Consider the following 278,143-nt stretch of genomic DNA (forward strand, 5'->3'; position numbering starts at 1 on the left):
TAAAATGGGACACCTGCCTAATAAAATGGTAAGCAATTTTATTTACAGAGCCTAATATATTATTACACTCTTTTATTTTCTGGCTGTACCTAGTCCTCGTCCAAGCCTTTCTAATAAGCTAAAACTCGATGTGGATAAGTTTTATGATCGAGTTCCTTTGGTTCCTAAATTCCAACTGCTACATCTGAGCAACAGATATTATACAAATATCACTAATTAACTAAACGTAAAGTATATAAGAATTGTATACTAAGGAGCATTTGCGTAAGAGAACGTTACTCGTAAGAACGGTAGGGCGCGTCGAAATAGCGTCTCAAATGTGGATCAGCCCAATCTCTAGCTTACAGAAAATCACAAACCAAACCGGGGGCCGTAGCTAAGATGGCAATAATTTATCGACTAATGCCTATCCCTACTTATCTCTGCTAATTATTATTAATGCAAAGTAACTCTGTCTGTCTGTCTGTCTGTTCACTCTCCACACTTAAATCGCTAAACCGATCAAGTGTTTGGTATGGGGATAGTTCCAGCCCCAATACCATCGTCACCAATCATCATCGTTGAGAGCAGAAGCTAGTTGAAAACTAAAATATACCGGGATAATAGAACAATATACAGGTCCTGCCCGAAACACAGTGTTTCATAGGTTTCACGAGCAGTATCTAAAAAAAGTCGAGGTCGAAAGCAAAAACTTTATTAATTTTATTACAAAAATGCAAAAGAAAGTAAATACCTAGTCTTTTTCTATGTTTGAAGGACTTAAAAGTTCAAGGGAAAGTAAGAACTGGGGTTAAATTTAACAAATAACAAACAAGTTGCCTCACGCGGTCTCTGGTAAATGATTCTTAGTTACTTGCACATTAATTAGTTACATTATATGAGCCATATTTTGTTTACACCCTTCTTTCCTTTTACAAAAGTTATGAAAAAATCATCAGTAGCCGTAACTTTAGGATACAGGAGATACATTTTTGTTACATCTGTTGACACAGATCTAGGTAACATATTCGTATCGAATACCGGAGGGGTATTCTGATTGTAAAAACAGGTTATAAAATAGTTCTACATTTGCTATAGATATGATCTGTCACTACACGCATGACGTGTAACATTTCTTCAACCAGAAATATCACATTCATAATCTGTTATTAGGTACAGTACAAATACGCCTCTAGGGCGGGCTCCGAACAGACGGACTAGCGAGCACAAGTCACGCTTTACACGTGAGTAATAACGTTCACTTTTTGTTTCTATTCCTTTCATGCAAACCCCTACTTATAAGAGCGCCTTTTCTTGTCAACGCAGCTGAAGGGATTAGAGGGTCATCCATCGTGGTTGATGGGGCTCTAAACTGTACATTTTGTCACGTTAATTCCTCAAAGCTTCTGTTTTGCTACGACGCAGTGCTACGGCGTAGCGCGTAGCTATGGAACGCTCGGTCATTGATAAGTAGGCTTAAACAGGATCATATTTTACACGAAGCACATTGAATTATGTGTCTTATGGGGCCCACTGATTACCAGTTCGCCGGACGATGTCGGCCTGTCAGTTATTCGCGATTGTCAGCTTTTGCGAATAAATGACAGGCCCCAATATCGTCCGGTGAACTGGTAATCAGTGGGCCTCTTTATTGTGGCGAAAGTGTGTTACAAAATATCATTATTAAAATCAACTCTATTGCTGCTAAAATAGATCGTCTTCCGCATTCTATGAACACATGTATAAGTTTATCTGTTAATGTTTATCACTCCAGAAATACTACAATTCATTCGGCCATCATATTTACTGCTCTAGCAATCTAAACTCACGTGACCCCTTCACCTACATTCCGTCACCTTTGAGACAGGTAAAGTGAATCAATATTGAAAAAATATGATAATAGTAACAATTTTATTCTCAATGTGTCCATGTCAGGGCAACATTTTTTAAAAGCTAAAAGTCCAGATACTCTTTACAAGTGTGAGTCGGACTGGCCCACCGAGGGTTCCGTACTTTTTAGTAGGTATATGTAGTTATAGCGGCATAACAGAAATACATCATCTGTGAAAATTTCAGCTGCCTGTCTGTATCATTATCATCGGTTCATGAGATACAGCCTGGTGATAGACGGACTGACGGACGGACGAATGGACAGCGGAGTCTTAGTAATAGAGTCCCGTTTTACCCTTTGGGTACGGAACCCTAAAAAACGGGTCACTCACGTATTTTAAGTCAAAAAACGCTTGACATGTTTCACTCCGTACCGAGGAGTAAGTACGTGACATTATGAAATTGTAATTTATTCCGCTAGGATACTCGTACAGTAAACAATTAAATTCGTTCTCTAATAAACTTTTCTCAAACATACTTGACCTAGGCCAAGAAGTAATGTAGGGAGTTAGTATGAAACGCACATTACTGTTCGCTGCTCTAACTTTTTATATTTGCTTACTAAGATTAGACTGAAATATTGAAGATTGAAGGAAATATTACATGCAGCCATCGACCACTCTCTCCGTAAGCATACTTGCGACATTAAAATTAAAAAAACTCAGCAAAACACGATTTTACCTAATGTAATTTCTATTAGCAGCCACTCTTGATTCACACTTCGATCGATTGCCATAGCGAAGGTTATAATTTTTGTATCTTTTATTTTAATGAAATTAATAATAAAAGTTTTTGGTTTTTTTCGGACCTCCGATTATAGCTATCGTAATTTGCTCGAATAGCTTTTTCAAATGTCAAGTTCAAACTTATTTACTTGATTACTTAGTAGTTATTTTAATTATAATATTTTCTTACATTGCCACAGAAAAGCACTATACAATCCTTGGCCGGAACAGGGATTGCAAGACTCGCTTTATCCAGCCTCGTCTACGACTCGGCCATCTACCGCAATCTCATTCTACAATCCCTTACTTCACGGCCTCTGCAGTCGGGTACTATTAAGATGGTATTCAAATGTCAACTGCAGCTACGTTACTGTTGCGGCGTCGTTGTTGTCGCTGTATCTGTCAATTTCCTTGACAGATGAATGCTATAATCGCGGCAGTAATGCGGCAGCGAATGTCACTCTACTTCTTCTTTTAAAATATGGCTTCCATCAAGTCTATGATGATTTTGCCAATGTCAAGTAACGTTGTAAGTTTTAAGTGTGCTCGAGAGCATGACGTTGTTCGGTAGTTGCTTTTAGTAAAGAGATAGCTGGACTTTACTAAAAGCCACGATGGATTGCCGGGTGTTGACGCATTCACTGCCAACGTTTTCGTAGCGCTACACGCGTAGCCGATTCTAGCGTTTTCCCGCTTTGTAGAGGAAAGCGACTACGAACAGAGCGCCCGCAGAGCGGGTTCCCGGCACTCAATGTGTTAAAACATGGTTAAACAGGTTTCAATATTAAAATTAAAGGGTTGGCATCCAGGGCATAAAATACCCAAAACAAAAATGAATTTGACACAATTCTAGGGATTAACAGAGCAAGGTATGATGGCGCCATCTGTTAAATACTTCAGCGGCAACAACGACACCGAAACAAGGCTATAACCGCGAAAATCGAAGTTCGTCAATTACGGGCATTGTTCTCTGTCACTCTAATTAAGTCTTAGTGAAAGTAAAAGAGAGAGATCCCCGCAATTTGCGAATTTCGGTTTTCGCGGTAGGCCCTCAGTAATACCTTACCTAACTTTAGTGCTGCTGCATGACATCTGTATGTCACCTACATATATAGGTACATTTGTTATGTGGGGTGCGTAGAATAATCCTCCGAGTTCAATGGTACATTGTTAACTAAGGTATGAAAAGCACTCATTTCTGCCGAGCGCCAATAATCCGAGGCTGAAATGATGCCTTTCACCCGAGTTAAATACTCTACTTTTCATTTCGATTGCAAGGAAAGTAAAATACATGTTTATTTTAAAACATGACTAAGTAATTTTTATAGCATTTCTTGAGGGTACTGTCAATTAACCATTTAGGTAAAAGTATCATTATTTATGGAATGGGCGGTTAAATATCAGAATGGAAATTGTATAACAAATCCATTAAAACCAAAATGCAATTGCTTAAAAATTTAAAAAATCGTACTTGGAATATTAATGCTATTCAAAAGTAAAATGCTGTAGTGTCGAAACGTATCATGTTCTGCACGCTTTTTAGAACAACAATGATCCTCATTCAGAGCACGAGAAATGAAAATATATATAACAGCAAAATATACAATACGACCCAGTGAATATTGAATCTGCATAAATGTAAGCTCCGTCTGTCGAGGCTAGATTCCTATCTCGCTGGAATGCGGGCTTCACTGGCGGCCTCCTGAACTTAACGCTAAACTACTTAATACAGATTGCTCCTAAAATAGGATGTCAATTTTTATCACTACGGCATCTCTTATTACTAAACGTTTGTGTTTGTATGTCAAAGCTAATGGAGATTAAGAAGCTAATAAGTTTTGTTTCAGTTAAATTTTTGTAGTTTTAATATTAATTATATTTTGGAAAAAAGTATTAATTTAGAAAAATATTACAAAAAAAATATCAACGTATTTTTGGGCCAGCCTGTAAAGAGTGTACTGGCTGTCAGTTTGCCTCTAGAAAACATTTATTGTTGTATAGGAAATTTATTGTTTTAATTATTTCCTTAAGTTCTATTTCATTGACTTCTTACGGTTTTCAAAGTACTTATTTATGATATGACATGAAGGTCGCTCACGCCGATTTGTGCATGTAAAATGAAGTGAACGTCATGCGTGAGATGCAATCCAGTCACCAAGATGAGCGCTCGTCTCAAAACCAGTTCAAAATCATAACAATGACTTGAGGGCCTACCCCGAACCACGTTCAGCGCGTTGCCTCCCTGTCACGCTTACGTACGAATTTACAAGGGCGATAGAGAGGCAGCACGTCGAACGTAGTTCGCGGTAAGCCCTCTGACTCGAGCTCCGACATTAATGTGACGTTAATGTACTTAACGCTGTGTCAGTAAGAGTAGCACAATATTGGTCCTATTAGGTTCTGGCCTAGTGGGTAGTGACCCTGCCTATGAAGCCGATAGTCCTGGGTTCGAATCCCGGTAAGGGCATTTGTTTGTGCCATTTTTTAAAAAGTGGAGCAAGATCGGCATAAGTATTAGTAGTTATAACCTTACATCATAGATCAAGAGCTAGGTGTTGCTACAAAACAGTTTTGACCTATTTGAAAAAGTCTGGGTATTCAAAATAGTTCGATATTTGGGTACCACACGAGCTTACTGAAAGAAACCCAATTAATCTTGTATGGCGTTACACCACACACATCTTTAGCCAGTTAGCAAAAATTGAGAGCGCTTGATTGGGAAGTGTTAATGTATCCGCCTTATAGCCCTGACCTGGCACCCTCAGGTTTTCGTCTGTCTTGGTCTCTCCAGAATTCTTTAGATAGTGTTAAGTTGACATCACGTGAGGACCGTCAGACCTACTTGTCACAGTTTGTTGAACATTATTTACATTTCACTAAAATGTATTAATTACATCATCTTCCTGGCGTTATCCTGGCTTTTTTCACGGATCACGGGAGCCTGGGGTACGCTTGACCAGTAATTACAAGAATTGGCGTAGGCACTAGTTTTTAAAGGACATATATTAAGTACGATAGTATAGTGTTTTAACAAAAGAGTAAAGAATATCTCACCACTCATTTGCCACTTCGCAAGTGTTCCAACGTACCTACCCTATTATTAGATTTATGAACGGAACGTACATGAACAAACACGTGATGTTAAAAATAAGGCTATCTTTGTCTCCACAAATACTTTTGTCTGCGGACCTGATCCACCGGGGCAAGGCGCTTTAGGCTCACACTAACGGCCCGATTCGAAGAATGATTAAGACATGTTTAAGATCTTGGAAAGATCTTTAAAAGATCGATGACTAAACAACATGTCAAAATTTACGTTTATTTCGATTCCGCTGTGATCCCAGTAAGATCTCTCAGATCAGATAATCATAGAGAGATCAGTAATATCTAACGTCAAAGTGACATTGGTTGCCCGAATCGAGCTGCTTCTGTCAATTATACGACATACAAACGATATCTAAATGAGAACTTCTTTAAACCAGAACTCATCGTTATCGTATCTCATTCTTCGTATCGGGCCGTAACTCTTAGTACCTATATATCTATGTATTGATATTAAGAGAGGGTGTAATGCCAGGAATTAGCCGTCACGCGGGTTTTATCTCAATGATTCTGAAAACACATATACTCCTATTTGAAATTTTGCTCGTCAGATCCCGTTACATCATTATATTATACTTCTATTATTTTGGTATGCAGTTTAGTATGAATGGTATGCTATGCAGAGTAACGATATGCCTACAACTGAAAATAAGTGGAATTTTACTAGACATGTTTTCATGTTTTTCATACCAAGCCAATTAACCTTTTAAGGGTTTAGTGCTAATCTGCTGTTGAAATTATACTTAAGTTTTGTGCGATGTTTTCTTGAAATATACCCTTGACTAAAATTCAATATAATAACTACAATATTGCGTCAACCCCTGTAAAGGAGTATAAAATAAACAAACTAAAGAGCAGTCTAACCATATGTTTCTATATTTTTCCGGGCCAAGAAGAAATTTACACAATCTACAGAAGTGCCCAACCTTTTTTGCATCGAACCCCCGTCGAAGACAAAAAGTGTCCGAGCCATCTGTAAATTTTGTGGTGACACAAAACACAGGAAATCGGCAGAATTCTGTTTAGAACCATCGTTTGTTTTGTGTAACCTATCCTAATTTGTTGTGTTGTAGTCCTAGCGGTACACCTAAAAATTCAGTAAAATTCTGCAAATGATGATAAAAGTATGAAAATTGGTACGATTGATCTTTAAGCCATTTGAATCAATTTGAGCCATAGAACCAAAAAAAAAAGAAAAAGAAGGAGAGGAGTTATGACGTCACCCTTTTTTATGGGAAAAAAATGTTAGGAAACCTGTCGTGTGTGGTAGTTAATGAAATGGTTTTTTAAGCCGATTTTAAAAATATATCTCATCATTACATTACAGTCACTATTTAAAAATAAACATTATTTTCAATACATACTAAGTTTGGGCTCCTCCAGATACAGTAACGTTTAATTTTTTTTTTGTATAATATACTCAAATAATACCTAATATCCTAATTTTTAACCCTTAGAAAGCAATTCTGAAAATATTCATATGATTTTTTTTGTAATTTTTCATTGTAACACAGTAGCATCCGTTGATACAAAACGGTATATTATCTGGACAGTCCAAAGTTTAATTTAAGCAAGTAACTGAAATGTATTAATGTGATATATTTTTAGAATTGGCTTAAAAAGCCCTTTCATTTAATACCACACGCGATAGGTTTCTAAACAATTTGATTCCCAAATAAAAAAAGATGTCGTCATAACTCCTCCCCATTTTTTAATTATTAATTTTTTTGCTCTACGGGTCATACGAGCTTAAAGATCAATCGTACCGATTTTCATACTTTTAAGACATTTTATAGCGTTTTTGGGCGTACCGCTAGCACTATTGTATTATTTCTCAAGTGATCCTCAGAGATCAACTAACTACAGTAACGTTTCAAAAGTCATTAGGTTCATAATGATATCTATTGTATTTTAAATAACACTACGTATCCCTCGATTTGGAAAAAAGGCAATGGTGACCTGAGTTACTTTAATAATATTTCGGTAGTCTCTTTTTGATGTCGCGGATGCAGAACGCGCGTTAGACCCCTTAAACTACCCTATCAAACCTATGTGATTCCGTACCACACCTGTACCTCATATTAAAACTACAAGAATTTCTAGACCAAGCTAGGTTGGCAGCGATATTGATACACCAGACTGTGAAAGTGTTATTTAAACGTCAAATGTTATGTATGTTTGACGTTTAAAATAACCCTTGCACAGTCTGGACTACAAAAATTGCTGCCTACTTAACTTGGTCTAACTCTGCTTTTGTAAATTAACTATTCCTATTATTTCTGGAATTTATTTTGGTAGGTATGTACCTAGTTATATTAAAAAGGAACCCGTCCTATTAAAATAAAAATTGTACAATATATTTTATACTAATCATATGCATTATATTTCAGTTAATTCCCAATACAAAAGCGTCTATGCATGCGTTTGGGAGGTTCGCGAAGCCCGTGGGATGTTGTGAAGTATATAAAGGGCGGGCGGAGCCGCGGAGGCTGCACTACGCGTCCGAACGCCCGGCAGGCCACACACCATGTGAGCCTCGATTGCGTACAAACACCGCCTCAACTTGTTGATACACAAATACGTGATTTAACTTATTTACAATCGCAACAACTACCGAACACTCGAAAAAAATATTACGGCTACTGTCACTCTACTTTGAAAAGTTGCAACTTAGTTTGCTGAAGTTTTTTCGGAGGAGTGCGCTTGCAAGCAAGGTAAGATTAATGGTTAAATATATTAAATTATTCATTTGCGAATTTATCCAATTAATCTATCAGCGCGAAACAAATTTGAAATGTTTTATATTTATTTGAAAACAGTAAGTTGTAACTGCTTTATTTATTACTTGTTAAGAAGTTGTTTAACTTGGTTATCCATATGAAATTAAAATACATGGCTTCAAAGACATTTTTTAACTAACAAAGTAAAATTTCTCGTGTTATATTTTTTCATTCATGATCTGAAGATGAACTATGATGAATGTAAGATGTAACCATAAAAAATCCATAAAACGGTCCGCAACTTGGTAATTTATTTATAAATAAATCAATATTATTTCTAATTTATGCATATAGCAAAAAAAAAAATTCAGAAATAAAACCATTGACAAAATGGTTTCTAAATATTTCTTGCCAATAAAAGTCGTAAATGATAAATGAAATTTGGTCCGCTAGAACACTTTTATGAAGTTTAGCGTAATCCGACGGACGGAGTTCATTTGGTCTGAATAATTTGCGTTATTAGTTCAGAAAAGTATTTTAAAAGCACTTAATATATAAATAATGTGTATAACGGACTTAAAAATGTTTCTTTTAAATTAAGACATTTTGCGTAAAGAAAATACTTTTCTGTGAACGTTTTATATAAGTTACATAATTTAAAGGCAAGGCGAATTGTTATTTTTAAATTAACCACATGACCAACTGAATGACATTTTAGTTCAAAGTTTTTCATTACTTCTCCCATAACAACTAGGTACAGTCAGCAGTAGTAGTAGCATATATAATAACTTTTCTGAATAGAGATATATATCGACAGTTCGGGTTCAAAAGTATTCTGCAACAGTTTAATTGTCCTGCCTGTATATGGAGATAATATCTCGCTTTGTCCAATTCTATCAGCGGTGGCAGCATGGTTCCATTTCTATCACTTGTCACTATGCCCGTCACTGGTGACAAATGATAAAGAGCCGACCAGCTTAGCCCTCCTGAGAATGTTATATAGTCCGTGTCATCCAGGATGACGCGCAGATTTGTCAAATCTAAACTTTAATAACATGACATTACGAGTCAAGGCACGCGCCTTCGTGAATGACACGATCTATACTTTTGACACAGTGTGATACACTACTTTAAATGCAGACTTGCTGACTTGATCCATTGACAGCATTTTTAGTAAATGTTGTCAGAAACAGGCTTTTATTAACGTCTGCGAACCTTTTTTTACTGAATCATATTTAATTGCAATGATTTGAGTACTTTTGTAGAATCCGCAATATTTTGGTGTATAAAAAAAATTAATAAATAATGTTGCAGTTTTGAACTGGTTACGTCTTATTCAAATGATTAATTTAATTATCTTCAATCATAGCTTCAGTGACTGTGAAAAGATATGTAGGTATAGAATTACATGCCGCCGTTTAATCAATTTAACAAATTTCGTACCCTATTTGAAAACCTATTACCTCTGTGTACTTTTGCAGCTAAATGCACCTACTGTGTTCGTTGAACTGCCTTAGCGGCATAATATAAAACTTCATTTGCTTAAAATTTATTTAAAACAAATATATAATACTTTGTACTTACCCACCCATTTAAAGGTACTAAAAGATAGAAATCTAGTATAAGTAGAAATATATCTGGCAAATACCATTTTTATGACGCATTTTCACATACATTTTGTATCGATTGTCACAAAACTTGTAGCCGCCTAACTAGAGCGGTAAATGAAAACTTAGTCCTCATAGTAAAAACAATTTAATAATAAAATATATACTAAACCTATACAATAAAATAAATTAATATCCGTCAGTACGCGAGCCGAATGTGAGTAAAAGATCGTCACTAGCCTTAACGTCCGTAGATCTTGATTCTTGAGGTAACTCGCAGCCGAACGAATGTGGCTTCGGGTATCTTTGTATGTCCGACGAGGTGCGACTCACCAAGGCACCCTCATAGAAAAACTTGAGCAACATAAATCAGTTGAATAAGCAGCGGCAGGCGAGCATCTCAATATTAATAGAAGAAGTAAGGGCTGCAACATTCGTGCGTATCTACTTTAATTTTCGTTCGGAACCTAATCCAAGCCTCGTTTAGATATAAAAACCAGTGACGTACAAATAAGACTTGGATTAGATTTAAACAAAAATAACCAGAAATGTAATACTAAAATACACATTTTACCTACGTTAGAAGCAGCCGACATATTTACTTTTAACACAAATCATAAACATCGACTCACATTAAATAAATCAAAACGATTCTGAGTCGAAATAACATTAGTTAATGCTACTTTTTTTTCTGAAAACACTCACCTACATCTTTTACTATAACCGTTGTATTTAAAAATAGAAACCTCATGTGATCATTATCTGATTGAATCTGGAAAAGTTAATTCCTCGGTGGCACTTTAAACAAAGGCAAAAATATTAAGACCTAATTCTTTAGACTATTTCCTTATAGAGGTAATTTTAGATCATTGGTACCAGTTCCAGGAATGCATGATCCAACACGAAGAAATTGCCACTGAAAAATACGATCAACATCTAATTGATCTCAACTACCTCAAGACCAAGGTGAGGTGCCATAATGCCATTGTAGCTAATTGTTTCTTAGCAGATTGGATGTTTATATATTGATTTTGTGGTCAAACAGTGAAAACTTAATATATACTTCATCCTACAACGGATGTAAGTTATCGAGTTGTTAGAACTTCTGAGAACTTTCTCGAACTTAGATACAAAGACTAATAAGATTTATTGATACGAACTCAATTAGGCGGATTACTGTAATAATAGCCTCTAAGCTACCATTAACGCGAAGTCCCACTGAATGAGATGAAACATGACATTTCACACATCTATATGCACAGAATTGTACGTTTGTTCGCCTCGAAAAGCCGCCTCGTCGATAATTCACAATATAATTTACATTACAGGCATTATGAGAGGATTACAATTTGCACTCGACTCGATTTATAAATGATGAAACCTTTGTCAAGTTATTAAGATGGCATTATCAGGGATGGCAAAAGGCCTGATAATGCCTGAAAGGTTTTTAGAAAGTTAGCAACGCGCATGTGATATCTGTGAACATGCTAGTGCTGTACGCGAATCCTCCCGGTCTCTGTTAAACAACAGTAACATGTTGGAGAAAATGATCATTATGACACTTCTAGTCAGACAATCATTTTAAAATCGAATAAACCTGAATGCATTAATGCGCCACTAGTTAAAAGTAAGAATTCACTCTATTCGGTAGATTATTGTAATTATGATTTCAAATGTACACTTATAGCCCTTCCATAAACAGCAGACTGCCCCGTGTATTATTGAGCTCAAAGGGAATTTACTGGCGCAAATAATTGTTCATATGTAACATTTATATATTATATATATCGTAGTCTAAGTACCCCCAACACAAGCTTACTGAGCTGAGCTGAGCTTACTGTGGGACTTAGTCATTTGTGTAATAATGTCCTACAATATTTATTTATTATTTATTTATTTTATAATATAATTTCATAAAGCTTCAACATTTTTAACTCTTCAAGGATCAGAAAGGGAACGGATCTAATTTGGATCTTATTCCCTAAACAAAAATAGTCGAATTGGTATTATATAAAATAAATAAATAATTGGGGACAACCGTACACAGATAGCTAGGTCGCCTCAAACTAAGCAAAGCTTATACTATGGGTATTAGGCGACGATATATATTTATTTAAGGTTCACCAACAATTGTTGACATCGATACATTCAAAACGTACAAGCTAATACATGTAAGGAGTGGTGTCACAATTACTTACAGGTAAACACGGCATGCGAAACAAATATAAGTAAACAACTATAGAACTACAAAATTTTAACTTAAATTCTAATTACTTATGTTTAAAAAAATATTTTCGGACAGATTTTATAAATTGATTTAGTGGGTCATAGTGCATATCCGCGTTGTCACAGCAGCCATTAGCAGTTTTACATAACCTGCATATTGGAGAGTTAGTGCCTGAAACTGATCTTCTAAGCGGGGCGTAAAGAGGGGTGATAGCATTACGGGGGAAACGGGATGGAGCACGAAAGTTCAACAATGTCAGAAGTTGTGGACAATCTATTTTGTGGTTCACTAACTTGTGCAAAAAAGTTGCATCTAGGAGCGTCCGTCGATCTTCTAGGGAATCCATCTTGAAATATTGCAGTTTCCTTAGATAGGATATTGATCTTTTAGCCATAACACGTGCCTGAAAAGCAATATACATAGCAAACACCCATTACTCGGGAACAAATATCTGTGTTCATCATACAAATAGATGCCCTTACCGGGATGGGAACCTGGGACCATCGGCTTCATTGGCAGGGTCACTACCCACTAGGCCAGACGGGTCTTCAAATATAGAAATTAAATACTTAGTCCAAACCTGTTTCCAATAAAGTTAAATAAAACTGAGCAAGGGAGACTTCTCACTAAAAAAAGTCCGCATCATGCTTTGGGTCACTACCAAAGTAGGGCTAAGATGGTCGGTCGGTCTTATATCATCTGTCATCATGCCTGTCACGTTCTAATAAGTATGTAAGACATTTAAGTGCGAAAGTGACGTATGACATGACAGAAGGCCTTGCAAAGATGTACATCGTACATCGACAAACGCCAAACGAAAAGTAAAATATATCGGGGTAAATGCTACGATAAGTCCGTGACTATTTCCATACATTATTTAAGAGGGAAGAATAACTTTGTGATCCTAGCGAAATAACAGTATTTTTTCTATGAAATTCCATTTCGGGAGAAAACGTTTTCCACTAACTAAATCACATTGATTTTCATGTCGATCGCATAATATATTCTAGGTTTGTAAGTTTGGCTATAAAAAAACTCTTTTTTTTTGCAAATTTTGAAAAAAAAAAAAGAAAACCTCTAGACCTAGTTTTTCATTGTGTCAATAACATACTAACATCATGAAGAACGGAAAATATTTAGAAGTGGAAAAACGTTTTCCCTTTTGGTATGGACGACCACGTGGTATCTCTTAAGTTTCGATTGCCAGGTTTAGGGGTCCGTAGTCACCTAGAAACCCTTATTTGATATGATATGATATGATTTATTTATCTCACAATATACAAGTATATATACCTATATATAGTTTCGCTATGGCCGTCTGTCCGTCCGCCCGCGGCTTTGCTCCGTGATCGTTAGTGCTAGAAAGCTACAAATTGTCATGGACACATAAATCATGCATAATGACAGAACGGTAAAAAAAATCTCCCATACAAAATGATTATTTTTTTTGCTTTGGAATAGTCACTCCGAAAGAAAAAAGAATGTTTCCCCCCCTCCCTTTAAGCTTTGAACAATGGGTCTAAAACTTAAAAAAAAGTGAAACAAAAGCTTAGTAAATACTTTCAATTAAAGCTATAGCAAATATGATCGGTCCAGCCGTTTTTGTGCTGTTTTTGAGTTATTGCAAAAAATCTTCAATTTTTAGTGAAAAGACGAAGTGTTGCGAAGCTACTCCCTTATGTTTGTAATGTACCTACATGATATTTACTAATTAATAGCCCCCATTTGGACTGTTCTGTCAGAATGGTAACTACGAAACCCTACACTGAGCATGCCCGACATGCTCTTGGCCGATTTATTTATCAACGATTGTCCTCTTGGCTAGGCTCCAGGGCCAAAGCAAATAAATATTAAATATGTCCTTATAGGACATTCTTACACAAATTGACCAAGTCCCACAGCAAGCTCAAGAAGGCTTGTTTTGTGGGTACTCAGACAACGATATATATAATAAAACGCCCATGACTCAGGAACAAATGTCCGTGCAAAATGGGCATTTATTTGTGCTCATCACACAAATAAATGCCCCTACCGGGATTCGAACCCAGGACCATTGGCTTCATACGCAGGGTCACTACGTCACCAGCCCAGACCGGTCGTCAAAGTAGCCGTTACTGATGCTCAAACGTAAATATGCAAGACTTTCCTTTATTGTTCCTCGATTCTTTACCCCCTATAGTAGACCATTGAGGGCAGGGTAGTGAGCAGGGACATATATAGGTTAAATCTAAAGCGCGCAAGCTTGCATCTTGCTATCATGAGTACTATGAATATAAACAAAGTGTGAACACTCGCTGCGTTCGAACATGCCATGCCAAGGCTCTGCTATCTCTCTGCTAATTAACATTTCGTGTAAGTCAACCTTGAAGTTAACATTTTAAATTTCATTTTGGTAGAAAGAATATGTAAATAGTCAGGTTTTAATAAACTTTTGCCTTTTTTGTTTTTTAACAACACTTGTTTACTGATGGCAATACTCTGAAATTTTTTAATCGTTCTGAAACTTTGCTGGTTTAGCCAATATGAGGTGTGTCTTTCTGCAATAGCCACAAAATATTACATGGTACTTTGCATTGCTAACTCCAAGTGGCCATTATCTTCAAACGCCTTTCATGCGTCTATTCACCCCCCAACCACCAACCTATCTTCTTTATTTCACGTGATACAGTTCATTTTACTCGAGCAACCTTATTTCAATCTGGGAATATAGTGTTTTGTCTTGCAAATGTATTGCAAAATAGACTAAATTTTTGCATGTAAGTAAAGTGTCGCCTTAAGATACAATTTGCATAGCGCAGTGGTTTGGTCGTCGCCTCGTTGCTAAAACTATCAACATAACATGTTATTTAAAGTTCCGTAGTGATCTCACTACGCTCAAAAAGTTATAACAACGATCCAATTTCAGTCAAGCATAAAGTTCGCTAACTATAATTTCTAAATTAACTGCTTCTTAAGACTTGTCAAAGAAAAATTATTGCGGTTAAAAGCTTATTTTAGGTAAATTATCACGGCACGCTCGTAGCCGTGAAGGTGTAGCTAAATCTTAATAAGTAATGGTTTATTTTTAACCCTTTTTCGGGTAGGTACTGGCCCCTTATCGCCCACATACTACGGGCACTACGGCACATCAAAGATGTATCTTAACAATTTGAATGAGTAAGGGTGGGGTCAAAGGAAAGGTAATCAGATAAAGCGGTTCTAACTAGCGAGAGTATCACACTACCTCTTTTATAAAACTCAAACGAACGAGATGCGATTCTGCGATGCAAAAAAGAACTCTCTTTTGTTATTTACGCTCATCCAAGCTTATTTTTGTTAAAGATGCATATTGTAGTGTATGCACCGTGTTTTTATTGAATTCCGTTAACTTCGGGGTATCGGTAAGTACCTACGTTTAAGGAAACTAAATGGCATAGTTAATTTAAAAAAAAAAACTTTTTTTTTTATTTTTTATATTTTTGTAAAAAGTAATTAAATTTTGCATATAGCGTTGTTGTATCACGGGCATTACTTTGAACTTAACCGAACAATTGAAAACTGTGACATATCAATGTCATTTCGAACATCAATTGTCCGAGATAATACTTACGTTTTGTAGCAAATGTATTAACTCATACTAAACACTAATCAATCAAAGGCCCTTACGAGCGTGTACACTTGGCTTAGGGCCTCCTCTAAGCCAAGTGTACACGCTCGTAAGGAGGCCCTTATAAGGCTATAAGAAAAAAAATCTCCGAAATGGAATTAAGTAATTAGAATACCGGTGTCTTTGAGAAAGTTACTTAATTTAAGCTCAGGTATGCACCCTTGAAATTAACGGAAAACAAAAACACGGTGTAGAACCAAAGACGCTTAATTAATGTATGGGTATGCTATTAGAATATATTCTTTAAGAATAAACATATTCTTCAATACACTACAATATAGTCTATATATAATCTTGTTGTATTAACGTAGTCGGCACGTGGAATACGACCTAACATACTGTTATAAATAATAATAAATACAACTAAAAACAAACTAGATACCGTTTTAAATAGGCGTCCAGTTTTTTAATCTCATCACCTAGTATTTACTATTTAGGCCACCAGTTTCACCCATAATCTAACTAGTACATCAACTAATAATAGTTCTTATACCCTGGAGGGTGATGCCTCTGCGTGCGTCCCCTGACCGGGGCAAGGACAGCACCCGCTTGTTGTACCCAATACAGTTCATTTGATTGTAGAAAGGGGCTCTACGTGCTGGCTTCAGCTCCACACAAGCCTACCAAATGTCTGGAACACCATTGTTACAGGAACGGAAAGAATTGCTTGTAAATAATTATATTTTACGTCCAATTAAACAGATTGTTTATAATTGTACGATGTGATATGCCACTTGCATATTCTCATTATACCTATGTGTAAGTCTAGGTACGTACCGCAACATATTTTATCTACTTATAAATGAATATCGTTGAAAAATTCCTCATTCACGTCATTAAATTTCTAAGTATGTCTGTTAATAAGATTGGCTACTTGGCAAGGCCATATTTTTAATATTTAGTACCTAAATTGATCAAAAATTCGTCCTGATTGCGCATTTTGAGATGTATCGAAATGCACACATTCTATTTAAGTGCGTAATCCGTTGAGCGTGTGCATTCACACGAGCGGACTCCTCACGGGCGCAAAAACAATCAAAATTAGCATTTGAAGCAGCAAAATTGTTACATCTTATTTCTTCGTAACTTAACGATAAAACGTGTTATTTCAACCATTTCCTTCTAACTACTGAATCGTTTTAAATGGTGGTGTTGACTAATAATTGGGTCAAATATACGAATATTTTAGCAAAATCGGCCACGAGCTTGTCAGACCATGCTCAGTGTAGGGTTCCGTAGTTACCCATCCATCACTATAGGCTGTCTTGCACGGGGGCTATTAGTAAAAAGAAGTATACCTACTTAAGAAGGGAAGAATTTTTACTAAAACTAAAATCGTCTTAGCCGATTATGTTCGCCATAATTTCCATTGAAAGTCTTTATTAAGCTTTATTTTCACGATTTTTTTATATTTTATTAATCCATAGTTCAACATTTAGAGAGGGGCGACGTCTATGTGTTTTCTTGCGGAGCGACTATTTCCGAAAATATTTACTTAATCCAAAAATGGGTGCTGAGGACTTCTATTCATTTTAAAAGACCTATCCAATGACACACCACATCGTAGGGTTGAACCGAAAATAAATTTTCATTCCCACTTTACGTATAGCGGAGGTACCTAAAAAATTTGGTACTTTTTCTAGTTTTTATTTTACCACATTGTCGGCATTATTGATTTATATATATATGCCAAATTGCGGCATTCTAGCGTTTACGACTTAGGAGCAAAGCCGGACGGACAGTTGACTACGGAACCCTAATAAGGTCACTTCTGTAGACAATACAATAAAAGATAACGACTCTAGTACATCTACATATATATGCGGCTTTTATTATTTGAGTCTCAGGTAGGTGTGTACCAGTCTTTCAATTACCTTATATACGACGCATTATTTTTTATTTAGCTAAGTAATTCTAGGCTTTCCTCTTGCTCTTGTCTTTTCAATCGTGCCTTCTAGATGGGATAGGATGTTTAGAAAAAAGATGTCGTGCCGTAGCAGGTGTCATCTCGCCTCTCCTATTTCTTATCGTATTTAATAAGCATTGCTTTTCCCTCACCACTTAAAAACTGGCACAATAAATAAATGAAGAGCACAGCTCTTAAGTTATGACAATAATGATGAAGTAGGTGTACTGAAAAAATTTATCATCCTGCCTTTAGATTTCCTTAATTTTGCGATGTATACAGGAAAGACAGGAAAGGGTTAAGCACAGTATAAAATGTGTATTACCCAATTAGTTAGTAGATTGATTACTGGGAGCTACTTTTTCGGTTCTCATAAGCCACAATGAGTCCAACTTTTCTTCCTACTGATTTCCCGATCTTTAGTGAATAAATGAGTCCGGAGTTCGCCTTTGTCAGCCTATTCAAAAGAAATGTATCGATTTATTCGGAGGTTCTGTCTGTCGTTTATACATGTAGAATGTGCTCAAGTGTTAATATCTTCGAGCAACGCCAGGAAGGAAGACGGCATTTGTACTATTTCCCATCTGCCGAAGCATAGGTACAACTGTACCTATGGCGATGCATGTTGTGACTCGTCCACACACAAAAAGAGATCGAGGTGTGCAAGATTTGTCTTTGACGTGTGTCATTTTCTATGTATTTGTGTCGTCATTACAGATTAGATTTTGTATGTAGTGAGTGAGAAGTGCGACTGTGTGCACGTTTCCCCCCGCAAAAAATGGCAGAATGATTTGTACGGTGATAAATCGCTTGGGCCTCCGACGTAGCGGAAACCGGTATTGCTCGAAGGTTATCACAAATAAGTACCTGTCATAAAATTCAGCAGGAGTATCAAGATCGGTCACTTTTTAGGGTTCCGTAGTCAACTAGGAGTCCTTATAGTTTCGCCATGTCTGTCTATCTGTCCGTCCGCGGCTCCGTGATCGTTTGTGCTAGAAAGCTGCAATTTGGCATGGATACACACAAAACACAAAAAATAAAATCAGGAAAACAAAAATTGGGTGCCTCCCATACAAAATGTTTTTTACTGCTAATTTTTTTTTTCGCTTAACCCCAAGATGTGGTATATCGTTGGATAAATCTTTCAAAACGAATAAGGGTCTTCAAAAATAATTTTTTGATAAAGTGAATATTTTCGGAAAATATCGCTCCCAAAAATTCCCCCCTCCCCCCCCCCCTCTAATTTTTGAACCATGGGTTCAAGAATATGAAAATAATCTTAAAACAAAAGCTTAATAACACTTTCAATGAAAACTAGCGGGAAATTGATCGGTCCACTTTTGAATTATTGCAAAAAGTCTTCTCTGCATAGTAAAAAAGACGTACAAAGCGCTGCGAACTCCCTTATGCATATACTCGTAATGTACCTACATGATACTTGGCCGATATTTTAATTTAAAAAACCGGTCAAGTGCGAGTTCGTTTACCTCGCGCACCGAGGGTTCCGTACAAACTTTCAATTTTCTCATGTAACTATAATCACGAAAGACTTGACTAGAAGTATAACTATTAGCATAATTGTGTAAAGCGCCATCAATTGTAAAAGGTTTATTGTTCATTAAAAAAAAGTTATCAAGATTTTATTTTTCCGAAAATCTTTATGATAAGGTAAGTTCGCTTAATAAGGACCAGGTTTTTGTAAATCTTTATAAATCTGATTTAAGAAGTATTTTAACTTAAAAAACATAATATATGAAATGTACAAATTGCCTGTATTTGAAGTAAAAACATTAACCAAAAAACATGAATCTAAAGTACCTACTTTAATGACAAAAATTGTTTTTAAAAAGCTTGTCAATGGACCTTATTATGAATGGGTGATTTCAATAAGGCTCATTCCTGTTCCGTAGATAATTCCGAAACTACATAATTTATTTTATGTAATATTTTTTTGTAAACTGTTACAACTTTTTTTGTCATTCCCGATGGATTAATCCAAAAATTAATAAGAGTTGTAGTGTTGGTCCTTAAAAAGTCTACAGAAACTTAAACGCAGAAGAATAGATTTGATTTATGTTTTTTTAATAAAACACAGTTTTTTATTGTATTGATATTTACAAAGTTAAACAATTTTAAGTATAAAAAAACATAATTAGGAACATATTCAGTCATTAGCCCTTGGGCCTGATTAAGTGTTTAGAAATCACACTTTTGGCAATGGGCCTCATTTGGACTGTCTTATAATAAAAATATAATGAACTCAGTGACACAAACTGGTAATTAAAAATTAATTAGACGGATAGAGTACCTTTAGTAAGTAATTGACAGCAACATAATATTTTTGGTTATTAGTTTATAGTTTTATAGTTAGTAATAATAGTGAGCTTAATTTATGAAAGCAAGCCGTTCAGAGTTTTAGGGTATTTTTTCACATTTTCCTTTATACCCCACTTGTAGTAACTAGACTTTTAAATTTTGCCCCCTCTTTGTATTGGGCATTATCCATAATTAATATTAAAAAAAAAAGTTCCAATATGTCTTAGCGTTGTTCATTACTATTCCAAATTTCAAATCGATAGCTTAAGTACTTCTGAAATATTTAGCAATGTGACTGACGGACAGACAGACAGAGTACCTTTTTGGTACGGAACTCTAAAAACAGATACTGTCATTATCACGCTATCACGTAGATATATGCGACATGCGACCGTCATACATATTATCCTCATATCCTATTACGTTACAGTTTAATTCAAATATTGATAAACGTAGCTAATTATATTGAAATTATTCCAAGCCGTCTTCGTCACGTATCGTAAATAGAAAATAAAACGTACTTAAGGACCTTCGACTTCGGTGGTCAAGCGATATGATCGTGCTTCCGCCGACAACTGAAATTTCTACGCACGGATTACACCAACACAAAAACTTTCCGGTTCTGGACAGATTTTCCTTTTGCATCCATTTTGGATGAAGTAAAATGTCATTGAAGCATGTTTAGGATTACGTGAAATGTTGCTACAAAAATTGAAAGTGTTATTTTTATTTTCAAGGTACAGTCAAGGTATTAAATATCGACACGGACAAAGTGCCAAAAATATGTATATACAACCGTGTTGCCCATACATTAAAGTAGTGTGTACATATTTTTGGCGCTTTGTCTGTGTCGATATTTAATACCTTGACTGTACCTATGTTTCTTAACTAGGTCTAGGTACTCCTTTTGTAAAATATATTATAAAAGTCGCTAACCTATAAGAGGTTCTAAAAAACCTGATTGATAAAAAATTATTTACTCCACTCTTCTAATAGCTAACCTACCCAGATGTTGGTGATAAGCAGTTTCCAATATTATGAAATTTAGAATCTGTTACTCGACTACGGTTAAAGTTTTTTTCTATATAATTATACATAAAAGATTTTCCTGTCAAATTGTCAATTGTCATCCGCACCGTATAGCTCCGACGTGAATCCATACAGTGCCTAAATCCAATCCGGGCATTAAATAAAACCAGACTGAATTTATCGGTGTACTCATTAATTAATAGTTTTTCGTTACGCTTAATTGTATCCCCTTAATTATTATTTTAATTTACCGAGCAGCAATGTACCTACTACAAACATTACGAGATTTAGGCGAGGCTGGTCATTTTTTTATTTTGCCAGTTGAGCAGTGGGACAAAAACTGATTAAGTACAATCCTTATTAGGTCAGATATGCAGTATGTCTGCTTCTGAATATGACAGTAACGGAATACGGCTGATTAAGTGCACGTCATTTTCTTTCTAAATCGATTTCGGAGTAGGTCAGATTCGTTGTACATCAAGTGAAATAATACTTTTATTTCGATTTGCAAATAAAATATTGCTAAACCAAAGTTAAAAAATTAATTAATTAAAGCTCCTTCTCCAAATAATTCAAGACTGCAAAATTTAGAGACCGAGGATGAGATTATTTTAAGACCTTATCATTTTCAAATAGGTAGTATAAAAAAAACTGTTTTCTTATAATATAACAGGTATGTTATTAATGATCTATAAATACACATTATTATAAATAGCTTACAACGAATCTGACCTACTCCGAAATCGGCTTGGAAAAGAAATGATATGCACTTAATTAGATGTACTCCGTAGCTGTCATATTCAGAAGCAGACATACTGCATATCTGACCTAATAAGGATTGTACTTAATCAGTTTTTGTCCCACTGCTCAACTGGCAAAATAAGAAAATGACCAGCCTCGCCTAAATCCATTACGAGACATAGCTTGACATGACATTATGACACGAGCTATCTATAGTAACTTTAAACGCTATAAAAACACAATCTCTGTAAAGCTTTACAGAATGAAAATGAAAAGCGACATGAATTATTTTGTAATGTTAATATTTTCATTGTATTTCTAAGCAAAATTTATCTAAATACACTTCTTAGGTCCTATGCGAACCACCGCTTAAAGAAAATTTACACACTATATCTACAAAGTACTGTAGTGTGGAGTATGCTCCACATTACATAGGTACCTAATCTGTTACTCTGCAAAAATAAATGCTCTGCAATTCCATAGCACGAACCTAATTGTAAGAATTTAACTGAAGTTGGAGAGTTCGTCGAGCAAGACAAGGCCAAAATCTTCAAACATCACGTGTAAAAATTAAGCTGTTAGAGTAAAGTTACAATAACCAAAATTGGGTATCATTTAATCGATCTGCAAAATATTCCTCCTATTTTGATGAACAAACATATGTTTTTGGTCTGCCAAAATGTACTTGGTCAGAAAAGTTAAATAATTTTACCAGTCAACTGCAAAAATAGGTATCGAGAGAATCGTCTCATAAATATGGTACGACGCTCTTATTACTCTGGAATAAGATGCAATGGGACATATTTTTGAGTAAGATGTGTATTTTATGAAAGTAAATTGTACTTTTTTCTAAATAAGAACTAAATACTTAATAAGCCTTTACGGTAATAGGTACATCCTAAATAATATATTTGTTGCACCTGTAAATTATTGACTGTATTATTTGTACTTAAAACTTGGATATATGAAAACAACATACGTACCTAGATGTTTTTGAAACGGTACTAGAATTTGCATGAGATTTTCACCACAGTGGATTTTTATCGATCGATAGAATACATTCATTACAAATAAGTAGTCCACAATGCAAAGAAAAAATTGCATGCAAGTTCTTGCGCCGTCTAAATGGGACTTAAGGCATTAAATGGGCCGTCAGGATCGATCACCGAGCCAAATGAATGCTCCTATAGAATATTTAAGAAATTCCGAAACCAGCAATTAGTGAAGACTAATGACCGGCTATAAATTATAAGAGGAAGCCTTTGAATTCAGATTCATTAACTCTTTATTAATTGTTTATATCCCGTTGCACATAAAGCGTTTGGTAAAACCGTACTTACTCTGTTTCAATTAATAATTATGGACAAGCAACGCGTTTCCAACAATCGATATTACTAAAATATAAATAGTCGAATAATCTGTTACCTTCAAACGATTCTTGTATATTTATATATGTCGGGGATCACGGAAACGGCTTTTCGGGTGCGAAAAATCGATCTACGAGTAACTATTAGGTCTTATATCTGGGAAAACGCGCATTTTTGAGTTTTTATGTTTTCGAAAAAAGTTCGGTCTCCCAGATAGATAGAGTACCTAAATAAAGCCTAAGAAAAAATCGAGCCTCGAATTTGACATCTGCAGTACGACAATTATGTTGATGGCACTTCGTAGCAAACGAAACGCGACTGTAACTGTCGCACTAGTATGGAAGAGTGATAGAGAGAGATGACTACGGTATACTAAGGCGCGTTAACGACTGACATGTTGGCTACGCGGGCAGTAACCACAAAATAGCACCATCTAGATTGTCTGTCAAACTCGCTTGTATATGTTACCGTAAAATCCCGTTTTAGTGACTGCGTGTTTCTTTTAGAGTCTGTGCGGAAAGAGAAGAGTCATAGAATGTATTGGCTCCCTTATATTCCACGAATCTTCTCTTTCCGCACAGACTTCAAAACTTGATTTTCATATCGCCTCAGTGAATACGCGTTGGTGGAAAGCTAATAGTTAAATAGTAATAATAAGTCTTGCTGATTACTGGTACTATTATATTATACTATTATGAAGACCGCATTTAAAAACCCTTAATATTTCGTAAAGGGTAACTTTAAAACCACTATGGCAAACAAAAATTACTTCAGTTATGCATTAGTAAAGATTTTATGGATCGAGTGGGTGGGTGGAACGGTGGGCAGATGTGTCCCTTTAGGCGAAGTGTCAGATGCCTTGGCCCGGAACCTTTCTAGCGTGAGTCATCCTTAAGTCACTTTCATAGCAGGTCTTTTTCTAGTTAGGTCACGTTCTGAGAACGTCGCTTTCAAAGCAGGTTACTTTCTGTGAACTTCACCTTTTTAGGGCGTCACTTTCTGAGGACGCCATTTTCAATGTAGGTAACTTTCTGAAGACGCCACTTTCTGGGGACGTTACTTTCTGAGTTCGTTTACAACAATGCATACTATACTAGCAACCAGATTACTTGTACGATATACCTACGGTCGCTTTTGTGTTCGACATACAGGATGTTTTCCTTTTAAGTGGACATTAGAGGGAAATCCGAATGTATTTAATGCATACACCTCTGGTATATTGTAGTAATTATTTATTAAATGATTATTATAATGTACTATTTACCCCGGTATTGGCTGTTGTATAATGTTGCTGTGTATTTTTCGTCTCACTATATGATGTCACTACAAATATTGTATTGACTTGTGAAAGAGTCTAATGTAGACGATAAATAGCAACTGTCTTAGAAACCCTTTTATATTACGATTTAACCGTATACCCGCACGAACAATGGGTACCAGTAACCAGATTAGCTGTACGACCTACGGTCGCTTTACGTCCGACATACAGGTCGGGAAAAATTGAAGGCTAGACCAACCAATATCCTTTCTTAATCTTCTCTATATTTTCAGATTACTCCTCAATGTCCACTTACGAAACATTCTGTATGTCAGACCTAAAAGCACCCGTAGATCGCACAGCTAATCTGGTTGCTGGTATCCATCGTTCGTGTAGCATACGGTAAAATCGTAGGACTAAAATAAGTGACGAACTCAGAAAGTGACGAATTCAGAAAGCGATGTCCTCAGAAAGTGACCTTCCAATAAGAAGAAGGTACTAAACAAAATAAAAACATTATTTTATAAGTTTTAACCCGACTTTTTACTTACCTTCGAACTTGTAAGTTCTTGCAACTTGTAAAGATTATTTTTCTAAGATTAAAAATGCACTATTTCATTTCTTCTAAAATTCTTTAAAATAAAAGTTTGCTTTCGACCTACGTCATTATTTTACTCTGTAAAACATATTTAAGGGATTCATTCGCAAACTGGCCCCATTTACTTCTGTGCTGCTGAAACTTACCTATTGATAACATTAAGCATTCCTGGAAGGAGTTGTATTTTGTTGGCAACTCTTGGGTGCTATTGGGCAGAACGGTGCTAAAACATCCACAAGTAAAACATTAAACGATCGAAACGACGAGTAAAACATCGATTTAGCCATTATATGAATTGGTCATGGGTTTATTAAAGGGGCATATGTGAATTTCGATTCGTAACGGACTTTTAAAGCTGAATGGAACATTTGTCCCCACCTTACCCTGGAAACGAGATTTAAGTCGTACATCACCACTTTTTCGACTGGATCCCTTATTAAGTGCAATTTTAGCCGTACGCACGTAGAACGGCCTCGACGCGGAAGGTCAGACGTGCAACTCGGCTCTATTGCGAGGGAGCTGGCAGACCCTCACTGAACCGTCTTAAATTAGAACAAATATATGCCTTTTAAGCGAGTAATTTATTACACCAAGTAAAGTAATTGTATCATCGCTTTTGAACCCCCATATGTCTTAACTAGAGTTGTGGTTTACCGGAGATGGTAATCAGTGGCCCATAACTGGCATGTACTAATAGCCTTGTAGGCAATTAAAGCGAGGGCTCCTGGCAACATGTTATTTTGTCAAGTAGGGGAAATCGAGGAAAGTTGAAACCAAAATTACCTTTATCGTCATTAATCTGTGTCATATGACAGCAAATTTCATTATTAATATTTATATATTCATAATAAATTTTCGTGCATCTACCCAGGTGGTAAGTTGACATATATGAACATTTTTTTTTAAATTTAAACGGTAAAAAGCAAACTCGTGTAGTGTCCCTGAACATTTTAATCGATAGCCGCAGCTCAATAAAGAGTCGTAGTTTTCAATTAGGGTTTTTTGTTGGTTAAAATATAGATTGCGATAGTGTATCCTGAAAATATGCTACTTAAATCAATTTTTTTGTTGATACACCTATTTTTAACATCTATGAATTGGCAACTCAAGTGCTAAAATAAAATTGAAACATATAATTTGAGAAATCTTTTATAAACAGTCTCTGACAAACTTTAAAAAAAATGTACGAGGTCAGTTGCAACAAGGTGTTTTAACCTACTTCACCCTTGTATTTTTCAGATGTTTACACTTTTAATTTACTAAACATGTACGTCAGTTAAAAACGTTGATAATTCTAAATATATGATAATAAGCACTGCCGTAATCATTTTTCTTGGTGGTCATACCTCTAACGTTTATAGTTGGCGAGATATGGACGCTGTGTCAACTTACCTTTGTGTTAACTCACCTCGGTCTACCCTATTCTATGTCGAGATACTTCGTATTAAAAATGTTAAAACAATAAGAAGTACGACTTTCAAACCGTTGATTGCGATGGAGGAGGAGGGTACAGTCAGCATCATTAGTAACTTATGAAACAACACGCCAAAAGTATCTGCCGTCCTCGAATGTTTTCCCAATTAGAGATATATTTTTACAGTTCGCGTTCAAAAGGGTATGACACACTAATTGTTTTACGTATAGAGGCATATATCTTTATGATATTATACTTTTGATACTGACTGTGCCAATGTGATTCTTGGAACATTGTACGAAATATATTTTGATATTTACCAGCCACTTTTCGGCAAAGACAAATATCGTGAGAGAAAAGGCCAAAAAGTTTACGCAAAGCTCGGTTAAGACTTATTATCAATGGGTTTATATGTATAAAGTGAGCACTCTAAGCTTAGTAGCTTCTGTATGGTAGGAGTTAGGTTCCAGTAATTAACAGGTATAAATTATATGAAGTATGAATATTACATCAATAAATTGCTATGATCATTCGCTTAAGATGATGTCAATTATCGACGATTCGAAAGAGTTAGACCTACTTGAATAAAGAATATTTTATATCTTGAAAATCGTATTGAGGAGATTCATGAAGATGAATCTAATTAAAACCTAACTAGATTTAACATAAATGTATCATGAAAGAAAATATATTTTTGTAAGTATCATTGCTGCATGAAAGAAATCATTTGAGACACAGTTTTTAGTCTGTTTTTTTTTATTGTAATGAATTATACGACTATGTGAAACTTTTATTTTATTTTGAAAGTGAAATAGAAAATCGTAAGCGCGGTTTCTTTTGTCACATCGATCCTTAACTTTAGCAGAAGTACGAGAACCTAATAATGCCTTCTGACGATATTGCTATAAGTAAACACTCAGGCATAGTATTTGCTTGGTAACGTAATGTTTACATTTATGTTTTATGAATTCCAAACAAATACGAGTATATATAAGATGTCAAAGCGGTGGTATTCAGATTATTTTGAACACTACGCCCGCTAAGTTAGATATATTGTTGACTGTACTATCGTTAGTCAACGAAAACAGTAAGTACATAAACAACACATAATACAATATTAAAGAAATATTTTTACTACCTGTGTAACATACATAGGTAACCTACATTCAGTAATACCGATTATTTTTATGAATAACACTGCACACTTTCTAGTACCTATCGATCCCATATTTATAATGCTATTAAGGCGCGGTGTATAGTAAAATGCGCTATTTTTAAATCGATATTTACAAGCTTGTACAAAGATTTCATCGATTATTTTCTAATATGTATAACTTCAGTCCTTGAACTAGCCGTATGCTTGTCAGAAACACGAGGGCTCATCTTTTTCTCGATAGATTATCGTTTTGAAAATATGGTTAGAATTGTGTCTATTCCGATATTTTAGAAGTACTATGACGAATATCAATATGAAATTTACTTCATTCGATAGCTTTTCAGTAACTCTATGATTTTGCTTGTCATTTTATCGGTGCGTTAAATTTTTCATTCATAATTATGAATTCAACGTTTTGTCTACTAAACGTTACCCTGCGCGGCAATACCGTCAGTACGCCAGTACGCCCGTGACCACTGTCAGCGTCGGACCTGTGCTAGTTTAGCGGACGTTACATAAAATGGATAATCACACTATAAATACACAAATATGTTATACACACAATGTTTTTATCACACTTACGAAGAGAAACTAAAGTTTAAGCTACTTGATTCCTAAATACGGTGACATTTCAGACATCCGTCCGTCATATTATGTTTTTTGACAAGTTTTACACACGCATCATCCGGCATTCAGCCACAATTAACCAAAGGGTGAAATGGTGCCTTGCAACCGAGTTAAACACTCTACTTTTTCATTTTTAATACGAGGAAAGTAAAAGTAAAAAAACACGGCTAAATATAAACTTCAGTAGTATTTCGTAATTCAGTACTTCAGTAGTACTTCAGTAGTACTTTAAATTATAAATTTAGGTAAAACATAATTATTTATGGAATGGGCAGTTAATTATCAGAATGGAAATGATACATCAAATCCATTTAAATACAAAATTTGAAATGCTTATCGTAAAAAAAAGAAACAAACGTACTAAGAACGTACAGTGCTCTAGACTCTCTCTAGAGCAGTAACTTTTCTGCACTCTTTTGAAAACAACAAAGACCCACTTTCGGAGCATGCGAAATGATAACATATTTTAAATGGCTATGCAGTAATAAGCAAATTGAATATCTATTTTTAAACGTAAACAAATAAATTAATTCGCTTGTTTAATTTATATCAGTCATTATATAGGAACAGCTTCAATTTTAACACATACAGGATGCAGGAGATATACTGGATTCAAATATGTGGGAGTGCTTAGTGAAAGATACCATTTCACGACTTTTAGTTTCCGAGTTACATGCGTTTTTGTGGATGCGTAATAGTTTTGTGTTATATAGCCTATTCCGTTAAGTATTTATACAAGAACTACTGCTGAATTTGGATTTCTGGTTTATTAACTTTCATATTTTAATGTATCATGGTATACATATAAGACTTTATTCACAACATTTATCAATTGTTTGATTTTGTAAAGTGAGCAGGAGCGATTTGATTTTGTAAGGTGAGCAGGAGCGATATTTACCCTTCAAGTCCCATACAAAATTTTCGCAGTTCGGATATATTTGTACCTTTCACCAATATTTTTATTTCACTGGTTAATTATTCTGTAAATTCAAGAATGTCACTAAATTCCATTTTTGTTAGTGCTAAACATAAAACCCCTTGTACAAGTTTGGTAAAATTATATGAATAAGTACTTTTATAGCATGCTATTTCTAATTTGTATGAATAATGGTGACATTTTATTTCTTTTTTCTGGTATAAATTTCGATGACATTCTGCCGCCAATTTCAGGTCTCAGCAATGATTTTACCTTTTTCTTTGAAACCTTGTACCTTGTTATGTCTTTGTGATATGCTTTTACTATTTTCCTGCCAATACAAAATATTAGTGGAAAATCGATTGAAAATTTCACAAAAGATATTTTCTTCATTTTTGTATTAGGGTGCGTATGTGTAATATGTATGTATTAAAGTGGTTTATTTTGAAATGAATCACTAGTCAAGGCCTATAAAATATCCTTTCAAGTGGCGGCAGCGAATAACGTGAAAAGTAGAAAAGTGGCGGGGCCCCGTTGGGTGTTCAGCGCGGATTTAGAGAATATTACAAATTCAACTAGTTAAGCTTATCTATGTATAACAGTATATATTGAAGCATATATCGTTAGAATAAGCATCAAATACGGTGTTCGAATAGAACAATTAAATTATTGTAATGTTTATGCATTTCGCCACACGCACCTAACTAATTAAACCTAGCAACAGTGACAGGTGGCCGACAGCATACTGGCTTTCGCATCGACCCGTGAGTGGTGGGCCGCCATTTGAAGGGATAAATACCTAACATAGTTATAGATAAAATAATTTTGTTCATCGGAAAGTTTTGTATATTAATGTGTTCTTGTAAAAAACATTACGGAACAGGTCTTAATTATACTTCGTTCCACAGGAAAATAATACTCATCGAGACAATTCTAACAACCTCAAACGCAATTAGGTTGCGATGTTTTTACACAGAGTTTCTATGGCCACCTCCTCTCTCAATCATCAGATCAGTTCGATAGTACCATAATATTTCATTGTCACCCTACTTACATATGTTTGCAGATTTTCAACTTCATCTGACCTCCTCAACCTCAGCGGGTCAAATATACTTGTAATATTTTATTAGAGATAGAGTAGACACACAAATAGACTGCTTCTGTATTAGACTTTAATTAAAGTCGGTCAATTATACCCATTACTATATAACTTCGAAGTAGAAGTGTGTTTTTTAAAACTTTAAATAATATTATGTAATAATAGCAATTTTCTCGACTTTTGCATTGTAAGTTTATAATCGTCGTCAATTCAAAAAATAATAAGAAATACATAGTCGTTACAGTTAGAGTCATGGTTCTTTTTTGTGACGATAGCAAGTTTTAACTACTTTTTGGAGCTACATAATATATGCTTATGCACACCTTATACTTTTGTTTTGTGTTATCTGAATACCTGCAAAAAAATCTACCTTTCCACGTTCACTCCCACAAATTACTTAGCTTTGCTAGTATTCTTCCTTTTTTCAATACTTGCCCGAAATTGACTTCTATTGCATTTTTAAGGTCAACTAAGTTTTGAATAGGTATCTATATATGATTTAAAACAGACGGTTGTAACTTTTGTCTGAATTAGTAAGTAATATTTTTTCGTCAGAAAATTATTTGGTATCTTTCTACTAGGTTATCAGTTTGCCGCGGTATACTTTAGTATTGTATATAATTATCTAATTTTTAATTTCATTGAGTAAAAATCATAATCGATATAAATTTCCGGAAAAGATCCCAGAACTAACAAACCAGAATACGGATGGCGTCAGAATAAGGACGTAGGCTTGCTGCGGGCGCGGCGCGCGGGGCGCCCGCCTGCTTGCTCTGCCACTTCGTCTGCTTCACCCCCTCAAAAACCTAAAATCCGACTATAAGAGCGCCTTAAACGATCATTGTCCGCTGAATGAGTATTTACATAGGCCTCAATGTGACTGTCATGACCCAAAAAAAAAAAAAAAAAATTATCAGAAAGGTACGGTCACGTCTGAAAATATCGATACGAAAAAAGTGCCAAAAATATGTCTACACGATTTTATTGCCCATATATTAAGGTAGTGTATACATATTTTTTGAACTTTTTGGTACCGATATTTTCAGACGTGACTTTACCTAAGCATAACCGCGATTCATATTTTTATTTATATTTTAGTTATTTTATATTTATTTGTCACAACTATACATAGTGTAAATTCAACACGGGCAAACCTTTAAACGGTGGTTAGCATGGGACCTAAGAAGTATATATATATATATATATATATTATACTACGTCGGTGGCAAACAAGCATACGGCCCGTCTGATGGTAAGCAGTCGCCGTAGCCTATGTACGCCTGCAACTCCAGAGGGGTTACATTCGCGTTGCCGACCCGAACAACCCTCCCTCCCCTCGTTGAGCTCTGGTAACCTTACTCACTGGCAGGAACACAACACTATTGAGACAGTTTTCTCTTAGAAATACAATGAAAATATTAACCATATATAATAATTCGGCCCGCAATGAGCTTTTTATAGCATTTATTAGATGTCTCGTTATGTTTGCAGTACATTGCTGCTCCGTAAATTTTCAAAAAATAATTATGGTGTCATAGTTAAGTGCAACTTAAAAAATCTTCTTCAGAGGGAAGTATACCATTCTCCATCATTTTTTAGTATGTTATTGACACGGCAAGAAACTAGGATTCTAGATTTTCCTTTTTTTTTATTTGCAATATATATTTTTTAAAGCGAAACCCAGATACCCAGAATATATTATGCTGTAGCGACCGACATCAAAATCAAAGTGATTTGTTAAGATTTAGTTCGTGGAAAACGTTTTCTACCGAAATGGAATTTCATATAAAAAGTACCGTTATTTCGCAAGGAGCGCAAAGCTTCTTCCTTGGATTTATTTCCCATATTGGATTTACACGCTTTATAAAAATATGGTAAATCCACTGCATGCATCAGTCACAAAATATTATTTTACAGCATTACCAATATGAAAATGAGTAGCCGTAGCCATAGGTATTTATATTATTATTTATAATGAATAATATTTTTTTCTTTTATTGTATTTTTCTCTCAAACGTATTTAACACCAGTTTCACACGTGCGCAAGTATTATTTACTTGCCGAGTATCTCACTCATGGAAGACCTCTCGGGACTCATGTAAAAATTACACATATTCCGTATTTCCATATTGCATTAAAATGTACCATATCAAAGAAGGCAGGTGTATAGTAAAACACAAAAAAGCAACCTACGGTTATACATCATTCTGGTAATAGCATTGTAGTCACTTTCATGCTCGTGCCCACGCCGTAAAATTACCAATGTGTCTATTTATTTAAGTGTGATGTGATATTGTAAAATCATCCTTTCAACGCTTTATGAATGGTTTCTAATTAGCGCAAATAACTAATTGATCTTCTGAATTGTGCTGTACCAACGCTCTTTTATACTGAGCTCTCGTATCTCAATAGCTCTTTGGCTGAAATTTGCATGCAACTGCAAAAATGAGCGAGAATTTTGTCATTGATGCAACAGTTACATATTACTCGACTATAACAAAGTGCATACAAGCTCTTCGTAGAATATGTTACGCTAAGAATATGTTTATTATTCAACTATACTTATATATACTTTTTTCCACATCGTACTCCGGATCGAAGTACTAGTTAAAGCTACATTTATGTGGACAGCACAGTGTGGTTATATAGTTTTACTAATGCTAAGAAAATGTAGGTTTCCGTAGCTACCCCCGTCACAATAAGCTACTTGAAACGGGAGATATTAGGAGATATCCTGTCATCCTGTGTGTAGCAAGTTTGCTGTGTATTTGCTATGTTTTATATGCACATATTATTTTAATGATTTTTGGACTCATGGTTCGCGAAAAGGGGGAGCGACAAGTTTTTTTTTCTTTCGGAGCGGACATGTCCGATCCGAAGATATTATATTTATTAAAAAATGGTTTTGAAGACCCCTCTTCAATTTAAAAGGCCTGTCCAACGACACCCCCACATCATAAGAAGAAGAAAAAAAAAGATACCGTAATTTTTTTGTAATTTTGATATGACAATTTTGTTGCCATGTTTGGTTTATGTATTCATGCCAAATTGCAGCTTTCTACCACTAACGATCACGGAGCAAAGTCGCGGACAGAGAGGACATGACGAAACTATTAATGATAAGGGTTCCTAGTTGATTACGGAATGGCAAACATAGATTTCTTTCAAAACTTTTATTTCGTACGAGTTTCTGCTTCGGATATTATTAAGCCTGACCGCTTCGGTATAGTTACGATTAATTTGAATCCGAGTGTACATCAGACGATACCATAGCGATTAACGTTTATCACAAGGGAGTTGTTGGAGAGGCGTGAGTTATTTCGCGCAGTCGCCGCGAATGAGCCTCAAAAGTGCCTCGGGCGGGAGACAATACATTCTCTCTCTATTATCCATCCAAATTGCGTCAGCCCTTATGGTATCATTAAGTTACTTCACTGACAAAGCTTTTATGTTATGCCCGTTATATGATATGTCGCGATTATTATATATTTTTATCTGTCAAAGCAAATTTAATAATGCTTTTTATATCTTTATATCCTGGTGAATGAGCACACTGATTATAAAATATACAGGCGAGTGACATCTTGACAATGAAAAGTATCTAAATACTGATTTCCGATTATACCACGGTTATCGTTAAAGTTATTTAGTCATAAAAGTAGTGTTCTCCATCATCCAGTATCCGGATATCTAGTTAGAAACCATAAATCCAGATTTAAGGACTTTCGCACTATGTAAGTATTGCAAAATGTACGCAATCATAAACCCGTTTGTGTTTATTGGCGCGTGGGAGATGCACACTGCAAGCTGCAAGCAATGTCAATTAAAGTTACTTGAAATAGGCCTTTTGATATCGTGTACATACCCACTTATATTTATTTATTTAAAATCTATTGCACACTTTAACAAAAAAAACGAGTACAGATGGCATACCTACTTGACGCTTTAAGGCCTTTTCTACCATACCATTGGGGTAAACAGAAACAGTTAGTTTGGTGAAGGATTGTAGAGAGTGGACATGAGAGTACTCGTAGGTAAATACTAGTCGAGACTATTTACTATGATAATATACTTACACAAATATACATTTTAAATATACCTACCTACTTATCACAAGTTAGGCAAGCCGAGGCTACTGAGCCGTGCCGTGCGTTGCCGATAGTGCGAAACAAATTCAAATGGGCCCGGGTACGTCCTTAAACTACGTCCAAAAGAGAGGTATGTTCATCTCGCTTTGTATGCTAGGGCACAGCACAGCGGATGTCATTCCAAATCTAGAGCAGAGCCCAAATGGGGAAGTACCTCCACCTTACAGAAAACCGCAGCCAAATAACACTAGACCCTACTCATAGTGTTGTGTTCCTGCCGGTGAGTAAGGTTGCCAGAGCTCAACGCGGGGGGGGGGGCGGGTTTAGGGTCGGCAACGCGCATGTAATTCTTCTGGAGTTGCAGGCGTACATAGACTACGGAGACTGCTTACCATCAGGTGGGCCGTATGCTTGTTTGCCACCGACGTAGTATAAAAAAAATGGGGCTTAAGTATATGTTATGTTTCTTTACTTGTTGATTTCCTTTTTTAATTTTTGCCACGAAAAAACGCTCTCTACTCTACTCTAAACATATATGTATACCTAATGTATGAATGTACCCAGTGTGAGATATCACGACATTTAGATATTTTCTAGTCATCATAGCATAAAAACATGTCACAAATTGTTCTTTTCGGCCCACTAGTCCCACTTATTAACTTCCTACTTAGATCGTTAGAACCCTTCCGGTCCATCCGGTCTAGAGTATCAACATATCCATGGAACGAGAAAGTCCAATTATACAAAATGTCGAGTTGAAAATGTCCACATTATCAAAATATTTACAGTATCAAAATATCAACAATATTAAAATAACAAAACGACTAGATTATTGAAATGGCTAAAATATCAAAACGACTAGATTATCAATCAAAATGACTAGATTGTCGTCCAAGTGTTAGAACGTCCATGAATCGCTGCCTATAGCTCTTAATGTATTATTGTCGTTGTGCCAGAACAGCCAGGGCCCAGGTGTCACAATGTCCAGAGCGAAAGTATTCTGGCCAAAACGACCACATTTCAATCAACAGGTCCAAATATCTAAATGTATATGAAAAAGATGATACTCCCACTCCCATCAATATAAGACATGGAGTAATAAAATGTATTTATGAAATATATAGATTCAGGGAGAAAATAACTGACAAAAACCTTTTCGTAAGTATTGTAATCATTGTCTTATGTATACCGTGGATTGGGGTTACTTTGATCAATTTCAAAATTAATATGTATGTATTTATCTCCCCGAATATGGAATCTAAAAAATTAATACAAAAATGAAAATATCGGTTTTTGCTCCTCTATCGATTTCACTAATAATATATTTTTTATTTATATTGTATCTCTTGAAATAAAATAATTAAGTGGTGATCAACTTTAAATCGAAATTGGGGTTACTTTGATACCCCTCTTTTTTTCGTCGGAATTCGGTAGTAACCCCTATAGCGAGTAAAACTTCAAAACATAAAAAAAAATCCGTTCGTTGGTTTAGGATTTATAAGGATTTTTCTACATTTAGGGTTACTTTGACAAAGGAAAACAAGAATAGTCTAAGAAAAATCAACTTTATTTCATAACAGTCTCATATTTTAGTTATTTATGTTTAGAAGCATAATTGAACATGAAAAACTATAAAACATTACCAGCAATACTATGATGTTTGAATGCTTGGCATATTGACAGCCTGCATTCGACCACTTCTGTCTCACCCCGGTTTAAAACTTTTTCAGAGTAGTTATTATTATTATTTATATATAGGTATTAGGTACTTAGTCATTATGATATTTTCGTTATTTTGATAGGTACTATGGTAAATAATTTTGTAAAATTGAACAATAATACTTTTGACATTTTGTATACGAAGACATTATGATGCCTACACTAGACCTTTTGATACTCTAGACCGGATGGACGAATGCTACAATTATTAAACAGTCTCGTTTAGTTATTGCTTCGCAAATGTTACTAACACCACATTATTAAATTTTGTGTGTAAGGTAAAAAATGAATATAAAGAGTGTTTCGTATCGCCTACAAACTATTATGCAGTTTGACGAAGCTTTGAATAAAATATTGTATGTTAAGGTTTTTGTGAAAATAAGTTTAAAAAAGTGAACCCTCTGACAATTTGTAAGTATAAAATAAGGAAATCGCCCATAAAATCGGAAATTTTAAAATTTCGGACAACAATCCCGGAACTCTCATAAATCTCATAATCATCACTTACTGTAGGTAATACAACTAACTTTTCCCGTAGCTCTCGACTCCATCGATTAAAGTTACTTAGGTAAAATATTCGGGCCGACTCGTAAATTTGTGACAAGCACATTTAAAATGTAATTACTAAGTAAGTCACGAGTTGAGGAATGTTTGTAATTCTCAAGACGAATGCAACAACCTACGAACTCATTAAAGTGATTAATGTCCTGTGAACGTTTTTAAGCGAGAAGTGCCGATGGTGAAGTCTAGACGTCTTGTAGGAACTTGGTATTATACAGTACAGCGGACTTGCCTTTTTATGTGTTTGTGCAAGTCTGTAGTTGCGTGTTTATATTAAAATTAAAAACAAAGGCTACGGAAATTGTGCATCATTGATTAATTCGAATTACGTTGCGTATTAACTGCAATAACGAAATTTTTAGTTTGTTTTCTACTACAGCTACATACTTATATTCTAATTCGCCGATTTTTTGTTGGTTGTTTTCATTAGATGGTGTTAACTTCAGTGTGTTTGAAAAGCGATTCGTAACTCAACGGAAAACTATAATATACATACATTTTGGGACACATTGAGATTTCGTATTAATTCCACCCAGATTGAGAATCTCTTCAAACACACTGAAGTTTAACACCATCTTATGAAAAACAAACAGCAAAAAAATGTTAAGATAATAGGTGCTACAGATTCAATTCACTTAGCGGAAGATTTTTTAGAACAAACGGTGTAATTTAGCTTATTACTGCACAGATTAAGGAGTAAATTTTGACCAAGTAAATTTTGGTGGATAGAGCTCCTTAATCAAAGAATTGACTTTAAAAAACACAAATAATAAAAAATACATGATTAAATAAAATAAATACCCCACAATAAATTCTGATTGGTATTTGTATATTTAGATACTTATTAACACTCGTTACCTACGAATGGAATCAGAACTTATAAAGATAGTAAGAATTGAAAATAAAGGGTAGGTAAAGTTAACGAATTTACGGCATGGGCGTAAGGACCGTCCCTCGATATTCCCAGTTTGAACGTTAACAGAAGGAAATACATATGTTCTCATGACGATACTGAGCCGAAACATATATCGTATTCAAGAGAGGGAATCTTACACCAATATAATAGCAATGCAATTTAAACAGTCATGTTCGTAGCACTCTATTTACAGGTTGAGCGAAAGAAGACTGCCAAATACATTTTCGATACCGTTGTGATACGTACATTGTACATTTGAAAATGAAGCCCAAGTTTATTACATACACCTTCGCCGTTATAAAGGTGTTTATGGTGGCTTTTATGTTTGTGTTAGGTCTATTGGATGAAACATTGTGTATGACTTTCTGGAAATAAAACTCAGTCACGGTTAGTCCGATGACTCAATGATTAATGACACCAGTAGCATGATTTAAAAACCTCAAACTAGTTTGCATGTCGAATTTATTGCACGAAAATATGGAAAACAAATGATGCGTTTTCTAATTACTGACAAGTCTGTTATGCGTGGGACAAAATACACAACACGATTTACATTTGACTTGAGTTTTGTTTTGATGGTAAAATTCGGCAGTCAAATTCGGAGGCACGATTATTTCCTAGACTTTGCACCTTATTTACAATTTATTTTCGTTCATTTGTTTGACTTCCTAAAGTAAAACATGAAAATTCAAGTTAGTTTAATGAAGCTTTCAAAAGTTTAGCAAAATAAATAAAATAATGTATTGATTTTGCAACAACAACCTACCTATGTACCAATGATCAGAGATGTGAAAAATAGTTTATAAAAAGTATTTAAATACAAAATACAAATGCTTCCTTGATATACTATTTCAAATGCAAAATACTAAATAGTTTTCAAATTTGTATTTAAAATACTAAATACAAAATAGGTATTTTCAAAATGCTTTTTTAAAATACAAATACTTTGCGATAAAAGGTACTCTTAAATAGTGAATACCTAGTCTGAATTAAAAAGTTAGTATTGCTCGGAATTTACAAGTTGGAAAGGCTTTCTTTATTCTTTAAAAATAGTGTTTATATCAGTTCTCTAGAGTGCAAATTTTGTGTCTCCTCATGTTTACCGGTTGAATGGACTTTTAAGTGATGGTTTTTAATGGTCAATTATTAAAAGCATTAATTTAGATTTGTAATGTTTTACAGCTAGTATATACCTCTCGTTGGTTGGTGAAAACGTCTCGTTTGTGTTTCACCAGGTCAGAAAAGTTTGTTTACCTCTAGTGCCTTGAAACCCTTGCAACGCTTAAGATTCCACATTTTTAATCTCTCGCTACGCTTGTGGTTATTTGCGGCGTTACTAAACAGATTCACCAGTTCCATGTTAAAATAATAAATAAATATTATAGGACATTATTACACAAATTGACTAAGTCCCACAGTAATAAGCTCAATAAGGCTTGTGTTGTGGGTACTAGACAATGATATATATAAATATTTTCCTACTCCTCTACTGTTATCTGTCATTTATGCATTCATTAACACGAATATAAGAACATCCATAAAAGATTTCAAGAAAAGTCTATATTGTCTATTCCTCATAAAAGCTCTTGTGCTTTTATACGCTATAACGTTACTGCGATTAATGGCTACCAACCTAACAAAACCAAAACGAATACGGTTTTAAACTAAGTGCATTGATGCCAACTTACAAAATATTCATTTGGTTGCATAGTAAAAATAATTACTTCATAAGTCAGAAACACGCATGTGACACCCGTAATATAGCAACACCCATAGACTACGAAGACCGCTTAGCGTTGCTTGTTAGTCTCCGTAGGCTACGGTGGCAAAAATTGAGAAAAAACTGTCCAAAAAATTAATTTACCAAGTAGCAAGTACCAGGGCCTCATGAGTTACGAGGAGGTGTCGCCGACCGGCCGGCCGCGTAACAAGGTATGCTCGCGCGTCTTGGCTATATACTTTTGCTGTAATTTGTTTACCTAAATTAAGATTTATTTTTGTTGACTCGTAGGAAAAATATTGTATGCAACGTTGTATAAGTAGGTCAAAAAATTCTCGTGGCGTATTCCTTTACAATGTTCGCCTACGCCTTCGGCTCCGGCTCACATTGTAACTCACGCCACTCACCTTTTTTGACCCTTCTTATACAACTGTTGCATAAAATACTATTATAAATACTTAAATACATATACATAAGGTCGATATTTAAACAATAGATACAATAACAGCTTCGACAGGAACATATTACATAAACCCTAGAGGTTTTCAATAGTGGCTTTTTGTGTTAAACCCTGTTTCAAAAAATTCATAGTGAATAAATAAACTAAAAAAAAAAAACAGAAAACACCCATGACTCAGGAACAAATATCTGTGTTCATCACACAAATAAATGTCCTTACCAGGATTTGAACCCGGAACCATCGGCTTCATAGACATGGTCACTACCCACTAGGCCAGACCGGACGCCATAAAAGAAAGAGAGAGTTGCAAGGATTGTATCGTCAGAGGAGATTGTAACTCCTACTTACTTTACCTAATAAAAAATATTTTGTATTTTGAAAATAGAAAATAGGTCCCAAAAACTATTTGAAATAAAATACAAAATAGTTTTCTTTAAAAGGTATTTAAATACAAAATACAAAATAGGTATTTTGCATTTTGTATTTGCATTTTAAATACAAGTATTTCAAATAAGTCGCATCTCTGCCAATGATTTGGTAGGTTGGTTATACATGTGTTACTTAAGAGTTACTTAGTACAAAACTCTTGCAAAAAGTCCTAAATTAAAATTTGTACAGCAAACTGCATAAATCCAAATAAGTCAGACTTGTCAACTAGAGTTTTGTATTTTATTTAACAAAAAAATATGAATGAGTATTGTAACGTAATATCTAAGTACTTGATGGGTTTTCGGACTTGATGGGTGACAGTCGCTTTCGTTTTCTCTCTGTTTGTTTGTCTGTCAGTTTTCAGGGGCTCGATCTCAAGAACAGTAATATGTCTCTGTGTTTTTCTATTACCGCTATAGGATAAAATAATAAAAATTAAATGAAATAACACGAATCCATATCATAATCATTGTACGACAAAAAATACCGGTTAACAAACTTATCAATCTAAATTTAAAATGACTAGGTAACGTATCTTGTCTCTAATTTCAGTAGATAAGGTTTGTTACCGGTGTACGTTTTAAATGAAGTTTAATTTTCTACTTATGACTGATCCAAAAAACGCGATTAGGACCATTCCCTTATACTAAACATATTTCCGTAATTTATTATTGACAACCAGCCCCAGGAACGTCATTCTGTACTAATTATAATAAGGATATTCAGACGATGCTGAATGATACGATTCACATAATAACGTTTATAATGGACGTATTACGTCTACCTCACTCTAATAAGATTTATATAAACTTAGAACAATAGAACACAATAAATACAAATTAATAGATTTAACTTAAATATGTTTTTTCCCGCAGCTATCAGTTCCAAAAAATTCTAGTCAATCGTATTTAAAATATAATTGCGACATCGAGAGAAAATGAAATGTAAAAAAAATATATCCTAGAAAGTTAAATAAGCAGCGTAATCGAGTTGGCAGCACTTATCCGCCGGGGCTCCAGTACCTATCCACGGCTACAAAAATTAGTCCTCGGTCTATTAATTATTACATTATTTCAAAGACTAACGAATATTATCTTTTCAATATCTCTTCATTGAAACGCTAACGCTAAAAGCAACTTGAAAATCCGATTGATACGAAACGTAATTATCCATTTCGTAATCGCAATTAATTGAATGTCTGTTTTTTTTGTTATAGGTACATAAGACCATATAGGTACTTATAGCTAAACTTGATTATAAATAAAACTAAACTACGAGGGTGAATTAAAAAGTTCTTAGAAATAGGGTCAAAGACAAAAATATATATATATATATTTTTGTTTAATTACTATTCTAAAAAAAAAATCTATACTTTTTATATTATTCGTTTAGGAAAAAAAATTAAATTTCTCGGAGCTAAGTCTGGCGAGTAGAGATAGCCGATAAAAAGTGCAGATCATTATTTTGAGATTTCGCTTTAAATTCTCCAAACGCCCGTATTAAAAATTAACATTCATGAAATCCATTACATTCTGATAATGTTTTAAAATACAAACAAAACATCTGGTTAGATAGATTGCACACTAACAAATAATTAAAACTATTTAAAAATTGAGTCTTGTTTTTTTTTTATACTACGTCGGTGGCAAACAAGCATACGACCCGCCTGGTGGTAAGCAGTCTCCGTAGCCTATGTACGCCTGCAACTCCAGGCGTGCATAGGCCTTTTCCTTCTAAAAGTAAGGGTTACATTTTTTCAATGTTTTGTTCGTTAACTGAGATAGGAGGCCGGCCGGGGTGGGGGTCGTCTTTACGGCTAGATCAGCTTGTTTTTGAATTCAGCGATGCAGTAAGTGACCGTGGAATAGAGTAAAGCATCAGTGCCATCAGTCTCCTGAATATCCAAAAATGATCCTGGGTACACATTTTTCAGACACTATATTTTATCACGGCACGTAACTATTTTTTTTCCATAGTTGGGCTTATTAAACGACTTTATGCACAAAATAATTAATAACAATGATATAGCGGGAGTAGTTAGATTTAAAAAAATGTAAAATAGTACAGCATAATGAAACCTTAAAATAAAAATAAAACTATACGAAAAAAATGTTGTACAGATGCTATTCAAATATTTTTTTGATTCGCCCTAGTATAAAAACCTACTTAAATATTTGAATAACCCACCCCTCATCACTTCTGACGCAAAGGTGCCCATCACGCTTGCTGCGTTTCCGCGTTGAACCTCTGCGCCAGAAACGACCGACGAACGCCGAACGACCCGGAGCGCGGGTCGAGTCGAGACCCCTCTCCTGCAGGCGCCCCAGCTTCCCAAGAATTTTTTTCGATTGGGCATACCAGCACCCGTACAGCACCCAGACGTCTCGTAGGCAAGGGGAACTAACAAGTAGTTTGATACATCTCAAACTTAGACTTAAATATAATCACAATCATTTTGGGCTGTAGGGCATGTCTGTCAGCAACAATAATATTAAAATAATAATTGAGATGCTTGCTTACAATACTACAAATCTTTTCAAATGTATCTATCGCAACATTGATTACGATTAGTCTTACATAAAATAGAGACCTTTATTTTTATGCTGAAATTGTAAATCTTAATATAATCATTTTGATTTTCACATGTAGATAATTGTTAATTTATTCTGAAATGTTGTATTATAACCGCAGCTTTATCAATTCGTTTGATTTTTAGATTATTATAAAAGTCAGTAGCCTAAAAGCTGCTAACTCTTAATAATTTAAAGAATTAAAAAATACATTATTGTGTGAAAAAATATTTTCTATAATGTTAATATCCAGAGAGGAAAATGGGGACTACGTTTGTATGGAAAGGCGATTTTACGGAGTTGTTTACTTTCCTCTGAAAGGGAACTCACTAATATAAGAAGCATCAAACTTATTTCATATCATATATACTCGTACTAGTAATGATCCAAATAATGAGATTACTTTCGAAGTAAAAGCCATAAAAATCTACAGGCAATTCGTTAAAATGTGCCCGCGGAAGTTTAGTAATTGAAATACTCGAATTGTTACGCATATTACACAAACAAACACACACATTACCTAATTCAATCCCGTCTCATCTCTTGGGAGACATATATTCTTATACATACATATAAGGGATAAATATATCAAATCGGTTCAGTTTTGATCCAAGGTCATCATAATATTTAATTAGATATAAATAGGTGTCTAAGTCAATTGTGCAACATTGACCAAATTAATCGAATTCCACATAAATCTATTACTAAATACGCCGCGTTTTATTGGAAGCGAGTTTCCACCAATTTACTCAACTTTTATCTGTAATAGTCATTCGAGTTTTCCTCAGTTGATAGTAACGTTTAAAAATAAATCAGATCCAGACCTAGGACAGTCTGATCAACCCTACAGAACAAAAATTAAATGTTTTACAAGGGGTCAAGTTGTGGTTCGACCCTTCGTGATAATAATTGATTCCAAGCAAGGGAAATATTCCAAAATTGAACCACCAGCATTGTGAGTGGTTCGAAAAGTGGAAACTTGAGCGTTACGAGGGTTTCCGGGCACGAGGGTTAAACAAACTTTGCTATCGAGTTAAACACATGAACATAATTTTTCAACACACCAACGCGAGGACAATACAAATTGTAAAATATTACGAATCAAATTCAAATTAACTTTCTTATATATTTATTATTCAAAATCATCAATTTAAGTTCTACAACCCAACATGAATAAACCACTCAAAATTTTGGATCAGATTACTTTGCCACTCTTGTCGATAAAGTAAAACATTCTCATCAGGTTTTGAAGTATTCAACTTATTCAAGAGAACCTTTACCAGCTGGTGTGGTGAAAATAATATCTAACATCGGCATAGGTCCAGGGCTATAACCGCGAAAATCGAAGGCAATTGAAGGCAATCTCTGTCACTCTAATTACCTCTTAGAGATAGTTTCCCGCAATTTGCGAATTTAGATTTTCGCGGTAGGCCCCCAGCTCACTTTGTGATATCGGGAATAAGTATATGTTATTGCTTCGATGTAGGTAGGTCAAAATATTCTACATTGGAATAGATTCAGTTTGTACAAGAAGCCGCATTTGAGTAGTGGTTTTGAATAGCAAATACCATTGTAAATAAAATAGAACAGTTGTTGTTGTTAGATTAATTTGATTACCTTAGACATGTTTATTCACTGAATTGAAATTTTAGTTAAAACAACTATTAGTTTAAACGCTGGCGTCGAGTCTATGTACACAAAAACAACAACTATATGTGAGTCTATGTAGACAACAAAATTGCGCCAGCTATTGATTCGTTATTCTATTCAAAGCAAAACATGATAAAATCTAAACTTTTTGGTTTTGGCATTTGAATAATCAACGACACAAAGGCATGAATATACATACTTATAATAAGTTAATTCGTTAGCAGATAATATTATTTTTGTACTGCAGCACTTCTACTTGTCAATGACATGCCAGTGATATCTAAATTAACTTCATTATAAGTGCGGCGTGAGGGGCGAGCCGGCGTATCTGTAGGATCATTACATCATTAGTAGCAGTGTTATTACGAAAAAAATCTAATGCCAGTAAGACCTATTTTCCTCCTCGGTTCGGAAATTCCATGAATGGATTTTAACCATGCGGTAAACTAACTTTGCCTTACTACACCCAAAAAATATGAATTATAATTTTCTTATCAAATATATATCCATTGAAATAATTGATTATTATAATTATGAATAGAAATAGTTATAGAGCTACAAATAAAATGCAATCTAATAAAAACATTCAAATGGCTTAGCTTTCTTTCCAACATGGTCTGGTAAATAAAATATAAAAATATTGTACCTGCTAAATTCCAAATCTGGCATGTTGAATTACTAAACATAAGTGATTTAATATGTAGAAACCCGACCTCTGTGATTGTTAATAGTGTACGAGACGGTACAGAGCAAATGTAATGACGTCTGTCAAAAGGTCACAATTTAATGTCAGAACAGAAATTACCTCGAACGTCGAACCTAAGATTAAAATATATGTAAGTACATGTGTAATAGAAGAGTGAAAATATAGTTGTTTATATTATATATTAAATATGTTTCATTAGCGCCTGTTCGCGCCCTTTTTCATTCATTATCATTCATATTCATCCATCTCGCTCGCTTTTCTTTCATACTATCTACTCTATTCAACCTCATTTTTATTCTCATATCACCCGCCTTTTTGCCGACCTACTTAAACGCAAAACAAAGAAGCTAAAAATTTAAATACATGTCAATGGTTGGACAACGTCAATGAAGGGAAAAATCAATATACTTTTTTCCTGATAATATGAATAAAATAATACGATGAAATAATTATTATAAACGAGAGTGATAAACGTGAGTGTGAAGGAGTAAGGAGAGAGAAGAACGAACCAAAAATTAAATACGGCGGCCGCCGTTAACAAATCGGAATCTATACCCAGGTACGGTCGGCCTCATAATTAACATCTTTTTAATTTTATTCTCATTTTTAGTTTTCTCATAGCCATAGTCCCTCTGTATTTCTTGGACTGCGCTTTTCCTCTGGTCCTTCGGCATTCCTCGCGTTAACATTTCTGGTCTTCGAACCGGATTCTCTTTTCTTTTCCCTCTTCTCTCCTCATACATTCATTGCTAATCGTTCTCCTCCCGCACCGCACCGCCCTTATAAATATTACCTAAATTATTCTATATTAATCGCTCCCGCAGTTTAGGTATTTATTTATATGAGTATTACTATTCGCCGCGCCGCCCTTATAAATTAATTACCTAAATATAATTTCTTAATCGCACCCGCAATTTAGGTATACGTTTATAAGAGTTAATCCTTATTCATAGGAACATAAATTGTTTTACCGCATAAATAAAATTAAACTACTTAACCCGTCTCCTGCATTATGGCGAAAGATACAAGAAATATCGAAAGCGTCGACAGCGCGTATTATGAAGACGAGCTGTCGATGCTTGAAGCAAAACGCAATATCTTCTTTGAACTCGTCCAGGGTATTTACAAAAAATCGCTAGTTGTCGATACCGATTTAGCCAGTCGCGAGAGTTTCCTTGATGCTGCTGACACTATCGACGAACTCCGATCAGAGTTCAAAGAGGTGGTTAATGAGTATAATCGTACGTTGCTAAGAGCTAGGGCGGCTGCTGTCCCTAATTATCAGCCGATTATAGCCTTCGAAGATTTGTACTGCCGCATCAGGAGAGTGGTTAAGCGGCTGCAACCAGCCGCACCGCCGGCCTCTTCGCTGCCTTCTATAGTGGAGAGAGCCAGACCTTCTTTGCCAACGATGGAACTGGTAGCGTTCGATGGAGATATACGTAACTGGCCGCTTTTCTACGCTAGTTTTAAATCCAGAGTGCACGAAAATCTGTCGCTTACTGATGAAGAGAAGCTCTTCTATCTTATTGGGAAATTGTCACCAAAAGCTCAAGCCGTCATCGCGGGTATAACTCCGAGCGCTGAAAACTATCAGCTTATCATCGATAGTCTAATTGACAGATTTCAAGACAAGCGCACTCTTGCCTCGACCTACATGGATCAAATGCTCAATTTAAAGATTAATGGTCCCGCTTCCTCGTCTAATTTTCAAACATTCATCGATAAGTTTGTCACAGCTGCGAATGCGCTTAAGTCGCTTAAGCTCGATGATTTATGCGATTTCATGCTCCTTCATATGGCATTAAAGAAGCTAGACCAGGAAACTCTTCGAGCATTTGAAATGTTACACCGAGATACGAAATTGCCTACCTTCCGCAATTTGACAGATTTTATGAAGAGTCAGTTTAGGATTTATCAAAATGTGCAACCAAGCACCGTCGTCGTCTCCGCCGCAGCAAATCCATCGCGCGAAAAAGGTGTTAAGTCGTCTCAGCCGCGTAGTGCCGCACCAAAACTACAAAGTTATGTTGCTTGCGCGAGCACTACTAAATGTATTTGTGACAATATTGTTCATGAACATTTATTTAAATGTCCGTCCCTCAACAGTTTAACGCCTTCCGAACGCTTCAAACGCGCTAAAGAGCTTAAGGCATGTGTTAACTGCCTAAGTATCAAACACCGCACCCGCGAGTGCAATTCCGAGGTGAAATGTCGAGTTTGTCATCAAAAGCATCATACTCTGTTGCATTTTGACAAAGACAAGGATGAAAGAGCTACGACGTCTGATGTGTCAAGTGTATCTGCGAGCGCCGTAGCTAAGTCGTCTTCACCGCCGCCGGAAAGCACATCTTGTAACACGTCTATCGTGACTCAAGCACTAGCGGCCTCTAACAATAAGATGTCAAAACAAAACTCAACATCTTCGTGTGATACGGTATTGCTGTCCACCGCAAAGGTTATCGTCCGCGATAATAAGGGTGGCACGCAAGTCGTCAAATGTTTACTTGACACCGCGTCACAAAGTAACTTCATTACTGAGGAGTGTTGTAAGCGCTTAGGTTTGAATTTTGATAAAAAGCCAAGCGCTGTATTTGGCATTGGAAAAACTAAAAAAATTGTTATGGGTAACGCAGATATTAAAATATTTTCGCGATTCGACGAAAACGTCAACTTTGACGTTTCGAGTTTTGTGGTCGATCGCATCACCGACGATTTGCCATCAGTGCCGGTTGACATGTCAACCCTCACACATGTTCATGGCCTCCCTTTGGCTGACGACACGTTGGATACGCCCGTCGCAATTGATGTACTGGTGGGTGCAACTATATTTCCACATTTGTTACTGCCGCACATTGTTAAAAGCGATGTGGACTATCTGCCACCGGCTATTCAGACAGTATTGGGGTATATTTTAATGGGTTCGGTCCCTGCTTTACAGTCACCGCGTAAATATACTTCAGCATGTTGTACTTCTATTCAAGACTCCACAGACAACCTTCTCAAAAGGTTTTGGGAACTTGAGGAAATATCCGCTCCGCCCGCTCAAAGTCAAGATGACCTTGAATGCGAGGATTATTTTCGCGCCACCACTACGCGCGACGCTAATGGTAGATATACTGTCGCATTGCCTTTCCGAGATGACGTGTTCAAGCTCGGAGAGTCGCATTCTGCTGCTAAGAGGCGCTTTCTTTGCCTTGAAAGAAAGCTAGAGTCATCGAGTGTGTTACGTGCCGCCTATGACGATATCATTCGTGAATACGTCAGTAAGGGTTACATATCGGAGGTAACTATCTCCATGAAGGCCTCTCCAGCTGTCGCATACATAATTCCTCACCATGCTGTCATACGCGAGGACAAATCAACGACCAAAGTGCGCATGGTCCTGGATTCGAGTAGCAAGACAAGCACAGGTCTGTCGCTGAATGACGTTTTGCACTCAGGGCCCAATCTTCAAGGGGATTTGTTTTCAATCCTTCTGAACTTTCGCTTATTCAAAATAGCGCTTTCGGCCGATTGTCGCCAAATGTTTTTACAGATTGGTGTTCGCGAAGCGGAACGCAAGTTTCAACGAATCTTATATAGATTCCGCCCGGCAGATCCCATTACCACATACGAATTTAATCGCGTGTGTTTTGGTATGAAGTCGAGTCCCTATCACGCGCTCCGCGTCGTCCGTCAGCTAATTGCAGACGACGGGCATAAGTACCCAACGGCAGCGGCGATCGCGTCCTCTTGTACATACATGGATGACGTATGCTTTAGCATTATGTCAGATGACTCGCAGCAGCAGGATGAGTCTGTTGCTATCGCCGCGGCTAAGGAGCTGATTGATTTATTCAAATGCGGTCAATTTGATCTTGTGAAATGGACCTGCAATTCAGACGCCGTGCTACGCGAAATACCTGCTTCGCATCGGGCTTCCGTAGACATTGAAATCGACCCAGGGGTCTCCCAAAAGGTCCTTGGCTTATGTTGGAATAAATCTGGTGATTACTTTCATTTCAAGGTGACAGAGCCAGACTCAACGTGCACTAAAAGGACGATCTTGTCCGCACGTCTATGGGATAACGTGGGCTTAGTAGCTCCAGTTGTCTTATACGCAAAACTCCTCATCCAGGAGCTTTGGTTGATCAAATGCGACTGGGATGAGACTCCCCCACCCCATATTGTGGATTTATGGGAACGATTCTGTTCGGAGTTGCCAAAGCTCAATGGAATCCAAATACCGCGCCATCTTGGAGTAGCACAGGGTTGTACTATAAACCTTTTAGGCTTCGGTGATGCATCCGAGCGTGCATATGGAGGCGTCGTATACCTTCAGGTTCTAAAGGGAGACGAAGTGGCAGTTCGGCTGGTGTGTTCCAAGTCGAAGGTCTGTCCCCTTAAAACAGTCTCCGTCGCGAGATTGGAACTGTGTGCTGCGGTCCTCCTGGCAAAGCTCATGCGGAAGGTGCAAGATAACTTCGAACCTCGTTATAACATTAACGAGGTCTACGCGTTTACAGACTCGAAAGTTGCTCTCTGCTGGATTCAGTCATCCCCCCACCGCTGGCAAACGTTTGTTGCCAACCGGGTAGTTAAGATTATCGAAGCTATTCCGGCCAACTGCTTCCATCATGTGGCGGGCTTAGAAAATCCCGCGGATTGCTTGTCCCGTGGCTTGACGCCTTCTAAGCTCGTGGACCATCCTTTGTGGTTCACGGGACCGGCTTGGGCTTCCAAGCATCCATCGGAATGGCCTTTAAGGGAGCTCGATCGAGAGTCCATCGGTGAAGTGCCGGAGCTTAAGCCTCTTGCACACGCTGCAACTACGGATGTGTCAGAGTCACCACTTTATTCACTCGCTCAGCGAATATCGTCGTGGTCTCGATTATTGCGCATCGTGGTATACGTGTACCGCATTCTTAAACCGAAACCGCGCTTCTCAGCACTTTCCCGAAATGACCTAGAGTTCGCTGAGGGTAAAATTATTTCATCGTTGCAAAGTGAACACTTTAGCGACGACATTGATAAAATAAAGAGCAAAAGGTATTGCTCACCTGCCTTGCAAAAGCTTAAACCATTCTTAGATAAAGACGGGCTGATTCGTGTTGGAGGCAGGCTGTCAAATGCTGACATGAAATATTCGCAGAAACACCCAATTGTGCTTCCACGACGTGATCATGTAGTCAATATGATCGTCGACTATTTCCACAGAAAGCATTTGCACGCTGGTCCTGAGTCATTAATGACTATACTTAGGCTTCAGTATTGGATACTGTCGGCTCGTCGTGTCATTCGCGACCGCGTTGCCAAATGCAACACGTGTTTCAGAGCGAATCCACAATCGTCTCTCCCGCTCATGGCAGACCTACCGAGCTGTCGCGTGAATCAAGTGAATAAACCGTTTACACATACGGGGTGTGATTATGCAGGTCCCTTGCAGTACACTCCTACTCGAGGCAGAGGAGTCAAGAGTCGCAAGGCTTGGTTATGCATTTTCACTTGCCTCACGACGCGCTGCCTTCATATCGAGATAGCGACGGAATTGAGTACCGCCAATTTTTTGGCTGCTTTAAAGCGCTTCTTGGCGCGGCGTGGCCCCGTACAATGCATATATTCGGACAATGGGACTAATTTTACCGGTGCCAACTCTTACATGCGTGACCTCTACAAGTTTTTAGACGGTCATCGTCCACATTTGGAGATGGAGCTCGCGGAGAACCGCATTGATTGGAAGTTCATTCCTCCCGCTTCTCCACACTTCGGAGGCGCATGGGAAAGCATGGTGAAAATAGTAAAAAATCACCTTTTCAAGGTAATCGGTACGCAAATACTGTCATATGAGGAGCTTCTGACTACGCTTGCGCAGATAGAGGCCCTTGTAAATTCGCGACCACTGACAGCTCTGAGTAGTGATCCCGCTGAGCCTTCAGCTCTCACCCCGGCTCATTTCCTCAACACTGCTCCGCTGTTGTCCTTACCTGCTCCATTGGTCGAGTCAGGTAATTTGCGTGACCGACATGCACTTCTGGATAAGATAGTGCAGTCCTTCTGGCAACGTTGGCGTGCAGAATATCTGCATCAGTTGCAGTCTCGAGCTAAATGGACCACGCCATCAGTTCCTATCGTAACTGGTACAGTGGTTGTCATAAAAGTAGATAATGCGCCGCCATTTTCATGGCCTTTAGGCGTCGTAGAGGCAGTACATCCTTCGAAGGACGGCTCAACCCGCGTTGTCACTGTCAGGACAAATAAAGGAAGTTTCGTCCGTCCTGTCGTGCGATTATGCCCTCTGCCTAACCAATAATTAATAGGAGTATACTTCGTTAGAATAATACTTTTTCTTTAGTTCATTATTTCGCTATATTATTGTGAATGTTCGTTTAATTTGATGATAAGGGTTATTATTTATTATATTTAGTTTTTCTTTCCTTTAAAGGAACCCTTTAAGGTCGGGGGGAAATGTTCGCGCCCTTTTTCATTCATTATCATTCATATTCATCCATCTCGCTCGCTTTTCTTTCATACTATCTACTCTATTCAACCTCATTTTTATTCTCATATCACCCGCCTTTTTGCCGACCTACTTAAACGCAAAACAAAGAAGCTAAAAATTTAAATACATGTCAATGGTTGGACAACGTCAATGAAGGGAAAAATCAATATACTTTTTTCCTGATAATATGAATAAAATAATACGATGAAATAATTATTATAAACGAGAGTGATAAACGTGAGTGTGAAGGAGTAAGGAGAGAGAAGAACGAACCAAAAATTAAATACGGCGGCCGCCGTTAACAAATCGGAATCTATACCCAGGTACGGTCGGCCTCATAATTAACATCTTTTTAATTTTATTCTCATTTTTAGTTTTCTCATAGCCATAGTCCCTCTGTATTTCTTGGACTGCGCTTTTCCTCTGGTCCTTCGGCATTCCTCGCGTTAACAGCGCCAATAGCGCCTAACATATTTTTCCTTCGAGCCGGATACAAATACAACAGCATAAAAAGTAGTCGCGTGGAGTTTATATGGCAAAATATAGTAAAACATAAAAATTGCAAATACGTATATGGAAGAATAGGGAATGGGAAGAAAACTAACCTATATAACCTAAAAAAAAAATAACAACTTGAAGAAAATATGTTCATTAAGAAATTCACAAGAATTTGCATAAATTCAATTCGAAAAATCATACCGCTTTTTTAGATCACAATAAGATTGCAAAAAATGTTATTAGCAATCTTGAATCTAGATCAATTGAATGCACCTCCAAAGGATAGAAAACCGAGTGCGATCTATTGCAAGGCCTGTGATGCCGTTTATTATTATTATTATTTAAGCTTTGTTCTCACACATCTGTTATAAAATTGAGTTTTATTATATTTCTATGATGTGTAAAAGCCTCCTCCATCTTCTTCCATTTTTCTTTGTCTTCAGCAGTATTTTCCCAATTCTTTCCTGCTATTGCTATTATGTCATCAACCCATCTCTTTCATTGTTTACCTGAGTTTGCCCAGTTGACCTTTCCATTTGGTTGTTTGAATAGTCCACCTCTTGTCTTTGTACTCGTATCTAGCCAAATGTCCAGCAGTGGCAGCATAGTTCCATTTTTATCGCTTGTCACTATGCCTGTCACTTTCGCACTTACATACTTGTTAGAACGTGACATATACTTGGCATGGTGGCAAAATGATAAAGAGCCGACCATCTTAGCCCTACAGCCCATCTCCATTTTTGTCTTAAACTAAACTGTAGTGCGTCTGTCAGTTTGGTTTTCTTACGGATATCTGTGTTTCTTACTTTATTTATTCTTCTTAATTTCAAAAGGCTTCTTTCCATTGCATGTTGGCAAGATAAAAAAAATTCTTTAACTTTCTCAGTGAAGACCCATGTCTGGGGAGGATGCAGGAATCCATAACTATTTTCTTTATTTTTAAACTATAATTTCCTTTTAGGATTTCTTTATGTGACCAGTATTTTCTCCAAGCTATATTTATTCTCCTGTCCACCACGTTTTTATTGCTATTGTGGTCAAACGAAATCATTTTTCCTAAGTATATATAGGTGTCCACATACTCGATTGACTTTCCTTCTACGTTTATACTTTTTTCTGTGACTGTTCGTCATAATTATGGTTTTAGACGCCTTCACGTGGAGGCCCACTTTTTGACTCTCTGAATTTAGATTGTTTAGCATTGTTTCCAGACCTTTAGCAGTATTACAGAATAGAACTATACCGTCCGCAAACCTCAGATGTGTTAGTTGTTTATTTGATATCCATATGCCTTTCTTTTCCCATTGAAGTTTTTAAATATTGCTTCCATCACCGCTATAAAAAGTTTTGGAGAAAGGGGGTCTCCTTGTCTCACCCCTTTTCCGATTTTGAATTCCTCTCCTAGTCTTTCAAGCCATACCCTACTGACGCTGTTGGAGTAGATGTTCTTTATGATGTTAATGAATTTTTCTGTGATGCCCTTAACTGATATATTTTTGGCACCATAGAGATTAAAATAAACTGTATCTGTAGTAAGCCGTAATTTTTCTTGTCAAATGTAAAAAATACCTACATTAAGTATGTTTATTTTATTTCATTTTTATCTCTGTAATCATTTTAAAATAAATTAAATTAATTAAAAATCATTATCATAAATGTGTAAACCGAGCACTTTCATTTGATACCAAACTCGACCATACTTTGTGCAAATAAAATGACCAGAATAGCAAGCCAATCACTTGCTTGCAGCTTCAAAATCTTGGGAATTTAACAGCCTTGAACCGTTAGTGAGATTATCTTAGTCCACGGTACGAGTATATATATTATCTTGGATCAAAATATATCAGTTGAGACATATCATTCTTGTTTCAAAACTTTGTTTTTTTCTGTGTACTTAAGCCATTGCTTGAGGGTACACGAACAAACTACAAAAAACTTTGAATTTATATATATATATATATGCACGTTTGTACCTACATTTCACGCCTTCGCGGTCACTTATTAAAATGGACAAATACTCAAAGCGAAATAGACCGGAAAACCAATATGAAAAGCTTTGAAAAGGAATTCAAAGAAAATGTCAATAATGTAAGTAGGTACTGCGTGGAATAAATTTAACGAATTGAAACATAATACTTGTCATTGACAATTTTATTGTGTATTTACAGGGAAAATGAACCCAGTGTCCAATAATTATCCTGAAGGTTGACGAACTATGTTGCGCAGAACATAGGTGAAAAGTAAAGCCATTAGATATTAGTTATTTACGATACAAGTGCGGAAAATAGGAAATTCATAACGAGTGGCGATAAATTAAAACACAACCGAAGGAAGTGTTTTAAATCGACACGAGTTGCGAATTACCTATTCGCACATGTATCGTACAACGTATTGCAGTACATATGACCCTTTAAATTTTTCACATACTTACATAATGTGCTAATTTACGCACAAGTGCGGAAAAGTAGCACCATATGTACTATAATAGTACATTACGATACAAGTGCGAAAAATAGGAAATTCGAAACGAGTGTCGATAAATTAAAACACAACCGAAGGGAGTGTTTTATATCGACACGAGTTGCGAATTACCTATTTGCACATGTATCGTACAACGTTTTACAGTACATATGGCCCTTTAAATGTTCGACACAGTAATGTAATATGCTAATTTTAGCACTAGTGCGGTAAAGAAGCACCATATGTACTGTAAAATTGATAATAATATCATCACGATACAATTTAATTGCTCTGTTAGTGAAATGATGAATGCTAGGACTCACAAACGACCGGCCTGGCCTAGTGGATATTGATCCTGCCTACGAAGCCGATGGTCCCGGGTTCCAGTCCCGGTAAGGGCATTTATTATTGTGATAAACACAGATTTGTTCCTGAGTCATGGATATTTTTTATGTATATAAGGATGTATTTAGGAATAAAATTGCGGGAAAATACGTAGATCATAGTAGAAATTAAGTACCACTGTAAGCCCTCTACCAGCCGCCACTTCCAATTGAAACCAAGTTAAAATTATCCTGCCATCGGGTAGCTACTTAACGTAAATAGTACCTACTCGTACCTTAAGTTTCACTATCTATTAGCGAGATATGAAATAATCATCCTCAAGATCGAAATACTCACTGCTAATGCCATTTTATTTGTTTCTCAAGACACCGGTCGCTCTCAAGTAAGTATCATTTATAATTCGATTTCGATATTTAACGATGACGTTTCAAATTCCATAAATGATATCTAAAAATTGTGAGGGTATGGAAATATTGACAATCGTCCGAGGTAAAACTATGTCTGGGATACAACAGTTTCCCCTATATGGCCAAAATCGATATTCACATAATGTTTCCCTGTAGCAAAGTCTTAAGCATTTGTTAAAATGATATACTTAACTTTTGGGAACAGAAACGACAAATTAGAACGTAAAGCTATGTAGTAGGTAATCGGCCTGCAAGTTGCGCGAGGTAGCCGTTGCACTGGCTCAGTCTAAATTACGCCTAACTGCATTTGTGTCGAGATGGATCTGGCTCCGTGACAGGGACTTAAGAACCAACCCCGCTTTAAATAAACATCTAAGTTTATTATAAGGTCTAATTATCATTATATCAAAATAAAACCGCATAAGCATGACTTTGGCAGAAGATTGCCTTCAGCGATAGTCCAATTTAAGTAAAGGAATTCAATTTAATATTATTATAGTTATCATCGGACATTGGTACATCCCGATCTTACATATACAGATCTTACATACATCATGCATATGCATGCGAAACGTAAATAACTCATTCAAGAATAGATAATTAGTTTTCGCTACATTTCAATCATTCAAAATCGTAGCGTGTAATTTATAGGTTGCATAAGATGTTAAATATTTCATGTTCAAATACTTATTCGTATGTAAAAGAGACTGCGATAAAAAGTGTTACGTTGGGATTATTTTAATACCATCATATGCATAATTTGCACCATTAACCACCATTTTGATAAAATATACCTACTTAAGGCCTAGAAGGTATTGAAAAAGAAAATGAATTTAAATTTAAGCGGCAAAGCGGATGAGAAGTTTTTTATGATCAGTGCATAATTAATGATTAAACGAACTTACCTTAAGTGAAGTTCTATCATAATTATACGAAGCGCCTCGTCCGAAGAGATTAGTAACTGCAGATATATATATACATGTAGTTACGCCGGTAGGTGTCACCACTCTGCACTTAGTTTGGAGTTGTTTTTAAATTTTTATTCCTCAGTAAGTGGGTATGCCTAGATTCCACTTCCTGGCCGCCATCGCTCTGTCCGCTCATTAAGTTGAGAGAAATATTTTACATATATATGAATACATTGATTGATGTATTTTATATAAGATAGTAAGGGGATGAGCGAAGCGATGGGTGGGAGGGAGTTATGTTACTAATCTCTTCGGACGAGGCGCTTCGTATAATTATGATAGAACTTCACTTAAGGTAAGTTCGTTTAATCATTAATTATACTTCGCGCCTCGTCCTCGAGATTAGTAACTGCAGATATATATATACATGTAGACTTTGAGAGTAATATTTCCCGAAAAACCATCAATCAATGTCGATATACTTATGTACATATAATATATTAGACAATTTATACTATATTATAACCTCTCAGCATTGATACAGGAATCATTCTATTTATATGATATCAAAATAAAATCGACATATTTGTAGATATGTTATGTACTGTACTATAAAGTAGGATCGATTAATATCAGGCAAGATATCAATCTTTAACACCTTAAATACCATTAATTTATTGTATAAACTTGAAATTAGTCACTTAAGTGTACTTAAGTAAATTGAAGTCTTCATTGGATATTCATTGGTACAATTACAAGAATAAATGCCTACTATATATAAGATTTTGTAGGGCTATGCAAAAGTTTGTTTCTTAAATTAAACAGATTTTTCATCCTCTAACTTGGTACAATTTTTTGGTAAGTCAACAAATCTGTTAAACCTTAAAATATAATATATAATTATGTTTTTTTTTTTTTTTTTTGTTAAACCTATTTCTAATAGCTTGGCAGTGTAATTTCAATCGATACGAGATGAATACGTTATCTTTTCATTATTTATTTAATACGGAAAACACCAGAGACAAACAGTCTTCATTACTTAAAATGGACCTTTGTAAAACTTTGCAAAGGTATTGGACTGTCCGCTCCACCCTTTGGTGTTGCGGATGGTGTCGACGCCGACGCCGTGCGCGTGCGCGTGCGCGTGCGACACGGCGGCCCGCCGCGCCGACCATGCACTCGCTCAGTGTGCACTTGATCCGCTGACTGGGCGTCTGCGAGTCTACTGGTTTATGTGGCTTTTTAGTAGCAATGAACAAACAGGCTGTCAGATATTCTTAAGGGCTTTCTTTTATTCACATAGCAAGAAATCGCCTCCGCTGGACATATAAAAAAAAAAAAGGGTTTTCGCGGAAAAAAGGTAGATATATAATAGGTTGCTTACGCCTAAGTCTTAATGTTTTTACAATATCTGGAATTCTAATAGATATACATTCAGAAGTTATTTCAATGTTTTTTATATTAATATTTCACTTGGATTCTGTGAGCCGTAGTGAGAGCCAGCAATGTAACCGTTTTGTTTGAAAGCCTTTCAATTTCATTTATCGCTAGGAAACCAATCGCTCAACTGATTTAATACAAGATTGGTATCCCAAGTTGCATTGTACTTAGGCGTCAGATGCCGTAGAGGAAAAAATAAACTCATTTAATGAGTCTCTAAAGCCTGTCATCATGTGATATTGTTGGAAGGCTAAGGACAAGGCCGATCTATAGGAGTTTAATGTTCCATATTAACTACCTTCATTAAACAGATTGGTAAAAAATAGACTACTGTCGGAATAGACAAGTCATACGTCGACAAAGTTATTATTAGAAAAGGGCCACCACTTTTTAAGACAAACATCATACTGTTTTATAGCAATAGGGAAGGGCAAATTTGGCGATAGGGAAGCTATCATTATATCCAATCAGGATGATGGTAGGCTTCTCCTCGATAGGGTTACCCGCACAATATCCTTGCAGCCAGGGTAATCAAGTTGTGTATTCGTTGGGAACAGGAGTGAGAAATTGAAGCATTGCCACAAGGCTGAAATATTATGACTTGCTAGCAAAGCAAGGAGACTTCTAAAAGCAGGGTATCTTGGTTGTGTTGGCCACAACGATACGACCACGATACCTGTAGCTTTATCTGAAATAATATTTCGAAGAGCTTTCAATAAAACCGAAAAAGGTGTGAAAGCGTAAAAGAACATGCCTGTCCAGGCTACAGTAAACGAGTCTCTGATAACACGATAGCGATACGCATAGTCATCAGGGTCTTTGTGCCAAGAAATGTATTTTGCGCATTTCTTCTTTATACGACCTGCGAATAAATCGATTAAAGGTAAACCAAATTGCATATTAAGGACCGTATCGAAAAGAAAGTAGACAACTTTTCAACTGCATATTTTTTTTCACGGACGTCATAGACACAAATATGTTTTATTGAAATATAAACCTATTTCTTAACTCTATTAAAACTAAAAATAAATTGGACATTCTATCATATCTGTCAAAATGGGGAAGATTAATTTAGAAGTGAGAAAAAATATTTTGGACGACTGGTGGAAAAATAAATGGTTAACTATAAGAAAGCTTGCTAAAAAATACAATGTTAGCCCCGCAGGTGTACATAAATTAATTAATAAGTTTGGCACTACTGTTACCTTAGAAGATCTACCAAAGTCTGGACGAAAACGAGGCCCTTCCGACCCAGAATTGCAAAGAAGAGTCGTTCAAATGTTCAATCGAAAACCAACTCTGTCTATTCGGGATGCTGCTCGTAAAGCAAAAACTTCTATAGGAATGATCCAGCGTATCAAGAAAAGGTGCAACCTGAAGACGTACAAAAAACAAAAACAGCCCAAACGTGATGAAAAACAGACAGTTGCTGTTCGAAAACGCACCAGAAAACTTTATGACCGAGTTCTTACAAAAAAAGTGCAGTGTATCATAATGGATGACGAAACTTATTGTAAATTCGATTACAAAACTCTACCTGGCCCACAATTTGTAACAGTTTCGGCAAATAAAAAGGTTTCTCAAAAAGATAAGTCGATCAATATGGAAAAATTTGGAAAGAAAATTTTAGTTTGGCAAGCAATTTGTCAATGCGGACTGAAATCAAAAGCTTATTTCGCTATGGGAACTATAAATGCCCAAGTTTACCGCGACGAATGCCTACAAAAGAGGTTGTTGCCTTTTATCAAGAAGCACGGGATGCCTACATTATTTTGGCCAGACTTGGCCTCCTGTAATTATACGAAAGTGACTAGAGAGTGGTATAAGGCCGACAAGGTAGATATTGTAGAGAAAGACATGAACCCGCCTAATTGTCCGGAAGTTCGCCCTATCGAGAGATACTGGGCCCTTATGAAAAGATATCTTCAAAGAAATGCTAAGGCTGCAACTTCCCTTGCTAACTTTAAAAAAAAGTGGCATATGGCTTCTGAAAGCGTGACCAAGAAAGTCGTCCAAAACCTCATGCAGAACATCAAAAGGAAAGTCAGATTTCAGGCAAAGTAGGGGCATTGCAGTTGTTTATCTAAAAAAATATCCTTTTTCAGATTACATATTTCTATTTACTTTTGTTATTTTTCAAAAACACGATCTAATTATATAGCTTTTACACTAAGTAGTTGTCTACTTTCTTTTCGATACGGTCCTTATCTCATTAAAAACCCAATTGGCTAATTCCCATTCTATATCCGGATGTGATCTCCTTGATTTGTAATCAGCTATAATATTATCGCGGGATATTATATATGATGCAAACACAAACAACCATTGCCGCAGACCTCTCTTAACCTAGGTAAGATGAGGGTATTGTATACCGCCCATTCGGTTAATGTAGGCAATCGCGGTCATATCTAATAGTAGTTGGAGTATCTGGCAATTGTACAAATTACATGAGTAAATTTGAAGAGCAATAAATGCGGCAGGCAGCTCTAAATAGTTGATATGATACTAGACCATTGGCCGCTTGCCGTACCACCCCCACAGGCTGCCCCCCACCCCATAGTTGAGGCGTCAGAAAATATTTGAATTCGGAAATTATTGGTGATGGGAATTATCGATATTCATTAACCACCAATGTATGTCAGGTAGGATGGACTCGGCTATACTCATTGTATGATTAAAATTATCGGGGCCTTGTAAGTTAAGGAACTTGCAGCTTTCCAGTTCCTTCATATAGAGCCATCCGGACCCGATAGCCGGGCACGCTGAGTAGGCCGGTGAGTTTTGCTAGTTGTCTAATTTTGCAATGCTTCATTTTTAAACACTGTTCTACTCGTAACTCAGATTTTAAGCATGTTTTTTAGTAAGGTAAGCTAAGTCGCAACTGACGCGAGTTAATAATCATTCCTATAAGAATTTTCACGATGTCATAGGTGTAGGTAAGTGTGTACTACTTTTCTCTTGGTTGAAGATAAAGCCTAATGAAATTAATAACTGTATTGTTGGTTTTATGTTTTCTATACATTGTTCGTAACTTTGACCGAAAAGGAGCCAATCATCGAGATACAGAGTAGGGAGGAGGCCTGCGTAGTTTTATTTTACAATAGGTTTTGTGATTTTGGTGAAATCATATAAGGCGAGGCCTCAGTCTTACGAGGCCGGAGGACGGTAATACATTGAACTCATACGTTTTATTTTAGTAGATAAAACGAAAGTGCTATCTTGACTCTGCGTGATTTTTCATAAAATCAAGCGTATTCATATAACAATCCTGTGTTAAGAGCTTAACAGCTGTTCGCAAATCCTCAAGCTTGAAATGGTCAGTTTTAATAAATTGATTAAAAAGTATTTATTTACAATGACAATATACATAATGGATATATACAGATGAATATATAAATTGATTTAACTATTTAAGATTGAGTATAAAACGCATTTTTCCGTTCGGCTTCGACGCGAGAAAAATACTGGGCACAAATTGGCCGTCGCAAGGATTACACTGGGATATAACACCTATTTGCAAAAGATTATTAATAAAATAGGTAAATAAATAAATATTATAGCGACAGTCCCACGGTAAGCCAAGAAAGCTAATTAATTAATTAATGGCATCTACAAAATGTGACCTCTCTACGCTAGAATATTCAGGCGATGAGGGCAAAAAGTGTTGAACAAATAGTACTTGAGAATTTGATTTTATAGCCAGCTGGATAGCATGGATATGAAAGTATGGCGCGGTTCGAAGTAATAAGCGCCCACTGTTTCTAATTTAGTGATAAACGGCCGGCGTACTTAAATGTGTGTAGTAGTAGTGGCGCGGCGGGGGCTGGTGCGCGTACGGCGGCCTGTAGTAGCGGCGCCGGGGGTGGCGGGGGCGCTATGGGCTGCTTAGGAACAAGAGCCTTCTCAAGAGCTCTCCGCCGGAATTAATAATGGCTTTAGCTGATTTAAGTGTTTCCGGCAAGTTTTTGCCGAATAAGCAAGCGTCTATCTTGGTGAATACCAAATCGAATGCCAATCTTGGTGAATACCAGTCGAGATTCAGCGAGAAAAGTATAAAATTGCGTCTGGTTACGTTCTCTGCGTATTATAAGTCGCACAAAATACGACCGATCGATGTTTATAAGTTTTTGTAACAGGTCGTTATTTTTAGAATTTAATTACGATGTAATTATTTCGCTAAGACAAGATATTGCGCAAGCCATATCGGTTTATTTGGACTCGATGCCTTTGCAATATTTTTTATTTAGTTTTGCAAAATTTTCTGAAATAGCAGCTTTGATCTAAGGGTCTAACCTTTGGCGCGCCTATTTTCACGCAAATAGCAGAGATTATGTATTTACTAAGGAGATCTTTACGGATTTCTTTAGCTATAACTTGTATGGCTACATGTGTAAAACGGATAGCTATTTCTGTACATCTTTGCCATATATTGTGGTCGACGAGAGGTCATCTCCCAGAATCTCTTTGAAATACATCAACGTCCAAATCGTTTGTGTCAGCGATTTTTTTTTTTTTTTTTTTTGTCAGACATTGGACGTGCTTGTGCCTGGTACGGCAGTGGCGCTTACGCCGACTATGGCGCTGGAGCTGTGTGTTGGTCTATGTAGCGCTTTGCTGAGCCTCAATAGGCTTTATGCAAATTTACAACAGAGTTCTGAGGATCCTCGATAGGACAATTATCGGCCTCAATAGGCTCTTTCAGACACTCAGCGCTATTATATAGGTAATTCTGACTGTATGGGTTGTAGTTCAGTTCATAATCCGGGTATTCCGGAAACCAATCATTTAATCGTAAAACCAGTGATGCTGAGAACAAAAAGCAATATTTCGTTTGCTTTTATTTTTATATGCTCGTCTATTATAACAGCAAAATGGATAAATGAACATATTCACGACTATATTTAAGGAAAATGTGAACAATATACCAATAATAATATCATGTATAAATTACTACTATTAACTAATAAGTAATTACAAAATCTATGACTTTATTTTTTACTCATAAAAATCAAATATATTATTAATTATTAGAATAATCGTCTGAACTAAACTAGATAACGCATGTTATCCCATCATAAAGCTAGGTAACAATTCCCAATGAATTGTACGCCAACCGTCATGCCATGCGTCGACTTAGCCCCAACGGCTAATCGGAGTGCATTGATTTATCCCATTTTTTTTTTTTTTTTTTTTTTTTTTTTTTTATATGTATATACAATTATACATATCATTTATTTAGGTACCAGTCCCCAATGAACTGAACGCCGACCGATACAATTTGTGCTTTGATTTATCCCCAATGGCTAAATCTGAGTGCACCATATACCTAGGTTTAATAACCTTGGTCGCTTAAAATTTGCAGAAGCAAAAATTAAAAAGACTTACTTGTTTCTTGTGGTATAAATTCCTCATTGGAACCTCTGTGTGACGAAGCACTTTCACTATATCGTATTTTACGTTTTAATTTTCGACTTTTATCCAGTAGATGATCTATGTCATCTTTGTATTTCTTAATATGTTCACGTTTCGGTATTTTTGCGAGAATCCACGAACAAGAAGCTTAGTTAAGTTTTTAAGAAGTGACTTGAGTGGTCGAGCACTAGAAAGCGTATGAGCGGACAGAGCGATGGCGGCCAGGAAGTGGAATCTAGGCATACCCACTTACTGAGGAATAAAAATTTAAAAACAACTCCAAACTAAGTGCAGAGTGGTGACACCTACCGGCGTAACTACATGTATATATATATCTGCAGTTACTAATCTCGAGGACGAGGCGCGAAGTATAATTCAAAGTTAAGAGCAGTAATTAAGAAGAGTAAGAACAGTGACTCTGCCTACAAAGAAGAAGGCCCCGGGCTCGAATCCTGGTAAGGGCATTTAGTTGTGTATTCATCACGAATATTTGTTTCTGAGTTATAGATGTTTATGTGTCTAACTATGTAATTATCTTTATGTAAGTACCTATGTTTATCGTCCCCTAATACACCATACCCATCGTACAAATTTTGCTAAGTTTGGGGCTAGGTCGATCCGTGTAAGATCGTCCACAAACTATTAATATATTATTTAATATACTAGATAAGATATATTTGCCTCCGATAGATATAACAACAAGCTTAAATCTAAAATAGACCCTTGAGGCATTGTACCAAGGATGCTGACGGCAAGGAGAAGTTGCCAGCTCTTCGGTCACCAGTTATGTCAGTCAACCAGACGGTTCGAGATTTCTGCAAAAAACTTATTCACGCTCGGACCCAAATTTGATACTTAAGTATTTTCACTCGAAAAAATTTGAACTCCTACTTGAAATTTATGCGAAGTGCGTTGTGGAAAAAATGCAATTGACGACAACACAATGAAAAACTGTAAACAATCACTATAGGTATATTCATACTGTTTGATGGCAATCAACTAACCTGATAAGTAACTGTCCCATACCCGTCGAATAATTACACATTTTGTGAGCAAGCTAAGATGTTAAGAAATACGTTATTTTGGAAACAAATGATGCTAGACTGAGACCAATATAAGTTGGCCGCGATTTTGATAGGCCAGATAGTGCAAGGGGTATTTAAAAACTTCAAACATCTATGAAATTATGACATTTACTTAACACTTGCACTTGCACTGGCTCGGCTATCAAAATCTCTGCCAACTTAGCTGGGTCTGACTCTAGCGTCATTTGTTTCCGAAAGCCTTCTACATATGTATCGACGACACTATATTAAAAAAAAGATTGCAATAAACCTAATCTACAATATATATGGTACATTAATAAAATATAAACTAATAGTACATTACGATACAAGTGCGAAAAATAGAAATTTCGAAACTAGTGGCGAAAAATCGACACGAGTTGCGAATTACCTATTTGCACATGTATCGTACAACGTTTTACAGTACATATGACCCTTTAAATGTTCGACATAGTAACGTAATATGCTAATTCTTGCATTAGTGCGGTAAAGTAGCACCATATGTACTGTAAATTATCTTTTAAATAAAACTAGATTTTAACTAAAAACAAACACCAAATAAAATTAAAATACGTCTAAAAAGTAAGGCCCCTTTGGCATGGTGCCGAGGATGCTGGCAGCATTTTCCCACTGTATTCATAACGTTTTGTTGTCTTTCCCGTTATTCACTTATTTAAAAATCATGAGCTAGGCCATCTTGTCAAAGTTGACGTTGACGCAGGTCGCTGGGCTTAATGGCCGACGTGTACGTAGATCGTTATCTGCACGGTGCAAGAATACGTGCCATAACTTATTAATTGTTTTAATGAATTAACGAATTACGTGCTTTCAATAAAAAATAATTTAGTTTGTAATTAATTAAGGAGATCCTAACCCATCACGGAACAATGGTATTCCGGACATTTGGGACTTGGGAGGCGTGCGCGGAGCCAAAACTAACACGTAGAGACCATTTGACACTTTGATCAGACGTAAGGGGTAGGTACGCCGAGCGGATGCACGTGTCGTGGGACGCACGCAATGGCAGCACCCGCCAGAGTATAAGGACTATTAAGAGTTGGAATCTAAAATTAACTAGGCTATTGGGTGACAAAATATTGGGGTATGATATAAAAACCGAATTAATTAAAAAAAAACTGCCCAAACGTCATAAGGGTAGGGTAGTTCCGTAGTTACCTGTACGTTAAAATAGACGTTTTGCATAAACTCAAAAACGACTTAACTGATAATTAATAAGCTTTACTTTCACAATTTATTTTTCCATATTTTTGGACCCATGGTTCAAAAGTTAGAGGGCCAATTTTATTTCTTTCAGAGCAAATAATTCCAAACATATTATGTTTATCAAAAATACCCTTGAAGACTCATAATCATTTTGAAATACCTCTCCAACGACACCCCACACTATAGGGTTGACGCGGGAAAATATCATGATCCTTAAAAAGCACTCACACAGCCAGACTAGATACACAGTCGTTAATTTTATTTAACCAGTATTCGCATGTTCGTAAAAAACTGTCTCGTAACAACGAGAAATGTAAGGTCGTTGATCTCCCTATCTCACTCTATTCTATAGCTTGAAATTATAGCCGTACCGGGTCGTGTAGATGCGGCTTTAATAATTCGCTGTTTGCATTGATTTTCCTTAGTCGATACAAGTTTTTAAAAGGTACAAGACATACAGTAGGTGGGTCGGAATTATTTTCGTTGCCTTGTTTTGAACCACCACTCTGTCACGCTTGTATTTCAGTATCATATAAATAAAAAAAGACGAGTGCCATTGCATGTCTTTTTAATTGTAGATTACATTTACCATGAGAAAAAAATTAAAACTACATTTCATCTCATACAAAAAGCTACACTACGTCACATTTTTTGGGGACAAAAAACATTATCAAAAAAGGATGTTTGTAAAACTTCCCGTCCGCAGACAAAGTATAATAAGGAGTTTGAATTTATTTGAATTTGTCCATAACGAAGAACTATTTTTGCTGTAATGTGCATTGGTTTAACTTCGAAAGTGGGGCAATTTAGAAAATGGCTAATGGGTCATTCTACTTTTTACTGCAGCTTTTTGTGTCCCCAGAAGAAAGGATATTTTTTTTTATTGTATAGGTATCAATATACAGCACATTTTAATGCCGCACTAACGATACCTTGTAATAAAAGAAAAGAATATTTAATCTATTTTTATATAAATTTTTTTATAAGTAACAAAGTTGTCATTATGAGTAAAGCGCAGGGACAGTAACATAGTTATATGTTTGCATAATCCAGGCTATAAATAAATAAAAAAACAAGGGTTAACAACAAAACAAACAAACAAGGGTGGGATTTGAGCGCATTACGAATATTAAAATGTCAAGATTCTTTGAAATCGCGCAATCCTGCAGTAAAAAGTAGAATGAACCAAACAAAATCAATCTATCTACAAAATCACAAGGATTTAATACTTACAACACTTAAGCTACTGCAACGCTTAAAATGGCATCTTGTTTATAGAACGTGCTTTAGTTTTGTAGAATTTTCGAACCACCTCCGAAATTACCCCAATGGCGGCCCTTATTAACGTTACCACTTAATAATTGACTCAATCTGTGTAAGATTGGCCAAATAATTTAAGCTATTTGTAATTTTTTTGCATATGTAGGTATTATTTAGTTTGCTTATGGACCTCTATGAGCACATATGTATACTGTTGAACAAGTAATATATCATAATACTATTATTTAATAATAGTAATGGTTCATTTAATCTGTAAACCTGTTAAAAATAGGGTGTGCTGGATTGCAAAAATCAATTTCACTCCTGATGCTTCAACAAAATAAGGGAGGCTTGAATGAAGTAAATTTATCAGCCGAAGCGCCATGAGCCTAAAGAGACGCTGAACCAATATTATCGAGTCATCATTGAATCAGGAATATCCCGTTGGAGACCAACCATCCTTTGATCAAATAAACGGTTTCAATTTTCTTTCACAATAGGCACTTTTCCTGCTATTTGGTAGTAATTATGCCAGGCCAAAGGTCAAAAAAAATTCCTAAACAGGTCTATAATATATGGTATTAGTCTTTTTTCATCACACTTGTGCAGTAATCGTGCTATTTCACGTATAGTCCGCGGGATCTAAAATCCATTTTACTCCCCCAGGACTTAGAGCTTTTATTAATTGTGTAACTAACTCATAGGAACCAAGTAGGCTTGTTAAAAGTCAAGGTATAAAATGAGTTTTATTTTACTTACGTTTATAATTCAATGGTTTTGTTTATGATTAATACATATTTAATTTTATTAATTTAATAGCCGTTTAATATATTATGAAAACGACTTGATTGCGATTAAGTTTAACTTGAAGCAAAGTTAAGAACAGGACGTAGGTAAGTTTTAGCTTTTGATCGGATATTTTTTCTGAATTTTCAGTTAATTTTTACTTGACTTTGATGAATTGGGATCAATTTTTTTTTATAATTAACTAGCTTCTGCCCGTAACTTCATCTGCGTAGAAAGATGATGATTGATAAATAAAAACTATCATATGTTCTTTTCAGAGTCCCAAACTATTTCCATACCAAATTTCATCTAAATCGGTTCAGTGGTTTAAACGTGATGAGGTTACAGACATAGACAGACTGACAGATAAACAGATATATTTATTTTTCATATTTAGGACTTATTTAAAAAATCACTCTATGTGCCTACCTAATTTTACTTCTCTTTAACATTCCCCAATTTTGCCGAAGCCTTAAATCCCTTTTGATTGCTCACAGTAAGTACTTCATTGTGTCGCAGAAATAGCGTGTATAATAGAAAGGAAACGTCTGTATATGTACCTAAGTCATTATCATTACCTACTTCGCTGCTAAAGGCGACGCCGACGTCCACTAGGTGTAGTAATGGTCAGGAAAGTAGTCCAGTGCATGAGCATTTAATGCCAAATCAATAAGACAGGCTGCGTTACCCCTAGTCGGCTTGTCCGTCCGTCCAACTGTAAAAATTTAATGCGCCACAAAGCTATCGATCCACCCTCGTGGCTTTCACACATAGTTATATTCATTGCCATGTTAGTTAATAGGTAGATACCTTATTCTTTTAGTAGGTATGTAGTTCATATAGAGGCGCATTCCAATTTGTATTTATTAGGTAGGTTATGGTTAATAACTCACTGAGAGTTTTGTAAAACAGTATCCCTAGTGTAAATTTATTCGATGGCGTAACGTGACGTACGCATTTGCGTTAAGTTTCATTTTGTATGGGATTTTGACTTTCCAAAACGTTCCGCTTGGCGTGCTGTGTCTAAATCCCATACTAAATGAGACTTAACGCAAACTCGTACGTCACGTTTCGAAATCGAATAAATTTACACTAGGGGCTTTGATATCTCAAATACTGTGTAACATCTTACTATTTAGCTGAACCTAAACGATGATAAGTACTTTTCGTGCTTCTATATAAAGATATGTTTAACAAAACTGGAAACTATAGGTCTAAATTAAGAGAAGAAACTGTAACGATATTTTTTATATGACCGTTTGTTCCATATTTAAATATATTGACGTTATTTTATTTTAGTTATTTAAATCAATAAAATAAAAAATAACGTCATCATTATTTACTTAACCAGGACTTAATCGCGTTCTTAAAATTAAACTTCTTAATGACCTCCAGCGTTTTGAGTCCGTAGCCTTACCACGGCTGCTTTAGCAGTGTCAAACTGGCATATTCGCTAACGTCTGCGTAACTTACTTTCTATACATCTCACACATAGAAAGAAATTTACGCACACGCTAGCGAATATATCAATATACTGGTGGTAGCTGTACAGAACATGTCTTCGTGATCTCGCAGAAAAGCCTGGCTAGAATTGACATCCACGTTTGCTTGCTGTGCAACTTTTTGAACAAAGCGTAATAGGAATTATGACACGTGTTGAATTAAAATAATATATCGAAATTGTAAAAAAATGCAGGAACTGAAATATTAAAATTTCTAGTTTATTTTTACTCCCAAAAAGGGTACCATTCGATTCCTTTCATTTTATCCCAACAAAGATTTTATAGAAACTATATACATTATTCACCGACAAAATAGCAATTTTCTTGTTTTCCTTACTTCAAGATGGGCTCTCAGTGACCGTCACGTTCACTTATCGTTTTCTTAGGAGCGTTTCACGAGTGAAGTACGACTGTCGAACTTTGATTACCATTCCTGGCTTTTGTATTGCTTTAATGGGTCCCATATAGACATTTGGTCCTAAAATCAAACGTGATCGACTGATACCATTAAGTCCAAAGGGGACGACCGCCCCAAAACCGACTTTCCATACAAACGTGGACTACGTTTTTCTCTCTCCTCTCTGGATAATATCATTATAGAAATATATTCGTTTTTCGCTCCTAATTTTTAAAATAATAAAAAAAAAACGAAAATAATCAAATAGTCTGGCAATAGCTATGACTAAAATACATAAAATTCTGTTAAAATATTTCCCTTAATGGCAGTGTGTTGTATGGAGAATCGATCGTCCTCTTTCCTCTTAATAAAAACTTGTCATCTAGCCTATTGTCTGTAGGTCTGTGGTCGGCACACAATAGTCGTGATGTCCAAAAAAGGTATAGTTTTTAGTCACAATGTTTTTATACTTGTGATCATCAAATTATAATATATATGGATATAAACATAGAGTATATGTTCCGGGTTCCGAGAACGTCATTATCATTAGTCCTTAAGATTCCACTGGGCACGAGCGGGTCTATAATGTTCGCACTTTTATCGTCTGACATCGTGGCGGCCACGTTCTAAGAGCTAGTGCGAGATTATACATTAGCGAAAGCATTATATCTCTACAGTGCAAAAAATATGTATACCTCGTCAAGCAATTCCAGACAAAAATGAGTAAAGTTATCCCCATATGACCTTTGTGTAAGTTTGTTACGTCTCTAAAATTAGGTGCTAATTCAATAGGATTGGAGCTCAGCGCATTGGAGGCACGAGAATTGGTTAGCAGCTGCAGCGCCTCTGGGGTGTTCGCAGTAAAAACGAAAAGGTACTTACGGCCCGATTCGAATTCGAATATTAGGTCTAGATACGATATGGATCGGATATGAGTATCAAAAGTGACGATTCTTTTTCGACAGACGATCCATATTTGAAGTATCTTAAATTTCGAAGCGGGCCGTAAATGATAAACTGAAATAATACAGAATAAATACCAAATGGTGCATTGCTTAAAACAGTACAAATCAAGATATTAATAATATGTATATTTGATTTTTTGGTATACAATCGATCTAGATTAGTCTTATGTTTGGGAAAACGCGTGTTTTCGAGTTTTTAAGTTTGTAAGTGTTTCTAAATTTCGAGGTTCGTGTTTTCCGGTAGGCCCTTTGTAAACAAACCACCTTGATGCATCAATGCCACAGTTTATTATCTATGAAAACTTGTCAAAATACAGTTTAAGGCACAGTATGTATAAGTTACACGATGGTTTAAGATACGTGCTAGTGCTGTACTCTGGCGGCAGAACATTGCACTAATATTCCCTATTAAAAAAAAGGCCTAATACGTGTCGGGCCACGTGTAAAGAAGGGTTCCGTATCTTCATACAATATTGAAAAGCCATACAAGCAAAAAGCAAAAATTCTGTAAAAGGAAGAATATTAACAAAAAAACATTTTTTTAAACATTTGGACTCAGGACAAAACTAAGGGTTCCATTTTTGCTATTTTGGCTGCGACACCCTAAAAATGCTAAAGCAACATTTTTTTTCTTTTTACACATGTTTTACTTATTCCGATTGATATACAAAGTGCAAACGTTGCAGAAATATAATATACATACTTATTTTCCTTCAATTTATAAAATGAGGATACATTTAATAATTCTCGCTCTTCAATAACCAGCCTCCGTCCGTACCAATACTGATAGGTACAATATACTGCATTAGGTTTTCAATAGGTACTGGAAAACATTTTATTTTTACATTATTGAGACGGGAGGTCTGTATCGTAGAAGGGCCTTTGACTCGATAGGGTATCGGGCACGAATCGCCTCTCGACCCTCTCGACCCTCGCCAATAATATCACTAAAGAAGGTACGATTAAAGGACCTGTGTAAGAGCCTGCGGTGTTCACGCAGCAACCACATGCTTAGAGAGTTTTAGAACTGCGTTTGGGATCTGTCCTGGAGGAAGTGTAAAATAAATATAAGTTTATAACATAGATACCTATTTATATAAAATTCTATATTCATTTAGTGGATTATATATTTATTAAAAAGGAAATGCATTGAGTATGAAATAAATGGAAAAATTAACTAAGGAGTGTACTGAAAAAAAAACTGTAAACTTCAAATGAAAAAAAACTAATGCTTTTGAGAGCAAAGGATTTCAGAATAACTACAATAAAAAGCGACTTTTAATTGACATATTTGTCAGTCTTTTATTTATATTTTTTTCTGTAGGAGTGATAGGCAGCTTCTTCGTAGCGCGTTCAGTAGCAGCTTTTCACGGACCCGTTTTTCATATTTGACTGCATCAGCCCGTCACCTGCTGGAATTGTTAATGTTTTTTTCTTTTTCATTCTTCTCTTTTAATACATTTTTTGACCAATAAGAATTATAAATGTTTTTACTCTTCAATAATTTAATAAAGTTTAATTTTTATAATGAATAAAACGTAACTTAATTAAGCTTTTGGAAATATTTCATTAAATATAATGAAAGGGCATTTTTGCCAGTAATCAGCCCCCTGTCTACCAATACACAGCCTTTACGTACCCAGTGTCCAGCCATCCCTTTTTAACGGCTGACTATTGGGTTCTAAGTTCCGTGATTTCAGTGTCCAGTGGTCAGCCACAGGATGACTACTGGGTATTAGATGTATTTCAATCAAATAAAATCATAATAATGTAAATATTTAAAGGTGCTTCAATTAACGACTTACATTACATTTCAAAATAGAAAAAATCTTGAAACCTATGGTCAGCCTCCCTCGGCTGACTTTTGGGTTTACGACCTTTTTAAAATTACTGCCCTAAACCCAGTAGTCGGCCAGGGGAGGCTGACTATTGGATTGTGTATAAAAAAGTAGTTCCCAATAGGCTGCAGCGCCTCTGGGGTGTTCGCAGTAAAAACGAAAAGGTACTTATGGCCCGATTCGAATTCGAATATTAGGTCTAGATACGATATGGATCAGATATGAGTATCAAAATGAGGCACCAGTGCATGGCTGAGCACTGGTGCCTTTACCCTATGCTTCGTTTTCGCAAATTCTATGAGCAATCTTTGTGGCCTCTGGCTGCGTAGCCAACGTTACAATCGTTAACGCTCCGTAGCGTAGCGTAGCCATCTCTCTCTTTAGTGCGACTCTAACAGTCGCGTTTCGTTCGCCACGGAGCGTGAACGATATGCACGTTGTCTACGCGGGCTCTGCAAGAGACAACATACTAATTTAGTTATTTATTATGAAATGCACGAAACTTCGAGGTAATTTTAAGTGTTTCGAAATCAGGCATGTAGGATGTTGCAAATTTTCTTGCTATTTGGAAATGACCAATTTTCAGTGATTTCTTCTACATATTTACCGGTGTAAAGTCGAACCGCTGTTGAATTATTTATATTGGAATATATAATATAATAATAAGACTTTTTATCGCGTTAAGAATGCCGTAGTCATCTTGCTTAGAAACAAAATTAGAGCGTCTTGAAATTTACAGTTTTTTCTCATTTTACTTTTATTTCACGCCCCTGATAATTAAGTATTACTAGCGACCCATCCCGGCTTCAAACCGGTCACACAAAACCTTAACAAGTTATATACCTGAAAACGAAAACTGCATGAAAATCTGTTCAGTAGTTTTTTGCGAACACACATACACACAGACAGACGGGGGACTTTGTTTAATAAAGTGTAGTGATTTACCCGTTTACTAATACTTAAACCGTAAACGATTTTTAGTGCAATTTGAAATCTATTAAGGCATTTTTGCTTAATTATGTAAGCTAATTACTATATTTTAATAGGTTCATCTCTAAATATTTTATTTTTTGTCGAAATTCATGTTAGATTTTTAATAGCAACAAAAGTACAATTTTTGTTTTTTTGTCTCCATAATAAAAATAACCGGAGGCTCGACAAGAACCGGACTAAATAAGTTTGCCCACACTTTTTAAAACAATATTTTGCTCTTAAAAGTACCTAAGCATAATTTTTTCGACAATGTTCAAAACTAAGTTTCTTTTTAACATTATGTTAAAATTATATTTATTTTATACTTCGTTTATTTTACATTTGCCTTTTAACTAGTAGCTTTGATTATATATATATATATATATATATATTATATTCGTATTTTATAGGGTTACTTTGAAATAGTCTAATCCCTCCGTTCCACTACATTTAAATACCTTGTTTAATTTAATTAGTTATTAATAATCGTTTGCCAAATGTAAAAACCTGTTGATAATCGTGAAGGATCTGGGCGTGAAAGGAAACTGACTGATGGAATATGAAAATATATATTTGTCTGAAGATTAGGCGCTAATACAATTCAGACCGTTTAGGAAAGTTGAAAATAATGTGACGGACCTAAAGCTATTTATAATATTTATAATTATATTATTCGAACGTTTAAACTTGTTCCATATGCGTTTATGCGGTTACGTATTAAACTATATTCTTTCAGTTGACGAAGACACATTCTAACAAATAGTTTGTCCCTTTTAGTCTACTCGACAAACTGGAAATAGTAAAAAATAGAGATACTACTCCTTCTATAAAAATGTATTCGAAGCGTTTATTAGTACACAAAACATATCAAAAGTTATTAACAAAAATAGGGTAAAACAGTAGATTTTTTAATTTCCCCAGTATCTCAAAAAGTACTAATATTTCAGAAGTCAAAATAAATATTATGAAAGAGGAGGATATTTCCAGTAGAAAAATATATACTTGCAACTTGCAGAACTGTATCTCCATTATTTGTACTTTTTATTCAACGCAGAAAATAAGTATCCGCGCGTGATTTTGGGTTTGGAAGTGCATGCGGCTTCAAAAGCAAGTGCGTCACATTGAATATTTTTTAAAGGTATTAATTATCCATGTAAAAATTTGAAGAAATTATAGCATTTTGACCACTTAAAATAATCTATTATCGTTAGAAAAAATTTAAAAGATTATTTTTCAACAAGTTAGGAAATTGTTTATTAACAAAATTTGCTTGTACTTCCTTCTTCATTCTAATCAAATAAAATGTATAAATAATTATCTTCAAATATTTTCTCTTCATAGAAACCTTCTTATATACATGCTAAATAAGATCACATTATAAAAGTTTTGAAATAATTAAGAAAAATTCGGTTATAATATAATTTTATATTTAAAAAAAATTCCCTGATTTTTAATTTTATGTTAGTCCACCATTATTCTAAAATATTAATTTAATTTAAACTTTTATGTCGTGATCTTTTAAGTAGGAAAATAAGTAAATTAATAATTGCCTAACTTGTTAACCAAAATAACTTTAAGATAAATGTCTAACAATATTACATTCTTTGACATGTTTAAAATACACCATATTTTTCTCCAAATTTTTAATACGTTTAAATAATATTTACTCGCTTTTTCACGCCGTGCACGTATCCCGAAACTGAGACGCGGAGGTCTACGTAGGTCACTAGATAAGTTTTGCAATATACAAATATGAAACAAAGAGTTGGCCTATCACATATACTTTTTAAAACTATATATGTTGTGTTGTGCCAACATGCTTTTTATAACAAATGCACTTAAGTTATTGTCCATCAAACTATCCGCTGTTAAAAAACATCGAAATGCCAAGACGTGCCCCTAGGCAGCCGTGTGTTCCAAGTTGAATGTAAGAACTTCGCTTTGCTTCGCTCGCTCGTTCGATTAATACTTTTTGAGATATTGGTGACAAAGAAAATATCTTCTTATTTCCGCCATTTTTTGTCTACAACTTTTGTTGTTTTAGTGAGCTAATAAATTTACAGAGGTTTCAAAATTCAAAATTCAAAATTCAAAAATTTATTCTGCAAGTAGGCCTCAAGGGCTCTTTTACAAGTCAATACAACATTTATAGTAACATCATATAGTGACATGAAAAATACATAACAACATTTATAAATACAACAGCCAATACCTGGGTAAACATTACATCATAATAATCTTAAAATAAATAATTAATACAATACAATAGAGATGTATAGTCTCTATGGTTAAAAACACATTAAATCTGGAGATGTAAAAGGTCCCCAATGTCAGAGTACTAATACTAATAAAATTTGGAGGTGTAAAGTCTCTCCAAGTGTCAAAATAAAATTTATACTAAATAAATAAATAAATAAATACTAAATAAATAAACCGCGTCTGGACTGTTTGCTAAGTTTTTATGAATAAGGGTGTTAGCTTTAATGACCTATCTGGAGAGTGCACGGATTAGTGCAACATAAAACTATACATTGACGTTTTGTGACAGGGATAGAGTTATTTACACCTGAGTGATTGATAAGCGACTACTTAAAGTATTAAATTAGAGACATTTTTTTTTATACTACGTCGGTGGCAATCAAGCATACGGCCCGCCTGATGGTAAGCAGTCTCCGTAGCCTATGTACGCCTGCAACTCCAGAGGAGTTACATGCGCGTTGCCGACCCTAAACCCGCCCGCCCCGTTGAGCTCTAAAATAATATTTATATTATTATTATTTTTTGTTGAGGCATTGAAAGAATATTTTCTTATTTATATGTTAATAAGTACCCTAACGAGCCGGCAAACGTAAATTTACTTGTTTTGCAATCAAAATATTCGGTGAGTATTGTTTTAGGATAACTATTGTGGGTCATTTGCAAGTATTTTGTATTTTTATGTAATTTTTTCGTAAATTCTTAGTTTTGTTACAAAAATGCTAATTTATATGTATAAAATTTGAATTTATATGTACACTGTTATTTAGAATAGGTGTAAATTTATTTACACCTATTCTAAATAACAGTGTACTTACCTACCTGTAAAAACACGAGTACATACCGTGTACATATTCAGTTGTCTAATTTTCGTAACGAATCTGAGAAAATGAAGAAAATTAAGATGAGATTATTTTTTCTTAATTTTTTATTTTGTTTTGAAAGTTATTTATACATATAAATTAGCATTTTTGTAACAAAACTAAGAATTTACGAAAAAATTACATAAAAATACAAAATACTTGCAAATGACCCACAATAGTTATCCTAAAACAATACTCACCGAATATTTTGATTGCAAAACAAGTTTACCTTATTTGTCATTTTATTTCACCGCACAGAGATATTTACATACCGTAGTTATTAGGTACCTACATGTAAGTGTGAATAGCTTCATTGTCGTGGTAATTCTATAGATAGCTCCACCGAATAACAATATTTGCTGGACCCTACAAGCCCTGTTTGTACATGCCATCGTCCTAAGACCCGCAGATAAATCGCCATAAAAGCATTTTGCTTATATAACCTATCCATGTTGCTTTACAAAGAAAACTTCAAACGTTTATCGGATTTTTCGCTAAACTGCTCTTCTAAAGATCACCTTGCTCTATTTTACTTAGGTGCACAATATTATACATAGTGGTACACTTTCATACAACGTATAAGTAGGTAACTTATCATTGTATTACAGTAGTTTATGTGACTGTTACATAATGAAAGACACAAAGGCCAGTCCAGCCAGACGTCCAATCTGATTAAATTGTCTAATCAAATCAAGCCGTGCGGGGCGCAAATGCCAATTTTGCCCGCATATTTCGACCGCCGATTATGGCCGACATTACCGATGAAATGGACTACCCTAAAATTATTGTTTTAGTAGTTTTTGTTTTACCGTTCTGTCGCCATGTATGATTTATTCAGCTTTCTAGTACTTACTAACAATCACGGAGCAAAGCCGCGGACGGGCGGACAAAAGGACATGGCAAAACTATAAGGGTTCATAGTTGACTACCGATGGAACCCTAAAAAGAATCCTTTGTTGAATTTCTTCGACTTAGATTTTTTGGAAGAATTAATTTCCAGCTAGCTGCAAATTATTTTAATACGTTAATTTGGTCCAGGAGGTGTGCACACATTTTTGCTCTTGAACTGTTTTAGCAAAATTACTAGTACATTCTCTTCCATATATCTTTTTAAATGACGTATTTCGAACATTACAAAACAAAGACTTGGCTTAAAGGGTTCGCACCCAGGCCATAATTGTTAAGAAAAGTGTCTGATCCTCCAAATCTTGATGGTAGTGCCATTGTAATTGAAGGTGGATACCTTCTACATTGAGTGGTTTGGAAATGCAAGGAAAAATTTAAGGCTCCCAAAATTTATACAGACCACCTGAGATTGCGCAAACTCGGATTACTTGCACGTTATTACGACCAAATGAACGTATTGAAACGTTATCCTAAAACAATACTCACCGAATATTTTGATTGCAAAACAAGTTTACCTTATTTGTCATTTTATTTCACCGCACAGAGATATTTACATACCGTAGTTATTAGGTACCTACATGTAAGTGTGAATAGCTTCATTGTCGTGGTAATTCTATAGATAGCTCCACCGAATAACAATATTTGCTGGACCCTACAAGCCCTGTTTGTACATGCCATCGTCCTAAGACCCGCAGATAAATCGCCATAAAAGCATTTTGCTTATATAACCTATCCATGTTGCTTTACAAAGAAAACTTCAAACGTTTATCGGATTTTTCGCTAAACTGCTCTTCTAAAGATCACCTTGCTCTATTTTACTTAGGTGCACAATATTATACATAGTGGTACACTTTCATACAACGTATAAGTAGGTAACTTATCATTGTATTACAGTAGTTTATGTGACTGTTACATAATGAAAGACACAAAGGCCAGTCCAGCCAGACGTCCAATCTGATTAAATTGTCTAATCAAATCAAGCCGTGCGGGGCGCAAATGCCAATTTTGCCCGCATATTTCGACCGCCGATTATGGCCGACATTACCGATGAAATGGACTACCCTAAAATTATTGTTTTAGTAGTTTTTGTTTTACCGTTCTGTCGCCATGTATGATTTATTCAGCTTTCTAGTACTTACTAACAATCACGGAGCAAAGCCGCGGACGGGCGGACAAAAGGACATGGCAAAACTATAAGGGTTCATAGTTGACTACCGATGGAACCCTAAAAAGAATCCTTTGTTGAATTTCTTCGACTTAGATTTTTTGGAAGAATTAATTTCCAGCTAGCTGCAAATTATTTTAATACGTTAATTTGGTCCAGGAGGTGTGCACACATTTTTGCTCTTGAACTGTTTTAGCAAAATTACTAGTACATTCTCTTCCATATATCTTTTTAAATGACGTATTTCGAACATTACAAAACAAAGACTTGGCTTAAAGGGTTCGCACCCAGGCCATAATTGTTAAGAAAAGTGTCTGATCCTCCAAATCTTGATGGTAGTGCCATTGTAATTGACGGTGGATACCTTCTACATTGAGTGGTTTGGAAATGCAAGGAAAAATTTAAGGCTCCCAAAATTTATACAGACCACCTGAGATTGCGCAAACTCGGATTACTTGCACGTTATTACGACCAAATGAACGTATTGAAACGATTTACAGCTAGCTGGAAATTAATTCCTCAAAAAAAAATTCGAAGAAAGTCAACAAAGGATTATTTTTAGGGTTCCGTCTGTAGTCAACTATTAGGAACCCTTATAGTTTTGCCATGTCCGTCTCAAAACGTTTTGAATCTAATTTGATTGGCCTAAGAGGCCAACTTCTAAACAGCTGGTGGTCCCAGGAAAAGGTTTTTTTTTTCTAGAGATTCCTTATCACTGAAAGGTCAAGAAATAATGGTACTGTCACATTTTGTGCTTATCAAAATTGACCCTTATTACAGAGCAAGACAGTTCACCATAGGAGTATAAAGACAATAGTCCGAAAGAGATGATCAAACCAGATGACTATGTCTCACTCGCACTAGTTACAGTAATGATTGCATTATTGTCTAATGACGTTATTACTTCCTAATCGAAACGACATGCGATCATCTAATTTGTGTTCTATTTCAGTCACACGTTTTTGAAGAAGTACTTAGGAATTTATACGACTCGTGACATAAATAGACTAAGCCAACAAATAAATCATAATAAAGCTTGCTAGGAAATTGGGACCGTATTCCTATCGATTATATGTAACTTGCCTCTATCGTTCGGTATCTTTATCGTTCGACATTTAATATACCTGAGGGCTAAGTTAGCCAAAATTACAATCGTTCATAGTACGTACATTGAAACTTAAGTAATGTATGGGAATAGTCACGTGATTTTTCGTAGCATCTGTCATCCCGATACATGTTTTATTTTCGATTGGCGTTTGTCGGTACGACCGTCACCTTGGCCAACCCTCCTGTGGACACTTCATGTCCTGAAATTATCCGTACTGGTATATTAGTAAGTTGCTTATGATAATCTTCCATCCCCTAATTTAAAGGGTGGGGGATGATTTATTAAAAATCCTGAAATATTTAAGTATATTATTATTTATAACAAGGACCCTATATATAAATTTTCAGACTACTAGATTAAAATTTGCGGAACCATTATCATTTAGTTTAAGGGGTTGGGGGTAAAAGTTCCAAGTTTCAGATTTATTTTTTGTTGTTTTTGTATTAATTTTAGCTTATTAGCTAAATTTCAGCTTTTTAGGGCTTCAGTAACTACCCCACGAGTTTTGATGATAATCAGTGAATGAGTGAGTCAGTGACGAAATCGATAACAATAAAATCTAAAGTATAAGAGCGAGGCAATTGAAACTTTTTATGTTTAACAGGTTCATTATTGACATCATATCCCAAAAAGTTTGTTTATCTGGGATAATCCAAACCCAAGTGATAATCAAGTTTAATATTATCACTTTCATGAGTATAATGGGTTTGCTTTAATTGATAGAATATTTTCTTCTTATTACACCATTTAATAAACTTTTGTTTTTAAAATGTTTTTGTAGGTAATATTCATTTTTACAGGTTTTGACTGACAAATTTATATTTCATTGCCTACTTCAAAATTTGTTTAAAGGTTGAAACAATGAGCCCTATGTAGTGTTTATATTGCCGAATTGTATTGTTCAGGGCACAATGGACTGTGAAACATTTGTGTAATGCTCGGAAGTTTTCGAGTTGTTGGTATATATTTATTGAATTGGCGAAGACTGAAGTTTATCGTTACTTTACAGATTAGTCAAAAGTTCTTTATAAAAATATGGCTCGGTTCCGATTTCATTTCGAACATGTTGTTTTTTTAATCCGTCCATTCCTGAGCATTAAGTTAGTCTCTTAAAGTAATGAATATTTTTTTATACCTGATAATGCCTTTTCGAATGCCTTACATTACGTGTAGTGTAAGATATCGCAATAGTTTTCTGCACCTATTAGTTCATCAACATTCTAAATAATTTCTTAAGTATTTCTAATTTTGGCCGCAATTACCTACCGAATCTTTTTTTATACACTTTTGTAGTTAGGTGCGTTTTTATTGTGGCTATTTGGTCAAATGAATTTGTAAATATTCTAACTGAAAGCAAAGAGAAACATGCTGAAAAAGAAGAAGAAAATCTACGAATACATAATTATTTCAATATCATCATAGGTCATAATTTTATTTTAAAACATATCTTGCTGGGGATCCATAAATGTGAACCAGATATTTTTTTGGTGAAATAAAATTATGTAAACGGATTTTAATGCGAAATTTATAAAATACATATGACTCACGTTAGACCGGCCCGGGCCCGGGCAGGGGCGTCCCACACTTCGTTTTCTATGAAAGGTGATCACGAGATGCTTTGTATCAAAAACGCATTTTTTTTTCTATAGGAATATATAATAAGTCTTCTTTTTCAACAAATTTTACCCACTGTCAGCATCTGCAAATATTTGATTACTAAAACAGAGATACATTTTATTTTATTTAAGGTTGAAATCGTAAAAAAATACTAGATTTAAAAAATATATAAATTATTATCCGTTAATGTACCTAAAGATGATATATAATTTTCCACTGAAAATCTTCGAAGAATGAAAGCGTCGTATGGCATGCAAGTTGTTAAGAAATTTCACTCATTTTATGTAATTATTTATAAACAAATAAGACTGCAGGTATCGATACCTAGTTATAGTACATCCCTAGTTCACAAAGAAAATGGGTATGAAATATCTAATGTTCTACATTTTTATAGCCTGCTTCACCAAAATAAGGCTAAAAGACAGTATCTAAAGCAATACTTACCGGTGTACATTCAAAGGAAGTCGTGATAAAACAAAACTGCCTTTTTTCGCGATTTTGAGTGAGTGACTCAAGTGTCAGATATTTCACAAATTACAAACCGTCTTTTCGGTGGCATTTTAACAATAGTACATTACGATACAAGTGCGAAAAATAGGAAATTCGAAACGAGTTCGGTCGTTTTTAAATCGGCACGAGTTGCGAATTACCTATTCGCACATGTATCGTACAACGTTTTACAGTACATATGGTCCTTTAAATGTTCGACACAGTAACGTAATATGCTAATTTTCGCACTAGTGCGGTAAAGTAGCACCATATGTACTGTAAAATCTATTGTCATTCATCATAATCACTTCACTTTTCACTATTTTCGAACACATGCAAGCCGCCATGCAAACCAAAGCAATGTGACTGACAGTTGACTTGACGTGGACTTGACAAATAAAGAGCACTGATGTTTTGTTTTGTTTGGTTGGCAATGGCTTGCCATGTAAATCCATACAAAAGTTTTCATTCCTAGTTGCGTCGGCCTGTTTTACAATACCACGTGGAAGTAGAGCACAAATATCGCTCTCTTGCTTTTACACTATTACAAGTAGGACCAGGAGTAGATACTAAGTTCGAATTTAGGACAAGTTTCATAATTTCACGAATAATGTTTTTTTTTTACTGAATTTCGGTGTTAAAACATGAAAACTGGTTACTGAACTACATATACCAACAATTTTTTTAAATGTATAAATCAAATATTAATGTATAAATAATTATTTTCTCCATTAATAATAAATAGAATGGTGATAATGTCACCCGTCTATTGTACAACAGCTGGCCACAGGCCGAACTCAAGACGATTTAGGGCCAGTTACACAACCACAGTTTACAGACTGATCAACATCACGTAGCAGAGATCTGTGAAACTACCCATACACAATAATATTTAGCGAACGCTGAAAGGTGCAACCGACCCTTAAAGTCTACACGCTAGCCTGATGTGGATTCGAGATTTAATCGGAGCGAATCTCTGATGTAAGTTTACACTTCACTTGTGGAAAGGTAAAAGCGGTATCTACCCAGTCACACATCATACACACATCATACTTTTACTTAGCTTCATTGTCGTAGGAAAATGTAAACGGAGGTGCCACGAACCACATTCGACGTGTTGCATCTCTGTCGTACTTGTAAATTCGTACGTAAGTGTGATGGGAGGCAACACGTCGAAGATGGTTCGCGGTAAGCCCTCGGGTCTGACGATATCACGTCACTGGCGGGGCGCTCGTCTTATGTTTTTGCCCACAAGCCGGCAGTGTTTATAAGATTCCGCCAATTATCACAGCGCTCCTCAGAGGAAATATGGAAATAATAATAGGTTCTACTTAATTTAGTTGTATGAACATATCACTTTGGTTCCTCTATACATATAAAATACACATCCTTGGTTTTCAATAGGGATTACAGCTTTTGCCGTGAAAGTGTACCATTAATAGAAGCTATCATGGCACCAGGCCCCCTCACTATTTTTTCTCTCGTAGTTCATGAATATAAGTAGGCAATTACAGTCCAATATTAGGCCTTAATAATTATATTATCATAATAAAAACATACAACCGTTTTAGTAGGCAGGCGTCCGGTTTTTAGGGTTCCGTAGCCAAATGGCAAAAAACGGAACCCTTATAGATTCGTCATGTCCGTCTGTCTGTCCGATTCTGTCACAGCCACTTTTTTCCGAAACTATAAGAGCTATATTGTTCAAATTTAGTAAGTGGATGTATTCTATGAACCGCATTAAGATGTTCACACAAAAATAGAAAAAAAAAAACAATAAATTTTGGGGGTTCTTACTTAGAACTGAAACTCAAAAAATCTTTTATCATCAAACCCATACGTGTGGGGTATCTATGGATAGGTCTTCAAAAATGATATTGAGGTTTCTAAAATGAATAGTTTGCGCGAGAGACACTTCCAAAGTGGTAAAATGTGTGTCCCCCCCCCCGTAACTTCTAAAATAACAGAATGAAAAAACTAAAAAAAAATTATGATATACATTGTCATGCAAACTTCCACCGAAAATTGGTTTGAACGAGATCTAGTAAGGAGTTTTTTTTAAATACGTCATAAAATTAAAAAAAAAAAAAATTTTCATCAAACCCATACGTATGGGGTTCTATGGATAGGTCTTCAAAAATGGTATTTAGGTTTCTAATACCATTTTTTTCTAAACTGAATAGTTTGCGCGAGAGACACTTCCAAAGTGGTAAAATGTGTGTCCAAAGTGGTAAAATGTTGAACAAGATCTAGTAAGTAGATTTTTTTTAATACGTCTTAAATGGTACGGAACCCTTCATGCGCGAGTCCGACTCGCACTTGGCCGCTTTTTTTATCCTATAGCCCAGTGTTTAGTCCATCGCTTTCACCGAATAATCTAGTTTGTTTTAGATTTGATCAACTCAATAGTCCTTACACCCTGGCGGGTGCTACCTCTGCGTGCACGGGCAAGGGCAACATCCGCTCGGTGTAGCCCTTACATTTCATTAAAGCGAAAAGGGCCTCTATGTATTGCCTTCAGTTCCGGACACGCCTCGTAAATATCCGGAACATCATTATTCAGTAATTAAAAAGAAATAAATACAAACACATGCATGTAATCACATTTGGGTTAGACAGAGATATCGAGGTTAAACTTGCTACAACCCTTGCATACATCTTTTGCTTTGTTAACTCAAACAATATATTATCTGTTCCTGAGTTATGGATGTTTTCTATGTATATAAATATTTATACATTATTAGCCTTATTTGTCTTACTGTGGGAATAGGCCGATTTGTGTAAGATTCCGTACGCTATTTATTTATTATTTATTTGTTTAATATTTCTGAAACATGTTCATTGGTTTGGGGTGATAAATAACTTCTGAATCGTTTTATCTCGAGTATATCTCACATAATACATATCATAAACCGTACAAATCTTAGCATCTCATTTTTTATAATCGATATAAAATTTCTTTGATGATATTTTTCCACGCCAACGCTTTGATTCGATACAGGCTGATCGGTAAATAAGAGACAGCTAATGGAAAATGCTGCAATTTTTTTATTTCAGTCGCTTCAGGCCTAATGAAAGGTTGATTGTACTCGCATTAATATTTTTTGCATACATATTATACGTTAAAGGGGCGACCTAGTAAAATAAAAATGTCTGTCGGAAAGCTTACAATACAATTAGTCACCTATTTATACCTATCAATAACTAATAAATATACGTAAGTATATTTAGCCACCAAAGGACTTGCATACAGCGTTTTTAGGTCTTGCAAACCCACAATGTAAGTTCTAGATAATATACATAGAAAATGTCACCAGCTCATAAAAACCGGTCAAGTGCGAGTCGGACTCGCGCACGAAGGGTACCGTACCATTATTTATATACACGGCAAAAAATCACGTTTGTTGTATGGGAGAACCCTTAAATATTTAATTTATTCTGTTTTTTTAGTACTTGTCATTATAACGGCAACAGAAATAAGAGTACATCATCTGTGAAAATTACAACTGTCTAACTATCATGGTTTATGACATACAGCCTGGTGACAAACGGACAGACAGATAGATGGACAGACAGCGGAGTCTTAGAAATAGGGTCCCGTTTTACCCTTTGGGTACGGAACCCTAAAAACGCTCTTTATTCTTCAATAATTGATAAGAATTACTTACAAATTAAGAGTAGATTCCTAATGTTGGTTCGTGGAAAATAGACTTTCAAGTAATGATTTTAAATGATAAATACTTAAAACCGTTCATTTGGATTTGATTTGTTTTAATTTACAGTTAGTATTTTCCTCGCGTTGGCGTAGTGAATAATTTTTTGTGTTTCTCTCGGCAAAGTTTGTTTAACCCTCGTGCCTCGAGACCCTCGCAACGCACAAGATTCCACTTATCAAACCATTCGCTACGTTTATTATTCAATTTGGAGTATTTCACTTGCTCGGGTATCAATATTAGCAGCAATAGTTAGACAACTTTGCCCCCTTGTAAAACAAATAAATAACTACGTATAATCATAATGTGTCAAGGACGCTAGAGTAGGAGTTGTGTGTTAAAAGTCAGAGTTTGATATCGACCTTATTATACGTAAATTTTAAAATCCCGGCGTACCGCTTTCTTTTTGAAGTTGAATATAAATATCGATCTAGATAGTCACTGCTTGCTGCACACCAGAATGTTTAAAAGTCAAGTAATTATTACCGCTGCTTTTTTATAACATATTCATGGCTTTAACTAAAAGCTACCTACCTAACCTAAAGCGCGCGGTTGATTTATTAATGACACTACATTTGTTTTATGCGGTGAACTTAGCGGGAAGTGCATTGTCATTTTTCGTACATTCCGTTGCCGCATGCGTTCGACGCTACATTTATCGCATTTAAAAACAACCGCGCGCTTATGTCAGTATTGGTAGTAAATATCAATCGCTTCGAAAATTCGCAGTTGCCCTCAAGTCGATACCTCGATATTGAATCAAGTTGGGCTAAGTGGGCTTAAAATACTATTAAGTTACGAGAGCTGAAAGGATCCTCCGGGCCTTTATCGCCGCTGATTGACGAGCTCGGCCCACCGATTGCACAAATTGGGTCTTTAAGAATATCCCATTAAGGTGTTCGGATTCTGCGTCAATGCACTAATTAACTTAGGTAATTTAACACAGGCGAAATTTTATGTATGTTGATATTTCTTGCTAGCTAGCTTATTGCTTGCCTTGCTAGCTTGCTTCTGTACTTAATCATACTTATAGCGGGTTAATTATTATTAAACTATTTAAAAAATAATTCACGATAGACTCACTAAAAATGTGATTTACCGAAACGAGGGTCACCGTTTTGACTCGAGTAAACTGCTTTCGTATGTTCGGATGTTTTCCTCTACAGGTCGCAATTCTCATCTGATCCTCGTGAAATTTTGTGAGCATGTTTTGGGGTAGTTAAATATATGTTTTCTGACGTGTTGTTTTTTTGGGAATTGTTAAAAATGAGAATAAAGGACTTTTTTTTTATTCAGGTAATTACAAAAAAAACTAAGCATATTTACTAAGTATCGTTAAACCTGTAAGGTTTTCGATACTCCATTCCGTAATAGATTTTATACAAAAAATAATTATCTTAAAAGCATAACAGACTGTTCAATTGTTCATAATAACTATACTCTGGTTCAGGATATTATCAGCAATTTATAAATTACAAAAAACCGATACCATTGCACTGAGCGGAGATACATTTTGTTTCCTTAAATATCCTATTGTTGCTTATCGCTGGCCGAACCGGTCTACATTCGCCCGAGTACAGGATGATGCTCCAATTATGTACGTACTAGTTAATTACGTGTCATTAGCGTCTATGACACTAAAAACCATTGCTAGTAGTACAGTAGGTACGCTGTGATAATGACTCTAAGAAGAAAGTATTTTTTGTTTTTAAATTTTTTAAGCTTTTGAATCTACCCTCGACCTATGTAGACCTCGCCTACAGCTGACAGAGCCACTAGTTTAATATGTGTTCAAATTAACGCGAAAGGTTGTAATGTTATATGAAATATAGTCATATAGGTACCTAAATACGACATTTTCCTTTATAGTATAGAACAAATCGCATTACAAGCAGTCTGTAAATATAATATTGGAATGTTCGAAATAGCTTAAAAGAAGAAATCTGCCTACGTCAAGTATTTCGTTTTTAAGTTAACATTTATAATGTTTTTCAAACGTTACTTTAAGTCATGCTTGATACAAATTGAAGGGCACCTGATAATGTATCAATAATATTTGTATATATTTCGATGATACTAATAGATGGGCAGCCGTATAACAGACGATACGAAGTGGAAAAAGGTGGAACATTACGTTATTGACGGGTGACATATAATTTGCGTGAGTAACAAACACGTTGCGATGACTAGATCAAGCAACCAGATAAAAGCAAGGAAACGACGACGAGTATTACGTAAATTAAAATCAAATCTCTCACCGCGCTTGCTTTCATTAAAAAATATATTTACGTGTCAACATCTTTGGTTCAAAAGAAAAGTTAATAATAAGCCAGTAATGTTACTTTATCAAATCAATATGAAATCATACGCTATGACAAATCCGTTAATAGCCACGTTGCAACATAGGGTTAAAACCTTTTTTTAAATTGTGCCGGAATACCCAATTTACTTTACATTGATTTTAAAGACGTATTACATCAAAAACTGATTTATATCTCAAAATTTCGTTATATTTGGTTAAGTTTTGGAGGAGGAAACAGTAGAGTACGAAACACCGTTTTCTGATGAAATTTTTACGCAGGCGTTGTCCTTATCGCACTAGTTTTAGGAGCTTCCTTTAGCGAGACGGATAAATTCAACTAAAATATTTCCCGTATCCTCTTAATAGTACGAGACATTACATACTATAGAGGCCGGGAAACGAGAGATTGCAGGCCATGTGGATAGGGATACGCGGCCGGCAACCCCGTTTCTCGCCCAGATTTGTATGGTGCTTTTCTCAAACGTGCAGAGAAAAAAAAAAGTGCCTTGTCAATTTGTTTTATTCGTAGGTTTACACAGCTAACAATAAATTACGAATCTACTACTATTTGTTGGTTGAATGCAAAGACGTTGTGTCACAATTCGACGTTTAAAAACAAAATATGGTTGCTTTACAGGCCTGGGTGTGTAAGGTTATATGGGCTATATTAAATTCCGTTAGGCCTAAAACACACTTGTAAGTTTTACTTACTTAAGTCGAGACACAGCTATACTACGGAATGAGAGATGAATATCGTACGTAAGTAAAACTAACAAATGTATCTTAGGCCTTACATATCATCTTCACTCATCGCACCGGATATATAGTATTTAATGTCCGGACCTAATTAAAAGTAAATCATGTCAGCATTTCACTGACATGATGAAGTTTGAGAAAATTATTTTATTTTACGATCCATTTACACACAAACATACCAGTTTCATGCTTTGAAACCAAATCGGTATAATGTGCCTAACATTTCAAACGGCATCGAGAAAGATTGATGACATTTCAAACAGTGGTCGATCGTATGTACGAAGGGGCGGAAATTAGTTCCCTAACCGGCGAACCAGCATAGTATCAGATATCCTGTAATGATGTATTAACCCGATCGGCTAGCAAAATTTTGTATAAATCCGCTGATTTCGATTTTTGCGGTTTTATAATTAGTACATTAATAAGTTGGTTTATAAAATTACTAATACTTAATAAGGACTTTAAAGTTTTAATATTTATTTACGATATAAGTGCGAAAAAGTGCTTAGTGCGGAAAAGTAGCATCCTATGTACTGTAAAAACTATTTTGAACATAATCGGTTATTTAAGTTTGTTTATATCTTTATAAAATTAACTCATGATATATTCTTCTTATTTGACACACGTTTCGAAAGTTGATGAGTTGATGAAGCGGGCAGTTGTATTTAATACTAATGATCACTAAGCACAGACGCAGATAGACTGATGGATGTGGCGAAACTGTAAGTATGGGTATTTCTTATTGAAATATTGACGATATAGAAGAACACTGCCCAACGCGCAGAATAAAAAGATTGGCACAGTATAAGTACCTATATTTTATGAAAATATGTTAAATAATAGTAGGTAATCTCACACCGATAATTTACAAATTCACGCTCAATATTTACTCAAACCTCGGGCTTAAGGCCCGTTCTTCCTTTGAATGTTGTTTCCTCGCCTGTTTTTATCACGCGCGCTTGCATATTTTGATTTTGATAAAATTAAATCCCTAATAAGGCGTCTCTATTTAAATCTAGTCATTCAATTCACGCATAACATTATGCTCATCCTGCGCTGCGACGGGCTTCCACTGCCAGACAAAAAGACTGTACTCAGATACAATTTATAAACTGAAATAGATATCATATATGAAAGAAAAAGTGACCAAGGCCTCCAGTGCCCAGGATTACGAACCAGTGCTTTGATTTACTCGTACCCAAAGGGCGCCGTCAGTATACCGACGTGACTCGGGTGGCCTATAGATTAAGGCGTCTGCAGCGAATGCAGAAGGCGCTGGCTTAATCCCAGCGTCTTCTGTAATTACTAGAAAAGTGCCTTTGAATTATTTTTATCTTATGACACCAGTATATAATGCTTGTTTATTATGTACCAATTGTATAATGTGTATGTTCCTTCGGATAATAAATTATAAATTAATGCGAACTTTCTCGTGGACTGCGCTACATTCTTAAGTAGAGAGACTTAGAAAGCCGCAGCATCTCACTTGTTTTACTTAAGTTTTGTTTGATCACGTTTGATGATAATTTTAACTTGTTATAACTTTACTATGCCAACATTTTATAGTACTAAAGAACCAAATTAATCCGATTACATTTAAAGAGGTCTTTAAAGGCTGCAATATTACAAGAGCATGTTCATAATAAGCATTAATTAAAATGTCGAATATAAGCAATAAGGACATCAAATCGGTTGTTTACCTATTGGAAAATTTTCGTTTCAAGGTTAAAGCTCACTGTAACGTAAAGGGCGTGAACGGTTTCAAACGCATAGTGCTGCCCACTTCTTACACCCTCTTATGAGTTGGTACTAAACTTACCCGTCATCCCCATCACGTTCCATAGTACACAGTTACCTCTTAACAGCTAAAGCCAAAAACAAGAGAAAATGACCAGAAACTAAAACGTATATATCACAAAAAGCTAATCTTAAACACCAGTCAGAACAGTACCCCTAGTGTAAATAAATTCGATTTCCAAACGTGACGTACGCGTTTGCGTTTAGTCTCATTTTCTATTGGATTTCGAAAGAGCGCGCCAAGCGGGACGTTTTGGAACCTCAAAATCCTATACAAAATGAGACTTAACGCAAACGCGTTCGTCACGTTATGATATCGATCAAAGTTACACTAGGGGTACTGAACATAACTAACTTAAAAAGTTTTCAATGTTACCAGACATCTTGCACTGTCTCCGTCTGCGTAGTATGTGGAGCAAACTCCTAACGAGATGAAACTCGTACCAACTAAGTAAATAAAGGAAGTTTGTGATACAATGAGGCAGTCAAAAAGTACTACGGCGAGTACTAGTAATACTTTAACAAGCAGTGTGTGAAATTGTATAACAGTTTTACACATTTCAGTCTCTTCTTTTATATTCTTTGTATCATAAAACTGTGCATGTTAATTATAGATTTTTCGACTTGTTTATAAAATAAACATGAGAACGACCCCTAGTTACGGTCGTATTGGTTTTTAGTGATAAATGCTTCGTAGAGGTGACAATTTGTCACATGGTTAGCGTTGAATAGGTCCAATGGTTTAGACAACCTGTCTGGCCTAGTGGGTAGTGACCCTGCCTATGAAGCCGATGGTTCCGAATTCGAATCCTGGTAAGAGCATTTATTTGTGTGATGAGCACGAATATTTGTTCCTGAGTCATGGATAGTTATCTATGTATTTAAGTATTTATATGTATATTATATATATCGTTGTTTAAGTACCCACAACACAAGCCTTATTGAGCGTACTTTGGGATTTAGTCAATTTGTGTAGTAATGTCGTATAATATTTATAAGCTGATGGTCCCGGGTTCAAATCCTGGTAAGGGCATGTATTCGTGTGATGAGCATGGATATTTGTTCCTGAGTCATGGGTGTTTTCTATGTATTTAAGTATTTATAAATATTTATATATTATATATATCGTTGTCTAAGTACCCTCAACACAAGCCTTATTGAGCTTACTGTGGGACTTAGTCAATGTGTGTAATAAAGTCCTATAATATTTATTTATTTATTTATTTATTTAGTGATATGTTTCACTACAGAAACTATATTTTATTTTTATTATATTTTACTGGGGACCCGGCGAATGCTAAATGTGTCGTTACTCGAGCGTGGTAGAGACCTATTGGAATCGAAAGATTTGAAGGTACGCAATTTAATTATTAATATTATCTATTATTTATTCGTTATCACTAATAAATAACTATATAGGTTATATATTTCTTATAACGTATCTACCACTAAAAGATACATATTAATTCGGAACTATTACTGGGTGTACGATCTATAATACAAAAAAATAATGACTTGCCTTCTAAGTCAGCCTTGTAAAAATATATACGAGAAGCCCGTCTACCCCTTCTACATTTTATGAAAGGGCTTGTGCTAGGTTATTAATATTTAGCCGCGCTGCTGCGCTAATTAAGAGCAGACTCGTAATTCCAAAGGTTGTTGTCGCAACAATAATAAACCTTCACTTGAAAGTGCCACCCTGCATGCTTTGGAACTAACATTTTTATTTAATTTGTGTCTGCAATCTGCAACGGGCCGTTACTAAAATTAGACCAAGATCAGTTTGCAACGATTTTGATAGCGCACGCAGTACAAATCTTATTTATACGTCATAATTTCATAGAAGTTTGAAAATGACACTAGTATAAGTAGTTATACTGAGCGTGCTATCAAAATCGTTGTAGATGTATCTTGATCTAACTCTAACTTATTTTATACCTAGAGGCTAACGCAAAACTGTAGTTTTAATTTTGATTTATTTATTGCACGTTTTAATCAAGGGCAAATGCCATAAAATTCTCACGGAATCTAGATTATACACAGGGTAATTGAGGGGTGAAACTACAATTGAAATAAAAGTTATAAGTAATTAAAACAATTTATTTCAAGATTTTTTTTTCTTATTTATAAGTTCTGTCACAAACGTTTTGACTGATAAAATGTAATAAAAAACATTTAATAAAAAAAACTTTTCCATGATTTGAAAGCTTGTTTTGTAATGATCAAAACGTAATAAAAATAGTTTAAAAATTAGATCTTGTCTTTATTTACTACTTGTTTACTTTAGGATTGTCATTAGACGCGAATACGTGGCTGGATTGTGAAAAATTATACAAGGGAGTAAAAATCAGTGTCACATTAATAAAATAGGTACTTACAATTGATTATTTTTATAAACCTACTTTATTAGAACGTTATTTTATCACCATCATTTAATTCTCCGACAAGTGTGTACTAAAGTATAACTCAGGGTATTTCCCAGTGACACGCTCATTTTTAACTGCCATCCAACGAGTAGGTTTGGTAAAACACGTACAGTTGCAATTTTGGCAATCCAATACACATGAATTATATATTTTAAGAAAGATAAAAGATCCAGGTTTTGTTTCATGTAAGATTCAATCATGTAAAAATGTAAAATAAATAAATAAGGAATCAAACTACTAAGTACTTACTAATAACTACTTTAGCCAAAGAACTCGTAAATACATTATACCGAAGATTTTTAACAAACTAAGCCTAAAAATAGAGCAGTCCAGTAGAAAACAGATTTTTAAAGAAAGATTAAAACAATACTCTTAGATAATATTATGGACACATAGTACTTATTTTTCTTAGATATACCAGGTGTTTCCTGTAACACGAGCAAATAATTAAACCATTTATTGTACTCCTAAAACGATATAACTTTTGATTAACAACTTTTTAAAATTATGAAATCTTAAGATTTTATCTTTTTCATACAAATTAAATATTATTTTCAATGTACGCTGACATCAGTGTGTTTGACGTTGCTTGTCACGCTTTAAACGTAATAAAATTTGCAATACATTGCGTCTTAGAATTAACTTAAATATGTAATAAAAAAAAATTAAAACATAATTTATTATTAAATGTTGCTGAACAAATGTTGGCGAGTTTGAGGAGTACAGCCTACAGTTTAATTTATTGATCGTGTTACAGGAAACACCCGGTATAGTTAACTAAATAGTTGTGTAAGTTTTGATACCTACAAGTAAGCATTGTAAATTAATCATTTAACTCAGTACTCACCTACTAAAATAAGTTTGTATAATGTATGAGTAGGTATGACACAACATTCTTAGCTTTATTTTGGAGCACACTATTCGCCAACAAACTGTCCTCAGTTTGGCGAAAAAATATGTATACCTACCACTTAAGTTTTCTCTTGAAATAAATAAATAAATAAAAAATTAACTTGAACAGGTCGCGTATTGTTTGATTTTCTTTTATAACATAGACAGAATTATGCAAAACTGAGACAACAAATTACTAAGCTTAGAATAAATTTAAAAGTGGAAAAATTACTGTCTTGGGTGAGACTTGAACTTACGGCTTCTGGATCGATACTCCAGCGCTCTGCCATCTGAGCCACCAAGACCTCATCCATAGGCAGCAAATTTTTCCACCATATGGGTCTAGGGGACCCTAGCGACATCTACCGTAAGAACGTTGCACTTCTTAGACGGCTACCGGAGTTCCAAGTCATATTGGAAATTCACCAGTAACGATATACTACCCATACTAAATTAATTTTTAACAAGCAGAAACGTCTGCGCACGATGCTATTAAGCTTAGAATAAATTTAAAAGTGGAAAAATTACATTTGCTTACATTAAATTTGCTGCCTATGGATGAGGTCTTGGTGGCTCAGATGGCAGAGCGCTGGAGTATCGATCCAGAAGCCGTGAGTTTAAGTCTTACCCAAGACAGTTTATTTCCACTTTTAAATTTATTCTAAGCTTAATAGCATCGTTCGCAGACGTTTCTGCTTGTCTTGTGTAAAGTTTCTGTACAGATTTCACGAATCAACATTTCCACAGTATTCGCACATGGCTGGCGGTGAGTGATGCTTCTATGCGTGTTAGAGAACGAAGAGGAGTAAAACGCCTGGATGATTTTATTCCTCCAACGATTTATGGATAAACTTCGCAAGGAATTAACTCTACTTAGTTGGGTCATAAGTTCTGTAAAAAGGTTTTGACAGATGAAAAAGCTTTAGGTTAAGGTTCCTTATTATTCATATATACATATGGGTTGAAAGCTTATTTAATGCTGAATTATTTACATTACTTAAACTTAATTTGCTGTCTTAGTTTTGCACAATTCTATGTAATATTAAAAAAAATATTATAAAAAAAAACATGGAAAAAATACGCGATCTGTTCGAGGTGATTTTGATCCCTAGTTATTTATTTTTGTTGTTTACATGGTTAAATCTTACATAAAATTAAAGCTGGATCTTTTACCTTTTTTAAAATATATAATTCATGTGTATTGGTATTGCCAACCTGCAACTGCACGTGTTTTACCAAACGTACTCGTAGGATGGCAGTCAAAAAATTGCGTATCACTGAAAAATACCCTAACTTTGAAGGGTATTAGTTGAAGTACAGACTTGTCAGAAAACTAATTGCAGGTGATAAAATAACGTTCTAATAAAATAGATTCATACATTATAAACGATTGTACCTATTTTATTAATGTGACACCGATTTTTACTCCCTTTGGTAAAGTATTTAGTAGAGGATTTCTTCCCGCAGACGCTCCGGCTGTGGAATGAGCTCCCTTCGGTTTTTCAGAGGGTCTACAATATGGGGTTCTTCAAAAAAGGAGTGTACTGGTTTTTAAAGGGTCGGCAACGCGTATGTAACACCTCTGGAGTTGCAGGCGTCCATAGGCTGCGGTGACTGCTTACCATCAGGCGGGCCGTATGCTTGTTTGCCACCATCGTGGTATATATATATATATATATTTATTTATTTATTTATTTATTTATATATATATTTCACAATCCAGCCGCGTATTTGCGTCTAACGTCAATCCCAAACTAAACAAGTAGTAAACGCGATCTAAATGTTAAATTAATTATTATATTACGTTTTGATCTGTACGAGTATCAAACAAGGTTTCAATTCACGGAAAACTTATTTTATTAAAAGCTTTGTATTACATTTTATCAATCAAAACCTTTGTGACAGAACTTATGACCCAACTAATTAATGAATGTAAATAAGTAGAATGTCTTAAATAAGACGCTAGCCAACTTTATTTTAGCACATGCGTTTTCTAACTTGACTCAGTTTAAAAATAATATTTTGTTAATTATCTAAACCCTTTCTAAGTACATCAGAAAAACATTCCAATGGGTATTTATATAATTATAATGAATATTTTTAATCATAAGCCTTTGAAACTAATCCTTAACAACTGATAGGTGACTTTTTTTCGTTGAACTTGTTCTCGGAATAACTTATCAACAAATCCTATATAATAAAACGTCGTACATAACGTACATTTATCTGATAGGATTACATAAATAAACATGCGTTCATGTCTCAATGGTAGAATTGACTGGAATAGAAATAAACGGCACTTGCAAAATTTGGTGTCAGAAACTAATATTACTTATATTATGTTGTCGATATGAAAGGTTATTTCAGTCTCCGAATATCCATTGCGTAAGGCCCGAACCCAATCGAACAACAGTCTCAAAGGCTGCCTTTGTTACGTATTATAAGGCGATCGCGGGATCCAAAGTGCCAGCGATACTTATGAGACTTTCAAGTTTAGATCGCTATGTCCTTTTCTTTACGGAATAACGAATGAATAACAAGGTAGCCCATCGTTGAGCACGTTGGCTTATGCAGCGTTATTCAAGATTTGCTGAAATAGCTACACTAAATTATTTTCACGTAGGTACCTTTAAATGAATTATTCTGTGGGAAAATACTAAATCAAAGGCGGAGAAAGTTAATTAACTTAAGTGCTTCTCGTTTGTATTAGTTTGTATATTTTGTCCCCTAAAAATAAATTTATGTTTTAACCTTTTTTAATAACCTTTGTTGATAGGAAACTATTTCACTCGTATATAATGTCGTCATCTGTCTTCCAACCTACGGGTACATATTTATTACCTAGGACAACCTAAGTATAGGTCTAGGTACTACTTACTCTTGATTTATAAGCATTTATTGAGGCTGAATATTGTGTGGTAAAACTTTGATTGTATGCGACCAGTTTGTATTGTTATATTTAATACGAGTAAGTGAAACATGAAATAGGCACTGAAAGTATTCATACATACAGGATATTTATCCTACCTAAACTATGCTACCTATTCCAAAGGAACCACAGCGCAATAACTCACTTCACGAAGTGTCACGGACTAGTGATAGGAATGGAAAATAAACTAAAATTTAATTAAAATAAGGTGTAACAAAAATAGTGGGGATCGGTTTAAGGGTACATCGTGGTCTGAGTAGGAATAAAAATTTTGACGCAATATTTGAATGGAAGTTTCGGCGAGTAAGATGACCTGCATGTTAGAGAAAAAAATGTTTCTACTATTTCCTTTCACGACACGATACCCAATACTTAAACGGATCCCAATAATTTTTGTTACACCTAAAAAAATCTAAATTTTGAGGTCTTGTATCTTTTCACCACAAGGTACTCGTATTTCCTCTTCTCGTTTTTTTTATTTTACTAGAATATTTTATAAAATCTGACGTGTATCAACATCCCTATTGTGGCACTCGCAACTGAGTCCGATCCAAGCTTTCTTTTGATCGCTGAACACGAGCTTAATTGCCCTGAGAATATTTACACCTGCTGTAAACCTTTTTACTTTTTTGCATAAAATTATGCTGAATAAATCTTTAAGGTGTATGTATTTAAGGTGTGAAAGCAATTAAAGCACTTAAGTATTTTATTTTATGTACCAAAAAAGTTTTCAATGAATGTCTGTATTAGAAATAGAATCGTGAAAAGAATTGAATGATGCATAACCTAATCGTTGACAATTTGAACCGTTTCAACCGTCATTGTTTGTGATGATTCTTAAGTACTTTAGACAAAATAAGGAAAAAGCTTTTATGACGATTAGTCAATAAAATTTTAACGATTAGGTTTTTACTTCTGTTTATTGTGTGATCAACTTTACTGGCGGTCGTTGCCTTGCCCAAATTTCTAATCAAGAATTTTTGACACGCAATTCTGTTTCATCGGTTATCCCTTTCGGGCTTTTTTGCCCATTTTTGGGTCAAATTGTTATGTAAACCGTCGCTACCTTTACCTCGCGGTCCAATTCCCATGGCGACGTCTCAAGTGGTAAACTATTATGCGGGAAGCAAAGGGACATAATTTAGGGTAGATTGGTGGATGGACTGGATACAAGAGATAACTTGGCGAGCGTATTTATTTATTAGTTTATTCCACAGCCGGAGATATAGGGAGGAAGTTAAGTTTTAAGTTCCTCTATAACCGCGCAGTGATATACGAGGGCGGGATGATAAGTAACTGGCCTTAGCTATTTAAAAAGTTTGAATTTAAAAATAAACTAGCGTAATTTAAGCTTCGTGTCTCTGGCTATCTGTGTTCGAAATTTAAATTTGATGGCTTAAATATTTTATCGATTTTCTGTTATTTGAAAATATATTGTGACGATTGTTTTCAAAATGGATGAAATTGAACAAAGAGCGGTGATAAAGTTTCTTTACATGAAGGGTATGAAGGGGATAGGTATTTATGAAGAGTTAAAGAATGTTTTAGGTGAATGTGCTCTTTCTCACACCACAGTAAAAAACTGGGTGGCTGAATTTAAACGAGGCCGTACAAGTGTCCAAGATGAAGCCCGCTCTGGACGTCCAAAAAGTGCCACAACTCCGGAAATGGTCTCCAAAGTGCACGATATGGTTTTGGCAGATCGACGATTGAAGTTATCAGAAATAGCTGACACTACAGGGATATCAAAGGAACGGGTACATCATATTCTAAGTGAAGAATTAAATATGAAAAAGTTATCCGCCCGTTGGGTGCCGCGATTGCTTATGCACGATCAAAAAAGAATCCGCGTGCAAAATTCGGAAGAATGTTTGGATCGTTTTCAGAAAAATAAAGCTGATTTTTTGCGTCGATTTGTAACAACAGATGAAACATGGGTTCACCACTACACGCCAGAATCAAAAATTCAATCAAAACAGTGGACTGAATCTGGATGTTCGGGTCCCAAAAAAGCTATGGCTGTAAAGTCGGCTGGAAAAGTTATGGCTTCCGTCTTTTGGGATGCTAGTGGAATTTTGATGATAGACTACCTTCCCAAAGGTAAAACTATTAATGGGGAATACTATGCTAATCTTTTAGATAAGCTTCATCAATGCATTCATCAAAAACGACCAGGCTTAGCAAAAAAAAAAATCATCTTCCATCAAGACAACGCTAGGGTTCACACATGTGTTAAAGCCATGGCAAAAATCGGCGAATTAAAGTATGATTTGCTGCCCCATCCGCCTGATCTGGCACCATCCGACTTCCACCTGTTCCCGAAGCTTAAAACTTTTTTGGGTGGACAGAAATTTGCCACTAATGATGCCGTCATAGCCGCTGTGGAGGAGTATTTTGCAGGCCTCGAAAAGAATCATTTTATGGAGGGCATCGCAGCTTTAGAGCGAAGATGGAATAAGTGCATAGAGCTAGGTGGAGACTATGTCGAAAAATAAAATTAGTTTTAACACCGAAATTCAAGTATTTTCTACTTAGGCCAGGTACTTATCATCCCACCCTCGTATATAAACCCTCCGCCGATTGTAAACAGTGCAGTGTTACAGTATAATGCCAAACATTTCTACTGAGCAAACAAATTTTCAAGCGAGTATCGTTTAATATTAGGCTATAAGAAAGCTCAAAATGTGTTACAGTTTCAATCTGTTCGCCGCGCTCTGTGAGTTATTGATTTCTTGCATTCGTAGGCCTGGATGAACACAAACAGAAAAAATAATCCAATTCCAAAATAAGGCCTGTCTAAGATTATTCTTAATCACTGCCGCTTGACTTCAGCGGATTTTTTTACATACACAAAATAGCATCGACGAGCAACAGGTCACATCGGATACAAATCACGTGGACAGTGAATAGTTTGCATAGCGCCTGGGTCTATATTTATTTGTTTACTTATTTTTAACATTATTGCTCAATACATAAAAGTACAAATGGTGGACTTCTTTCCAAAATACATTTTCTACCAGTCAACCAAGGGCTAAACCGAAAGATTGAGTTGGTGCAGGGTCAAACAGAATAAAATTAAAAAGAATCAAATACAAAACCATATGAGTATAATACGATATATAAATAAATAATATATACAGAACAAATAATAAATATACATACACATATAAATAATATATTTAAAATAAATAAGTATTCATACATATTTAAATATAGCGTGTTTATTTAGTCACCTGCAATAATTTACGGGGTGAATATATAGGTGATACTGAGCAACTTTTACTAAGGGACCCACCCCGAAATCACAAAAAAAAAAATTGGCTGTTTCATACATTTTAGCTGTCTGACCTTGACATTTTCTATGGGGGAGTAATTTTATTTTTCGATTTGGGGGTTGGTTCCATAGTAAAGGTTGCTTAGTAGGTATGTCCTATATATTCACCCCGTAAATTATTGCAGATGAATAAATAAACATCCCTGTATATTATATATCCATTGTGAAACATTACGCGGCCGATAATTGAACCTTGTCAAACAGTGTATAGGGACCGTGCGCGTTGGAGGGTCTGCCATCTTGTGGTCTGAATCGGAACCATAAACATGCACATTTACACGTCAAGTGTTTTCTTGTGCATAGTAGGTTCTGCCATCTTGTGGGCTACATCGGAACAATAAACATCACATTTACGCTTCGCGCCAAAAATCTGACAGCTCCTGTGCTGCCTCCTACAGTTCATGCACGCTCCCTATAATCGTATATGAAATACTTGTAGGATTCGAAATAGTCATAAAACTATAATCAACTTATTCCCACAGTGCACAAGCTATTCTCATTAATAAAGAATGCTCTCAGCGTACATTTATCACCTTTATTGCATTCTAATTTGTTATCGACTCGTTAGGAATACGTAAATTGCACGTTTAGACTGTTGTGCTATTTTTTTCAACGTGGCTTTATCTTATTTATTTTCCTTTTACGTGCGCAATATTGAGACGGCGGTAACGATTTTTAACAATCTGTTTGAAACATTACCTCCATTTTTCGGTGATGGGTGTTTATTTTTCTCTCGTTCTCGTTAAACAGACTCCAACTTAAATTCTGCATACTTGAAATTTAATAGTTCTACTTATTATAATCGCTGCAAGTGTCAGTCTTTATATTTTGATTCCTCTTTTGTTCAAGCTTCTTTCACCGGCGACGCAACTAACGTTTAATATAAAACGTTTTTCCGCAGGCATCTCTTCTCAAAGGGTTTAATCACGACTCACTCACTGAGCCGTGGGCCTGAAGTTTTATCTTGTGCAAGCAAGGCGAATAGATATGCAAATTATCGGCTGATGACTAACCCCTTCGCCTAGAGGACAACCTGTTTATGAATATTCCCAAGTCAGGAGCAAATTAATTTCTGACATTTGAATTTAAATTAGTCAACGTTGGTGATGGCGTTAAGTTAACTAGTAAAAAGGTAAAATATGCATTTCCTTTAAACGCAAATAAATTGATGTTGTGGTTCAAATAATAAATAAATAAATAAACAGAGTTAAAGAAATATAAGTATCAAATCCAAATCAAAACATGAATGTATGTACCCGGCGTAGGTACCCGTTTATACAGTATGTAAATTAACTAAAACCATTTACTCAAACCCGTCATACTAAGCATCGAAAAGAGACGAGTAAGTTTAAGAGACGAAAGTATCAGTGCTTCGTTGCATCCTGTGAGTGTGTCGAACATTTCATGTGAAAAGCGAAGACGTATAAATCAAAAGAGCATCATTTAGACTACTATATTTTGGCAAAATCTATTTTATTATTCTAGGAATATGTACAGACATAATTATATAAGATAATCATATTTTTTTTCATTTCAATCTTAGTCTAAGATTGAAATGAAAATAAATGAATATCTTACAAATATATATATATATATATATATATATATATATAATTGTATTGAATTCCCTCGGTGGGCGAGAGAGTGACCAAATGCATTCTGTCTCAGGTTGCGCGTTGAGTGCGTTACCTCAAGCCATAGGCCTATATTGGCATTTAACCATTGAGCGCTAATCACGACACGTTGTCATTTTGCGTCTACGAAGCATTTTCGTGAAGCCCATGTTAGCAGGAACGGCGTAGCGCTACGACCGTAGCTCAGCGGTGAATGTGTTAAGGTGAAGTAGGTTCAGAAAACGGAGTTATTACAAAGTCGAAGCGTTTTGTTGGATCATAATACCGCTGCCACAAATTCTAATTTTGAAGCCTTTCTCGAGGGACTGTATTGATTCGAATTTTGGGTTTCTCGTCTTTCGTTAGATAAAAATAAATCACGAACTTAGGTCTAAAATACACTTTAAATATTTGGAGAAAATTATGTACAAAAGTTGCATGCATGAAAATTTCTTCTAAAAATCGGCAACATCATGTTTGAGAGAACGTATCGACTACTTTTTTTAAATTAAAAACTAAAAAAACATGATATCTGCGCTCCCAGGCACGCACTACCACCTCGCTCACGCTTACACTCAGTGAGAGTGAGAGAAGAACAGGAACATACTGGCCTTAACTCTGATCATGGATGGTGACAACCTTTATCGAACCGGGGATACGTCACCTGTGGTGACCAATCGGAGTAACTTTGTATTAGGTACATAGACGAAATCCAAAGCGAAAAGTATACCTGTTGTACCTAGCCTTTTACACGCTTTACCAAGATTATCCCTTTCATCGTCATCATCATCATATAGTAAACAGCCCTATAATGGCACAGGCACTAGTAATGGGATGGTATATGTATACAAATCTTGTAAAACAAATATTTACCATCAGTTTTTAATTGCTGGCAACATTCTAAAATAAACAAGAGCCAAAGAGCTGCTTAAGTTTAATTTTTCATTGATATTCGTTAGTTTGAAAATGAATAGCGCCATGCATCCCATGACTGGAGTTGGTTAATAATACTGAAACCAATTGCAGTAGCTTTCAGTAAATACATAGAAAACATAAAGGACGAATTGGACATTCAACTTTTAAAGCGTAAAGCGGTAGAAAATTTACTGCACGGAAAAAACAGTTATGTTAAATTTACAGATAATTTGTAAAATTTACAGAGAAATCTGTAAATTTAACACATATCTCTGTAAATTTTACAAATTATCTGTAAATTTAACATAACTGTTTTTTTCCGTGTGGTGTCGGTGAAATATCAAAAATACTCCAAATTTTCTCTTAAATGTCCCATGATTGGTGCTGTTAACATATACAAATGTTTTTATAATTTGGTGTTGTTCCAGATGTGGCGATTGATCCCCATGCTGTTACTAGCCGCCGTGACCCTCTCGACGGGGGTTCTACTTCCGCGACTCCCGCCCCTACAGACGGGGCCCGACCCCGCCTCCGACCAGGCGACTAGTGATACACATAGCACACTAACCGAATGCGACGTCCTGAGGAGGCTATTCAATAGTGAGGCCAAATGGATGTTCGACACTGACAATAAGCAGTACAACGATTATGTCACCAAAAGGCAGGGTGCTAACATGCACCATGACAATTATAAAGATGAAACGTACATCTATCAATTTCAACCCCAAGACTTCGAACAGAACTATTTGCACGAGCAAAACCCTAACGCCAAGGAGAAACCCCTTCACTATAACATCCCTCTTCCTACGATTAATACATTGTATTTGCGAAACAAAGATGTAATTATACGGGACGATCAAGCTTACTATATGTATGATACGTACATGGCGACAACGAGTCCTTTTGATTATGTCCAAAATCATCAGAACTGCCTGTACAAAGCTATGGCACGGCCAACGTCACATAACGCGGCTTGGACTGATGCATGGGAAGCTGATCGAGAGAAACTGAACACGAACGAAATTATTCCCTCGGCAGAACAAGTGGGTAAAAGATCAGACACAGAGGAAACGGGCGAAAAAGAGATCCCTGGTAAGTTTTCAAATTTAAATGGCAGACATAAGTACAGTTAGAATTATATGTACATACATAAATATTCTTGGAAAAATATTACGAATAAATACCCACGGAAGATTCGATTCTTCCGTGCAGTACAGTTTGACCGATAAGTACTTTAATTGATACTGGATATCTTTGGATAATATCTTTGGATTCTATAGATTAATAAAAAGTACCTCAATCAAAACTAGTTAAATAATCTTTACTAATTGTTAAAAAACAGGAGGGTTATGGATTAGTGTTTGACTCGGGTACCTTTTATCCGTTGGTTAACAATCTAAAATCGACATAACTCTGAACTATTTACGTATATTATACACCGTGTTTTTTTTTTCGTTAATTTCAAGGGTGCATTCCTGAGCTTAAATTCAGTAACTTTCTCAAAAACACCAGTATTCTATTTAACTCCATTTCGGAGATAATCAATCATTTATTTTTATCTTATTAGGCCCTTACGAGCGTATACACTTGCCTTAGGACCTGTTTACAAATGGATTAGTGTTTAGTACGAGTATACATTTGCTACTAAATGTAAGTACTATCTCGGACGATCGATGTTCGAAATGACATTGGTATGTCACAGTTTTAAATTTTTTGGTTGTATTTAATGTAATGCCCGTGTTACAACAACGCTATATGCAACATTTAATTACCTTTTAAATAAAAAATAAAATACAAAAATATATTTTACAGTACATATGGGGCTACTTTATAGCACTAGTGCGAGAAGTAGCATATTACGTTACTGTGTCGAACATTTAAAGGGCCATATGTACTGTAAAACGTTGTACGATACATGTGCGAATAGGCAATTCGCAACTCGTGTCGATTTAAAACACTCCCTTCGGTCGTGTTTTAATTTATCGCCACTCGTTTCGAATTTCCTATTTTTCGCACTTGTATCGTAATGTACTATTTTTAAATTAACTTTGCCATTTAGTTTCCTTAAACGTAAACCCATACCCTGGAGTTAACACGGTGTATTTTAGTCACATATTTATTGATAAGTACCTGTATGAATAAAACTAAACAAATATATTTAGTGTAACAAAATATTAACCATAATGCAGTTTCGCTCATTGATTTCATCGTGGTTTTGGCTTAATTCGACCAATCTAATAGGTATTAAATTGTGGAAAATTGCTGAACCTAGATATCTTTTTTTTTGTTATCATTAACATTTATTTTATCGTAAAGTCAGAAACTAAACACATTTATTTCCTCCTCCTATTCCTCCACGACAGTCCTCACCGAGATACACAGTCCAGTTCAGTTTACTTATTCTAATTATGATATAGCCTAGCCCCACTAAGCTCAATGAGGCTTGTGTTTTGGGTATTAAACGACAATATATGCATGCTGTGATTACCTTTAAGTGGGGGATCAATTATAAATGGGCTCTTATAGTTTGTAACGTATAGTATGTAAATTGTATCTTCTGTTGGTGATTGATCCTAATAAATATACAGGCTAGAAGAAAATAATGGGCCCAGGAGAGAAAGTGCCTTAAAACCTTAAGCTAGCTCATTTTACTTAAAGTAATCATTATTTTATTTAAATAAGAGAAGTACAAAACTGAACCCCTAGTGTAAATTTATTCGATAGCGTGACGTGACGTACGTATGGGATTTAGAAACAGCGCGCCAAGCGGGACGTTTTGGAAACTCAAAATTCCATACAAAATGAGACAACGCAAACGCGTACGTCACGTTTCGCTATCGAATAAATTTACACTAGGGGTACTGTATTCAATGATTTTTTACAATTTGCTTTTCCATAAATATTATTGTGTACTAAATATGTAGGTATTCGATTTTATAGATATTTTTTTAGGACAGACGAGTGTAAGACCATTGGTTTCTTGCTGAAATTTTAACATTTAATTTAAAAAATAAAAGAATGTTTCCTTTAAGAAAAGTGGGCTTAAGGTTTTATTTAAGGCATTTTCTTTCAAGAGCCCATTAATTTTTGTTTAGTGATTTTATTAGTGACCACAAACATTTGTTTACTGGTTTTATTTGTTACAGACTTGGTGATAAACGATGGGGAGACGGGAGAAGTCCAAAAGAAGTTATTCTCTTTCTGGAGCCGGCTGCAGGCGCTGTCACACAAGGGGCGGCAGCTGCCCACGCGCAGGCACACCTTCGCCTTCTACGGGCCCGACGGCACGCGGGACGGCCCGCTCACCGCCGAGACGCGCGCCTCGCACCTCCGCCCGCCCGGACAGCCTCTCCGATGGGGCTAAGCACTAAACTATATACGTTTTAGTGTTCACTTCCATCGGCTATGCAACAGAATTCCATCAACTTACGGGCAGATGCATTTTCAGGTGGGGCATGAGGCCAGGCGGAGAAGATCTCAATAGTAAACTACACAAAAACGTTTATTTTACATTGTGTTAGCGGTCTTCTGAAGCCGATTAGTACAATAAATGTAATCAAATAATTTTATATACCAGGTATTTTAATACCAAAATATGTTAAAACAAAAAATCCAAAAAAATATTGTTTAGTATGTAGAAATTTGCAGATAAGTATATTCATTTTTGTTTACTTAGCGTAGGTATTAAAAATTATATAGAAATAAGAAAATCTTTAAAATTGTACATGTTTTTAAGCCTGCTTGTTAAGAATGCCCATACGACTTTTGCAACACTTTAACTGAACAGGATTCAATTTGATTGATTACATTAAAATAGTGTGAAATGTTACTTTTTCAGACCTTGAAAAATCAATAAATAACATGTTAATCAGCTTATATTTGCGTTTTATTCAATATCATAGAACATCCATGGTAGAACAGAGCGCGGATTATGCGGTAGGATACCATTTCGGAGATGAATTCCAGAAATATGAGCACAAAAAATGTGTGGGTTTGTCCATATGGGACTAATTGCTAAAAATCAAACGTTAAAAGCAAAATTAAATTATTCATTCTTTGAGTAGTCTTGGCGGCAACACGACATCTACTAAATTCTAGCTAATTTTTGCTAGCAACAGAGGGCCTACCGCAAACCACGTTCGACGTGTTGCCTGTCGCACTGGTTCGCGGTAGGTCCTTCGGTGATATCGCGAGCCTTCGTCAGCCGTCGAATAACCAAAGATAATATTTGATTGTTATAGTTGCTTTTAGGAGTTTTAGTGTTTTTTAATGAAGTCGATTAAGTCAGTTTATCGGCATTGATTTTTTATATCATAGTTTTTCTGTGAAGAACTGAAGTACGAGTATTAGATCTTCTGAGCTAAGGCGGTTATCACGCTGATGATGTTTTCGGATGAGATGACGGTGTGCGAGCGAGACAGTGTCATGTCTATAGTGTTGTTTAACTCGCATGAAATGGCATTCATATGCGGCGTCAGTGTGATAAGATCAACTATCTGAACGAGTTCATGCGCATATCATATCTACCTACTCCGATATTATTGTGTTCAGCGCCATCTCTCTGGCCTACCGTGGACTACGAGGAACATATTTTATACTACAGTGCGTTTGAATACTTTGAATACACGTTATGTTGTCATTTCTGCATTTTAATTTTTAAATCCTTGTACTTTATCACATTCTACTTGTTTAGCAATCTGTACGGATATGTTGTTATTTATTGCATTTCGTGCTTTCATCTTGGCCAGCCAAAATTATACCATGAAATACAATGCTAACAAATAAGGGTTTAAGGTTTAATAAATTCGTAAAGTTGGATATATACGAGTGATACGAGTAACAAGTAACTCACTAAGTTTAATAGAATTATATAATACAATACAGCTAGTAGTTTCACCTCTAGAACATCTTATCAGTTATCACAACAAGTTCCGAGTTATCTCGATACAATCCGACAAAGGGAAACCGTTGTGGCGAGTATCCGAATGTTAGATGATAAAATAAAACAAAACAAACTAACCTCACTTATCATGTGAATATTGCTAACAGAAATTAAAATTGGTTCAATCTAACACTACATTAGTTAATAGTTCGTTAATTTCGCATTACTAATACGGCCATGGCGATTCCGGTAAGTACCTATATTTAAACTGACTTTCTATTGTGAGGATCGATATTTACATCGAATGAATGTCATAGTGACGTTTTTAAACAAATTATCTAAAAGGATAATGAAACGTAGTTTTTGGAGGCAAATTTGATTTGTTTCAAAGACGGCTCGTGATATGGAGAGTATTCCAAGTACACTTTAGAAAAGTAGCCATATTACCGACGAATTATCAAGTTGTTATTGAACATGTTATTGAAATATGTAAGTAAATGAAATAAATCAAGATATACTTAATATGTCACGGCCTATCAAAAACAATGTGTTAGTTAGTTAGTTAACATGATACTCGAACAAATAAATACGCAATTAAACAACTATCAACAGATACAGTCACTATACTTATTACATGCTATGGAAAATTATATAGGAACAAAAAACCTTTAAAAACAAAACCGACTTCAAAAAGAAGTAAATAAATTACTTATTATCCCGTTTATATGCGGTAACTAGCAACTGTTTTGTTTGAAGTAGGTGCCAAGCCAAATCCTAAAAGCATTAACACATTGTCGAACCAAATGCTCATCTTGGTGCGGTTCAATAAGAAAGAGAGGACTCGTTCCTGTCAGGCCAAACAGTCATGTCCCTAAAAAAAAAGTTTCGCACTTCGAATACGTTTTAAGTTCTATGTGGCTACCACTACCACCAGTTCGGCACTGACATAAACGCTATCGAGAACGTAACTTTTACTTTCTATGCATCTCGTTCGTGCTCGCATATATTATACGAGTACTGGATATGAATCCATTAAAATTGGAGGAGTTCTCTCAATTCCTCAAGGAACCCCTCGTCAAACCAGACCTTGACAAAAAAGTCCTTAAAGACTTACTTGCTTAATTATCTTAAAGAAGAAGAAAATGAGACCAACCTGGAATACTTTAAAACAGCAAAAAAAAATTTTTTTTCGGTCTACAAACGATAGTTCTGTAGTAACATAAATACAAAAAAAAAACAGCCGAATTGATAACTTCCTTCTTTTTTTTTAAATCTGTTCAAAAATTACTTGCCTACATCGATGTCAAATTTGTATCACCAATAACCTTATTTTGCTAAGGTTACTTTTTTGGTTCCGTACATAACTAGAAAGTTGGTAACGAAGTAAGATAAGGAGATAGCTGATATAAAAGTGGATAAGTTTGATATTTGAACTCTAAATATCAGATCCATGCAAATATAAGCTTTATTTGCTCAATATCAAGGCTGAGAGGGCCGTGCTGTACGCGTTCTGGGCGTCTTCGTGCTCGTGGCGCGTGCGCGCGGCGCTGGTGGCCAAACGCTTGTCCTTCGAGGAGCGATCCATCGACATCGTGAAACAGAAGCAGCAGAAGACTGAGAGCTACCGCGTCATCTGCCCTTCGCAGAAGGTCCCGGCCCTTGTCATAGGTAAGACTTGAGGGTTTCGTGCCCGAAATGGAAGCCTATATTAAGAGAAAAGGAGAAGCCTACCGCGAACCACGTTCGACGTGTTGTCAGTTTTTAATATCACGCTTCTCTTTGCGGCCTAGTCAATTGTGCCGTTTTTGGAAACGTTTGAAGAGCTCTAATTAAACAAATTAATTAAATAAACATTTAAAACAGTCCGCCTCTGTGAAAAAAAACATTGCACTAGGGTCCAAAACTACGGAGGAAACAGTCGAGTACTTTTGTATGTAGTAATGACTACTCCACTTGCCTCATAAAGCCTCCGCCCCTGCACGTCTGTATGTCTGTCTATTTATCTCTCAATCAGTACCCCTAGTGTAAATATTTTCAACAGCGAAACGTTACGTACGCGTTTGCGTTAAGTGTCATTTTGTATGAGATTTTTGACTTTCCAAAACGTCCCGCTTGGCACGCTGTTCAAAAACCCATACAAAATGAGACTTAACGCAAACGCGTACGTCACGTTTCGCTATCGACAAAATTTACACTAGGGGCACTGATCACAATAACTCGGGAAAGGTAATACATATAATATTAAAATTGGATAATAGTATAAAAAACTCTTAGTCTGTTTTTCTATTTCCACTAGTAATAACAAGAAACAATAAAAATATAATGATCGACAAAAACTGTTTTTTTTTTGGTGTTTTAGTTTATACAACGATTTCGATGAAACTTCCTACAAAACTGAAGTTTGACAGCAATTCATGGACAAATTATGCTGTCCCTTTCTAATGTATGGCACTATCCGTTTCGGCCATTTAGGGTTGTCAAAATTCAAGTCATTATCTTATCTATGGTCGTGCACGTATAGGGACGTCAAGTTGTACCAACCCTAATAATTGCTCGAAGCAGTGCGTAAAAAAAATCTTATACTTTTTCCTAATCAGAACACGATACCGTATATGCCTACACGGATCCCCAATCTTTTTTTTACACCTTGTCTATTAAGACTTCGCCATAAGAAGACTACACTGTGCCAAACCAGAGCCCCCAGTTAGGTCAGAGGTCCGCAGCCAAATAACACTACACCCTACTCATAGTGTTGTGTTCCTGTCGGTGAGTAAGGTTGCCAGCCAGAGCTCAACCAGGGTGCGGGGTGTTAGGCTCGGCAACGACTCAACGGGTGTTAAGTCACAGTCACCAATATATTTAATATATAAAGCGCCGTGAGTTTAGAATCTTCTCTCACTCTCACTGTGCGTGAGTGTGAGTGAGACGACTGTACTGTAGTATGCGTACCCGGGATCGCGGATATCATTGTTTTGTGTTGTTAGTTTAAGTTAGTTTAAAAAAAATTTTCGATGTTCTATTCTATCAAATATAAAATTGCACATTTTTAGAAGCAATTTTCATATTTCTAGCTTTTTTGATGGTGCGTTTTAGACATGTTCATGATCTTATTTTAGCAAGCGAAAGTTGTTTGATCAGGTTTCAAATTGATAAAAAAGTTAAGTTACTAGAAAAAGGCCTCAAGCTTGTTATTTATATTTTTTGGCAACCAAAAAAAAGCATTTATTTCGTTAAATAATACTTACAACATAACACTCTCATGGTTGGGACTTCCTAGTAATTATGAATAATACCTGTGACAGGAAGCCCCGCAGTTCCACATTAATCTAGTACCTTTGTACACAATTAATAACCGTATTATGATATAATAAAGTGACACGATTTTTCAAAAAAGCTGCTGGCGAACCCACTTATATTGTACCTGAACGTTGTGCCGTAAACGCCAAGCGAAAATTTACCAAATTATAATGTAAAAAAAAAACAATTAATAAAATGTACTCTATTGATCGTCCATACAAAAAGAGAAAACGTTTTTCCACTTTTAAATATTTTCCATTCTCCATGATTTTTTAGTACGTTATTGACACAATGAAAACCTAGGTTTGTAGGTTTTCCTATTATGCTGAAGCGATCGAAATCAAAATTAAAGTGATATGTTAAGATTTAGTTAGTGGGAAAAGTGCCGTTATTACGCTAGGATCGCAAAGCTATTCTTTCCTCTTAAGTTACAGTTTAATTTCGGATTTTGGTAAGGAGGAAGATAAGGTGCCGAGTGGGAACGAACCTGCTCACCAAATTTCATAAGAATCGGTCCAGGCGACTGGTAGAGAAGAACAGCCGGAGCCAGTAAAATACATAAACTTTATAAATATAATAATAAAGCACGATTAAACCATTTTCAGATTGACTAACAAATCAGGAGGCGTATTCTGATTGTAATAACAGGTTATGAATTAAATCTGGATTTGTAATGAATATGATCTGTCAGTGTCAAAAGTGACATTTCTTCAACCAAAAACGTCACAATCTAGATCATATTCATAACCCGCTAATGATAATCAGGGTACGCCTCTAAAAAAGTTATAGCCTGGAAGTATATTCATGGCAGCAGTAGATCTCGCCATTGATAAGCATTCAATCTCTCTAAAGAAAATTGCATCTTTCATTGAAGGAAAACCGTAAAAATCTTCATTCAATGGGGCATAAAATGTTAGGCAGGTATTTTTTATCCATTTTCTCGCTTAGGGCTATAGAAAACCATGAAAATCAAAGTATTTGAGTCTGAATATCGCCAAGTACAACTAACTATACATAGGTGTTATGGCGGACGCTGTCAAAATAACCTTCACACTTTCGTTACATTAGCGCCCTTGCGCCCTGGATTTTGGCGTTTGAATGATGTTTGTATTTATGACAAAGCGTTCAAAAGGTTTCATATATAACTGTATTCAAAAACTTTTATTATTTGTGCTTAAGTTCACCTAATTCAGACAGTAATAATCAAATAAGCTAACAGCTACTTAGTAACAGTATATTTACCTCATCAAGGTTTTGTCTACGATAGGTCTTGTATTAAATTCTAGACTGCAACTTATTTGTTTATTCATTAAATTAAACAAAAATTTTAGACTAGATTCACATTAATAAGAAACAAGCATTAAAAAAAACGCATAGAGCATCATATACCTAAGTGACAGGAGTGAAATTTCATCAGCCTATAGAATATATCAAATCGAAAGTGAAATTACCAGACCCTCACTTTACAATATAAAATAATAAGGCCTGAGCTACGTACAGCCACCGTCAGATATATCGGAACGGCCGAGGTTCTCAAAAATATTTGAACCCACAAGTCACATGCGCCTTGATAATATTTAGAGGCGTGTTCAGATATTTGTGAACACCTTGGCCGCTCCGATATATCTGGTGGCAACTGTCTGTACTTACTAACGTTTATTTACAGTATGTAAATACATAATTAGATATTTTGGTCTTTATCGCGGTATTTAACACGTCTAATTGAAATGCGTCTAAAGATATTTCTCTTTACAAAAGGTTTAATAACTCTAGTTTCGACTCTAGACAGACTGCCTGTAAATTTCAGTAGTTGGTGTTTAGAGTTGTGTACCCGAGTGATATTTATTGAAATCTCAAAGTAAGCTAGGTAATAAGATGGCGTCAAGAATGTTTTTCAATATCATGTGCTTACAGTGCCAAAGAAATTGCTTATTGTAGCGATATATACCTTCACGAGATAAGAGCCTAACGCCAATATCCGTTCGATTTGCACCAAAGGAAATACGAAAAAAATTACACCATCCTTCTTTGATCCCTATATTCATCGAATAGGGCGTACGTGAGAAATATGCAAAGTGACAACGTTCCGTACTAGCGCTAACTTTTCAATAGGGCTGTTGACAAAGTTTCGCTACGAGTGTCGTCGTGATACAAGAGAAAAATAGAAGTGTTATCACTTTATGAAACGTCTGAATAAACTTTCAGTTAACTCTTGCATGCATCCGCCTGTAGAATAACTTGGCAAGAAAATTTAAACGTTGTACATACAGAAAATCATGGAGAACTTTGACCTACCCTACCTTGTAATCAACAATTAACATGGAGCTAGAAGTAGTATTATAGTATTTTTCCTACTCCTCTACTGTTATCTGTCATTTATGCATTCATTAACACGAATATAAGAACATACATAAAAGATTTCAAGAAAAGTCTATATTGTCTATTCCTCATAAAAGCTCTCGTGCTTTTATAAGCTATAATGTTACTGCGATGAATGGCTACCAACCTAACAAAACCAAAACGAATACAGTTTTAAACTAAGTGCACTGCTGCCAACTTACAAAATATTCATTTGGTTGCATAGTAAAAATAATTACTTCATAAGTCAGAAACACGCATGTGACACCCGTAATATAGCAACACCCATAGACTACGAAGACCGCTTAGCGTTGCTTGTTAGTCTCCGTAGGCTACGGTGGCCAAAATTGAGAAAAAACTGTCCAAAAAATTAATTTAGCAAGTAGCAAGTACCAGGGCCTCATGAGTTACGAGGAGGTGTCGCCGACCGGCCGGCCGCGGCCCGGGGCGGGCCGGGCCGTCTTGGCTATATACTTTTGCTGTAATTTGTTTACCTAAATTAAGATTTATTTTTGTTGACTCGTAGGAAAAATATTGTATGCAACGTTGTATAAGTAGGTCAAAAAATTCTCGTGGCGTATTCCTTTACAATGTTCGCCTACGCCTTCGGCTCCGGCTCACATTGTAACTCACGCCACTCGCCTTTTTTGACCCTTCTTATACAACTGTTGCATAAAATACTATTATGCCGTACCGTACCGTAGCCTACGGAGACTAACAAGCAACGCTAAGCGGTCTTCGTAGTCTATGGGTGTTGCTATATTACGGGTGTCACATGCGTGTTTCTGACTTATGAAGTAATTATTTTTACTATGCAACCAAATGAATATTTTGTACGTTGGCAGCAATGCACTTAGTTTAAAACTGTATTCGTTTTGGTTTTGTTAGGTTGGTAGCCATTAATCGCAGTAACATTATAACTTATAAAAGCACAAGAGCTTTTATGAGGAATAGACAATATAGACTTTTCTTGAAATCTTTTATGTATGTTCTTATATTCGTGTTAATGAATGCATAAATGACAGATAACAGTAGAGGAGTAGGAAAAATACTATTATGCAACAGTTGTATAAGAAGAGTCAAAAAAGGCGAGTGGGGTGAATTACAATACGTAGGCGAACATTGTAAAGGAATACGCCACGAGCATTTTTTGATCCACTTATACAACGTTGCAAACAATACTTTTCCTACAAGTCAACAAAAATAAATCTTAATTTAGGTAAACAAAGCAAAAGTATACAGCTAAGATACGCGAGCATACCTTGTTACGCGCCACGCCCGCCGCGGCCTGGCCGGTCAGCGACACCTCCTAACTCATGAAGCCCTGGTACTTGCTCTTTGCTAAATTAAGTTTTTGTACAGTTTTTTTTCTCAATTTTGGCCACAGTAGCCTTTGCGACTAACAAGCAACGCTAAGCAGTCTTCGTAGTCTATGGGTGTTGCTATATTACGGGTGTCACATGCGTGTTTCTGACTTATGAAGCCATTGTTTCTACTATGTAACCAAATGAATATTTTGTAAGTTGGCAGCAATACACTTAGTTTGAAACTGTATTAGTTTTGATTTTGTTAGGTTGGTAGCCATTAATCACAGTAACGTTATAGCGATTTTAAAGGACAAGTGCTGTTACGAGGAATAAACAATATAGACTTTTTTGAAACCTTTTATGTATGTTCTTTTATTCGTGTTGATGAATGTATTTTACAGTACATATGGTGATACTTTACCGCACTAGTGCGAAAATTAGCATATTACGTTACTGTGTCAAACATTTAAATGGCCATATGTACTGTAAAACGTTGTACGATACATGTGCTAATAGGTAATTCGCAACTCGTGTCAATTTAAAACACTCCCTTCGGTCGTGTTTTAATTTATCGCCATTCGTTTCGAATTTCCTATTTTTCACACTTGTATCGTAATGTACTATTATGTGTTGTCTCATGGTTAGGTGGTTAGGTTAGGTTAGTTTGTAGTTGATTAACATAGATAATAAGATAGATATTAAGGTTTTTTTACTAAAAGCGCTATGGGTTTTTAATGGTCCGAAATAAACGTATTTTTTTATTATAAATGACTTAAAGTGGTAAAATAATCACTTTTATAAGGATAAGGCAACACGAATTTCAAGCAAAAAACACTCAAGAGCATTTGGGAGGGGAGAAGGGACATTTCGCGACTTATTAAATCATATTAAGAATTATATCAATTTTACCGTTTTTTGTAGGAAACAAAAACCTCAGGATGGCATACAATTTATGTATTTATTTATCCAGATTTTTCCATTTTTGTCAAAATCCAGTTCTGATGAACAGGAACTCCTGAAATTATGTAAGTCAAGCTCACAGTTAACTTTATTGAATTGAACAATACCGAATTTGTATTTGCTTGTGTATAAAGTATATAATTCATGAAGATACCTTTTTTTATTTTAATATGTCCGGTGTAGATTACTGAAAATGGAGAGTTATTACTCGTTTAAAAAGTATGTAGTATTAATAAACGTAAGTTCCGTACGTAGAAATCGTACCTGTTCCGTACCCAAAATTTTTTACCCATCCCGTTTTACCCTTTTTGGGTAAAACGGGATGGGACTCTATTACCAAGACTTCGCTGTCTGTCCGTCACCAAGCTGTATCTCATGAACCGTTATAGTTAGATAGTTGAAATTTTCAGAGATGTTTGTTGCCGCTATAACAACAAATACAAATAAACAGAATAAAAAAAATATTTAAGGGGGCTCCCATACAACAAACGTGATTTTTTTTGCCGTGTTTATAAATAATGGTACGGAACCCTTCGTGCGCGAGCCCGACTCACACTTGGCCGGTTATCTAAAGATAACAACAAACAATACGGTTGCCAAAATTTAATTTGCAATATTGATGATTTTCTCTAGGGATGTGAATCATGTTTTTTTTTACTTTCGCTCGATAGAAATTAAATCACGAACACAGGTCTAAAACGCACTGTAACAATTTATGCACAAAAGCTATAAATGTGAAAATTACTTTTTAAAATGCGCATGCATTTTTCAATGCATTTTTGAGGTACGTCAGTGATTATTTTTTTATAACTCACAACAAATTAAGATTCAAAAACATGATATCCGCGGTCCCGAGCACGCACTTACTATCTCGTTCACGCTTGTGCTCAGTGAGATTGAGAGAAGAACACACCTACGGGGTCTTAAGAGCACAAGTAACGCAACCGAGAAAGAGAGCTCGAGCTATAATTTTATAATGCGTTTGTTAGACAATAAACCTTTGAGTAGATGTTTACCCCTTACCGCAATACGAGGCCATATATGGCGGATATGATATTCAACTCTATTGGCAGCTATTAAAGATCAAATTTCAACAATTTTTTTTATTACAAGTAGGGTTAATTCTATGCTCCTTTTAAATCTGGTACTTAAGGTGTGTCAGAGGCTCATCTTCCTTCTAGTCAGTCGGGTCTGAGGATCATCCCCTATTAAATATTAATCCGTTTATTCAACCGGCAAATCCGTTGCCTAAGTATTACAACTCCTACGTAGGCAAACTTAATTGGCTGCAATTAACTACAGGCGTTTGCAACACGTGCAATAATATACTGATTGAGAATAACGACTTCATCTGAAACGTACTCGTACACTAAGGACACCGAGAGTATACCTAAGTAATGACTTCGAGTGATTTCAAAAGTCAATCAAAGTCAAAGTCAATACATTCTTTATTCAAATAGGATTGGAACAAGCACTTTTAAATTGTCAAGTTTTACAAATAGCATATTTATCTAAATATCAGAGCAATTCACTGATGCAATTTTCTAGCGGTACGCGTCAGTGCGAATGAAAAGCACTGTAGCATCTTTAAGTGGCATTTACAATTTTATTAGCTAGTGTAAACGATAGATAGGACTTTAAAGGAATATTTCGTGAATCGGACGCTTGTTTATAAAAATATAAATGAGTAGGATCATGCAAATAAAAGTAAATTTGGACCTGCCACCGTCTGTGCATAAATAATCAAAGATATACAGTCTTCTATACGTCGTAGAGTAACCCGATAGATTTTAACCACGCATTCCTGGTCATAAATATGTTTTATGAAAATTACGACTTTTCATCAAATTCTGCAAAAACAATAGCGGAAAATAAAAGTAGTTTGTGTGAGGGCATTGTAACTTCATAGAAAGAGACAATATTAAAATTGAACAAAAAGTGATTTCAGTGTTTTTTTTTAGTTTATGCTGAAGTGGGTTAAAAAGGGGTTGAAACTTTGTACCGGGAATGAAAGGTTTGTTTTTATTTGGTAGAAGTACAAAATACTAAACAAGAACTTACAATCAATTTAGTAGCTGATTTTTAATTATAAGAACCATTTTATTGAGTGTGGTAAACTACCTACTTTAAAAAAAATTATGTTTTTATGTAACTCAGAATCACCAGCTCTTTCGATCATTAGGAGGAAAAAAGTGTCCTGATTAGAAATAACATAAAAAATGCCAAATCTAAAAAAACGATATGGTACAACTAAATAGAATGGCTTATAAACCGCACAATATGAAGAATAACAACAATTTTTAAGTAGATTTAAGGGCTACCATTTCTTTTTTTAGTAAAAATTCGACTTAAACCTTCTTACACGTTATTGGTATTTTAGGCTATTTTATAGAGCAAAAATCGGTCTGAGCGGCAATTACCCTTTTACGTTTTATCAGCTTTACTAAAGTTTAGTTTTAAGATGGTAGGTACACTCATCTAACAACTTTTGTAGGGCAGATAACACATGGGTCGGAGCTACTTAAAACTTTAGATAAACATATTCGTACTCCAGTAGGTAAAGTGAAATGAAGATTTAATTAAATGGGTAAATGGACATATTCCTAGAATTCACAGAACACAGGATGGCACGGAAAATTTGATATAGGTACGAGTAAAGCTCGCGTTATTACTAGGGCAGAATTGCACCAGTGTGGGAAAAGTGGGAAGGGAATTTCTGAGATCGGTCAGAATAGCGTCACTGCTCGCAATAATGTGGACATGACTCCAAAATTGATTAGATAGTTAATCATTTCATTATTTAAATTAATTTCTCATCGGACATTTATTTTTGATTCCTAGTCAATATATAACACAAAGATATCTTATAATGTAAATTTATTAAATAAATAAATAGTATTTTTCGAAAATTTCTGTACTCAGTTTATTTTTATAATATAATTGAGTGCTGAAAAAACTCCGTACGTAATCCACTGTTCTTAATGAAGCAAACATAAGTAGCTTAATAGGAATAGTGTTATACCAGTAGAATTTATTTTCTGTTCTAAGTATTGGGTGACAGTCTCATAATCTGGATTTCTGTCAAGGATGGTTTTCGTTTTGCCTTGCAAACGGTTTTTCTTTTTCTCCTTGTATACTCTCCAGTTTTTTGCTCCACTAACATTAGTGTATTGCGAGCAGAGCTTCTCAGCTTTGATATAAGAAGAAACTGAGTACAGAAAATTTGAATAAAAATACTGATTATTTTCTATAAAACATCTACATTATATGAAATCTTTGTGTTATTTATAGACTAGGATTAAAAATTAAATCTCAGATAAGAAATTGATTAAATTATTAGTTACCTATTTAATCAATGTTGGAGATGTCCACATTATTGCGAGCAATGATGCTAATTTGGTCAATCTCTGGGAATTATTGAGAATCCTAACCTTTGAAACAAAACTCCGTGGTTTATATTAAGCGGTTACATTGTACGTTTTTAACATATTTATTGGAAATCTAGTGATAGAAATAACTCTAAAATTGTCTGTCTCTAGTAACACAATTCATGGTTATAAATGTTATAATGCGTGAGGTCTTTAATTGTGACGACATTATTTGTGGTAATGTTATAAATGTTGTAATAATTAGATACCTACTCCAATCCAAACATGCTGTCGCGTTGTATTATTGCCTGTTTGCTTCAATTACATTGAAAACAGGACGCATCACTAGTCAACGACTGGAAAATAGTTAAAGCGCCAACTTATAAATCTAAGTCGAATTCATAGAATTCAGTACCTACATTATACTCGAGTCCCTTTCGTCTCTCAATTGCACGCCTCGACTGCATAATATACAGCAATAATAGAGGCACGCGAATCATTGCCTTAATCTAATATCGGTGGCGCAATGGCGTCATTGTGTCATCGACCACAATAGCTCCTCGCATGACAATACTCTGGGCCTGAGTGTGTCCATGCTAACGTACGTACATATCTATTCGCAAACATTCTACCTTGAATGTGAGTTCCATATAGGTATCCATGACTTACAGTCAAGTTTAAATATGCGTACTTATCCGGAGGTTTATTCTAAATATTCACATATCCACATACACGTACAAGACAAAATTTGAGAGATGGACATGGCGTTGTTACTTCGATTAAGGAAATTTAAAACCTGAAACAAAGTTTGGACCCGGGTACGTCCTTAAACTACGTCCAAAAGAGAGGTATAGGCATTGTGAATGTCATCTCGCTTTGTGTGGTAGGGCACAGCCAGTGGATGTCATTCCAGATCTAGAGCAGAGCCTAACTGGGGAAGTACGTCCACCTTACAGAAAATCGCAGCCAAATAACACTAAACCCTACTCATAGTGTTGTGTTCCTGCCGGTGAGTAAGGTTGCCAGAGCTCAATGAGGGAAGGGCGGCGGGTTTAGGGTCGGCAACGCGCATGTAACTCCTCTGGAGTTGCAGGCGTACATAGGCTACGGAGACTGCTTACCATCAGGCAGGCCGTATGCTTGTTTGCCATCGACGTAGTATAAAAAAATCACATATTTTGGAGGATATGACTCGTAATTTGTGATTCATTGAGTTAATTTCCTTTTTAATATACTTAAATAATCATAACATGACATATTTTCCCGTAATCAAGCACTCTCCGCAATTCGCACGATTTGTACCTATAGACCAAAATCATTATTTTGTGAGGTTCCCGCTGATTGACGCTTTGGTAAATATTTTAAAAAATTTCTTTTGCAGGCTTAGGCGACTGTGTCTAGGAGTGTTCGGTGAACGTTCTGAATAGCCAGCCTATAAATCACATACGAGCTCGTAGTTATACTCTCGGTTGTGTTGTGCATGCAGGCGGAGCAATACCTTTATAATAGTATCAGCTTGAAGGTCACAAATAAATATTATGAATATAGAAATATACATTTCAGTCGACAATTTACTACAGTTCTCAGTGGAATTGGAGCTTGTTTAACAGTGAATTCTACATGTTGGCACATTTTTACTACCGTCGTCGTCTGTATTGTTTTGTCGTTATAATAAACGAGACCAGCCTTAAAAACTACTGCCACATAATTTTAGCAATTTAAATAGCAAATATAGCATTTTATGGCCAAACAATATAAAGATTGTAATATTTATAATTAAAACTAAACTGTATGGTTTATTTTTGTAAGTTATATTCTTTCAGTATAGTAACATCATAACAGTTTACTTTGAATAAAACAATAAACATGCAAGACTTACTGTCACTAGCATTAAATAATATACGAGTAGTTACCTACGTTGTACTCCGCTCCAAAACATTAGACAAACATACAAACACTCGAAAGACATCTCTCTACCTACTTGTATTCGTCAAATGTTCAAATACTTCGATATAAAACGTTCCTACTCAACAAGTTTGTACCAACAAATTACTTATCAAACTGATGCAGCACTCAAAATAAAGGTCTCGCTAAAAATACCGTTAAAGAAAATTGATACCTGTGTGGACGAAAATGAGAATCCATTGTAACTAGATTGAATCGATTTAGGAGAGATTCAAGTAGGATGATAACATGGCAGCATCGCCCAGTCTTAAGTAGATGCGGAGGGATACTTTACATGAGGCTGAGGTAAAGATCCGCGTGTATAAAAGTTTAATATGCAAACAACCGGCATTATTTATCGCGCGCACAAGTATTTTGCAGAAATCGCGAAGCGTCTGGTTGACGTAACTGTTGACCGAAGAGCTGGAGGCTTCCTCGCACAACGTATCAGCATTGCGATACAACGAGGAAATGCTACCAGCATCTTTGGTACAGTGCCTCAAGTGCCTATTTAAGATATATGCTAGTTATAGTAAAACCACTGTATATATACTGTTATTGTAAATAAAATACCGTTACATAAACATTGTGTAGCAAAAGGTAGTTTTACAATTTCTTAAGAGTTTTTCAACGAATTACCTACAAACTACGAAGTTTGAAGCCCCTAACTGAAAGAAAAACACCACCGTCTCTACCTTCCCCTCTCACCCCTGCTGAACATAAGCACAACCGAATAAGTACAGAACCTTCTCCTACTTGGAATTGAACTATGTTAAAAATACAATTAGTAAAAGTTATATTTTGTAGACGATTTCAAACTTGTTTGTAACCGTTCGTATTTGTGAGCGTCGCGCGTCGCAATTCTAACGTAATCCCAAATATAATGATTTCACAATGTTTGTATTATGTATTACTGTTTGTGAATTGATAGAAGATCATCAAACAGTAGTGGGAGCGAGATGTGGTGCTAAATAATCATATCAAACAAAAATAAGCTTAGTATAGGTATGTATAAATATACTAATTTTCACGTAAATAACACAAACCACTTATATATAACTCAAAGGGACCTAATTAAGTTTACGTGCTCAAATAAAATTGAACACTTAAAAATACGTCAAATAAAACCAAAATGGTAATTGCAATACATCAAAGTACAAACAAGTTGTTTATTATCTATATATGTAACTAGTATTTAACTATCATTATAAATTATGATTTATAAAAAAATTTTTAATATAATTATAAAATTAAGAACATCGGAATACCTGAATATTGGAGGTACATAGTAACGTTAATAACATTGTCTTGTTAAAGTACATATGCACCTCGTAGAAGTAAGATTTATTTTTTATTTTTATATCTTTCCTAAAAAGTAATTAATAGCGTTGTTGTAACACGGACATTATATTTAAATCCCCCAAACAATTGAAACCTATGACATATTAATGATATTTCGAATAACGATCATGTGAGATACCAGTTTCCTTAAGAAAGTTACCTAATTTATGCTCAGGAATGCACCCTTAAAATTAACGGAGTAAAAAAAAAACCCGTGTATAGAAGATACTGATGTCAACTTTAGCCAGTCTTCTCCGAGACCACTGGGACAACACCGTCCTCGAAACGTTGGAGGTAACATTTAGAACTCAATTTTACGCAAAAAAAGTCCCGTTTTAGTTAATACTAACTTTAAACAAATTTTTGTATCCTTTTTAGATTTCATATTAATCAGATTGAATCCCAATATCGTTTAACCGGCCCACACAGGTAATAAGCTGTATACTGAATAATTTAACATTTTAACTTTGTGAATTTAAGTCGACAAAGTGGCAGCAATTGGCAAGGTCTAACATATCGCCCATTTCTGACCCACCAAACATAACAGTTATTGGAAATCTACTCTATACTCAAGTACGGCTACCACAAGCTTGACACTGACATATTCCCTAACGTCTGTGTCACTTACTTTCCATACATCCCACTCGCACTAATATGCCAGTACGAGACAGATGCATAAAAAATAATTTACGCACACGCCAGCGAATATGTCAGTGTAAAAATACGCTAGTCTGAAAGCGCTCTTAATGTTCGAGGATATGATAAACCATCAATGAGTTTTTGAACGACTGTTACGGCTGTTAGATGTGGTAGGGCAGTTTAAATATTAGTCACAGTCACATGTCGAATTTGTAATTTTTGGCATCGCCAAGTATGAGCTAAGGCAGTCATATGGTAGTCACATTTACAGGCTTTGACACAGCGGCGTCACATTCTATCTCTTTCTCGGGTCAAATTGGGCCTCTGTATAAATTGAGCGGTCAATAACATCTCAATTTATCAACCAATGGAAGCCATTGTCTTAGTGTAACTATACATACTTACAGAAAAATTATGTCTCAATTGGTATTTGGGTCATTGTATCGTTTTAATAGACGCAATAGTTTATATTTGATCATGAGTAAGTGTCTTTCTTTTAAATTTTGCTACAGGCACTTAAATGCAAGTAAGATTTATTGTTGTTTTATTCTCTTTAAACAAAACACAAAACTGTAATTCGCGTCGAAGTTCTGACTGCAGATGTGTCTAAAGTGGAGTTCAATAGAAAATTTTGTTAGCATTTGACGTATCCTTTAAAAGCCTTACGATGGTTGTTTTCATTGAAATACTAATGATTAACATATATTTCAATTAATAAATGCTATAAATAAAGTTTAAGTATATAAACTATTGATTAAACCATGGTTGTCCACAAAAAGTAAGAGATTAGGAAAAAACCGGCCAAGTGCGAGTCGGACTCGCGCACCGAGGGTTCCGTACAAACCTGTAGGTATAATAATATTATATGATGTACCTAAAAATTTACGGTTTTCGCAATTTTTCCTTTATCTGAGCTATAAGACGTTTCTTCGCACCAAATTTCAAGATTCTGAGTTCACGGTAGGTTTTGATTCCCTTTTGAGTGTCGAAAATTTGCTGAAATTTGCGGCATAAACGGCTGTATCTTTTAACTGCGTTGGCTGATAAGTTTGATTTTTTCACAACTCCAAGGGAACAGTAGACTTAAGTATTTGATATAAATTCCAGGTTGATACCTCCACGCGTTCCTGAGAAAAAAGGTCTTGATAGACAGACAGACGGACGGACGGACAACAAAGTGATTCTATAAGGGTTCCGGTTTTTTCCTTTCGAGGTACGGAACCCTAAAAATTAAGGAAAATTGGTTTGTTTGCATTATTTGTCTTTTCTATTGAACTCCACATGAACTCCACTTTACGTTCTTGATAAAGATAAGATTCGTATTTGCACAAGAAACAAGATGACAACTTAACATTTTGGCCCGTCTTTCAGTCTCATATCGTTTATCACGGTAGAGTCCGACCATTTTGCACAGAAAAAGTGTGGGAGTGTTATCATAAACATATATGCTTTATAATGACATGTATACACTGTATTAGTGCAAAGTTAGTTTAGACCGACTCTACATGTGTATTAACAAGATTCTACATTCGTATTAAGAAGATCTTATTGATCGTATGCTTATCCGTTCGGAAATAAAGCGTATTATATCCACGGGCCTAATCATGAATATACACGCTTCTCAGATTCACTCAACGTATGTTGTGAAAATTATTCGTGCTAGAAAATATATACGTAAACTACGTTTTAAATTGTGTAGCTGGCTAACTTGACAGATAAATGAAAACTAGGTTCTTAAGGTAAAAACAATGTAATACAAAAATACGACGGATGGACGGACGGACGGACGAACAGCGGAGTCTTTGTAATAGGGTCCCGTTTGACCCTGTGGGTACGGAACCCTAATTATAGAGGTAACCTAATTTTGTATCTATACCAAATTGCAGCTTTCTAGCGCCAACGATCACGGAGCAAAACCGCGGACGGACAGATAGACAGACATGGCGAAACTATAAGGGTTCCTAGTATTAGATACGCAACTCTTAAAAAAAGTGGCTGTGACATAAACGGACAGACAGACGGACATGACGAATCTATAAGGGTTCCGTTTTTTGCCATTTGGCTACGGAAACCTAAAAACGTATTATTTTATCACGTCTATCAGGCCAATTTGAACGTATACTGACATCAGATTAATGTCATTCAGTTATCTTGCGACTCGCTCTCGCCAATACATGTACAGTCAAGTACTAGCGAAATGTACGATAACTAAATGACATCATTTGTGATGTTCCACTGAAAAGGTACCTTATGGCGGTTGGCGCTTAAGTCGCGTAGCGCCGCATTAGTATTGGCGCGTCATTAATAATAGCTTAATCGCCGACCGCCATATGGTACCTTTATCCGTGGGACGTCACATTTATGTATAAATCTGATATCAGTGTACGCTTGAATTAGCCAGTAAGTATATATCTCGAAGCTACGTATTAACATCCATCTGTAATTATTTATCTCTGTATTTTACACGTTTGCATAATTACCTGTGTAATATAATTTTTCCATCAGCTTTACCTCAACAACTCGCAACCACTTTAATTCGAATAAAACCTCCATGAACCTCTCTAACAATAAGTTGATACTTTATATAAGCTGTAAGGCGAAAACTCTTTAACTTGAATATTTTAGCGTTTCCCTTGAGATTCGTGTTATATTGTATATAGGTATGCAAAAGGATTTGAAAATTCTATTTACTTACCTACTGTTCCGTTTAAACCCGGAAATCAGTTCATAAGTAAATACACAAGAGCAGGTCTGTCCGGGAAGACGCAAATAGTTGGCAGGATAGTTGCGTGCCTGCGTGTCTGTGGCGGTGCGCACTCGGGACGGTGATCAAAGGAAGGGGCGCGGCTAGTGCACTCATATACGTGACCTTGTCGGGCGGTATAGGCTGAACTTGTAAGAAATAGGCACCTACCTATAGTGTATTTCGTTAGGTACATATTTAACAAAATGTAAACAAACCACGATACGGTAAATTAGGCAAGAGTATTGAAGTCAATTAATTTAACTACGTAATAATATTACTTACTCAACGAAAAAAGCTACAATAATAATATTTGCTATTACCTGGCCCTAGTAAAGACCCTAAAACGAGACAAATTCTAAATTGAAAACATTACACAATTAAATGAAATAGGTTAACGCCAGAATGATAATAATATTAGCGTTGGCGACGATTGAGGTTAATAATTATTTAAGTTTAAGTCCTAAGTGAAGTTTGGTATTATTTTCAAATAATCAAAGACGTAGCCGTAGATTTTATCTAAATCGATTCAGCAGTTATTGATTCCCCATACAAACTTCTTCCTCCCTTTCCACCCTTTTTTTGGGAGAAAAATTGGAACTTAAATTATCTCTTCTTTATTGATTCTCTATACACATTTCCACCTCCCTTTTCACGCCCTTAAGGGATGCTTTTTAACATAAAAACTATGCTACGTTCTTCCCCGGGACTCGCAAACTATCTCTATACCAAATTTAAGCTAAATTGGTGCAGCGACTTAAGTGTGAAGAGAATTTAAAAAAAAGTATTTTTTATATTTTATGGTTTTACTTTGGAATGGTGTCTATATGTTACCTACCATAAATAATTCCGCATCTCCGAATTATACGAAAACGATACCAATCTTGACCTAGTAGCTCAAATAATATAGATTAGATATCAAGATAAAGTTGAGAGCCCCTCGAGCCCTAAAAATTTACATCAAAATCTTGGTGGCTCCACTTCTTAAATCGATCCTTGGGTCTTAAGGATCAATCCTGCCAAAGAAAATCTTTAGATGACGAAACGCCTTATTTTATGAGCTACAACAACAACTAAATTATTCATTTGGCCATCATCTCTCAATCTCATTACGTACACAGTAGCATTATACATGTTTCATTTCCGAGATAAATACAAGGTGAAATATTGAAATAGGACAGCTAGGAAGAATCAGAATAGCGGAAATGAGAAAAGAAATAATTTTAAGAAAGACTTGATGCATTTTTGAGATTGTTGGGTATGAAAAAAAGTAAGATACCTGTGCCCAAGAAGGTACATCGTTATTTATATTTTTTATGTTTCTCATGTTTAGGTACGGTCACGTCTGAAAACATCGACACAATCGAAGTGCCAAAAATATGTAGACACGACCTTATGGCCCATATATTAGGGTAGTGTATACATGTTTTTAACACTTCGTCCGTATCGATATTTTCAGACGTGACCGTACTAGCGAACATGGACGCAAAATTTGAACCCATTCACACTGATAAAAGTATGACATTTTGACAGTACGGAAGCTCAAGATCTGGGGCTTCTTTGCCGCAGGTACCTTATTTTATTTTAGATTTCACTTCCAACTATTTGTAACCCCCAACGAACATTATTGACAGTGGTTTTGGTTACATTTTTTACCCTTTACTTTAAAAGAAACAGCAAAGTGCATAACTTTACAATAAAAAGCAATGCAACATGTTTTACATTCGCAATTTCGCGTTTCCATCATCTCCCGGTTTTTAATAACATTGTCCCTATCTACAGTATGTGTATTATTATATTTTACTTTATTAGGATTCAAGAGGAACTGAGTAATGAAGTACCTAAGTACTGAGAACCATATATCCCTAGAGAGAAATAACAGGATATCATCATCAAGTTAAGCAGAAGTTTACATGTGAAATGGGGCCAGTTATTCAATTATTTTAAATTCAAAATACAAAAAATAAAACAGGGAAGCTGACCGAAGTCGAGCAGTTCCTTGTGAAAAATTACAAAATAAAATGTTTTTTCCTAACTGCTCGTTTTATAAAATCGATTAACCGTTTTTTAGCAAACTGAGCTTTCTCTTTATATATATTTATCCTCCATACTGTTTATCGTATGGCAGATATGTACGTATATAACAAGCGAACGTCATAGGAGGTGACATGGCTACCATATATTTCTTCATATTTCTACTTTTGTTGTATGACATGACGCAGGTCGTCATTAAATATTTAACTAATCATTCGTGACATAGCCATCAATCAGAAAAATAATAAAATAGCTATCACTTTCTCAGGTCGAATCGACCCCTGATATCACTAACGCAACTCCATCAAAAGCGATTGATCAACTCAGCTGCTATCTCAGTCGGCCGCGGTCGACAGACTGGTCAATTGGGCAGGCTTTTTACTCGTATTCCTAGACACAGCATGATTAAAATTAAATGATTGCCTGTAATCAATTGGTTATTGTGGGGCCTGTTCTCTTTTGAAAGAAATAGATGAATGATGATACTGTTCAAATGTCATTTTTACAATATAAGTATACGTACCTATATATATACCTATTGATATAAAGCTGTAAAAGTTCAAATAGGTATGTCTCGCGGCTCTCTGCATTTCATAAATTACAAGCAGAGGCACCTAATGTTTTCTAATTTGTTTGTAGGTATAATGTAATATGCTAGCTACAAATAACCTGCATCTTTTTAAGGGTAATGACTACAATGTTAAGTAAAGCCTCCTATTCCCGTACCAACAACCGATTATTTAGGATGGTCGTCCTTATTTCGTCGAAGTTATATTTTTCCACGGGGCACCCGCAAAACAAAAATAGAAAAAAAAAACATTTAAAAATTCTGAAAAAAAAATCAAATGTTTTTAAGTGCTACTATTTACATTAAGTGGGCGCCCCGTAGAAAATATAACCTCGACGAAATAAGGACCACCCTTATGCAGCATAAGAGATTTCTATATAGGTATCTCTTCGGGGCCTTTTTCTTGTTTGCCACTTGTAAAAAAACGAAGTTAACAGAAACGTATTTCATAAAACGTGTGCAGATCATTTGAGTCGCGTACTAAAAGGTTCAATAAAGTGTCTCGTTGCATTTACGATTACACACCTGCTGACACGCCAGAGAGCAATAACGTCCCGACACAGACATATATCTAAGTAGATTATCCAAATGCGCCGTATTCGCAATTTACACAGTCACATGATAATAGGGTTGTTTCCATCTACAAATCTTAGGGCAGAATTGTAACCCAATAAATTCTTTTGAATTATAAGAACATGTTAAACTACTTTTAGGGGACCTGTAATGACCATATTTTTGTAAATATTGAATTTAAAATATCTTTTGGCACACGTCACGTGACCAAACTCGAAACGTCATTGAAGATTCTGATGACGTCACAACTCTCGTATTGACACTGTTGACAGTTAGGCGATAGACAACAAATGACAAATGTCAGTTGACAGTTCGTATCTTCTACGTGTGTATGTTGTTATAAAAAAAATAAAAATTGTTTATTTCAGACATGTGTCCATATAAGTATTAGTAAAACTTAAAAAGACTAGGTTAGTTAATTTTATGTGTCAAACCGTAAGCTGTGACGTCACACAATTTTCAAAGAGCGTTTTGGGCGCGAAAGCATCTGTCAAAATATATTTTGTTAATTTAACATATTTAAAGCCGTATTTGGAATAAAAGTTGAATTTTAGGGCAACTTTTACTTAATATAGAACGTAATACAAGCGTTTCAAAAAATTGGAAACAACCCTATTGACAATTTGTTTCTTAATTTACTTTTACAATGATATTTAGAATATGTGGCCGCCATGCAGGTCAGGATCTCTACGACTCAAATAAAAAGCTTCGATGTGTAGTGAAGAGTTATAATTTTTCCAAAGGTACTAGTTTACAAGGGTTTCATTATTGCCAAAATGTAGAAAGTGGTGTGGATTGTATGAAGGATGATGAAAGAGTGATTTCAATATTTATTTTTCATTTTGCAATATTTGATCACTACAAAAGGTGGTTTAAAAGGTGCCTCTAATTGGCCGCGATACAAAATATGTGGAGCGCTCCTATTGGTGCTTTTGAAAAAGCCTCCGAATACTAGCCGAGCCCGACGGCTGCGTTTAGCTACTGCATTGGGAATATTTTTAGACAAAATCAAGTTGCATTCTCAACAGAATAACATGGAGTAGTCTTAGACACTAAATAAGTTGATTTCGAGAAACGTAACTTCGGTGACAATGCAATGTACTGACAACGCAACGCATTTTTCATCACTCTCTTCTAATATCTAATGTCTTGAGGAACAGTGTTTTGTTTTTGCGAGGGAACAGCAAACGTGTCAATAATCGTCTTGAATGTTGGAATCACTTTCAGATGGTGTGACGCTAGTAGAATCCATGGCCATGCTGCAGTATCTGGAAGACACCCGCCCGCAGCCGAGCCTGGCACCCTCCACTCCACTACTCAGGGCCCGAATGAGGGAGATTGTTGAGGTAACCCCGTGAGGTAGCACCAAGGACACTCGTAAATTTACTTTTAGTTAGGCTACCACACATTACATATACTCGTACAGCAGGGGTATCAAAAATTGTGGGGATCCGTTTGTGGGGAGCCCATATTTGGTGTCGTGTTCTAATTAGAAAAGAGTAAAAGAAATTTCTTGACGTAAAGGTTGTTCAAGTCGGCCATCCCTCCATACAAAGTCCAAAGATTTTTCGCGTGAAAAACATTTTTTGTCTACTTTTTCCTATTAAGATTGTATTCATTAAAAATTCCGAAAAGGAAGTTTTTCAATTTGTCTGTGTCTTCTTTTTTTTCCGCATTTGTTAAGAAGGCTGGACCGATTGGGAGATTTTTTTTTAGTTCTAAGGGTATTCGCAATTGATTCCATTATAGTCAGATAAGAATCAAGAAGACATCTTTAAATATTACATTCTCATTTGCACCCCTAGGTATAGTAATTTGAATGTTTTTTTATTGTACAAGTACCGTGGAATACGAGTATGGTTACTTTGATACCTGGGGTTACTTTTATAAAAACTTAACTTCATGATTAAATTTAAATTATACACTCATGCATCTTTTGGGTTTAATTTTATATGATTAGCTACATTAAAGGTTTTGTCAGTGTGAGGGTAATCGTGGGGTTGAAGCACAATATTTAATGGAAGAACATTAACAATGTGTTAAGAATTTTCAGTAGCTTGTATAACTTTTGAGGTAGGATACAATTGTATGTTATGTGATTCACTGTAAATGTAATGCCATCGATTCTTTCTACAAATTATGCTGGCATCTGTTTTTTGGGGTATTTCATGGGGTGTCTTTGATTACTATGAGGGGTTACTTTAAGGAAAAAAATATGTTAAGTATCATTGAAGGAAGAAAGTTCGCCTTAGTTTACCGATACATATTTTTTTATCTCATTATGTTCAACTCTGGTATGTGGGCTTCATATAATATCAATAGATTTGGTAAGGATTATTATTTTATGATACGAAATGTAAATAAATAACAGATTACACAGTTTCGTATTAAAAGTTGTTTGTTGCTTAAATATTCTTGCGTTCCTTTATCAAAGTAACCCCAAAGGCACATAAACTATTATACCTAAGTTCTAAATCTGCGAACGGATTTTTTCCGTATTTTGGAATTATATTCCTTATGAGGTTTACTGTCAAATTTCGTCCATATAAAATATAAATGGGTATATCAAAGTAACCCTAATATCTATATATACTTGATCAGTCAGTAACTTGTTTTTTTTTTTCAAAAGATACACTAGTATTTCTTATTTGTGAAATCGATAGAGGAACAAAAACCGATCAGGTATCCATGGCTTTATGTATTTATTTTTTATATCATCATTATCAAACTTTTACATTTTAAGATTACATTATATGGTGATTACGTGGAAGAACATAACATGATGTTTTGTGAATTCAGCTTTATTTTTTAAGATAGTATACATTATATTTACGAGACGGTTCTGTCCATCCTTCATATTATCAGAAATCGTTAGCGTATTTTTAGAATTCAGTAGCAAAACTAGCGCAACAAAACTCTCTTAACATACTGACATGTAACGAGACTCAATTTTTTTATCTGTTAAGTCAAGAAGCCTAAATATAAATCTGAAGAATCCTGAGCGATGACAAAAGTCTTTAGGAAATTGTCTGGTTAATAAAGACCGATTTAAATTAATCCAGTTCACATTTTTGCTCGTAATTCATTTATCCTTCTGACCCTCGTGAATCCGGAGGACCGATTTCCCAATAATCCCTTCTTAGTGATCCCTTACGACGTTTAGGGAATCAATTCAAATTCTGGCTTGAATCGAAGAAGGTATGTAACATACGGCATTGAGTTTGGAGTAAAAGCTTCATATTGAAAATTAAGTTCATGGCAAAAATTTTAAGCAACTTCAAAATTCTCAAAAAGAGAAGGTCGTCATTTCGGTTGTGTGTTTTTTTTAGGTTTCGTACCACCGAATTTCTTAACCGATTTAGAATTTTGAATTGAATTCACCACACCAGCTCGTAAAGGCTCTCTTTATTCTTCAAAATCTAATGAGTAACTTGGATTTATATTCGAATTGGCTTCAAATGCAAAGTAATTTGATTCAGATTTTGAGTCGTTTTCTCATGTTGGGTGATATTTACTTTAAAGTGATGATTTTGAATGACACATGTTTAATAACGTTAATTTGGATTTGATTTGTAATGTTTTACAGTTAGTATTTCCCTGGGAATATGGTGAAAAATGATGTTTCTCACGGGAGCATAGTTAGGGAAGTTATGTGTTTTTGTAAACAACATTTTTGTAAAAGTCGAGTTCTGTATTTTATAAGCATACTTATAGCGATTTTCTATTTTAATCTAACAAGTTTTTTTTTTTTTCAAGCATTGCATAACAGTGATATTTGGTGAAATGTAACTGCTGATTAATACCAGAATGTTTTGTTGTTCTTATCATTATCTTTCTATCTTATTTCTTTCATCTTCTTGTCCTGTGTATGTGTGTTTTATGGAATAAATGTAATTTCTTTCTTTCTTCTTCTTTCTAGAATGGACTCTCTTTGTAATGGCATTTCAAACGGGATAATTGGCACAACAAAAAACAAGTACTTATGTAAAACATAATTGGCCTAAGTGGAAGTCGGTCGGTAGGGTGCCCTGAAGGCTGACCGGATTTCCCCGCTGGATGGCAATGCTGATCTGCTGAGCAAAATATTGGCCAGCATTCTGGTCACCAGAAGCCTCTATAAGGCGCTTTGACAGCTCCATTTCAAACTGTTTAATGAATTCCGTTTTTATATTAAATATCATATATACAATTAGGGTTATGGAATGGTTAAAGCAATATTTTAGTTCAATTTGATACTGGAGTTAAGGTTATTAAGAAGTGAAAGCTATGTATACATTTTTTGACATAGGTACCTAATCAAATTTTTATACAGTTGTATTCATTGTGGTCGGAGAGTACATTATAAGTTATAATAAGCCACAACCGACTGGTTCTGATCTTATGATAATAATACGCTTCGTCTAATTATATTCTAAGTTGTTAAGTTTATGTTCAACAAAATTAATGCATTATTTAAAAATACACAGTTACGAACTAATACCATAAAAATAACGATTGCCTGTCAATAAATCCTACCTAATAATATATTATGCAGAAATATTATTTGAAATCTTCGAGTTTCTTATAACCCGATTATATCATGTCATAACTAATAAGTCGATTATTAAAAATTTGTTCTATCTTTTTCAACGATTATAATATTTTGTTGAAGCTTTTTAATTGGCTATAGAAAATCGTTTCAAACGGCTTAAGAAAGTATAATGAAATACCTTTCTATTGAGTTTCCATCTTACTCTGTGTACTTATGTAAGTATCGACTTTTCTCTCAGCATCAAAAGTAGCAGATCATTCTGTAACAGCTTGACAAAAAGTGATGTCTTTAATATAGAACAGCTAAGACTGTAAAAGATATCCTTTTGAACACGAATTTTGGAAATTAATCTATATTTGGAAAAGTTATACGGAATGTCAGATACTTTTGGCGCGTTGTTTCATCCGCTGCTTTTAATGCTGACTGTACCTACAGATACAACAAAAAATCGCAATGCACCATGTTTTTATTTATTGGTAGGTGGGCCTTGTTATTTCTATATATAGATTGTTTTATGATGCTCGTTATAAAAAAGTTAGTAAGTCAGTACAGTCAGTACATCTTAAATATGACTCACGTTACTTTTCTATGACAGATGACCGGTGATCACGAGATGCTTTCCATAGAAAAAGAAGCGCCGGAAGCACCCGCCCGGACCCGGCCTGGTCTAGCGTCAGTAATCCTTTACACCAGGGGACCAGCGAAGATGACAATCTTTGATAGAAAATACCAATCGAAACTTAAATAATGTAAAGAAATATATAGTCACGTGCCTTTTCGTAGCATTTGTCATCCCGATAGATTTTGTCTTCTCGTTTAACGATTATCGATATACGATTGTCATCTAGGCTGCCTAGCCTCAACATCCCAACAATTGGACTCCAGTCTTCCTAACAATCGTTTAGTGAAATTAACAACATATGTAACTCATAATGTTGTCGTCAATATTAGGCCACATGTTGCTATGCAATTGAGCTAAAATTGAGCATATTGATGTCAGTAGGGCTAAGATTGTCGGTTCTTTATCATTTGTCACCATGCCTGTCACGCTCTAACAAATATGTAAGTGCGAAAGTGATACATGAATTGACAGGTGATAATGCGACCATGATACCACTGCTGATTGATGACTTTACAATAATATGATAACATTGAACTGATATAATGACGGAGATCGACGTTGGCAATTCGAACTCTATGATAACTAACATAACGCAACCTCATCGACTCTTTTAAATAGCCTCGATAAGTAGTAGATAATTGTTTAAAAGTACGAGTATTAATTTTTTTATCAATATATATTTATTATCCGCATATTTTATATCCGTGGCGCTTTCGAAATAATACAGTTCGTATATTTGATTATTTTACAGACTGTAGTTGCCGGTATTCAGCCGCTACAAAACGTCGGGCTCCGAGGTTCGTTCGAGGATGAGGCACACTACACGAAGTTCGTCCGTCACTGGACCGTGCGCGGTCTCGAGACGCTGGAAGAGCTGTTGTCGAGAACCGCGCGGGACCGCATGTACTGCGTCGGCAACCAGCTTACCTATGCCGACATATGTCTCGTGCCTCAAGTCTACAACGCCGTTGGAAGGTAAGTTTCAAATGATGAATGCGCAAAGCTCAGCGCAGATGACACAGAAATACCTTTACATTTGATCTTAACCAGTTGTTTCCGGCGAACGAAAACGATGTGTAGAAACCGAACTGATCCCACTTACCCTCTGGGTAGGCGCTTGCGTAATAACTACTGCCACTGCCTGACTCAAATCTTTGATTTAAGTGACCAAAGCGCACCTCGGAATTGAAAGACTACATATCAGTTCAGTTATTTATTCAGTAACACCATTAAGTGTGTATGTATAATAATGATCAATATACACATTACTTAACATAACAAAAAAACTTAAAAATAAACAGAAAAAAATATTTACAACTATCATTAATATTATACAACATATCAAATATATACCATAACATACACGTATCTTATAAGCTAAGGTTTAACATAAGGAATATAACAGTTTCGGTTATTGATATTTTTTACAGGCACAACATAAACATCAGTACTTATCCAACGGTCGTAAGACTTTACGAAGCGCTTCTCAAAGACAACGTGTTTGCGGCTTCACACCCCGAAAAAGTAAAAATTGGAACCCAGTAAAAGTGAATTGTATATCAACATTTATAAAAAATGACAAGTTTCCAAAACTTCTTACAAAACTTTTGTAATCTTGTCTTGTATATTGTACAATTATAATCATTAATCAGCACACAAAGAACCAAATGGGCGCTTTATACTTTACCGTGGAACAGTATATCGTTGCCGTGAACATTAAAACATACCGTTGTCGTGGAACATACCGCTTTGGAATCGCCTTTCAGAGCTTACCCCTCTGTCGAAAACCTCGGCCAATGGTCATATGTATTGTATGGACTGACTTTTATGTGACATTTATCATACATTTGGCGTACCCCACCCCCGCAAAAATCGCCAGACTGTTATGTACAGGAAATTACAAAAAAGGTAGCTCCAGTTGTTAAATCCTTCAAGTTGTCGTGGACATTCACGGTCAAGTATAAAAGCGCATAATTTTAATAAAATAAATACGTTTTTCGCCGACGGATTTTATTTAACAAATACGCGAATATTTACTGCTTTCTGAATACACTTGTCACATTGATATTATTATTAAATATGTATATAAATTACCTGGCTCATCGACAATAATTCCGTCCGTGTACCGTGCGGAGTTTGCAGTTTGCGCCGACTCGAACAGAACAAAGTGTTTAGTCATATTTTCATAGAAATGAGATATTAAGACGAAAGTGGACGACCGCAGCGAAATCGCCCTTTTATACAAACTAACGTAATCCTTAATTTCCTCTCTGGATGATAGCATTGTTGAAAATGTTTTAGATCTGATAGATTGTATATCAAACACAGCTATGGCCATTTATTTGTTTTTTTTTAAGGGTCAGAGGCATTTAAAATTTTGTATGGAAATTGGTTTTCGCTTCTCACTCTTGTAATAATCAAAACAGGTCAATGAACCTGCCTTGATAACACTGTATATCACAATGTTATGGCAGGTGTCCGGAACTCTTAGCAATAGCCCAGTCTTATTTTCCACCCAAATTCAAACCATAGACCAGGACTCTTTCCATTTTTCTGCAATAGCCTCCAATGCCTGGTGAAACCGGTTTATGGGTATCTATTTATGTACACATGAATGGGTTCCAGCAGGCGTTCTACATGACATCAAAGCTCTCCAAACGGCCTCTACGTGTTGGATGTTGGATCTATATCCCCACGCACGCCTTATAAATGACCGGGCTTAAAAACCCGAGAGTTTGTAACGGAGATAATAATAATAATAAAATTCTTTATTGCACACTACATAAAAAAACAGATACAGAAATTGATAAAATATACACATACCACCACTGCCATCCATACTGTAGTATACCTACATCAAAAGATGTAAAAATATTTGACATCTATATCTAAAGAGGAAAATGGGGACTATGTTTGTATGGAAAAGCGGCCGTCTCTTTTAATGATAACATTGCCACACTATATCGTTGAGAGGGAAGAATAGCTTTGCGATCCTAGCGAAATAACGGTACCTTTTCTATGAAATTCCATTTTGGGAGAAAACATTTTCCAATAACTAAATCTTATCAAATCACTTTAATTTTGATGTCGATTGCTTCAGCATAATATATTCTAGGTTTATAGGTCTCGCTTAAAAAAAAGAAATTGCAAATTGCGAAAAAAAAGGAAAGCGTATAAATCTAGTTTTTCATTGTGTCAATAACATACTAAAAATCCATGGAGAATGGAAAATATTTAGAAGCGGAAAAATGTTTTAAGCAGCTTGGTCCACTCTAGCTCTAGAGCATGACAAATGTTCGTAAAACGTATTAACTTGGACGAAACTTATTGCAAAATAACATTGAAGGCTAGTCCATATTAAAGAATACTCAACTTATTTCCTAGTAGCCAATCTGATAATTTTATTTTGATATATGCGTTAAAACATGTATATACATTAAATTTGATAAGAGCAGTTTTACTCAACGTGTCTATATGTTGTGTGTTTCAAGCAAAAGTGCAATAAATAATAAAAGGGTACCTATTTACGGGTCAGTACTTGTTTGCTACGACCTCCCTACGACCGCATTCAATATGGCCACGGTCGCCTAAATGGTATACGATCGTTGTGTTCGTCGTATTGATACATGTCAAGGTTGCCCTACATTCCGACCGGTTGCCAGCGACCTCAGTTTGCGCAAATAAATCAAAAACAGGGACCCCGATTCCACTAAACTAACGTTAGTAGGACAATGCGTTCAGACCAAGTTTTCCTATTACGCAGTTCCAGTAGGTGCCTACGCATTAAGAATTTTGATTTCGGATAGGAATCCGTCTATTAAGCACGCGATATACGAGCATTAATGTTTACGTATCTCTTCGTTAGCTAAATACTTATTCATAATATACCTAAGCGTATTGATTGTACTTGAAAGAGGAAAAGTCACAGTGTTTTTTATGACGTTGCCCCATTAGCGCGCACCAACTGTGCGTTCATGAGGTTTATATTTTTAGTTTTAGGTATTTACACACATCATTTAACTGTATATTATTTAATATTTTAAAGGTACGACCACTTTCTATATAAATTAGGGCCTGTTTCACAATGTCCAATTAAAGCCCTGAATTAGCTACTTACCACGTATCTGACGAATAAAGTCATCGTTGGCGTTTCGCAATCTTCAAATAAGCTTAAGTGGTAGATAAAGCGCTAAGTTTTGCAGGAAGTTTTATCTGGCAGTTCATTTATTTGTTAATTAGCTATCCAATACTTTACTTGGATATTGTGAAACAGGCCCTTAGTATACTTAAGAGGCTGTCACTACCGAAAGAGCGCACATTGTCTATTTGTAACGGTGCAAATGAGATAACCCTGTCGCTCTTACTGGGCCTGGGCAAGGGAGTAATAAGAAAACTATTTAAAAAAATGTGGACTATTTGTGTAACCAAATTGTGAATTAATTGCAGACCTATAAGTCAACAAAATAAAGACAAACAGTTTAAAGTTCCCCCTACGTACATAACATTTTTATTTTTGTTTCGGTTTGTTTGTTTTATGTAAACCTGCGGACAAAGCACAATCGCATTTTATCGCCTGTCACTATGCCTGTCACGTTCTAACAAGTATGTAAGTACGAGAGTGACAGGCATAGTGACAGGACATTAAAATGCAACCATGGTGCCATCGCTGTTTATGTGCAATAAAGTGACATACATACAATACATACATATTTTAAGACCAATCTTTGCAATTATTTTCGATCCGATTTAATTCAATCAGGTATTGAATACGGCCACGGTCTTTTAAATATAAAGAATATATGTTATATTATTTTTTGCTTAATTACAAAATTAAATAGATTTTCTTATAAAACTGCTTAAGTAACACCAATTTCAACGAAACTGGGTGTTGACTGCCTCTTAACTTTTTGGTAATCAGGTCACAAGGTGCACAATTAGCCACTTTTTAGGTTTTCCTAGTCAACTAGGAACCCTTATAGTTTCGCCATGTCCGTCTGTCCATCTGTCTGCCCAGGGCTTTGCTCCGTGATCGTTGGTGCTATAGAAAGTTGCAATTTGAAATGGATATACATATAATGTATACTCGTAAATCAATAAATCCAACAAAGTCGTACAATACAATATTAAAAAATATATACATATATAGCACCTCCTCTACACGTAAAGTGGGGAAGTCATTTTGTTTTTCTTCAACCCTTCACTGTGGAGTATCGGTGTTTCAAAACGAATAGGGGTCTTTAACAAATATTTTCTGAAATAATCGCTCCGAACAAAAAAAAATGTTTCCCGCCCTCTCTAACTTTTGAACCAAGGATCCAAAAAAAACGTGGAAATAGAGCTTAAGAAAGACAATAAATGAAAACTATACCAAACATGATCAGTTTAGCCGTTTCTTAACTATAGCAAAAAGTCTCCTCTTCATAGTAAAAAGACGTATGTATAGCTACAGTTAGACGTTTATAAATTACGACATTAAATGGGCTTTTAAAGTCATTTTGCATTATTCATGTAAATAAAGTAAAATGTAAGATGTACATTGCTATTTTACTAATTTAATTGTTATTTAATGTTTAATTTCCCTAAAACAGTTTCATTTGCTGTATGAGTAATGCCGTTGAATTGGCAGTTTTAGAACGAAACAATTAAAAAGTAACAGGCTATCCCGCTGATTTTCATACTTTAATTAAATTATCATTTTAAAATTACAGCAGTTTTCAGTATCAGTTTATATGTGTTATTTCTTAAATATTGCAACTTAATATTTTTCGCTATGGGTTATTACCAGACATGCAAAGTCTTCGATTGAAAGTCCTAGGAAATAGTCATGACCATTTGCCCATTACTTTAATTACTGATAATGCAAATTTGCCTTGTCTTTTTGATTTCCTCGTATTCGATATGAAAAGTAGAGTGTTTAGAGCCTGTGCCGAAAGAGAAGAGTCGTGGAATCTAAGGGAACCCATACATTCTACGACTCTTCTCATTCAGCAGACTCTAACTCGGGTGAAAGGCACCTAACATCATTTCACCTCTTGGAAACAATCTTCTAATATACTAATAGCTCCAGTTTAGCATTGCATTGCAGTTTAGTATTGTTACGGGAGGGCAACTACGGAACCCTACACCGAGCGTGGCCCGACATGCTTTTGGCCGTTTTTTAATCCTTTCTTCCCTGTTTATTCTATTTATTTACTAATGCCGTATTATATGGATGTGACGGTATGTGTCTATATCTAAGCTACACAAAGGACATGATTTATTCCAAAAATTGTGTTTTATTATGCAACATTTTCTTTGAACCCATACTTTTACAGGAATTGCTATATTTAGATACTGGAAAGATTTTCCATTTCCATTTTATTCTATTGTACAATACGGTTCATAGAAAGCGAAGCGTATTTCAACAAAAGACGTTCTCTTTTGAGGAGCTACGTGATCTGTGCTGTGCAAGGATTTGGTTGCCTGAGGTTAAGCCCGAATTTGAACAGTGCTTCACCTATACATTCTAGGCTTACAGCGACACAAACACTCGAGAAAATATAGAGGATATTTGCTACATGGCTGAGCATTACGGCGGCAACCTACGATTTACGGCAAACCAGTCGTCAAGTCCCTTGACGGGGTTAAAATACCTAACTCCAGTCAATTAGATTTTTTGAAAAGTTTAAATAAACTTACCAAACCCCAGAGGCATGTTAATGTTGCGCTTTACTTTGCGAAGTAAAAATAATAATTTATTTATTTTGTAGGTTGTACGATTCTTAGAATTTTGAAGGGCTTTAAAATTAAATTATTATATCTTTATTTCAGACCCAGAATTCCATATGGGGTTAGTAAAATTAACTTAAAAGCTATATTAGTAACAGAGATTATTCCAGTCCGACCTACTTGACTTAGGTCAAAGTAGATCTGACCTGCTCCATCCAATGCCGCATTATGGGGCAGCTAAATCTGTCCGCAATCACCTTCAGAATGCTGTTTCGAGTTTTCCTTACGCGACCCATTAGCAACATGAACAAAACTGTGGCAAGTACTTGTAAGAGTCCTAATCAATGTAGAAATATGGAGCACAATTTAAATTAAGAATTCAACAGAAGCTGACGTAGTCTACGAGTATGACTCTCTTCTGACTCTTTCTCGAACTAAATTAGACCTTAATCACCCGTTCTTTTATTTTAATGCCATCGCTTATTACGTGTGGGCACGGTCCTTTTTCTTTGTTTCCGCTTAGCGATGGACGACAATGGAATCGCCAAAACTAAACAAAAGCCGGCTTATTAGGTAATCTTCGTTAAGCTGCAGCGGAAATGCCCAAATTAGATACTATTTAACTACTTAGAAATAATTACCTATTGCGAATCACGCGTTTCTCTTTCATTGTGCTAAATATATTCAGCCACGTCTACAGGAACCTATAAGGTGCAGTAGGTTCAGAGAGCGGAGTTTTTGAATAGACGTAGCCTTTTTAGGGTTCCGTAGCCAAATGGCAAAAAACGGAACCCTTATAGATTCGTCATGTCCGTCTGTCTGTCCGATTATGTCACAGCCACTTTTTTCCGAAACTATAAGAGCTATACTGTTCAAACTTGGTAAGTAGATGTATTCTATGAACCGCATTAAGATGTTTACACAAAAATAGAAAAAAAAAACAATAAACTTTGGGGGTTCCCCATACTTAGAACTGAAACTCCAAAAATCTTTTTTCAGCACACCCATACGTGTGGGGTAAAAATGATATTTAGGTTTCTAATATCATTTTTTTCTAAACTGAATAGTTTGCGCGAGAGACACTTCCAAAGTGAAAAAATGTGTGTCCGCCCCCAGTAACTTCTAAAATAACAGAATGAAAAATCAAAAAAAAAATATATGATATACATTACCATGCAAACTTCCACCGAAAATTGGTTTGAACGAGATCTAGTAAGTAGTTTTTTTTAATACGTCATAAATGGTACGGAACCCTTCATGGGCGAGTCCGACTCGCACTTGGCCGCTTTTTTTATATTACGATACGGCTGCCAAAAATTTAATTAGTAATCTTAAGGCCTTTCTCGAGGGACTCTATTGATTCGAATTTGTAACAAATTGTTTCTAAATATCGGCAATACCTTTTTTTATATCACGTCGGTGGCAAACCAGCGTACTTCCCGCCTGATGGTAAGAAGTCACCGTCTATGGACGCCTGCAACTCCAGAGATGTTACATGCACGTTGCCGACCTTTCAAAAACATTTTTTGAAGAACCCCATTCTGTAGACCCTCGGAAAAATCATTCTACAGCCGAAGCGTCCGCGGGACTATCATGTTGGATGGAAGTAATCGATTACTTATTTTTATTTAAACGTACAAAAAAGTAAAATTCAAAAACATGATAATCGCGCTTCCGGGCACACATCCATCTCACTCACGCTTACGCTCAATAAAAGTGAGAGAAGAATTCGAACTTACTGCGCATTAATTAGAATCTTTATATTTCTAACCAGCGCTCCCTCCAAATAAAGCGTGGCATAGCTAAGGAGCTTCAATGCGAGCCGTTGTGCAAAGTTGAGTGAACTTCTAAGCGTTGACATAGGCATAAGATCACGCCCAATGAGCACAACTTAGTCCGTTCAACGAGATACTTGAATTAACTCATTTTCAGTAATTATAGCAATTTAGTACATATTTACTCGTAATTATCTCGTGTCGATTGATGGTCCCTATGACAGTTTCTGTTGAATAAGGGTAATTAAAAAAAGATATACATTTTATGTTACATTTCTAAATAAATTAAAGTGTACTTTACAAAAAATATCTACAAACATTTTCCGTGACAGCTATTCCATATACAAATGAACTGTCATAGCAACCATCATAGGAAGCAAGAAGTATAAAACTAATTTAAAAAATGTTCTAGTTCTAGACCTGGAACTTGACACTAAATTCTCTTGTCAAAAATATGCAATTTTTGTATCAATAATTTTGATTGATTTTGTTCGGATTTGATTGATAAAATAACATTCTTACGTAGGTTGTTATCACGGAAACATATCAATTGATATAAATAAAAAATAACTATAAACTGTTAATAAAATCATAGTTGTCCCTAATAGTGCGAGATCTCGAAGTAATAAAAATAATATGGTTTGTTTACATTTTTGGCAATTTCCATTGAACTCCTATTAGGTACAGTCAAGGTATTAAATATCGATACGGACAAAGTGCCAAATATATATATACACGACCTTATTGCCTATATATTAAGATAGTGTGTACATACATGTATTTGTTACTTTATCCGTATCGATCGATATCGTATACTAATGTAAACTTTTTTTATGTATTAGCTAACAATAGAAAACTTTGTTTAACGTGTTTAGATAAACTTTTTTGCCACAGCTCCCTAAGGATCATGCGGACTACTCGGCAACTTTCTAGGAATTGGAGTAAGAGCTAATTTTCAGAAAGCGACTGACAGGTGGATAGTCCAGTGCCTAGTTAAAATTTATTAAGCATCGTCGACATTATGCAGTTGCAAATGGCGTCGAAACTCAGCTAGGAATGAGGCAAAGCCATAAATTGTTGAATTAAGTCATATTTAGGTCACAGCTGGCACAATGGTGCTAATAATTTTATGTTCATAATTCATAATACATCCGAGTTGAGAATTAATGCTGTATATCTTATATCTTTAAACGAGCAATTCTTGTATATATATAAATATATATATTTCTGTGATCTCGGAAACGGCTCTAACGATTTCGCTGAAATTTGGTATATGGGGGTTTTTGGGGGTATACAATCGATCTAGATTAGTCTTATGTTTGGGAAAACGCGTGTTTTCGAGTTTTCATGCGTTTTTCTTTCGACGCAGTATATGGTCGCTAATTTCGTGTTGCCGGCCGCTGTCCGTCTGGTCCAGCGGGTTAAGACGCGGACTGCTAAACGAGTGTTACGGGTTCGAATCTCTCCCGGTGACTAACTTTTGTTTTTTTTTTATATGTTCAAGTTTATATATAATTTTTTAATTTTTATTGTTTAAGACAAGTGTAATTTAGTAAAAAAATGTAGTTAAGATTATCACCTGTAGACCACCATATTACAATAAATAGTTATAACCGAGCAAAGCTCGGTCGCCCAGGTACTTTCATATTATATAAATAATTCTTTGGTTGTATTTTCGGGAGGTATGTAATAATACATTACTGCAGAGGCCAGGAAAGAAGGGCTTGCCGGCCGAATAGCTTTTCACGCCAAAGCATATATGAGTATATCAGTTATTTTTTCAAGTCAAAACGAATGACATGGTGTATTGAAGAAAAGAAAGTTGCCTTAGACCTTCTATTGGAATTGTTAGCCGTACGTCCTATATAAGTATGCAATCCGTCTAAATGGACCATAACGACAATATATTATTTCATTGCATATTTAAAGTAAACTATTTTAATAACAAAACACTGACTAAATATTATTGCAAATCTTTTCTCCAACTGCTAAAATTAAAAACGCAACTCAACATGCTACTCAACTATCGATAAAATAAACTATTTTGCACCAATCATGAAAATGACTTTATCTTCTATGTATTAGCAATTTTGCTCATGTTTTAATTAATCTAAGAATGATTTACTTACACTCAGAACCTTCAGGCGCTGTTGGAGCGCGTTTTCGTTTACGAAAACGCAAGCTGAAGCTTGTTTTGAGCTTTCTGATGTTAAATCGGCAAAAACTTCTATACTAAGAGGTAGATTAATCATCGTTACGTTTCCTTATTACAGCTACTCCATGGTTTCCATTTTCCCGTGTAACCAAGAGAGCTGATTTGAATCGGTAGTCAAATAACTTTCTCTATGTATTATTTTACGACTAAACCTCAAGACCTTCACAATTTAAAAGCATATTTAATTTCATCGTGATAAACTGTGGTACCCAAATTGACTCTATTTTTGTCAGTAATGCGCGTTTTAAGGTTTCATGTTGGTAATGATTTTATCGTTTGTCGGTAACATCATAATATGAAATTCAAAATCGGTTCAGGCGCTTAGAATTAATTACAAGATTATACACCCAATTCCAACAGCACCTTAAGGTTCTGAGTGTAAGTTTTAATCATTAACATGAGCAAAATTGCTAATACATAGAAGATGATACCAACGATTAAATAGAAAGACGATAAAATTATAAATTCCACGGTTTTGCAAAAATCGGGAACTCCGGAGTAACTCACGGCCGGAGTATAATAGAAACGAACGCTGTGGTCGGAGCCCATACGAGAAGAAATACATTCTCATGTTGGAGCAGATCCAGAAAATGTACGAGAGGACATTATACAGGAGGATGTATTTCTATTATCCCCAAATGTATCCCACCTTATTTTTACAGGGTCAACTAGGGTACGACTCCCTGCAGTTACGGAGGTCGCTTTCTTTAGCCAAATTTTTACGTTGGGCATTATGAGAAATAGAATCGACGGCGTAAAACTTGTAGAAGCTTGTATACGTCTGTTCGTACCTAAGTAGTACACCCGCTGTTGGTGGAGGCCGCCGCGCGCACGACGGCGCGGCGCTCGCGCTTCTCAACTCCGTGCTCGAGGCACAGCCGGCGTGTGATCTGTTTGTAAGTGCGATGGGGCGACAGATGATGGAGTGCAAGAGAGTATTAGAAAGAGAGATGCCTGAAAGTACTATATCATAACTGTGTCTTAAAATGGGTAAATATGTTCCACTTTGTGCCACTTTGGCAATAGCTGTAATGTGCAAATTGTAATTTGAATTATTAAAAATAAAATAAATAAATAAATAAATAAAAATAATAATCGGGACTGTTCACTTCCTACGAAATTCCCTTTGTAGATACAACAAATTAAGGTTTAGCAAAGCTGACTGCATAACATTTCTAAAGCCTCATATGTCCTATTACGAACGTAGTATAATACACCGTTATGAATTCAATAGTCGTCTTAGTCCCCAAAGTACTCTAAGTACATCGTACTCCAACAAAAACCCTTGAAGGCACCCTTAGCATGGAGTGCCACCCGCGCCTAACTATCCATGCAGCACATCTATGAATTCAAAATGAACACTCTTTATTGCGGTCAAAGCGACCTAACCCACTAAAAGGAATTGAATATACCTACGAACATGTACGTTAAGATGGGATTCAAAGGCACTCAGGACCGGTTCTAATTTAATTGCATTGTGTCTTATAGGCTATCCCGGGTAGGGTAAACAGAGTCGAAGGCCAGCATTTGACTAGAGATGGGAAAAAGTAAGCGGAAGTCTAGATCGATAACTGAATAAGCAAGTATTGTTTTATTAAAATCGATTTATTCACTGATTCTAATAAAACCGACGGTTTCACAGCTGCTCGGACGAATGTATTTTGATGAAATAGAAGTATACTTACATAAAACAAATGATCGTTTCTGGTATAAAATCAATTATTATTTCATGTTATTGTGTAATCGGTTTTAATCTGCTTAATGCAAAATAATCCATTTTTAGGGTTCCGTAGCCAAATGGCATAAAACGGAACCCTTATAGTTTCGCCATGTCCGTCTGTCTGTCTGTCTGTCTGTCTGTCTGTCTGTCTGTCTGTCTGTCCGAGGCTTTGCTCCGTGGTCGTTAGTGCTAGAAAGCTGAAATTTGGCATGGATATATAAATCAATAAAGCCGACAAAGTCGTAAAATAAAATCTAAAAATTTAATTTTTTTTAGGGTACCTCCCCTACACGTAAAGTGGGGGTGAATTATTTTTTTCGCTTCAACCCTAGAGTGTGGGGTATCGTTGGAAAGGTATTTCAAAACTAATAGGGGTTTTCAAGAAACATTTTTTGATAAAGTGAATATATTCGGAGATAATCGCTCCGAAAGAATAAAAAAATGTGTCCCCCCCCCTCTAACTTTTGAACCATAGGTCCAAAAAATATGGAAAAAATCGTGGAAGTAGAGCTTAAGAAAGACATTAAATGAAAACTATAGCGGACATGATCAGTTTAGCTGTTTTTGAGTTATCGCAAAAAGTTTTCCCTTCATAGTAAAAAGACTTATTTAATTAGGTACTGATTATGCAAATTTGCCTATTTGTTTAACTCGGGTGAAAGGTACCGTTTCATCCCTTGGTTAACAATTTACTATACTTTAAGCTCCAGTTTAGCTTAATGTGACGGAAGAGTAACTACGGAACCCTACACTGAGCGTGGCCCGACATGCTCTTGGCCGGTTTTATTTATGGTTGAACTCCCATCCCTAGTCCTACCTTTGACGCCCCATCGGGCAACGGAGACGAGGGCTCGAAGTAACTGTAAATTAAGAGGCTAGATCCGCACTTGTTAAACACAAGATCGTAACTGACACGCTTTTCCCCTTGGGACGCGCCGTTTTGTGCGAGACTTGCACTGTCTCGGAAAATTCCCGATTTTTCTACGTCGCTGAAGCGTTTGGGTGTTACGCTGGATAACTTGTTATGTATGATGGCAGATAAATAAATATTTATTGATGTTGCACCATCATGGACGAGACGGTTAATGATACTTAACAGAAAAGTAGAAAAATTTCAGCAGAAATTATTTACGTTTTACATTTATGCCCACGGGGTAACAGTAAATTTTTTAATAGTATAATAGTTTTACTTTAAAAAAATAAACATTTTTTTTTTGAGTTTATAAATACATATTTAATTAAGTAGATTAATTTAATATCCGTTTAACAGATATAGGTATTTGTTTTACAAGGGGGCAAAGTTGTTATTTAACCGCTCGTACTTATTATAAGTTTTTGAACAAACAAGAGTTGGTATGGGGAAAAATATTTTTACACAATTTTCAATCGCGGCTGAATGCCGGATAGGTCTGTGTCTTTGATGCCTAACCTGTCAAAAATGAAATATGGCAGACGAATGTTTGAAAAATCACCGTATTTAAGAATTTTTTCGCTTAAAATTTAGTTTTTGCCGCACAAGTGTGTTGAAAAATATTATGCGTGCCACGGGCGGAAAAAGAATAACAAACTCGCCTTCTACTTCGGGCTTAACTTATTAGTAATACGGTTTAAGTTGGGTATCATTTGATAGGGCTGAAATAGATCCCAAAACATTTTTTTTTTCTTAGTTAAAAATAATGATTTATGAAGGAAAATGTGACGAAAAATACCATCCCCCCCCGCTTATTTCCGAAGTTTACCGTAAAACAGTCCCTATAGCAGCGGGTGTGAACATAAAAATTAATAAAAATACTGTTTAGTAAATTCGTAAAATAAGCATGTTTCTTAATACCAATAAGGCCCTAGCGCGTTCAACGCTTAGCCTATAACTTGGAGTTAACCGTTTATACAGTCCAGTTTAACCCTGTATAAACGGTGTATTTCTTTGCGGAGTTCATTTGTAAACGAGGTACCTATTTACGAAACAGGAAGCAGTCATATGCATTGTCTGATTTAATCTTTAACCAAATCATATAATCAATACTAGCATAATAATATATATCTTATTCATAGATGATAATGTGACTAATCAGGGACCCGTCCACCCCTACCCAGAAAAAAGCCTTTAAATGGCTTAGCCGTTCATCGAATAGCCCCAAAGATAGGCTTTCCCTTTGAATGGCTTACCCGTTCATTTGACTTAGCTCTAGGAACGGGTTTCCCTTTCAGAGATACCGCTAAATGAAAGGGTAGCCCCAACCTAATTCAAAAAATTTTGACGCCTGTGCTGACAACGCGCTAGACACCCAATCCTTCTCCTTAAACATAAATAAGCAATATTTGATTCTATTTTATACAAGAGAAGCGTTATAATTTATAATCGATACCCCTTCAAGGGGTTAGCGCTTAAGAACGGGTTTCAGCTTGCCCGTATTATGAAACGCTTAAAAAGCCAAATGAAAGAGTTTTAGTTAGCAACGGCTTTGGTAGGCAAAGGCTTACTAAATACCCCTTCAAAAACCCTCGAAGGAGATTCCGGACCGATCCCTGTGACTTATTAATAAATATTATTACATATATATTTACACATATCTACTGATAAATAGTTCGATAAAGAGCTCTTACTTTATTACCAAAAGTATTAACCCCTTATAAATTTGCCAGCCTAAAACGACCTTATACATTTTTAACTTAGAATCGAATTTTTATCACGTGATATGGCGTTGGTGGGAAGAGAGCATTTTATATTTAGCGCAAAATACACTTTACTCTACGAGGAACTATAATTACAAATTTTCCGAGCAATCGAGGAGTGAATGTTTGAAAAGGGCGCGCACCCTATTTACAACTTTTTTTTTTCAATATGTGAGGAGTCCAAAGAATAACGATAAGTAAATGTTATAAAAACCTGTCCAAATACCCAGCACCAAGTTTCAAATAAACCGTTTTTTCTAGTGATTATTATGTCGAGTGGACCAATCAGTTCTCGTATTCACACACATATGTAGTAGGAACACTCCCGCTCCTAAAGTTTCTGACAAGTTGAATAACTATTTTATTTGTGCCTGCTTAGAAAAAGTTATTGTATCTACACACTCTTGAACAAACCGCTACAGAGTCTATTGTCCTTATTTACGGGTGAGATGGATCGCGACGAATTCAAATTAGATTTAATCAATGCAAACTAATCCAGGCATCGTCAACCTTTGTAAATAAAGTCCATTAAGAAAGTAATGACTTACAAACATAATTTAGTTTAGGAATTTTAGAAATCAATTTGTGGGGTAGTTTACAATGTTTACATACCGGAAATAGTTCTGTTAATATCATCTCTACTTCTATGACATCGAACTCTTAGTGATAGTCGAGAGTCCCGTTGTCGTTCCAATCACTTGTCATGCCTACAGTATTGCCCCACATGAAGTGCTGAGGACTCTAGGTTGGAAAGTACACACGATACATCACTGTCAACGATACGTACCGGTAGCAACCATGCCTATTTATCAGCCTACACCAGCCAGTTATATCAGCTTACACCAACTTGTTGCTTACTTTTATTCAATTTGAATTGAATGAGTTTCGAAATCTTCAGGTGGGGTTTATATCGACACAAGGAAAAAAGGGATATTTACGTTGCGGGCCCCTGATTAATCTGGGTGATGTTCATTATAATGACACGAATGTGTTTAACAGGCTTGGGCGAAGTGATAAGGCGAGCTGGGAAGCTTCGGTGCCAGTGTGGCCGAGGAGCGAGCGCGGGCAGCCGCAGCTCACGGACGGCAGCTCTCCAGGGGCCTACCTCCTACATTTCTCTCATGTGTGGAGCGGGATGGGACATAATGTAAATATCATCCTGCCAACATATTTATTCGGGCCGAAATGGCTCTACAGATGAGAGGACGTCTCTTCTTTCTATTGTTTTGCGCATTCGCGGTAAAAGGGAATGGTAAGTAAATATTGCTTGTATTTGAATTATTTTTATTTTGTTATTTTTGAAGACGCATGTCTGGGCATATATTACTAAGCTTTAAAAGCATAGGTATTTTTAATCTAGTTTGGTGAAAAAGCTCTCGAAATCGAATTGTTTGCTTGCCTAAATAATTCGAATGCGAACGTTTCGTAGCATTAATTATTTGGACTGGTCTCTGGCGACGCTAGAACATTCTGATACTCCGTATTCTAGTGAAGCTATGCGAGATTCGTTCATGATGGTGCATCTTATTTGTGGTCAATTAAATATGTCATTCATGTTTACTTTACCTGACTTACTAGTTCTTATAGTATTTAAATTGGCATATAACCTAATTGGCATATCTCATATGAAAGTTTAGAGAAATCCGGACACTATCTGGAGATTAGATTATCAAACCGAGAGGGGTGTATCAGCGGAAATGTTGTGAGCGCTTAAGTATGTTACATTGCTACGTGCAAAACAAGCAAAGTTATATCAAAACATCCACTGTGCCAACTCTTTTGACTTATTCAGGTAGAAATACTCGACGAGTTATTGTGAACAACATAAGTATTATTTTTTTCATTAGACCATAGAAAGGCTGAATTCGGATAGCCAGTGCGCATTGTTGGTGCAATGCTACTACTACAACGTTGATATGGGCGATTTCATTGTAAATTCCTTGATGCTACAGCAGCAACGGTGCTGCTGCAGTTGTCATTCGAATGTAAGTAACCTTGAGGTCCTTTGTTTATTGTAGTGGCTAATAATTTGTGTATATTATTATTTGTAGATGATGTAGAAGTATTCGACGTGCTGTCGACTCTCCGCGATGAGCTGCCGGCAGGCGTGTCGCGGGTGCCCGGGCGCTGCCGGGGCCCCGCGACGGCCCCGTACTCCGCTTACCGGCTCAACGAGAACGCCACCATACTGCAGCAAGCCACTGGCATGTTCTACAACACCTTTCCTGAAGATTTCTCCATATTAGCCGTGACCAGGCTACCTGGTAAGACGAATTATATATTTTAAATGAAAATACCTTACAAACGTTGTGTCTTGTGGCCAGGCCTGAAGCGAGTTTGGCAGCTTGGCACGGTGTGGGTTCAGCCAGGGTTCAGCATAGTATAGCAATCGTTCATTATCCTGAGTGACTTCGTGAACTTGTGCAATTTTGCTGTTAATATTTAATATCAAATAGGTACCAACAATCGCCATCAGATATATCGGAGTAACCAAATATTGGTAACATAAGTATTACCTACAAGTACGATTATGATTTTCCATTTAACTTGTATATTTATGTTGAATACAAATTGTCAATTCAGTACTATACATTATATTCGGCGATGACAAACACATTGCAATGATTAGTTACAATAATCCATTTTATACGAAAACACTCACGCAGTTGCAATTTAAGTAAAATTATTTTCCAATTAAATATTGAGTATTAATAGTGGACGCCGTTCTTACTTTTTAATATATATTTTTTTGGATCACGACAGCCAACGTGGCAATGATTTCCCATTCAGCCAAATAGTCAAAAATATTTAATAAAATATTGATATATATCATTTTATTTATATGATAACAAGTAAATATTTACTGTATATCGTGGAATAATATTTGTGTACGTGATAAATGTCAAACACCAAAAAAAGTTTTTGAACATCCAAACTTTTTGGTGTGAACGTATCGATTAAGTATGGTCAGAAAAAAATGGGAAAGTAAAAACTCGTCAAAAGTACTAGTTTGCAAAAACCATACATACATATAAGTATCTACTGGATATAGCGTGGAGGGTGCGGCGAAATTACCGAACGGGATGGTCTTATGGAACTTACAGTAGGACTAGCAGAGAAAGCGCCATTATCGTTGTCCTTGTCATAGTCTCGCTTTTCCTTTTCGCCTATTTATGTTCCGTTATTATGGTGGGTAACCATGATCCCGACCAAATGTGTATATGTTGTCAGGAGTCATAAAACGTGTTTTTAATTTCTCCATTGCATATTTACTGTCCCTCACGGGCGCATGCGTAAAGCCCATCTATAGAAAATATTAAGTCTATTGCGGACGATAGGGAGTGTGCATGAACTATAGGAGGCAGCACAGGAGCCGTCAGATTTTTGGCGCGAGGCGTAAATGTGATGTTTTTTGTTCCGATGTAGCCCACAAGATGGCAGAACCTACTATGCACAAGAAAACATTTGACGTGTAAATGTGCCTGTTTATGGTTCCGATTCAGACCACAAGATGGCAGATCCTCCAACGCGCACGGTCCCTATAAACGAGCAACTTTAAAAAAATATTATGTTTTCACATTGTTCGATCCGATTTTTCGGATGTCGGATGCGACCAAAAAGAAGAAAAAAGTGAAACTGCTTTTTTTATTCAGTTAACGATTGTTTTTTTTGTGCAAAAGACAACTTTAATGCAAATATAAAAGAACTTGATCCCTTAGGGCACTCCACTAACAGGGAAATTTTTTAAAGAGTCTGGTTTTTTGACATCTGTATGGCTTTTTTATTCTTTTGTTAAATTTGATTCGTAATAATGAGGAAGTGTTTTTAACAACAAAAAATATAGCGTACAAGGCACCTTTCTGCTTTTTATACCTAGTTGGTTACTAAGTTCTGTTACTCGATTTGCAACCTCTTTATTTCCGTTAAAACAAATGCTACCGAAAAAAATAAAAAATGACATAATGTGGTGCATTTGTGAGCTATAATTATATACCACATATAACGCTTATCTCGTCGTATCTATAATGAATTGGGGCCTAAAAGGCCAAACATGATTGTGAAGTTGCTTGAAAACCTAAAAATCAACAAACAATTTGTTTATCGCCCAATTAATAGATACAATAGTACTCAGAGCTTCGATGAACGCAAGAGGTCTGGAAGACCACGCACCGTTCGGACCCCAGCTCTAATAACGGCAGTGAAGGCGAGAATTGAAAATGTCTGTGAAGAGAAGCTCCCTAAAAAAAGTTATCAATGAAGGCCTTGGACTACACGCTTACCGCAGACAAAAAGGTCATTTGCTTAATGGACGATTATAGACTATGAGGCTAGAGAGAAGTCGCATGCTATTGAAGCGGTACGCACAAAATGGCCACCGAAAAATACTATTTACAGATGAAAAAAGTTTTACCATTGAAGAATGTTGTAACCGCCAGAATGACGGAGTGTATGCAAAAAACAGTCAAGAGGCGATTGCGGCTGTTCCGAGAGTACAACGAGGCCATCATCCCTCTTATGTGGTGATTTGGCTGGGTGTGTCATACTCAGGGCTAACACAGGTTCATTTCTGTGAAAAAGGTGTGAAAACTGGGGCCAAAGTTTACCAGAAAACCGTTCTCGAACCAATAGTGAAGCCCTTAAGCCACACCCTATTTCAAAACCAGCCATTGGTCTTTCAACAGGACTCAGCTCCTGCACATAAGGCAAAAACAACTCGAGCCTGGTTTGAAAGGAACAAAATTGACTTTATTGTCCACGAAGACTGGCCGTCCTCGAGCCCAGACCTTAACCCGCTGGATCATGCCATATGGCAGGTTAATGAGGAGAAAGCCTGTGCTAAACCCCACACAAATCTTGACTCCCTCAAGCAGGCCATAGTTAAGACAGTGACGGAATTAGACATGATAATCGTGCGTCGCATTTTGAATGATATTGTCATATGTAATTCCTGATTTTGTGTACTTCATTTTAATATACAGTTTATTCAACTTTCGTAAGTATATTTTATGTAGATAAAATTATTGCAGTAACAGAATTTAGTAACCAACTAGGTATGAAATAGATATGGACGATTAAATGTTAACATTTGTATGGCAATATTCGGCCATTTGTACCCAAAGCGCTGATGACGTTTGTATGGTACCTTTTTGCCATTGTATGGCAGGTAGTACCGACATGGGTCTATACATATATACATTTTTATGCCACAATCTACATTTATATGGTCAAAGTAGCCATACAAATGTCGACAAAAATGTTTATTAGCCATTTTTCGTACATTATGTACTCGATGGACGCATTTGATAAACCTAAGATAAAGAAACAGTGGTTTTTTTTACCGATTCATGATATTTTCCAAAAAAACAGTTCTTATTTACACACTAATCGCCTATTAAATTTGTTAACAGCAAAGATTAATTTTAGTATTGAAATAGATTTTTTTGTTCTCCTTTATTTTTTTATTGAAAAACTGTTGAGGTTTGGTTTTATTTCTGTACAAAAAGTAATGATATCCCATCAAAAACATAAATATGAAATGAGAGCCAAGTTGAATATTAATTACGTACTCATAGGTAGGATATGCATCGTTGTTGACATCGACGATTCCGAGCCAATCGAAGAATTGAGATCGCGGGTGTCAAATTTTGTGTATAAAATCATTTTTAAAATGCATTTATTTTACTTAGTATGTAATTCAAGTTCCAGATTTTACTTGGCTAGTTCTTACGTACAGCATATATTAGGTATCCAGAGGTCGTGAGTTCAAGTCTCACCCAAGGCAGTAATTTTTCCACTTTTAAATTTATTCTAAGTTTTATAGGTATAAAATAGCCAAGTCAAATCCGGAACTTTAATTACATAACTATAAATTTGGAATTTCGCGTCGTTTTCTACTAATCAAAGTTGGCTTGCCATTTGCCATAGTATGTGTATGGCCACATCATACACTTTAAATAATCAGAATAAATCAATGTTATTGAGTTCAATGATCGCACCTAAATTGATCTGAGTCGTTTCAATTACTTGCGACCTATTTGTTCAGAGGGTTCAGATTCGTAATAAAAGTGAATTACCTAATTAAGTTAATTGACGAAGTAAATAGGTACGAGTATATATATATATATATATATATATATATATATATATATATACCTATTTACTTATTATATTATATTATATTATGACGACCGGTTTGGCCTAGTCGGTAGTGACCCTGCCTACGAAGCTGATGGTCCCGGGTTCAAATCCTGGTAAGGGCATTTATTCGTGTGATGAGCATGGATATTTGTTCCCGAGTCATGGGTGTTTTCTTTGTATTTAAGTATTTATAAATATTTATATATTATATATATCGTTGTCTAAGTACCCTCAACACAAGCCTTATTGAGCTTACTGTGGGACTTAGTCAATTTGTGTAATAATGTCCTATAATATTTATATATCCGATTATTTAACTGCCTTGAAAAATCGGCTTATACAATAATTATTGTATTACCTCACAACTACGTGAAATGATGAAAGTTCTTTTATTTTTGTCAATTTCAGTTTAGACGAATCGAAGTAGGTAGGTAGGTAATTAATTTAGAACTAGTTTACTAAAGTTATTGCCTAACAAACTATCCTCTGACAGTCAGAGTGTCATTTAAAAAACCCCGAAATGCCGGGAGCCAGCGGTGTGTTCCAAATTGAATGTAAGTAATAAGTAGTAATAAACTTACTAGACAAATTGTGAACACGCGTTGTGCCGATTCGATCTGGAGGCGTCAATAAATGCATTGGCAACCTAACTAATATTTATTATTATTTACTTACTGCTGATTCAAAATTATGTACAGTCGAGGAAATTGATTCTTTAGCCGTTTACGGTTCATTTTACATTGGACAGTTCCTAGCATAAGTAATGTACTGCCAAATTTAGTTGAACCGCAAATTGCTAAATAATCAATATGCTCGACCGTACCTAGCGCGAGCCTAACTAATCATTTCAAGCCATACAGTCTCACTCAATTTACCTAACGTGCACTCGTAATGGGACCGAAATAGCTACTTAGCAAACAAAGTAAAATGTAAAACAACTCACTCGCACAGCTTATTAAAAATAATCCTGTTTCGGAGAAATTGTTTCCCATGTTTCTTTTTATCCTTTCTTACCTTGGTTTACGTTATAATAAAAGTAATTTCTCCAACATGTACGGTAACAATATTCTTTTGTTCATTTCGATAGCATTGACCTACATTGCGAAAGCATTTCACGAACCTAGATGAGTAGGTACCTAATTAATAACCACGGAGTAAGTATATATAACTTTAAATTTTCGTTTATTTATTTCGTATGTTTGATTGACCTGAAATATCATTTCGACCCTTAAGAGGCTGGCAACACCAATTAATAACCAATTTTATTTTTTTGATTAATCGAAGACTATGTTGAATAATTTAGGTATCCGGTTGGTACGTATGATCGCTAGCCATTAAGCGTCTCGTTTGTGTTTGTGGCCTAGCGGCAAGGCGTGCGACTTTCAAAAGGTCGCGGGTTAGGATATTTCCTATACCGGCTTGTACCAATGAATTACTTGAGACTATCATTTGATATTTATCAATGACTTATTTGTGAAGGAAAACATCGTGGGAATACCGAATAAAAATCCAATGAAGCCTAGGTTCCCCTGCGGATTAATAGGTCAGATGGCAGTCATTTTTGTAAAAACTGGTGCCTGCGCCAATTCCTGGAATAGGTTTTCAACGCGGACACCAGATTCCTTTGGGATTCAATCGGGAAAAAGATGAGGAGGAACAAGCTATCATTCACGGAAAAGCCTACTATTTTCGAACCTGGCTTGCTTCAATTCTGTCTTGACCACACATTCCGTTCTTGGCTTGTTGGAGTAATGTTTTCGCTTTTTATTAAAATCACCCATCCAACCCTAAAAGTTAATTCGCATGACTGCAAATAGATCGGCATACAAATAGGTATCAGGTCGTCGGCCTCCGGATCAAAGGGCAAATGGGAAAGAAGAAAAAATAGGGGTTATAGTGCCAAATTGTCCGTATTTATCTTTCATGCATTGTAGATTTCAAAAAATATTTTTATTTTACAAAGTGAGTATTATTTTAAAATGTTCATTTCAGTTCAGTTCAAATATACTTTATTCATGTAGGCCTTATGAATAGTAAGACAGTATTACATATGATTATCTTAAGCTAATTATGAGAGCAATTTATTGATGTAACTATTATTCCATAATACTAATGAATTATAGTACAGATCTTTCTCTTTTACTCTCACTAAGATGTAATTGGAGTGACAGAGAAAAATGCCCGCAATTGACGAACTTCGATTTTCGCCGTTATAGCCTAGGTGTTCCCAAATACTTTGTGGTTGGGGCTTTATGGAATTCAATAGATCTTGCACTAGTTTTGGCTGATCTTTTAAGCTAGTGTTGTTTTAAATGTGACTAGAACTATTTGAGACGACCGCCTAAGGATTTTAAAATAATTCGGTTTTTACACTACTTATTTTGGGACAAAAAAACACAAAGTTATGCACACCAAGCAAGATTTCCGAAAATATATTTTTAGCTGTAAAATACCTTTAATTTAACTACAATCACATGCATATATACCCAAAATATGCTCTTTTATAATTACATAAAATATTTTGACAACAATAAACCAATTAAAAATTAAAGAAAAAAACGATAAAATCTGAATATATATTTTAGTCAAATCTAAATACAATATTTGTCTTTTCCTGTCTCTAAAATCTGTATCAAAAATTACTAAGGCATTTTTGGTAAATCTATATGGTTCTTACGCAGTGGCTTACAGCGCGGCTTACGTGGGCGATGACTCGCGAATGCGGCGCGGCGCGGGTGAATTAAATCCTTTGATACCTATGGAAGTGTCCTACGCGGGCGATCTCCGAATGCCGTTCGCAAGTTATTCGCTCACATAAGACACTGCCTTATATAATAACAGACATGAATAGCAGTGTCAATAACAGTCCTATCGTTCGCAAATTAACTTTTTGTTAAAGTCCACTTAAAACATGAATCCTGCTTGAATAATGAATGCTTCTTAAATACATGAATTACATGACATGTAGGATAAATTTTGATCCCTAGGGCATCTATAACACGTATTTTACAGCACCATCCTGTTAAAAAAAACAGGTCAAGTGCGAGTTCGTTTTACTCGCGCACCGAGTAAAACCGAGGGATTTCAGGTGTAATAAACACACGTAAACGGCCCACAAAATTTGATGTGTTTACCACTTAGAGCGTGGTCATCGCATTCAATTCCATCACACACTAAGGGTGGTAATTTAAATAATCCCTCCAAAAATATTATTAAAAAAAAACCATTACGAATTATAACAGAAAGGCGTAGAATCGGACCAAGCTAACTGAATGGCAATGACATTTGTAATACAAAGAGAGAGAGAGAGTACAAATGTCATGCCAATTTTTTATGTAAATATGTCATGCCAATTTTTTATGTAAATATGTCGTTTACAATGCGAATGACACTCCACTTTGTTCTGTTTAAGTCGGCACAAAAGTAAGCTTAGGCGAACTCTACCCTGATTGTAATAACAGTTTATATATTATTTTTTTTATTGAAAAACCTTTATTTACAATAACAATATACATAATGGATATATACAGATGATTATAATAACTAGCTTATATCTAAAATAGGCCCTTGAGGCATTGTACCAAGGATGCTGGCGGAATTTCCTCGTTGTATCGCAATACTGATACGTTGTGCGAGGAAGCCGCCAGCTCTTCGGTCACCAGTTACGTCAACCAGACGTTTCGTGATTTCTGCAAAAAACTTGTGCGCGCTGGAACCCCATGGACCTAGAGTTTCAAAAGTTATAAAGTAGATCTGCATTTAATATGAATATTATCAATCAGAATACGCCACTAAGACCTAACAAATAGCTAGAAAAATTTACTTATCCCCATTTTTTTTTTTTTTGCTATCAATGTCATCACGCCAATTGATCCTCGATTTGTCGGTTGTTTCGAACATAAAATGAATTCGATTAAGCGTCCGACCCGATGGAGATGGTTCTGCAATCGAATCGACCCCGCCGTCAGAAGTTTAATCACTCGGAACGTCAGATTAAGTGCATGCGGCGTCCAAACCACGTATTCTCATAGCACGCGCGATCGAAACGAGTTCAAAGAGCCTGTAAAAGGTATTTTCTTTTCGTATAGACTGGCAATTGTGTGTGTTTCATATTTGAAATGGAAATTTTAGATTCCCGTACAAAAATATGATAAGTTTCCGAATTTTCCATGTGAAACTTTGGAAACTTTGCAAAGGCACATCAGTAGTTGACGGGGCCAGCCAGAGTTCATGAGTTCAGCCTTACAAGGCAATTCGAACGTACACTGACATTATAATAAATAATAATATTAGTATCATATTATTTAGTTGTCATGCATCTAAAATGCGAGCAAAATTTACAATATTTGATCGACATCAGTTAGATTAGATGTCAATGTGATATCAGTGTACGTTCGAATTGGCCTGTGTGACTCGCCACTGTGATTGAAATGGTATTCTATCGGGGATGTTACTCGTATTTCTATCGCGAAACGAGTATTTGCCTCAGTCTGCCCATTTAAGTTGGGATGTTCGAAAACATGTCGGTATCACGGATTTTATTTAGGATCAAGTTGTACTGGGGACGAGCACACAGTCGACAGATGTTTTGTAAACTTGGTACCCGACATTGTCGTCAGTGTTATGGATGGACGTACTCGTAGTGGACTTACACAGAATGCAATCAAAGCTCTTAGTTTAAGGTATCATCAACGACTGTTTGAATTCGTCCAAGCATTGAATGACCAGATTTGTCCACACTTCCACAGAGTTCTAAAGGGTTGACCCAGACGGACTACATTACATCAGTATTTATAATTATTTTTTAAAACAATATCTTTGAATCAATGGCGTAGCTTGAGGCAGTAAATGAATCAAACTAGTATAATTATACTGCATGTATTTTTATATCCCCACTAAATATATTGCTTACTGAATTATTTTATATGGAAAAATAAAACTCGTCTATTTTTTATAAAACCTACGAAGCTGTGCTAAACTAAGCTAAACGAACTACCCTTTGATTCTGCGATAATATCAAAAATATACGCTGTATGTAGGTAATGGTAAGTCTTTCACCCTGTTATAAAAGTTCAATAATTTAGTCTACAAGTGTAAACGTGATTATAAAGCTAAAGTTATTTTTGGAATAATCGTTCGATCAAATGAACAATTGATTGTATTTTCAATATCGTCACGTTGGTTATTTGAATCCCTATTTAGAACTAGGCAAACACAACCAATGAACAAACGGAAAATACTCGTACGTTTAAATCGAAGAAAACTTGCATATTTGCGCTGGTTTCATTTATACACATACATAGGTACATATCTAATCTCGCCTACAGTGCCTATAATACGAATACTCAAAAGTAGATAGTATTGAGTGTCGAAATGTCGATTTCTATTTCTAGTCAAATTAAATCAAAACAGTTGCCTTACAAGTTACAAATGCGACACAGAGCAATCAATTCCGCGTACTCATAACAATAACTGGAAACGAACTGCCCTCGGACCGCGGCTAGATTAGCCCCTTTGTGACGATTCAGTCACAATGCCTCAAATGACCACACAGACTGAAATAAACATGTAAAATCCGACTGCTGTACGTGACACTTTCATTTCGTCGGCAAGCGTGCTCGGGGGCTACCGTCCCGGCGATTGCGGTACACAACACACGCGACCCTTAGTGAGTCGAGTCCTTAAGTGACCCAGTATAAAAATACCTGGAACAGAAATAAGAACTTGTACTGGTACATTTGATTGAAATAGCACCCAAGGCCCAGGCCTAATACCTACTTAAAAAATATTAGTAATTTTTAAGTAGGTGGCGTCTGATGGGACGCGGTCATAACAGCCGTGTATTATACACCGTGTTTTTTTTATTTCCATTAATTTCAAGGGTGCATTCCTGAGCTTAAATTGAGTAACTTTCTCAAAGACACGGGTATCCTAATTATAATAACTCCATTTCGGAGATAATCAATAATTTCTTTTTTCTTATAAGACCCTAACGAGCGTAAACACTTGCTTTAGGGCCTATTTACCTCAATATGTAATCAATATATCAATGTGTTTAGTACGCGTTCATACTTTGCTACTAAACGTAAGTACTAAGTATCTCGGATGATCAATGTTCGAAATGACATTGATATGTCACAGTTTTCAACTTTTGTTTTGAATTAAAAGTAATGCCCGTGTTACAACAACGCTATATGCAACATTTAATTACTTAAAAAACAATATAAAATAATTGTATATATATATATTTAAAATAACTATGCCATTTAGTTTCCTTAAACGCATTTATGCATACCCCGGAGTTAACGGAATTCAATAAAAACACGGTGTATACGACATAAATTATGGCGTTTAAAGGGGTAAAAGTGTAGCGCTAAGTAAGTGGCACTCTGATGAAATGCGCCAAAGTTTACTCACCACTAAGATATTTCCAAACCGCCGGGAGTTGTGTACAGATAGCTCTGATTATACTAGACACTTGCCCGACACTGCAGAACATTTTGTGACAAGATATGCCATAGTGCGAGTGCTCCTATTTACATTCCTCGCCTACGCTATTTTACAATTTACAGTTTGGTCCCTGGGTTCGCAGCTACCGTTTAAAATGGAAAATCAACACAGATATGTTGCCTATGCCTCGAATTGTTTCATTACGTAATATTGTAGGGTATATAGCGTACGTATTTTCTTTTCTAATTTTAACATAATCGATTTGTAGGAAAACATTAACTTCATGTGACGTTATTTTTATAGTCATTAGGTACATTGAATATAAATCACACTAGTTTTCAAACCAAGCACGATTTGAAAACTATTAATTACATGTATATATAACCACGATTAGATTTTACCTACGTCGTGTCATTTACAACCTACTTAAATAAACTTAATTTTGTCAAAACCAAAGAGTAAATTAAGTATATAGGTAGTCAAAACCATCAAAGAAACAGTGAAAGTATAGCAGACATTTCATTTCGAATAATGACCTTTTGAACAAATAATTTAAATAGGCCAATTTCATGCTTTAATTAACTTTAAACCCTAATGTGGAAACTGTTGTTGGTTATATACCGAAGGTAATAATTAAACATTCACAAAAAAATAATTTCGCTAAATTATTTTATTGACAATGCAATTTCAGCGTGAGGCTAATTAATTGATCCAGGAATTGCACGGTAATAAGTCTTATTGTATCCTGCAGACGTATTAAGGATAGCTTTATGCACGTGATAAAATAACTGTCACTGTTTAACACCGTGGGATGGAAAGTGATAGACACCGTTTTTATCACGCTGTCACGTAGACAAAAGCGACCATAATATCCGTACCGATTATTTTTATTTATTCGACGCGATTTTATTTATTATATTACTCCCACGGACAACACACATTGTTCTGCAGGCATATTACGAGTAATAAGAGGCTATTCCTGTTAAATGGCTGAACGTAACATGGTGATCATGAAAAGTTCCGATATAAGCTACCCTGCCCTAATATAGTAATATAATTACTTATTAAAACAAAAAATATTACTTTGCTAATCCGCGAAAAGATAACGTGCTAGTCAATCAGTGCTAACCCGATATACTTACTGGCGTATTTTTACATGCAATTAATTAACTGAACGTGACTGAACTAACTGAAACAGTTCTTTTGTCGGACGTCGGACCGTCAACATCTCCAGCATGTCCTGAAGATGCCTCGTAGGGAGGTGAAACACGTGTCAAGTTTTGTACTTTTGGTGGTGGGTTGTTATATTTATTTGCGACTTTATTTTTGCGGTAGGTGGGTGGGGACATTAATTGCATGTAAAATACACAAGCAAGTATAACGGGTTAGAAATTAATTAATAGAATCAGGCGTTACTTTGCGGAAATCCATGCTTATTGAAGCAAGAAATATTACTATGCTAATCCACGATAAAATGACGTGCTAAGTCAATCAGTGCTAGTGTTTGCGGAGGGAGGGTGGGAACATTAATTGCATGTAAAAATACGCGAGTAAGTATAACGGGTTAGCACTGATTGACTAGCACGTTATTTTATCGCGGATTAGCACAGTAATAGGTATTTCTTGCTTTAATAACGGGTTAGCACTGATTGACCAGCACGTTATCTTTTCGCGGATTAGCAAAGTAATATTTTATGTTTTAATTAGTATGGATTTCCGCAAAGTAACGCCTGGTTCTATTCATTAAGTATATGACTACTTATTGAATGTATTAAACTAAACACGCGTATTTTGAGTCGAATATTGATCGACATGTTTCGCTCCATAACGAAGTAGATTCGACTGGTTCACGTGTTGGCGGACCGACGCAGACTGTGAGCTGTAGCCATTCACATATATCTAAAGACGGGCCTTATGAGCACTAAGAATGGTGCTAGTTCAGTGGTGTCACTCACGAATCGGAGCCAATCATCATCAACTAGTTGGAACCAATCGCGCGCGTGATGCGAACTTATCAATCAATTGCGTTTTGTCGTTAGACTGCACGATTGGCTCGAATTCGTGTGCGTGACACCACTGTACTGGCCCCATTCTTATTGCCCGTAAGATCCGTCCTTAGATATATGTCAATGGCTGTAGCTCTCCGCGACCGATTGCTGGGCGCGAGCGATGGAAGCAGCGGCAGAGGAAGCGAGAAACTACCCTCGTTTTTGGCATTATTGTCACAGGATAGCTTTTGTAGGGTTCTGAATAGTTTACGCATTCATGAATTATATTGTTTTCAACAGACAGGGATCAAAACACCCTATTCCTGCTGTACTCCGACGCGGGTGACGAACAACTCCAGCTGCTGGTCGGCCCCATGATCGAGCTGTACTACGAAGACACCAGGGGCGACCCTCCGGACCACGAGATGCTCACGTTCCGTGTAGACATCGCGGATGGAAAGTAAGTTTAATAAAAAAACCGGCCAAGAGCATGTCGGGCCACGCTCAGTGTAGGGTTCCGTAGTTACTCTTCCGTCACAATAAGCTAAACTGGAGCTTAAAGTATAGTAAATTGTTAACTAAGGGATGAAATGGTACAGTCAGCGTCAAATACTTTGTAGCAACCAAAGTAGCCAAATAGTTCGGTACACCATATATTTAGTATGGTGTACCGAACTATTTGGCCACTTTGACTGCTACAAAATATTTGACGCTGACTGTACCTTTCACCCAACTTGAACAAATAGGCAAATTTGCATAATCAGTACCTAATTAAAGTAAGTCTTTTTACTATGAAGGGAAAACTTTTTGCGATAACTCAAAAACAGCTAAACTGATCATGTCCGCTATAGTTTTCATTTAATGTCTTTCTTAAGCTCTACTTCCACGATTTTTTTCATATTTTTTGGACCTATGGTTCAAAAGTTAGAGGGGGGGGGGACACACTTTATTTTTCTTTCGGAGCGATTATCTCCAAATACCCCAAATACTCCAAACCCCTATTAGTTTTGAAAGACCTTTCCAACGATACCCCACACTCTAGGGTTGAAGCGAAAAAAAAATTTCACCTCCACTTTACGTGTAGGGGAGGTACGCTAAAAAATATTAAATTTTTAGATTTTATTGTACGACTTTGTCGGTTTTATTGATTTATATATCCATGCCAAATTTCAGCTTTCTAGCACTAACGACCACGGAGCAAAACCTCGGACAGACAGACAGACAGACAGACAGACAGACGGACATGGCGAAACTATAAGGGTTCCTAGTTGACTACGGAACCCTAAAAATGATGCATATATTGTATATACAGGCGTCAATCACAATGAAAAAAACAACGGGTTGCACTCCGGGAGTGCCGGCAGAAGTGAAAACTTGAATATTAACGTTGTGCATTTTTGATATTTTGGAGAAATTGAGTAGCAGTTTTATAAAAAGAGATAATTCTCCATTATACCTACGTAAATAAATTTGAGTGTAGAAGATATTTTAGTGTTAAGTAATATTTAACATATACAGAGTAATTCATGAGACGTGAGCAGAACTACAGCCTACACAATCAGTAAATGTTAATGAATCATTCACCATTATATTAAGTAAAACAATCACGATTCTTTTCTGTTATTTAACTGTTTGGTAAGGAAACATTTGAGTATCTACATTACTCGTCCAAGATCTACAATCATGGACACCCAACAACACAAAGATACAATACAACACAATTAACAAAGATTAAACCTCTTTAACCGTTATGACAGCACTTTGATTTGGCTTCGATGACATTCAATTTGCACGTCACCACGTAGGTACATGTCCGTATTACGAATTTTTAATCGTGTGTCACGTGACACCTGACGCCCTGACGCGAGTTTAACATTTTTTCCCCATCACAAAAAGTTCACAGCGCCGCTAAAGAAGTTTTAACTTCAAAAATCAACGATGATCAATTCTGGGCACTCTGGCCAACGTGGGACTCGAACCCACATCTTGGGATTGCCAGTCTAAAGTCCCACGTTCGGCAAAGTATGTTCTTTTTTTTTCATTGTGATTGACGTCTTTATATACAATTTAGATTATAATGTCAGTAATGTGGTACGTTCCACAAAGTATTTAGATTTAAGTTAATAATGGTGTATTATATACTAAAAAATTTCAAGAGCCATATGTATATGTATGTTTTTCTCGATTCCACAGATGGCATCGACTAGGTTTAAGTATAAAGGGCAACTCGGTTACATTGCTAGTGGACTGCGAAGTAAGGGGCACGATCGCCCTACAGCGTCAGCCGGGCAGCACTTTCAACCTTGCGGGCGTACTGGTAGTTGGGACCCAGTACTCCACGGATCAGTACTATGACGTAAGTACATACAGTTTAAGGCTGCACTCGACGCCAACGACCTCGCGCGTGTGGGCAGAACTTATACTTATAATAAAAGATCTGCGCGTTCGAAATAGATTTTCGCTTGCTCGCGCGCTACACAGCACAGGACACGTAGCCAACATGCAATTCGCTTTCGCTCCGTAGCGATCGAAACGCAACTGTCACTGTCGCAATAATATGGAAAAGTGATTGAGAGACACAAAGCGTTTCGTTGTCGTAGCGATAGCAATCGTCACCTTGGCTAGGCCGGCTGGTCCGTCTATTAGCAACACGACTTGCCCCGCATTGACTATACGGACGAGAGCGGGGTAATGGTAGGAACCTATGCGAGATTTACGCTATTTTTTAAGAATTAAGGCATATTTTTATGAATTTGCAAAAAGAAAGAAAACTAAATCATTTTATAGTATTTTGTGAGAAAGATTGTAAAGTTTCATGTATTTTCGATTAAAGCTGCAGTACTAATAAGGATACGAATGATAGAAATAGGGGTAACTTGGAGCTTTTTTTTCTTCACTTATTTAAATTAAAATAGGTAAGTATCCAGAAATCATATCATTTCTCATATCTTGTAGATTGCTTTTTTTTATGCGCAGAAAGTGTCATATTTAATATGAAAGAATATTCAGAGAATCTTAGTTTTACGGTATTTTGCGGGAGAAGGAACCTTAAAGGACAACTGAATCATGCTGTTAGTGGACCGTGAAGGGGCACTAATACTTATAGAATACAGCGTCAACCGGGCGGGTGTGCTGAAGGTTGGCACTAGGGTTTGCAATCCAAAATTCTAAAATTTTGAAATTTGCAAATCCGGAATTGGTACATACCACTGAATATCGAAAATTCCGGAATTGGATTTGAGTACTTTCGTTTCTTTTTTTATGTTTTTATTAAAAATTGTTAAGAAACTACACTATGCCGGTGTTATTAGTAATTTCTGTCAGAAGTCGGAAGACTAGCAGCATGCATAAACGTGCCTAGTCGTGAAATAAACTATTATATGTTTTACATTTACTTGCCCATAATCCTACATAAGCTTTTGAATATTAATTATTGCACCACAAAACAAATTTAAAAACATACTTACAATATAAATAAAAGTACCAACAGGCAGTCTTATCGCTGTAAGCGATCTCTTCCAGACAACCTTAGGGTAGGCAGACCTTGGGGTTGGGCAATTTCCCCAAAGTAGGTAATGCGCCATATCATATTTATTTTATAAGTCAATAAAAGTGACCATAGCAATACGTTGATGGCACAACTCAATTTAACTGCATGAAATGTACTTCAAATTAAATTCCTTCAAAATAATACTTCCTTTAATAAACATAAATTATCACTTTATAATATTTTTTGTTGTTTTTTACTAAAAAACTGAATAAAAATAGAATGAACCCTAATTCTGGAACCAGTTTAGGAATTCTGGATTTGGAATCCTATATCGAAAATCAGTTCCGGAATTGGAAACCATCCGATATTGCATGCCCTAGTTGGCACCGAATGCTCTGCGGATCAGTACGATTAAAAGTCTAGAAAACAAAAGACTTAAAAAATATCCAAACTGGATAAATAATGTTGATAATAATTAGTAAAGTAAATTGGATATTGGCGCCTTAATTTACGTCAGTAGCAGCGTGTCCGGCAATGTTCGAAGAAAAAGCTAGCGATACTGCGGAATATGCATACGAGTAGGTATTATTATATATTTCCATAAACCAAGAACAACTTTATTTATCGCCCTCATGATTTAACCGGTATTTCAACTTAGAGACATGATGTTCATTTAGCTGCCTAAGGTTACTTATTTAAGCTTCCTTCTGACCATTTCAGTTATTTTCTCAATCCATTAAATTCGTTTTTCCTCGTACCGAATAGAATTTTCTATGAATAATACATGTATTATATTACGCAGATTTATTAACCATAGAATAATATGGAATTTCTTTAATTATTTCTTTTATTTCTGTGCCGGGGGTGTTTCTTTTTTATGCAAGCAAGTAGCCGTACAAAAGATGGCGTCATAGGGCACCCACCGAGGCTCATTGCAGTGGGCGGATTAATTTGGACTGATTTGATTGATCGAAGTTTAACCCGTAAGTAAGGTTAACATAAATCGATAAGTAACAAATGGTACCAAAAATGCTTTGTTAGGAAAAAGTTTATCATATGCATCATGTTCTCAGTCATATTGGTGGCGTAAAATGTGTGTTCGTAATTTAAAATTAATGATGTTGTAGTACACGAGTATATGCCCATTTAAAAGTAGACCTCGCTACTATCATGTTACAATATTTAAATGGGGTTATAGGATACATATGAGGATATAGTTATGAAAAATAATCTGTTGGAGCACATTACCCAGTGGGTAACGGCCTACGTTGCTTGTAGACCTTCATCGCTTAAATTTAAAGACCACTATATGTCGTTTTTTTTTTACCATTAGAAAGAACTCCACAGAAGTAAGCATGAAGTTTTTATACTTAAAGCTCTCCAATCGTTCATGGAATTATCTAATGTAGCATGGTCATTACTAATAATTTACCCTGACATTTTGACCCTGAAATATTGCGTTTATGTGTATAGTTGTCATACAATTTATTTTTAAATAAAATGTAAGGAATCGAATGGTACCATTTTCTTTTCTATTTTCGAAAGACAAAAAAAATTAAATTTAAATAATCTCAATATATTTTATTAAATCCCACTTTTTTATAATGGATAGCTCATTTTCTATCCATTTAACTAAATTTTGTTATAATATTCAACATGTGTCAAGTACCCAATTGCTTGTTACTGTACTGTAAATATTTAAATGTAGAATCATATCTCGCTATCAGATGGAACGGGTATGCGACCGGGAATTCCAGAAGAGGCAGTCATTGAGACTAGAAGAATATTGTACGTAACGAATGATCTTATATAAGAAGACCTAAAGAAGTGCGTTTAATTATCTTCCACATCCTCCATGCCAATTGCTAGAACGCCCCCCTTTACAGTACCTCCTTATTTCACAACCCAAACCCATTTAACTTTGTGGTTTTGCGTACGCGTGTCAGTATTAAGGTTTTCATTTCCCTTTGTTGGAGGGGATAATCTATCTTGTAGTCGTGTTTGTAGACTCGCCAACTCACTCAGTTAAAAATACATTCGTTATATGGGCCTACAAGTTTGTCAGGACTCGGACTGGCTAAAATTGTGTATAAGCGTATAGGTACATTGAGTAGGTATTAAATAATGTCATCTTGTACATTCGAGGTCCGACATTCTCTAAAAAATACTCCTCAAGAATATTCAGTACTAAACTCTTTAAGATCAGAAAGTACAAACAGGTTTTCAAAGAGATATAGATTTTAGGACTAGATAACGAACTAAAAAATATGTTTAATCAGTTTACCATATCAAAGTAAACGCTTATGTACATTAATGTTTCTGTATTTGTCTTTTTTGTCGCAATTGTACCTCCATTTACCCTGTTGAAGATGAATTATGAACTTAACCTATTCGGGGTTCCTTAGGCACACCCACCAAACATTATTCAAATCGATTCAATGGTTTAAGCATGAAAAAATAATTTAACGAGGCAATTTTTCACTTGCAGGGTGATATTGAGTTATTGCAATTTACCAACAAGCCAGACTCGGCGTACGATCTGTGCCAGTCGACTGCACCCAATTGCCAAAGCGATGCTCCATACGTGTACGGCTCTGCGCCTGCAATCAATACTGTCAGGACCATCGCTCCCAACGCCAACGAAGCATATGAAGAAACAATTAATTACCCAGCTGAGAACACACTGGATGAGGACGAGCATGGCCCGCGAGTGTATGGTCACTTTGGAAGGGATAGATCGGACGAGAGGAACGGTTCCGGGAACGCTTGGACGAGAGATAGGAGCACACCGACACCTCATTGGTTGGCTGCCTCTTACGGTTACACTAGGCCGTACCCTACATCAACAGATTCAGGTTGGTAATCATCAAAATGTTTTCACTGGAAGTGAAGAAGACATTCATTTTCTTTTTTTATTCTCTGAAATCTGAAAGATATTATGAATTTTAAGCAGACATTATTTTCACTTACAAACAATTTACTCTTTAGTTGCGTGATTTTTAATATAATGTCGTACAGTCAGCGTCAAATACTTTGTAGCAGTCAAAGTGGCCAAATAGTTCGATACACCATACTAAATATATGGTGCGCTGACTGTACAAATAGCAACACTCTTAACTGTCCATCGGTGGACCTTACATCTTTTGTAAAAAAAATATCAGAGAAGCGACATAAATGGTGGTTACTCCACGAATATGAGTTGGGCTGTTAAATACTTATAAATATGATGATGATGATAATAGGTAATAGTTAAATAAAGGTGTGCTACCAGCAAACTTTGCGTAATTTCAAAAAAGAAACAAAAAAATTGCGTACTATTGTAACAATTTTTTAATCCTGTAATGGAACAAACCCTTTGTGCTATGCGGTTCGTCCAATGACATAGGGGTACAAGTAAGTGGCATTAACCTCCTGGCGGTCGCTCCGCTATCAAAGGGGTATTTATTACAACGACGGAACTTAGTAGTTTTCATTGGGGCTTGGGTATTCAGGGCGACAACATGACAAAATGCTTAACGAGAATCAAACAGCCGGGCTTACAATTTTAATATCACCCATATAAATAAATGCACATCGTAGAAAGATAAAAATGTAAAGCGGTCGTTAATGATCGACAGCGACATTGGGCGTAAAGGGCATAAATACATTCGGCTTACAAACGCGATTAGAATTTTATATATTAAGCTTGTTTTATAAATAAACACTCACTTATTATTATGTAATTAATTTTCGATAATGTTACTTAAAATACTTTTAAAGTTTGTTATTGTACTGAAATAAGCTAGGCATTTCATTTGTCTGTTTACCATTGAAAATTCTAATTCTATTCATATCGCGGTTTGATTAAAAACCTCCTTGCTTGTGATTGTTTTACCCCATTAAAACCCATTACTTCCTAGGGCATTCGCTTGGTAACTAAGTTCCCTTCGCTTACTCAAGACAATGTGTGAAAATCGTTTATGGGCGTATCTAAAAATAAACCAAGTATGTACATATAAAATAAATTGTTGTCATGCTCAGCGCCCGCCTGCGGGCACTTTGTCGGCGTTTTAACGTGAAAATATATTCGCTTTTGGGTGGCCATACCAATTTAAGAAGCAACAAAGTTGGGAAAAAATTAAAACACAATCTAACTTCGTCCTTAATTGATGACACAGGTTCTGAAATACGTATGTAGGTTCATTATATCACGATGTTCACGATTATCTACTTTTAGTTTATGATTGACCAATTATCGGCGAAATAATTAAACATCGTTTTATAACTTGAAACCTAATTTTTAGATTATCTACTTTGTACGTTTATACCTTATATAAGCAATGTAAATAACTTTAGTAATTAGAACTCATTTTGAACCAAAGTAATGATTATGTAACGTTTTTGTAACTTACTTGTTTTAGATGAAAACAGTATTTTCGGGACATTCACCAAAGATGTAGACGCCGTTATTCGTCCGAATATTCACGATCCGGAAAAGATAGGCCAACATCTTGAAGTGACAACGCCTAGGGTAAGTTATGATGATTTACAAGGTTCAATACCTAAGGTAAAAAAAATGTATAATGCAAACGTGGAGAAAAAGCCACCCCAACTACAAGCTTCAACAGACTCACTTTCTGTCTGTCTAGAAGCATCCATTGAACTTGATTTCGAACGGCTGGCTATTTTTAGAGAGTATAGCGCAATATTTCACATGTTTACCTCCCTAGTATAATAATGGTCCCCATGACGGGTATGAGAGTTCAAGTCTCTTCTGATTGGACTTAGTTAAAAAATAAAGAAACATGTTGTACCTAACCGTATTACCAAAGTAATACGGTTACAACATATTTCTAAAACATTTTTTTGACAGCTACTCACCAACCAACATGCGATGCGAGAGGTAATAAGAATGTTACCTAAGTCAAATCATCATTCATCGATCTTCGGGTTACACTTCTACTAGTAGGGCCTACAGAAACGTTAAACTTACTAGGTGCGACTGCAGTTTACAACTGCCTTGAAGCCTTTACTTAAAATCTACCTATATACTAGTATTTTACACTGCATGTCAACTTCATTCTTTACTTTATGAGTTTGACATATGAGTCTTCCGATATACTCATTACCTACGTCAATAATGATTAATGATTTTGTTCAGCTTGACAACAAACGTGTAGGTTTTAATCCAAAGATCCTTATTAATTGAAAAAAGAAAACGACTATTTATAATGTTTATTTTAAGCAGTGCCGGCTATTTATTTTCGTAAATGTAAATGTGAAAATAAGAAATCGTTAGAGTATTTTAGACTTTCTTATTCACCACGGTAACCCCTGTGACTTTTACATTTTATTTCATTAAATTATCATTATGGTCAAGTTATGGTCACGCAGAGTGTGGTCACTGCAATAGGTGTGGGTGAGCTCCGGATATGGAGAAGATCTGATTCTATTATTTTTAAAGACCGTTTCCATAGAAGGAAACGTGTTTCTATGGAGTGATCCAGAACTCACCAAACTTCACTACTGAAAAGTTCACAAATACCTTCGGCTAACTACAAGCATAGATAGGGTCGCGATTCAGGCCACTATGTAGTGAGAATAGGTATCCAAAAATTTAAAACACGATTAAAAGGATTTAAAAAAGGTGTGTTTACAATTGTCTGTACAAACTTAAATAAGACTTGCTCCAATCAATGCAAAACATATAATCGGTGTGAATACAAGAAACTTTATTCTTTTATTTGCTATAAAATATTTATACGACGAAAATATTCGATTTAATCTCAAATTAAAGTTTTATAATGATTAGACTTGCCTTAAACAAACACGTTTAAAAATAAACCCCAACTATATAACTTGAACTGGTCAAACATTATAACTTTGCTAGCTTAGAAGTAATAGATAAGTTACTATCAGTTGGTATAAAGCATGACGCTGTATCACGCAACAGATCGTCTATCGGCGGTAAAACTACCTCAGTTACCAACTTATACAAGCGCATCGCCTCAGACGTACCCGAACACCATTGAGACCTCGTGATGGGTATCAACTACTCCGAGTTCGAGATCCTACTATACTGTTTATTCCCAGATGAGCTTTGTGAATACCAATGCAATGGTTATATGATAATGGTTTCAGTTAAAGCGGGGAGACGACGACGGAGCGGATGTGATCACGACCGACTCCTCGTACACACCTATGACGACCACCGAGGACACAGATTGGCTCACCCACCCCCCGGATGTCCAAGTGAGATAACGTAGCATTGTATAATATTAAACTGGGTCACCTATGCTCATTACTTTTGAAGACAGATAACGTGTAGCTTGCCGGTTAAAAGGCTATAGATCGTGTCATTCACGACGCCGTGTGCCTTGACTTGTATTGCCATGTTATTAAAGGTTAGATTTGACAAATCTACGCGTCATCGTGGATGACATGAACTATAAAGGTTGTATGGTGACAGTAACAGGCCAATTCGAACGTGCACCTGACAAGAAACCGATTTGAATAATATTGGAATCATATTAGTTAGCTGTCTTTTGCGCGGGCGTCTCGCTCGTACTAATGCATTGTGCGGACAAGTCGTCCCGCAAAACGTCCCGCTTGGCGCGCTGTTTCTAAATCCCATAAAAAATGAGTCATACGTCACGTCACGCTATCGAATAAATTTACACTAGGGGTTATGATTCCAATATGATTCAAATGTCGGTTTGATGTCACGTACACGTTCGATTTATGTTCCCGTATGTTCGTGTTTTATCTGACTCTCACTGAGCGTAAGTGTAAGCGAGATGGATGTTATAATAAGTGATTATTGTAGGATTCTATCGATTATACCGACATCGATTTTAAAATTTAATTTTAATTAAACCATAACATCCTCGACATTGTTCTCCTAAGCACTGATTTTATTTTATTAATACATGCAGACGTGTAATTGGTTTGTTTACTCTAAAAAGAACTCGTAATGTCCTTAAACAAAACTCAAGTATCTAACATTTAAAAATTACTCGGCTTAAACTTAATTTGAACCAAACCCTTAAAGACCTGAGTCAAATCTTCTAAATATGGTCTTCAGAGTATTGTCTTTAAGACCATAACTTTCTGTCCACAGGGAAATTCGTCCTACTACTTTCCAGATTACGACTACACATACATGGGCCCGCGGGGCTACCCGGGGCCCCCGGGCCCACAAGGGCCAAGGGGGCCGAAGGGAGAACCGGGTAAACCGGGAGCGGAAGGCCAGCAGGGCTACCCTGGCGCGCCGGGTCACGTTTTTGTTATACCGGTAAGCAAATAAATATTTAGATATGTTTATAACTACAAATATAATCATTCAAAAATAGTACTGTTGAAGAGGTCAGAAAGTAACCAATAAGATGGATGAGTAAGTTTGAGATACGAGTCCATCTATTTGTACATACGGCCGAGTCATTACGAAGTGCTTTTTCCGACTACTGTCAGGACATTTATTAATTTTATATTTTATATAATCGTTTCACGGCAGATGACATCATATTCTTACCTAATTTAACTCAAAATTCAAAACAACTTTAATTTCTGTAAGTGTGTAAGCGTTACACTATGTGTAAGTGATAAAATTATTTGTTTGTACAACTTAGGGCCTGTTTCACACTGTTCAAGTATTGGATAGCTAATTAACAAATAAATTAACTGTCAGATAAAACTTACTGCAAAAATTAGCACTTTTTCTACCAGTTACGAGTAAGCTTATTTGAAGATTGTGAAACACCAACGATGACTTTATTCGTCAGATAAGTGACAAGTAGCTTATTCAGGACTTTACTTGGACATTGTGAAACAGGCCCTTAAATCATAATCATCGTTAATATAATTTAATTGTATTATTTTTAGTCAAACAAATTGCCAAAACGTTTTTCGATGAGTTTCTGGACCTACAACCATTGTTATTATTTGAAGGAATAAATAGTACTACCATAATGGAACTTAGAGGGCGCCAGTTAGAGGAAAGTAACAGGGTATAGGGTTGATTCAGCTGTACAACTAAGCGCTACTTTCTGGTCAAGATTTAGACCATCTTTTGTCACATTTCCGAGGAGTGACATTTTGCCACGGCTCATGGGAACCTGGGGTCCGCTTGACAACTAATCCCAAGATTTGGCGTAGGCACCAGTTGTTACGAAAGCGACTGCCATCTGACCTTCCAACCCAGAGGGTTCCAACTAGGCCTTGTTGGGATTAGTCCGGTTTCCTCACGATGCTTTCCTTCGCCGAAAAGCGACTGGTAAATATCAAATGATATTTTGTACATAAATTCCGAAAAACTCATTGGTACGAGCCGGGGTTTGAACCCGCGACCTTCGGATTGCAAGTCGCACGCTCTTACCGCCAGGCCACCAGCGCTTCTCTTCTTCGTTATTTATGGAATGGGGAGTTAATTATCAGAATCAAGGAGCATTTTTTATTTATAAGTCTATTTAAAGTTAGAAATACAAAATACAAATACGTTTATTTCATTACTTTTTACAGCAGTTCATAGATTTATTTACGTATATTGTTGTCTTATGTTGTCCCAATAAATTGGTCGTATCAGAATGGAAATTGTACAACAAATCCATTAAAAACCAAAATTTTAATTGTTTGTCGTATAAAAGGAAAAGGCCGGTCAAGTGCGAGTTCGTTTTACTCGCGCACTTAGAGTTCCGTACAAACTTTGAATTATCTCGTGTAACTATAAAGGCGAAACACTTAGTACAGAAGTACCTACACTACGTATAATTTCGTACAGCGCCATCTATCGGCAAATTGTGTAACTAATTTGCGCTATGTAATGCACGTATGTTGGTTTTTCGCGCTTTCACGCTCTATCATGTGAACCGAATTCAAAAATTAATCTTTTATTTTTTGTTAACTGGTGACCGAAGAGCTGGCGGCTTCCTCGCACAACGTATCAGTATTGCGATACAACGAGGAAATGCCGCCAGCATCCTTGGTACAATGCCTCAAGGGCCTATTTTAGATATAAGCTAGTTATAGTAATCATCTGTATATATCCATTATGTATATTGTTATTGTCAATAAAATCTTTTATTTATAAAGGTGTATTTAATGTAATCTCATAGAAATTTCAAGTGTAATAAACACACGTAAAGTTGGTTAAATTGCAAACTGAATTCGGTAAGATTTTTTGTTAATAAAAAAAAAAGTTACCAAGGTAAAGGTCTGATTATATTTTTCCTGTAAAATTTATAGTAATGTTAATATTATATAAAAAAAAAAACATAATTTTTCGTCGGTAAACTACGGAGATAAGAGGGAGGGGTGGTATTATTTTTACATTTATCTTCATAAATCATTTTTTTTTAGCTCTTTCAAATGATACCCCACTTGACCTAGTCACTAGACTGAATTTTTGCCCCCTCTTCATACTGGGCATTTTCCATAGTAATTATATGTATATATATATATATATATATATATATATATACTATCAATGTGTTTGGGTAAGCGTTGTTCATAACTATTCCAAATTTCAAATCGATAGCTTAAGTGGTTCTCGAGATATTTAGCGATGTGACAGACAGACGGACAGAGTCGCACCATAAGGGTTCCTTTTGTACCTTTTTGGTACGGAACCTTTAAAATGTACTTACCTAGAAAGTACAGTCCTCTAGAGCAGAAACGTATCATGTTCTGCATACTTTTTAGAACAACAAAGACCTACATTCAGAGCATAAGAAATGAAAAATCTCTTTAATTTGCGGAACTTTACATCTAAATAAGTTCATTCTCCATTATGCTACACTCCTAGCGCTACGTCGTAGACGACACCATGGCTTTCCCGTACGTAGCGAAAATGCACTGAGGCGTAACGAAAACGTACTGTGATTCTTACGGCCCGATTCGAAGAATGATTAAGACACGTCGAATGATTAAGATCTTAAGATCTTGGAAAGATCATTAAAAGATCGATAACTAAACGACATGTCAAAGTTTACGTTTATTTCGATTTCGCTGTGATCCCAATAAGATCTATCTACGATATTTCTAACGTCAAAGTAATATTGGTTGCCCGAATCAAACTGCTTCTGTCAATTATACGACATACAAACGATACGAGTATCTAAATGAGAACTTATCTAAACCAGAACTTATCATTATCGTATCTCATTTTTTGAACCTGGCCGTTAGCCCTGAATAGGACCATGAGGCCGATTCAAAATTAACAATTCATTAAAGTTTTGATCTTGTTATACAACCTTGACAATCGCTCACGCTGATTTATAACATGCGAAATGTACTGAGATTCATGTCATTAGATATCTTGTGTGAGAAGCACTGCGTGTCGTGTCAAGGTTGTATAATATAGAATACGTATTAAATAATAAAAAATCATAAGCCCCCTAACGGTATATGCTAAAAAATCCATTTTATACCAAAAACGCCTTACTTCATTTTGGAAAAAAGCTGATAAGTACTCTTCAAACTGCTGGATCGATTTCTCTGAAACATAGCTAAGAACGGTCGCAGAAAAACACGTCGAATTGGTTGGTGAGCTGCGATGCCACAGACAGATAGACAGGCAGACATTGGCGTCAAACATGTAGTACCCCTATTTCCGCGTCGTGAGTTAAAAATCAGAACTTAAAAAAATTGTTTAATCGATCTTCCAATCGAGCCATTTTATCGGCCGTCACTGCACGAGAGCAGTACGCCATAGCACAACGTAGTGCTTATCTTGCTGAAATCATATCTAGGGGAAAACCTTTAAGACGAAAGGGGATCACCTCCCCGAAACCGCCTTTCCATACAAAAGTAGTCCCCATTTGCCTCTCTGGATATTAACTTTATTAAAAATATTTATACACAATTTGATGTGTTTTAATCAGAGATAAAAAATCAAACGGTCGAGGTTTGATTTTTTTAGATTTTTTCAATATAATAATAATTAGAAGTGTTTAAAAATTTGCATGAAACCTGTTTATAATTGAATTGAACCACGAGCGTAGCGAGTGTTTCGTGAAATGGAATCTTGAGCCTTGCGAGGGTTTCAAGGCACGAGGGTTAAACAAACTTTGCCTCCGAGTGAAACACAAAATTTTTCACTAGGTACACCAACACGAGGAAAATACTAACTATGAAATGCCAAAAAAATCAAACCAAATCAAATCCAAATGAACGCAATATAAAATGTATCATTCAAAATCATAATTTAAAAGTCAATTCTACCAGCTAACATAAGGAAACAACTCAAAATTTGCATCTGATTACTTTGCCCCATATGTGGATAAAATGCAACTTTCTCATTCGTTTATAAACAATCAAGAGGGCCTTTACCAGTTGGTGTGGTGAAAAAATATTTTCCATAATTACAATATCCAGGGAGGAAAATGAGGACTATGTTTGTATGGAGAATCGATCGTCCTCTTTCCTCTTAATAGCAGAACTAACGGCCCGATTAGAACAGTGCTTATAAGATGTCATTTATTCATTCATTCTTTTAAAATCATGGCTTCAGTCCAGTGGTACTATTTTGCCAATATCAAGGTATTAGGAGCTTTAAATACGTCTAAAATTGTACGGTTAGTACAAGACAGTGTACGGTGATTTTATCAGTTCTTGCAATGCGATAGCTGGACTTTACAAGTAGCACGTGGACCACCGGCCGTTGACTCCAAAATGGTGGTTAGACGCGTTTCAAGATCAATTCTCCATTCACTGCACACTACCCTTGAACCGGAAGTCCTATTAGATGTCACACCGATATGATACTGATATGACATTATTGGTTGAAGCAATGTCACTTTTGAAATTGACAGGTCAGTATATCGGTGTCACATCATAAAAGCATTGTTCCAATCGGCCCGTAAGGCGAAGCAGGTGACCAAGCGAGGCGAAAGAGACAATACCAGGGGTTGTATTCTAACTGTAATGAAATTATATATAATGTAATATTACTTTGACACAGCATTTCCATAACAAATCCAGATCAAATTTATAACTTGTTATGACAATGAGAATACGCCTCCAAAAGAATTTTTATGGCCAGGCCTGATTTTTCAATTTCCCATCCATTTTATCGAACACTTCGTTTTAGGATTCTTCGTTTTTCAAATGTTAAATACAACATACGATCTCCTATACTGACATGTTTAAGCGATGTTTATAACATCAGGACTGAGCTTTCAATTATTTTACAGTACATATGGTGCTACTTTACCGCACTAGTGCGAAAATTAGCATATTACGTTACTATGTCGAACATTTAAAGGGCCATATGTACTGTAAAACGTGCGAATAGGTAATTCGCAACTCGTGTCGATTTTCCTATTTTTCACACTTGTACCATAATGTACTATTATGTTAATATTTGTAGAAATACTGAGCTAATTACTATTTTCACAGCTGCACCAATCCGGTAACGATAAAGGTCCTGATGCACAGTCGGAAGCTTTGCGCCAAATGCTCACTCAACATATGGTAAGTGCCCGACTTTTACGAACGATTGAAAGGTGTCAAACGTACCCTAAACTATATCATCAAACTTTCCGCAATATAGATGTGTCATTCACGATGACGCGTGCCTTAACTCGTAATGCCATGATATTAAAGGTTAGATTTGACAAATCTGCGCGTCATCGTGGGTGACACGAACTATAATGTTTTATTCGTAAAGAATATAATCACATACTCAATCAATAGCAGCCTATGTACATATAATTTTCACAATAGGAGCCTGTTACAAATATTACTTCACCTCTTTATTCTAATGAACCCACAGCAGGACTTCACACACATCTTTGAATTTTTCACGGACGTATGGAGGTTTCAGGCAGGGTAGTTAATATCGAACGAGATTCCGTATATGAGTTCCGAAAAACTCATTGGTACCAGCCAGGATTTCATCAAAAGTCAGGAATTTGATCAGCTTTAAATTTCGACAGGCATCCATGCGAGGCGCTGACGGCCCTATGGGGCTTACCGGTCCCCCGGGGCCTGAAGGCGAGTACGGTGCGGAGGGCCCGAAAGGAGAACAAGGCGATCAGGGAGAACCGGTAATATTCATTTTTTTTTAAGTAGTGTTAGGTATTTAATAACTTGGCGACAATATCTCGCCAGTAAGATAGACTACCTGTCCCTCCCTAATTAATAAAGTTAGAAAAAAGCGCCTGCGAGATTCTGTCGCGGCGCTCCTATGCTAATCATGCTAACTCTCAACGGTCCTCGGTCATTGAATGGCAACATAGGTAAATCTCCATTAGAGTTGCGTTTACTTTCGGCTATTCTTATTAGTTAACTATATGTACCTAACCATGTAATAACAAAAACGAGGTAAAAAAATCGGCCGAGAGCACGTCGGAATTGTCGGGCCATGGTCAGCGTATGGTTCCGTAGTTACTATTCTGTCAGAATAGGCTAAACGCGGGCTATTCGTAAGTATCATGTACATTACAAGCATAAAGAAGTCGCAGCGCTTTTTACGTTTATTTACTAAGAAGAGAAAACTTTTTGCAATTATTCAAAAACGGCCTGAACCGATCATGTTTCTTATAGTTTTCATTGAAACTATATATCAAACTTTCTTTTCGCGATTCTTTTCATATTTTTGAACTAATTAGAGGGGTGTAACCTTTTTTTTTCAGAGCAATTTGCAAGAGCAAGACCTTTTTGTATGCTAGTTTCCCAAAAAAAAATACTTTTTATTTTACCGTTCTATCGCCATGCATTATGTATCTATGCCAAACTGCAGCTTTCTAGCACGAAGGATCATAGATCAAAGCCATGGAATGACAGACTGACGGACAAAGCGAAACTATAAGGGACTTCACTACGGAATCCTAAAAAGTGGCACCTTAATTTCTTATTACGAGGCCCTGATTGTATAGGATAGGCAATATTGAAATCGAGCTCCAGATGATTAATGGTGCTGTGATATGAGACCATTGCAGTTGTCATGTATGCAAAACTTTAGTAATTTCTGTAACGCAATGTAAAAACTCTTAAAAGAAGCCACCAGCATCATATTATATGTATAATGTACATTATACATGAAAACCAGTAATATATTGATATTACTGGTTTTCATATATATTTAAATTTCAGGGGCCACCCGGACCCAGAGGCCTTCAAGGACCACCAGGCAGACTCGGTCGCCGCGGGCACGCGGGCAGGGACGGGGAGAGAGGTTCCACGGGCGCGACGGGCGCTAAAGGCGAACCCGGGTACCCGGGGCTGATGGGACTGCCAGGAGACAAAGGAGAGCGAGGCGCCCCGGGACAACAGGGTGAAACGGGAGCGCCGGGACAAGAGGGGCCGCCCGGGGACGATGGACCTGCGGGACCACCTGGCTTAAGTGGAGAAACAGTAAACAATTTTCAACTGAAATATCGACAAAACATATTTTTTGTACTACTACTACTTCAAAATATATATTAGAGTCTATTTTTGGAAATAGCCGAATACACCTAACCTAAATATAAGAGCAAGTTCGGCCTGACCAGCTACATTAGGGCTCACGCTAGACAACGTCCATAATGTTTATTTAGGGTCGCAGTCATCGAAAACGATGAGGAGTACTATACCTAAATATAAACTAAATTAAAGATAAATAATATTTTCCACTACCAAAACCTGTCTGTTCTAGGGTCCAAGAGGCTTAATGGGTGTAAGAGGTTTTCCCGGATTGATCGGCTATCCCGGAATTCCCGGGGTAGAAGGACCGCAAGGCCCAAAAGGCTCCGCCGGTCAACCTGGACCTCCCGGTCAACAAGGTCAGCCTGGCCCTATGGGAGCTACGGGGTCTCCTGGACCCCAAGGATCTACAGGAGCTCCGGGGATACAGGTATGTAAGTTTAACCCTTTTTCAGGCATAGTACGGTTTATCGACCTCATACGCATCAATAAAATTTCAAGTTTGTGGATTTTTTAGGGAAAATCTTTTAGGTTGGTGCGGCCTGGAAAAGGGTTAATATTTTAATTTCACTGTTCAGTTGATCAAAGAGTGCAAATACGCTGGTATAGTTCCTATTAGAATCAGATGGACGTACAGCCGTTAACTATTTATCTGAGAGTTAGTCATGACAATAAGTACTTTGAGTAGGTGTAACAAGGCATATCCTCGGTATATCTTTAGAGCCTTTTCAATTTTACAGAGAAAAAATGTTTTTAGGGTTCACAAGGAAAACCTGGTATTTCCGGCCTCCCAGGGCCTGAAGGGTCACCAGGTACGCCTGGCAACCCGGGGCAACAGGGTCCTCAGGGAGAGCAAGGACCGCAAGGCCCACAGGTAGTAATTCTTTTTTGTTACATTTGTATGCTTTAGTTAATTCAGCTGATTTTAATTATTGTGCCTATACTTCCTAATATATCCTTTCTTAATTTTAAAAAGTGGTAAGTTAATTTAGTGGGCTATTATTTTTAGGGCATGTTAGGTTTTCCGGGCAGTCGAGGCTTAAAAGGAGACGACGGTCCGCGTGGGCCACCTGGAGATAAGGGCGATAAAGGAGTTAGAGGTAAACAACATATTTACATAATAAAAACAATAGACGTATTACATAGAATCCGTCTACGCTAAATCGCCCGCCACGTAATGTATACTCGGCGCGGCTATACATTGCCATTGCTAAAGGTGCCAATTCGGCGCAAACTAAGCGTGGTCGGAGCATGTTTCCTCTACATGTGGGCATAACATATACTTGCCAACATAATGTATAATCCATACTGTGTAAGTTTTATTGTCTCCTTTGGACATTGGTTAGTTACAACTTTTGTGTAAACGTTGTAGCACACCTAAAACGGGCGCGGGTCAATGTGCCAGCCGCAAGCGCGATGTCAACCAGCCGTAACCGTCACTACATCTTGGAGGCGACGAGTCACTTACGTTACGTGATTGACAATTAAATAGTTAACGGCTAGCAGATGAGTTAGCGCGGCGCTGGTTTCGTACCTAGCTTTTGGTGTGCTCCAGCATTTAGCTTATAATGCTGTATGTTGGTTACTTTATTCAAAGATCCTTTCTTTTTTAAATAACACATATTGAGAATTGTCTGTATTCATTAGGTTTGGAAGGAGAAAAGGGAGATATAGGTCCGAAGGGAGATCGTGGATTTATCGGAGAACCAGGACCACCGGGTAGTGAAGGCGTTGAGGGCCAAAAGGTTAACATTTTACTTATTTCTTGCTGCTATACTTTCTAACTTTATAATTATAGAAGACGTCTGAGTGTGAGTCACATATTTAAACTGAAGTTGAAGTTGACGTCGAATACTGGGACAACTACCTTATCATGAAACCGGTTACTTTAAATAATAATAAAGTGGATTTATCAAGGTGGTGTTAACAACCTCAAAAATCAATTTTATCTCAGGGTATGGAAGGCCCAAGAGGAGAAACTGGTTCCATTGGTCCAACTGGTGAGAAAGGTGCCACCGGTACCATAGGCCCAACGGGATATCCTGGTCCACAGGGTGAAAAGGGCGACAAGGGGGCTTCTGGAAGACGAGGCCGTCGAGGGTCCAAAGGTGTCATGGTAATGTTGCGATATGTATTTGTAAATATTATAAAACGTTTTAGCAAAATACAGACATATAAAATATTTTATATTATTTTAGGGTATGATGGGAAACCCAGGCGATCGTGGGGAGGGCGGTCCAAGAGTAAGTCATCCTACGGAAACATTTTGGAATATATCTCCTGTAAATATAGTATTTACTAATAAATCCTTCTTAGGGATATCGTGGTCCACGAGGCCGACGCGGTTCCGACGGTCCACCAGGGTCGAAGGGTGACACTGGTCAGCCGGGGCCCCCGGGCCCCATAGGCGAACGGGGTCCTCAGGGGCTGGATGGTGTCCGCGGTTTCCCTGGTGCAATCGGGCCTCCAGGCGCAGACGGCAAGCCCGGGCTACTCGGGCCTCCAGGAGAACGCGGACCAACGGTTAGTCATCATTTTTAATTACATATTTTATCAGTATAAGTATCACTGCCGGGCACAGGCTTCTTCTTGTTTTGGAAAGGGTATATTATTTATTATTATTACAAGCTTTTGTTTACTTTCAACTGGCCCGTTGTCATCTTGCAAGCAAAATTAACTGAAACTTCACATTGTTAAGTAAGTTGGGTGACAATGCAATATTATGGTACGGTCTTTGACTGTACCATCGAGCTGATCTGATGATGGAGACCGGAGGTTATAGGTTATGTGTCCTGATCTTTAACGCCTGTTTTCGAAATCAATAGTAAATGAGCTTGCTACTACAGGGTGATCCAGGCCCACCGGGACCACCAGGTCCCCTAGGCCCCGTAGGGCCGCAAGGATCCGTTGGTGAGCCGGGCCCCCCGGGGCCACAAGGATCGTCAGGCATACCCGGAAGTCCCGGAGAAGTTGGCCCCCCGGGTGACATGGGGAAAGATGGACCACCAGGGCCACCCGGACCGGAAGGAAAGGCGGGCCCTGTTGGATCACAAGGGCCACAAGGTCGCCAAGGGGACACGGGATTGCCTGGACCGCCGGTAAATAAAAGCTTAATTTATTGTTATTCAAATTGATGTACTTCTCTGACCTTCTTCTCTTCCCTATTAGTGTGTCATGTATGTTTGTGTGGGTCAAATCTTGGTCACTTCCCGGATTCCGATTGAGCTGAAATTTGGCATATATATGTATGTAAGTCGGGTGATGCAATATTATGGTACCATCGAGCTGATCTGATGATCGGGAGAGTAGGTGGCCATGGGAACTCTGCGTAAGAACAACGCAACCTACTTACTTAATTGTGTTTGGGATTTTTAGAATTTTCTCGATGAGTATTAGATGCCTGTGGGAAGAAAAGTACAGTCAGCGATAAAAGCTTGTACCAAACAAAAAATTTGCCAAAAGTTTTTTATATCTGGTTAATTATTTTTAGACATTATATAGAGGATATTCAATTCTTTATTATGTATTTTGAAATAATCTATTCAGTAGTTATCAACCTAGAGCAGTTCAAACACAACTCTGCATTGTGATTATTTTTTTGACAGTTTCTAAAATATGTTAAACCAAATAGTTAAAATGTTATAAGTAGTGTATTTGTAATCTACTCACAAAGCCCTTTCACTTACACGCCTACACGCCTGTCATCTCATATATTGGTATTCAGTAGGTATATAATACTTAAACCATATCCATCATACGATATACCCACATCCAAGATGATTTGGACGGAAAGTAACCTGAATCCTTTTTTGCCATCCTACTATTTACAGGGTACTCCGGGGCACAAAGGAGATATAGGTCCTCCTGGACTCCCCGGGATAAGAGGAGAAAAGGGCGAGCAGGGTGAAACTGGTCACGACGGCCCTATAGGACCACAAGGACGAGAAGGTCAAAGGGGGTCTCCTGGACCTGGGGGCCAAAAGGGAGAGATCGGCGAACCAGGACCACCAGGTGACAATTTTTTTTTAATGCATATACACTGATTAGTCTCCAGTCTCTGGGCCCATTCTTAAAGAGTTACACCATGTATAAATGTAGAGGTAGATTTGTAAATCATACTCAACGACTTTTACCGTGGGGCGTATAACGTCTAAAAAACGACAAAGACACAGCAACAAATAAATGCCGACAAAACAATAATTGTTTGACAATAAATACTGAGTCATGAGTGTTTTCTGTGTACATATATGTTAGTATTTATGTATAATATATATCGTTGTCTAAGTGCCTACAACACAAGCCTTATTGAGCTTTGCGTGGCACTTAGTCAATTTGTGTTATAATGTTCTATAATATTATTTATTTATTTTTAACGGGCCTGTTTTAGGTGCAATCGGCAGAGACGGTCCACCTGGTCCGCGAGGCTTCGGTGGCTCGCCGGGACCAGTCGGAGCCCCGGGCGAAGACGGCGACAAAGGCGAAGCGGGACCTCCCGGTGAAAAAGGCTTTAAAGGCGCCGCTGGCGAACCGGTCAGTATGGGAATAATGACACGAGTGGCCAAGTGCTTTCATGGTGTACTGTGAAGGGCCCTTATCTTTAATAAGTTCAACAGCTATATTTATAATTGCAATTACTCGAGGCTTTTTAGACTAATCACTTACTAAGGTAGGTACGTCATTTCAGTAAAATAACTAATTTTTGTTCTCGACACCGACACACGGACAAAGTACCAAAAATATGTACACACCTGTACCTTAACGTATGGACAATAATAAGGTCCTGTTTACATATTTTTGGCACTTTGGCCGTGTCGATATTTAATACCTTGATGGTACAACTAACATTTTCTTTATCATTACATAGAAGAAGAAAACTAAGAAGAAATTATAAATGTTACTTTACAGGGACCCCAAGGTTCCCCAGGTATACAAGGTTTACGCGGGGAACCCGGGTCTGTCGGGTTACCTGGCGAAAAGGGGCCGCAGGGTGAATCAGGGCCGCCTGGAAATCCCGGCGCGGATGGAGTTAGGGGACCTCCGGGCCCGCCTGGCCCTCCCGGTCTTCAAGGGGAGAAAGGACAGCAAGGATTCAAAGGCGATAGGGGAGATATTGGACCTAAAGGTAATAATCAGAAAACCAATTTATCGCATCCAACCGCTCTATAGAGCGTAATCATATGATCCGGCATAACAACTACCAAATCAAATGTAATATCACTAATGTTTTTGTTAATGTAGGACCTACCGGACCCCCTGGCCCGATTGGTTTGCAAGGACAGCGGGGCTCCAAAGGTATCCCGGGTGAACCGGGTTCTCGGGGTGCTGAAGGGCAACGTGGGGAAGTCGGGAACCCAGGTGCCCAGGGACCGCCAGGACCGCCTGGCCCTGAAGGAAAACTGGTGATGAATTAATTTTGAAATATTTTTTTCTGTTATTTTTTCATCGCCATAAAGTTTTTACAAGCTCCATTGTGATTAACTTATTAATTATCAACTAGTACAAAATCTAAATACTCTTAAGTAGTACCTATCTAGTATTAAAATGCAGTTCCTTTCAGTAGCTGAATAATATATACATGTTTATAACATCCTTGTACAGACTTTCGCCATATCAAGTATTTAACATTTCTATAAAATGTTTTAGGGTCCTAGAGGCCTCGCTGGACCAAAGGGAGACGATGGTCCGGTAGGACTTCAAGGAGAACCAGGACCAAAAGGACCAATAGGCCCTGAGGGACCTAAAGGAGACACAGGCCCGGCAGGCTTCCCGGGTGAAAGGGGCGAGCCAGGCGAACAAGGCATAAAGGGCGAAGTGGGGGCCGACGGTCCTGAAGGCAGCCCTGGTCCCCCAGGCTCGCCCGGACCTATTGGTCTGATAGGAAAACCAGGAGATATTGGCTTACCGGGCAAACCAGTAAGTCATTAGAATTCTTATTTTAAGAATTAGTGGCTCAAACCGACCCGGCCCGCGGCTGCTATAAAATTTGGGGTACTACATTTTAATTTCATACTGTATATCGACTATTCTAATACATTATTAATTTATAACCTAAGTTTGTACCGAACTTAGGTACTCTTTATCAGTGACAAATATATGTTCACGACATACTTAATGCAAAACTCGTCGGGTGACTCAGACGCACTATATTTATCTAAAGGTATAATAATTGATTCCACAGGGCGCAGAAGGCAAAGCTGGCGCCCAGGGCAGCCCGGGAGTCCCAGGCGACAAAGGCGATCGCGGGCTTCCCGGGCCGCCGGGAGAAACGGGACCGGCTGGTCCCACCGGTCCCCCAGGAGAAGAGGGCCAACGTGGTATGCGTGGGTTACCAGGGCCTAACGTGAGTGTTCTTTCTACTCTTTATTTAGTGCGAAGTTATGAAACAGACTGTTTAAGGCACGCGTGACACTTTTATGTCTATGTAAATTAGTAGATGTGTTTTGTAGCTCTTAAGGCTTACCGAAGCTTTGACTTGAGACGCTTAAGCTTACTTAAAAACTGAGTCAATAACGTTCAGGAAAACTGGTGGCATTTCTGTAGACATTACAACGATTTAGATTTGGATATTTTTTTATAAACTTCTAAATAAACAAAAAAACACAATTTTTAAAAAGGAAAATATTTTTCACGTCAGCAGCTCGAACAAGGGTAATTTACTGCTTAAAAACAGAGAGCAAGATCGCGTTTTGCTCACTGAGTGAGACAAAATAACATTCAAGTGACCTTTATATTCGAATGTCATTTCAACGTGCGGGGCCTAATACAAGTTCGAAATATTTTGATTCTATTCTCTTTGCCCCTTTCACTTCATTAGCAAAAAAGAGACAAAAAAGTTCATACGTAATTCAACGGTATATTGACGGTTTATAATAGACCCCCGAAATAAGTCAGACCGCATCGTTCCAAAACACCCTACGAGTCTTGATTCGTAATAATTAATTATTGAAATAAAAGTTTATAATTTAATAAAAACACCATATTTTACGTATTTTATTATACTATGGGCGCATACCAAGATAATAAATTCGTGAGCGGCGTACGCGCACCGACACATACAGTGCGCGCCAATACATGCAGTGTGCGCCAACCTCTAGCAACCGGTCCAGCCAGGCAGGCGCGGAGGAGCGGACACCGGCCGCCCGACAGAGCTAGCCGGGCCGCGATCGCGCACGCACGTACCACTTCGCATCAGCTTCGCCGCGCGCTATCAATACGCGATCTTATTTGTAAAACCGTATCGTTTCAATTTCTCATTTCCTATCTTCTGTATCGTCCTGGTTCTTTCTGCATTATACCTTTGTTACTTTCTTCTATCTACGTGTTTTATTCAGACGCCTGCAACCTTCTGCCTAGACCTGCTAATTAAATAGCGTTTAAATAATATTATATCGCTAAACTGGTGACCCGCGCGTAGGAAGAACGCTGAAGAATGCCGGATGATGACGCGACAACACCGCCGGGCCATTCAACGGCTGCCGCAACGGATGACGAGGCGAAATCGGTTTTTCGACTCGGTGCGAAGATACCCCCATTTTGGCCGGAAGATGCTGCTTTATGGTTTGCCCAAATTGAAGGTCAGTTCTATAATGCTAATATTACTGCCGATGCTACCAAATTCCACCATGTAGTTTCACGCTTAGATTACAATATAGCATCCGAAGTGAAAGATATTATTGTGTCACCGCCAGCTACCAATAAATACGAAAAGCTTAAAACTACACTTATTAATCGCTTGTCACAGTCACGTGACCAGAGGCTTAAGCAATTATTGATGCATGAGGAGCTTGGCGATAGGAAACCCTCGCAATTATTGCGTCATATGCAATCGCTGGCCGGAACCACAAGCGATCCTAACGATTTTGTGCGCACAATGTGGGTTAGCAGACTACCTACTAATATTCAAACTGTACTTGCTTGTCAGGAGGATATTCCGTTGGACGTGCTAGCAACGATAGCAGACAGAGTCCATGAGGTCGTCGTTCCAGCAGTACCAGCACCGCACGTCGCGGCTACCAGCAGCCGGACGACGTCACACACAACCATGACGCAAAGTAGCAGTGAACTGGAAAGGCAAGTAGCAGCACTGACCCAGCAGGTAGCAACATTGATGGCAGAAAGGCACACTGGTCGTCGCACTCGTTCTCGCAGCACCCAAAACTGGAGGTATCGCAACCGTTCTCGCTCTCGCTCTCGCTCAGGCAAGCAGAATCCTGATCATTGTTGGTACCATAACTGTTTCGGATATAACGCGAAGAAATGCGAAGATCCTTGTTCTTACAGCAAGGGAAACTCAAACGGCAGTCGCTAATGGCGGCAAACGACTGTCCTCGATCCCCTGGCCGTCTCTTCGTCACCGACCAATATACTAAGGTGCAGTTTCTGATAGACACGGGATCAGACCTGTGCGTTTACCCAAGGTCAGCCATCAAAGAGCGCCGGAAGAAAACTGAGTACGTATTGTGTGCAGCCAATGGTTCGCCAATATTTACATATGGAACTATACACCTGGAACTGAACCTAGGACTTCGTCGCGCGTACTCTTGGAATTTTGTCATAGCTGACGTCACGAAACCCATAGTAGGCGTAGACTTCCTGAGTTTCTACAATCTTCTGGTAGACTGTCGGAACCATCGTCTCATTGATTTACTCACCACTCTCTCCATCCAGGTGCCACATAGCAACTCAACCAAGTCCATCTCATCCGTTAAGGTCATGTCAGGCGATACGAAGTACCACGATGCCCTGAAGCTGTACCCTGACATCACAAGACCTGCAGGTAAACCAGTGAAGCCTAAACATACAACGGTCCATCATATTAGGACTACACCTGGACCACCTGTCACCTGCCGGCCTCGACGTCTAGCACCTGATCGCCTGCAGATAGCTAAAAAGGAGTTCGAGGCAATGCTTCAGTGCGGTACAGCTCGTAGGTCAGAGAGCCCATGGTCTTCTGCTCTTCACCTGGCACCAAAGAAAGACGCTGGATGGAGGCCTTGCGGCGACTATAGAGCGCTGAATGCAAGGACGATTCCTGACTGCTACCCACTGCGACACATCCAGGATTTCTCCTACCAGCTAGCAGGTACTCAGGTCTATTCAAAGATCGACTTAATTAAGGCCTACAATCAGATACCTATATTCGAAGATGACATTCCAAAATCGGCCATCACGACACCCTTCGGTCTCTTCGAGTTCCCCTATATGACCTTTGGACTCCGGAACGCTGGCCAGACCTTCCAAAGATTCATAGACGAGGTACTCAAGGGGTTAGACTTCTGTTTTGGCTACGTAGATGACATACTCGTATTTTCACGGACCGAGGACGAGCACCTGGAACACCTGGAAACGGTATTCAAGCGCCTCAGCGAGTATGGTGTACTCATAAACCCAGCAAAGTGTCTTTTTGGGCAAGAAGAGGTCACATTTCTAGGCTACAAGGTCTCTTCTGCCGGTATTCAGCCCATACCAGAGAAGGTGCAGGCAATAAAGGATTTCCCAGTACCTAAGACAGTGAAAGAACTGCGTCGCTTCTTAGGTATGATCAATTTTTATCGGCGTTTCTTGCCAGGTGCCGCTCGGATCCAAGCTTCACTCAACGCCCTACTCTCTGGACCTAAGATGCGAGCCAACCAGCCAATCACTCTCTCAGCTGAGCAACTCCAAGACTTCGAGGAATGTAAGTCAAGTCTCTCGCAAGCCACCCTACTCGCTCACCCTGACATGGGAGCTGAACTGTCAATTTACTCAGACGCTTCTGACACTGGGATCGGCGGTGTACTGCAACAACGTAAAGGAGACTCGTGGCAGCCGTTAGCCTTTTTCTCTCGTAAGCTGAACCCAGCACAAACAAAGTATAGTCCCTACGATCGAGAATTATTAGCAGTTTACGAAGCCATCAAATACTTTCGCTACATGGTTGAAGCAAGACACTTTACGGTCCACACCGATCACAAGCCCTTGACACATGCCTTTAGCACACCCCGAGATAAATGCTCACCACGCCAGTACAGATATCTCGATTTTATTGCGCAATTCACAACCGTTATAAAATATGTTCCAGGACAGGAGAATGTCGTGGCTGACACTATGTCACGCGTAGAAGAGATAATGTCTCCTGTGGACTATCCAGCACTCGCGCAGGACCAAGAAGGTGACAACGAGCTACTGGCACTACTACAGAATGGTACTAACTTGAAGATAGAAAAGGTCAGAATTTCAGGTAGTAACCAGCAGCTCTATTGTGATGTGTCAACTGGTACCCAACGACCGTACGTAACTGCCAAGTTTAGACGTCAGGTTTTCACAGCACTGCATAGCCTTAGCCACCCTGGTGCATCAGCAACGGTCAGGTTAGTTGCTCAACGTTTTGTCTGGCCGGGCATACGCAAAGACTGCCGCCGATGGGCTAAAGAGTGCAACCAGTGTCAGAGCAGCAAAGTCACACGCCACACCTCAGCTCCACTGTCGTCAATCTCTACGCCGTCATCAAGATTTCAGCACGTGCACATAGATCTCATTGGCCCATTACCACACTCACACGGATACAGGTATTGTCTCACAGCAATCGATAGATTCACTCGTTGGCCTGAGGCATACCCATTAGCAGACATCACTGCTGAAGCCTGTGCTATGGCTTTTGTATCCGGCTGGATCGCTAGATTTGGATGTCCAGAGCACATAACGACAGACCGCGGAAAGCAATTTGAGTCCCGTCTGTTCAAAGCGATCGCAAGCATCATGGGCACTAAGCACCACCAAACCACGGCATATCATCCTGCGGCGAATGGTATGATAGAGAGGCTACATAGACAGCTAAAGGCAGCTATCATGTGCCACGACAGCAGCAGCTGGTCAGAGACCCTACCATTGGTGCTCCTGGGCATACGCACGGCTTGGAAAGAGGACATACAGGCTACATCAGCTGAGCTGGTATACGGCGAGTCACTGCGCTTGCCGGGTCAGTTCCTAAGCCCCAAAGATGACTCAGCGACATCTGCTGATGTAATGGACTTTGCACAAAGATTACGGTCACACATGGCCAAGGTTTCACCAAGTCCACCGAAGTGGCACATTACCAAAACTTTTTTTGTTCCCAGGCAACTCACTACCTCATCCCATGTGTTCCTGCGAAAAGGGCAGGCTCTCAGGTCCCTTGAGCCACCCTACTCCGGGCCACATAAGGTCATCAGCCGCACCGATAAGACCTTTGATATAGAAGTCAATGGCAAGGTCGTCACCGTGTCCATCGACCGGCTCAAGCCGGCCTTCTCCGTCACTGAGAAGGCGCCCTTACCCGTGGCGCGACCATGCGCACCGCCAGCGCGACCATGCGCGCCGCCAGCGCGACCATGCGCGCCGCCAGCGCGACCATGCACGCCGCCAGCGCGACCATGCGCGCCGCCAGCGCGACCATGGGCGCCACCAGCGCAACCACCACCACCAATCCAGCCAAGGACAACACGCAGTGGGCGTCGAGTCACCTTCCCTGACTATTACCACTGTCGACCGTAGCAACGGTCTCGGCGGGGGAGTAGTATGGGCGCATACCAAGATAATAAATTCGTGAGCGGCGTACGCGCACCGACACATACAGTGCGCGCCAATACATGCAGTGTGCGCCAACCTCTAGCAACCGGTCCAGCCAGGCAGGCGCGGAGGAGCGGACACCGGCCGCCCGACAGAGCTAGCCGGGCCGCGATCGCGCACGCACGTACCACTTCGCATCAGCTTCGCCGCGCGCTATCAATACGCGATCTTATTTGTAAAACCGTATCGTTTCAATTTCTCATTTCCTATCTTCTGTATCGTCCTGGTTCTTTCTGCATTATACCTTTGTTACTTTCTTCTATCTACGTGTTTTATTCAGACGCCTGCAACCTTCTGCCTAGACCTGCTAATTAAATAGCGTTTAAATAATATTATATCGCTAAAATACAATCAAAATAATGAACTTATAAAAATTTACGCAATTGTTACGCAAAGCAAATAATTCTATTTTAACGATCACTACTGTTGACAAAAAGTAGTATCCGAAATTCGGACCGTATCTTACAAAGTACTTTTTTTACAAAAAAAGTTGTCGATTGAACTGTCAATTGATGTCCGTTATTTCATTATTTTTGTATTATTTTATTGAAATTTTCTTCGTTTTGTTTTATTGCGGGAAATAAACTAAATTGTTAGAATACCTTCAAAAACATGAGTGAAATAGTGATAAAGACGGATTACATTTTTTCAGGTTGTATTTTTACCTTCCAATTGCCTGCCGACGTGAAAATTTTTGTGTACTACAGGAGATCAAAGTTATTTACGTCTCGTACGCTTTTGAGTCCCTTACTACGCTCAAGATTCTAGAATCTTTCGCTTGCACGGGACTCAAAATAAGCACTCGAAGAAATGTCAAACTTTGCTCTCTAGTTGTACAAATAACTATTACAGTACATATGGTGCTACCTTCCCGCACTAGTGCGAAAATTAGCATATTACGTTACGTCGGTCGTGTTTTAATATATCGCCACTCGTTTCGAATTTCCTATTTTTCGCACTTGTATCGTAATGTACTATTATAATACCTGTAATAATCATTGTATTTGTATTTTTTTTATTAATCTGTAAAAAGCTTAAATTTGTGTAAGTTAATATCGTGTTTTTGATTGATTTATACATCTCGTGTTTTTGAGTCCCTCGCTACGCTCAAGATTCTCTTTTTTTTCACAAATAACTACTGTTGGTTCGGGTGATGGTGCATATACAAATGAACATTCCTAAATGGATATCTCTAAAACTATAGTTGCGATTCACTGTAAAATATTTGTGATAGTCTAGTGATGGTCCTTAGATAGGATTTAACATACAGGGATAATTGAACGCCCTTTTATCGTCTTTTACTGTGGCTGTCGACGTTTCAACAAGTGTTTATGTGCAAGAGTGACGCATAGCAGACAAGTGAAACAGGCGATAAAAGCGCGACCATCCTAGTACCTGTGCGAAGTGTGCTGGTATAATTTTATCGGAAGCTTAAATTAGATTGCTTTAAATATGAACAGGTTCGTTGAAAACAATATTTTAATAAATATTTTAGGGTGAAGTTGGAGCACCGGGAGTTACCGGGCCGGAAGGCCCAGCAGGCAAAATTGGGCCGCCAGGACCACAAGGGCCTCGAGGAGAGAAGGGAAACACGGGGCCCAAGGGCCATATGGGCGACACCGGCCCGATGGGCTTGAAGGGCGATCAAGGCGACATCGGGAAGCAAGGACCGCCCGGGCCAACTGGGCCTTTGGGACCTAAGGGAGACAAGGTAATAACACTAATCATTTTTGCTTCTACGCCTGCTGGGACCGATTTACGGGTATCTATAAATGGGTACTAGCAGGTGTATTACATAACAGCAAACTTCTCCAAAGTGCCTCTACGTGTTGGATCTATATCCCCATACACGCCTATCAACTGACCGGGATATACCCGTGAGTTTTCAAATTAATAATTTAACACTATTATTATAAGAAAGGTGATGATTTCTTCTTCAGTCGTAGCGCCAGTAAAATAGATCAGTTATCATTGGATTAGTTAGCAAACCACGTAAAATAATCTAGATTTTCAACCGAATTTCCCTATCATGTGTATTTATTTATTTATATAAGTATTATACGAAAAATCTGTAGTGTTAATTTTACATGTAAATTACAATACATCTATGAAGTTTATCATTTCTCTTCAATCAGTAGATATGTCTCAGTAAGCAATATCAATTGATACTATTCAATACTTTTCTTTTAAAAAAATGTCCATGCATGCGTGGAATTTACATAACAGGAAAACCAGTATCTTGTAAACAGTATTCGTAAAAACAATACCTATCCATTTTATTCAATATTAATTTCCTACGTCAGGTCTTAAAGGTTTATTTTCCAAAAACCGATGAGAAAGTTGATCCACAAGAGTGTCAAAGTAATTTGTGGCCAATTCTGAGTTATTTCCTTATGTTGGCTGATGTAATGGACTTTATTAAGTGATGATTTTGAATTATAAATATTTAATAGCGTTCATTTGGACTTGATTTGTAATGTTTTATTGTTAGTAATTTACTCGAGTTAATGTGGTGAAAAATGTTGTGTTGTCACTCATTAGCAAAATATGTTAAATCCCCGTGCCTTGAATGAAACCCTCGCAACGCAAGATTTGACTTTACGATCCATTCATTCCGCTTGTGGTTCAATTTTGGAATCTCTCGCTTGCTCGGGTATCAACATTAGCACGAGGAAATAAACTTCAACATTGCCCCCTTGTAAAAGAAATAACTAATTATTCTTAGGGTCCCGAAGGACCGCAAGGAGCAAAAGGCGAACCAGGACCAGCGGGTCCTGTAGGTCCAGAAGGGCCTCTCGGTCCCAAAGGTTCGCCGGGCCCTGAAGGCCGGCCGGGCCAGCCCGGGCCGCCAGGGTCGCCGGGTCCGCCCGGCCCGCCGGCGCCGCCGCCGCAGCTGCCCGCCGAACTGTTCGTGTCGTCGCGACGTAGACGCAGCGTTGAGGATGATGAGTCGACGACAGATGCCGATATTGAAGACGGTTAGCTGATCTTTGACATAGTATTACAACCCCCAATACTGATACACATGGAACCAACCAAGTAGGTGCTTACTATCGAACAACTTGATTCCTGACCCACTGTGAAACATTATCACATTTACTAAGTCATTGGCATTACATTGATTTGTCAAGTTTTATTAAGTATGACACTTATCTTCTGTGGTGTACCTACCTACGTTTTATGGTAGGTCACAAATCAGTTTTCATTTCTCATGCTCTGACCTGAAAGACGGTCATTGTTGTTCTAAAAAGTGCGCAGAAAGTGACACATTTCTGCACTAGAGCATTATATTATCGAAGTAAGATTTTTTTTCATTATAATACGATAAGCAATTGAAATTTAGTTTTAAATGATTTTGTTATCCCTATTCCATAAATAACGATACTTTTACATAAATGGTTAATTGAAAGTACCCTCAAGAAATGCTACAATAATTATAATTAGTCATTAGTAATGTTTAAAAAACACATGTATTTTAATTTAATACCCTCATATTCGAAATGAAAAGTAGAGTAAATATTTAACTCGGGTGAAAGGCAACATTTCATCCTTGGTTAACAATCTACTATTGTTTGATTGTACATGAGGTCTGACGCCACATCAATATCTAGTCCCAAAACGGCTTGTTGCTTTTTATGTGTGCGTATAAACAGTAGATAGGCAGTAGAGTTGAGCAATAATAATTAATAAAAATGTCTGATAGCAATGTTTGACGTCATCTAAAGACCTACCGTCTGAGCACGGCACATAAATACGTGATGAATCCTCACACAAAATTCTTAATATTCTTTTTTTATAAATTCGCTTTATTACATTTCTAATTTCATAATTAATTTTCTTACATCTAATTTATTACAGAAGACATCGACTGGGCTAAAGAGATAATGAACGGCGTACTGGCCGCGCGCACGGAGCTGGACGCGGCGCGGCGGCCGCGCGGCTCTCGGGGCAACCCAGCGCTCAGCTGCAGGGACTTGCGGGTCACACATCCTAACTCCACTGACGGTAAGGCGGTCTTCAACTCTTCACGAAGGATGCGGATTCGCACACCTCTCTATAGTGCAAGCGGGAACTCGCTGTCTCGCTCACATACCGGAGCGGCGTACGGAGAGAGAGGCAAATAGACGAACAAACACAAGATGTGTGTGGTTATATCCCAGTCTGCGCCGCGCACACTTCTAATCCAGCCCACCAAAAGGGAGGGGCAGAGAGTATACTTAAACCAAGTTTTAAACTACACAAATTTATCTAAAGTGCATCTGTGCAAGTGGCTCTCCGGTTAAAAAAATAGGAGACATTCACTGTACTAGCCATCTACTCCACAGGATATTACTGGATCGACGCGCGCGGCGGCAGTCAGCCGGTGCGCGTGTACTGCAGGGGTTTCTACACCTGCCTCTATCCCGACGCCAAGGAACCCGCCACGTACAACACTTATGGGCCCGCGCAAAAGTTTTCACAACTCGACCACGGGTACCGGGTAAGTGTACTGGTAACTTTACCGTCACAGACATTGGTTACCTACATATTAAATCGCCTATCCTATCAGACAGTCTATCTCACCCTAACATAACAATGCAAGGCCATTTACTCGTACAGTACAAGTATAAAAATATGCGTGTATCTTGCTCAAAAATATGTCCCATAGCATTTTATTCCAGTGTAATAAGAGCGTAGTACCATATTTATGAGACGATTCTCTCGATACATATTTTTGCAAATTTGTTCTATGGATCGGCCGCGATACACATTAGTAGACAAGTAGCTTATAGCAATAAAAGCTCGTTGCTCTCACACGCGAAATCTTGATTTCGACGTCTATAAATATGTATTATCACATTTATCACTGTATTATTATTCATTTTATACTTACTTATTTATGCTGTAAACTGCCAATTAAGTAGAAGAGAGTTTGATTTAAATTAAACTTAACGTAAGAAAAAAAAATCAACTTATTTACTTACCATTTTCAGATAACGTACGAGGGTGAGGGTACTGGCTCTATACAACTGAGATTCCTGAGGCTACTATCCAGCGGCGCCAGACAAAACTTTACATACACGTGCCTCAATACCAGGGTAGAACAAAGGTGATGGGTCGAACACACTTCTGTGGACAATGCAATACATACAGGATGTGGCCTGTAACACGAGCAATACATTTAACTGCAGGCTGTACTCCTCAAACTTACCAACATTTGTTCAGCGACTTTTGAAAATTATGAATTCTTTAGACTTCCTATTTTTCATACAAATTAAATATTACCTTCAATGTACGCTGTCATTAGTGTAATTGACGTTGATTGACACGGTTTAAACATTCGCGATACATTGCGTCAACATTGCGTCTTAGAATAAACTATAAAATGCTCTAAAATAAAAATAAAAAGTTATTTTTAAAATTTAATAAAAGTAAAAAACGGAATAAATGTTGGTCAGTTTGAGGAAATATATATATCATGTTTATCTTATTTGAGTAACTGAAAAAGTATTCCACTCGTAAGGATGCATTAGCTTTTGATTGTATTAACTTTGCGATGTCTACAGGAAAGACTCGAACAAGTTAAGCATACAGCATCTCACACTAATATGACTATAACAGACACAAATGAGAATAAACAGTCACAGATAGGAATGATACCTACTTTCCCGACTGGCACCACCTCGGTTACGGGGCGAAGACAGATGGGAATGCATAATACCTACACCGCGTGCAACTGAAATAATAGAAACTTGTTTTAAAATTAATGCGTTATCACTTATCACAAATTACCTAAAAGTAGTTTTGACGGTAACATATGTAATTCATGCAATACAGTGTATGTATGAGTATAAGTAGACTGAGATATATATAAATCTAATATTTTTGTATGTAATATGCTATTTTTCAGATCGGACATTCCCGCGGACTTCATACAAATTAACAATATTAAACTGATTGGTCAAAACTCATTTGAATTCAGAGAACCAATATTTCTGAAGGACGAGTGTAAGGTAATTCCTAAAGTTCTTTAACTAAATAAGAAAAAAAACCGGCCAAGACCTTGTCTGGCCATGTTCAGTGTAGGATTCCGTGGTTACCCACTTGTCACATTAGGCTTCCTTGAACGCGGGCATTAGGTGGTATCCAGTGTATAACGAGCGAAAGCTTTACAGCACTTTTACTAAGGGAAGACTGTAAAAACTCAAAAACGGCTCAACTAATCGTATTCACTATAGTTTTCATTGAAAGTATGTACTAAGCTTTATCTGCATGATTTTTTTCATAATATTTGGACCCATGGTTGAAAAGTTAGAGGTGGGGGGACAGTCCCTACTAAGCAGTGAGTCGCCCGGGCGACCGGCTACTAAGTGCGTAAACGCCTAAACCTATACGTAAACTATTGAAAGTCACGTAGGTACTCATCGCCGTCGACTGAGTAGCCGGCGATCAGACAACAGTGCGTAATAGCTCTAAAAGTTACGAGGCAATTCGCAATAGCCTTCACGAGGCGCCACCTACAGAATAATTGGAATAAAGTGAATGTGTTTTATTTTGCAGACTGGCAAGGGCGAGGTAGTGTTAGAAATCAAGACTTCCCGAATGGATCGGCTGCCCATAACGGATTTCCTACCGCGACTATTCACGGACGCCGAACACGATTTCTCGTTCGCCCTGGGGCCGGTCTGCTTCAAGTAGCTAGGACTGCTTTACTATGTACTTAAGAACCTCTGTAAATATTGTAAATAAATTATTGTGACGACTGATTTTCTTGTCTTTCTAGCCTTCATGCCCTATTATAGGTATCCTATTATCGCCCACACTGTTAACTGTCCATCGGTGGACCTTATTATAAAAGGAATAAGGTCCACCGATGGACAGTTAAGAGATTTGCTGTTTGTACCACGTATGTACAATCGCCATCAGATATTTGGCAGCTCCGATCCGGCGGGGACAGCTGGGAAAACAGTTTTTTTTTTTTTCATTTTAGGTTTATACGTACCTATAAAATCTATCACCAACAGCTTTTATGCCTTCTAAACGTAAAATTTCATGCTATATGCCCTAAGATTTCTGCCTAATGTTCTCAAATAAGGACACTACTTATTGTTCCATTTTGAAATTCCTGGGCAAAAACTGTAAAAAAATAAATGTTCTTATTTGAGCCCATTGGGCAGGACGAGGATAGCTGCGATCAGTCAAGTCCAGTTTTATATGTTTTAAAATTAAAAGTTGCATTAAGGTGGCAGTTTCCATACGCAAATAAAGTGTAATAATAAATAAATAAATAAAAAATAGTTGTTTAGCCCCTTGTGCTAATATTGAACCCGAGCAAGTGAAAGATTGAACCACGAACGTAGCGAGTTCCAAAAGTGGAAGCTTGAGCGTTGCGAGGGTTTCAAGGCACGAGGGTTAAACAAATTTTGCCACCGAGTGAAAAACAAAAATTTTCACCGTATAACATCAAACAAAATACCAAACAAACATTCCATCAAACCAAATCAAATGCAAATGAACAATATTAAATAACAACAACAACAGTGAGGAAACAACTCAAAATTTGCATATACTTTGCCACTCTTGTGGATTAAATGCTAAAACTTTCTCCTCAGTTTTTCAACAAGCAAGTGAGCAAAGGCTCTCTAAAGACTTGCTAAATTAATCCGTCACGGACCACAAAGCAACATGCACCTACATGCATAAAGTTCAATTTCAGTTTTGACACTTCGGTGACGTGCCGTCCGAGCGACAGCTTTTGTGTATGACCCGGCGTCGAAAAGGTCCCTCGTACCATGAAAACCTCGCAATACTCGTTACGTGGTTCCATTTTGGAATCTTTCGCTTGCTCCGGTATCAATATTTGCACGAGGGGTTAAAAAAACAATTTTGCCCCCTTGTAAAACAAACAACTATTTAATTTACAAAATTGACGGTAGTGGCGTTGTATGGGGGCTGACAGTCTTCTTTACTAGGACTGACGACATACGAGCCCCAATGCAGAAGAGTTCGTCAAGTCATAGATTATCAAGTATATGAATCTTATATCAACTCGTTTTATTCTCCTTCATATCCTTCGTACGTTAAATGTTTCTCATGCAGCTTTGTCTTGGTTCCGTAACTATCTCTTTGGGAGGCGCCAGCGTGTCAGGGTTGACGACAAGGTCTCGGAGTGGTGTGACCTTTCTGCTGGTGTCCCCCAAGGAGGGATACTCTCTCCTCTCCTTTTCTCGATCTTCATTAATGGCATTACTGAGTCCTTAAATTGTAACTTCCACTTTTACGCGGATGATTTGCAGATTTACGCAGCGGCTAGCATTGATGATTTTTTATCTTTAGTCGATAGAATAAATGGCGACCTTGAGTCAATTTGTTGCTGGGCGAATAAGTTTGGTTTGAAAGTTAATGCAAAAAAATCGCAAGCAATTGTCATTGGTGGTCCTTATTTTGTGTCCAAATTGTCGGAGATGGTGGTACCCAAAGTGCGTTTTGACGGAACAATTATGCCTTTTTCTTCTACAGTTAAGAACTTGGGTATCATCATTGATCAAACCTTGTCCTGGTCAGCTCATGTTTCTGACATTAGCAATAAACTTTTTGCGTCTCTCCACTTACTGAGACGTCTTCAAAATTTCCTTCCTCTTCAAACCAAAATAACTCTCACTTATTCACTTTTACTCCCGTTGTTAGATTACGCTGATACTGCTTTCTTGGACCTTAGTGAGGAGTTACTGGACAAACTCGAGCGATTGCAAAATATTTTCGGTCTACGTAAGTTTGATCATGTATCCCAGTTTCGATCTCAGCTTGGCTGGCTTCCGATTCGTCGTCGACGAGATGTGCATGTCCTATCATTGCTTTTCAATGTTCCATTCAATCCTGGTTCGCCACCTTACCTTTCCGAAAGGTTTAGTTATTTAGCTGCTGGTAGTGGTCATCGCCTTCGATCAAGCACCAATCTTTCACTCACAACATGGGCCGTGGAAAACCAGTCACAGAAGAAGTCAGGAAAATTATAATTTCTAGTAGTGAGAGTGGAAAATCTACCAACCAAATCGCCAGAGATTTATTACTGCCAAGATCTACTGTCCAGTCAATCATCCAGCATCGCAAGAAACACGGCACAATTTCGTGTTTGAAGAAGTCTGGTCAACCGCGTATGACGAGTGCAGCTGAAAACCGAGTTTTAAAGAAAATTATCAAACAAAACCGCCGTGCTCGTGCGGGGGAACTTACCGTAAAATGGCGTGATATGATCCAGAAAGACGTTTCAGTGGATACCTGCAAAAGGGTTCTCAAAAGAATGGGATATGGTTTTTACACGGCCAAGGAAAAACCTTTACTAACGGAGTTACAGAAAAAGAAGAGGCTGAAATTCGCTCGCGAGCACTCAAACTGGACTACTGAGCAATGGCGTCAAATAATATGGAGTGATGAATCAAAATTCGAAGTAACTGTCGGCGACGAACGAAAAAAAATCGTTCGAAATAAAGACGAAGCATTCATCAAGGACTGCATTAAGAGAAAAGTGAAGTTTCTTGGGTCTGTGATGATATGGGGTTGCATGTCGGGACAAGGGGTAGGCCGCCTGCATTTTGTAGAAGGGACTGTTAATGCAGTGAAATACCAGGACATTTTGAAAACCAGTTTAATTCCATCTATTCCAAGCTTGAAATATGAAAATGTCTACACTTTTCAACAAGACGGGGCATCTTGCTATACTGCGAAGACCACGAAGACTTGGCTCGAGTCTGAAGGAATCGCCACTATAGTCCAGATTTGTCACCCATTGAAACATTGTGGTGGAAAATAAAAAAAATTACGCAAGTTTCCATCGAAGTCAAAAAGTGATCTAAAAGAGAAAATCGTCGCTGTCTGGGAGTCAATAACCCCAGAAGAGTGCGAAGAGTTGGTAGCGACGATGCCATTGATGATCAAGGCTGTTCTTAAGAGTAAAGGCGAGACAACTAAGTGGTAGACGAACTATTTTGCGTACTCAAGATCGATAGCCGAACTATTATGCGTTGTAGTTGATAGAAGAATTCAATTTTTTTATTGTAATACATGAATATTTTTTTGTTGTATTATATAGGAAATAAAGTTGATTAATTTTACAACACTTTTTTTTAATTCTTGCCCCTATGCTACTAAAATTACTTACTAAATTTGACTTTGAAAAAAAGTTACATTCAATTTTAAATAGTAGCCGAACTCTTCTGCATTGGGGCTCGTATAGGCAGGTGTGTCATTTCGCAGATCTGGTGTCGCATTACATGGCAGATAGTTGCAGAAACAATTTAAAAAATGCTGACAACACATAAATATATCGGTATCTGCCCAATCGGCAACGTTTGGGCACGTTTGGTATTTTGTTATGCAGTGAACCTTCTGTACGTAGTACTATTATTTATTCTATGATATAGGTTACGATAAATACTGGGAGAGTAAGAAAATGTTTAAGTAGCATAGCAAATAAATGTATTTCTTACACATAATATTATCATGGATACACGAATATTTGACAGGTATCCTACTGTATATATCATATTATGTAATTTAGAATTAAAAAAAAACAGTACATCTCTAAATCGACGACAGCGTCTAGGATTTACAATCAATACAATAAGTAACAATGGGGAAGGCGGCTGAAAGTAGATGGCGCCACTAGAGTTTGAGACAACTCGACCTACTCGTTGTATGAAATGTATAACTTAAAAAAATTGTATTTAATGAACCAATGTTTAATAAAACTCTCTGTATGAGTATTAAACTTTGTATCTGAGGCCGAGAAACTGTCGGATAAAGTTTCAAAGCCATTCAAATAAAAAGTTTTGTTTTGACAGGAGCATGTAGGATACTTTTATGTACAGTCAGCGTCAAATACTTTGTAGCAACCAAAGTAGTCAAATAGTTCGGTACACCATATATTTACTATGGTGTACCGAACTATTTGACCACTTTGACTGCTACAAAGTATTTGACGCTGACTGTACGTAATAATAGTCTGTTTAACGCAATATAATGGATCCTCATGAAAAATATGGACGTCTGACTGTAACACAGTTAAAAGCACTTTTACGAGAACGCAAGGCATCCGTAAAAGGGAAAAAAAAACTCGTATAAAGGTTAAGTATATTTGGCTATGTACTGTTTTCACTCGAAAATATTATGCGTAAAATATCATGGAAAATGTACAATATCAACCATTTTAGTATTTTATGCAACACCCATAGACTACGAAGACCGCTTAGCGTTGCTTGTTAGTCTCCGTAGGCTACGGTGGCCAAAGTTGAGAAAAAACTGTCCAAAAATTTTATTTAGCAAGGAAGTACCAGGGCCTCATGAGTTACGAGAAGGTGTCGCTGACCGGCCGGGCCGCGGCGGGCGGGGCGCGTAACAAGGTATGCTCGCGCGTCTTGGCTATATACTTTTGCTTTGTTTTCCTAAATTAAGATTTATTTTTGTTGACTCGTAGGAAAAGTATTGTATGCAACGTTGTATAAGTAGGTCAAAAAATGCTCGTGGCGTATTCCGCGTAACTCACGCCACTCGCCTTTTTTGACCCTTCTTATACAACTGTAGCATAATAGTACATTACGATACAAGTGCGAAAAATAGGAAATTCGAAACGAGTGGCGATAAATTAAAACACGACCGAAGGGAGTGTTTTAAATCGACACGAGTTGCGAATTACCTATTCGCACATGTATCGTACAACGTTTTACAGTACATATGGCCCTTTAAATGTTCGACACAGTAACGTAATATGCTACTTCTCGCACTAGTGCTATAAAGTAGCCCCATATGTACTGTAAAATACTATTACGACCAAAATAATAATTATCAATTAAATCCAGAATTAAATGTCGATTATGAGGCACCAACAGAATTCGCCTGTGATGTAAATTCTTACAGAGATATCAATGCAGATTCAAAGCTCCCACCTCTGATCATGTCTAATATTAAAAAAACTATTTAGACCGGTACATAAATATAAAAGTTAAATTAATACAAAAGTTATTTGATTGTGGTAACTCACATTTCCATTAACACCCTGAGCCGCTCACGCAATGTTGTCCCCTTGTCGCTCCGTGCGAGCGGCCGTTTTCGGGGACCCATATTGTGAGTTGGCAAGTCACCACCTGCCCATTTTGTCGTGTTTTAGGGTGCCGTAGCCATGGCATAAAACGGAACCCTTATAGTTTCGCCATGTCCGTCTGTCTGTCTGTCTGTCTGTCTGTCTGTCTGTCCGAGGCTTTGCTCCGTGGTCGTTAGTGCTAGAAAGCTGAAATTTGGCATGGATATATAAATCAATAAAGCCGACAAAGTCGTACAATAAAATCTAAAAATTTTTTTTTTAGGGCACCTCCCCTACACGTAAAGTGGGGGTGATTTTTTTTTTTCGTTTCAACCCTAGAGTGTGGGGTATCGTTGGAAAGGTCTTTCAAAACTAATAGGGGTTTTCAAGAAACATTTTTTGATAAAGTGAATATATTCGGAGATAATCGCTCCGAAAGAAAAAAAAATGTGTCCCCCCCCCCCCTCTAACTTTTGAACCATAGGTCCAAAAAATATGAAAAAAATCGTGGGGGTAGAGCTTAAGAAAGACATTAAATGAAAACTATAGCAGATATGATCAGTTTAGCTGTTTTTGAGTTATCGCAAAAAGTTTTCCCTTCATAGTAAAAAGACTTAATTTAATTAGGTACTGATTATGAAAATTTGCCTATTTGTTTAATTCGGGTGAAAGGTACCGTTTCATCCCTTGGTTAACAATTTACTATACTTTAAGCTCCAGTTTAGCTTATTGTGGCGGAAGAGTAACTACGGAACCCTACACTGAGCGTGGCCCGACATGCTCTTGGCCGGTTATTATTTTTAAAACATATGATCAGGGCAGGTGCCATAGTATTCTCCATAGTCCCGGTTACCAGTCCACTTGCAACTCAACCCAATAGCCCGGTTTATTTTGGTACCCTTTTTTTACAATAGTCCTACACTAACCGGGGCTTGTCCTTGGGTGCACTGCTATAGTGTGAACAGGGATGATCGTCGGTTGGTGTCACGTTACATTTAGAGTAAATTGTCTTATTACAAGGGGCCTCTACGTGTTGGCTTCGGCGCCACGCACGCCTTCCAAATGTCCGGGACCCCATAGGTCCCGAGAATTTGTAAAGACAGACATAATAATAATAAAAAAGGTGGGGCCAAACTACTGCCATGATGTCACAAACTCTAGTGGCGCCACCTAGTAGCAAAGTTTGGCAGCCGCCTCCCCATTCACAACAAATTTTATTGGCTTTGTTTTTATATTATTCTTGAAAAATTATGTAACTAATCAATGGAAGCGAAGCCAGATGTACAGTCAGCGTCAAATACACCATATATTTAGTGTGGTGTACCGAACTATTTGGCCACTTTGGCTGCTACAAAGTATTTGACGCTGATTGTACCTACAATGTAATCTGGACAAAATATGTACTTAAGTATAACCTTATACCTGGCCTCTAGTCTCTACCTAGAGATGCCCCGAATATTGGGTTGGGCCGAATACCGAATATTACACAACGTTTACTTACATTTCATTTTTGTTGATCAGAATCAGTGAGTGGTAAGAGTCAATCAAATCAGACCCATGATGAAAATAATATTAATTGTAATCAACATATGCTTAAAAAACGGGTATTCGTATTTCATAACTTTCCGATTATTCGTATTATAGTGGTTTTCGGTGATTTTTATTGTGTATTTTTTTATTTTAGGTACTTAGGTGCAACAAGTATTCGGTATTCGGCCGAATAGTAGCCGAACTTTGGCCGAATACCTACTTTCGGCAAAGTGGCCGAATACCGAATAGTTGTCGAATATTCGTGGTATCTGTAGTATAAGGCTCTATTTCCACGTAGGGCCAAGCCAGGCGAGCTGCATACGTCAGTCGGTCACAAACCAACGCTTCAAATATATATTTACACGACCTTATTGTCAGTGTGTTAGAAGCGTAAAACGATGATTAAACCGACTGACGTATCCAGCTCGCCTGGCTCGTCGTGTAAATATATTTTAGGATGTTCCTAAAGATCTTCGTGAACTCGATCGGACATGGAAATCAGACCTAACGTACAAATTTATACTCTCAGTCCGATTTGTGGTATTTTTCAATCGATTTTAGTTTAGCGAACTTTACAGCAATGGTAAAAAGTTTATACCTGCTGCAGGTACTAATTCAAAAACTCGTGTGATTACATTTTGTACCACGAAAACATTAAATTCAGCGTTATCGCAATCCATTTACGGGCCACGTCTCGTCTGCCCATGCAAGGTAGGGAGATTTTTCACATACTTAACCACTCACTTGCTTTTGGTAACTGTGGTTACCAGCTGTCACCCTTATTTTATTATAATAATAATAGAAGTCACTGAAAAATATGAAGCAAGTGAGTGGATATATAAAACTAAAGCATAATGACATTAAAAATTAAATTTATTTCTTGCTTTCTATTTTAAAACTAGGGAATATGGATTTTCCCGACAATTTAATTGCTAAATGGACTAACTTAAAGAAGATTTTATCATCATCATCACACCCATAGAGGAACAATTTGACAGAGGCCGCGCAACTGACGACCAGCTGTGACACTGCAACGGCGGAAGGATTCAATGTGTGCGTGTCACGAATGTATACCTAGGCGGATTGAGTACATTTTCCCTAGTTTGGTACGAACACCTTTGTAGCTCGGGGATAAGGTTCAATTTAGTATGGCAAAAAAGTGAGAGCGCCCTCCACTTTAACTTCATGGTTTAATATCGTATTTTACTAAAGATAATGTGATAATTGTTTAACTTATATATGAAAATTTATCCTGCCTTTTTTTTCTTTCGATCGGTATAATTTTCGCAACATTCAACGACGCATGCCTACGTACTTAATTTTTTTCTTCGAACAATTAATGCACTGACGTTTCAATTCGACTGACGGCAGATTGATGGATGAGGCCATAGAGATAACTGTCAATGTGAGTGTGTCACGCGTATATACTAGAAAATTGGTGGATGATGGGATCTATTTGTGTTTTAGCGAAACGTCCTTAGTATTCTAGGTCCATGATCACACCTTAATTTCATCACATCGGGCGAACGAATATCAAAATACCCCAAATCGGCCTGACATCTTGACTTATACGTCATCCATAGACTATTACGTCAATTATGTAATAAAAAGTATAAACTAGCTAATCATCTTGAGTCTCTCCTCGCATATTATATTATTTTTTAAACAGCATGGGTAACGGTGACACATGTATTCAATACAATTTATAACCTTAAAACGCAAAATCTCACAAAACTGTATTGAGATGACATGTGTGCCCATGCTGTTTGTAAAATACTATAATTTGGCTATGGTTCATGCATGTGCATGATTACACATGACACAACACATGTTAAAATATACCTACCTAAACGCTATCAATCAATATTAGTGACGTGAGATATACCCACAAACACGGGTATACAGACATTTTCAGCCATCGACTATACACCAATAGAAGCAATCTTCAAGTCATCACACACCAGGTATTACCCCCTCCACGAAACGTATAAAAATATTTCGTAAAGATTGTAGTTTCACTCCAAAGGCACCTCCTACAAATTTTCGTTTCACGGACTTTCATTTTTTGCCGTCGCTACCCCTCGATAGAACACAGTCATTAAAACAATTCTATTCCTAATAGAAATGCTTCATTTTTGATTCGTTAGCTTATACTTAGTTCCGTAGCTCATCCGTTGCTTATCTACGATATCCCATCGGTTATAAAAAGGTTAAGGATCATGTAATTAAACCTACTTTTTGGTTTGTATCAAAAGTTGCTGTACGAGCCAATATAATATATACAGGACATCCCACGATTCCCAAGAAAATGCCATATTCACATATATGATTTAGAGCGAATATTAAGATAAAATGAAATTAATGGTCACTTTTAGAGCCGAACTGACTAAATGAGCATTTTGGAATAATGTCTTAGCAATAACATAGCAATTCAAAGTAACATAACACTAGTCTAAAATTTATGTATTCACACTGTCTAACGAAGTATATGCGGTACCCTAATTAAATAGGTAATAAATTGAGCACAGAAATAATCATATTTAAATTTATCATTTTTATTTTATTTCCAATGCCATACATTTTTAGTACTACAGGCCATTCAGTAATATTCAGAATTAGGAAGAACTAGCGACCCGCCGCAGCTTCGCACAGGTAACACAAAACCTTAACAAATTATACACCTAAACTAATTCACTCATCACTGTATTGATAGGCGAAAACCGTAGTCAGTAGTTTTTCAGTTTATCGCGAACATACATACACACAGACAGACGCGGCGGGGGACTTTGGTTTATAAAGTGTAGTGATAGAATAAAGGCAGGTTTACAAATCATTTGCAATATAGGCATTTTTTCCTAAAATATTTATGAGATAATAAATATTCAAGGTTAAATCATAATAGTTATTTACAGTACATATGGTGCTACTTTACCGCACTAGTGCGAAAATTAGCATATTACGTTACTGTGTCGAACATTTAAAGGGCCATATGTACTGTAAAACGTTGTACGATATATGTGCGAATAGGTAATTCGCAACTCATGTCGATTTAAAACACTCCCTTCGGTCGTGTTTTAATTTATCGCCACTCGTTTTGAATTTCCTCTTCTTCGCACTTGTATCGTAATGTACTATTACAGTACATATGGTGCTACTTTACCGCACTAGTGCGAAAATTTACATATTACGTTACTGTGTCGAACATTTAAAGGGCCATATGTACTGTAAAACGTTGTACGATACATGTGCGAATAGGTAATTCGCAACTCGTGTCGATTTAAAACACTCCCTTCGGTCGTGTTTTAATTTATCGCCACTCGTTTCGAATTTCCTATTTTTCGCACTTGTATCGTAATGTACTATTACAGTACATATGGTGCTACGTTACCGCACTAGTGCGAAAATTAGCATATTACGTTACTGTGTCGTAATGTACTATTACAGTACATATGGTGCTACTTTACCGCACTAGTACGAAAATTAGCATATTACGTTACTGTGTCGAACATATGTACTGTAAAACTTAGTACAATACATGTGCGAATAGGTAATTATACCACTCGTTGAGAATTTCCTATTTTCTGCACTTGTATCGTAATAGTACATACAAGTGCGAAAAATAGGAAATTCTCAACGAGTGGCGATATATTAAAACACGACCGAAGGGAGTGTTTTAAATGGACACGAGTTGCGAATTGCCTATTCGCACATGTATCGTACAACGTTTTACAGAACATATGACCCTTTATAATTTCGACATATGCACGGAAAGTGCTCATTCCCGATATTTGATCAATTCCATATCGCGGTAATCTCAATTAATACACATCCGCAAACGTGAACACTAATTTTAAATATAAATGAAATGTAGATTGAAATTAAAGTGATTGTTGAAGATGAATCAGTTGATTCAAAATTAATATTTATAAACTCCTGTTATAATGTCAACAGGTGTAAGTGTGTTTTGTTTCTTACTTGAATCGTCGAAAGTATAGTGAAATTTCTGTATCGCTCGGTGACATCACGATCCTCAATATAAATACCGGAACTGGTTTGACATAACTTGTTTCTTTGCATTTTCTTTTTAAATACAGGGTCTCGTGGCATGGCTAAAACTCATTCGATGACAAGAAAATTGCATATAACAAAAAGCTACCTCATACAAAACATTCTTAGACGTAACCTGACCATCATATGTGACTCTGAATTTAGTAAATGCATTCATACTAGTATATTATCTATACTTACAATTATCAGATTTAATTATTACTCTCAGTACTTTGCAAACACATACTAGAAATTGTTCTAGGGACTGATTTTTCCTCACACTCTCCTTTTTCTGCTGACTGTAGCTCATTTAAATGATCCAGGTCTAAATCATCTCCAATTTTTGGACATAAAATAGTATCACTACCAAGTAAGTCTGTAATGTCCATATTAATATTTAAATTTCCATTCACTTCACTTCCATTACCAATACTACTTTCAGGTCTATTGTTGGAATTCAAAATCTTCTTCACAGAGTCTCCTGCATCACCTGAGTTTTCTTCGGGCTTTCTTTTGGGGTTTTCTGGGGTTTCGGGGGCTTCAAGTTCAGACATGTTATCAAGCTCACAATTTTTCTTAGATGGCAAATGTACATCATCTTCGTTTGCTATGGATGCTACATTATTAATACGTTCGTCCAATTCTGATTCCTTCGCTTGTTCAATATCTTTTTCTTCTGTAAAATCTGTCCCAATCTCCATTGGCTCAGATATTTCATTAGTAGATTCATAACCCTCAATATTTGGTTCAATAGAACCCATCTCAATATCTGCAATGTCACAGTCACTAGGTGCATGTTTTGCAGATTCGGAAGTACATGTAACGGTATCTATTGATTCTTCATGAATAGCTGGGCGTGAGACATCCATTTTATCCGACAATTGGTTTATATTTGTAGAACAAGAAGCGCCCGCGCTATTGACTTCGCCAGAAATATTAATACTTTGCGTGCTATCTTTAGTTTTACGTGCGCAGTTGGTAGTTTCATTGTCAAAAACTTCAGAATCTTTTGTATCTATAGCTGGACTTGCTTCACTTTGCGCGATTTCAATTCCATCCAAAATTTTAGAATCATTCGTATTCTGCGGTATTGACTGAGAATTATCACCTATATTTTCATCCTCGGCAGAGCTCATAGATGAACATTCATCTTTAAACCGCGGCCACGCTTTGGTTTGTCTGGCAAGACCGACCGCTTTTTCCAGCTCTAACGTTACTGGGGACATAGCTTCGGTATTCAAGCCAATCTCTTGATCAATTTTCATTAGAAGTTCATCACTACTTTGAGATCCGTCAGACTGTTTCAGTTTATCAATTAATTTATCAACTATTTGCACTGATGGTGAATTTAAATTCAGGAATTCTTCAGTGTCTACTGAAGTTTCTATCAAGTCTTTCTTGGCCTCTTCTGCTGTTTCAGTTGCAATTGTGGATTGAGTATCAGAGTTCGAATTTTCGGGATCTTCACCATTAGATGAATCTGAGCCCTTGAGATGTTTCTTAACAAGAGGATCATTGTAATGTTTAATTACCATACTATCAAACAGCTCATCCGAAGGGTCTCGCGCAATTAAATCTGGCCGTTTTAGAAGGGGATCAGCATTATGTTCTTTGAGGAGTTCCTCATATTGCCCAGATGAAGCAGATGATCCAGGATTCTCAATTATATCCGAATTCGTACTTTGTTCATCTTCAGCATCACTTCGTTTTGCAACATCATTGATACCGAGTTCAGCGCTTTCTGACGTAATACTGTGTTCATAATCCTTGTCTAACATTGGCCCTTCTTTTAACGATACTTTTGACGAGTTATCGCTCTTTCCGGAATTGGTATTGTCATCAAGATTGCTTCCATCGTCGGATGAAGTAAGGACTGTATTTTCTATGGCAGCATCCGTAAAATGTGTATTTTTCACAACACTTGAAGAGGAACATTCAATTTCTTTACTTTCCTCCATTAAATCTCCACTCGCAACTGTGTACTTTTTATTTATGTTTGAGGCATCATTTTTGTCAGCATCAGAATCATCAGAATAACTCGAATTTTCTATACTTATTACGTCAGTAGGCTGCTGCTGTATTGGTTGTTCATTGTCAGAGCTTGAGTCCAAAGTATCCGAAATAGCTATAGGAGTTTCTGAATCAGATGACGAAGAGACAGTGCGTATCTCACAGTCAGAATGTAATTTCTGTAACAAGTGTAGTTCATCCATGTCTGAACCAATTTCGTTACTATCATCACTCAAGCTTTGTATTTTGTCGTCTTCATTGACTACTTCAGATTTGCTCTGAGGTTCTTCTTTTTTCTCGACAGACTCTATGACGCATTCTTCTTCTCTTTTTGTATTATCTTCAGTTTGAACTTTATTTGGAATGTTCTTTTTGGATTGTTCTTGTAGCAGCCTTCTTAGTCTGTCTTTCCGTCTTTGTTTGCTTTCTAGAGAGGAATCGTCATCATTATCTTCCTCCTCACTCTCGATTGGAGATTCTTCAGCGTCTTTATCATCTATCTCTTCAGCCTCCAGTTTTAACTGACTTTGTCTGTCGCAGAATCTGGAATAACAATAATGATAATCAGCTATTGCGGCGACTTAAAGGGCAATTTTTTTTGTCCACACTGTTCTTGTTGCGTCAGTTTTTGATAAAATTTGGTGGTAAGATAGTTTCCTATGAATTGCAGAGCCATGGTTACATTAGTGTTAGCATGTATTAAATGCATGCATGTTTACCCTGTTAGGGCATAGCAACATACTTTGGTTGATATTCTAAAAACTAACTAATATTCACATTTAAAACTTTCGCGTTTTGAACACATTTTAAAACATATTCATTAATATTCGTGTCTTAGGTAATGACGATAATATTTTTTATGGGTTTTAATTTAAAATAACGGTAGGAAGACAGCTGCTCCGTATGCATTGTATAAGGAGTGGTTCAGAAAAAAAAGTAGCAGCACATTATGTGGATCACAATCGTATTTAAAACAAAAGACCGAATCGAAGTTTTTGCGTTCTATATTACATACATGTCTCCTAAAACTTTTTGAACAGCGTCTTCTGAGAGAATTTGAGGTGTTTCTCATAAACATTGTTTTTTCTTTAAGTTTGATAAGCTACTTAATACATTATTAAATTGTCTGATGTTCGATATTAGATTTTTTTATTTGACTTCACTTTGAGGTAGTTACATGGAATTTCCATTTTTGTGTATTTGCGATTTTTACAGAAATTTGTCTCCCATAGAAAAACCTCTGTCAGAGGTTAGATTGAAGAGACTTCCTGACTACCGAAGAGCAACTCCAGTCTATTGGTATAATTTACTCGTAAGATGATATTCCTAAAAGCATACAACTAGTTGTGAAAATTTAAATTCACGTGTGGCAATGTGGAAAACGGCAAGTGAAGATTGTAAAATTGTGTTGTACGAAATATCATGAAGTACATTGCAATAAGAATGGGAAAACTCAAACAATCTGATATTTTAAAATATGATTTTATTGTTATTATATAGTATTTTGTCAACAAATTACTGAAAAAAATAAACTACTTCAAAATTTGTAAAAATAAAAAAAAATATACTAGATAATTCACTGCCACTTTTTTACTGAACCAATGTATGTTAGTATTACTTACTTATCAAATACTTCGGTTTCCTTCGTGTTTGCCAGCCGGCGATTAGCTTCCAATTGCTTCTTAAGTTCATCACTTTGCTCGGCAGGATCGCTGTTCACGGTAATTCTAGAGGTAGCTAATCGCCATTCATTTTCTTGTCTGCGTCTCTGTAACTTTCTACCGCATCGCACAAAGAGATCTCTAGCTGCAATTTCATACAAGGTTCGAGTTAGACACTCATTCATACATATAACTTATCGCGCATATACACAAGTCGTACACAGTCAGAAAAACATAAATTAGCTCTTCTGTACCCAAAAAATAAGGATACTGGAGCCTAATTTTCTCAAACCCGATGTTTACGTTAGTTTTCGATTGTATCAAAATTAGGCTTTTAAGCCGTTAAGTTTTATGAAATATTATTACAATATAATGTTTAATCCAGAAATCATTATTATGTTTAGGTACTATTAAATTATTTACAAATAGTATGAAAACATTTTAATTTTAAACCATTTAATACTCTTTTGTAATTTTAGTCTTAATGCTAAATTGTTACATGAGTCACAAAATATAAGATATAATTATATTATCTTTCTTTTAAAAATAGACATACCTTCTTCCATTATGAACGCCTCACTCCAGCCAAGCTTATCAATCTCATTGGCCTCCCTGACACAGCGCAATACGTCGTGAAAGTCGGGAAATGTTACAGTATTCTTCTTATTGATCCACGCCTCCAGGCGCTTCGCCGGCGCTGCCGAGAGCCCGGGCCGGGGCTCTATCAAGATCCGGGGTTGCGAAGGCAGCTTAGTGTTTGTCAGTTGACAAAACTTGGCGTGCACTCGTACCATTCTTTCTTTATACCTGTAAACGAGTTTAATTTTACAATTACCGATCGAAACAGACCTACAATTATATTATACAGCCATTTTTAAAGTCACAAGATGATGTATCTTAAATGTGCAGAACAATATCTCAATAGTTGACCTTCTAGATTCCAAGCAAGATGTGACGGGCGGTAACACTAGGATGCTTACCTTAGAGTGATATTATATATTTATTTATTTAAGTCTAATATTTTAGTTTGTCTGACGAAAATTATCAGTACACTGATGTGTGATTAATTTTAGTCACCATAAGGGAACCAATTAAGTCACTCTTATAAGCAATTTGTGAACTACACATTTTGCTACTCAGACATTCAGCAAAAACAAATTTAAAGGACTTGACACTACGAGAGAAATCTAGCTAAAATTTAAGACCAGATCACCACAAAAAGTATTAGTGTACTCACTTTTCAGTAAGTAAATAAACAGAGTCTTCTTCATCATCAAAGTCTACTTCTTGGGCTTCAAGTTTCTGAATGGCTCGGTTTAGTTTCTTAAGTGTCTTTTCTAATTTCCGAATCTGTCTCTGCTTGTTAGGATCCAATTCATTTTCTTTTCCATATAGAAAACTGTCTTTGTCCACATCTGAAAGTTCCAATGACAAATTTCAGGCATAATGCTTAACTGAAATAACTGGCAAGATTATCATGGTTGAACCACCACCAAAGAGAATTTTAAATAGAGGTGGACTGTAAAAAAAATTTTTTGTAGTTACAGTAAATTTAATGCCATCTTTAGACACATGATTAAATCTTATAGAACGCCATTTGACTTTGATCCTTATTCTTTCACTGATATATGTGTTAAATTTGTTAAATATCAAAAAGAGGTGCCATCTTTCCGGGCATAGGCCAAACCTCGATCTATTAGATGGCGCCACTTTTTGATATACATGACTACAAAGTTTTCTTTGACAGTCCACTTCTATTTAAAATTCTCTTTGCCACCGCTCACATACCACTGTTTCATGCAGTACAGCTACAAGCTACACTCAAAGAGCTAACCAAGTTCTAAGTTCTTTAATAGTTAAGCAACAAATGTCCTAACTTGCAAATAGCACTTTAATCTCAAAATGTGCAAAGAATTTACCTTTGGACTTGGCTTCTTCTACTGGAACTTGTTTCATATACTTTCGTTGTAAATTCAACTCATCAACAATGTCTTTGATGTACAAATACATTTTTTCTGGGGCAGCCTCCATAGCTGTTATTTTACTAGATACCATATCAAGAAATTCTTCTGATTCTGTATATTCCTTTGGTGCCTGCCTATAATAAGGCTTAATCTTTTTTTCAATTATCTTTTCCATATCATTCGAGTTTTCTAATTGGATACATAAGCTGATGAAGTTTTGATATATAGGATGAAATTCACTTGGCAATCCAACATCTTTTTTTGGAGCTACTTTAGTGTTCTGTTTTGGCTGCACAGGCTTGATTTGTCGGACTGACATAGTACCCTGCTTGTTTTGTGCTATCTCTACTACTACTGATGTTTTTTCGGTTTCCATAATGTCTGGTGTTAAAGAAATTATTTCACTTTCTTTGTTCACTTTAGTTTTCGATTTGTCACTGTCCTTCGAATTTGTATTATTTGTATTCATAGGACTGTCTGGACTTATTGGTTCAATTTCGATTTCAAGTGTACGCATTTCTTCAATGGTTTCAAGCTCACTCGGATAATCTAGTTTCTTTTTACTTTGTGGGACCTTTTTAGCAGTGTCTGCTTCATTGTCACTGCCTTCAGCAACATCTTCGCCAACGACACTACCCTTGTTGGGGCTGTCATCTATCATGATTACTTTTTCAGTGCTTAGTTCCCGTGTTCGCTTTGTTTTTGCAGGTTTAACAGGACTATCTTCTATTGTGATTTCAATGTACTTAGGAACCTCTGGCTCTTTATTATTTGTATCCTCTTGTATAGGTGCCACCTCTTCTTGAAGTACAACTTTATCTTCTTGAATAGTTATCTCAATGTGTTGTTCTGGTCTCACATACCACTGAGGGCTTTTAGATGATGTAGAAGCATCATCATCATCAAGTTCAACTGTTTGCACCACCTCCAGTTTTCTCTTTTTACTTAGGTTTGTCCGCTGTTTTGGCATAGTTTTTGGATTAATAGCTTTTGATGGAATTGTTTTTGAGAGAATAGGTTTTGGAGGCATGATCATAGTTGGAGACGGCTTTGCTGCTGACCCTGTTTTCTTAATTGTGATGCTGGGTGGCAATCTTTGTAGAGGTTGTGGTCTATTCTGCTGAGGTTTTTTTATCTGTATAGGAGTTTTTAACTTTGTGATGGCAGCATTAGGTGGCAGACTAAGTGGGTTAAATATTTTTCCCTTGGAGGCAGGTGGTTGAAGCACTTTTTTTCCCACTGCTTTCTTTTTAAAGGCAGGTAGCTTTTGATTTTGGTTTGTTGATTTGTCTACTGAACTGCCACTTGTTTTTGTGATGGTTATATTTTTCCCCAGTTTTGGTAGCTGCGGTACGGCTTTAAGCGGTTTGATTGTCACTCCAGGGAGGTTCGCAGGAATGTGAACCATGGCATTTTTTACATTCATCTAAAACACATAAATAAGAATAATAAAATACCTTGAAACTAAATATTTACGATATATTATTAATTTTAACATGATGTCAGCCATGCCTAAGTGTAATGGAGAATAAATGTTAACATTGTAACTCAGAATAATTAAACCAAGAAACAATACCAGAGTATGCAAAAATTTATAAAGAGCCTTATGGCTGTAAGACTTGACTTTTAAATTCTTCTATGTGCTATGTCAGATCTGTCTACAATTAGCATGTAGCAACAAAACTTATTAAAACTTTAGTAATTAGTACAAATAGTGATTTGCTAATTATAATTATTCATCGCGGTGCATTACAACTTAAAATACTTGCTTTGACACTAACTTTTACTTCCCTTTTGTGAACTGCCTTTTGTGCTCATATCTTCACAGGTTCAATAGATTGAATATGCATTGCAAATACGAGGGTAGATTGAAAAATTCGCCGCTTGGCCAATTAAAAAAAAACTTTTTTATTTTTTCTGCCGCCATTTTGAACTGTCATTATTCAACTGTCTTCCCGCGAAATTTCAATTGGCGTCTATATTTAAAAGCAATTTTACGGCATATTTAAAGTTACGTCTCGGTAGATGTCGTGAAAATTGAGAAATTAGAGCATGCTGTGATTGACCTGCATAAAAAAGGATTGACACCGAAGCAAATTTATGATGATATGCAAAGTACATTAGGGCAATCCTGTCCATCATGGTGAAAAAATGGGCAGTTGAATTCAAGCGTGGACGAGATAGTATCGCAGATGACCCTTGTCCCGGGAGGCCAACAACGGTGACTAACACAGACAATGTGGCAATTATATGCGAAATGATAATGAAAGACCGGCGACTAAAGGTGCGGGAAATGGCTGACATCGTAGGCATCTCTTATGAAAGAACTCAAAATATTATAGTCAACGAATTAGGTTTTTCCAAGGTGTCGGCGAGATGGTTCCTGAGGCTTCTTTCAGTGGAACAAAAAATCGCTCGCCGTACTAATTCACGCGAATGTCTAGACCTGTATGAAGCCGATACTCAAGACTTTTTGGACAGATTTGTAACTATGGACTAGACGTGGGTCCACCACTATACACCAGAGACCAAACAGCAATCAAAGCATGGGTTCGTCCTGGATCTCCGTCTCCCAAAAAAGCCATGGCATCTGTTTTCTGGGATGCAAAGGGAATAATAATGGTTGACTATCTCCAGAGAGGTAAAACTATAAATTCCGACTATTATTGCGAGTTATTACGCAGATTACGCGAGGCTCTGAAGATAAAAAGACCTGGAATGTTGACAAAGAAAGTTATCTTCCACCAGGACAATGCACGTGTTCACACGTCACTAAAATCGATGGCGAAGATTGCCAAAAGTGGGTGTGAATTATTGCCCCACCCACCCTTTTCACCCCCATCGGACTTTCATCTGTTCCCCAATTTAAAAAACATATGGGTGGTATGAAATTTTCAAGCAAGGTCCAAGCTGAGGTGAATGCCTATTTTGAAGGTCTCGAGGAAAGCTTCTTCAAAAGTGGTGTAATGGCTCTGGAATCCAGATGGAACAAGTGCATTCAACTCGACAGGGACTATGTAGAAAAATAGAAATAAATTAAAAAAACCTCTGTTTTGTTTTTAATATTCAGGCTGCGAATTTTTCAATCTACCCTCGTATATTAAAGATTTAGAAACCATGAAATTTATGTGTTCCAAGATCAGTATCACCAATACTCATACATATGCAAGACATGCACCTCCTATCTAGGCACAATTCACGCAGACACAGCAAAAGTAAGTTGTTCATTGCATTTATAAGATTACTTTACCATTTTTAAAATGTGGACCCTACATTTTAAAAATGGTTCATTTTAACCATAACAGTAGAGCATAGGGCATATGGATCTGAATATAATTTGTCTATTAATGTGTAAAGGTTAAATTTAATTAACCTTTTTATTAATTTAAAACTTGAATATGAAAATACACATTATACTTGCAGCAAAACTAAGTGGCGAGTCAGGTCATGATGCCATCTCTTTCACTCTTGGTTGATCTTAAGAAGAGATAACATTATGATCTCAGTTGCCAGTTACTTTTGTGGCAAGTATAACTATGATGTGTGTAAACTTTGTTTTTTATCCTGTAAACTAATATAGTACCTCAAAAACACTTATTATGGTTGGTGGTTAACATGGTTCTTTATATAGGCAATGCTTTTTAGTTGCAATTAAATGTAATATAATACAAGTATCATAGAGCAGGTTCAGTGGTATAGTTACATTTTTTGTGGCCGTATATAACATTTAGAGATCATAAAAAAAAAAATAACTATAGCTGCTAGTAAAGCCACATATTCAGAAATCTACATGTTTCTGAAACACAGATACAGTCAGTAAACACTATTGTTTATCGCCATGTTCATTGTATCTTAGACCATCCACACTATGTGAGCTGAAACATTGTTTCTGTAAACATCTGCACTGCATAGTGGTTCAGAAACAGTGTATCGCAAACATTGTTTATAGTGAATATGTGGCTTGATATTGCCACCATGTGTGGGTCAATCAGCATTTTCTTATACCTTATACAAAAATACTTGTCTCTCAGATTTCCTTTTACATTACCATGATAATTACACATCCATTATTTTTGGCTAAACATGTGGTGTAAATAGGGTAATATGCAGTAATTATTCAATTTTCTGTTAGACTACATCACAGTCATGTCTACGACAAAAAACAGAATAGCAATAAATAAGTTGTTTGACCCACATATAACACATAACTTTGGTATTTTAACAACAAACAATGAATTCATCCAGCATATGCATTTGTACAAAAGGTTACTTGTTAGAAGCTTTTTATTGTTGTTGGGCCAATTCCTTTAACATTCTGATGCAGTGCAGGAAAATTAAGTATATAGTAAGTAGTAAGAAATTGGTGAGTAATTAGAACATTTACAAAGTGAAACTTAAGATATAAAACTGGCATATTTCTAATTTGTTTAAACACAATGCAGAACAAAACAACCATAAATTATATTATTATTACAGATATTTATATCGCTGGAAGACTACTGGGGACTAATACAATAAATAAGAACTGGGCTTCGAAAGCATCATCAGTCATGTCATGCGCCATCACGCAAACATTATAAAGTTAATTTACGGACACATATTATAAATTAAAGGCTTATTGCCTACTTGCGCTAACAGATCACGAAACACATTCGCCTTATAATATATATCTACCTTTTTAGGAGGTGGCGGTCCGGGTTCTTCATCTGAAGACCCCAATTCTATAATGTCTTCAGTTTCCATCGTGGTTTTGGCACTGCACTGTGTCAGACTATAACTTACGGATATTGCAATTACTCAATAAACGAAAACTGTCACATTTAATACCATTAACAACCTTAAAAAACCTATGTTTCCAATAAAAATTGAATACGCCAAGACTGTTTTAGTGTTATCGGCGCCATAATAGCTGAATAGAGAGAAATGGAATTAAAACCACAGACTATATATCCCTTCTCTTGTCAAAGCAAAAGAGGCGTCGTATGGCCAGCCTAAAGGGAATAGTTAAGCGCCAATTACATCCACACTTCCCGATATCGGACCCGAAGTCAGTGCCATGTGGGGCCGGATAATCGTTTTCCGTTTCAAAGAATATCAGTATGTCGCAGAGTGACGACGGTGGCGCCGCATGTGATAGATTTAAGAACTTGTAATTACGTCGGCGCACGCGTCGTTTATTGATTTTGTAACTTGTGACGCCATTTATTGAGAGGTATCAAAAACTTCAAGTGCTTACTAATAATTATTACTTTTAACGCCATCTTTTGGCGTTCTCGGAAACGTCAAGCATTTTGCTTTAATATCAGGGGTATGACAACTTTAGTACCGCTAGTTTAGTCTGTGTTTCCGCATGAGTACAATCTGGGTCTCTTCAAGGCTAGGGTAAATAGGTATCTCATTGGTAAGCGTGCTCCACCGTAGACCGCATCATCACTTACCATCAGGTGAGATCGTGGTTAAACGCCTGCCTATCTTTATATAAAATAAAAAAAAAGAATTGGACAGTTCCCAGTTTGAATCAGTAGGGCCCTCCACACTCGTGCGCGAATCGAGGCGCGAAGCTGCGAACGCGAATGTGGATGACCCTCGCGTCGATTTCGCAGATTGTTCACGCCTTCGCGCCTTATTCCCCGTTTTTTGTCGGCATTTGGCCCGCGTCAAAGGAGACATGAAGCGCGATGCAAGACTCCACACTAGCAAACGCTTCGCGCCGCGATTCGCTCACGAGTCAGTTAATCTGAAACTGTCATAACCTTCTATGGCGGCTACTTGGTTATATTGGGTGCGAACTTGATCATTTGATCAACCAAAAAACAATTTGACAGTTCCCAGTTTGAATCAGTGCCTTGCCGCAAACTAAATCCGATCAGCTGACACTTCGGCGCCATCTTGCCGCGAACCAAACTGCGAAATCGCCGTGAAGTTGTGCGAGTGAGGAGTCTACGTCAACGTCGCGGTATGTTCGCGCCGCGATTCACGCGCATAGTCTGGAGGGGGCTTTATATTGGGTGCGAACTTGATCAACCAATAATCAATTTGACAGTTCCCACTTCCCAGTTTGAATCGGTGCCTTGCCGCAAACTAAATCCGATCAGCTGACGCTTCGGCGCCATCTTGCCACGAACCAAACGAAATCGCCGTGAAGTTGTACGAGTGTGGAGTCTAGTCAACGTCGCGGTATGTTCGCTCCGCGAAGTAGCGCCGCGATTCACGCGCATAATCTGGAGGGGGCTTAACAGTTGCCTTCCTTATTGCCATTATTCCGTAGCGGAATTCCATCCGGCATGTATAGTCTGGCAAACCTAATTGGTCAAAAAAAAAACTACTCATATAGGGACCGTGCGCGTTGGAGGGTCTGCCATCTTGTGGGCTACATCGGAACAATAAACATCACATTTACGCCTTGCGCCAAAAATCTGACGGCTCTTGTGCTGCCTCCTACAGTTCATGCACGCTCCCTTATGGCTAGTACTAGCGCAAGACAAAGACAGTGTGGTTATTTCTGTCTATGTTTGAAATGAAACAGTCCCTATACTATTAAAAATAATAAGAATAAATGTTGATTTCAGTTTTAATAATTTATTTTATATAAATTTGTCAATAGAATGCATATCTTATACCTTTAAACGAGCAATTCTTGTATATATATATACATATATTTCGGGGATCTCGGAAACGGCTCTAACGATTTCGATGAAATTTGCTATATGGGGGTTTTCGGGGGCGAAAAATCGATATAGCTAGGTCTTATCTCTGGAAACACGTGCATTTTTGAGTTTCAATATGTTTTCCGAGCAAAGCTCGGTCTCCCAGATATTGTATATTCTATCTGTGGTCAAAATTGTCTGAACGACTGTCTCGTCAACTCGTTTGTGATTGGTCTATAATACACTTTTTAACATCGTTAGCTAGTTACCAATCAAATCTACAGAAAAATATAATTATTTATTATTTTACTAATCGCAAGAAAGTTGTGTCCTGTGTACAAAAATACTTTGTGGAATAAATCGTGTTATAATTTCTATTATATCGATTAGAATAGGACAATGATTAAACTTTTTTCATTGAAACAGCAAAAGAAAGATGAAGAGGGTACAGCGAGAGCTGGTGGTTCACAAAAGAAAGCGTCGGCAGCCCAGCTGCGGATTACAAAAGGTAAGAGACACCATAGAATAAGACGTATGATCTTGAAAGTAATATATTGTATATTGCTGAAAACTAAGACTTGCGTTGACTAAAGCTCACTTTGCTGAGCTATAACCTACGTCAGCATCACCTCATCATGACACATACACTCATTTTTACTCGAAACAAGCCTTTCAATTGCAATACACATTTCTTTACAGATTTGAATGAGCTGAATTTGCCCAAGACCTGCAGTACAGAGTTTCCAGATCAAGATGATTTACTCAATTTTAAACTGATAATATGCCCTGATGAGGGTTTCTATCGAGGAGGCAGATTTGTATTTAGTTTTAAGGTAAGTCTTCTGTCAAAAGTGCTACTACAGATTTTTACACCCTTGTACTCATATATTAATTACTGATTGCTTCCTACACCTAGTTAGAATTACCTACTCTTTCTATAAAGAAGTATTGATCAAAAAATAAAAAGAAATCTTGAAAGTGCATTCCTTTTGTTACCATGAAAATTAACAGAAAGAGTAATATAAGTAGACAAGAAAAAAAAAAAACAAAAGGAAAGAAAAGCAAGGGAAAAAAAAAAAAAAAAGATATAATGAAAAAAATAAATGAATGATTTTTTTTTTTAATGAAGGAAAGAATGGCTAAACCCCTGCATCAATGTTGCATAAGTTGAAAATTAGGGACTCCTAACTTTGGTGTCGAACTTTGTCCAAGTGAAATATTAATATAACAATTTTACCAACAAGTAGACAAAAAAGACTACTGACACACAGACTGAAGCGTACGGTTGTTTTATGCAATCAACGTAGCATTTAACACAAACAATCACAGAATGTATGAATAATGACAATGCGCTTACCTTATTATCTTATTTATGATTAAATTTTTCCTACATTACAAATACAATACAAATACAAAATTCTTTATTTCCTTAAAATACACATGACCATGATTTATGGGATGGAGCCGCCCGGTAAGCAAAGAATTGCCTGTGTTGGGAGGCACAGCTCTTCCCTACGTTAACACCAAAACAACAAGTAAATTATTTATACAAGATATGATAACCTAAATATCTAAAAATATAATTTCTAAATATTTAATATGCTTATAAATTAAGTATTAAATTTGAAGACTTATTTTATTCCGTTATATTTGCATTCCGTTGATTGCATAAAACAACCATGGGCTTGATAGCCAAACCATTAGCAACTATGAAACTATTAGATATAATTACTTAGCCCAAACAAGCCCAAAAATAGATTGATTAGTTACATAAAAGGGGACACTTATAAACCTCATCTCTCTTATCAAAATTAAAAACAAAGACAAAAAAAGGCCTCTATATGCATAGCAGCATGGAATGCTAATGGCATAGCTCCTATAAAAATTGAACAAGTCATACAAAATTGTTATTATGTTAATATCTGAAACACATCTTAATGAGAGAAAAACCTTTCTAATTCAGAATTATGATGTCTACTACACTAACCATCCTGATGGCAGCTCCCATGATGGGCCAGATGTGATGGGAAAGAAACATCAAACATTACATATACCATCAGCTCTGAGAGGATTACCTACGAGCCCCGACAATCACACTAGAAGACAAAAATGTATCTATCAATGTTAGTAGTGTTTACTGTCTGCCAAAACACAGACTATCTCATGAAATGTTTAACTATTTTTAAACCCTTCGAGACAAATACATATGTGAAGAAAATTGGAACAGGAAACACACACTGGGGATCATGGTTGATTTAATTTTTTTTTACTACACATTAAATTTGTCAACAGGCAAACCAACTTATTGATCAAATGACCAAAACAATTTTTTTGACTTCTTTATCATTTAGGGACTTGCAGATCACTCACCAATATGTACATTTAGTAGAACCACATTTTAACCTTACACAATCATATTATATTATTTAATTTAATTTCTACCTTATACAATCATAAACGGACTGGATAGCTTTTGCTAAATTCCTGGAGGAAAAAACGAATCTGAAAGTTAAGTGATACTGATGATGATGCAACATTTTATATAACTAATTTGATACAGGAAGCAGCTTGGTGCTGTACACCGTATCTCCAAACAACAAGTAGACTTCTGGTAAACATTCCCTCTGCATATGAGAAAATTTCGCAGATCAGAAGAATGTGGCAACTTAACACATTTACTACCGGGAACCCACCTGGTGGGCACTCGTGAACTTTGTTCAGATGCTGGACAACCCGCTGAGCGGGTTGTTTTGTACGAAGCTATGGACCACCGGTTTCTGGGGCAGTGCGCCGTTTTTTGTCTGGCAGTGAATATGTTAACCTTTTAACCACTTAGAATTTTTCATCAAGCAGGCTTGTGTCACCACCGGTAAGCGATCAGCAACTATTACTGCCTCTTCAGGCTCCAAGAGAACTACAAAAAGCATTAACAATGAAATGAACTTCATAAGCAATGAGAAGGCTGGATTCAACTTAATAACTGCAGAAGTTCTGAAAGAAATACTTAAAAAGTTATTGCCAATCGACTATGCTATTTAATGCCGTAATGCAAATAAAATGTTATCCTAGACTATGGGCAGTATCTTAAATCGGTATGATACCCAAACCTGGAAAGGTGTCCACAGATCCAAGCTTCTTCAGACTATAACTGGTCTTCTACTGATAATGTCCTAACTCTTCATAAACATTTTTCTGCAGAAACTCAAGCCAAACCTAGAGAAAGAAGCTATTATACTCAACCACCAGTTTGGATTGTGAGAACAGCATTCAACAGTAGAACAAGTACATACATCAGTGGGAAACAGGATAAAAAAGTCTTTGGAAAAAAAAAACTGTGCCACTGTATTTTAGATATCCAGCAAGCATTTTGTAGAGAGCACTATTATTTCGAAACTCATTTTAGGTGGTATGAAGATCTAGAATATAAGACAAAATTGTGGTTAAATTTGGTGATGAAGTATCCTAGTTGTACAACATCATACTTCTGTCCCGGAAGGCGGCCGTGTTCTTTACTCTAATTTACAGCTGACGATAGCCACGATAGCGACGATAGCTGAGTAGTAACGGCAACATATGCTGACGATACGGCCTGCCTTGCAAGACAGCTGAAAAATTACAAGTTTTTTTTATTTCAAACAATGTTACGCATTATTAAATATGTTAAAACGGGTCACTCACGTATTTTAAGTCGAAAACGCTCAACATGTTTCACTTCGTACCCAGGAGTGTCCTCAGGGTCGAGCGTTTTGACTTAAAATACGTGAATGACCCGTTTTTACATTTTTAGGGTTCCGTACCCAAAGGGTCAAACGGGACCCTATTATTGAGACTTCGCTGTCCGTCCATCCGTCCGTCTATCACCAGGCTGTATCTCATGAACCGTGATAGCTAGACAGTTAAAATTTTCACAGATGATGTATTTCTGTTGCCGCTATAACAACAAATATTAAAAACAGAATAAAATAAATATTTAAGGGGGGCTTCCATACAACAAACATAATTTTTTGCCGTTTTTATAAATAATGGTACGGAACCCTTCGCTTCGTGCGCGAGTCTGACTGCCGGTTTTTTAAATATGTCTGTGTCTCACGGAGGTTTTGTTATTAAAATGTTACGCATTACATTGCAATAAACCATTCTTGTTTCCCTAAATCTCAAAGACCAGCCCGTAATACAACAGAACCGTATGTAAACAATATATACCTTCTTCAAGGTTAAAAACTAACAAAAAATTGGGGACAGAAATAATAAGTTACGACTTATATTTATTAGTATTCTCGATTCATAAGTGGTAAAAAGTTCAGCCAGTTCAGTTCAGTATAATTTTATTGTAGAGTAGATCCTTTGTGCCCAGTTGGCACCAGAAAATCAGAGACATCTAAGCTCTGACGTTTCCATCTTTTCTGTATTAATTTATGTATGCCATTCCTTACTTACAGGTAGGACCAAACTATCCTCACGAACCTCCCAAGGTGAAATGTGAGACGGCCGTATACCATCCTAACATAGACCTTGAAGGAAATGTCTGCCTCAACATATTAAGAGAAGACTGGAAACCAGTGCTGACAGTCAACTCCATAGTGTACGGGCTGCAATACTTATTCCTGGTAAGAAAAACTTAGTTTAATAGTCATTATTATTATTATTATGTCTGTCTTTTACAAATTCTCGGGACCATGGGGTCCCGGACATTTGGAAAGCGTGCGTGGGGCCGAAGCCAACACGTAGAGGCCCCTTGTAATAAGACAATTTACTCTAAATGTAACGTGACACCGACCGACGATTATCCTTGTTCACACTATAGCAGTGCACAGAAATACGAGCCCTGATAAGTGTAGGACTATTGTAAAAAACCGGCCAAGACCATGTCGGGCCATGCTCAGAGCTGATCATATCCGCTATAGTTTTCATTTAATGTCTTTCTTAAGCTCTACTTCCAAGATTTTTTTCATATTTTTTTGGACTATTGGTTCAAAAGTTAGTGGGGGGAACACATTTTTTTTTTCTTTCGGAGCAATTATCTCCGAATATATTAACTTTATCAAGAAATGTTTGTTGAAGACCCCTATTAGTTTGGAAAGACCTTTCCAACGATATCCCACACTGTAGGGTTGAAGCAAAAAAAATAATTCACCCCCACTTTACGTGTAGGGGTACCTCCCCAAAAAAAAAAATTTTTTAGATTTTATTGTACGACTTCGTCGGCTTTATTGATTTATATATCCATGCCAAATTTCAGCTTTCTAGCACTAAGGACCACGAAGCAAAGCCTCGGACAGACAGACATACGGACATGGCGAAACTATAAGGGTTGACTACGGAACCCTAAAAAAGGGTACCAACATAAACTGGGCTATTGGGTTGAGTTGCAAATGGACTGGTAACCTGGACTATGGAGGATACTATGGCAACTGCCCTGAGCATATGTTTTTAAAAACACGACAAAATGGGCAGGTGGTGACTCGCCAACTCACAATATCCCCGGTCCCCAAAAACGGCCGCTCGCACGGAGCGACAAGGGGACAACATTGCGTGAGCGGCTCAGGGTGTGGAGAGGTGTACGCCACTTTCTACCCAGTGGCTGTTAACAGCCACTGTGCCAACTCGCGTCTTATGCAAATTTCACTTCCACCATGCTGGCATATAGCTCTGACACCCCACTCTGGACGGCCGGTAAAGGCAAGCCAGAGGTGAGAGTCCTGCGGCCCCTGCTCAGTGTTCACTCCAGCCGGCCAATCAAGGCAAGCCGGAGAGAGGGGCCTGACCGACTCTCGGGGGTATGGGACCCAAGGGACGTCACTTCCCATTCAGCTCGCCACAAGCTGCCGTGGGGACTTATTATTATTATTATAGCTTTATTTGCTCAGTGGAAAGCCTCCTCAAAACCCTTCCATTTCTCTCTGTTTTTTGCTGTTTCCATCCAGTTCTTTCCAGCTAGTTTTATGATGTCGTCTGCCCATTGTTTCTTAGGTTTTCCTCGTCCTCTTTTTTTTCTTGGTCCTGTCCATTCTGTTACCCTTAAGGTCCACCTTCCGTCCAAATATCTGGACAAATGGCCAGCCCATTTCCACTTTAGTTGTAGGGCTTGTTTTAATGCATCTATAATATTCGTTCTCTTTCTTGCCCTAGTTTCTGATTTTTTGTATTTTCCTGAGTTTTAAGATTCTTTTCTCCATCGCATGTTGAAATTTTGTTTCTAATTCTGCCTGTGAATGTCCATGTCTGGCATCCATATGTTAGACTGGGCAATATGCTATGCATGTGTCCATTATGACCTTTTTAGGTTTGGGGGGTAGTCTCCTTTAAGTACCTCTTTCTGCGCCCAGTATTTCCGCCATGCACTGTTTATCCTTCTTTCTACTTCATTCTCGTTGTTCTTTGTGTTAAACGAGACTTGTTTCCCGAGGTAAACATAGTCATTTACATATTCGACTAGGTTCCCAGTAATCTCAATTGGTTTGATTTGGCTGTTGGTCATCACTTTAGTTTTCCCTGTGTTCATGTACAAACCGACTCTCTTGCTTTCATCTGCAAGTGTCTGCATTTGCAATAGTCATTATAGTCAAACCAATTTGTCAGTAGATTAAGGCGCAAAATTCAAAATTTGTGGAGAAGGTCGACTATTTGTGCTGCCTTTGTTTTAATTTGTCTACTATATCCTAAATAATAAAATTACATTTTACGTGCCTCGATTTGTACAACCGGTCTGTGATGATTGCACCTTTATGTTAGTAGCGCCTTGTTGACTACAATGAGCCTCTGCTTAAATGACATTGTCATAGAGAACAGTCTCATACAAATACAGTACGATGTACGATTATTTCCACTTTGACACTCGGAACGTCTCGGTTTTAATCTTAAAGTTTAGTGTTTTCACATAGAGTATATAAAAGCCTAGAATTACTCATATAAAATATCCAAATCATTAATTAATAATCAAACTTTATTAATGTTCTAAATATTCAAATATAATATATTCAACTTTTAACGACATATGTAACGGGTTACCTTTTATAAGGACTAGCATATTAGCACGAAATATATTATCTAAAATGTTTGGAAATAAATTACTGTAATTTTCCCTATATAAGTACTGTACTAACCAATTGGTATTCCCCAGGAACCCAATCCAGAGGACCCACTGAACAAGGAGGCGGCAGACGAGCTGCAGAGCAACAGGCGGTTGTTCGAGCAGCACGTGCAGCGCGCCATGCGCGGCGGCTACGTCGGCTCCTCCTACTTCGAGCGCTGCCTTAAGTGACCCACGAACCAGCTGTGAATACCCTCAACAAAGCATTTTTTATTTCTTTAGAAAATTACATCACGCTATATTTATGAGATAGGTCAGTGTTTTAGCTAAACCGGTATTATTAATGCAAATAAACTTAACATGTATCATTTGAAATACTCATGGCTCTGTAGCTGTATGCTTTTTACGATTTTTAATTTGACTTCAGTGATATACAGCCGAATCTAAATTATTAGTTGAACAATAGATTGCTAGTACAAAGAGTAACATTTCGCACCACAGACAAGATATTAACTAGCTAGACTGCGTTTGTGTCCTTTGGCAAGCATTCATCTCTAAATGACAAGTATGAACCTAAGTGCAAGAGGGACAAATGTCTTACGTCGACTATGTGTACTCATTTTAATGGAACAGATGGACACTGCTGACTGAATTATGGATTGTAAGTCGTTAGCAGACAAAATCTTATAGGCATCCGTATATAATAGTTCAGTTGTCTGTGGTTATAAAAAGACGGACAATATTTGTTGCGAATCGAGGCGTACGCAATTTATTGTTTTTGCCAATATGTATGGACAAATTTGAACACCAAACAGGTAGCGCAAATTTTGTTTCGCCTTTTATGCCTTGACAACACGAACCGAGTACAGTGGCAAGAGAGTGCCCTCGGCCGGGTACTGAGTACGGAGCACTCGGCCGAGGGCTCTCTATCGCTACTGTACTCGTTACGCGTGATCAAGGCATTAGTGATAAATTGAGTGCCTGCCTCAGTGTACATAGGTACATCTTTCTTTTATAATTCTTTTGGAACGAAGCACCTTGGTGAACTCGCCTTTGCAGTGTTTTATAATAAACTCTAAATAAGAAAACTGTTATTTTGTTTCGTAAATATGATAGTAATATTCATATAAAATGTCAGGGTTCAACTGCTACTTCGCTGCGTAGATTTTGACCAAAGTAGCAGCAGTTTGCTTGATTGGGTTCTGTAAAACACTGTAAACTACGAATTCATTATTGTGATTTTTTTTTCGGTTAGACATTTGCAGGTCATTTATCAAATCTTGTGGAAGAAAAATAAATACCATTACTAATATAACAGTATGTATACGATGTCAAAATGCTAACCCGTATTTATGAATACGCGTGAGTGGCGGGGCGCATTACAAGCGTACGTTTAGTACGAGGACGGAGGCACTTCTTTCTGCCTTTATACACTCATGTTCCGTTGTGGGTTATGCAATTGTGCACTTAATGTAACAGTTATCATTATCAATATGTATTTTCAGGAACTGATCTTTACTTTTAGCTGGTATACAAATTTGAAGTAGTGAATCAAATTATCTATCTAATATTAGTACTTCTAATATTAGTCGTTCTACTCTATTTTCTAATACGTACGGTACGGTGGGCCGCTAGAGGTTTTGTGTGTCTGTTAATTCAGTACACATTGAAACTGAAAGTTTTTCCATTGTCAGAAGTCCAAGAGATGGTTACATGTTTCTACCGTAGCCAGGATTTTGATAAATCAACGTGTCCATCACCTTTGATGTCAGAAAATGTGCAAGACTTGCTATACACCGACGTATCGTTATACCGCTCACAAGCCAGCCATTAACGTTTCTTACTACAATAATGCTATTTATGTACTTGTCTACAGCAAAAGTATTATATTATTTCTCCACTATATATAAGATTGTAACTCTATTTGTCTCTACAGATTTGAGTTATATTTGTTTCTCGGCAACTTGACACTGCATTGTTAATAGAAAGTGCTGAAGGGTACACTGAAGAGACCATTGCTGCTCATATGATAATATCTTGTGAACTGCAAGTCCAACTAAGTAGTTTACTTTATAAGATTTTAATGTAACTTTATGAATATTTTGTATAATTTTGTAATCCTAATTCACGAGAAATCACTTTTTCCAATAGGATTTATCCCAAGCTTTATGTGTTTTCTTTTTTGTTGTTAATGATAACTTTCAAGTAACTGTTAGCTATATTATAGCTAAATGTGAACATCAAAAATAAAAGTATATACATAGTAAATGTTTCGGTCTGTAAAATATATTAAGATTACTTTTGAGAATAAACTGTGAAATAAATAGTTGTATTTATTAGCAATGCATCTTCGTGTTGTTTACATTTAGTTAATTAAATAATTAAATCCTTTATGTAACTTATGTAGGTAAATATGAGTCGTGAATGATTGCGCTCATTTGGGGTTAGTAGGATAGCATACGCAAAAATTAACACATATGTGTATTTATTAGTTTACCAAGAGGGCAATTCGAATTCATCAAAAATCATTAGCGTTTCATAACAAGATTTTAAAGTTCGAATCGCCTGCAGCCATATTTACCAATGAAACTCCTCTCTTTCGTAATAGGGACGTTGATCGTGTTTTATAATTTCACACTACGGTACAAAGAGCATATAATCACTACGTTTTACTACGGTATGCTCGCAACAAAAGCGATGTAAGTATTCCTATCTGTGCCCGCACCTGTCACTTGAGGGCAAATGGGAATGTCTAGATCAAAGAATACAATACTCACAAGGAGGTCTAGATTTATTTCCATTTGTTACCACGTGCAAAGATATGAAGGAGACGAGATGAGAGAAAGAGAGAGAGATTCCTTCTCATAATATGTGCCCCGGCGGGCAGGAAGGAATGGTTCCCGTCTGTGCCTGCTCTACGTAACCCATGCGGGAACAGATAGGAAAACAAACACCAATAGAGTTCGTGAGGAACTTTACTCTTTGGGAAAGACAGCCGTTTGTATTTCATACAAACTCCATAGTGGCTAATCGTTTTGACAGTGCGAAAAAAGAATATATATGTCTTGTCAGTCAAACACCGTATAATAGCTACCCTACCCTATGGTAGCTACCTATTAGAAACAAAAAATAAATTGTAGTTTCGCCGGCGAGAACATGGGAGAAGTAAGATGAAAAAAAAAGTAGATATATCTAAAGGTGACAGTGACAGACGGCGCGAGCGACGCGAAGTGAGCCTTTATCCATAGGCCTTGAAGCGAGCTGCGGGCGAGTGACAGTCTCCTTCCGCCTGGCAGTCCGCGCGGCGTGAGTCAGCCCGAGCCTCGCAGTCGCACCGCTCACCACCGTCAGTATCACTCCCGCCGTCGGCCGCACCACGCACTCGTGCTCGCGCTCGCTCACTGCACGCTCTCTCCACACTGCGGCGTGTTCAAAGCATAGGTGTTTCGGTTACGCCACTCGGTTGCGAAAGTCTGCGCGATGATATACAAGTGAGAGCCGACATCGGACGCCAGGGTAACGCTCATCGCGCACGGTGAGCCAGTTTATTCGACGAGAGACATTTGAAACGCGCCAGCTGTGAGGGACGGGGGGCGCAACGGCGTCGGTTGCACACGCGGGAGCGACGTTTCCTAACACATTTACTTTACTGTGAGAGAGCTACGAAAACCAATTTTTAATGTGTCAAGTCAGTATAGCATATTGCTGCTACGTCAGATCGCAGAACGCCTCGAGCAGGAACTACAAGGTTATGCAAATGAGTTCTGAACGCTTCTATACTAGGGGTAATCAAAAGACCATTCATAACTTCAATAAACTTTAACGTACAGGTTACCGTACGATAGTCTAAGTGCTTATCTATCGTTTCTCTATTATCGTTCGGTGTCGCGATCGCTAATTGCTAATTACTGTGGGAGTCGAGTGATAAGAAGTCGGCGCGTTATCTGCGGGCGAGGGCGACGGAGCGCGGAGCACTCGCGGTACAGCAGGGCAGCAGCAGCATTCGCCTCAGCAGCGATGGCGGCCGTGCAGGAGGAGACGCTGCTCGCGCGCTGCGAGATCCCCATCATCGACCTGGCGCACATAGGTGAGCCTTCTTACTTTCGCTTGCTCATTGTCACCGTCGCCGACCGAGCGCATTCACTTTATTAAACACGGTCAGCGTCGAACCAGACCGCTGCCTAAATCTTACTACAAATATAACGGTCGATCCCAATTCTTTACTTACCTACACAAACAACAAAGCGATGGCGAAACGTTTGTTACCTGCGCGCGCATCCTTATTATTATATTAAAAAAGCTGGCGGACTAGATCCCGCGCAGCATTGCGTGCTTAGCGAAGCGACAGCTGTGCCCCGAGACTCCCTACCTGCTACGATTTGATTAACGTCCAACACAAATTGCCCTCGCGTTCATCCCGCTCGAGTTCAAAGACCGCACACCAGTTATTTAGAAGTCAGTCTGAGAGTTCAACTCGGTTCATGCACCTAGTTCATAAATCTTCCCGAACACTGCCGACCCACATAGACGCTGCATCTTTCAGTAGACTGGACGTAAATAATGAGGTCACTGGAAGTAGTAAACAAAGACTGAAATTACTGAAAGGATGAGTAAGGGGCATGTCCACGGCGCCACTACAGGCAACCGACCGCTATGAGTCAACAACAAACATCCTTCTAAGAATTGACAAAGCGGGTTTTGTGTAATAATGCATTAAAATGTTACCGTTACTTCTTTACAATACTACCTATATGTATATAAATTAATAGTTTAAACAACACTAGAAAAACACGCTTTTATAAATGCACGTAAAAAGTCCATTACGAGACACTAGAAAAACACGCTTTTATAAATGCACGTAAAAAGTCCATTACGAGACCTTTCTCACAAGTGCAAACACGACTATGATACGATATTCCATCATAGAATGCCAGTGCCTATCTTCCGGCTTCATCATCAGACCTAGAAACCTAATCGTGGTCAAAGTTCATTACAAGACTTATTACAAATCCAAACACAGCTATGATACGATGTTCCATCATGAAGTTTCAGTTCATATCTCTCATCAGATCAGTTCGACAGTACCATATTATTGTATTGTCATCAGAACTACATACAGCTGCCAGTTTTCATGACGACTACGATCCTTGGAAGATGGTTAAATTAGTTACCTTAGATTCCATTACATTGTTAGTTACATACAGGTCGACCTAATAAAAGCGTGTTAATAAAAACAATCGACTCGATCTTATCGAATTAAATCATTTTTTATTTAGCATTGAATTGAAAACGTTACTTTGCAAGCATACCTACATAAATTATAGACGCAACAAAATATGAAATGGAGCTTGAGTAGTTGATCGGGTGGTTGTTGCTACACAAGTCGGAAGCCGTGGCTTCTAACTTAGGGAGCAGACACAAAAAAAGGAAGCTTTGCAACTGGGGGCAACGGCCGGCGGTCCCGCGCTCCCTTCCACATGCCACTGCGTTTCCCGATTCGCACTCGTCCCCATCCTACATGATTCTAGGTATAAGTACTCTCATCTCCTTCTCTTGCGTATACATCATGAATCTCATTTTATAAAATAAATAGAACTATGTAGGTATTAGAATTCCGTTGGGCTGACCGTACGAAAGGAGTTCAAAGCCAAAATTTTTAATTAGTGAGTAAAGTTAACATGTAATTGGAAGCCTACCGTAGAATCATTTCAAATTGATAAATGGAAAGTTATTATGTAGTATTTTATTTATACGGTACGTCAGTGTCGAATAATCTGTAGCAGTCAAAGTGGCCACATAGTTCGGTACACGTACACCATACTAAATATATGGTGTACCGAACTATTTGGCTACTTTGGTTGCTACAAAGTATTTGACGCTGACTGTACCTAACTATGACATAGTTCTATAGTTTGTAAAGTGTGTTCTAGGGCACCCTCCTAAACTATGGTTTCAGGCAACTGAAAAAAGCATTTGAAGATGCGCAATTCAACAAAAACATAGATATTCATTTGATTTCAGTGTCCTTATTTTTAATACGGAAAAGATAAACGCAAAGAACCTAAATATCTCTGTATAACCTGAGGCCCAGATAAAATGAATATTACTAAGTACAGAAAATTTTATAAACAATCAAGTAGGTAGGAGTTTTATCGCAGAATCAGATCCACTAGAGCGATTAGTGGTAATCGGCCAGATATAAGGATCAGGCACTGTAATTTATTAATTATATATTAATTCGGCCACATATACGTTTACACTTTTGCATCTTACTGCTTTGTAATAAGGCGAATATGGCGCGGGATAGCGCCATCTATTTCGGATTTCAAACACACCTCACTATTCACCTCTTGGTATACGATTGTTTCATTTTTTTATACTTTACACCTCTACCTTACACAATCAATAATTCTGTGCTAAAAGCCCATCACAGACGGAGCGATAATATATATTAATATACCGTTCCGTAAGATAGCAATATATATCTGATAGTATAGCTAAGCACCCCACACGATACAAAATATAGTCGCTGTCTGTCTAGCACCTACATTGTGCATTGTGAAATATACCAAAATATATCGTAATAAACCGAGCTATATATAGCAAGGTATCCAAGATGCCTTGCTATAAGATTTCGTAATATGCTAAAATTATTATAGCTTCGTGTGTGGACTCTGTCAAACAGTACGTAAAATATTTCATAATATGCCTTGCTATATCTATTGGTATATTATCGATCCGTCTGTGACGGGCTTAACCATTACCATTTGGCATTCCTTTCTGGTAATTCTATTTCGACCCGTAACTCTTTAAGCCTGTCACAGAACTCACAGACGAAGCTATATTATATATGAACATACCGTAAGATACCGAAATATACATATATTGTATTATAGTTAAGCACTACACACGACAAAGATAACCAAAATATGTTTTGCCATCATAAAACTCGTGCTGTTCTATAGAGAGAAATATATAGGTATCGGTTACAAAGTCACGTCAGAAACGGAAGGAAATATTCCTACCGAAATATATCGTAATAAATATACCGAGCTATAATACCAGTGTTGCCAGGTGAGCGGAAGAGAATTATCGTATTTGAGTGTCAAAATTATCGTACCGATGAAAAAATTATCGTACGCCTATCAAAAAGGCACTACTCCAAAAATTTCTTGCAAAATAAGCTTACTCGGTCCAATGTATAATTAAAAAAAAACGCAATTTTCTTCTAAATTTCGCAAAAAAAGTTTTATAAGTATTTGTGTATTGTTGTGATAGATCCAAACGGTTTACAGGAAATGTAGATATTTTTGACGTAAACAATGGAGCCGTACACCCAAAAGGTGCTAATTGTAGCCTATTTCGCAAGAAAAGTGTCATACTTTGCTTCAAAAACTAGACTTTTTTGGTGGCATCGTCTAAGGGCTGAAATTATCGTACTTTTGCGTACGATAATGGTCTTTGGAACGTACAACGTACCGGAGCCCAAATTATCGTACGTGTACGACAATTATCGTACGCCTGGCAACACTATAATATTATTTATAGCGAGGTAGGTATCTTAAGATAATATGTATACCAAAATATATATTATAGCTGCATCTGTGGACCTTGTCGACTATTTCGTAAAATACATATATCGTAAGATGCCTTGATATAATATGCCTATATTTTGGTATAGCTCTGTGACGGGCTTTATTGTAGAGATGCGTTTTTATTGTAAAAATATGTTGCCGCTATGGACTTAAGGGTTAAAAGTAATGTCGGTGTTACTGATCGTGTCTGGTCCGCTATATAATCGTCTGCCAAACGAGCACTGACCCACATTTTGTACGAATTCATTCATCAGTTTCATCATTCAGTCTCGCCCACGTCAGCTTGTAACAGCTAGGTTATTTAAAATTTCTGTGGAAAAGTCATACATGTGTTACGAAGAAATATTTTTTTTATTTAGTTGCCTGCCTACTCTTAATTCTTTTACACGTCACTTTTCATTCGTAACCAATATACTTAGATTAGTGAGAGTCAGAATGGCGGGTGTACCTAAATAAAATAGTACATTACGATACAAGTGCGAAAAATAGGTAATTCGAAACATGTATCGTACAACATGTTACAGTACATATGGCCCTTTAAATGTTCGACACAGTAACGTAATATGCTAATTTTCGCACTAGTGCGGTAAAGTAGCACCATATGTACTGTAAATAAATGAAAAGCATACCATACTTTTATACCTAATTTGTTCTATTTAGTACCTCCGTTAAAAAAAATTGTACCTCACGGTACACAAAGTTATCATCAAAAAACAGTACACCCGCCGTCCTGACAGTCAGAATGGCGGGTATACTTTATTACGCTTTGTTCCCGTGGTTATTGATAAATTCTATAAAACCTAAATTTTTGTACCTTTTTTGTACCTTCATATTTAATTATAATATAAGCCATTTTATGTGTGGTTTCCAAGTTTTACTCATTTTATATTTTGCTTACTATTACAATTTCGCAGGCGTTATCATTTTTGAAGTTATCGATCTCATTTTTAAGAAAAAACGCTAAGGTAAAATTATTTTTATTACGCCAGGAATTAGTACCTTTAATGTTTAATCTGTTAAGTTGAAATAACTCAGAAAATCATGTCTTAAAAATGATTTTTCTTCATAGCGTTTTTTTTTTTTAAATGAGATATATAACTTGAAAAATGATAACTCCTGCGAAATTGTAATAGCAAGCAAAATATAAAATGAGTAAAGCTTGGAAACCACAAATCAAATGGCTTATATTATAATTGAATCGGAAGGTACAAAAAAGGTACAAAAATTTAGCTTTTATAGAATTTACCAATAACCACGGGAATATAGCGTAATAAAGTACACCCGCCATTCTGACTGTCAGGATGGCGGGTGTACTGTTTTTTGATGATAACTTTATGTACCGTGAGGTAAATTTTTTTATTAAAGGAAGTACTAAATAGTACAAATGAGGTACAAAAATATGGTATGGTTTTCATTTAATTTTATTTAGGTACATCCGCCATTCTGACTCTCACTTAGATTAATATCGAGTTTTTTTTTTTTTTTTCAAATAATGTTTATCAAAACATATCAAGACTAAACAAATTTTCAATGCAATTTAAATACCATCAATATGAAAATAATAGTTGTTATTACCTCAGAACAGCAATGAAGAAAGAAGTAACATGTTAGGTATATGTCGGTGGCCGATCGTAAGATTATTATATATAAGCATTAGATGATTTATTTCATAAAAGCATTACATTCTGTTATTTTAAAAATTGTTAAATTCTTAGTTCCTACCTGTTTTTTTCTCATTACATAAAATCTGCCACCTAAATTTCTATGGTAGCCGACGTTACGGGTTGGGTTCCGTCGAATGCACCGAGATTCACGTAGGTTTGATTTGGCTTGAATGTTATGCTGATAGGAAACACAGGTTCCATACATATCACTACTTTTATGATAATGAGCTGGCGATGTCATGGAAGAACTTATTAAAAAAAATAGCCTTTATTCTACCATAATTAGTTTTTTTTTACATTTCCTTTGCGTGCATGATAATAGTTTTTAATAACACATTCCTTTGTATTGTATTTAAAATATACGTATTGTTTAACATAGGTAAGATAGTAGTATTATTCATAAAATATTTGATTTAACATTTTGTTTCAATTGGTTCTATTATCTATTTTTATCACAGTCCTTTAAGTTTAAAGCTATTCACTATTACAACTATTAACTATATCATTAATTATTTGTATAAATTTAATAACTACCAGTAATTTAATATTCGTTTTAAATACTTAAATAATTATCTTTTATTAATTATAGAAGTCGCCTCTTTGGCGTAGGCCTCCCCCAGTGTTCTCCAAGTGTCTCTATCTTGAGCTAATCTTCTCCATACTGTTCCACAACGTTTCCTGAATATGTCATTGGTGGGGTCCATTCTATGATTTTCTTTGTCCATCTATTATCTTTTATTCTACTAATATGTCCAGCCTAATTCCATTTCAATCTTCGTATTCTCTCTATGATGTCAGTTACTTTAGTTTTCTTTCTTATATTATCGTTTCTTACTCTATCTGATATTTTAATTCCTAGCATACTACGTTCCATTTTTCTCTGTTCTATGGCTAGTTTGGTTTCATGTTCTTGACGTAGCGCCCGGAAGAACTTATTAGGTACATATTATTATTATTTATTTCGTAGAGTCGGACCACGTTAAGTTTTCATGCCAAGTGCTACATCAAATATGGAGCGTACAGAGCTATGTATGTATGCATTCTTCCTGTCGAGTTTTTGCATTTTGGCAGCCAAGTTAGCTTAATAGTCTGAGCGTCACTTATCACTTTTTCGAGTCAAATCGGGCCCCAAGACCGTATCGGGCCCAAAACTGTGAATGTCAAATAACTAATGTGGTATTAGTATCTTTTATCAGTTTTATCTGATATTGACGTCGTGATTTCTACAAAAAAAAAAATACGTATCTCCTACAGTTTAGTAGTTTGCCATGCTGATATTGACGTCATGATTTCTACAAAAAAATACGTATCTCCTACAGTTTAGTAGTTTGCCATGCTGACCCAATCCATGGCCTCGCCTGCATCGACATGAACGTTATTTAGAGCCCGACTTTGCCTAAGCGACAACGGTGCCGCATAGATTAGCCTCCTACTTCAGTCGACCTACATAATAGATCAAGTTAATAAATACGCCGACGTGAAAGCGGCGGTTGAACTAACTTATACTCCTTGGTGATTCAAGGCTTGATCAGGATCGGATGAAGCAAGCAATGGAAACCTATTGATTCTATACAAACACTCGTTGCGCTATACATAAGCGAGAAGTAGCGTTGCCATACGTCCTGTATATACGGGACTGTCACCGTATTGAAGGACCGCGTCCCGTATTTGTACCAGTCCCGTTCGTTCGTTTATTTGCTTCGAACTCTTATTCGAACGAAGAATATGCCAGAGCGCTAGAGAGGCAAATAACGAAATTGAGATTTTCGCGTTAGGCTAGAGAAATTGAGATTTTTGCCTAAATTCAAATACTTGATACCTTCCGAAATGTGATGTGAGCTTCCAGAGATAACAGTAACGCAGCGGCTTACGTGAGCGAAAAATTTGAGAACACGAAGCGGCGCGGCGCGGTTGAATTAAATCCTTTGATACCTATGGAAGTGTCCTACGTGGGCGATTTCGTTGTGAACGCGAATGCCATTGGGCCGCCGCGCCGCGTCGCATACTCGAGTTATTCGCTCACGTCAGCCGCTGCGTCAGACTGCGCCGACCGCCCAGTGGGGCCCTCATTAGGATGATTGTGTTTTCTAATAAAGCAATCCACTTCTGGACTACAACTTTTGGTTTTTTGTTACATAGTTTTATTTTGCCGACCGTAGCGTCAGCGAAGGTCTCCCTTTTAACTCTGGCATTTTGCTTTCGTATGTCCGGATGTTCTCTACAGGTCGCAATTAGTACTAGATTCTATGATTAAATAGTTTTTTTGTCGATCCAGTTATTGGAATTTTTCAAAATGCGGAAATTGGCATAAAGGTCTTAAGCGCCAAATCTCTATAGTGCTTAAGACCATTGTGAGTTTACTGTGATAACGACTCAACGAACTAAGTATTTATCACTTTTTCATTTTCTAATGTTGACGCGAGGTCTACAGCTCAGCTCGCTTCATCATCTAACCGGCAAGTGGTGGCCACTTTTTTCCATTTCCGTAATGATTAAATGAAGTCAAAAGTAAGTAATGTGAAACTATATCGCACAGGTCAAAACTTGGGGGATAAGTAGGACAAAAACTTTAATATACTGGACAGTTGACACCCTCTGAATTAAAATAATATGAAAATTATCTTCGAATAATATTGTTCGTGTTATCATTGAAGGAATGACGTTATTCGCCTACTGTATTATTGATTGCGCAGCCACGTCTGAATTTCAATAATATTATGGACCATGTTGTATTCATTACTGTCGGACTCGCGGCAATCTGGATCTTCATGAAATTCTAAACGACTCTGGGTGTTTCTTTACCTCGCAAGGCCCAGGTGGCAAATACGACTAGTAATATGCTTTATACCTATAGTTTTAGCCGAAGCCATCAAGGACTCGTCGATCATATGTTATAACAATAATCGAATTAATAAATATATGTATATTCAATATATGTATCCAATCGTAAAAGCATTAAAAAAAACGATATGAAAACAAAAAAAAGTTTGTCAAAATGAAAAATGTTCTAATTTTACGACACAGGGCCTAATAAACTAAGTAAATTATTTACACTGAACAGGATTGTTATGGGTTGTTGGCTGACCATATGTGGATGTGGAGTCGCTAAACTCTTCAGTAAAGAGCCAAGTGTCCATGTTAGTGGAATTCAAATTGACAAACCAATCGTATGGTATTCGTATGCCATTGTCCTCAACTAAAACGCTGTAGCTACTCATACATCCTAATGACGTTCGTCGTCCATTGTGCGACGCAGGGTTGCGCCATCTGTGTACACCAAACAACGAGACAAGGGGAATAATAAAATTATGCAAATACCAACGTAGACTGACCCTGGAAGCTGTCTCGCCTCTGTCGGATTATAATAAAATCATTTTGAACCGGTATGTTCCTTGGTGTGATTGGACATAGACAGACAAATCTGGATGTTCATTTGAAATATTTTCAATTGGAATAGAGGTGCATTCCTTTTGATTCGTTTGGTTTTAAATTAAATAAAATTTTATTAAAAAATATATTTATTATATTTATTTAAAACAAACATTAGTGAACCTGTTCATCATGGGGCGTTTTCCAAAAACAATATTGAAAACCTGATTCTTACAAATCTGGACATCCTTTGGGCTCATTTTACTCAAATTTGACAGCATTCTCCATCTTACAATTAAAAAAAGATGTCCCAAAATGTCATTACGTCACGTGTTAGTGTGATTTTTTTCCATTTGAGCTTGTAGACATTTTGGACAGGTACTTGAGTTGAGACAAGCTGAAAATTTGTCTGATACATCTATCATACCCTAACTCAGCACTGCAAGTCTCGCTGCGGGGTAGCGGGGAAGGGAGCGGGGCTAAATGAACCCTTATATTTTTAAAGAATTTTTGGCCCATCAAATGTTCTTGAGGCAATCTATAATTTTTACAAGTAAAAATGGAATATCTAAATAGTCAAATAAACCAGACCATTTGGTCGGGTCTTTCTACCTGCCAGACTTTATTAGGATTTATTTGATACCTACCGTTTACAAGTACCTAGTTAGTGGCATTTCACAGGTGCAAAGTGTGGAAAACAAAACGGATTGTTATGAACGAAAGCAAGGTTCACGTGCACGAGTACGATTGTTCAACGCCATCGTGGATTTATTGGTTCACGACGGCACGTGCACAACGTACCTATGTAGAAGCAATCAGTGGACCTTGTTCTTATCGGCTTGGATGCAGTTTTATTACAGTGTATACTTAAGCTTAGAACTTTTTCGTTTTCATGCAGACCTATTTTCAGCAGTTACAGACTGCCCCTTTCCATGTTTGGTTATGTATGTACGAGTAGGTATTTCAAAGAGAAAACACTTGCCTGTTATCTGTGGAAAACTTGCTGTAAATATAACAAATACTTGGAAAATTGGACGAAATTAAACATCCTTCTCATTCAGACTCTACTCAATAGAGATTTGCTTTACTGTATTTTTTTTCCTTTTGTCTTAAGACAATAACTTATCTACCCAGTTCCCTCCAATAAACTGATGGTTGTTTTAATCGTGTCTGTATGCAGACTGACATAGTAGGTAAGTACATAAATCTATATACGTTTGCAGACTTATTTTAAATGGGATTTGCCACGTAATCGTACTGACAAATCTACGTGATAGTCTCTAAAATTTAACGTTACTTTGGTTTTTCTGGTATAAGGTAACATACCTCTTCCCATTTACCAATACTTATACGAGTATATTCCCATAGAATAATAAAGCATTGAAGGCGGGCATTGCTAATCACAATGAAGCCATTTATTACTCGTAGTATGTTATTCTGATATAAATAAACAGCACCCGTATGTATCCGTACATTGGAACGCTTTCATTCTATTTTCGATTAGTCGTACTTTGGTAACAGGTTGGTTGTATGGAACTATAAGTTTCTATGCTTAAATATTCTTTACCTATTTTACAAATAAATGTCTCTCAGTTTACTTTTTGACACTTTTCGTAATTCCGACCACTTCACAATGAGCTTGAACTAGATTTCACTTAGCGTCCTTGTCGCGTCACCTCGACATTTTACTGACACAAAGTCGGTCTTCGATCCTATACAAAAATTAACAAACTTTCACCGTTCTTTCTTTCTTACAAGTCTAAACTAACAGTATGCGTTTTGCTAGAATAATATCTCGACGCAATTTTTCTAAGTTCACTAAATACTACGGACATTAAACTAAACCTAGATGCACGGCGCTGATCACCATTCACTTAATCTGGCCATACTGTGACAGAGACTGTAGTTAGATACCTACAGGTAAATTATCTGGGTCGTGACACAGGTTTCGTCTAAGCTGTTATCTCTCAAAATAGCCTACCTAGATGTGTGAATGAGGTCATCAGAATTGTAATTTAGTAAACTGAGCCCACAATAGGTAATAAGAAGAATTATAATGTGAAATATTAAAGAAAATCAATTTTTTAATAACACCAATATTAGGGGGTCCTTATTTCGTCGAAGTTATAATCAATAAAAATTAAACTAAGACAGTAAGCTATATCTACTAGTTCTTTGTTTTTAATAGCGTTTAAGAGGAAAGAAATACATTGTCAAAACGTGACAGAGATTTGACTCATTAATCTAATTATAATTTTAAAAAAAGGATGTTTAAAAAAAAGACAATTTGTTTTCAAAGAAAGTTTTGATTTAAGCTATCACGTTGTGACACGTCACGTCACGTGGACGAACGAACAAGAGAACCCGTATTACGTTTGTGCTAAAAACAGTAAAAAAAGTTCGAAATCTAGTGAACTTGCCGAAAACAAATTAAAGAGACATTATATAAACTACATTCATACGATTCATCTGAAGTATGACACACTGCTGACGTAGAAAGAGGAATAAATAATTACACACGTCCTATTTTAAGGAAATACATGATTTCCAGTAGTTATTCTCTTGTCGACGAATCATGACACTCCAATGGTTTGCTATTCCAAGAAAAATCGAAAGATAAATCGACCAAGTTTGACTACAGATAGTAGGTACCTACTATACAACGTGTTTTCCTTATTTCCGTTATTTTCAATTCCTGAGCCTAAATTAAGTAACTTTCTCAAAGACATCGCCATCGGTATTCTAATGTAACTTCATTTCGGAGATAATCTATAACTTATTTTTATCTGATTAGGCTCTTACGAGCGCGTACACTTGCCTTAGGGCCTTTTTACCGAGTTTATACATTTGCTACTAAATGTACGTACTATCTCGGACGATCGATGTTAGAAATGTCATTGATGTCATAGTTTTCAATTGTCTGGTTGGGTTAAATGTAATGCCCGTATTTAAAGTTACAACACAGCTATATGTAACATTAAAATACTTTTTACAAAAGAAAAACTATGCGGTTTAGTTTCCTTAAACGTACCCATACCCCGAAGTTAATGGAATTAAAGAAAACACGGTTTATATATACATCGTGTTTTTTTTTATTCCGTTAACTTCGGGGTATTGGTAAGTACGTTTAGGGAAACTACATGGCAACGTTAATATTCCAATAAATATTTTTTTTAAACAGTTATTTTTTGTTTTTATAAAAAGTAATTAAATGTTGCATGTAGCGTTGTTTTCACACGGGCATTACATTGAACTCAACCAAACATTTGTAAACTATGACATATAGATGCCTTTTCGAACTAACGAACATCGATCGTCAGAGATATAGAGATAGATATAAACTTACGAAAGTGTACACGCTTGTAAGGGCCTTTTAAGATCAAAATTAACTATTCATTATCTCCGAAATGGAGTTAATTAGAATACCGGTGTCCTTAAAAAAGATACTTAATTTAAGCTCAGGGATGCACCCTTGAAATTAACGAAAAAAAAAACACGGTGTATAAGGAACTGTTTGCTAGCACTCCATCGGTGTAAATTCATTGTTCAATTGATATCAACCTGTCATAAATGTTATCAAATACCAAGAAGATACATTATTTGTTTATAAGTAGATAAGCGCGTACCTACGAGAAATGATATCACCGATTTATCAGCGATAGTCAGGTGTCATGTGCCTATATAGAAAATTGCGACTATTTACCAAATAAATCAGTGACGGTTTCTTTGTTAGGGCTTGTGCACAAATCACGCGAGGTTCGATAGGGAGGGGAAACGAAAAAATCACGAAAGATCACGTTGGTTGGGGTATAACAAAATCTCACGTGTATTTTCTATGGTGAACGAAACTAAGAAGGGGGTTCGCCAAGAACCTCACCAAATATAATAGTCATTTATGATACAAGTGCAGAAAATAGGAAATTCGCAACGAGTGGTAATTCATTAAAACACGACCGAAGGGAGTGTTTTAAATCGACACGAGTTGCGAATTTAAAGTTTCGACATACGCATGGAAAGTGCTCATTCCCACATGCATGCGGAAAAGTAGCACATGTACTGTAAATACGTTTATAGAACACGTTATAAGTCTCACTACTTCAGTCCTACTCGTATATTTAGAAGGACGCAAGCTCTACGGATAAATATTGACCGTATCGACTGGTTTGTGGTAGAAAATAGTTACAAAAAATTACAGGGGAGGAAAATAGTTTTACCTCGCGTGCTAATATGGATACCCAAACAAGGAAAATATCCCAAAATTAGGCCACGAGCGTAGTGGATTGAAAAGAACGCTGCAAGGTACGAGGGTTTAATAACTTTGCTACCGAAACCAACAATATTTCGCTACACGAACCCGAGGAAAATACTAACTGTAGAACATTACAAATCCAATCCAGACGAAATTCTCATCGATTTTGAAGCATAAAGAGAGTTCTCAGCAAGCTATTCGTGGCCTAAACACGTTACTTGACTGAAAAGCTCTCTGTTATATCACTTTGTATACAATACTTTTCCTACCTAAATAATTAAACAAAATTAGATAAGTATCTAAGAGAATAAAAATATAGTACAAAAGACATCAATTCTTATCATTAAGTAGTAGCGCGTTTATGTCTTTTGTTCTTGAACGCGGCGACTCGTGATTAGTCGAATTCGTTACAGTTGACTAAAGCGTTTCGTTAGGAGTCATTAAAGTTGAGTCGGGGGCCCATAGTGAAAAGTATGCGAAGTCAGTAGAAAAAAAAAGATTCATGATGTTACACAATCTGTGTATAAAATGTCTAGATATCATATATTCTAACACCTTACACGTTCCCGCCATTAATGTATCTATTACAGCCATTAAAGCACATAAAACGATGTCAATATTGAAATCTAACACTAACACAGCCTAGTAGTGCGAAGACAATGGACTGCGGATTAGTGCCTAAGCTATTTTATTACTTGATTGCGTTACACTTTCATTGTTATTGCACATTTAGCAAAACAATATACAATATTTATGAGATTGTCTACTTGATCTGTATTCTGAGTGATATTTATTTTATGTGCATGTTCACCATCACAAAAAAATACTTTATCTGTTGGCACCTACCTACATCTATTTGTGAACGTAAAATTTGCGTATTAGAAGAAGAAGAAGGATATTTTATTTATAACGTTCTTGCAAAGAGAAACGATTGTAATAGAGAGATAAAGTCTAAGAAAAAACTGTGCGCCTTATTTTCATTTTTATTCACATCCAAAACAGATGGCGCTGTACTGCGCCATATGTTTTGCGGTCACTGAATTGTCAAATGTCAATTTTTGACAATCAAAGTTACTGTATGGAGCTGTACAGCGCCACCTCATTTACCTGTCAAATTCGAAGCACGAAATTTCTTTAGATTTTACGCATCTTAGTTACTCAATCAACGTATCTTTGGTTCTTGTTAACGTGTAACGACAAAGCAGGATATTGAGTTTATTTACTTCTGTAAAAATTCCATTTTTTACTGAGGTATGTATATGTAGGGCTATTTATGCGGTTAAAATGTGCGCCTCGTGCGCGTCTTTATATCTAGCCGGATATATCGTCATATTTTAATTGTCTCATACAGGCGCGGATACAAGATTTGGCTTAGGGGGGGGCCATTTTGAGAAAATCATATATTTTTGCACAGAAAATAAGGTAAAAAAAAATTTACTCAATTTAGTAATGTGAGAGCCAGGGTTTTAGGGGGGGGCCATTGCCCCTATGCCCCCCCCCCCTTGTATCCGCGCCTGGTCTCACATTTTTTGATCAATAAATACATAAATAATCACATTTACTTTGATTCTATGTAAAAAAATCTACAGGAGTCGTTGTTGATGTCGTTTTTTCTACGAACCGAGCAACGGAGATGATTTGTAAATAATTATACTTAGGTCCCTACTTCGTCGGCGAATGTAATTACACACCGGCTTTTGCATTGTCTGCATTGTAATTCTATCGCATTTGTTTTTCTACATACCTACTTATAAAAAAGGGCTGCAGAATATTAATACACGGATATCATGCGTAGATTACTGTATACAAAAGTGATATGTATACTCGTAAAATAGACAACTATCAAAATTTAAACATGGTAATTTTCTACAATTATGTACATAGAAAAATATCTGCTGTTAAAATATACGCATATTTTTTTTATTTCATTTATTATCGATGTCATAATAATGTTGGGAAGTCCGTCGGAAAAAAATATTTTTGTCTGTACACTACACACTCGTGGGCAATAAATGATTTATTGTTAGGTTTGCCAGATTAAAATTCAAATAAAAAAAAGTACATTGTTTAATTAAAACGTTTTCACATCATCCGATTCGATTCATTCGCTATTGGATGTCGGATACGACTACAAAGAAGCAAAAAGTAAACAACTACCTTTTTATATATTTTTCTTCATTTAATTATAAAATAAAAGGACTTGATGCCATAGGCCATTCTATTTAGCAGCTGTTATTTTTTCAACGGTTTTGTACGAGACTGGGATTTTCACCGCACAAAACTTTTTTTTTTATAAATGTAATTTTCATTCACCTGCAAATTCATTAGTCCCCAATAAACACAAATTCACTAATGTCTCTATCGCGAATGACGAGTGTGGTGAAAACTGGAAACAATTACAATAGTTATTTACGACAAAAGTGCAGAAAGTAGGAAATTCGCAACGATAAATTAAAACATGATCGAAGGGAGTCTTTTAAATCGATATGAGTGGCGAATTACCCATTCGCACGTGTATCGTACAGCATTTTACAGTAGATACATATGACCATTCAAACTTTCGACATAGGCACGAAAAGTGTTTTACTGTAAAATAATTAGGAGCACATAAGCCGTAACTGCAACACGTATTTCGCGTGCAAGTTTCTGGATCAGAAAATCCCCGAGTCTAAAATACTGAATCAATAGAACGAAAACTTATAAACACGAGTGCTTTATATGAAACCATTTGGTACGAATACAATTGTGCCATTTTCGACAAATACGGTACCTACATATTGTCAATTGTCATTGTTGTATATAAGGTGCTACTGCAATGAAGATGAATTAAAAATCGACCTTATCGGCAACCGACAAGGTAGGCCTTTAGCCTGAAATCGTCACAATTTATTCATAGGAGAGGACCACAGGCTGCAAATGAAACCGGCTCCGACTTCTTTAAGGTTTCTAGTCCCAGTTTTCCTTATTGGCGTAATTCTAATTAGGTAAGATTCTCCGGTTCTTTTTTCCATAGAGCATTTAATTTGGACAAACCTACATGTATGGTTTACACCATATTTTATTCTGTATGTACATAGTAAACAAAAAAATAATCAGATATATTTTTACGGTGCTAAGAGGAAAGTGACCGTCCATTCAAAAAGAAAAAACGTCTTTCCACTTCTAAATATATTCTATTCTCCATGATTTTTTAGTATGTTATTGACACAATGAAAAACTAGGATAATAGGTTTTCCTTTTTTTCAAGATTTGCAAAATAAATATTTTTTTTAATAAACCTACATTATATTATGCTGAAGCTATCCTCATCAAAATCAAAGTGATTTGTTAAGATTTAGTTAGTGGAAACTGTTTTCTCTTGAAATGGAATTTTATAGAAAGTTTACCGTTACTTCGTTAGATTCTAAAAGCTATTCTTCCCTCTTAAAGCTTAGGAATAGCTATCGTAATGTGGGTTAATTTAAAATAAATTAACTAAACGTACGAATAATACGAATTATTAGGTTGAGATTTCGTGAATTGCGTCAGTTTTCTCACATTTATGATTGAGGAGATACGAAGTACAGCACGCACGCCGCCAGCACATTCCCAGGTGTCGTCGGCTATCCCTGGTCGTGACAAGTGTTTTGTTTTCAGTAACAAGTTGGATAAGCCCCATTTGGTACCATTGTAGACAAACTGGTGTGGACAAATACAATACGAATATGCTATCATTGGCGGTATGACCTGATTATCGTGGGAATTCCCGACAGCCGCAGGCTGGCTGGAGGGAATGAAAAACCCGAGTTTGCAATATTCGTAAATTTCTCTCCCTGGGGCCCGGAGTTACACAATGTTTTTCATCAAACTTGCGAAGATAAAAATTAAATTTTAAGCGAAATAATTCTTAAATACGGTGACATTTCAAACATTCTGCTCCTTTTTAGGTTTCCGTAGCCAAATGGCAAAAAACGGAACCCTTATAGATTCGTCATGTCCGTCTGTCTGTCCGATTATGTCACAGCCACTTTTTTCCGAAACTATAAGAGCTATACTGTTCAAACTTGGTAAGTAGATGTATTCTATGAACCGCATTAAGATTTTTACACAAAAATAGAAAAAAAAAACAATAAATTTTGGGGGTTCCCCATACTTAGAACTGAAATTCAAAAAATTTTTTTTCATCAAACCCATACGTGTGAGGTATCTATGGATAAGTAGGTCTTTAAAAAATGATATTGAGGTTTCTAATATCATTTTTTTCTAAACTGAATAGTTTGCGCGAGAGACACTTCCAAAGTGAAAAAATGTGTCCCCCCCCCGTAACTTCTAAAATAACAGAATGAAAAATCTAAAAAAAATATATGATATACATTACCATGCAAACTTCCACCGAAAATTGGTTTGAACGAGATCTAGTAAGTAGTTTATTTTAATACGTTATAAATGGTACGGAACCCTTAATAGGCGAGTCCGACTCGCACTTGGCCGCTTTTAATTTCTTGGTAGGTTACCATCGAAAGCAGTGAAGGCACACCTATTCGGCATTCAACCACGATTGAAAATTATGTAAACATATTTTAAACTGCTATTAAATTAATCAAATTGTATATTTTTAAACAAACAAAAATATTAAATTATAAACGTCAAAATTTTAAAGTAAAACTCACTTACGCTACTTGGTTTATATATTTTTAGTGACATAATTTTATTTTTTAAATAAAATTATAATTCCCCAGTTATAGCATTTTTTTTACAATCCATAACTCCCGTGGGATCTATAATATAGGCCTTTGTCCTTCAGTACACCTGCATGAAATAAGATATTTTTCGAGCAAGTGTGATGAAAATAATATGTAAGCCTGCTTATTAATTATTAATTAATTATTAATAAGCTTGCTTAGTTAATTATAGTTTTTGTTATACGGAAATCCCAAGCGTCTTCCTCAAGCCTTGATCAGTCCACGCGTCATGCGACCTCATTGATACTCTGACAATACTGGGAACTTCTTTTATCCGTCTGCTGGAGAGTTATGTTTTTCGTAAGTATACATATGTGTGTATATTCTATTTACATAGGTATGTTTGTATGTATACACGGTATTTTTTAAACTATTTTATTTTAAAATTATGTTACTTTCACAAAGAGACTGATATCAATTCTAATTAACTTAATTTCGGAGATAATCAAATATTTATATCTAATAAGGCCCTTATGAATGTGTACACTTGCCTTAGGGCTTGTTTACATATTGATTAGTGTTTACTCTTTAGTATGAGTTTATGCATTTCCTACTAAACGCAAGTAGGTACGAGTATAATATCTCGGACTATCGATGTTCGAAATTATATTGATATGTCAAAGTTTTCAATTGTTTGGTTTAGTTAAATAGCATGCCCATGTTGTAACAACGCTATATGCAGCATTTAATTACTTTTTACAAAAATAAAGTACCTAAATAAAATCAAAACATAGTTAATTATGGCATTCAGTTTCCTTAAATGTATACTTAGCCATACCACGAAGTTAACGGAGTTTAAAAAACACCGTGTAGGTAGGTACACTGCCCCCCGCGGATTGCCCACCTTGTCGTGGTGGAGGGGCTTAGTAGCCGTGGCTTGGTCACCCACGGTGAAGCGAAGAGGCAACCAGGGCCGGCCTGTTTGAGGTGCGGGCTGGCCCGAGGAGGACGCTCCAAGTGGGCTTGGTGAGCCCGCTTGTGACGCGCTGGAGGTGGACCGTCGAGGAAGAGGAGTGTCGGTATTGCGGTGAGCCGTTCTCCCTATCCTCGACGGCCGAGGTGGGATCGCAGGGGAAGAGGCGTGATGGTATCACGATGCGCCACTCTCCCTATCCCCTGCGACCTTGGCGGGGCCGTTCCGCAGTAGCGGCGTTGGTGGGGCTGCAGAGGAAGAGGAGTGTCGGTATTACGGTGTGCCGTTCTCCCTGTCCTCTGCAGCCGAGTTGTGGTTTGCGGCAGAACCATGGACCTCATCTGCCGCCGGGCGCTGGCAGTTTTCTGGCGCCCGTGGCCTCCTTGTGGCGGGCTCGGGGGGGTCCGCTACACTGCAGGACGGAGGCCGAGGAGGAAGGCGCGTCGAACCATCTGGCGCGCCTAGCGTGAAGGGCCTTCGGGCATTTGCGAGGGAGCCGCTCGCGGGCGGCTGCCGCCGGTGGGGTCGCGGATGAGTGCGCAAGCGTTCCCGTAACCCCACCAATAAGGCGGCGAGGTGACATATGGGGGGTTTTTAGTGGGTATACCATCGGCCTCATTAGCCTGGACGGGAGTCCCACATAACCACTCGGGTCGCCCCCCGCACCCGGGTGGTATGCGGAATGCATTTTCCCCCCTAGAAAAAAAAAAAAAAAAAGGTAGGTACACTGATAGGTGTATTTTAACGGTTGGCGCCTAAAGGTTTGTTATATTCTTAGATATTACCCCACATTTCGTTTGATCATCATACATAGTTTTACCTACCTACTTAGTCACCTACCTAAAAAATATTTAAAATCCTGACTTACTAAGACGGTAATAGTTCGTATCACATACACAATAGGTCATAAATAGATCGCAGTTCCCGGTTTTATGTAATGGTTTGTGGTGCAGGTAGTAAGTATAAAGCCAGTCACAGACGGAGCGATAATATATACCGTAAGATACCGACAGATATAGTATATAGCTAAGCACCTCAAACGCCATTGATACCAAAATATATATCGCTGTCCGTCTAGCACCGACATTGTGAGAGAGACGAAATATACCAAAATATATCGTAATATACCGAGCTATTTATCGCAAGGTATCTTTAGATGCCTTGCTAGAAGATATCGTAAGGTAAGATCGAAAACATATCGTGAGATGCCTTGCTATAAGATATTTTTTGGTATATTATCGCTCCATCTGTGACGGGCTTAAGTAACACTTTTCACCGTGCGACAAGTGAAAGTAACTTGAATTTGCACAAAGTAAATACGTAGATTGGGGAAACTAGTGCTTGAATTACATAAGATTGTATCAATATCTCACCCTCTTTTGAACGTTCTCATACTTTGTCTCCAGGGCTAATCTGCTCTTATGAGGGTGCCCTGGCGATAAGCCGGGGCTGCCGGAGAGCGCCGTGGTTGAATGTCATCGATCCCAGTGCGCCCTCACAAACGGCAAAGAGGGTGAAATACCGGAGTGGGTTTAGTGGGTAGGGCCAAATTCTCCTCCCCTCTTGCCAGGAGAGGGAAAAGGAGCGGCGAGTCCCACACACCGTGCGTAAACGCATTTCCACTTCGTCAAAAAAAAAGGGCTTATCTGCTCACTGCCATTACTATCCGACCATGTGGGGAAACTAGACCTTATTGGGATTACCTAGTCTGGTTTCCTCACTATGTTTTCCTAACTTACTACATCAAATATTTATACCCATTAATACATAAAAAGAGCCCCACACGTAGAGTATTACATACATATTATATAAGAATGTATTAGGTAACCCACTGGATGCAGGTACTGAAGAATATTCCAACGGCACAAATATAGTTCGTGTCATCCACGATGACGCGCAGATTTGTCAAATCTAACCTTTAATGACATGACAATACGAGTCAAGACACGTGTCGTCGTGAATAACACGATCTACGCCGTGACAAAATTGGATGTAAGTATCTACGAGTATGTCAAATTATCTTATTCAGAAAAGTCACTTTCTTAGCTCACCTGTTTTCCTTTTCTCCTATCAGTACGGTTATTATATTACCATGTTAGCAAGTACTACTAGGATAGCCGCTTTGTAAATTTGTACTAAGGAAAATTCATACCTATAGCGATAAGGAAAGTCATATAACCTTAGGCAGAATGATGTGACAGCAAATGAATACTAAAATTAAAAACGCAAAAACAACACCTTTTTTCATAGGGTAGGGACTATGTGCGTAAACTATAGGTATGCTCCTAATTATAGTTTAGTTGTGCCGTTCTCGAGAACTTTCTCAATTTACTATGGAAAATATATGCCCGAGCGAGAGCGTTTTCCATTGAACGGTACAACTCTATACCTAGTTACATTTATTTCGGTCTATTTGGCTCATCTTAAATTGCGAGACAAACTAGGTACAGTCCAACCGTCTAACTGTAAAACGTATATACTCGTACCCGTACCTAATCAACCATGAAATTTAGCTATAATTTCTTGTAACTCTTCAAATCAAAATCGTTAAACAGTTCTTAATAAACTTTTTTTTTTTAATTTAATTGTAAGGCTTTTTTACTAATCATTTGTTACTACAAATTTACAAACAAATAGGTGCTTCACCCAATGCGATGGGCTGCATTTTATATATCTTATGAACAATATTCATGTTTTACATATATAATATCAATTAGGTACTTGTAAATAATGATTTAAAAAAAAAACATAAAACCCATACAAAGTAATTAAAATCTACCACAAAATAAACATGTAATTTATATCGTCAATTCGTCACAATATCATTGAAAAAATCCCTTATCACACTGCTAGTCAAATTTGAAACGCCGTAACTCAGTATACATCCCATAGGTACATAGTTAACACATTTTTATTTATTTTGAATGACAGAACAGGATACGAGTTTTTTTTAAAGTACCTAGTGACCATATACTACAATATCGCTTAGTTGTTCCCAGGACAGCTTGAGAACTGATTTACATATACCTATACAATTATTGGTACTGGTGAGCAACTAATTACAAATAAGAAGGCTATAATGTTTGTGCCCTTCTACATACGCATTAGTAGGGATCCTAGAAGCATGGATTTTGCATGTGTGGCTTGAAATGTTTATTATCGTCCGTTAAAATTCCATGAAACTCGTTGGCGTTACACTCGCAAGTTCTAAGTGCTTATGTGTTGAAATATGATGCGGCTTATGCACGGATATTTACATTAACCATTTAAGTAGGTAGTTACAGTCGCCCGCCTAAGTGTTCACAATGATCTAAAGTTCTAAACGAAACATTGTTGTCAATTTTGGACACAGCCCGCTTTGTCCATTTCAGCTGCTGACTAGATAATTGTATTATTGACTGAAACGTCAATAACATGGAAAGAAAAATAATCGAATGTCACCCTACCCTTTACGTTGGAAAAAGTCTATAAAGGACCGTTTTTTTCGTTAGACTTAGATAAAGCTGGGTATGTTTGTTGAGCTCCTCATTCAGGGCGGGATAAATATGAAATCACAACTTGTCCCGAAAATATGTAAGTAGATATGTTAATTTTCCGTGAGTTCCGAATATGCTTACTTTTCCGTAGCTCAGTGGAAGATTTTTTAGAACATACGGTGAAATTGCGCTTATATCGTATCCACAGATGCGCTCGTTTTCCACAGATTTTGGAATGACGAAATCGAGCGCTCGAAATTAAAAAGCGGCCATGAAGGGTTCCGTACCATTTATGAAGTTATAAAAAAAACTACTTACTAGATCTCGTTCAAACCAATTTTCGGTGGAAGTTTGCATGGTAATGTATAACATATATTTTTTTTAGAGTTTTCATTCTGTTATTTTAGAAGTTACATGAAAAAATATGTGTCCCCGCACACATATTTTTTCATTTTGGAAGTGTTTCTCGCGCAAACTATTCAGTTAAAAAAAAATGATTTTAGAAACCTACATATCATTTTTGAAGACCTATCCATAGATACCCCACACGTATGGGATTGATGAAAAAATATTTTATTTAATTTTATGACGTATTAAAAAAAAACTACTTACTAGATCTCGTTCAAACCAATTTTCGGTGGCAGTTTGCATGGTAATATATATCATATATATTTTTTAGATTATTCATTCTGTTATTTTAGAAGTTACAGGGACACACACACACACACACACACACACATTTTATCACTTTGGAAGTGTCTCTCGCGCAAAAAAGAAAATATTAGAAACCTCAATATCATTTTTAAAGACCTATTCATAGATACCCCACACGCATGGGTTTTATTAAAAAAAGATTTTTTTTAGTTTCAGTTCTAAGTATGGGGAACCCCCAAAATTTATTGGTTTTTTTTTTCTGTTTTTGTGTAAAAATCTTAATGCGGTTCATAGAATACATCTACTTACCAAGTTTGAACAGTATAGCTCTTATAGTTTCGGAAAAAAGTGGCTGTGACATAAACGGACAGACAGACGGACATGACGAATCTATAAGGGTTCCGTTTTTTGCCATTTGGCTACGGAACCCTAAAAATCGCTGAACTGCCCCTATTGAGCCTTTCCAGGATTGAGCCACTTGTAACAAATGGGCTTTTCCAAGTATACTCGGTAGAGGATTTTTTTTTATACCACTACGGTGGCAAGCAAGCATACGGCCCGCCTGATGGTAAGCAGTCACCGTAGCCTATGGACGCCTGCAACTCCAGAGGTTTTACATGCGCGTTGCCGACGCTTTAAAAATCTGTACACTCCTTTTTTGAAGAACCTTGCGCACCTCACACAGTTAGATAGTCATATTAACAAATTTGATAAATTTTAGTAGAGGTATTTAATAACAGGCGGTCTTTAACCAAAAATAATCGACTTCACAATACAGTTTGGCATTAGTAGACAGTAGCTGTACCACGAGTTGTCACTTGATGTTTACGTTAGCGACTGCGTAAACTCGATCGCAGTCCATCTTGCTCGCACCGATGGATTGGTGCGATAAAGAGGGAATGAGGTCGAGTCCACGCAGACGTCAAATGCTAACTCGTGGTAGTGCAGTGCCACTAAAGGTGCTTTTCTCGTGCAAATGCACGTGTTTAAAATACGAGTGTACCGAAATCACTATACGTATATGTGATAATATTTGAAGAGTTTCCTCGAATTCACCAGGATCCCTTCCATTCAAGATTGTTACACGTCATTCAAGAAACTCACTCGAAAAAAAAAGAAAAACCGACTACTATAGGATAAAATAAAATATTATGCCTATCAAATAAATATAGATATGCGCTAGCAACTGAAATGTTTAAATCGCTGCCTGCAGAATTATATTGCTGTGTAAAAATTGAAGAGTATATAAGTTCCTTGGCGCCGGCAAAACCTGCTGCATCTTCAAAACTGTGTCCTCGAAGGTGATTACTAATAACTAATTAGGAAACAAGCCCTCAAATAATGACTATATTATTTTACCAGTATTTAAATAAAATGACCATTATAAGTTATCTTTGGTATTTTTTTTAATGCACAAAGAGTTAAAATATGTCGGAGTCGAACTGACGCCTCTCGCTAATCTGACGGCAGTTATTATAAATGCACGTCACACGCAATGTAACGTGGTTATTTTTATTATTTACTTGTATTAGGAAGCAAAAATAAAAAATGATAAGTAGGATAAAGTAGCGTCTATTGCATTATTTTTGCGGGAGGCAAAAAAATCAGCACTCAACGATCGGATGATGATCTTAACATACGACCTTCGTCGTCGTCACAGTCCGCTGCTGTGAGCTAACACACACACATTTACATCAATTCTTTGTTTAAAACATTTTGCTTGCGTCATCATATCGCATATCGCGATAAATATGTTTTCTTCGAACGTATTTAATAATTGGGCCACGTCGACCTGTCGCATAACTTTGCTACTAAGCAGAAATCTAATGAATTCTATGTAATCGTTACATAATACTTATGCACATGCAGAACATTGCGCTTACGCATTAAGTTTGTATAGGTACCTACAGTTGTGTGCAATATAATAGCAGTACATAAGGGAAAACTATAACTTTAGATCAATAATATTGTATCTTTTTATGTAATTATTCTGCATTACTTGATATTGTTTCAAAATTAACTGTAACCTTTACTTAAATGATAATGGAAATAAAAAAAAATATCATGAAAATCTGCTGTTTTTACTAAGTTGCGGAAATTCCTATAAAAACGTAAAACCCTACGAAAAAAATACAATTGTATACTATAATTGTAATTTAGAATCTTTCCTATTATTTCCAATCAAAGCTTTACATTTACACCCAAGTCATCCAGAAAAAAATAAACTTTTCTATAAGACGATCTTCGTCGCAGAGTGTACTGCTATTATATTGCACACAACTGTAAGTATAATGTTTTCGTAAAACACAATGTAAGTAGTTAAGCACTTATCCACTCAAAAGTTCCACAGTTACAAATCGGATATTTTCACATGAGACTTTTAAAGGGTCGCCAACTCGTCACGTGCATGATTACCCCTAGAAGTAGCACACATCCAAGAGTGCGGTAGTTGCCTAAAATTACGGGATTTACGCGCTTGTTTACTACCCTTGTGCTAAAATATGTAGCTAATAAATATCGTGTACAAGTTAAACACTCAGCATGAACTTAAAGCCCGACCAGAAATATATGATCATTGACAGGAGGGCGCTGTTATTCTTATGTATGTGACAGTTCAGTTTAGTACGAAAAATTTAGTTCCAAAGAAATTCCGCAATATGGCACGTGATCATATATTACTGGTCAGGCTTTAGATTGTTTCGTGCCATACGATAATTCTTAGTTATAAAATATTATAATATATACAATGAAAGGAGTACCTGAATGATTGTTAATTTAAGTGGATGGTATTCTATGGGAATTCATAAATACATCACTAAATACATACATATTTATGCACTTCTCAATCACAGCTGCTGTGTTCACCTTGCCTATATGTAGGTCTCTAATTGACATGGTGATAATCCAGTTTACTCTACTATAACTAGTGGTTCTGTAAGCTGTAGATCTCCCGAACCCCCTTGGCTCCGCATATAGGTAATTATAATACCCCGGGATTTTGGATGATGAATCTGTATTTATAACTTTGTTTATTGTAAAATAGTTACCACTCTATGAACAGTCAAGTGTAAAAATATGGGTGTACACATCTTACTCAAAAATATGTCCCAAAGCATCTTATTCTAGTGTAAGAAGAGCGTAGTACCATATTTATGAGACGATTTATTCGAAACATATTTTTGCACTTGACTGAACTATTAATTAAAAATAGGCAGTACGCTCCGAATGTGGTTATGTTAAAACAAATAGGTTTTTACCTATTTTTTGGGTAATGTAAAATATTCCCGCACCCAATACTCCGGAGTATATAGAAGTTATGGATCCTCCTCACAAAATTTCCCGAAAATCGTTTGGGAAATATGATCTGTAGAGGAAAACATTGAAAGAATTTTTGCCTAACCAAAAACGGAGACCTTCGCATCACTCGGTCAATTTTCTGGTATTATACTGGTATTATTACCAGTGATCGGAACTATGGGAGTAAAACTTTAACAAAACTTATCAAGCGGACGTAAAAAGAGTGCTTATAGCCTTAAACATATTCGAATATATATGAATGTAAATATTTTTATGGCTGTAAGTACTATACTATTCCTATCCCTATGGACATGAATATTTTTAGGGCTGTATGCACTATTTTATGTCCGCTTAACAAGTTTTGTTAAAGTTTTACTCCCATAGTTCCGATCACTGATTATTACCCAACAAATTATTCAACCATGCACATGTGGCTTTTAACGACCCCAGGGCACCAAGGGATAGGGATACCATTTCCAAGTCAAACAAGTCTCCCATCTGGGCAAGTCTCCCAGACTCCTCCTACTCATTTTGAAATTTCAATTGACGACGCTATCTTGAGGCCTTGAGGCGTATTCTGATTGTTATAAATTTGATTTAGTTTAGTTATAGATATGTCTTTTTGGTTGAAGGTGTGCCACTTTAGACACTGACAGATCATATCAATAAGAAAGGTCTTAAAATGTCAATTTTAGTTCATGAAATGCGAGAAGAATACTTTCTAGAAAATCGGTCTCATTGTTAGATATTCAAATTTATTTCTTAGGATTTTGCAATAGGGAATATTACGCGAAACTCTACATAGGGGGCACCACTACCACAATCCACCATAATCTGAGGGTCTACTGCGAAACAAAAAGTCGAAATTTTGTTATCTAACCTCTCTATCTTGCATATTCGAGCGATGAAGAGGCAATAACTAAATTTCGATTTTCGCGTTTCCCGATAGGCCCCATGTAAACAAACCGCCTTGATGCATCAATGTAATTTTTTTATTATCTGTGTAAACTTGTCATAACACAGTTAAAAGCACAGTATGTATACGTTACTAAGTATATGGTTTACGAAAGGTGCTAGTGCTGCACTCTGGCGGCAGAACATTGCATAATACTGCCTATCTAAAGCCTGACCAGTAATATATGATCACGCGCCATATTGCGGAATTTCATTGGAACTAAATTTCTCATACAAATCTGAACTGTCACCCTATACAAGACGTGAGAATAACAGCGCCCTCTTGACAATGATCATATATGCCTCACATGCGGAATGTGGCGGACGACCTGTCATGTTGAATTAACTCCGCGGATGTTGCTCTTGCAATTCATTATCTCGGCTTCCAAGGATGAGCGCGTGACATCATACATCAATCAGTACTACTTACTGACATTGCGCTGTCAACATCGAAAGTATAAACTGAAATAAAGTTAGACCAAGATAAGTCTGCAACGATTTTGATAGAACACGCAGCATAATTTTATAGAAGTTGGAATTATAAAATAACACTTGCACTGCGTGTGCTATCAAAATCGTTGCAGACTTGTCTTGGTCTGCCTCTAGATATCCGAAACTATACCCGACTTTTTCTCGCGTCTTTGAACAACTCAGGGCCAGCAGTACGTGCTGGCACATTCTATACGAGTCGCTATGCCTTCAACACAAGTCGTAGTCAACGAGCTGTTGGCATTTGTTGGTTTTTGTTGGCTTTCTTAAATCCCTTTTCAATTCGATTACCATTTAAGATCTGTAATGAACAATTGGTTAACAACCATTATTTCTTAATTTTCCAAGTGAATTTGTTACGGTACGCTATTGGTTTTTTTTATTTTTATTTAAAAAATGTTAATTAAAAGATCCACACGAATGAAATGACTGATAGAAGTTATATCAAAGCCCGTGAAGTGGTTTCTACGCTTTCTGATAGGTGTTCATAAATTTGATTAATTTAAAGATACGAGTAAATAGCTAACTAATTTGAATTAAATTCGTGAGTAGTGGATAATTAATAATAATATAAAGCCAAGACGGCTTTTACGAATCATAATGGCCCAGGCAGTTCGGTTAAATTTCGTAGAAAAATATACTCCAAACCTATATGTACTGTCTTCCTGTTTATAACCAATTAATAAACCTATCAATTTGCGGTTTCCCCCTACACGAATTCATAAAATAATTTTTTACTACCGATATTTTCAATCAAACTTACAGTAATCATGTATATTTTTTGCACGTGACTGACATTAGCGATAAGCAAGTTTCCAATCTAATCATATCCCAATCACTGTATCATACGTCAAATATTTTTGTTATAAAAATGTTTCAAAATATTACATTTAAGCAAGCGCTTGTGATATGCTGACAATAACATAAGTGATACTAATACGTTTGTAAATGAATTTCGTGATAGAATCAAAGTCAGATATATAGACTTGGACGGTTGTCTTTATCTGACAGATGCCGAAGTTGACAAGTAGGAAAGATGACATATCTCCCTTTGACTATAATCAACTATAATGGCTCCAGGCGGCAATTCGACAACCAATAAATTATTTATAATGAGAAATGGGACTGAAATTTTAAGGACTCGACACCGTTCTCTGGCGTTGCCACTTCGGTTGCTGTACACAATTATTTCGTTTAGTTTAAATTTATTAACTCCGATTTCGACTTGTTTCGTCTCCATGAGCATACATAAAAATTCCAAATTCTCATTCGACAAGGTATTCCATCGAAATGGTGTCACGGACAGCAAAGTCTGGTTTACTTGCACCTACAAGAACATGCGGGCTTGTGCAATCGACAAAGGTCACAACACTGAAATATGTGGGAAACATCATCCCCGGCCATATATCCGTCTGAACTAATGTTTTACTACCGGATTCACTCGTTTAAATCATTAAAATATTACGCATCGCCGACATTGAATAAAGCATTACAGACATTGAACAAAAAGCGGACTTAGGATCTTTTGTTTTGTTATTTTAGCGTAGGCATTTTTATAGATGTGTGTGAACGGAAAGACCTTGCCAGAGCACGCTAAAGTTTAGCATCTGCGGATAGTCTAACAAAGGTCAGTAATGTCAGTATACACAGTACAGCTACTTACAATAGGTCATAGTCGTAGCAGACACTATGAACGCTAGAAATTATTTTACACTTTTGGCCGGACGCCGTTATAACTCCCTTACAAGAGCACCATTGCGGACCCTCTACTTTTTTGACAAGATATTAATTAGTAAAACGATTATTAAGTTAATTGTTAGATCGAGTGCGTCTGATAGATATCAAAGGTTAAACAGTTTTCCATGTTTTACAGTCCTCATCACCGTTATGAGTAAAATAAGTCCTTACATATTAAGTCATCACTGTGTGTGTACATACAGTCAGCGGAAAAGTTGATAAGCGGGTTAGGTGCTTAATTATCTGTGCACAACTTTATTGTTAAGGGTTAAACCTTTTGTAGCGTGTGGAGATCATTTTGACCATATCATCCTCTTAGCTATTTATGCTACTATCTGTAGGATTGATCGCGTGATAACGATAGGCTATTAACGTCTGAGGTGTTGTTGTCGGTTGTTTTAGGTTTTATGCAATGTATTGTATTTTTTTTTTGAGACTTGACTGACGTCGAGGCTCCAATACTTATAATCAATATTATTAGTAAATTTTTAATCAAGGGATGAAATGCACCCATTTCCGTCGGTGAGAGCGCCAATAGTCCGAGATTGAAATGGTGCCTTTCACCCGAGTTTATGACTCTACTTTTCATTTCGAATAAAAGTTTACTTTCCTTTTTTTCATGTGCATTAAAAAAAAAACAGCTAAACCTTCAATACCTACGTATGTAGTATTTCTTGAGGGTACTTTTAATTAACAATTTATGTAGGTAAAAATATCATTACTTATGGAATGGGGAATTAATTATCAGAAAGAAAATTGTACAACAAATCCTCATTAATTATTATAAAAGCAACATTTTAATTGATTATCGTAAAAAATGAAAAAGAAAACGTACTTTGACTGTAAAGTGCTCTATAATGAAATTATCTGCACACTTTGTAGAACAACAACGACCCACTTTCAGTGCATGAGAAATTAAAAAGTATTGAAGCCTCGACCCCAGCAACTCTCAAACAATTTAGAATACATTACATAAAACCTAAAAAAAAACCGATAACGACACCTCAGAAGTTAATGAGACAGCCTATCGTTATCACGCCATCAATTGTGTAATGGAAACAGCTGCTTAATAGTGTTTTGTTCCTTGTTCCAGGTACAGACGTGTGTCCTATGAAGTCAGTGGTGCGCCGCATCGGACAACAGCTGTTCACCGCCCTCAGCAGCAAGGGAATGGCGATGCTGGTCAACCATGGCATTGCCGAGGAGAAGGTAAATATATAGTAATAGTATAGTACAGTCAGCATCAAATATACCTACAGCGGTATGTTTGATACGAACACGTAATCTAAGGATAGATAGTTTAGGCCTTATAAAAAAAGTACGACGTTTATTTGTCCATATAAATGAATACAGCAAGTAATTATTTGACTGGTAGAGAATGCCTTAAGGCATTAAGTCCCCCTTTTGTATCTTACTGTATTGGGCAATGAAGATTGAAGAAATAAATAAATAAATGTATCACTACTTTGTTTTATTTCAAAAGGTCGCATTTACTGACGCGACGTCATAACTGTCGCAAGTGATCACGATGTACGATATAATTATATTAATTATACATTGCCTATTAAAAAAAAAAAAAAAAATTACGCTCTAGGTAGTATGAATATAATATATTATTATATTATTAGGAAATGCCGCCAGCATCCTTGGTACAATGCCTCAAGGGCCTATTTTAGATATAAGCTAGTTATAGTAATCATCTGTATATATCCATTATGTATATTGTTATTGTCAATAAAATTTTTACGGTATACATGTTTAAGTTTCCGGTAACTTATATCAAAAATACACATTGTATAGCGACAGGCCCAGTGGCCAAATATATTTCAAAATACCTTACTTTCTTAAATAAGAATAAGGATACATCGTGACCTACATATTTGATCACTTTGGTTGTTTGTTAGTGGGTATGAGTGTACAAGATGCATAGAACCATAGAGAAATAAGAAGTACATTGAGTGCTCACTCCGTACATCAGTTTTTATACCAAAACGCTTATTATTTTCGTAGTCGACATCTAGCATCGAGTAGGAGTTGAAAATAGAGTTCCGTGTTTATTTGTATGTACCTACTTTATTAGAACGTCGTTTTATCACCAGTATTTAGTTCTCCTAGAAGTCTGTATTGCAGCTAAACCCTTCAAACTTAGGGTACTTTTCAGTGACATGCTAATTTTTGACTGCCATCCAACGAGTAGGTTTGGTAAAACACGTACAGTATTTTAACAAAGATAAAAGATCTAGTTTTTTTTATGTAAGATACAGCCATGTTAAAAAGAAAAATAAATAAATAGGGATCAAAATCACCTTGAACAGGTCGCGTATTTTGTGCATGTTTTTTATAACATCTTTCCGAATATTAGGTACATATAATTATGCAAAACTGAGACAGTAAATTACGTTCAATATTTTTTTAGTAATTCAGCATTAAATAAGCTTTCAACCCATATATATGAGTAATAAGGGATCTGTACCTATAGCTTTTTTATGAGTCAAAACCTTTCTGACAGAACTTATGACCTGACTAAGTATAACACTCGACTCGGATACTTTAGCTTTTGAAATGGCCCTTCATTGTGTAGCCTATGAAGAATATGTATTTAGATTTAACAATTCCTTTACAGTTAAAAGCAGTGTACGCAGACTTGGACAACTTCTGCGCGCTGCCGGAGGGATGTCAGGCGCAATATCTCCGCAACCCGGCCAACAACCATGGCTACGTGCGCCCGGGGACCGAGCAGTTCGATACCACCATGACGGTAAAAAAAAAACTATCAATAACCCAAATACTTAAAAACCGGGCAAGTGCGAGTCGGACTCGCGCACGAAGGGTTCCGTACCATTATTTATAAAAATGTATTATGTATTGGGTATTACTTTACAACAATAAATACGTACATATGTTTACAGGAGCTGCGGCACTTGTTCAACATCACGACGCTCTCTGCGTCCTCCATGCCGGCCCAGGAGATCCCCGAGTTCACGAAGCACGCCGTACCTCTAGCGCAGGACCTCACTAACCTATCTCGAGTTCTCCTGCAGGCGCTCGCTTACGCTTTCGGTAAATATTTCTTTTTTTTTCCTACAAAGCGCCCAGCGATTGGACTTAGTCTCATAATATATAGATATACAATTTAAAAATATTCACGTCTCACCGCTGCTTAGAAGGTATTCGTATCAAACGTATCAGACTCAGATATCTTCACCTGTTGCTTAATCTCATGTCTTTTGCTTTTCATACTGCTTTTGTTTTTGTTATTTAACTGCCTTGCGAAGTCTCACGTTGGCTCACGAATGTTTATAAATGTTATATATACGATACGCTGTTTAGGTTACACTTGTTAAGTTAAATAATTTAATCCTTTCCGTTTGCAGTTAAATAGAAGTACCTAGTTTCTACGAGTTCACAATTTGTTAGTATGTTCAACATCAAAAGTAGCGTAGTAGCTTCATTAAAAGAGACATGTCATGAACACATACATATTAGTGAAAGAATAGGGATCAAAGTCAAATGGCCTTCTAAAAGTTTTAATTATGTGTCGAAAGATGGTAGTAAATTTACGTCGCTACAAAGTTTTCTTTGACAATACACCTCTATTCCAAATTCTATTTGATAATAGAACCACCGCACAAAAAGGAAACTTTCTACATTTATACGGTATTTTATACTAGACACTTTACTTTTGCGCACTAAACTGAAATAGTATGAAGGTAATTAAAGCAACCTGCAGCACATATTGTCATCGTCATTGCATCGCGGCCATCAATTATTATCAAACGCACTTTGACTGTTGCGTCAATCAATAATAACCAGTTCAATGCCTATCCAATAAATCATAGAATCATAATCAGACAGAAGAGTCAGTTATTATGTTTGACGCTACAATAAGTTATAAGTGCCTATAGTTATTTACGGATTAGGTATTTCAATGGAGAAACTTGACCAGGTGCTGCTACTACCTAATACCTATCGCTGTCACACACGCAACAGCATCTCGCAGTTTTTCGTTCGTGTCGCCTTTACAGGCGGATCATATCTAGCTTACCGAGCCAGGAGTAGGTACACCCATTTGCATTATTTTTTTACATAACGAAGCGCGCAAAAATATGTGAAACACATTTGTGGCTGTGCTGGCTGGCTGGCTTTGTTGTGCAAGATATTATTGCAAGTGTCTGTACTCTGACAATGAATGCTATAATATAATGCAACTGAGACATAAGAACCTTTGATTGTTATTACAATAAAATTTTGTTTGTTTTGCGTTATGATTATGGAATAGTATTAAATTGCTTGCAATGCGAAGTAAATCATTTAAAATTTACCCTCTTACAAAAGGATGAACCGTAGAGTATATTTATTTATAATACCTATTCGTCAACATTTTCCGATGTATAATGAAAGTAATAAATTCTATAGTTGTTAGGAATCTTACATGACCATTCGAACCTCTTACTTACAGTTACAGTATTATTCTAAATGTCCTACATCAGGCTACTAGTCTGTTTTATACCAGATTAAAAATTGTGTAACCTCAAAAGTAGTGATAACTTTTTGCCTCCAAAATTAAATCTAAGTAACTATGCACTGAATTATATCTAGTGTCATTTTGTACCGCAATTAGATATCATAGGAAGGAGGTTAGAAAAAACTTATCTTCAAATAAAGGAGTATAGCACAGGAGTGACGGGACAGTATCTGGAGTATCTCGCCCGTGAGAAAGCCCACTGTTGCTGTAGAGCAGTGGTTCCCAAAGTTGATTGGGCTCCTACCCACCTATCAAAAACTGCCATATTAGTAACGCTCAGAGTTCCTAGTAGTTTCAGGGCTCACTTAATATTCGCTCGCGACTCGTAGTTTGGGAAATGCTGCTGTAGAGCTTAGATACCTACAAACATACGATAAATCACTGGAAAATAAACCTTTCCCCCGCTCTCGACAATGAACTTACTTTCTCCTTGTTAAGTATATTCGCTTTCGGCGTAGTTGTCGTAATTGGACGAATCAAATAAAAAATATCGGGTACCGGACGACAATTTTTCATTAATATGTACATTTGTGTATGTACCAGGTCTGCCGCCGGCGACGCTGCTGACGTGCCACTCGGGCATGCTGGCTAGCGAGGGCCGCAACCCGTCCACCATGCGGCTGCTGTACTACCCGCCCGTGCCGCCCGAGGACGAGGGCCCGTGCTGCCACAGCGACGCCGTGCACTACACCCGGTGCGGCGCGCACGCCGACTACGGCACTTTCACGCTACTTGCGCAAGACTCCGAAGGCGGCCTCGAGGTATTTTTACTTGTGAAACAGTTTTTTATCGTTGACAATGACAAATGCACAAGAGAGTGGAAAAAGAACGGGTGTTAAATATAGTTGTCTATTGGAATTAGAAAAAGTCTATGAATAACTGTTGTGGGTATTTTCAGCGATAGTTTACGAGGTCATGCTTAATAAGTTTTGTTTCCGCTTACGTCCACTTATTTCGCAACAATCGTAATAAAGAGCAATAACTGAGTAACTTGAGAAGCATCAGGAAACGTATGCTAGAAGACACGTAATGCAGGTTGTTTTTCATAACAAAGCCTAGAAAATTAGATACAACAAACAATATTGTTATTTGTTCCTTGAGATTTTAACGAATCAATCGTCACGAAATCGATCTTATCCTACGTATTTATCATAAGCCTGATTTGCCCCGAAATAAGTACCCAGTTCGCAGGTTATTAAAGGCTATAGATAGATCAAGGTCAGTGCCAAGGCAATCCGATCAATGTCATGGTAAAGTTGTAAGGTCATTCGCACGAACCGCTTAGAACGCCCAATATATTTTAACGCATAGAATTTCCTCATAACTTGAATTTACTGTTCGTCTTCCGTGTCAGCTTGTAACTATAGACGATGTTTGTCCGTCCACATTTACAGAGGCATTTATTCAGATTCCGTATCATTGCGCACAAACAACCTTGAAACGCCGCAGCTACCTAAAGTTAAAAAGTTCGAAAGTATTTATAATAATTTTGGATCTCAATGGTTTGATCAAATTTAAAAGGTGCTTATAGGTCTACATAATAATGTGGTTAGTAAAGTGGTATATTGGTGGTAGGTATTTTTAGTGGGAAGTTGCTTAGTTTGGGAACTATTTCTACTTTCTAGACAAGTACCTAATGAAACTTTACTTACTTCAAATACCAGTCCATTATCTTAAATAACTTGCCAACTGGCTTATCTTATCTTATCTTCTAATTTCCGGGGCCCCTGCGGGGATACAATTCGACCCATTGGGATCTTTTGTGTAGTTGCCCCTTAAGGAAAGACCCATTAGCTACTGAAGAGCTTTTTTGACCATTTCCATGTGCCTGATGATGGAGCTTATGGGTAGCCTTTTGAATTCCTTTGGTTCCAGATAGCCTGCTCCAAAGTCCTTCATTCTTTGTCTGGCGAGGGCGTGACATTCACACATTAGGTGTGTTACTGTCTCTTCCTCTTCACCACATATTCGACAATCGGTGTTGTCGGAGTGTCCCATCCTGGCCAAAACCCCTTTGACCCCATAGTGGCCCGTAAACACCCCTGTTATAATTTGGAGTTGTCTCCTGCTAAGTTTCCGTAGCTTTTTGCTCCAACCGGAGTCTACTCCTTGTATGAAGAGCTTTGAGTGCTTTAGACCCGTCAGACTGTCCCATTCTTTTTGGTGTTTGGTCTTAGTGTGGTCTTTGATAGCCGTTATAATGGTTTCCTGTGAGAGCCCCACGAATGGTTCCGGACCTATGTGGTCACTTACGGATCCGGCTCTGGCAAGTTCATCTGCATTTTCATTGCCTATGAATCCCTCGTGCCCTGGAATGCATACCAGTTGCACTCTATTTTGTCTTCCAAGCTTGTTCAGAGCTTGGACTGCATTGTATACCAGTCTAGAGTCCACTCTGGGCGCCATGAGCGCCCTGAGTGTAGCCTGACTGTCGCTGAGTGTATAGATATTCTTCCCTTGGGTTTGCCTAACTATATTCTCATGCACACAGGCAATTATAGCGTACGTCTCGGCTTGGAAGACAGTAGCGTAATTACCCATGCTTATGCTACAACTAAAGTCATTTGCATAAATGCCTGCCCCCGTACCAGATACTGTCTTGGACCTGTCTGTGTACCATATGATGTCGTGTTCATCCGAATTTGATGCTTGAAGACCTTCGGTCCATTCAGCCCTTGCTGGAACTTTAACTTCAAAATTCTTACGGAACACAAACTTGGGTTGCATCTAATCGCAGCCCATATTCGTTATCCTTTCCATGAAATTGTCACTTCACTATCCTTTCCATGAAGTTTATTTTAAGTAAAATGTGTATGTGAAACGGTTTTCAGGTAAAACACCTTCGGTCCATTCAGCCCTTGTTGGAACTTTAACTTCAAAATTCTTACGGAACACAAACTTGGGTTGCATCTAATCGCAGCCCATATTCGTTATCCTTTCCATGAAATTGTCACTTCACTATCCTTTCCATGAAGTTTATTTTAAGTAAAATGTGTATGTGAAACGGTTTTCAGGTAAAACTGAACGGCAGCGAAAAGTGGCAGTCAGTCGGCCATCTTCCCGGCGCCATCTTGGTGCAGACCGGGGAACTGCTCGCCGCTTGGACAACAAACATTCTGCCGGCCCTGGTCAGTATCATTTACATACAAGGCCTATTTTAGTCTAACAAACCAATGTATCAGTAACAGTAGAATATAAAAAAAAACTGAGGTATGATTCTCTCTGCCTATGTTCCACTGACAAACGTCTCTTGCCATACTATACTTCCCAATTTCCAATTGAGTATATTAGTTAGTACCTAATCCTGATCAATATAGATACGATAGACTGAGATGAGACGAACCCTTCGAATCCTCAATCCTCTCCTTCATTGGATCTCGATTGTGTTTCAAATACAGAAATAAACTTCATTTTGACCTGCAAGTAGAAACATTTCGTGTTCTTCCAATGATAAGAGAAATACCAAAAATATAAATTTTACTGAGACGCTTTGCACACTGGATCAGATGTCGCTCCAATGTGCAAGCGGAATGTCGCGCATAACGTTGTCTTGCTCAAATATCGGATTGACTTGCGAATCAGATCCAGTGTGATAAACAAAAAAAATACGATACTTGGCCCTTGGGTTTTAACGCTTAAGTTCACTGTTATTCAAATGGAACGCAATAAATTTATTATTTTCATTGGAAAAATAAAAAATATTTACATAACAGCGACGACAACGTGGACAACATGAACTGTCGTGTTGACTAACATTTTATTTACTTACCGATTACAGTACTTTATCAACATTGTGAAACTATTATGTTCTGGAGGAATCGTAATATGTAAACGTCATTATTGGTATTGCAGATATGTATAGATATCTTTATGAAAAACTCAAAAAAAAGTTAACTTTTTTTAATACTACGTCGGTAGCAAACAAGCATACGGCCCGCCTGATGGTAAGCAGTTTCCATAGCCTATGTACGCCTGCAACTCCAGAGGAGTCACATGCGCGTTGCCGACCCTAACACTCCGCACCCTCGGTGAGTTTTGTGGAACTTTGGATTTCAACATACTAACTAACTAGGTAAATGGGTCGTTCTACTTTTTACTGCAGGTTTTTACAGTTTCAAACAGTCTTTAAATTTTTAGAGCTTTACGAATGTAAAGCGTTTTAACTTACGCTAGCTACTAAAAAAATGAAAAGCACAGAATAGGCCTCAAAATCTGACCATTGGCTTTTTTATTTTTAGAAGTTATAGCCTGGAGCATGCAAATATACAACTATGTTACCGTCCCAGTACCATACCCATAATGACAACTTTGTTACATCAAATTAATATATATTAAAAAAATATGTTTTATTTTGGTTACAAGGTATTGTTAATGCAGCATTAAAATGTGCTTTATGTTGATATACAATAAAAAAAATGCATAATTCACATATATAAAATCAAATATTTTATTCTGGGGACAAAAAACCTGCAGTAGAAAATAGAATGATCTAACTCTAAACTGTAGTTTTTATAAAGTAAAATTGTAGTTTTATATTGAAATATACGTTTTAATGAAGGGCAAATGCCATAAAAAATCATGCGAAAACTAGCCTGTCCCCAGGGCAGACTCCGGCCAAAACCTTAAGAGGTTAATATGGCCTCGATAGAAAAAAAAAACGAATACATATCTATTTTTTATATTACGTCGGTGGCAAGCAAGCATACTGGTGGTAAGCAGTCACCGTAGCCTATGGACGCTTGCAACTATATGCGCGATACCGACCCTAAAACTTGGCACCCTCGTTGAGTTTTGGCAACCTTACTCACTGGCAGGAACACAACACTATTAATTTATTTCCAGTTGTATAGCGTTACCCGGCACACTATGGCAGTATAATTTTCGTATAAAATAGCTAGTGATATCAAGTATAATTTCAGAGTAATTGAGATGAAAGGTAAAAGCCCGCTCGATGGTAATTTCTTACGTCGCAATTACTGAGAGAAAAAAAAAACATGAAAAAAATTAAAATTTCATTAACATTTAATGCTTCAAACAGTTCCATAAATAATATGGAACATCCATATCATGAGCTTATCGAACTTATCGAACGAAAGCAGTAAATTTTACTATTCGTAAAACAGTTAAATCATGACAGTAAATTTTACTGTTTTGAGTATTACGGTAATATTTACGACCGTTTATTTTTATCGTTTTTTCTATACTGACAAATGTTTAAACAGTTAACGTTACTGTTTTTTTTTTCTTCCTCGCGTTGTCTCGGCATTTTGCCACGGCTCATGGGAGCCTGGGGTCCGCTTGACAACGTTACTGTCTTGTATTTAATGTTTTTCAAATGTTGATTTAATCTTAATGAAAATCACTTTAATGTGCGTTCGATAGATCATTTTTTTTTTCATATTAAGTTTCGTGCGGATCGCCATATCCTTTGTTTCCCTCTAATTTTCTGGCTTTATACCCCCTCGTAAACAAAGTAGCGGTATTTTCTCGGCAAACATAAATGGATTGTCATTACTTTTTGGGATATATTTTTAAATGTTGAATGCTACAGATGCACCGCGTTGTAGTCCCCTCGGGCACCTACGCTCGCGCTCGCGGCCGCCACTGCGTCGCCTTCTTCTGCCACCCGGACACCGACGCGGTGCTGCCGACCCTGCCGCTGCGCGCCGCGCCCGCGCCCGCGCCGCCCGTCTTCACCCCCCACACCCACTTGACCTTCCACCACCGCCTGCTCAACGCCGCCCATCACATCCAGAAGCGCTTTAGAGAGACGTACGCGTGACTAGCGCGTACGGGGCACAAGCACTACATAGTGCCGCTTGAACGACGGCATACGGCCCCGTGAACATCTTCATGAACTTTACAGCGGGCGCAATTACTCTTCTACGTTTCTTCCTTGTAGCCCACTGCAGCATCACGGTTTTAAAACTTCAGTTCATATGACACGGTGCACGACCTGCACCTTTGAACAGTTTTACCCGTGTCAACTCACGATTAGCAGCGGGTTTCCGACTTTAATCATGAGATAAAAAAGCAATGGTCAGAAGAGAAACGTAGAAAAATTTAGCTTGAATTAATGTATTTTTTCAACTTGCGCCCGCGACAGCCACTAGCAAGAGACAGCCTTTGCCGTCAAACACCGGGTGTACACATAAGGTAAAAATCGTGTCGAAGTGAAAATGTGAACTCTAAAAATAGCCTACATTCGTTCATAAACGACTAACCTCCCAATTACCGCACAAAATGGACCAACAAATCATACAGTATAAAGTGATTGGCATATCAAAGACAGTAACGTAGATGATTTTCTCAGCATGTTACTTGACGTAATAATTGTAAGTAGAATCATGTTAACTTGCGGCAATGATTACTAATTAGTGTTTAAGAAGTGCGCAATTAGTGTAATTAATAACGAGCCTATGGACTAAAGCGACTGCTGTGAAGAGGAGCCGAAGCGTCACGTGTACACCCTGACTCAAGAGGCGCGATCAGTGTTCCCGATGCACTCTCTAAAGATTTTTGAATATTTAGCCTAACATTCGCCTCGCAAGCCGCGAACTGTATTAATATGTGTAGAAACTTTTGTCGTGCTCACATTGCCGAGCAAGTTAACCCTTGTCGCCACGCATGTCGTGCGCGGCGCGTCAGTGAACCTTGTTGGAATGTTTGAAGGTTGATATTGGGCTGTAGGCACGCGCGTCAGTTGACGTCTTTGGCGGTCAAAGGGTTAAATCCAGTCTACCTAATACATGGTGTGACGCACGGACCCGAGTGTGAATGCTTGGCCGACACATCTATGTATTCAACTTAACGAAAAAACCTTTTTACATAACGAAGCCACATTCGACTGCTAAAAATATAAGAAAAAGAAGACCTTTTTTTATTAAAAATATATAATAAAAATATATAATAATATAATTAGGTTTTAGCGTGGACAGCAGAACTGTCTTCTTTAATTACTACCAAAATGTGTTCTGCCAGAATTTATACGATTATATATACTTACGTTATATTTAGTACTATCTTTTTCTAGTAGATTTTTATTACTATAAAATATCTCGACTGAGAAGAAAGTATGTATTTTATTCGTACTTAATTTGGTTATTAAAGAATTTCTGAAACATTTACAAATCTATTGTTGTTGGAGGAATATGGACGTAACCGTTATAAACATGACATGTCATTTTTATATTGCTATGCGATTATAAAATACATTACCCTTACCTTAAATATGTAACAGGTACTTAACTATACCCCTCCTTTCGTAGAAAAAAACCAGGTTTAGAAATAAGTATTCTTATTGAATTTGGGTTTTATAATTATTGATAATATGTATTCGTGTCTTTATACCAGTATTTGGTTACTTAATATCTACTTATGTAGTTGAATTTTATTAGTTCAATTGCTATAGGTAATACGTATGTCATTAAGTGAAACGTAGGCTACGCATAAAATGCTGCCATTGAAGTATTTTCTTAATAATCAAAAAAAAAAATGTTAGTAATTACAAACTTGACATTAAAAAGACAAAAGCGTATTCTTGCCCGAGATTCAGATGTTTCAAAATGACAAACACAATTATTTTTTAATTTTGTTATTATTTAAATTGTTCAACTTTATATCATTCCCGAACTATTTGGCATTTCACTTATTTAATTGTGACGTCTTTTTATAATATATTTAATATTTTCGTGTTTTAAGGATTTTGTGCTTTTAGTATTACTGCCAATAATTATTTTGACTTTTGCGAGTCGGCATCTACTTAAATTTAGTGTGTATTAGTTAAATAGCAATTAGCGGCTCGACGTCGTCTTCAACTCTAATATTTTGCTTTTCTTCTGTTACATTTGTAAACTTGGCTTCATGCTTTTGCATTTTAAACGATATTAGTTTATAAATTTTAATGTAATCCTTTGTATCGTATATATTTCAGGCCACTGCTGATTATAACACGACTCTTATTACTTATTATTAAGTGAATCGTGTTACTGCACCGATAGCTCAATTTAGCACGCCTTGTTTTACGTATTTACACAGTAATTTGCGCTAGAACATCGAATTTATGAGTTGATTATACAAACAGACGAAGACTACTTAATTTCAAGTACTTAAATGTAATTTAGTTGAAATATCAGTTACAACACATTTAATTCAGAATTATTGTATATTACATAAGATTTTTTTACATTTACTACAATATTCTAAGTAGTACAGTAAACTATACAAGAAACAAATCAAGGTAATATGATTGGATTTGCTTTTTAAAATAGACAGATTCACAAATAATTAGAACGCTTCTTAATTCTTGTATGGTTATTTATTGGTTTTGGAATATATTTCTTTTTAAGAATGTCGATGCACATCAACCTTCCTTAAAATCATAACAGTTCAGAAATTAGTAAATAAACAAGTGAACTTTCCAGTTTTGATATGCATTGGACTTATTAATGTATTAGGTAATATATTACGATACAAGTGCGAAAAATATCAATTCGTAACCAGTGACGACCGAAGAATGTTTTGATTCGATGATGCGAATTACCTATTCACACGTGTATCGTACAACATTTTACAGTACATATGAGTATGTCCCTTTAAATTTTCCACATATGTTAACGGCACCAATCATGGAACATTTAAGAGAAAATTTTGTTTGTTTTTGATATTTCACCGACACCTGTAAATTTTCTACCGCTTTACGCTTTAAAAGTTGAATGTCCAATTCGTCCTTTATGTTTTCTATGTATTTAATGAAAGCTACTGCAATTGGTTTCAATATTATTAATCAATTTAAACTGTGGTTTTTTGCTCCAATCATGGAATGTATGGCGCCATTCATTTTCAAAATAACAAATATAAATGAAAAATTAAATTTAAGCAGCTCTTTGGCTCTTGTTTATGGTAAAATGTTGCCAGTGATTAAAAACTGACGGTAAATACTTGTTTTACAGGATTTGTCTATACCATCCCATTACTGGTGCCTGTTCCATTATAGGGGTGTTTACTATTATTATAGTTATGTAATGTGCTAATTATCGCACTATACTGTAAAAGTACTATCTAAATATTACCTCAATACCCAATAAGTATTATAATATTGAAGAAAAAAGAAGCAAATAAGTTGATTCAATAATGAAATGCAACCAATGTCTGTACAAGTACATAATTATCTAGCTCAATTGTCAAATTACCTATGTATTAAGTACTTTCATCATCACACATATTTTCAGTAGCAGTTTCAAGTCGCATACTTATGTGTTTACTCCGAAAAAGTAAAAAATTGTACTTGTACGATGGTACTTCCAAGATATACACTACGTATGCATTGTTTTGCTCATCTCTTATCTTCATAATTAAAAAGTAAACTGAAACTAGTACCACAATACATAACCATTTGAGATTTAGTACAGTCGCAATCAGATATATCGGAGCGGCCGAGGTGCTCTGAAATATCTGAACACGCCTCTATTGTCAAGGAGTTAGAGTGCGTGTTCAGATATTTTTGACCACCTCGGCCGCTCCGATATATCTGATGGCGACTGTACCAGAATAGACATAAAACATAAGAATAATGCAAATATTTTCATGTCAATAGTCAAATGTTACAAGAAATAAATATGCAATTGTATGAAACAAATAAATATTAAACTGGTGTTTTATTTATTCCGTATACTTTTCATTGAACTGGGGGAACACATTCCTACTAGTACCTATATTTGATCCAGTAACTGTATACATTAGCGTTTGCGTCAAATCCGATAGTTCTGATTTTTTTGCAGACTCGTAAGTTTAATACGAGACTAGAATTGTCTCTGTAGATCTAATAGTTTCCGAGATAAAGCCTTTCAAAATTTATAATTTTTTCGAACTTGAATTAGTAGGGTGTGCAAGTGGAATATGCACTTTTGTTTCAGGCGATATCGCTTGGCACGATTGTTCCTTAGGTCAAACAAAGCTGATTTGCCCCCCTCCCCCCCCCACCCAAAAGAAGGGGAAAAGGGTCAGCTCACCAGGTCCAATCTATGCAATATTTCTTCATGCTCTCAACAACTAAATATAACTTACCCTAAGTTATATTTATATCCCAACAAAAACATAAATGTGAAATGAGGCCAAGTTCAATATTAAGAATGTGTCGTTGTTGACTCGCCGACAAAAGAATTGAGATCTATATGGGTGCCAAGTTATGTGCTGTGTAGAAAATCCTGAAATTATTAAAGGATTTCACTTGGCTAGTTTTTGACGACAAGTTTTTAGTAAAGTAACATAGACAAATATAATAGCCTATACGTAAAAACTAGCCAAGACAAATCCTTTATAATTACAGGATTTTTTCTACACAGCACAGAACTTGGCACCCATATAGATCTCAATTCTTTTGTCGGCGAGTCAACGACACATATTCTTAATATCGAACTTGGCTCTCATTTCACATTTATGTTATTGTTGGGATATTATTACTTTTTCTACAGAAATTACTATACTATTAATCATGAAAGTAGTTTTGCCCAAGCTGAAAAGGCGACCCCCGCGCGGTCAATTGTCAAAAATATTCAGTTTTCAGATTTTTTCCTTTGTATACGCCTAATACCAAATATTTCTAAAAATAATTTAATTTGTTTTAATACTTCTAATAGTATTGATTGGCAGCGCCATCTCTCTCGCTAGCGCGGTATCACCCGAGTTGATCCAGTTAGAAGGTATGAACCATACTGTGTTCTACCTTAGAGATGGCTGGGGGGCGCCTAAGCCTTCAGTAAGAGATGCATATACTTGGAAAAATTCGACCAATGCTGCCGTGACCCCGGTGGCCGAGTGGCTCAGGCACCTGCCGCGATAGCAGAGGACGCTGGTTCGATTCCAGCCTGGGGCACGGAGGCCTTGGTCACTTTTTCTTAGTATATGACATTTATTTCAGTTTATAACTATTATATAAATCTACAGAGACAATTCTATACTGGAATTTGTAGCAAATTTAGTCTCCTTTAAAAAATGCCCCGACAAGGTAATATTCCTTTAGGGTTATAATTACCCAAATCTGAAAAACCCGAAATTTTCGAGGTTTTTTGACATACGTGGCGTTCGG

General features: G+C 36.8%; 7 protein-coding genes across 8 annotated transcripts; 6 read left to right on the forward strand and 1 right to left on the reverse strand.

The window, feature by feature from the left end:
• The first annotated feature begins 8,135 nt into the window (after positions 1–8,135).
• Positions 8,136–106,057, forward strand: LOC133523198 (uncharacterized). Of its 2 annotated transcripts, none has more exons than XM_061858679.1 (3): positions 8,136–8,410; positions 102,610–103,273; positions 105,328–106,057. In XM_061858679.1, the coding sequence occupies exons 2-3, from the start codon at positions 102,610–102,612 to the stop codon at positions 105,543–105,545; spliced, it is 882 nt and encodes a 293-aa protein (XP_061714663.1). In that variant the 5' UTR covers positions 8,136–8,410; the 3' UTR covers positions 105,546–106,057. The 2 variants fall into 2 exon arrangements, with proteins under 2 accessions (XP_061714663.1, XP_061714671.1); XM_061858687.1 differs by lacking the exon at positions 8,136–8,410 and adding an exon at positions 99,493–100,785.
• On the forward strand, positions 46,155–51,434 carry LOC133517655 (uncharacterized). Its single transcript, XM_061851404.1, has one exon. It carries the CDS (start codon positions 46,155–46,157, stop codon positions 51,432–51,434), a length of 5,280 nt encoding a protein of 1,759 aa, XP_061707388.1.
• Positions 106,058–106,430: 373 nt separating the features above from the next.
• LOC133523225 (probable maleylacetoacetate isomerase 1) lies at positions 106,431–135,347 on the forward strand. Its single transcript, XM_061858709.1, has 5 exons — positions 106,431–107,312; positions 108,548–108,731; positions 129,423–129,541; positions 134,100–134,323; positions 134,779–135,347. The coding sequence occupies exons 1-5, from the start codon at positions 107,301–107,303 to the stop codon at positions 134,891–134,893; spliced, it is 654 nt and encodes a 217-aa protein (XP_061714693.1). The 5' UTR covers positions 106,431–107,300; the 3' UTR covers positions 134,894–135,347.
• Positions 135,348–148,581: 13,234 nt separating this feature from the next.
• On the forward strand, positions 148,582–199,216 carry LOC133523275 (collagen alpha-1(I) chain-like). The gene is made up of 32 exons (XM_061858770.1): positions 148,582–149,691; positions 150,491–150,703; positions 163,316–163,475; positions 165,209–165,371; positions 168,994–169,360; positions 170,906–171,015; positions 172,626–172,736; positions 173,605–173,778; positions 178,878–178,952; positions 179,417–179,527; positions 180,576–180,836; positions 181,117–181,314; positions 181,642–181,758; positions 181,894–181,984; positions 182,532–182,629; positions 182,839–183,000; positions 183,083–183,127; positions 183,201–183,407; positions 183,731–183,982; positions 184,715–184,895; positions 185,272–185,414; positions 185,790–186,006; positions 186,123–186,283; positions 186,528–186,797; positions 187,063–187,224; positions 193,966–194,181; positions 195,196–195,448; positions 196,329–196,475; positions 196,796–196,950; positions 197,444–197,559; positions 198,361–198,463; positions 199,011–199,216. The coding sequence occupies exons 1-32, from the start codon at positions 149,625–149,627 to the stop codon at positions 199,146–199,148; spliced, it is 5,244 nt and encodes a 1,747-aa protein (XP_061714754.1). The 5' UTR covers positions 148,582–149,624; the 3' UTR covers positions 199,149–199,216.
• A 3,692-nt stretch (positions 199,217–202,908) lies between these two features.
• Positions 202,909–220,764, reverse strand: LOC133523287 (uncharacterized). The gene is made up of 6 exons (XM_061858792.1): positions 220,412–220,764; positions 215,693–217,163; positions 215,011–215,188; positions 214,330–214,580; positions 213,735–213,918; positions 202,909–212,655 (listed from the first exon to the last, which is right to left on the reverse strand). Exons 1-6 carry the CDS (start codon positions 220,478–220,480, stop codon positions 210,315–210,317), a joined length of 4,494 nt encoding a protein of 1,497 aa, XP_061714776.1. The 5' UTR covers positions 220,481–220,764; the 3' UTR covers positions 202,909–210,314.
• A 1,822-nt stretch (positions 220,765–222,586) lies between these two features.
• LOC133523434 (NEDD8-conjugating enzyme Ubc12) lies at positions 222,587–231,761 on the forward strand. The gene is made up of 4 exons (XM_061859015.1): positions 222,587–222,892; positions 223,084–223,217; positions 226,824–226,991; positions 229,505–231,761. Exons 1-4 carry the CDS (start codon positions 222,784–222,786, stop codon positions 229,643–229,645), a joined length of 552 nt encoding a protein of 183 aa, XP_061714999.1. The 5' UTR covers positions 222,587–222,783; the 3' UTR covers positions 229,646–231,761.
• Positions 231,762–232,571: 810 nt separating this feature from the next.
• On the forward strand, positions 232,572–276,705 carry LOC133523421 (uncharacterized). The gene is made up of 7 exons (XM_061858991.1): positions 232,572–233,501; positions 263,626–263,741; positions 265,156–265,290; positions 265,442–265,592; positions 267,601–267,818; positions 270,072–270,185; positions 272,609–276,705. Exons 1-7 carry the CDS (start codon positions 233,432–233,434, stop codon positions 272,837–272,839), a joined length of 1,035 nt encoding a protein of 344 aa, XP_061714975.1. The 5' UTR covers positions 232,572–233,431; the 3' UTR covers positions 272,840–276,705.
• The last annotated feature ends 1,438 nt before the right edge of the window (positions 276,706–278,143 follow it).

The sequence above is a fragment of the Cydia pomonella genome, chromosome 1, assembly GCF_033807575.1.
Source record: "Cydia pomonella isolate Wapato2018A chromosome 1, ilCydPomo1, whole genome shotgun sequence".
Lineage (NCBI taxonomy): Eukaryota > Metazoa > Arthropoda > Insecta > Lepidoptera > Tortricidae > Cydia > Cydia pomonella.

Coding starts and splice junctions, on each gene's coding strand:
- LOC133523434 (XM_061859015.1), top strand. CDS start 222,784: ATGATTAAACTTTTTTCATTGAAACAGCAAAAGAAAGATGAAGAGGGT. Junction 223,218..226,823: donor GATTTGTATTTAGTTTTAAG/GTAAGTCTTCTG, acceptor CCTTACTTACAG/GTAGGACCAAACTATCCTCA. Junction 226,992..229,504: donor GGCTGCAATACTTATTCCTG/GTAAGAAAAACT, acceptor GGTATTCCCCAG/GAACCCAATCCAGAGGACCC.
- LOC133523225 (XM_061858709.1), top strand. Junction 108,732..129,422: donor GGTCCCGGCCCTTGTCATAG/GTAAGACTTGAG, acceptor AATCACTTTCAG/ATGGTGTGACGCTAGTAGAA. Junction 134,324..134,778: donor GTCTACAACGCCGTTGGAAG/GTAAGTTTCAAA, acceptor TATTTTTTACAG/GCACAACATAAACATCAGTA.
- LOC133517655 (XM_061851404.1), top strand. CDS start 46,155: ATGGCGAAAGATACAAGAAATATCGAAAGCGTCGACAGCGCGTATTAT.
- LOC133523421 (XM_061858991.1), top strand. CDS start 233,432: ATGGCGGCCGTGCAGGAGGAGACGCTGCTCGCGCGCTGCGAGATCCCC. Junction 265,291..265,441: donor AGTTCGATACCACCATGACG/GTAAAAAAAAAA, acceptor ATATGTTTACAG/GAGCTGCGGCACTTGTTCAA. Junction 270,186..272,608: donor CAAACATTCTGCCGGCCCTG/GTCAGTATCATT, acceptor TGAATGCTACAG/ATGCACCGCGTTGTAGTCCC.
- LOC133523198 (XM_061858679.1), top strand. CDS start 102,610: ATGTGGCGATTGATCCCCATGCTGTTACTAGCCGCCGTGACCCTCTCG. Junction 103,274..105,327: donor GGGCGAAAAAGAGATCCCTG/GTAAGTTTTCAA, acceptor TATTTGTTACAG/ACTTGGTGATAAACGATGGG.
- LOC133523275 (XM_061858770.1), top strand. CDS start 149,625: ATGGCTCTACAGATGAGAGGACGTCTCTTCTTTCTATTGTTTTGCGCA. Junction 149,692..150,490: donor ATTCGCGGTAAAAGGGAATG/GTAAGTAAATAT, acceptor TATTATTTGTAG/ATGATGTAGAAGTATTCGAC. Junction 150,704..163,315: donor AGCCGTGACCAGGCTACCTG/GTAAGACGAATT, acceptor TGTTTTCAACAG/ACAGGGATCAAAACACCCTA.
- LOC133523287 (XM_061858792.1), bottom strand. CDS start 220,480: ATGGAAACTGAAGACATTATAGAATTGGGGTCTTCAGATGAAGAACCC. Junction 214,581..215,010: donor GTTTATTTACTTACTGAAAA/GTGAGTACACTA, acceptor ACTCGTTTACAG/GTATAAAGAAAGAATGGTAC. Junction 212,656..213,734: donor GAAACCGAAGTATTTGATAA/GTAAGTAATACT, acceptor TTGTTATTCCAG/ATTCTGCGACAGACAAAGTC.